General features: G+C 37.8%; 10 protein-coding genes across 16 annotated transcripts; 6 read left to right on the top strand and 4 right to left on the bottom strand.

The window, feature by feature from the left end:
• Positions 1-28,294: 28,294 nt before the first annotated feature.
• LOC121653028 (fibronectin type III domain-containing protein 7-like) lies at positions 28,295-38,689 on the bottom strand. The gene is made up of 14 exons (XM_042006210.1): positions 38,636-38,689; positions 38,465-38,480; positions 38,029-38,289; positions 37,432-37,692; positions 34,076-34,336; positions 32,534-32,797; positions 31,929-32,183; positions 31,590-31,847; positions 30,941-31,195; positions 30,614-30,868; positions 29,994-30,254; positions 29,751-29,780; positions 29,583-29,620; positions 28,295-28,655 (listed from the first exon to the last, which is right to left on the bottom strand). The coding sequence occupies exons 1-13, from the start codon at positions 38,687-38,689 to the stop codon at positions 29,589-29,591; spliced, it is 2,463 nt and encodes an 820-aa protein (XP_041862144.1). The 3' UTR covers positions 28,295-28,655; positions 29,583-29,588.
• Positions 38,690-39,384: 695 nt separating this feature from the next.
• stxbp3 (syntaxin binding protein 3) lies at positions 39,385-52,138 on the top strand. Its single transcript, XM_042006284.1, has 19 exons — positions 39,385-39,498; positions 41,749-41,798; positions 41,941-42,022; positions 42,146-42,222; positions 42,329-42,401; positions 42,474-42,574; positions 42,979-43,124; positions 43,746-43,839; positions 44,082-44,206; positions 44,315-44,413; positions 44,495-44,552; positions 47,536-47,601; positions 47,813-47,893; positions 49,087-49,222; positions 49,560-49,666; positions 49,759-49,857; positions 51,255-51,340; positions 51,597-51,745; positions 52,012-52,138. The coding sequence occupies exons 1-19, from the start codon at positions 39,453-39,455 to the stop codon at positions 52,113-52,115; spliced, it is 1,779 nt and encodes a 592-aa protein (XP_041862218.1). The 5' UTR covers positions 39,385-39,452; the 3' UTR covers positions 52,116-52,138.
• Positions 52,139-54,212: 2,074 nt separating this feature from the next.
• ankmy1 (ankyrin repeat and MYND domain containing 1) lies at positions 54,213-62,993 on the top strand. Of its 4 annotated transcripts, XM_042006281.1 has the most exons (20): positions 54,213-54,236; positions 54,343-54,594; positions 54,729-54,875; positions 54,959-55,153; positions 56,801-57,039; positions 57,147-57,363; positions 57,583-57,744; positions 57,959-58,143; positions 58,213-58,723; positions 58,797-58,978; positions 59,072-59,243; positions 59,505-59,645; positions 59,750-59,857; positions 60,648-60,755; positions 60,849-60,971; positions 61,345-61,446; positions 61,682-61,823; positions 61,930-62,002; positions 62,079-62,308; positions 62,493-62,993. In XM_042006281.1, exons 2-20 carry the CDS (start codon positions 54,376-54,378, stop codon positions 62,687-62,689), a joined length of 3,453 nt encoding a protein of 1,150 aa, XP_041862215.1. In that variant the 5' UTR covers positions 54,213-54,236; positions 54,343-54,375; the 3' UTR covers positions 62,690-62,993. The 4 variants fall into 4 exon arrangements, with proteins under 4 accessions (XP_041862215.1, XP_041862216.1, XP_041862217.1 ...); XM_042006282.1 differs by lacking the exon at positions 54,213-54,236 and having other exon boundaries at positions 54,250-54,594; positions 57,959-58,107; XM_042006283.1 differs by lacking the exon at positions 54,213-54,236 and having other exon boundaries at positions 54,250-54,594; positions 58,252-58,723.
• A 1,942-nt stretch (positions 62,994-64,935) lies between these two features.
• LOC121653483 (E3 ubiquitin-protein ligase RNF14-like) lies at positions 64,936-72,679 on the top strand. Its single transcript, XM_042007006.1, has 7 exons — positions 64,936-65,262; positions 65,745-65,875; positions 65,964-66,671; positions 66,970-67,048; positions 67,167-67,367; positions 67,973-68,145; positions 68,240-72,679. Exons 1-7 carry the CDS (start codon positions 65,109-65,111, stop codon positions 68,300-68,302), a joined length of 1,509 nt encoding a protein of 502 aa, XP_041862940.1. The 5' UTR covers positions 64,936-65,108; the 3' UTR covers positions 68,303-72,679.
• Positions 72,680-78,559: 5,880 nt separating this feature from the next.
• On the bottom strand, positions 78,560-90,721 carry zmat3 (zinc finger, matrin-type 3). Its single transcript, XM_042006209.1, has 6 exons — positions 90,601-90,721; positions 84,149-84,891; positions 83,926-84,066; positions 83,343-83,509; positions 82,901-83,004; positions 78,560-79,839 (listed from the first exon to the last, which is right to left on the bottom strand). Exons 1-6 carry the CDS (start codon positions 90,719-90,721, stop codon positions 79,631-79,633), a joined length of 1,485 nt encoding a protein of 494 aa, XP_041862143.1. The 3' UTR covers positions 78,560-79,630.
• A 2,320-nt stretch (positions 90,722-93,041) lies between these two features.
• Positions 93,042-128,115, top strand: LOC121653566 (phosphatidylinositol 4,5-bisphosphate 3-kinase catalytic subunit alpha isoform-like). The gene is made up of 26 exons (XM_042007116.1): positions 93,042-93,426; positions 93,814-93,889; positions 100,874-100,980; positions 101,223-101,391; positions 101,761-101,887; positions 102,200-102,409; positions 102,563-102,657; positions 102,819-102,974; positions 103,437-103,682; positions 104,245-104,330; positions 105,854-105,959; positions 109,353-109,505; positions 110,258-110,392; positions 114,123-114,247; positions 114,431-114,512; positions 117,194-117,358; positions 117,818-117,921; positions 118,031-118,202; positions 118,531-118,637; positions 118,770-118,891; positions 119,210-119,288; positions 119,386-119,556; positions 119,715-119,832; positions 120,187-120,338; positions 121,435-121,597; positions 125,289-128,115. The coding sequence occupies exons 3-26, from the start codon at positions 100,925-100,927 to the stop codon at positions 125,394-125,396; spliced, it is 3,207 nt and encodes a 1,068-aa protein (XP_041863050.1). The 5' UTR covers positions 93,042-93,426; positions 93,814-93,889; positions 100,874-100,924; the 3' UTR covers positions 125,397-128,115.
• Positions 128,116-131,073: 2,958 nt separating this feature from the next.
• On the bottom strand, positions 131,074-138,365 carry kng1 (kininogen 1). The gene is made up of 9 exons (XM_042006208.1): positions 138,240-138,365; positions 138,008-138,107; positions 135,882-136,025; positions 134,519-134,635; positions 134,282-134,357; positions 132,963-133,132; positions 132,756-132,866; positions 132,573-132,668; positions 131,074-131,394 (listed from the first exon to the last, which is right to left on the bottom strand). The coding sequence occupies exons 2-9, from the start codon at positions 138,071-138,073 to the stop codon at positions 131,074-131,076; spliced, it is 1,101 nt and encodes a 366-aa protein (XP_041862142.1). The 5' UTR covers positions 138,074-138,107; positions 138,240-138,365.
• A 1,192-nt stretch (positions 138,366-139,557) lies between these two features.
• On the top strand, positions 139,558-144,776 carry LOC121653567 (lysosome-associated membrane glycoprotein 2). The gene is made up of 7 exons (XM_042007118.1): positions 139,558-139,719; positions 141,967-142,083; positions 143,029-143,111; positions 143,446-143,571; positions 143,666-143,738; positions 143,828-143,998; positions 144,403-144,776. The coding sequence occupies exons 1-7, from the start codon at positions 139,659-139,661 to the stop codon at positions 144,540-144,542; spliced, it is 771 nt and encodes a 256-aa protein (XP_041863052.1). The 5' UTR covers positions 139,558-139,658; the 3' UTR covers positions 144,543-144,776.
• A 765-nt stretch (positions 144,777-145,541) lies between these two features.
• Positions 145,542-156,733, top strand: mccc1 (methylcrotonyl-CoA carboxylase subunit). The gene is made up of 19 exons (XM_042006585.1): positions 145,542-145,774; positions 146,251-146,294; positions 146,747-146,886; positions 147,046-147,141; positions 147,280-147,401; positions 147,581-147,728; positions 147,806-147,927; positions 148,646-148,757; positions 150,503-150,584; positions 150,667-150,794; positions 150,892-151,075; positions 151,174-151,283; positions 151,384-151,600; positions 151,677-151,763; positions 152,793-152,842; positions 153,131-153,268; positions 153,485-153,592; positions 155,023-155,094; positions 155,185-156,733. The coding sequence occupies exons 1-19, from the start codon at positions 145,719-145,721 to the stop codon at positions 155,314-155,316; spliced, it is 2,148 nt and encodes a 715-aa protein (XP_041862519.1). The 5' UTR covers positions 145,542-145,718; the 3' UTR covers positions 155,317-156,733.
• Positions 156,734-159,942: 3,209 nt separating this feature from the next.
• atp11b (ATPase phospholipid transporting 11B (putative)) lies at positions 159,943-208,533 on the bottom strand. Of its 4 annotated transcripts, none has more exons than XR_006012681.1 (31): positions 208,206-208,533; positions 201,039-201,155; positions 200,372-200,461; positions 198,777-198,857; positions 198,255-198,362; positions 196,730-196,858; positions 195,901-196,004; positions 195,213-195,260; positions 194,955-195,019; positions 194,476-194,557; positions 194,223-194,373; positions 192,463-192,660; positions 192,003-192,161; positions 190,207-190,394; positions 188,949-189,017; positions 188,433-188,506; positions 188,059-188,162; positions 186,787-186,968; positions 184,829-185,032; positions 184,444-184,597; positions 182,811-182,913; positions 182,550-182,695; positions 182,353-182,412; positions 180,207-180,334; positions 179,835-179,973; positions 177,962-178,027; positions 177,234-177,337; positions 176,393-176,558; positions 173,838-173,923; positions 167,227-167,390; positions 159,943-161,454 (listed from the first exon to the last, which is right to left on the bottom strand). XR_006012681.1 is itself a non-coding variant. In XM_042005712.1 (31 exons), the coding sequence occupies exons 1-30, from the start codon at positions 208,230-208,232 to the stop codon at positions 170,268-170,270; spliced, it is 3,420 nt and encodes a 1,139-aa protein (XP_041861646.1). In that variant the 5' UTR covers positions 208,233-208,533; the 3' UTR covers positions 167,373-167,390; positions 170,219-170,267. The 4 variants fall into 4 exon arrangements, 2 of the variants coding, with proteins under 2 accessions (XP_041861645.1, XP_041861646.1); XR_006012680.1 differs by lacking the exon at positions 173,838-173,923 and adding an exon at positions 170,219-170,355; XM_042005712.1 differs by lacking the exon at positions 159,943-161,454 and adding an exon at positions 170,219-170,355 and having other exon boundaries at positions 167,373-167,390.
• Between the last annotated feature and the right edge of the window lie 67,833 nt (positions 208,534-276,366).

The raw sequence follows: 276,366 nt of genomic DNA, 5'->3' as shown, positions 1-276,366 counted from the left end.
CCCGCTGTCATGGAGCACAGGCCCCAGGAGGCCAGGGACGGCAGCCACCATTCCGCCAGGAGCTGGACCCCCGAGAGACAGACAGAGCCTGCATCTGGGGTTCCCACCGCTTCCCCATCCACTGCCCCCAAATACCCTATCCACCCACCCATTCGACCCTATGAATGCCCCTGCCACCCTATATCACCCTCCACCCCCCAAGATCGCCCCATCCCTCCAACATTTAAAACTGAGGGGCGAGCCGTCACAGGGAGCTCCGAACAAGGCCACTCAGATGGTCCCATCTGCAACGTCCCTTACGACAAGCACGCTCCCCAAAACCCTGCATGTATGTGTGTGTGGACGAGTCGGGGGGACAGGGGTATGGGAGGGAAGAAAACTTCCCCAAGAGGGCAAGACAACCAAACAGCGGCAATAGGCACCCCCATCCCCTGGGATGTCTATCATCAGATTTAACTCATCACTTTTTCCACAATATCCTCTATGGACGAATCTAGTTAAACTGTTTTTTAAAGTTAAGTTTCAATTAACCATAGCTTATTAAAATATGCTGTGTGTTTATATACTCACCAGTACGGATAGTTTTAACTTGACTCTTGGCTCCATTGCAGTTCTCATCAACACCAGCAACATAGACATTGTATTCCTGTCCACACAGGAGATCTGGTATCTGGCAGGCAGTGCTGCTGGTGTTGCAAGACCACTTGTGGCCCTGTGTATTTTCAGCCACAGCAGTGTAGGAGACTGAACCCTGTGAGGCCTGCCATGACACTGATATGTTGTTTGACTGACAGGAGAAGTCTACTTTCAGCTGGGTGGGAGGACAGGGAGCTGAGGGAGTGACAGAAGAGCAGCAAGTCACATTATTCACATGCATCATCAAATTAAATAAAGGAGGAAAGTACATTTTAGTTTGTGTTTTGGAGACAGATGATGATATTTTAAAAAAGGAAATGAAAAATATTATATTTCTCTGCTGTCAGTTATACCTCTTGCATGCTGTGCATTTAACAGTGATAATAACCTAAACATAAACATAGAAATGCATACAGCTTAAATTATTACTAATAACTAAAATAAAGAGACTGTATTAGAAATAAATAGAAAAATCCCAGATTTTTACTTTTCAGGTTCTGCTGGAGTACAATATTAGAAATTAAACTTCTAACAATTCAAATAAATGGGAGAAAAATACTGAACAAAAACAAAAGTATGAGTTGTTTAATGGTCACTTTAAAATCGCTAAAAAATATGACCAGTAGAGTTTCTAGTTAATTTTTTTATATTAATAGAACTTCAAATTAAGAAAAAAAAAAAACTATGAATGAACATACCAGTCTGAATCCTGTTCCAGTCCTGAGCAGGACTGGGGCAGTTTTGTCCCTGTCCACCAACACTGACTTTGTAACTTTCCCCACAGCGCAAAGAAGTGATATTACAGGAAGAACCATTTGTTGAGCAGATCTGCTGGTGTGTGATGTCAAAGGCATCAGCAGAGGCGTTGTAGTAGCGAATTCCTCTACCAGGAGTCCAAGAGACCACAGCTGTGTTGGTAGCACAGTCCAGCCTTGTTTTCAGACCACTGTGGGGACAAGGACCTAGATAGAGCGATAGAGACAAAATGTTACATATCCTTTGTGCTTTTTTCTTTTTCTTTCTTTTTTTAAAAAATATATCTACAACAAACTTATGCTGTTCTTTAAAAAAGAAAAAATGTTTCATAATCTTCTTTCAGTGTTCACTCCTGATGTAACAGCCTTCAAAGTTGGTAAATCTTTTAAATATTTGGTTAACATAGACAATTCTGACTTTTAAATAGTCTGCATAGTCCTCAGCAGGGAGCACATCTCCCTGACAAATGAAATGGGGATCTTAAAGATAATCATGTTAATGAGACCACCATTTACTGTTTATTCATTCATTCGTTTATTCTCTGAACTGCTTAGTCCATTATGGGTCGCTGGAGCCTATCCGCGCATTAACAGGTGAGAGGTAGGGTACACCCTGGACAGGTCACCAGTCCATCGCAGGGCCAACACATAGGGGACAAACAACCATTCACACTCGCACTCGCTCCTAGGGAGAATTTAGAGTCATCAATTAACCTAACATGCATGTCTTTGGACGGTGGGAGGAAGCTGGAGTACCCGGAGAGAACCCATGCATACACGGAGAGAACATACAAACTCCACACAGAAAGGACACTGCCCTCAAGGTTCTTTACTTTATTTACTGTTTAATGGCTACCAATGCCATGTTGAGTGGGACTAACCACCTGTCAATCATGTCATCCAACATATACCAGAACTACTCAAAAGTACTAAACAAATTGAGTATCCAGAACTAATTTAACAACTCAGTAGGTGTATTTATTCTGAGCAACTCATCTATAAAGGGACTAAAGCTTCGGGATTAGGTCATGGCCATAATCAAAACAATAAGTTTGATATGTGATGAATAAAGTGTGATATAAGGTGTGAAAGGTAAGACAATCCTAAGGAGTATATAGGCAGCATCTATAAAGAGGTCAAAGTCCTTTTAATTTTACCTCAGCAGTGTGTGAAATAATGTGTGACCTTAGGTTGACAGAACTACAAAGTAAATCGATTTATATGAAATCGATTTACTTTGTAGTTGTATATGTATACATATTATACTAGAAAATAGGGTTTTGAAAGTTTTGTGCAACTTTTCATAATCAAATAGATATGTGAACATATTTCATATTTGTATATCTGTATACGATCATTTTTGTTGTAAATATAAATTACAAAACAATTTGTAAGCATTTTCCTTTTAGTGTTGCGAGCATTTGTTTTGTGCACGTTTGTCATGGAATCGACCGAACCATATAACATAAAACAGCGGGGGGATTGCAAACAGGACTCTTAAGTTTACACTGATTAAAACACACGCTACAATATTTTCGATACCTAAATTTGATTTAATATATTTTTTTCGTGTGCTTCAACAAAAATGCAGCTGTCATTTGTTAATCAGCTAACCAGGTTGTATCTTTTTACCTGTTGTGACAAAGACGGTGTCGCTGACCAAACTGGTACAGGTATCATGGCGAGCCACCACGGTAATGTTGTAGTCCTGCCCACACACCAGGTTGGGGAAGTTGCAGAAGTTGTCAGTGCTGTTGTATTCAGCATTGTGGCCGAGGCTGCCTCGAGCGTAAACAGTGTACGAAGTGGCGCCAAGTGCAACATCCCACGTTACCACAGTGATACCAGTGTTACAGTCCACTCGGGCTGTCAGGTAGGTAGGGACGCACGGTGCTGGTGGGGGCAGAAAGAGGTTAGTTTGTCATTCATGAAAAAAAATCTAATACGTAGCTTAGCAGTGAAGTACAATGCATAATTCAGACTTTGTGGAACATATAAATCTTTAAACAGTAAAAAGTTAGGCTAATGTAAGATAAAATTGCTATTGGTGTGAGTATGAACAGCAGTTTGCATGTCAGCTGTCCACTTTTGACCCAGGGTCAGCTGGAACCAGTTCCTCCTTCAGACATTCAATAGATAACTGGATTAATGGTTTTAGTAATATTTTATTATGGAGTAGCTTTTCTCTTTTTATGTGTCTTTCTGTGAAAGTATCTCTTATAAGAGGTTGTGTAACAGATCCTTTACACTACCAACATATTTTTATTTCTAGTACCTGTGCTGAGCTCTTGAGCAATAGCTGGTTCACTGCTGCATGTGTTGGTGTGGCCAACCACACTGATGATATATTTCTTCCCGCAGCTCAGGTTGTTGAAGGTGCAGTTGGAGTTGGTGGAGTTACAGGTGGTGGTCAGCCCTTGGCTATCCCTTGCTGTTACCACCTGAGTCTGGTCTGGGCCTGAGTTTCTCCAGGTGACTGATGCTACATTGGTGCTGCACTGCAAATTCACTGACACTCTGTCTGGCTTACATGGGGCTGTTGATGAAGAGGAGGATAAACAGGAGAGTAAATGTGTAAGAATAATTAAAAGTAATTAGACACAATTAGAATGACAAGTCTGCATAAAAATAGCATCATTAATAAAGAATGTTAAGAAATTGGTTGATTCCATGACTTGGTTTAGGCTTGCTGTTTATCTTAATTGCTTTACATTCAATAAAATGCAATAAAACAAGTCACAGTTTTTGGTATAGGTTAGAACAATGTTTTACAAAGCAAAATGTCCTAGAGACCTAATATTTATTAGGAACTACTGAGTAAGTTGTTTGAATTTAGCAAAAACCTTACAAAAAAACGTTTTCTACCTGAATGCATCCTAAAGTCGGAGCCCTTAATGGTGCCACAGTCAACAGTAGATGTTGTGACGGCAATGCTGTATAGGACGCCACATTTTAGGTTCTTGATGGTGCAGTTTGTGTTAGCAGAGTCACAAGTTTGACGTGTGTCGTTACTGGCGATTGCAATTGCAGTGTATGAGCTAACATTGCCAGTGGTTCCCCTCCACTGCACATCAAAGGAGTTGGCACTGCAGTTCGGCTCTGCTTGTACATGGTCAGGCAGACAGGGAGCTGTTTTGAGGGAAAGATAATTTGGTCATTGATGGAGAAATCAACTGGTTTTGAGGTTCAAAATGAAAAGAGTAATAGGGAACAGGTGGCATTTACCTGAGTAAAAGGTTAAAGGAGCTGATGAGCTGCTGTTGCATGTTGCAGTGGAAGCGACCACCACTGCAGAGTACTGGTATCCACAATCCAACTTCCCGGAGCAGGTGGTTTTATTGGCAGAGCAGGACACTACGTGGCCATGGGTACCAGTTAGTGTGGCTGTATAGGAGATGGCATGTGTACTTGGAGCCCAGGTTAGCCTTGCTAAGTTGGTACCACATTCAGTTTTGACAGTCAGGTTGGTTGGAGGGCAAGGAGCTGAAAGACGCAAGATACTAAATTAAATTTATCTTATCAAAAAGATTACATTAAAAAAACTCATAATAAATTAAATTTACTTGTAGATTTACCTAAATTAAACTAAACAATAGCTTAATTAATCACAGAGTTCTTCATTAATCTTCAAGTTAAATTATAATGTAAAAATAACTGAATTAAAAAAATTATGAAAAATCACAAAACACTAATCAAAACAGGAAATCAAACATTTTGAGATGGAGAAATAAGAAATGCAAATTATTTTAAATTGATTCAAATTGTGTTTGTTTGAATGTGCTTAAATGTATTTATGTTGATAAAAGTTCAAAAGTATAATCCAAATAAATTTTAAAACCACTGCAAATTGCAATGTATAAGTATAGATTTAGACAAATAAAAAACTAAGGACATACAGATCATGGTTTGTTGCTAAAACTATATATATATATATATATATATATATATATATATATATAATATTTCACCTTTACATGTAATACATTTAACTTATAAAGCAAAAATGACAACTCTTCACTGTTTATAGCTTCTTAAATGTGAACTTTTGCAGCTTATCCCAAATTAATATAATTTATTATTACATCATTTGTATTTTAGAAACTTGATTGAGTACTTTAGAAACCCCCAAAACTAGAAGCAACAGAGAACGCAGACCTCCACCAAGCCACTCACTGAGAAAAACCCCAAAAGACCCAACAGCCCAACCAGTACCCCCTTTGGCTATTCTCTAATAAATGAATGAGGGAGACTCAGATGGAGGAGATATCATCAGCTCCTCCTACTACATTAGGACCAAGATGCTAAGTCAGTATTCATCTGAGCTGCATCGGTGCCAGAATGACCCGGTGTGTGTTTATTATTAAGCTGTTGATATGCGAAACAGTAAATCAATATCGGCTGACATCCAGCTCTCTGTTTTGTTACTTTTACATTATATAGGCTAATGCTTTTTTTCAAATTCCCCCCCCCTCAAATAATTGATAAAAATATTTATTTACATACATCAAAAATTATTTAATGTTGTTATATGTTAGCTGATAAGTGAATGTTGTGAGCTAGGAAGTATTTGACATTTTCTAACTGAAATACAAGCACAAAGTAATCCTGCATGCTAATCACATAATTATTTATTTATTAAAGTTTTGTCTACTTCTGAATGATAGAGTCAAAGGGAAAAAAAAAACTGGCCTCTGTAAATGCCATCTTTATTGTTGTTATGCTGCTTCGGCAGGGTGTCAAAATGACCCCGCCTGGCGGTTCTAGGGGGTATTGTAGTATTAGTGGTTCTAATGTTAAAAAAAACAGTCCTGGATCTAGGCGGTGATCTGGATCACAGCCAAAATCTAGTCAGTTGTTCCTTATTCCATTTCGGAGATTTCCTAAAAATTTAATCAAAATCCAGCTATTATTTTTCGAGTTATGTTCCTAACAGACAGGCAGACAGACGTATACCACCGAAAACATAAATAAAAAAAAAGACAGTATGATTGGAAAAAAAAGTGATGTACTTTCTTCTTAACTCTCCATTGATCTAATATAAAGATGACTTCTTCACCAAAACATTTTTTTGTAAACAATCACAGTATATGTGGATAAGAACCTGTTTTAGTGGTTATCTGTTTGCTGAAGACACTTGTGCAATCAGAGTTCTTGGCAGCAACTGCGAACGTATGCTGTTTGCCACAGTCCAGCCCAGTGATCTGATGGAACGTCTGAGTTGTGGTGTAGTTTGCAGCAGCACCACCAGCTTCTTTGGAGTTGATGAAGTACTGAACTCCACTTTCTGGACTCAAATCCCAGCTCACTGTGATGTCATTGTTCCTGCAAGTTGTCACCCCAAACACATCAGCGGGTGGGCAAATGACTGAGAACAAGATGGAGACAAAGAGCCATTAATCATTTTGTATGTAATGCTTTTGATTAAGTATTTTGATAAGTATTAAGTAGAGATTTATTAATTAAGTTTATTTAAGAAAATGCCTTAAAAAGGAAAACTCAGAATTCCATGCTATTGATTTACAATTTATTGCATGGAAATACTGGAGTGGGGGATAAATGATTAAAAAAGAGTAGGAGAGAGTATTATAAACTCTCATTTAAGTATTGTAAAAGAAGAAAAAGTTCAAACTATTCTTCTACTGACCATACTTTGGCTCTCTGACCTGTTTTTAAAGTGAATGGTATGCTGGGTTTGCTCCGGCAGCCTCTCTCTATGGTCACCACTGTGATGGCAACTGTCTCACCACAGTGCAGATCTGTCAGGGAGCAGCTTGTTCCATTAGAGGAGCAGTTGTGGACATGTTCATCCACAACAGAGGGTACAGTTGCGGCCACATAAAGATCAGCCTGCAGGGCAGCATCCCAGGTCACAAAGCCCACATTACCAACACACTGCAGAGTGGCTTGAACGTTGTTCGGAGGGCAGGGGCCTTGAATAAACAGAAACAGAATGAGAAAAGGGGACATGTGATCAGACCATGTTAAAACAAGAACAAACAAGGCCATTAAAATGTATCTAAAAGCACTGAGTATTTTTTTTAAAAAATGCATTCAAGTACAAGTAATCTATGTTAATAATTTAAAGGCAAATCACTTTTCTTCAGTTAAAGTCATTAATCACCAATCTTTGACATTTATATGGCAATAACCATGTTGAAGCAGGGACAAAACATCAGAAGTGAAATTAGGGCATCTAGTGGTTACTGAAGGAGCAGCATCAAGAATTAGCGAACAGAATAAAACACCATGGTTAAAGTTATTTTTCTTAAAAATACCATTTTTTTCATAATAGACCACCATTAATAGCTCTACATTAGAACTTTGTTTTTAAATGAGGTTTTTCTGGTTCTTTCTTACCTGCGATATATGTGTATTGCTGACTGTCATAACCCATGCATTGGTTAGAGAAGGGGGTGACAGTAATAATGTAGGTCTGAGCGCAGTGCATGTTGGGTAGCAGACAGGTGGAGCTGTTAGTGTTGCACTGTTTCAGGTCTCCATCTCTGCCCATTGCCATCACTTTGTAGGATACTGCACCAGGACTGTGTTGCCAGCTCACTTTCGCTGTGTTGTTTTCACACAACAGGGAAGCACTAACATTTATGGGAGCACAGGGAGCTAATGGAAAAAAGAATAGAGAAACACCACTGAGTCTTTATAGGAAGGCACTGATAGTGTATTTAAAGGTTTTTTTCTTATGGTTTATCAAATTTAAGTTAATATACTCAGGCCACATAAGTACTATTTTTAATGCAAGTACTGCAGCCTCTACCTAAATATACACATACATCAAGTTGCACTAAATCCAAAATCTGTATGGTGCTACTGTAAATGCAACATATCACATGTTTGCAGGAGTGTTATTTATTTAAAAGACTTTGTTTTAGATGGCTATTCCAACTGTCCCAGTCTTACCGGTCTGTATCTGTGTCACACCAGGCACACTGCTGTTGCAGTTGTCAGCCACAGCGATGACCTGTACAGTGTAAGTGCGGCTGCACAGCAGTGAAGGTAGAGAGCAGTCAGTGCCTTGGCTGCTGCTGCAGGAGGCTATGTGGTTCCCAGACTGGGCGCGGACATAAAAACTTTTTCTGCCCAAAGCATCGTCCCAGCTTATAAAGGCAATGCCAGTCTCACAAGAGAATTGGTACTCCACGTTTGCAGGGGTACAGGGTGCTTCAAAAGAGAGAGGACCATCAGTTCATTAACATCTTGCATTAACCTAAACCTTATTTTAACCCAACCCTGAACCATACCATAGCAGAATGTCTCAATGTAGAAGTCTATTCATATTTTTTTTTACCATGTAAGGCCACTTATTGAAAAACCAGAAAAAAAATAACAGCTTGATCTCTTCTATCCTTGTTCTAATCATACTTGTAATACCAAAATTGATTTATTCTGCATTACAATACAATTGCTTGTTAACTGTCTTGTCTTCTGTGTCGATTTTGGCAAGAAAATGTTACTTTAGCCTCTGTCATTTTTTTCATTTCTGATCAGTGCACGTCAGAAAGTTCCCATTTTAAAGTTAGTCAGATTAAAGTTTGTACTGAGAGGTTGTTGCCAATTCATGAGGCAAATTTAACTTTCCTGTTGGAGGAGATAAGCTCCCACTATTTTCTTATTTATTAAAAAGAAAAAGAAAACACTAATTATATTAATCATTTCATATATTAAAAACCTTGAATAGATAAACTATTGTATGGATGTTATTTCATGAGACCTTCAGCATCATGCAGTACACTCAACATAAACTGAAAATATGAATTGAAAACACAATCAATCAGTTATCAAAATACATCATTATATTGCACAAAAAACACGTTTTTTTTTTTTTTGTTTTATTTTTTTTTTTGCAAGCTATGCCTTTGAGATGATACAAAAACTCTACCTTATAACATACCTGTGACAATCTGAAAAGCAGAGCTGGGTTTGCTCCAGCACTGGACTCCTTGCGCAACAGCCTGGACAGTGTATGTGTGTCCACACAGCAGATTATTCAGCACACAACTGTTGTTGGTGGATGAGCTGCATGACAACGCATGTCCCAGGCTGGACGTTGCACTGACAGTCACATTTACAGCATTCTCATCTGCAGTCCAGGTGACCAAGGTGCGATTGTTGACACAGTAGTAAGAGTAGTTCTGGATCACCGGAGCACAGGGAGCTGGATGGAAGACAGACAAGTGTTATTAATTCGCACACATACGCATACACACAAACTATTTTGCCCCCCCCCCAAAAAAACAACAAAACTGCAGCCTTAAAACCTGCACCTTTTTAAAAGTATTGATCTTAAATAATCTTAATTTAATCAGATGAGTCACTGAGTTTATCCAAAAACATGATCTGAAACTGTGTTTCCAGGTAAAAGTGAAAATAGTCTTCACCTGTCATTATGGTAGTTTTAGCGAGTATGGAGCTGTTGCACTTTTTGTCCCCAGCCAATACGGTCACCATGTAGTTCTTTCCACACTGCAGCTGGGTCAGCTTACAGGAAGTACTGGTGGAGTTACAGGAGTCGAAGTGTCCGCTGGCCTCTGCAAGGACTGTGTAATAATTTGCTCCTGCACTGGCATTCCAAGTCACCATCACCACGTCAGTAAAGCAGTTCAGAGAAGCAGACACATTTCTGGGGTCACAGGGAGCTGGAGGTTGATGGAAGAAACTCAGGATTAGTTATTTGATGATTTAAAAGTATTTTCAACTTGAAAACTGTTTAGGTTGTACAGCTGTGATATGCACGCTGGAAATCTGTATTTATTTAAGGGCTTAAAATGCTCTACCAACAAAAAGTAATCTTCAGCCTCAAAAGCAGATTTAATAAAAATTAAATGCAATGGTAGGTTTCATTTCAAGAATTTCAAGACCAATATTAAAAGCAATATAATTTTTTTTTTTTTTAAAGATAACACTTTTTATGTGGGCATTAAGCAGCTATTCATTTAATATGCATGTTATTTAAGGATATATATATATATATATACTTTTTTTTTTATCATTTTTATTATATGTTTACTTGAACATGTTACACTCACCTGTTGTTGTTGCAACCAAAGAGCTCATGGAGCTGTTACACCTATCATTGAGGGCCACCACGGTAAATGTATACGTCTGAGCACACTGCAGAGCAGGGAACAGGCAGCTTCTGTTGGCAGTGGGAAATGAGGCAGAGAAGTCTCTATCTCCTGTCAGTGTGGAGACATAGGACACAGCACCAGCAACTGCATCCCAGGACACCTTCAGTGTGTTAGTGGAGCACTCCACAACACCTTGGACATTCTTTGGAACACAAGGAACTAGAAAAAAAAAGATATATGTATGTATATATATATATACAGTATATATATAATGTATGTATATGAAATATATATATAGAGAGAGAGAGAAAGAGAGAGAGGTGTGTGTGTACTGACAAAAATACCTGAATTCACTATCTGTGGGACACTGCTGTGGCCTTCACATGTGCTGCTGATGGGTTTCACTGACACCGTGTACTGCTGTCCACATTGTAAAGTGCCCATTTTGCAGCTAGAATTCTCTGTGATGCAGGAGAGTGCAGTGCCATTTGCAGGCACAGCGATGGCGCTGTAGTTTACTGGAATGGATCCAGGTGCCCAACTGATGCTCATGGTGTTGTTGCTACAGTTGAGGGTGGTCTGAACACTCTGAACAACACAAGGGGCTGGCACAAGAGACAAAGAGTCAGACTTGGTTGTAATTAACTAGAAATCAAAATGCAAAGTGATTACATAGTGTAAGAAATGACCTATTATAAGATCATGAAAGATCTTGTATAAGGAGCTGGTATAAGGACAATACTAAAGATGTATGCAGTCATTTTAAAACCTTTAGTTATGCCAAAACAGCAGATGTAATCTGGTCAGCTCTAACTTGACTATGAATACATTTTTTTTTTTTTTGCATTTACAGTTTAAAATAAACTAAATCTAGCTTGAGGTGATAAAATGTTGTTTACTACATCAAGAACTAAAATAATAGGCTCTGTTTTTACAGAGGTAGAACGAACAAAGCAACATTGACTTAGTTTCTTTGTTACACTGATTACAAACACAAATGTTTTGTTGAACCACCTTTAACTTTGATTTAGGCACATTTTTGTTGTGCCATTATTTCACTAAGCCTAAAGTTAAGGTCTGGACTCTGTGGTGGACAGTTCATGTGTGAAAATAATCCTGGCACAGTCGTCTTGGGACATTCCCTCAATATCAAAGAAGAAAAAATCTTTTAGTGGGAAAACTTTTTCTTTTTAGGCACTATGCAACACTTCGTTCACTGATCTTCCTACCCTGCTGAGTCAGTTACTCTGCAACAAGGTGAATCTGGACTCTTTGGACCAGAGTACAATTTTTATGCTCCCTAACTTGATTTTTTTTTCCCTTTTTTTTGTGACGAGGCCAATTTCTTTCCTCAGATGTCATATCTCCACAAAGTTTAATGAGATTCAGCTAGTCAGTTTGGTTTATTTAGACAAACCGGTGAACATCTGGAATAAGGAAGATGAAAAGCACAGGAGACAAAACATTTGGATTTGTAAAAAAAAAAAAAAAAAAAAAGGTTCAAGAGTAAAAAGTAAAATAAGAAAGCAGACTGCCTCTCACCAGTTGTTTGGATGACTGGTTCACTGTCTAAACTTCGACAGTCACCCTCTGATGCTGACACAGTGAATGTGTACTTCTTGTCACATTGTAGACCTTCCAGCTCACAACCCACTTGCAGCCCTGTTTCACAGGTTACGTTATGCCCATCTGCGCTCACTGCCTTGCCAGTGTAAGATGCTGCATTTGGGCTGCTGTTCCAGGTTAACTTGGCAGAGTTTTTGGAGCAGTTCACTGAGACGATTAGCTTAGACGGAGGACACGGTTCTGTAGAATAGGGTGCAAGTTAAACATTTAAGGGAATTTTCATACACTTCCGAGATACAAAACAAACAAATTTCTGCCAGTTTGTACCTATTGTCAGTTTTGATAATTGGCTTCTCACGCTGGTGCAGGTGTCATCCACAGCAACCACACTGACATTGTAAACATGGCTGCACATTATGCCATCCAGCCTGCATGATGTCTTGTTAGATGCACACTCCAAGAGATTTCCACGCTCATCCACAGCTGATGCAGTGTACGTTTTGGCCCCTTGGCTTGCTTGCCATGTCACTTCCACAAAACTTTGCCCACAGTTTCTTTTTGCCGTCACATTGGTGGGCATGCATGGTACTGGAAAGTGAATACGTCTGATTAGCTCAGTACATTTTATGTTAATCAGTTACATTACAATAAACACTCTTCTAAGGAGATTATTTCTCTTCATCATAACTATTTTCTTTTTTACTTTATGTTTATTAATTATCAATAGTAAAGCTTTTCCTTTTACCGCACAGAACATCAACATCTTCAACTTCTCTTACCTTGTCTGAAGTTTAATTCTGAGGGAAAACTGATGCAGCTCTCACTGTATGACATCACTTTCACTCTGTACTCCTGCCCACACTGGTTTGAGTTAACCCTCAGCTGAGGCTCTGTGGTATTATAGCGAGTTATCTGCATGTTGCTATCTGAGATTACAGTGATGTAACCCTTTGCATTGCTTTGCACATCCCAGCTGATGTTCACACTGCCAGATGCACAGTTCACATTAGCATGCGCATTTCCTGGTCCACAAGGAACTGGACAGAGACAAGAAAGCTGAGTAAAGGCAGGCAGACACCTAAGAAACAAGCTTGTTTTCTGTAAAAACACAATATGTTAACCACTCATCATCCAATCAGCTATACTGAAATTTTAAATATAAAAAAGTATATACAGCTTTAAATGTAAATGGTAAATGGACTTGTACTTATATAACGCTATTATGTATTATTATTATGTATACTGTTAAGTCTCAAAATTAATTTGAAAATGTATTAAAAATATAAGAAATGCTCTTCAGTTTATTTGTTTTAAAAACAAATATTTGAAGTGTGCATTCCTACCAGACATCATGTAGATGGGTTTAGAGGGCAGGCCGGGGCACATGCCATCATGATGCAAGACAGTGGCGGTGTAGAGCTGGCCACATTTCAGGTTGGGCACTTTGCAGCTGCTTGTTGTGGAGCTGCAGCTGAGAAGTCCGTGACCTTCATCTGTGATGGTGGCAGTGAAGGACTTCATTGAAGCTTGTCCATGCCAAGAAATCAAAGCCTCATTGGCAGCACAGTCCAGAGTGGCAGTGAGGTTGTCTGGTGGGCAGGCAGCTGAAATAACAAAATTCAAGACCCTCCATCTTTATTTGCTTTCCAAACATTTGCCAGATATTTCTGAATAAAGATTTTAAACTTAAAATATATATATATTGGTACTGGTACATATATAGAATGTATATATGTAATTTTATACTCTGTATATCATTGTAAAGGTTAAGCTCTCTTGCTCTTGTCTCTGTTGTTTTTGTTTTTAACACCAAGGCCCATGCTGGAAACAAGTTTTATACTTTAGCATGTTATCCTTTGGAATGTCTTTTTATGCTTTGATTTCAGAAATCAATTAATCAATCTGTATTTTTCTCTGTTAATAACTTCCAAAACAGAAATACAAGTTGGGTAAAGATTTAAAAACCCTGTCACAGTACCTGTCTCTATGGTGACCACGTTGCTTTCAGAGCTGTTACACAAGAAGTTGGAGGCAATGACATAGACCTTGTATTCAGTGCTGCATTTCAAGCCACTGATCTGACAGGACATGTCTATGGAGTTACAGCTCTGAATGATGCCATTACTGTCGTTCGCCATAGCAACGTAGAAAATTGCCCCGTTGTTCATGTTCCAAGTCACCTTGATGGAGTTTGCTCCACATTCCTTTACAGCGGAGACGTTCTGGGGGGTGCACGGGACTGGAAGACGGGAGATGATTCACATTATTAATAATGTTATGCATCATTATAACACTGTTCTCCACACAGGCTTTAATGTGACATTTAGCTGAAAATACAGCACCTAAGCCCTTTTACTTAATTACTGCCACCAAGGCGGAGGTCATGTAATCAGTGGTGTTGGTTTGTCTGTCTGCCTGTTAGCAACATAACTCAAAAAGTTATGGACAGATTTTAATTAATTTTTAAGGAAATCTCAGAATATGGAGCAAGTGACTAGATTTTGGGGATGATCCGGGTCATGGGAGATAATTTTGCTATTAGAGATTCTAACATAAAAGAAAGTACATTGGCTTGACAGAGGTCTGCGCTCTCTGAGTGCTTTTAGTTTTTAACTTGTTTTGGATAGCTTGACTGAGTAAATGATGTGTACTTCCTTTCATTGGGTGGTTGACTGATGAATTTTTTAAATTGAATCTTTCAGGTTGATTGCTTTCAGCTGCAGGTGCAGTATGAGCAGCACTTCAGTCTGTTTGGATTTTCTCTCATACACCTGACTTGCATCTGGTAATCAGGAGGCTGGGTTTATCTAGCTGCAGGCTGCAGTAATTCCTTGCCAGATCATCTTCTCTCCGGCGTTGCTTGAGACTGCTCCTGGGAATCTGCTGCCTGCCGGACCATGTTACCTTGGAACATTCTACCCTGACTGTCATACCCCTCTATTATCCCTCTACCCTAAATCCTTGGGTCCGCTCTTTTGGTCTGTCATCTTTTTTTGCATTGACACTTCCCTCACACTTTGTCAAACCAGCAACCACTAATGCTTCCTCACCTGTCTCAGCAGGAAGCCCCAACATTGGAGGACTGGCACATTCATCATCAAAAGCTGTAATGGTGACTGTCAGACTCTCTCCACAGTAGATCCCCTCCATAACACAGCTGTTGGACTGTGAGCTGCAGCTGTAGCTGCTGTTGTTAGCATTGCCTTCAGCCTTCACAGTGTACTGCAGAGCTCCCTCAACGTGGTCCCACTTACTGAGCAGAACACCAGTGCTGCAGTTGGCTGCTGATTGCAGATTTTGGGGTATACATGGTGCTGGAAAAAAATAGGAAATAAACTTGCTTAACAAATTTGAAAAATCTGTAAAATCTACAATTGATGTTTAAGCAATAGGTTGGACAACTACAATTTACACGTTGCACACATTTTCATTCCAATAAATGACCAAGAAGATTTATTTAAACACTCATCAAGAGGGAAAAACGGCCAAAAAAGAAATTCAATTTTTGTCTTTTTCCGATACAGATGTATAATTGTCCTCTTACCTGTTCGAATGTCCACAGTTGAGCTAATCTCACTGTTACAGCTCCCTGAGATTGAGTAGACTGAGAAATAATAACGTTGTCCACAATCGGTATTTGTGAAATAACACGAATTGTCTTTTGTCACGCAGTTTCTGACCACTCCCTGGGTACACACAAAGAAGTGGAGGGAAATATTTTTTGTTTTTAGGTAAATGGAAATGTATTGTTGTATAGGAGCATGTTTATGTTCTAAAAAGATTTTTTTGTGGCTCAATAACTGAAGCAGACCTCACAACCAGGAGCCATCAACACGTGTGCCACTGTGGTAAGTTCATATTAAAATGTGATAACAGAGTAAACTGTAATAAAGTAAAACAAATGCTTGAACTGGGAAGCTGTATTTTCAGATAAAATTAAATTATTCTTCTTGTTTGGGTTGAGACATGGAAAGATGGTAGGATCTTGAAGCATGATCGGTAAACTGTGATAAATATACACAGAAATGAAGATTTTAACCTAAATATAGACCTGGACATAAACCAGCCTTCACTTGAAAAGCTGTTTGAAAACAGTCAGCTAAACCTGAAGGACACAAGAAAAACTTGACAGATCTGTCAGTGACAACTAAAACTCTTAATCTAACAACCCCTAAAAAAATTATGAGATAAAATCCATTTTAGATGCTAGCATTTATTGGATTTTTTTTTTTATGTTTACTCATATACACTACTCACCAAAAGCTAGACTTGAAGGTAAAATGTATGGAAGAAGTCAAAAGTTCCTGCTGTACAGATACAATATCATGAATTTAAGTAGAAGTGTGCACTGATAATTCCTTTATTTCACACAGTTTAATAAAATACTAACATCAGTGGTGGGTATACCACAACATAAAAAATAGCAATGATTCAATAACTTGTATTGTAGTAGGTGTCATCTTGGTCTGATGATGTCCAACAGTATAGAGTTGTCTTTGAACCATGTTTTTTTTAATTTTTTTAATAGTTAATCATCTTCTTAGAGAACAGCATGTTTTGCGATAAATACTTATGAATATTCCTAAAAGTTTGCAAGTAGTCTACATACATGTACAGATATGGAGAGAGGGAAAAAGATGGATGTATTTGATACTGAAAAGAATTTGATCAAAATTAATCTTGAAGTACCTTGGAGTCAACTGCCTTAGCCATGTAGTAGTCTATGTTGCTTGTGTGATTCCATGAGAAGATGATGACGTCACTGCTGCACTGTCCCAACAACATCAGGTTGCTTGGAGGGCAGGCCACTTGAAGGAAAAGGACATTCAAACAGTCATTTAAACCATACAGGATGCATCACATACTGCATGTAGGGCACAAACAGATGGATTAATGAATGAAACGAGAAGAAAAAGAGAAAAGGTTAAATATCACCATCAAAGACGAATGTTTCACATCCCTTTTCAGGTTAAATGCTCTGTAGATAATGTTCCAGATAGTGTTGCTTTTCACTGCATTCAGGTTTCATAGAAACATTGGCCTATTCTTAGCAGGCTGAATACAACACAATATGACATAGATAAAGGAGCTCAATGGGAGTCCCAGTTTTCAAAGATCATTCAAAGAAACATGTGAACCTGGACAGAAAACAAAACTTGTAAACACATATTCCCGGATCGCCTCATGCAAACATGACTTCAGCATCCCTTAAGTAGATATAATTAAGACTCAAATGATGTTTCCAATTTTAAGAATTTTGTGTTTGACAAATGTTACATTTTCTCCTCACTTCACTTTTAAAATTTTTTTTTATATTTAGAGTCTTTAGGCTCTCACACCCAGTGTTTCTGGAATTAAATAGGTTTTATTTTAACATTAAAAGCTAAAATCATGTTTAATGTTATTCAAGTCACATCAGCTTAGCAGTACCCCATGTGACCAGTGTGGGTTGGGCTGGGCAACAAGTTTCCACCGGGTCCTCAAATAGAATGGGGTGAAATGTGAGATAAGAAGATTATCTACCTCTACAATAAAGATGCCAGGGTGGAGTGGTAAAACTGTTTATCATCCCAAACTTTTAAAGACCATTATCAGTCTGTTCCCTGGTATCGAAGAGTCAGATTACATCCTCTGCAAAATAATTTGCCAATTTATTCTTGCACTGAATGTCACTGAGCTTGTCTTTGAGCACAGTCTTTGAGCATGTGTTTACCACTTGTTTTCTGCTGTTATGACTCTGCTGATATATGTAGTTATTAGATTAAAGCACTTCCCACAAAAATATATGTTTATTTTAGTTTGTACCTTGACAGACATGTCAATTAGTTAACAGCCACCAAGAAAGAAAACTGTTGTACTATGATGTGTGCTGCTTGGACATTTCTAGCCGAGAGCCTGTTACAGTTTTGTATGTTATGTTGAAAGATGGGACCATTTATCAGGCAGTAAGCATAAGTTTTCAATGCTTTGTTTGAAAGATCTCATATTATGATCAATAACAGGTTCATTATCTCATTCTTAGGGTCCACAAAAATATGTTTACTTGCTCATGTTTTTTTAAAAAAAAACACATTATTTTATCTCATGCTGTACATAAACACAGTTTGTCTGAAACTGTTTTAGCTTTGTGTCTCTTTAAGGTAGAGTCTAAAATTCCAATCCTAAAGGGCCATTGTTCTGCAGATATTAGATATTTCCCTGTTTCAGCACAACTGACTTAAATTGCATAGAACCTGTACACGCTGTTGGATCCATTTCACTTGAATCAGGTGTATTGGTGGAAGGAAATATCTAAATTCTGCATGGCCGTGGCCCTTGAGGACCAGAGTTTGAGATCACTGATTTAAGGCCTCTCCCTGGAAGGCTCAGCATGCTCTGATTTGTCAGCTGATTGGCCATAAAAATGGCAGACATAAGCCTATTCTTTATTTGGGAGATGCAAAAATAGCCATTAGATAGGCATTACATCATTGTGCTTTATGCTGATGGAATACATATAGGCTATAAGTATTGTCTGTTGGAGGTAATAAGTATTTTCAGTAGAGGTTAGGATTTGTAACACTGCAAGCCATTTATTTGCACAAAAAGCAACATTATTTACTGAAAAAAGAGAATATTTTGAAGGTTTTCAATTCCAGTTAAATCCTGGTGCTGCATTCAAGGTTTGAGCAGTTGCTCTGAGAAACACACTTCTCTTGTTTACTAACTCTGCCCAGCAGTTCAAGTTGGTATGGTAGCATCAGGCAAGTTGTTTTGTGGGTACAAACAGGTAGCTCACATATATCTATTTTCCAACCCATTAACTTAAACCCTTTTTTGTTTGATTTTAAAGAGACAAATCCTTTTGGTTTTTACCACATACCAATCATTTACTGTAGTAAAAACATTACATTTCTCATAAAGCGTGGCTCAGCTGGTTTGTTATGATGGAGTTACACATTCTCTTCTGAGAAATGTGGTCTCTGACGAGAATGTTATTATTTATTTCTTTTCCATTTGTGGTATGTGTGTTGTTTGTGTCTCACCAGTCTGAAAATAGGCTGAGGTGGTGTTGACCAGGTTCTTGCAGTTCGCTGACATGGGTGTTACATGCACCCTGTAGTTCTGACCACATTGCAGTCTGGGAATCAGGCAGCTAGTGCTTTGGCTTCTGCACTCCATCTGTGTACCATTCCCCCCCATCGCTGTCGCCATGTAGGACTCAGCCCCAAGAACAGGTGACCAAGACACTCTCACAGAGTTAGTGGTGCAGGTGTAGTCCACTGATATAGATGAAACTGGTAACAGCTCTGCAGGTAACACAGTAAAGTAGATCTTTCTCAGAATATGAAAAAAAAAAAAACTTATTTCAAAATTTGGAAAGCAACACCAAATTATTCTTGTTCATTAATTTGTTTAGAAAATAATTCTGCAGGGTAGTTTACCATGTATTCCATATTTTTAAACTAAAACATGATCAAAATAGTTTGCTACAGAGTAGTATTTCTTAAGTTTGTGTTTACGTGACAGTCTTAACAAGAAGTAGGTTGTCAGACAATCTGAATTCTTTTTACCCTGAGGATCATATTCTGCATGTCTGAAAGGGAGCCCTCAGAGAAAATGGCTGACCTAGATCCTTATCTGCAAGTTATTGATATTGGTTTGGCTCTGCTGACTCACTGTTGGTGGTGTATGTGTAGTTCGTGGGCTCGCTTAGCACCAGGAATTTGCTGAATGAGGATAGTGATATCAGATAGTTGGAACATGGGCCGATGCCTCCAACATCCAGCTTGGAGTCTGAGACATTGTAAAAAGCAGACTGGTTGATGGGTTTATCCAGATCCCGGACGATGACCTGGTACAACAGAACGCCCACCACTGGCTGCCACGTTACTCTCGCTGTTACCTGGTTGATTTCTTGTACCGTAACATTCACTGGAGGCTGCACCACTAAAAAAACAATACAAAATAATTTTTAATACAGTGTATTGATTTCAAGAATAAAACACTTAAGTCACTGTTTTAAAAATGATAAAAACAAATAACTTGGGGACATGGAGGATGTATAGAACAAGCTAGACTTGGTTCAGTAAATGGGATGAAAGTGGTCACTCACAGGTTGTAATGGTTTTGACTTTGCTTCTGCTTCCCATGCCTGCTTGGTTGACTGTGTAGATGTAGCAGTCATAGTTGGAAGAGGGCACTAGGTTTTGCACCACAGCCACGGTGTCTGTAAAGTTAAACTCAAGCATTTTTCCGGTGAGCTGAGAGTACACCTGCAAGAGGTAGTACTGTGCAGAAGGTACTGTACTCCATTTTAAAGTGATTGAAGTACTTGATGATGACCATCCCACTGAAATCTGTGCTGTGTCCGGGACTGGGAGCAAGGAGCAGAAGGGAAAAACCTTAGCTCACAGCACAAGAACATCTAGAATTTCACATTTCTGTAAGTAAAGGTACAGCTCTGATTGATTGTTCATCACAAGTATTTATACATGTGTCTAAGACATGCCACAGACAAATGGAAAAGTTCTCACTCTCTACCACTAGTAAAGTTTTGTGAAGGTTAAATTTACCTGTGGTTGTTAATGTTGTATTCATACACGCCATAAAGTAGAACTTAATGACTTTAAGCGTCACATTGTACTCTGTTCCTGCTGTCAAACCCTGGATAGTCTTCTCAGTCACTTGCCAGGGTACAATAACAACAACTGGTGCAGTTTCTGAAGAATTTATTCTTCGGATGTCTAAAAGATAACTTGTTGCACTAGGATATTGTTCCCATTTTACCAAAATGGAAGAGGCGCTTGAAGGTCTTGCTGACAAGATTTTGCATTCTGAAAGAAAAGGCAACACATAGCACAGAGTATGAGATGGCAAAGTTTGTTATTTGTGGTTACAGAGACAAAAATATAAAGAAATAATAGTATTGCACAATTAAACTATTGTGCCAATATTTTATCTTTTTGAAGGCCACACATGGGATTAATATCTTTAATTTTCTTACCTTGTGCACTGGACTGAGGTATCTGTAGATGGAATAATACAGTCAGTAATATCCTTTAAATAATTTATATATTAATCATAATTACATGATCTATAAGTGTTATAAATATTAACATGGAAATTAGATTTACCTGTGTGAGAAATACCAAAGCTAAAGAAAAGCTTAGGGCTCGCAACAATCCCATCTTTGATATTGACAGCTGGATAAAATGACTTTAGTATTCAAGGGAGTCAAATACTAAAGGTGTGCTGGATTCTTTTGAGCTAAAGCAGAGTATGTGTGGGAACCAATCAGTATTCCCCAAATTGGGGGCAGGCAGTCCCACCTGCAGCCCCAGGCAGTCAGAACTGCCCTGAAAACTTAACAGGTGGGAGGTAGGGAGGGCGGGAAGGATGAGAGTTTGATGAATTTATCTAAGATGGATCCATAAGTTTGGATAACTTAGGCAGTCTAGTTGTATACCTGATAAGTCACCCTGGTTTTCAAGCAGTTACAACCAAGAGTAATGTTTATTTTTATTATTTTTTTATTTATCATTTTATTCTTTCTAGACTTAAAAGTTTTTTGTTTCTTTTTTCTTTCCTACAGCAGTCTAGATCATCCTTCATTAGAATTTTGAACAGATTTAGCATCTGAGAACCTCTTTTGGGGTCTTACATCTTAAAACCTTCTTTAGCTGCCCATAAACAATCAATATCAATATATCAATATTTAATCTCAGAAATTTTGTGTATCTTCGCAATTATTTGAGAATAGAAAAGTTCTTTTGGAATATACTACAAACAGAGCATGTCACATGCGCTTGCTAAGAGCGTTTTGTGATGTATTTATTGTTCATTTCTCTTTAATCAGTGGGCCTTCTGTTTTTAGTTTGTTTATTTGCATGTTTTTTGTTATGTTTTTACCCTTCTTTATTCAAGTTTTGGCAACTGTAAGAGTGCCGAGGTCATGCTGCAACTTCACACATGGTTATGAGTTTATAGTTTTTTGTCATCCTTGTAACAATACATAAGAACACAGTGAATGACCTGAACCACAGAGATAAAGGCTTGGGAGGAACTTCCTAAGCAAAGAAGACAGGTTGCTCTGAAACTGTAGTCAGGAATGCAATCTTGGGAACTGGGACTTCGTCTAAATGGGATGTACTAACAAAACACACCTTGCAGAAACTGTGATAAACTCATCTCTCTTTTTTAAGATTATGAATATGTTTATAATGTACTTAGACAAACAGTGACATTAATTTCCTTCTAGACTGTCTAATCAATGTGTCTATGTAGGCTTCATGCTGGGCTGAAAGGATCTTTTATCACAGGAGAATAAACACCTATCACTTCCTAGTTCTTTATTGAGAATTAGAAAAAAAGCAAGTCAACATGAAAGAGGATATGGGCTGTAAACCATGCATGAAACTTTAGCTGCCCCAGGTAAACAAAAGAGCAATTTTGAAACACACTGAATAAGGACAAGAGATGTGAACACCTTGATATTCCTTTGTATTTTCATGCAATTGTTGTATTATCCTGAAGTGGACACAGTTACCGGTCACGAGCATTGGGGATGTTATGATGTAACTTACCACAAATTTAATTTAAGTCTTTTAAGTTGCTTTTTAAGCTTTTTACTTATTCCCAATTAGTATCATTGTTAGGTGCACTTGTAAGAATAAGTGTAGATTGATTTGTTCCGTTGACTCATTAGAATTCAGTATCTTTGTCTTTGTTTGAGGCAGTGACATCAACAAGTGTAAAGTCTGAAGCTTTGAGTCTCTTGTGATAAAACAAAAACTTTAGTTTCATGGTGACTCTTCAGGACTGAGTGGGTGCACGTGAAAAGGCAGCTTGAATCTGCTCGGATAAAACGCCAAACATTATCACCACTGCTGTTGCTGCATTGAAACTGTTATATTTCAGAGGAAAACACGGACAAACTGACCACTGAAGTCCCTTCTTCAAAGGTCCTTCGGCATTTCTTTCTTTTTTTTTTTTTCCTAGACCTGCAGTGTTACAACAAATTCTCACTTGATAGATCTTTTGGGGTTTAAAAGATTTCCTTTTATGGTCAACTTTTTCAGGCAGCTACAGCGATATCTCATTGGACAAATCCTTGGCTGTTGTTAGAAGCCCTGATGGGCTTTAACATTCTTTAATAGAAAAATGGTGAGATAGATATTTTGGCTTTCTTTCATTAATTATGCATTAGCACACATCTTACCTCTCAATGACCTCTTCAGTAGGTCAGGTGAAATTCGTTAAAAAAAGAAATGAACATCTATATATATATAAACATTACATCAGTCAGACTAACATCAGCCTAACCCTACTACATTGCTGTGTTCTGTAGACAAATTTTAATTGGGTATTTAGCATTGTCAAAGCTTTAATAATAGCCTGTTGAGGTAAATATAAGATTACTGCAAGTTTTATAAAATAAAAATAACTTATTGTTGGTACAAAATAATAATGTAACTTCATGCCTGATTTAGTACCACCAAACCACTTCTTGGACAAATTTTAAGATATTTCAATAAAATTAGAGGAATAGTTTGATTTAAAAATTTGAGCTTTAAAAGGCTCCAAACAGTTAACATGACTCTGGTCTTGACTCTAACCTTTCTTCTTCATCATCTGCCTCCTTATCCTCATTGGTGCTAAATGTGTGTTTGTGTCTGGGTGGGATGAGGGGGTGTTACCATATGGTAATTGTATGGTTTTTAGTATGCCCCGCCAGAGGACTGCATATGTAAATTAGCATAAGGGTAACTGGTACAATGCATCAAATGGCAACATTTATGTTTAAATTGTACATGGTCCCTTATAAATATATATTAAAAAAAAAATCCTCCTTGCTGCTTGATGGCTGCTTTATCCGGGAGAACAGAGATCTGCTTCCCTGGCCTGCCTGCTGTTGTTTTCTTTTTCTTTCTCTTTCCTCAACCTTTCCTTTCTAGACATGCGGCAATTGGTTAATGAAAAGAGACAAACAGCATGGATAAGACTTGGTGACATTACAAAAAGGCAGATGCCTTTTTTTTCTGTTTGATATTTAGCAAATAAAAAAGTGTTAATTATGTAGCCTAACATACACCTACACTGTTGTAACTAGCTGTCAATTTTAATGAAATGAGGCACACATTTGTTCGGGAACATAAGTCATGCCATCTAGTTTATTTACTTTCTGCTCCGCGTACAGTCAAGCTATGTCTTTCTTTAGTCATATACAGGTCCTCCAGATACATTTCAAATAAAGGTCCTACTGTAGCAGTAATAGTATTAAACATTACTTACATAATACTAAATGTACTGCCCTCATTTAGCATCACTTCTAAATTAAACAATCAATGTATAAGTCCTTCAATAACTGCACAAGGCTTGCCTTTCTTGTTTTTTTATTTAAAAACTGAAAGTACAGAAAATAAAACTTATGTCAGCGTTGTGAATTCCCACATTGGATGAACGTAAACATATCATAAATCCAACATGACTTCATATAAGTTTACTTGTAAAAACAATTATCTGTGAGACACAAAAATATAAGCATAATATTTACAGACACATGGTATCCGAGGCCAAACTAATAAAAAAAAAACATTCAGCAACACTGAATTCTCTGCAGAATATCTGTGCCTCAACCTGAGCTGCAGGGGGCATCAAAGATTTCACACTCACCTGGACAGAGTACAGTGAACATATTCGTTTAATCGTATATTATTAAACTATCTTTAACTAATATAGTTGATGATCATGTCAACGTGGTCCACATACAGTACAGTGAACACTAAAAACTATTATAACTTTGAAAAGGGTACTTGCTCGGTCCAGAGGGCAAAGGGCAAGTGCTCTACCACTACCTAGTGTCTATCTGTGCATGCCACTGGCTATTGGTTTCGACAACACTTGCCTTTTATTTACTTGGTGTCGAATCTATACCAAATTTCGCAGTAATAAATCCACCACTGAGCAAGTGTTTTTATAGGCCCTTCCCCTATCCCAAAGCAGTCACGGGAGGTCCAGTGTTGAAACAAGCACCCCTGCTGGGCTTATTTCAACACACCTGCCCTTATGTTGCAGGCAGAACTGAAAATTAACTAAGCTGCGCCTAACCGATCCCACCCTAGCTTTTAATCAGATATAAATGTTTATGTAAACTGCGTAGACATAAAAATGTAACTGTAACATTGATTAAAAACCAAACTAGACTTAAGAAAACTAAACAGGAACGGTCTTCCTCAGCGCCATGAGTTATCGTTTTAAATAATAATAGTTATTTAAATATTGACCCAAAATCATAATGATAATAATTATGGTCTTTTCCATCAAGCAGCCCTAGTATCCATCTCACAAGCCTAAAGCGGGAGCTTGTTCCATGAGAGGGGTCAGATAGCTGAAGGCTCTGCCTCCCATTCTACTTTTATACTCTAGGAACCACAAATAAACCTGCAGCAAAATGTGCAGTTGGAACAATGTGGAACAATGAGATCTTTAAGATGCAATGTAGTTTAGACACTTACAGCTTTATGTTTGAGGTGAAGAATTTTAAACTATACCCTGGATTTAAGAGGGATTTAATAAAAAGAGGCTAAAATTGCAAATATGAACTATATATTGAATATATGATCTGTCCTAACACTTCTCATTTTTCTCTCGTTAAAGCAGATTTGATCAGCTGGCATACTTCCAGAGAATTTTTCTATACAGCCCAATAATAAGGAATTACTGTAGTCTAATCTTGAAGTAAGAAAAGTGTGGACTATTTTTTCTGCATCACTTAGAAACAGGAACTTCCAAATTTTGACAATGTTATGTTGGTGAAAGAAGGTGGTCCTAGATACCTACTTTATACATGAATCAAAGGACAGATTCTGGTAAACAAACAAAAAAAAGTTCACTGTAGGACTATAAGCCAAATAACCATCCAGAGTAACGTCATAGCTAGACACTGATTTCCTGAACTGCTCAGATCCAGAGACAACATCTTTGTCTCTTTGTCGTCTAACCAACTGATTGGTTTATTCAGACTGGATATCATCTATGTAGCAATGAAAATTTATGCCCTGCTGTCTTGTGATATTACCTGATATGGTATCAGGTTAATTGTAATGATTCAAACTTGAATTTTGAGGTGGTTTTGACTTGTTTTGGGAAAGTAATTAGATATTTGTGATGTGCTTAGTTGTGGATTCACAGGGAAGTGTTGTGTGTCTTTTCCCACATGTTACATAAGCTGCCAAAAGATGTCCAAGATCTGTGCAACTCAAAGAAATGTCATCCCTTGGCTTAGTCATGTCATATTAGCTTTGAATGGCAACTATTCCCAGCAGAGTGGCACAGTATCCTTATCACTCAACCACACCGTTTACCAGAGAAGCTCTTTTTATGTTTTGAGGGACTTAAGCCAACTGAAACTTGTGCAGTGAAAAGAACCAGTGGAAGACAATGTGAGTGGTTTTGTAAAGGAAAATTAATAGAAACAACAGTATGAGCAAAATAATAATTTCTACTTTATTTGAAAAGATGAATTCACTTTGGTGATAGACCTCTGTCCTGGAGTTTAGTCAAACTTGTTTGCAACAATATCTTATATAAACAGCTAATCCCTCAATAGCTCCACCTATCCACCTGCTGAAATCCAAGACATTTCTAAACAAAAGACTTAGACATATACTGTACAATACCCCATCTCAGCATTTCAGTCAGACATCTCTCATGAGTTATTATAAGAAAAATATGAATGAGGTTTGAGCCCATCACTTACTGTGCTTGATATTACTGTAAAGTGATAAGGAAACCCCTCTGGAGCCTGCTGATAGATGCTGGTATGGTGGAGGAACAGAAAAGCAAGCAGCATATCGTGTTTGACCAGCAGCAGAATTAGCTGCATGAAAAGCAGACAGCTTATTGTGTTGGGAGGCAGCTTCTGCTGGAACTATGAGGCTATAGGAGTAAGACAGGGTGTGTGTAGCTTAAACAGAGCACCCAGAATGGATGGGTACCAGAGGAAACAGCAGGGTAGCTCCAGTTACCTGCCTGTCTTGCGAGCATCACTTCATTTATTCAAGCCTCACTTACATTTGAAATGAATTTTATTTAAATATTTTTCCCCCCAAGTTTTTACGTTCCTGCTAGTCAGAATAATAAAGATATCCATACTAACATTCTTATTAGTGTAAATTATTTAGCAAGATATTAACAATTTAGATTGAACTTACAAAAACTGTGTTTAAGAGAACTAAAATGTTTAAAAGGTTTAAGAGGCCATTTTAATATTTATTAGACACACTGTATGTTTATTTCTGAAATTTAAAAATAAATTCTTCCTTGTAAAAATGAACATTTCAGATTTTCGAAATTATTTTCTTCCTGTCCAAAATGAAGACTTAAGATATGTGACTCTTTTCCCATTCACGTCTTTTGGGTTTGTCACTTGATATTATAAATGAGAAAAATGAGCTCATACCAAAAATTTACTTTCTGTATTCATAAAATAAAATTCTTATTAGAAGAAACAAGCACAAACTATAAAAGTACATTTTTAAGAGTAATAATTTCTTTTCTTTTTTTCAGATTTTTTAAAATGGGAAGGGAAAATCAGAAATATCTGACATCTGAGTGCTCACCAGCAGCTGGTCCATGTGGTCGTATTAGTGGTTCAGCTGTAAGATGAAAGCATTCTCAGTCAGGGCTAGTAGGTCAGCTGGAGGGGCTCCACACGTGGTCCCATCATGAGTCAAAGCTGGTTCAGAATGAGTCTCTCCAATTAAGTTGATGCTGCAGGCCTCTAGTCTTTTCAGCCACTGGGACTCAGTGACAGATCCCACATTAAACATTAATGTCTAGTTGACAACTACTGAGCTCTGAATAAATTCAAGTTTGGTTTCTGGTCAGCTGTTTCCCAAAGAATATCTTTAGATTCAAGACAAAACCACACAATACAAAATTGATGCTGGGATTTCTTTAATGACTGAAATATGAATCAGTTCAACACAATGACACATATTCCAAACGCTTTAATACATCCTGAGATTAAGGAACAGCGCACTTCAAAATTACAAGCAAGCAGGATGTTATATTTAAAGGTGCACAGATCAGTGTCTGCCGCCCCATCACCAGGAGGTCTCCTACTTGGGGCTGAAGCTCAAAAATTAATTTTTAATTTGAGATTTCTTATTAAGACTTTGTGTTATGAAGACATATTATATTTTATGTATATATTCAAAGTGTTTGTGGGATGTAGTTACTGTTTTGCCTTTTATTATAGGTTTAGTTATTATTGTTATTAACTCAATATGTTCGGCATACACCTTCTATACCTCATTATTCCTAATCAAACACAAAATTGATTTAGGTCTTTTGTAGATCAGGGTGATGGCATAATTTTACAATACATCTTGTACAAAAACTCTTGTTTTGTTTTTTGTCTCAGTAATTAATCATGTTGACAGTACAGTAATGCTTTTCCTTGGCCACATAATGTAAACATCATTTAAAAACAAATACTTTACTACTTTTAAATTGATTTCTCTTTATCTTGGCCGAATGCTATGTTTAACTACAATCATGGCTTTGTTCCAGTGGAGAAGGATGATGCAGGATGAAGAACATGATGAAGAAGATTTGTTGAACGTTGCATCTGTAAAGTTGAGCATAAAAAACAAAAAGGAAAAGTGCTTTAATTTTCCGATTTTTTTTTTCATTCACTGCAATGTACAGCTGAAAAGTTTCCACACTACCCAGGAGTTATAAAACCCAATATGGAACAGGAAACATTAAGTTTGTGTTCAAATTCCTTCTGTACAAGAAATAATCATGTTGTCTTAATAAACAAATAATTAATACACATTTTAAATACTTTGTGTGGTCAGTTGTATTTATGTTTTCCTAAAAGTTAAAACCAACTGGCCCAAATGTATGCGTTTTCCCATGATTAAAAGAAAATGTAAAAACTTTGATTTCTCATTTTGCTTAAGCAGAAAGATAACTTGAATTTAATGTTGTTCATTGTGCTGTCATAGTACTTCAGCATGTCAAGGCTGATGTAAAAGCTGCATTTAACTATAGATTACTTTGCGATGCAGATTAAACTGTTTAAACAATTCAGAGCGAGTAATATCAGGATAATTATATGATCTCTTTTATGGATAGTAGAAATATTCAAAGAGCCACAGAGCAACTTAGTATTTGTTATATTTATGTGAACGAGAAGCCAACCAATGAACAAATTGTATGTATTTTTTAAAAGATTTTTCTGGGCTCTGATGGCCTTTATTAAAAGTAAAGAGAACAGGACAACGAGAACAAAAAATGGGATGACAAAGCAAACGAACACCATGTGTCTGGACTTAAACCTGCGTCTGCTGCAACAAGAACTTTCAACTTCTATACATAAGGTGATGTCCTCATGCACTCAAAATTCATTGATCCAGTTTTCTATACCTTCTCTTTTCAATTTAAGTCCAATCCAATATGTGAATGATAAATATTCCTGCTGTGAGGTGATGGTGCAATCCACCACACCACCGTGCAGCCCACTCCAAACATAAGAAAAGGTCAAACTTACTATATGCTAGTCGACACTTCTCTTCCTTCTGTAAATAACTGAAAGACATGAGATTAAAGTGGCATTAGATAAATCATGTGTACTGCAATGTTTGGCTAATATAAGGTTTGGGAACCTAAAATTCCCCCTAAAAAACTTGTTCACATGTATGTGGGATCACACACTCACCTGTTCCAACGTTGCTTCCTGAACAAATGACTAAAAGAGCACAAACACAAAAATTCAGCGTGTTGTCATCTGCCATAATTTTCATACATTTACACTATCCAATACTTTGTTTTGTTCCAAGTTAAAGTTATTTTTTAATGAAAACACATGTTTGCATATTAAAAACTTTACACGGCATGAAAGAAAATTATGAAGATGATTAGGACAGGGTTCAGATTTTTTAACAAAATTGTACAGTGATACCTGAGAACAGTCTTTGAGGGCAGAACAGCACTTTGCTGCCATCTGGTGTGAGCGGGGCCACCGTCACACGATAGACGTCTCCACACTGGATGTTGCTAACGTCACAGCTGTTCTCTCCGGGAGCAGCAGTGCAGGTGTAGTTGCTGATGCCTCCCACCATTTCTGCGATGGAGCTGTGGCTGCTGCTGGTGCTGCGCCAGTAAACCTGCAGGGAGTTATTGCCCAGCATGTACAGCCTGACACCTGATGGGCAGCAGGCACCTGTAAGAAAGACACAACCTGATGAAGCAATGTGTTTGTTGTTGCTTCATTATTTAAAAGCATACTAGCGTTTACCTCATTAATGACAAGTCCCTTTAGGGTTTATACGTTACCACTAATATAATTTAGGTTTAATGCTACACTAGGAAAATAAAATCACATACAGGTTTTCTCATATGCTGTGTGAAATATGTATTTTGTAGCGGTTGCGGGGACTGGCTCTATGGAGAGGGTTGTTTGCAATAAATATATATGTTCTGTTATTAATGTTTCTGTCATTCTTGATTTAGCCCATTTCAGATGACTTCTGTTTTTTAAATCTCATTATGGCCAGAGTGCCAGAAGAAAACATGACTCACTGGATGAGAAGCCCTGATAAGTGCAGTTAGACATGTGCCCGCTCTGGCTGAAGGCTTCCATAGTGACAGTGTAGTTTGTTCCACAGGTGATACATCCCATCAGGCAGTGGGAGTCCTGAGTATGGCAGCGGGCATGACCACGTGATGATGTCAGAGAGGTGATGAAGGAGTGCGCCCCTTTCGAGTGAGACCACGAGACGTTGGTCATCGCCTGAGTGACCTGATCTACTGCTAGATTCACTGGGCAACAGGGCTCTGTAAGGGACAATAACACATGAGGATGTAGAAGCTTAATAATTACTTTATAAAGTCTTATAAACTTCTTACCTGTTTCTAGTGAGGCAGAGTAGCTGGGTAAACTCTGGCCAGCAGTGCTTGTTGCTATGACACTGAATTCATAGGTTGAGCCACAGGGAAGCTCAGTGATATCACAGCTGGTTCCACTGGTGGTGCAGGTGTGTCTGCTTCCATCTCCATCTGCACTCACAGTGTAAGTAGCAGCCCTGTTGTTTACAGTCCAGCTCACATTGATGGAGGAGGAGTTTTTTAGATTCAGCTGCAGATTTGTTGGCATGCAGGGAGCTGATGTGAAAAAAGAAAAGAGGAAAGACACTTAGGGGATACTTATTTGTTTATATTTAAAGTATTCTATTAAAGTATTTTTTTACAATTAGTTCTTCATTTAAGTTCAAGTAGACAAACTTGCCATTTTCATTCATTTAAGAAGGCCATGTCATAAAGCATAAATGTTTTTGGCTATTAAGAAAAAGATTTAATACAAATGCTTTTGGACTGAATGGTTTTTTGAATATACAATCCAGAAAGATGATTTGTACTGTGCTTTATATTTTGTATGGGAAATGGTGTGTTAGCTGAAGATTAACTCCATAGAGAGAAAGGCATGAATTACTGTAAGTGCAAAACATATAAAGATATCAACTGGATGCATACCTTTATAAGAGTGAAAATTTTTTACCTGTGTCTTTGGTGTGGGCTTTGCAAGCATGGTTGCATCCGCTAATTTCGTTGCAGGGTATCACCACAACAGTGTAGGTGCTGTCACAACTTAGATCAGAGAGGGCGCATACTGGTGCTGTGTCATTACAGAGAATGACTGCTGAACTGTCTGCAGCCCAAGTCTCATACAGCTCTGCCCCCCGTGAGGCCGTCCACATGATCTCAAGAGTGTCAGTGCTCACTGCCGACACCGACACGTCCTCTGGACAACAGGGTACTAAAACACACAGGTTGGAACACAAACATTTATATGTGGCTGTAAAGGTCTGATTTAGACACCACATCTGCTGTTACATACCAGTGGTGTAGTTGAGTACTTTTCCTGGAGGACTCCCACCAGCCAAGTTGAATGCCAACACAGACATCAGATATGTGTAGCCACAATTGCAGTAGAAGGTGCAGTTGTTGTTGATGTTGTCGCAGGCCTCCTCGTTGCCATCAGTCTTCTTGATGAAGGCCACGTAACTGTTGGCATAGGGCACTGTGTTCCATGTCAGCGTGCAGTTTCCTTCTGATGACTTCACAAGTGCCAGAGACTCTGGTGGGCAGGGGACTGACGGCACAACACAGTCAAGCTCAGTCATAGTTACACTCTTGTGTGTTTTTCTTGTCATATGTGTCAAGCTATCATAGCAATCACAAACATATGACTTCAGTTTTAACACAAATTAGTACATGCTTCTGTATTTATCTAAATATATATGTCCAATATATCTTACAAAGATGGTGGTATGTTAAAATAAATTGAAAACCGAAAGGAGAGCTTTATTAAATTTATTGCTACGTCCACACAAAGCTGTGCTCGTTTGTTGTCAGTGGCTTGTAACACCCAAAAAGCTATGTTAGTATAAACAGTATCTATTAAAACTAACAGCTCAACACATTCATATGTCTGATACTGACAGGTGATGAAGACCACTGGGGTGGAGGGGTGGCTAGGCCCTGCATCGTTTAAGGCGGTGACCTGGATGGTGTGTACTTCTCCACAGCCAACTGCAGACAGGATGCAGAAGCCAGAAGTGGTGTTACAGGTTAAGCTCTGGTCACTCCTCACATGATACTCAATGGGTCCTTGAACCCCCTGGTCCAGTTGCCAGGACACGTAGAGCCCAGCCACATCATTATTCATCTCCACAGACACGTTGACAGAAGATGGTGTTGGAGGTCCTGGTTAAAGACAAAAAAAATAATGTAAAGTCAAACAGAAATGGAGTACACTTATCTACCATATTCAATTTTGACATACTACTGATGTTTATTTATTTATTGTTTTCATTGTACACACTTTGCATTTAAAGTGGTGCTTCCTGAGCTTTTTCTGCCGAGCCCCCTTTTCATCAACAACAATAATGTCAACCCCCACCCCTGTACTGTCATGCCTGGGGCAAGATTTGCCTAATCATATTTTGTTGTCTTTTTTTGGTAGTTAAAATCTCTGATGTTGATTTATCATTGTTTGCCCATTGGTACTTTTACAAATTTTTCCATGTTTTGCTAGCAGTGAAAAAACTATAAGCTTTAATTAACCTAGCCGTGCCCCTTCTGGGGGGCCCGCCCTCCAGTTTGGGAACCACTGATTTATTGGAACATATTACTTTTCTTCCACTTATCTCTTAGGGACATTAGTTATTAGGGACCTTTTTAAAGCTCTTGAGCTGAATAATTTGAATGTGACTGGAAAGGGTTTTGCTTATGTAGGAATACCAAAGTCCCAGTTTAAGTCAAGTTTAAGTTAAACTTGAACTGTTTAGTATTTTTCCATTGCTGTATTAATGCATTATAACATAAACAGTGCTCATTAAAAATGGCCTCTACTTCATATTATACAGTAGAATTTATATATAATTATACAATATGGATTTTGGAATCAGCTCACACTGTATTTCAGGCAAAGGCCTGGTGGATCGTTTTTTAAAGAACTGATCTAGAAGTCGCTTCACTAAGCACAGGTGTTCTTTTTATTGGTATACTTTTGTTAAAGTTGGTCTCAACCTTACTGCATTGGTATTTCAAAATTAATTTGCTCCCACAAAGGTCAATACACAAAAATAAAGGTTCAACTAACTAATGGCATTATCATTATTATTATTTATTATTGATGTTGTGATAATGTCTGGCAGCCTGTCCAGGGTCCATCTTGCCTCTAGCCTGATAGCAGATGGGATAGATTTGAGCCTCTTTGCAACCCTGAATTGCAAGAAGCTGGTATAGAAAATGTACGGAAGGATACATGCAATGAAACGCTAATATTGTGACAGCAATGGATAAGACTGTCACTTTTAAGACATCACCTGACAACTTGTCACAGTTATGTCTTAATGTAAATTATCTTGTAAATTATCTTTATGAAAAGATGTGAATTTAAGGCTCCTTATGTTTAACATTATATGTCATATTGTAAACACACTGATTAAAACCAAAGACAGTGTTTCACTGTTTCCTTACGTGTTGTTTGGTTGACGTACACACTGCTTTCTCCCTCTCGGCCCTTTGGGTCCCATGCAAAAGCCTTGATGACGTAGACTGCCCCAGCATCCAGGCCAGAGATGGTCAGACTGGTGTTGGTCGTGTTGTGCTTCATTCGAATGTTAAGACCAAACTTGAATATGTACACAGTGTATTGGACAGCATGAGCAACAGAGGCCCAGGACACAATGATGCTGTCGTTGGTGGGAGAGGAGGTGGAGAGTTCAGGAGGAGGCAGAACTGTGAAGGAAAACATTTGACAAGTTTTAATGTGTGATATAATTTGGAGGTAATAGTTAAATAATCTAAGTACGAGAACATAATTCTTCATCATCTGAATAGTTGTAACCTTACAGGGTTGTCATTCAAATCTCTATTTTCTTCAGTTAAACAAAAACAAAACTGAGGTGATGCTCTTTGAAGCCAAAGAGAAACGATTAAAGGTTATCACAGAGTTCCAGTCTATACACCTAAAAACCACCAACCAGGCCAGAAATCTGGATGTATTGATAGACTCGGACCTTAACTTTGAGAAACACATTAAGGGAATCACAAAATCAGCCTACTATCACCTTAAGAATATATCAAGGGTAAAAGATCTGATGTCTTGGGAATGAATGGATAAAACATACTCTGAAGGTCTGGATGGAAGTTAAGAAAATGTTAAATGACACAGGATCACTATCCCGAGCTATGCCAATAGTGGGTAATATAGAGTTTCCCCCCTCCACATGGGACCATGGATTCAGAAGATGGGCCACTAAAGGTCTCACCACTCTTAACCAATTATTTACAGAAACAGCTTTTAAGTCTTTTTCTCAGATTAAGGAGCAGTTTGATCTTCCAGTAAATGATATGTATAGATATCTCCAAATTAGGCATTATATTATGAACCATAAAGAGAAAGAGAGAATTTGCAAAGCTCCAAATGCGGTGTAAAAGTACTTTATTACTATTATAGAAAAGAAATTTCCAACAAGAGGACATGTTTCCAATTTATATAAGAGGCTTTCGCTTGATGTTACCCAGAATACGTGGAATATAAAAGAGAAATGGGAGTTGGAGTTAAATATCTTAATAGAAGATGAAATATGGGACAACCTATGTAAAGGCAGCCATAGAGGTATTAACAGTCAATCATGGAGAGAATTTGACTGGAAATTAAAGGTTAGATATTTTCATACCCCTCTGGTAATCTCCAACTTTGTAAAAAATCCTTCAGCGGCACTTTGTTGGAGAAATTGTGGGAAAGTGGGCGACCACACACACATATTCTGGGATTGCCCTGTTATTCAGGCATACTGGAAAAGCGTCAAGGAGGAGCTTGAGAAAATTTTGGAGATGGAGGTCCCATCAGGCCCTCTGTTTTATTTACTAGGCGCTATATCAAACAATGTTTTCAGTACAAATCAAATATATATTCTACGTATATTGTTATTGGTTGCAAAAAAAAATAATAACTGTGAATTGGAAAGCTTTGAAACCCCCAACTATAACTGAATGGAAACAGAGAGTCAAACAGGTATATATGATGGAACATATGACCTCTATTCTACAAATGAACACTGATCTTTTTAATCAAAGGTGGCGTTGTGTTGAAAAGCATCTGGTAACTTGCTAAAAAGGGTTTGTTGTATCTGTAAAGTGAAAGGTATGATTTCTAAAACGCCTTGTCCTGCAGATTTTGTTCCACGAATGTGACGAAATGTTTTTGGGAAAACAAAAACATTATTTTATTTTCATTAGCAATGGTATTGTAAAGCTGTGTACGTGTCAGGGACTGCTTAAATGTTCATTGTTAAATCTTATAATGTAAAAAGTAAAATAAAAAGTTAAAAAAAAAAAAAAAAAAAAATCTGATGTCTCAGCAGGACCAGGAAAAACTACTCCATGCTTTCATCTTTAGTCGGCTTGATTATTCTAACAATGTTTTTACAGGTTCTACCTAAAATAAATCAATTAGGCATCTGCAGCTTATTCAGAACTCTGCTGCTCGAGTCCTCACTAGGACCAAGAGAGTGGACCACATCAGTCCAACTCTGAGGTCTTTACACTGGCTGCCTGTTTGTCAAAGCATAGACTTTAAAGTTCTGTTGCTGGTCTATAAAGCTCTGAATGGTTTAGGACCAAAGTGACCTCTTGACCAAGTATGGACCTACCAGAACCCTCAGGTCATCTGGATCCAGTTTCTTACCAGTTCCTAAAGTCCGAACCAGACATGGAGAGGCTGCATTCAGCTTCTGTGCTCCACATGTCTGGAACAAACTCCCAGAAAGCCTCAGTTCAGCTGAAACACTCTGTTTATTTAAATCCAAGTTAAATACCCACCTATTCTCTTCTGCATTTCAATAATTTTTATTTAGAAGTCCAAATCTGCTTCTGGTTCATTACAGCTGGAATCTTTAAACTTGATTATGTTTTGATACTGTCTTTCCCCACACTAGAACTTTAGTTCTTGCATTTTATCTATTTTATTTTAGCTTTTTCTTTCTGTTTTTATTTAATTAACTTTATTTATTTTAATCTTTGTTTTTTTAACACGCTTGTATTGCTTTTTGCACCCTGCTGTAATGTTTTTTGAATTGTCTTGTACATGAAATGTGCTATACAAAAAAATTTGCCTTGCCTATAAGCTCTAGCCACAGTTTGTTTATTGTGTGAACTTATGTGAGATATAACTTGGCTTGCTGCTTATTTAGCTATCATGTTAAAAATATTTAAGATTTGTACCTAAGTTTTCAGGGGTCATAAATCTTGAGTGAATTTGGTCTGACTCAGATCTTAGTCACAGCACTGGGGGTCATATATGACACACATAAGCACTAAAAACACTAAACTTCTGTTTAGAATCTACAATCCATAATAATAAGCAGTAAGAATAAAAATATAAAATTGATTTGAGTGAGTTTTTCTTTTTGGACTCTTAAGGATCAAATGGTCCCCTGGGGTGGGAGTGGAGATGAACTGTGTACTAAAGATGAAATCATCTCTTTGTGTTTGCTGTACAGGGGGTCGGGTATAGTTACCATTGAATCAGGAAAGGCCTGCAGGGGTGCTGATGCATTTCTCGTGTAAGACAATCCTAGATATTAAGTGAAGATGTATATAGGGGTTCTGCTATGGCACAATATGTCAGATCAAGTGACTTCTATAGGGCATGAGGACAGATGAGAAGAGTATTGTTTCTTAGTAAATGTGACTTTTTTTTCTACAGACCAGCCCTTGGGAGTTCTTTTTCTTTTTTTTCCAAACTATTTTGTTTCCAAGCAGTGGAAGAGGTAACATGTGAAACTTCTTCACAAGGATAGATACTGTAAGATGACACATAACAATACCTGTCTTTGCAGTAACAGGAGTTGATGGCTGGCTGTGGCCCACGTTGTTAGCAGCCATGATGCTGAGTGAGTACTCTGTGAATGGGCTGAGAAACTCAATCTCAGCTGGAGAGGAGAACACTGTGTCTTCTCTGAAGAAGCCATCAGTGTTCATAATTCGTATGATGTAATAAATTGCTCCAGATTTCATGTTAAACTCTGCTATCAGGGTCCTGCTATCCTTTGGCTTGACAGTTGTGATGGGATCCATTATATCAGGGGCTAAAATGAACATAACAGTTTGAATGAGCAACGACATCCAAGACAACGACACATGTAAAATAAAAGAAAAAAGAACCTATGAAAGCATTACAATTTCCTTATGTTATAAATATAATTTTTTTTTTACAATATTAAAAAAAGTAATATTCCATATTTGAATCTGCTTTTAAAATCTGTTTTTGAAACACCAAATACCAACCTAAACTGTATTGTACAAACTTTGTAAAGTATAATAAGTTAAGGTCTAGGATATTAAACAAGAATTAAAACAGAGAAAAAAAATATAATTTTATAAAGTACCTAAATAGAACTAATATAGACAGAAGAGTACCTCACCTGCTGATGTTTCAAGCGATACAGAGCTCAGTGTAGTTTGGGAAGCATCCAGAGCTTCAACTGTGAAGATATAAGGGACATCCTGGGACAGGACGCTGATGGAGCCCATCACTGTGTTCGGACCAAATGTGGCAAAAGCAATTGGGTTGCCTGGTGAGCTTTTGAGAGCTGTGCTGATCTTGTATGAAGCAGCTCCAGGGTACCTGGTCCATCTGAGAATCACAGTCTTGGATGTTGCAGAGAAGAGGGATACTTGGATATCTGATGAGAGTATGATGATGCAAGATATGCAGGTCATTATATCAAATGTTTATAATACCAAGACACAAATTCTCTTACAAGCTGTTATGCTTTGTAATCAAAGTTCTGTCATTCTTCATTCTCATATGATAAAACATCCAGAGTGGGATATATGATAGAAAAGGACAAACAGTACCTGACTGGGCTGCAACCTGCAAATTTATAGAATAAACTGTTATTATTTTCATGTAATTGTTTAAAGTCAAATTTTCCTTCTATAATTACTCTAAGGTGATAATACTGTGTTTTAGGTTATTTTCATGCCTTATAAAAAAATGAGCTCTGTGGTTTAAAATCATTACTGTACCTGTGAGCATATGCTGAGTAAAACAAAAATCCCCAACCACTTCATAGCACCCATTCTTCACAACTGTTTCTGGGAGGTCTTCTCTCGTAGTTTCACTCTTTTAGTACCTTCTGGATGACTTTTTTAAAACACGTCTCTTTAATGGTCTCACCTATTCCTAAATATACATGGTGTATGTGCAAGGTGAAATACCAGCATCTAGCTCCTCCCAGAGTGGCAAATATCCAATCACACTGATACAAAGAAATGAACTTGGGACAGGTATGTGTTGAATAACTAGAAGCGCCTTTGTAGCTACAGGCATGATATTTTATATTGAAGAATGTAGCAACCGAAAAAAAAAAAAAAAAAAAAAAAAAAAAAGACTTTTCTCTCTAAGACTGTGAGAAGATTTATTAATTCTATGTAATAACAACAATATATTTAGTCTTTTAAAATCAAACAGATTTTTTTTTTTACATCTTCATTAAGTAGCATACAAGCATGCATTATATTTTTATGCTTGTGAATTTAAAAATAAGTCTGTTTCAATTAATCTCGGACTGCCTTTTATCCTCTATTTAACTTTGCGATTTTTTGTTGTTTCTGTCTTTATCAGAAACAACTTTCTTTCGTTTCTCTTAATGTTCGAAACATTTTAGATTCAATAAAAGATAAATAAATAAAAATAAAGGCACTTTTTGTTTAGCAGTAAGGAAAAAACCCCAGTCGCGCCTTGTCGCACACTTGTTGACGCTTTTGACGTCAGAGTCCGTGGACACGGGACCGACAGGAAGAAGAGGCGCAGTTGGGGAAAAGAAAAACTAAAGAAAACAAAATGGCAGCAGGCTCTGGACACGGGTTGAAAGGAATCGTTTGGAAAAGTAAGTCAGTTTCCCTAGTATAGCATTTCGTGGCTGTATAATACAGTGTAGGACTTCGTTATTTTCTTACGGGGTTTGGAACTACGTGTTGTTATTAATAAATAAGTATTGAGTGACTTTGCATCCAGGGAATTGCAGTAAAGGTTTCGTTCTGCGGCTTTTTGCAAAGAAAGGTCCTAAACTTTGGGACAAGAGTATAATCGATAGAGTAAACAACAACGAACCGAATTTAAAACTTGTTTGTCATGCATCTTCAGACATCTGTAGTATGCACTTTGTGTGAGTTGTCAGTGTGAGGTCACTGGAGCTCCACCTCATTTCTACATGCCAACACTGTCGGAATAACTGTCACAAACATGTCAACTTTACAAACATGCTCCTAATGACGACTTTGGAGTTAGCTCATGTCTGCTGAGCAGAGTGATATCGAAATACGCTGAAATAAGGGCCATATGGCGTTATACTGACCAAAACTAATCTCTAAAATGTATTAATTCATTTGTTTATTTACCTTCAAATAAAAAGCCTACTAGAAGAGCTCTTAAATGTGTTATATTATTTATGTTGATATAGAAGAATTTGTTATGTATCACTGATTCAATTGTCCTAAAATGACAGACTTGAATCAGTTTCTGAAAAATTCAATAGCTGCATTCAAATTATAAAAATGATAGATTCAGACAAATGAAGTTTGTCTGCGATCATCAGCTATTTGATTTCTACTTTTTACATTTAAAAAGCAGAACGATTATGTGTAGTTCTTTGTTAAAAAAAATAATTTTCAGAATTTGCCAAGGACACTAAAATCATGAGACACACCTCAAAGAACATTATACATTAAGCTGTAACCAGAAATGTTCTTATTAAAAAGTTCTTTATCTAACCAAAATATGTATAACATAATGAATTTTTGTATTGTATGGTTTCTGAAATGCTTACAGATACAAATTAAGAGTTGGTGCTATTTTGCTTTGATTTATAAAGCAGAATTTTGAACATTGGATGAAACCTGGTTTACAAACTATCAGGAATTAGCAGGAATGGCTATTACTTTTTCAATGCTTTATTCACAGCCAATAACCCAAATAAAATTTTAGTCCTATTTTTCCCTTTTAAATATCCAGAAGTGTGGCATATAAAAGTGCAATTGATGGGAAAGATCTGTCTCTAATTAAATTATTCGATACCGTTCTGGAAATTCTTCACAAAAACATCAGTGAGAAATGAATCCATAAAGCTTGAGTTGTCTTTTATTTATTATGCTGCAGCAAGAAAAATGGGTTCAACAACTACACAAGTTGTTTTACCACTCATTTTTCCTCCAAGAACGTTTTCACTCTACTCAAGGTCTCGGCCCATACCCTTCTCAGGCGACCCCTGCGAGGACTGAGTGCTTGGACAGTGCATCCGTGAAAACAGTGTGAGGTGGTCTTAACTAGATCTCATCTCGACAAGGCCACTGCAAGAGTCGGACTATAACCCAAACCAGGGGTCTGCAACCTGTGGCTCCGGAGCCGCAAGTGGCCCTCTGGACTTTCCACAATTGCCCTTAATACTATACTGGCTAAATGCTAAAGAACTAACTAATGTGTTTAAATATAGATATAATAACAAATGCAGGTTTATAACAATTTTTCTATTTTTTCATAGAATAAATGCAATGAACGTAATGACACTAAAAGTACCAATAAAAAAAAGTCTATATATATATATATATATATATATATATATAAGGTCTTGTCATTAAGTTGGAAACTATGGACTTTTTTTCTTTTTAAACATAATTTCTCTCATATATCAACATCCTATAGATGAAAGTCTATCGTCATCCTCTTTGGTTTTTCTTTATTTTAAAAATCTAAAAATAGAAATAAAAATGTGGTTCTTAAAAATGACAACAAATTTCCTATAGTAGATATTAATAAAAATTTTTTTACCTTTTTTCAAAAGGTATCATAACATCTTAAAGAGTTTTTTTTAGCTGGGCTGAGGGAAAAATGGATTCTTTGTCTTGTGAAGGTTGCAGACTCCTGACCTAAACTAATCTTCGTCTGGAGTCAGTTTCTGTTCTGCAGACTCTTTATAGACACGCGATATAAGTGCTATCTGTCTGGCATGATTCACAGATTAAATCATTGTATTAATATGAAGATAAATGTATATGAAAATGAGCAGAATATGAAGTGCCCTAACAATAGGTAGACTGCTTAGTCATGTTCTTCATGTTGGTTTGTTCTGTGTTTCCTACAGGACTAAAAGACACAATTATCACAGACTGCAGAAAATCGGAAGTATGGAAGGTAGGACAAAACTACAAGATTATAATTACATGAAATGATGATCTCCATATTACAGATTAAATTTAACTTATGGACTGTAACTGATAATATGCTTATTTTAAGGTTTGGTAACACAACTGTAAAACACTGTCAATTATCACAGATATTGATTCTGGATCCCTTCACCACCAAGCTCCTTTCATCATGCTGCAAAATGTCTGATCTGATTGCAGAGAAAATAACAAGTAAGTTTTCCATTGCTGCAAAACCAGTACTTTTTATGTATGGCATCATTTGGGAATAATAAAAGTCTTCATGTGGATTCTTTTACAGCAGCTATTCTTAAAATAAATATTTTGCTTCTTTAGTTGTAGAGGACCTGTACAAAAGCAGAGAACCTGTTCCTGAAATGAAGGCAATCTATTTCATGACACCAACATCCAAGGTTTGCCATCATATTCCTGCAGTGGTCATATTGAATAATAATTAAAGTTGTTTGTTTTTTTTCTGCCAAACTCTCCCTTAATGCTTTAAATTAATTTTTTTCACAGTGCGTGGATGCCTTTATTGCTGACTTCAAGTCCAAACCCAAATACAAATCAGCATATGTTTATTTTACTGACTGTAAGTAACTTATAATCGCTCTTTACAGCAACAGTATCATAACAGAAACTAAAAACTTTTTTGGTTCCACAGACTGCCCTGATGACCTGTTCAACAACATGAAGCTCTACTGTGCAAAGTACATACGTGTCTGCAAAGAAATCAACATCTCCTTCTTACCACAAGAGGCACAAGTGAGTGTTTGCAGCTTGCAGAGTGTGGTCTTTTTTCTGTACTGTTACATTTCCTCTTTGTATCTAGGCTCCTGTTAACTGAGGGGAAGTTCACTTTGTTTGGTGTTTTCTGGGTCGTGCTATTGAAAGAAAGAGATTTTAATGCTCTGAGCGAATAGTTCATGGGTGTTGGCTGCTTTAAGTCATGATGCAACTGTCTATTGGCTCGAGCTCAGTAGCTAGTTTGTTCACTCTACTTTTGCAATACAAAAACATCTGACGTGTTTTTAATGTTATTTTTTCATAATTCTGTTAACATTCAGGCGTTTACTCTTGGAACTGGGGGTATCATTAAGGATTAGAAAAATATTGATTTGGTTCTTTATCATATGCTTGTATAAAATGATCTACTACATGCTTTTAAGGTATTCACCTGTGATAATCCTGGGGCTTTCCGAAGCATCTACAGTCCTCACAGTCAAGACAAAAAGAAGACACTGGAGACACTTGCAGATCAGATCATCACTCTCTGTGCCACGTTGGATGAATACCCAGGGGTCAGATACAAGAAGTAATCCAAAGAAGATTTAGTTTCTGACCTTACAACATATTTCATTCCTCAAAACATAAGAACACCTTTTATAAGAAGGATATAGAATGTGGGACCTAACAGTAGCAGGAAGTAGGTAGGCTTTGGGTGAGGTAAACAAAAATAAAACTGTGCTGAAAATAGGGGGGAGATGTCACCTAGCTTTATTTCTTCTCTGCACAGCTGGCCAGACATCTGTCAAGTGGTAGTGGATGTCAAACTGTCTGTTTAAAAAAAAAAAAAAAAAAAATAGAAATTGTCAGACTCAGTCTCCACAATCTAATGTCAGAGTTAGGGGAGGTGGTAGTTTTGGAGTCAATTTATGCTTTTAATTGGCTGCCCAAACACTTTTTAGTACAACAGAATTGCTCCCTCAAAGCAGCTCACTTTGCTCCTGTTTAGCTTCAAAGGCAATGGATTACCGGTGAATATAAAGCCATGGAAAAGCTCTACGTAGCATAAAACTGAAATTTTGGATGTAGTCAACATGATCAATGAAAGAATTCATTACTATGTGTTAAAGGTGTTAAATGCGATTGACTGAATTTGTGACAAAATACTTCTGTCATTAAATTCTCTTGCTAACAATAATATCGTAAACAGAGATGGAAACATGGAGAACGCCAAAGTTCTTGCCGAGTTGGTTGACAACAAGCTGGCTAGACACTACGAGCTGGATGACAGTGGTAAGAAAAAGGTGAGACACCAGCTGAACAAAGACTGTTGATAGAATAAACAAAGTCTTAGCCTCTGTAGTAAATGAGAGCCTCAAATTGCAGTGTTATTTTCCACATCTTGTTTACAAAAGTTATATATATATATATATATATTTAATAAATATAAAAAAATTAAGCAAACTTATCACAAGAAATGAAAAAAAAAAAAGCTAGAGTAAGTTTTTGTATATTAAACACACATATATTTCATTTCTTTCTACAGGTAAAGACCCCGGCCCAGCTGCTGATAGTTGAAAGAGGTTTTGACCCTGTCACCCCAATCCTTCATGAGCTCACCTACCAGGCCATGGCCTATGACCTTATTGATATCCAGGATGACACCTACAAGTAAACCTTGCACTGCATTTCCTCAACTTAGAATTACACACATACTGTACTGTCTCACATTTTCACGCTGATAGTTAAAACCACTTATCTGGGTAATCTTGTGTCTAGGTACAAGTCTAAAGACGGCTCAGAGAAGCAGGCTCTGCTGAACGAGGATGATATGCTCTGGGTGAAGCTACGACATAAACACATCGCTGAGGTTTCAGAGTATGTGTGCAACATTTGGGTTATGGCAGTCTTATGTTGTCTTGTCACTCAAAGCCTGATATTTGTGTTTTCTTAAAATAGACAAATACCCCAGATGATGAAGGAAATATCTGCTAAAAAGAAACAGCCGGATGAGAAGGTATGGTGCTCTTGTTTATGCCAATGAGATTTCCTGAAAACTGTTTACAGTGTGCTTGAATTGCATATTTGTGTGAATGCTGTTAAATCTTGAGCTAGCTTCAGTCGATTTTAACAATTTTGGTATCAAAACGTTTAGCTCGTTCAGGAGATTCCTGCTTTTATTAAACTTTTTGATATCTGTTCAACTTTTAAAGTTATTGATCATATATTGATCTTCAGCTGCCATTGAAATCAATAGGATTTCAGCTCTTCAGCATTCAACTCCTTCAAAAACTTTCAGCTCTTAGAACTTCAGCATACTTTCAGCTAGAAACACCATTCAAACTTTAAACAACTCACAAGGGACTGGGCTATTAAACTTCTATTCAACTTATTGATATCTTCTACTCACTGAGTGCTCTCAGCTGTTAGGAGCCAGCTGACCTTTGACCTAATTCACACAGTTTTATTGATCCAGATTATGGACTTCTCACCTGGTTTTGCCTCCTATTGAGTCCACATATGTCTCTGTCTTCTCCTGTCTCCTCTTTATCCTTCTCATTACAACAGGCCACATGTCCTCCTCTATCTCTCCTCCTCTGTCTGTCCTCCCATCATGTCCTTTGCTCCTCAGTTACAAGATGGACTGTGTTTCAGCTGCCAATTCAACTCTGTTTCAGCTCTTTCTGCCTTTTATAATGATTTGTTCTACGTTCAACCAGTTCAGCACCTTTAATATTCAGTTTAAGTTTTAAATACTTTAACTATTGACTTCAGCCTCATGATTACTTCAGCTGATTCTTCAATAAGCAGACTTCAGCCATTTTCAGCCACGTTGAACTATCTTAAGCAAATTTTACTTCAGCTTTCCACCATTTCAACTACATTTAAACATCTGTTTGAGCTTCAAATCCTTCCAACAATTGACTTAAGCTTCATATATTCTTCTTCAACAACCATATTTCAGCCATCTTCAGCAATCTTAAGCACATTATAGTTCAACCTTTTACCCTTTCAGCACCTTTTAACTCCACTTTGTGTCACGGACTGCGGTGGAGGTGAGAACCCAATTGCAGCCAGACAAAAACAGGCCTCACAACAAAGTTCAGGGGGGCGACCCGGAGGCCGAGCAGACAAGAGGGTCAGATCAGGAGGGCGACCCGGAGGCCGAGCAGACAGTAGGGTCAGTTAAGAAGGCCGGCCTGGGGGCCGGACAGACCGGGGCAGAAGCTCCGGTGGTCGACATGGAGGTCGAGAAGACTTGGGCCGGACCTCTGGAGGACGACCTGGAGGAGGCGCAGACAACAGGGTTTCTGGCGGACGGGCAGGCTTGGACCGGAGCTCCGGACGGGTTGAAGGCTGAGCAGGCTGGATCGCAGGCTGGATCTCCGGAGGCTGAGCAGGCTGGATCTCCGGAGGCTGAGCAGACGGATTCTCTGCAGGCTGAGCAAGCTAGATCTCTGCAGGCAGAGCAGACGGATCTCCTGCAGGCTGAATCTCTGGAAGGCGGACTGACTGGGACCGACTCTCCAGAGGGCTCAACAGGCACCATAACGCGACGAGCCCTGGAACTAGAGAACATAGCATAGTCAAATTGTCAACCTCAGGCAGCGAGGTAGGAGCGATCTCCTCGGCACCGGGGACCAGAAGAGGAAGAGGAGCGTCTTGACCAGGGACCTCCTCAGGAACAGGGACCAGAAGAGGGAGAGGAGCGTCTTGATCAGGGACCTCCTCAGGGTCAGGAACCAGAAGAGAGGTGTCACATCCGTTGACCCCCTCAGGAACAGGGACCAGAAGACAGGCGTCACAACCGGGGACCCCCTCAGGGACAGGAACCAGAAGAGAGGTGTCACAACCGTTGACCCCCTCAGGGACAGGAACCAGAAGAGAGGTGTCACAACCGTTGACCCCCTCAGGAACAGGGACCTGAAGAGACTGGCAGGACCTGGGCGTCGGCGTGGGACGCCGAAGAGCTGGGCAGGACCTCGGAGCTGGCGTCGGACATTGCAGTGCTGGAGTAGGCCTGGGAGCTGGCGTGGAGTGCTGAGGCACTGGAGCTGGAGGCGACAACGGAGACGTGGGCCTGGGAGCCGGTGTGGGGTGTTGAGGCACTGGAGCTGGAGGTGACACTGGAGACGTAGGCCTGGGAGCTGGTGGCGACGGTGTGCAGTGAGGTCGTCTACAGCCTCCCCTCCTTCTACCTCCCGTCGCAGTTCGTGCAGACCCATGTGGTGTGGGTCTGCCTGGCGGTGTCCAGATCACCAGTCTGGACCCCCAGAATGGGGATCTCTCAGGGGAATCCTCCGTCGGAGAAGTCCGCCACTCAAGCCAGCTCACCCTTTCATCTGCCTCATCTGAATGAGACCAGTCCATGTCAGAAGAATCACCCATCCAGGGATCACTTCCCCATAGCCATCTTTCCAGTACTGCAGATGGAATGAAGGGAGGGCCCACTTGGTCAGTGCTGAGCCGGTTCTTTCTGCCTGCTGGGTCCTTTTCTGGTTAGATCCTACTGTCACGGACTGCGGTGGAGGTGAGGACCCAATTGCAGGCAGTCAGGGCAGGAGGCAGAATCGCTGCAGGTGAAAGGTTTATTTCCCAAAACTCAAGACAAGGAACCACACAAGACAGGGATAATCCATACAACATGTACCACATATGACCACATAAGAGCACATACGGAAAAAACTAACAAAAACCAAAAACCCAAACCATGATCTCAAAACAGAAACTAATGACAAAAACCAGAACCACAACCCAAAACTACAACCAGAAAAATGACGAACATGACCCCCACACAGCCCATGATCGTGACACTTTGAGCTTTAAGTCCTTCAGCTTTTCACTTCAGCTTAATAAATACTTTTTCAAAAGTCACATTTCAGCTATCTTTCACTATCTTCAGCCATCTTTCAGCATTTCATTCCATGACAGCATTCACACATGCTGTTAAGCAAATAACAGCTTTTTCTAGTTTACATTAAACATTGTGTTTTCCTCAGATCACAATTAGCAATTTGGCGCAAATGATGAAGAAGATGCCTTCATTCCGTAAACAGCTGAATCAGGTATGAACCAATAAAATTACGGCAACTGTAACACTTGATTTATACTAAGTTAGTGTTTTTTTAACAAACGTTCTTCCAGTGATTGGTCTTGACATTGATTGTAGGACAAATGAACCACTCCTTTTCTCCTTTGTCATGGTATTAGCAGGGAAACTAACTGAAAAGGAATAACCTCTGATGGTTTCTTTTTCTTCATGCCTTATTCTTTTAGAAAACTATCCATCTGCAGTTGGCTGAAGACTGCATGAACCAGTTCACAAACAACGTGGAAAAACTCTGCAAGGCTGAACAGGTCTGTCTCTTTTCTGTTTTTTTTTTTTTTTTTTTTTTTACCACAGTGGAGCAGAGAGAGTCGCTGTCAGAAACTGCTGTTTAGTTGCAAATGTTTTGCTACCAGCTTTAACCACACAGCTCTTCTAGTTCCACCAGTCTCGTGTCTACTTCACCACTGCTGGGTGAAGTGAAAGGAGCTAAGCCTAAAGCTAGCTGCTAGTAGCTACCGGTTAAGTGATTGGAGCTAACCCTGAAGCTAGCTGCAGTTTCACCCAGGAGTAATCACCTCTGCCGCCTCCCAACCTCTGTGTGGAAGCAGAAAGTTTAGCAGCTGTCCGAGTTTTCACCGATAGTGGAGGCAACAGACCAGAGCGGCACGGTTACTAACCCCTCAGAAATGTTGCTTCAGGAGCAAAAAGACCAGATGGAAAGATTAGGAAAATAACTGGTTTTGTTGTTGCAGAATGCTCCTGTGGGTGCAGTGTTTAGCTCAGGTAGCACTGCAGGCCCTTAAAACAAGCCCCTTCCCCCGTCCCACTTTCTCTTCTACCTGCTGAATAATACAGGACCCTAGAGCCCACACAATGTTAAAACTATAACAATGTAAAAACACTTGTTTATGGAACACACACATATACAAATAACATCTCATACATGTTTTACCATTTTCCATTTGGAGATAAAGTATTTTTTTAATTTCATCATTGATGACGTTATGATGGTGTCAGGACTTATTAACTAATCGTTTTTGAAAGGCCTGACTAGTCGACTAAATTACCTAAAATGCCCATCCCTACTTGTTTTATAATACAAAAGTAGTTCTGTGAAATTGGTTTAAAAATAATTTAGGGAAGAAGTAATCTTTGTTGTCAGTTGTCAGTTTTTTGGAGTTTCCAAATGTGGTCAACTGTGCTAAAAGTGCTGTACTTGCACAAAGTAACTTATTCCTCTATTTAATACTCATTGTCAGTAACCATTGTGACCCGCCTCTCAAAATTCAACATTGCACCACCACAATTAATGGTATGACTACTTCATAAGTGAACAGCAAGTGTGGAAAAGACAGATCTCATGGAAGTTTACTAAGATTCCTCATGATGAGTACTTTTCTGTAGCAAAATCTAACCTTTGCTTTTCAGAGAGTCAGGAGAAATGTGTTAGCTGTATTAGTAATCTTCCAGATGTAAGATATGCTGTGTATTTTCTGTGTAGGACCTTGCAGTAGGTGCAGATGTGGATGGGGTGAAGGTGAAAGATCCAATGAGGACTCTGCTGCCTGTTCTGCTCCACCCATACAGCACCTATGACAAAATCAGAGCTGTGCTGCTTTACATCTTCAGCCTCAGCGGTAAAAACAAAAATAAATTAAATAAAAAAAAAAAAAAAACAACCTCAGCTCAGTTCACTATCTTTTAAAGAATTTAACAGATTTCAGATTTTTATTTGTTTATTAAATCTGGTATTTAGAAACAATTATACAATTTCATATTTGCAAATACAGTAGTGATACAGTCTTGATAAAATTTTCCATTTGTATTTATTTTATTCTAAGAGATCATAAAAGAAATTTAAAGCCAAAAAATATCTTTTATTGTTTATTTTTTGTTTGACTAAAATGTTGCAGCTGCAATAAAACATCACAGGATTGTCACTTTGGTTTGTGTGTCTGGTGTGTGTAATCACAGGAACAACAGATGAAAACTTAAGTAAACTTATCCAACATGTCAAGATTGAGAGTGATCGTGAGTTTATCCTGAACTGGAAAGAACTGGGCGTCCCGATCATCACATCGGTTCGTTTAGAAGATTGTCTAATTCTATGCTTGTAATTGAAACTGATTGTAACTGTGATTTTTACCACATATTGTTGTACATTTGTTTTCAGCCTAGTTTCTTCTCTCGCAAACCAACCCGGCGGGATCGTTCCCAGGATGAGAGGTACACCCTCTCAAGATGGACTCCGGTCATAAAGGATGTGATGGAGGTCAGTGAGATCATGATGTGAAAAAACATAGCACTAAAATCTTTGCTTTATTCACTTTACATGCAGCTCGTTTTTTTTTTTTTAAAGTCTGTTTTAACCAACTTGAACATGTAGGTCAGTGTGCTACCCCAACCTCTCGCTGAACAATATTCATGAGAAAATTCTTCAAAAGAACCGTGGCAGCAGAACAAAGGGAGGCTATGAGATTTGGGTCATCAGATGTATACTGTTACGATTTTCTGTTTGTACATATTTGCATTTATAGTGCACAACAAAGGCAACACTTTTGTGTAAACTCTGGCAATGATCCCTCTGTTTCCATTTCCGCTGTTATCTGCTGCCTTTTATAAAGACACATACATATTAAAATACAGTTTTCTCACCTGCCATTTCACTCTGTCTTGTGGCTACATTTCTGGTGACTGTTTATATTAAGTCGGGTAAATGATATAAAATAGAAAGTATAAAATATGGAGAAAAAAAATTTAGCTCTTGAGACATTTGATTCCAGTTCTGAGAACAAGATGGGAAACTCAGTGGAGGAGGAGTTTCTAACATGTTGATTATCTAACAGAGGAACTCTTGGACATCAAACTTCAGTTGTTATAAGAAGCGTTATCAGAAATCCCTTCTGCTTAAAATGACAAGGAACAATTTTTAAGATCTTATCTGTGACAGATTTTTATGTGTGTTGTCCTCATTTTCACCTCTGCACCTTTGCACCTGATATTCTGTAAAATGCAGTGAATCTTTTTCCTGTCACGGCAGAAAACAAATGAGTTTTTGAATTGTGGCCATTGAAATAAGTTTAAACTGATTTCTGTCTCTGTATGTGACCATGAAATGATGATCCAGTGTAAATCTTTTAATACTGAGCCAATGAAGAGCTTCACAGCTGAATGTTTTCTTATTGCCTGCCTCAGTTTTGAATACATGTTGTAATTAGCAGCAGTTAATGTGTAATAATCACATTTCTACTTCTGAGAGGATTGGCACCAAATGCATACTTGTTTGCTGATTCTGAAGTCTAAATGACTTTAGCTCGAGTTAAGACGGATGGATTTTATTGCCTGGCTTCAATGTCTACATTTCTTTGAATTTCACTCATATGAAAGCTCAGTTTGCTTGCAAATGTCACTAAACTTGTCAGAAATGTGGATGGTTCCACGTTAAGACCTAGTTTCAAAACTATTTTATGCTGTTGCTCTGATAAGATGCTAAATGATAACTGAACTATTGAATATAATTTTTCTTGATGTGCATATGCATTTAAATACTTTCCATATTCATAAACAAAAGTCCATATGAATCCATGTCATGAGCTTACCAATTAGATTTGTTCTCTATAGGGCTTGAATTATGTTATGTGCTACTAAATTAAATCCTGTTACCTTCAGGATGCTGTAGAGAACAAACTGGACACCAGAGAATGGCCACACCAGTCTGAGTGTCCTGCTGCCTGGAATGGCTCCGGAGCTGTCAGGTGGGATTTTTTAAATGATCACACAAGACATGAGTCAGCAGTTTATGGGGGGAGGGGGGGGAATAACAAAAAAAAAAAAAAAACAAACTGTTTAAACAAGAGATACCTAAGACAGGTTTCAGATGTTTGCTGTTGCTTTCTTGCCAGGATGATGGTCTTCTATCTTTTTTTAATAATGTGAATGTGACCACTTCTTTTTCCAAATTTCTGTTAAATTTTGTGTTCATAATTTTCTGATGCCCTCCCTTCTCCACAGTGCCCGGCAGAAGCACAAACCCAGTGCTCAGGATGAACGCCGCTCTGGCTCACGTCTTATCATCTTTGTTATTGGAGGGATGAGTTACTCTGAGATGCGATGTGCTTATGAAGTCACACAGGCAGTGAAATCCTGCGAAGTCATCATAGGTGAGCATTAATACAGTGGTACACAAGGACATGGCTTTATTTCTCCACACTCAGTGAGATTTTAATCATTCAGTGAACTTATATATGGCTTAGATTTTGTTGGTAAACAGCTTTAATTTGCCTTTTGCCCTCTTAACATTGCATTATGTTGCTTGGTTTTATTTCTTGCTTTTTTCCACCCCCTGTTGTAGCCAGTTAGAATTTATAAAAGTGATTTTTGACCTCATAATTTGTTAACCTAATAGCTCTTTATCATTTGTATCCAGGTTCATCCCACATTCTGACCCCCACCAGTCTTCTGAATGACATCAAAGCCTTGAGCAAAGGCCCAATGGAAACCTTTACAGTAGAGGAAAGGAGTAATGCCTGAAAAATGTGGCCCCCATATAATATCTCCCTAAACTCCTACATTTCCTTACATCTCATGTTACTCAGAACAATGCACTCAACTCAACTTCCCTATTGGAATACTGAAGGGATTTTACCTTATGATCATCTTTATACCTTTTCTTCCCTTTTGCACATTTATAGTTATCAGGTATGCAAAAAACTTTTTCTTTTTCCTCTGTCATTTCACTTAGCAGGTCTTCTTATTGAATCACTAAGAGTGTGGCCTGTTTATTAAATGTATGGCGTTGTAATGAGATTTAATTAAATAGATCATATTAAAAGCCAGTTGTCTTTGTACTAAGAGCATTTTATGTAAAAGAACATGCCTAATATGTGTTTACCTTTTTCCTTAATGTATGATGTTGGTAATGTTACAAGCTGTATGGCCTCTGGGAAACATTCAGACAGAAAGTTAGTGGGAAAAAAAGCACAAAGGTGCTTATTTAAAAATATACTGTATGTAAGCACTGAGTCCCTGCTGTGCCTTTCTGACTTTACTATTCACTACTGTTTATACACACTTAATGTAATTTGAAGAGTGTTTTTAACAAAATACTTACACTTTTGAATTGAACAAATTACTAATAAATGATGTGTTTCAAATCTTTATAGTCATGTTCTGTCATTTGTGGACTGCTATATAGCTGATGTAAGTGCAAACAGTGATTTATACATTTAGCAAAGATAAATACAAGGAAATCATCCAAATACTCAGATGAGCAAGGTAAACTAAACACATTTGTTTAGAGGTGATTGTTAAAATGGTAAGGAAACCAATCTCAATCTGACATATTAGTACTACAGTTATATTTAGTTTTAGAAAAAGCTCTGCTTAATTGACAAATGCACAGTCACAGCCTAAATCTAGGCAACAAATTTCCCATGTAGCTGTTAGACAGCAGGTGAATTTTAAGGCAGGAAATAATGAGGCTTCTGTGTTACAGATCACCTCTGGCCTACTTATGTTGTGCTTCAGTCACATGCCATTTAGATGGATATCATGTTCAAGACTGCACAATGAAAATAATGCATAGTTCCTGTTAATTCATAGGGTAAAATGCTAGAGGTGTTGAATCTTTAATTTAGGACAGGACTGGGACTTTTATGCTTTAAGTGGTGAAGCTAACACTACATAGCTTGGGTATGAACTATGGAAATGAAGAGAGAGATGTTACTAAACTTTATTATGTAGTCAACCTTAAGAAGTTGAAAAATCATACTTAGTATTGTAAAAATATTTATATATTGAGAGGAGAATTTTCATCTTTCTCAGTTATATAAAGGATAAATAAAATGAAAATTATGACTGGATTTTTCTGATCATTAGATGTAATTAAGCTAATAGTATGACTCAGTGAGTCATAGTCAGAAATCGCAAACTTTTTTTTCTTTGTAGGCAAAAAGTGGAAAGCATACACTCACACATAAATTTATTTTGTCTGTTGGTCCTGTACTACAGTTCCTGACAGCACAAGTGTAATAAAGTTGTCATGAATGTCAAATCAATTATAAAGTTACTGCAGAAAGTAAAATATGTCAGAAAAGATACACAAAAAGACCACAGCCCTTATAATATGCTGCGTTTGTCCTCTATCGCCTAACTTCCACAATCCAGGCTAAAACAAAGTGTAGCAGGTCAGTTGCAGGAAAAGGGGTCAGGTGACATGAACACAAATACTCAAAGGGTGGTCCTGCTTCACTGATCCTTTACAAGAACACTTAGAGACAACACAATCCTACCCTGCCACAATGACCCACTTTCATTTTTCACATTATTTATATTTCATACGCTGCCTTGAGACTAAAAGATGGTGTATGCTAATCATGGAAAATCTAAAAGTGAAAATTGTTCCGTTTGGATTAGCAAGTTTGCTGACGCTGAAATAAATAAATAACCATAAATTGTTAATAGTGACTTCAATTTTAAATTCATGCTCACATGATAGTCCAAAAAAAACAAAACAAAAAAAAAAACAATAAAAAAGTGTTTTTATTTATTTCTTTTTTAGTTTCTTTATTTATCTTTATTTTGCGCATGCGTGAAACGTCAACTTCTCTAATCTTTCTACTGTTGTCATGTCAACCAGCGTTGTCGGCTAAGGTAAACTCCAAATCTGACCTCTGACTGTAAAAGTTTTCTCCCCTAACTTCATTGTTTAGTTATCAATTATTGTAACTCTTAACAGTTAATTGTTATACTAAAATAGATCCAGGTCAATCATAATTAGAAGATACACCCAATGCTGTCGACAACCTGCAGCGATGTTGCGGCATCTGGGCAGCGAGGAGGAGGCTCAGAGCCGGTGACAAAAGCACGAAGCTCCGGCAACTGTCACGCTCAAGACGGTGAAAAGAGATGGGTCGATGTTCAGGAGTGGCCCGACGGATCTAGATATGAAGGGGAATTTGTAAACGGCTTGAAACATGGCAATGGAAAGTACATCTGGGAAAATGGGGAGGTAATGTAAAATTAACATGATAAAAAATAAAGTCTAATAGCCTATGCTATTTGTGAGTGTCATTTTAAAATGCAGTTTTGCTCTTGTGAGGTTTAGTGAAATTAAATAAAGTAAGTCACTCTTTCTTTCTGTAGTACTATGAAGGTTCTTTCTACAAAGACTACAAGCATGGGGGTGCGCTTTACAGCTGGCCCACAGGCCACAAGTTCATTGGCAAGTTTTACCTCAATAGAAGGGAGGGATATGGTCAACAGATGTTCCCAGATGGAACCACCTTTCAAGTAAGCTGGATGGAAAGGGGAAAGGGATTTACATTTGTCTATAAATGGTAGGTAATAGCAATGAATCTCTTCTATTCTCTCAGGGTTTGTATCACTTCGACCAGAGGTTTGGTCCAGGTGTACTTACTCATCCAGATGGCCGACAGGATGTGGGTCTGTGGCTCAAGGAGCACCTGCTAAGGCTCTGTACTTCTGTAGAGGAGGACTTTAGTCTAAACAACTTTCCTGAATATGCTGCTTATGTGGAACCTTCTGTCGGCTCAAATTCCCTCTCTCAGGTATGTGTGTTTCAGAAACTCAGCAGGCACAAGATATCACACTGAAAATGTTACACAGCTTTCCAGTATGTTGAAAGTGTTTGTTTGTTGTGTGCTTGTCTGTTTGGTTTGATTAATCTTTTTAATTTTATATAAAAATAAATTAATTTGACTATATCTATTTTTGCTTCTCTACATCCAAGCTGGTAGATTTTACACACAGTGGTAGGTGGAAAATTGTGAAGAAATAGCCAAAATAAACATAAGACTTAATAACTATATGTTTGTAAGCTTGGAGGTTATACTCTTCTTCCTGTGTTATCCCAATTATTTTATCTATTAGAATTTTTAACAGCACAATATTTCTTCACAAGAAAGATTAAAGGTGCAGTGTGTAAAAGAAAAACAAAGGTTAATGACAGAAAAAATAAATGTATCATTAAACATTTAGTCTTTTTTGTTTTTGTTTTGTTTTTTTTTTTGTTTTTTTTTACTTATTTTACAGTCGTCTGATCGTTATCAATCCTGAAATTCCATATTGACTCTTCATTTTAAAGTTCCAGTTAATCTTAATACCCACCATTCATTCTGCCACAAAGAAGAATTGTAGAAGAAGTTTAAACTTAACTTCTCTAAAGTATGATGTGTTTATAAAAGATAATTAGGTAAAATGGAGGTTACCAAATATACCTAAATTGACAGTTTTATTAAATATTTTTCTTCCTTTTCCCAAACAGCCGTTATCCCTCTACAAGAGTCTTCATACAAAAACCAGGAGAGACTTTTAACTAGAGGCACTTTTGGGGACTGAACATGAATTTTCTGCTTATTCAGATCAATATTTCATTCAGTTTGAAGGCTAATAATATGAAAGTTGGCAAGGATTTTTCCTTTAATATTATGTTTATAATTACGTGATCACTTTTTCTGCAAGACGTATAGAACAGGAGCATGTACAAGACAAACACTGTTTGCGTTTGTGACTGATTTGGTCCAATTGACTCCCATTATCCTGACATATGATTATGTTTTTCCTCAGAAATACCTAATAAATCTAAGCCTGTACCTTCAAAATACTGAGAAAGCAGGTTTTAGATTGGGAATTATATATGACATTTTTATGACACTTTTATGAGGGATGCCATTTTGGTACCTAAACACAAACAGTGTTTTTATATATATATATATATATATATATATAAATGCTCCTTATAATTCCAAAACTAATATTGCCTCAAAATCCACATTCTTATCAATTACTGACCTAGTCAAGGCTAAACTTGGTTTTATGACAAAAAAAAAGGCCATTAAAAGAAGAAGAAGAAAAAAAAAAAAAAAAAAAAAAAAAAAAAAAATATATATATATATATATATATATATATATATATATATATATATATATAATAAAAAATACTATATATATATATATAAATATGCTCAGGTCTGAGGTGCTGAAAAGATCTGATGTGAAAAAAGTAAAAAAGAAAAAATTATATTTGACATTTTTATGATGTTTTACGAGGGGCACCATGTTTGCATCCGAAAACTGCAGGTTTTTTTTTAAAGGTGCCCCGATGGTTTAGGTAAGTTATTGATGTAATGACTGATAATACTGTCAGCTTTTTGACTTAACTCACCACTGATCAGTTTACTCTTTATCCCCCTCAGGTGGTTAGAGAGAGAGCTCCACTACCAGACGATAGTTTTATCTATCCCCCTGGCATTGAAAGTTATTCAACAGATGGTGACCACTTGCCGCTCCCTCCAGCCCGAAGAAAAGAATTGGACCAACACTTTTTTGGCAAGCTGTGGGAGCCAGAAGCTCAGCCGCATCATAGTTATGAGAGAGACCCACTCGCCACTCTTCCTTTGCAGGCCCGAATGGAAGCTCATATACAGAAACACAGGTCAGAAATGTGTAAGAACGTAGAGAGTAAGAGTTTTTGTGCCAATCACAGTGTACTGAGAGACAGGAAAAATGCCTACACATACTGTGCTTGTGTTGATGTCTCAGACTGGAGGCTAAAACTGTGGGCTGGGATGTGGCAGCTATTCTCTCTCTGAAGAGGGAAGGTTTTGGTCCTAAAGGGCCTTTGGAAGTCACTTCAGAACGGCTGATCCAGCACAGCTCACATGGGGACCTCCAGGCAGTGTCACAGATCATCCGAGCTGGTTTGGTCCATCCTGATGTAGCAGATTCACAAGGACACACCGCACTTATTGCTGCCACGGTAAAGTTCATCATTTTAATTTTATTGCTTTCTTGATTCTGTTCTCATTTGATCTTTAAGTTATCCAATTTATTTAAATAAATCTTTCTGTAGCCTGAATTGTTGTCAGAAATTGAAAAATGACTGTTAAGCAATATAAAAGTTTGTCTTTAGAGTATATTTTGGTTCTAGTTTTGTGTAAGTCCTGTTTTATGATGGCTCTCTTTCTTCTCTTGTCAGGTAAACTGTCACAATGATGTGATCCACGTGTTGTTGAATAGGGGTGTTGATATTAACAAGTTGAATAATGAAGGAATGTCTGCCCTGGCTGTATGTTATGTCCTCTACTACCCTTTCGAGTCTCTTTACACAGTGCTGGCTGAACCACTCACTAAAACTCCAGTAAGAAAGTGTTTGACACAGTATATAGTTGTTTGTATAATAGAGATGTTTGTCAGTCAATTACTATATCAGTAATACTCAGGTGGTTTGTCATCTAATTATTTATAATCAATCATGGATCCCCAGTTAATTAATTCCAGTGCCTTGATATGATCTGCCATGAACCACCAAAAATATTTCCTAACATCTTCCTCTCAACATTATGGATTGCCAGGATTTAATGTGTCCATCTTCATGTGGGAATGCTTCCCAAACCAGGGAAATTGACTTCACTTTGACCACAACAGACCTTCACAACGGACCTCAGACCACTGACGTATTTGTGAGGGAGCAAGCAAACTTCAGACACCTGCCTGAGCAGAAGTATCACTTCACTAGCAAGGACTATGTCTCAGCAGTGTAAGAGCTCTGGTTTAATGAAAACCTCTAAAACAATGTGATGCAATTGTCTTTTTTTGTGTTTATCAGGGTATCTAAAGAATTAATTGACGACATCTCACATCACAGGAGTAAAGTGTCCAATCACAGTGAGCTCATCACAAAGCACTGGCTTAGTATCAGTGAACCTGAGACCCCTGCAGACACTGTGAACCCTCAGGATGAGGAGAAAAAAGACAAAGGAAATGAAGACTGCGAGGACACAGAAGAGGTGGAAGAAGGACAGAGCATTAATGAGGATGAGAATGAGAATCAATGTGATGAAAGACAAACAGACAGCGGATGTGACCAGTCATTAAAAAATGGACAAAGTAATGAAACAGCAATAAAAATAGATTTAAAAAATGTGGAAAACAATGAAGAAGATGTTAAGATTGAGAGCAGAGAAACTGAATCTAGAATAGAAAATATGGTGAAGAAGGAGGAGTTTGAGGAAGACGTGAAGGATTTGAAGGAGATAAAAGAAACAGAGCATTCACTTCAAGGGCTAAATGGCCATATTGCACTGAGCAGTGTTCAGTGGAAAGAAACTGAAGTCAAGGTAATGGGAAGACCATATAAATCCTACAAGCTGGTACTTGTTTGAACTTATTCTTATTTACTTTCTGTGGCAGGACAACGACAAAGAATTAACCCCAACACAGATCTTTGAGTCTGCCTGTTCGGCAAGCAACAACATGAGTGACATCCATGGGGCAGAGGAGGGGATGACGCAGACAGGAGAAGCACTGTGCTGCACAGGGATTCCTTGTAACACACAAGAGACTGTGCACAAAGTGGCTGCCATGAAAATTGAGTAAATTCTCTTTTTCCATTTGCCCTTTTTTGGAAATTACATTTTGTTCTATTATGTAACTGTGTAAATGATCTGTGTTGCTTGTCTGACCAGGCCCACTGTGCGTTTGAAAACACTAAAGCTTTTACTGGAAAGGGGAGCTGACCCCAACAGGGCCAGAATCCCCATGCCCGTCCTCTTTTTAGCCATTATGGCAGCAGACACTGACGCTGTGAAAACACTGTTGTTGTGTGGAGCTCGCGCTGACATTCCTCTTTCAAAGGAGGTAGGAATTGAAGCTTTTCTTTCACAAAGTTTGTTTTTCTTTTCTTTTTTTTTTTCTAAGGATCTTTAAGCCACTCCGAAGTGGGATGTCAAAATTCACACAAACACTGAGGAAGACAAAAAAAAAAAAAAAAAAACTGAGAGCATGTATATTTTATCCCTCTCTCCCTTTTGACTGCTCTGTCCATTACTTACATAACCCATAAATTTATTTTAAAAACTCATTATTTTTTTTGGTTTTCTTTTTCTTCGGTCTTTGTAGAAGAAAAGCTTGTACCCCTTGCATGTGGCTGCAGCACTGCCAGGTCCAGCAGGTCTCAGAATGACAGAGCTGCTGCTGCACACTGCCATTGACCCTGATGCACAGGCATGTGATCAGAATGAGGTGTATGAACCAGATAAGGTGTGTGTATGTTTGCAAATTACAGTGTATTAAACCCCTAGCACTGAATGCATTGGTGTTAGTGGAACATATAAAAGAAATATAATAGTGTGTTTCTTTTACAGATTTCCATGTTGAATAATGAAACTCTGAACCCAGATGCGACCCCACATCGCAAAGAGGGGGGCCGGACAGCCTTACACATAGCCTGCCAGAGAGACAGTGACCACCAGGTCAGGGTGTTAGCTCAAAGTCACCATTATACACACTATCACACTATTACCATTATACACACTTAGGTCATTTATTTATCCAGCTTCATAGAATGACAAATTATCCCTCTTGAGCCAATTGACCCATTGGTTTGTTAACTTCGAGCTTCAAGTCCAGCATTCGGGTATTGCCTTCTTGGTGTTTTCGGTACCAAAAGTGACCATCTTTAGAAAATAAAGTGGAGCTGGAAAATGATATGGAAACCTAACAGATAAAAATTTGTATAATAAAGGACTCATATCTATTTAATTACAGAAAACTTATGAAAGGCACCACCAGCACACTAATCAGCAGAAATCAACCTAGAAAAGACACCATAGTGACTTCTAAAGCTACTTAATGTTTCATGGGGGGGGGGCATAAGCTTGAGCACATGACAGCCCATCTTTTATTTACATGCTTTATATATATGTTCTCAAACAATTTGACTGTATGACCATATTTTTGTTTTTTTTGTGGAGATTAATAAAAGGAAGGGATTTATTATGCATGCTACTGCTCAGTAACCAAGAACGACAGAATATAGCATTGTTGCATAAAAGTGAAAGTTAGGCTTCACAGCTGAGTGATTCTTGATGTTCGTGCATGTAAAGCCAACTTTATGTAAATAGTTAATGAATCAGCACACATAAAGGGGATGTTACAAATTATAAATGTTATGTTGTTATTGCTTACTTTTAATTTCATTGCCATTCACGCAGTGACTCATTTAAACGCCACGACTTTGTGTTTTGTTATTATTCTTTCCAGAATGCCAGTAAAGTGGTGGCCCTCTTGCTCTCCCACAGAGCCAGCACAGACCTCCTCTGGAGTGGACACTCACCCCTCTCCCTGGCTATAGCAAGTGGCAATGACCTGGTACAGCTCCTTCTCATTCACACACACACAAAGTCATGCATACACATGTACAAAACCCACCTTTTCCTGAACCTGTCTCTTTCCTGTGGTCAGGCAGTGGAAGAGTTGTTGAATGGAGGAGCAGATCCCAACATACCCCTGGGCTGCAGGGTGGGCAGTGCCCTGTGTGCTCTTGCCAACATCAACTACCACTTAGGTGACAACAGAATTAAAATGGTACACCATCACAGTATAATATATGCGTTGAATTTTTGGCAAATTACTGCTGAACTTTGTTAAAGCCTACTAAGAGTCATCCTACTATACCTGTAAGCTCAAAGTAAAATGATTTAGTAGCACATATCTGATACATTTGTGACATTTCTAAACTTCTTGAGTGTGCTTTTCTGTGAGAAAAGCATTGAATATTAGCCTATATGTATTTAATTAAAATCTAAGTCACCTAATTATATGGTTCTTAGACTCAATGTTACAGGTTTCAGAATAAAACAAATGTTTTTAAGATACACATGCCTGATCCTGAGTGGAAAAAGCAATTGCTATGTTATTTAATTCTAATTAAGTTATTTTGTGTGTGTCTTTGATGTAGTTGGAAATGTTAACTAAAGCAGGTGCAGACATCTTGATGCCAGTTACAGTGGGCGATGTTGTGGGAACTGCAGTTGACTATGTACACTATTCTTTCAGTCAGGTAACAAAGTAGTTGTAAATACATTCATTCTTTTCATTTTAATAATTTCTTCAAAAAAAATAAAAATAAATAAAATAAAAGTTTATTTAATATTTGCTCAGTTTGCGTGCCAGTGCTGGTGGAGTTGACTCTGCTCCTCTTGAGAGAATAACTCTGAGACAAAACTTTCAGTAGTGTTTTTGTTGCGATTGCTTTCATCTGCATAGATACATGTATGCTTTATACTGCTGTTTAGGACAAGGCTGTTCTCCACACTTCATTTCCTCCTCTGAACAAGCAAGAGAGGCGAGTACAATGGCAGCTGCTGAGGATGATGGGTGATCTGCTGAGACAGACTGCTGACCAAAGGCAGAGACAGCATCAACTTGTACTGAAGGGTCAGTGCAAATGTTTTTTTTTTCTCTCTCTCCTCTGTTTTTGGTTAAATGAATGTGTAAATCGTATGAGTTGTGTGTGTACTGCATTGGATGTTTTCTTGTACAGGTGCAGAGGCCATTTCTTCAAATGGGACACTCCCAAGTTGTGACAAAATACACAAGAAGGCAGAAAAAGAAAGGTATACAAAGACAGTTATGCAAGGTCTCATCTAACTTCCAGGAGCTGATTTTTTAACTGTGTTCATGTTTCCAAAGGAAACCATTGTTTCAGTTCTGCTATCACTGCGGGCGCTCTGCATTTGTCAAGCTGACTGCTTGTAGCTGCTGCAACATGGTCTTCTTCTGCTCCTGGAAATGCAAAAACAAAGCACAAGAAAGACACAATAAAGAGTGTATGCAAGTATCAGGGAATCGGGGCATCTCCCTCAAAAAACCACAACCCAGAAAATCCAAACAATGCAAGCCTCCAAACTTTATTCCTGAAGGTAAGACTTCCAAATAAGCTTTAAATATATAAAAAATGTCCAACCTTTTCATAGTGTTTTGAGTCTTTTGTGAAAAATGATTCTATTAGAAAACAGAAGGTGATATACAGAATCTAGAAGACATCCAGGTGGTTTTATCTTTGAATTAGTAACACATATGAATGCTTTGTTTTTTTCAATGCAGCATCTGCTGATGGCATCCAGAAGAATGTGGTGTTTAAATCTCAAAGAGGCCCCAAGCCCATCAATTCCAATTCCAAAAACCTTCCTCCACTACTGAGTGTCTCGTTGAAATCCCACGGGGCACCCAAGTCCTTGAACATGGCAGAGAAGCCCTTGGAAGGCCAAGTCAGCCTGAGGGAAAACTACAGTCATAACTGATGGGTCCTAAAATCACAAGGCTTTGAAATAGCTGGCTTTATCTAACGAATGTAACAATGCACTTGTTTAACATACGCCCCTTTCTTTACTCTAAGATGCAGATGTGCCATAAACAAATGTTTTTTGTCATTTTTGTTTCCAGTCCAAATAAATATATAATTTAGAGTGCAATAATTTTATGTTCCTTCTTGCATTTCTTCCAAAGAAATATAACAAATATGGAAAATCCAATGAAAACCTGGTCTAGATCTGGGGATATGATTTCTTATCTAAATGTTTTTTTATACCAAAGCTATCATTTTCATTGTTTTTAAATCTATTATATTTTCTTTCTTTTCTTTTATTACTAAAAAAGCAGCCCTATATTGCAATAACTTTCAAATGCATTTTGTGGTCTTGAATAAAAACATAATCCCAGAATTTGGAAATTAACCTAATTCTGCTGCAAAGCACTCCTTCTCAGGATCTCCAGCAAATCCATCCAAAAGCTGCAGCACATCCAGAACAGTGCTGCCAGGATCCTAATGAGAGTGCAGAAAGTTACCACAGCTCGATACCTCCGCTCTTCAAACACATCGTCTCCTCCACCCCAGAACCAAGACTATGGGGGACCAGACATTTTGCTTCGCTGTCCCTCACATGCACACTCTCCCTGACAACCTCAAGGTGCCACAGACTCTAAGAAAGTTTTACAAAGGGATTCAAAATCTTCCTTTTTTAGAGACATTTGAGTTCTTTAACTGTTATTGCCTGTGTGTTGGTGTGATTTTATTTGTTTATATTGTCTTTTCAAATTATTTTCTTGTGGCTCTTTGATGTCCTTCAATTTAAGTGTTTTACAAATAAAATGTATTATTATTACTAACTACAAAACATTTTTACAAAGTTCTGAATACATCACTAAAACACTTTTACCACTGACAAAGCAACTTTACATTGATTTCAGAAATTAAGAAAAGAGTTAAAAAGATACTATGACTCAGTGTTTCACCAAAATCTGTGACCCATCAGAATCTGTGACCGCTGGGGGGCAATAGTGTACATTTCTCTGCATGTACATTTTAGGAGACGAGCATCTTAGAAAATTCCATTTTCAAGACTTTGTTTTTGTATTATAGTTACTGTTCACAAACACCAGCAGCACAAATACAGTATAAAAGAACCATATATGGTTTATAATGATATGATTTCTGTTCCTGTACTTAATAATTTTTAGATTATACCCATCTTTTTTTTCTTTGTAAAATAAACAACAATGTGTTTGAATGCATCAGCCAAAGTTTTCTAATTAAATTATATAATGGATTTGAGCAAATAAAGGTGTGTTTGCAGTCTATTTTAAATGACAGCTGGTTTTCAACAACCTTTGTACTCTGTTACATAACAGCAGCATTGTAACTGGAGGTTTCTGCTGTAATAATTCCCTGACATCTCAAAGTAATGTGTCAACAGAGGGATGGGCTCATATGAACCAGGGAGCTGAAACTAAAGTTACTTTAAATAAAGAATTTAAAGAAGCCTTTGTGGTTCTGAAAGACGCTAAATATGGCACTTACAGGATAAAGAGTATGTTTATTGATGTAATGTAATGTGTAGCAGCAAGTTGGAAAAATATTTTGATACTGTTCTACTTATTATCTGTAATGTTTCAATGAATAGCTTTTACTGAGCATGCGGCCTATTTTAGGATAAGAAAAATTATTCCAAGAAACGTTTTAAATCAGTTATGATACATTTTGATTTCAAAACACATGACTAAATAGTATAATGGAGGAATAACAGAACATTTAAAAATGTGTGTGCATTTTTCTGAAGTGTTTAGCTATGTGCTATTTTTTTAAATCCATCACTACAGAATGAGTCATAAAGTTGCATCAGATCTTTCTCACACTGCCAATTGGAAAAAAGTAAAACCTAGTCCTTGTAATGACTCAGCTGTAATGACCATCACTTTAGCACCACCTGCAGACCAAATATCAAATCAAAACACTGAGTTCACTCAACACTTGTACAGACACACCAGTGGAACATGTTAAACTACTTGTAAATGCTTTAAATACAAACAGATATATATTTTTTTTCTTTTATCCGTTACTGACATGATCAACGACCTGGCTGGCCAAAGTTCACTGTTAACAGTAGCACTTTAAACTGTGTTTGCTCTCTCTTGTTGTTCCCTGTATAGTCCGCACATTATAGGTACATGAGTCACCAGAGGGACGGGCTCACATGGATAAGGAAGCTGGCTGAAGTCACGGTGAAGAGCGACTATTTAGACGAGCTTTTTTATATTGTAGTATAAACTGCAATTTATTTATTTATTTGTGTGTATATATATATATTTTTTTTAAGTAGAACTAATCCAGATAGCCAGTGTAAAGAGGACGAGAAGTGTGTTGTAGTGTCTGGGATTGGAGGAATGAATACAGACTTGGAGGAGCAGGATGACGAGCTACTCGCGATGCAAAGTATCTTTGGTTCGGAGGAGTTCTTCCGGGAAGAGTCGAAGTCTGCAGGGGAAATCCGAGTGTCCGTGGAGCTTCCTGCTGGCTACAATGTGGCTCTGAAAGACGGTAAAGATAAGACGATACCTAAATACACAGCGAAATATGGCATTTCATATCACACCTAATGTATTATTTGTAAGCGCACAGCATGATGTAATCTTTTTTCAACAATGGTAATACTAGATGGATGCTTAAGGAAACGTTTAAATTAAACCCCCAAAAGCTAAACATAACTTATAAGAGTAACCAAAGTTACATAAAAGATAAAACATAATGCACAGAAAAATTGCCTTATTTCTCTAATATTTAAATGTTCATAGACTAAAATTTTCTTTTATATATATATATATATACGTGTGTGTGCGTGTGTGTGCGTGTGTGTATTCAACCAACCACAGATTTTCAATCTTTACACAGCTTATTCCATCATTATTTTTCCAGTTAAATACCCCCAAGTTATTAAAAAACTAGGTAGTCTAGAAGTATGATTTTTACATCTGAACCCTATGATGAACTTTGGTTAGATTATCTTGTTTTTCTTTCTCTAGGTGAAACAAAGAGGCAATATGACATCTCATTCCTCCCTCCGTTGCTTCTAAACTTTGAACTTCCTGCGGACTACCCTTCCTCCTCCCCTCCCTCCTTCACCCTCACCTGCAGCTGGCTGACTCACGCACAGGTAATCAGTACAGGTAATCAGTCAAAGTCACACAGATTACAGAGTCTGAGGAAAGATTACAGCAGTCTGCTCCACCTTTCTTCCTCAGCTGGTTTCACTGAGTGCTCAGCTTGCTGATCTCTACCAGGCCACTGGAGGCGCTGTGGTGCTGTTCTCCTGGATACAGTTTCTGAGAGAAGATGCCCTGAAGTTTCTGGACATCCATACTCTACTTGAGCTTCCCTCTAATGAAAACAGCACTCTGCAACATAACCAAGACAAGCAAGATGCTGAAGCCTCAGAAGCAAAGGACGATGAACACTCTTCAAAGTCAGAACCCACATCTGACCAGTGCGGTAATGTGTCATCTGGAGAAATTCAGCAAAGTATGCCAATCTCAGAAGGAGACAGCAGAGAAAATGTTTTAAGTAAAGGGGGTGTTTCGGCTTCAGTGTTGCATCCTCCAAGCTCTGTGGGTTCACTAGAGCCAAGTGAACAAGAAGCTGCTTCTTTGCCACTCCATGCCACAGAACTCTCTCCAAACAAAATCTCTTTAACTCCGTCACAAATGCTCATGTCCCAGATTCTGATCCATGATGCAACACAGAAACAGAAAGTGTTTGCCTCCACAGTGTTTGACTGTGGTGTTTGTTACATTGGTTGGCTTGGCTCAGAGTGTGTGCAGCTGTATGAGTGTGGCCACATCTTCTGCCAGGCCTGTCTCAGGGAGTTCTGCAAGGTCCAGATAGCAGAGGGGAACATCAGGAGTGTCACCTGTCCTCAGGCAGGCTGCACTGCAACACCAACACCGTCACAGGTACAGTTAAATTTTTTCTTAATGGAGGAGAAGCACAAAGTGTAAAATCTAACAGCTCAAATATCTTTGTATTTGAAAATAGTTCTTGACCACACTGACATAGTTGCTTCCACAAATATAGAGAAAGCCTATTTATGTTTTTGCAATGGCAAAGACAAACTATTTAATTTTTTATGTACAAACTATACACGCAATTTTTTTAAATTAGGGAATAAAAAAAATCTTGGGCATTTTAAATAACTTGGCTCATCTTTGTCTCTTTCTTGCCTCTTTGTTTATCTGATCTCCTGTTCTCCAGGTAAAGAGTCTCATAGGGGAAGAGCTGTTCAGCAGATATGATCGTCTTCTTCTACAATCTACACTTGACTCCATGTCTGGTTTGTTTTTCTTTTAATACAACATCTTTAATTCCATCTCACTAATGAGAAACTTGTTTAAATGGACACTATTGATAGAAGAATATATTTGTGTTGCATTTTTCTCTCGTCCTCTCAGATGTGACCTACTGTCCCCGGAATTCTTGTGGTTCAGCGGTCATTCTGGAAAAGTCCAGCACTGTAGCACTCTGCTCTGTGTGCAGCTTTGCTTTCTGTGTTGACTGCAAGAAGGCATATCATGGAGCAAGCAAGTGTTATGAAGACAAAATTATTAAACAGAAACATGATGATGGTCTGCAAAACCTGCCACAAACAGACGGTACACAACAAAATATAATATATTCAGAGAGTGACTTGAAACCTTATATATATATATATATATATATATATATATAGAGAGAGAGAGAGAGAGAGAGAGAGAGAGATAGATAGATAGATAGATAGATAGAGAGGGAGAATTCTTGGCAGTCATTTTTAGCCACAATATAAAGAAGCTTGGTTAAAACAAATGAAAACAAATTCATTAGCACTTAAAATATAATAACTGCAATATTCCTGTGTCAAAAATTGCCAAACTAGAAGGACAAAAAATTGAGTTGTCTATGTAATAAAAGCTAAAAAATTGTATTTTCTCTTCTTAAAATAATAATAATAAAAAATTGGTTACTGTAATCCCACAAACCTCTCAGAGTGGATAAAACTCTGAAGGAATATGCTGCTGCAGAAAAGCTGTGCAACTTAGCAGCTCTTTACGCCTGGTAAGCCATACATTTTAAGTAAGGATTTAATTATAATTGTAGAAGAGAAAATTAATCACAATGACCGACAAAAAACACCAAAGGACATATTAAAATGAAATGCTTGGTTTGTGTCGATGCTGTTATGAGTGTCTAATGCAATGCTCTGTTCTCCTGTGTGTCTCAGAGGGGCTTGCAGCTCTTCTAGAGGACTATAACACTGGCAGTAAGCAGAGGCGCCACCTTCTGGAGAGCAGATATGGCCGCAAAATGTTTGTGTCTACGTTAAATTCAACTCTGTCTGAAAGGTGGAAGGCTGATAATACCAAGCCCTGTCCTCACTGCTTTTGCCCAATAGAGGTATTACATTGCATCAATAAAAAAGGTCACATTTCTGTTTTTCTTTATGCCCACTTGCCTTTACTTGTACATAATGTTGTGTTTTGTGTTGCAGAAGGACGGCGGGTGTGACCACATGTATTGCACTCAGTGCAGGCAACCGTTTTACTGGTTCTGACTCTCCAGACTGGATTCTGCATCCAAACTTTACGTTAACAGCCAAGGGAGAAAATGAGACACATTTAGCATGTAATCTTTTAGCACTTGATGACACATATAAAAACTAAACTTATGAAAAATCAAACATTACATACAGATAAAAAAAATATTCACATGAAGTATGCTTTTCAAACAATCACCTCAGCAAAACCTAAAACTGAACGCAATAAACACAATAGTTCATGCTGTATATTTTTCCAGTTAAATTTAGTTAAGTTCAGTTTTTAAAATGGCATTAAATCCCAACTAAAAAATTAAACATAAGTGAAGCAATCTAAGAAAACCAAGCTCTGCGCTTGTTTTGAAATCTGCTGTACTGGAATGTACAACTGTGCCAGCTACTGGACAGTTCTGATTATCATTTTATTCTCTAAAAAACACAATTTTAATTTAATTTGTTTCCTTTTAGTTCTCTTATACTAATGAAGAATGAATAAACAGACGCAGAAGTACATTTTCAATTTTTACTTTCAAGCTTGGTCAAATAATTTTAAATTAGTGAGGCATTACGTCTTCCTCCTCTTTAATTTCTGAAGGCCTTTTTATGGATACTGTGCTTATCTTTGCATCCCTTTTAAGATTGTTTTCTACCTACCCACAACCATAAGAAAAAGAAGGAAAGGAGCCACCAAATATTATTTAAAACAGTAAGAATATAATTTTAAAGACAAGTTCACAGAAAAGGGGTAAAAAAGAAATCTATAGTATTTTATAGGATAGTATTTTAAAGAATTTCTGTTAAATATTGTACTGAATCCTTCCAGTAATTATCCTGTGTGTTGTACTGTGTCACAATCTGCAGATGGCACTAAATAACAAGAATGAGAAATCCATATATATATATATGATTTTAAGCACATTTTAATCAAACAATTATCATAAGACATGTACCTCAATATGACAGAAAGTGAGGTAGATGAAATAAAAAAAAAGGGGGTGGGGGGGGAGGAGGATCAGGACATCCAAATTCAGTTCAATCAAACCCTATGCCAATAAATTTAAACAAAACTATACAAAGTATACACATTCACAAATTTGTAAACAAGTATACATAAACATATCAAATATTTTAGTTGCCCCTTTACTCTTCAGTAGTCTACGTCAGTGGTTCCTCCTTGGGGACCTCCTACATGCAAATACTAAAAAGCCATGGACCCCCATGTCCCACCTCGTGCTGAAACCATGCTTGTTTTTATATTTTCAAAAGTGAGATTCTCACCATAAATATTACATTCTGGCTGAGTCCTGTCCTTCCATAAACCCAAAGTTAAATTAGCAACACAAAACCTTTTTTTCTTAAATAGGGACAATGTGTCTAAAGACATGCATGCCAGGTTAATTGGGGACTCTAAATTTTCCTTAGGAGTGAGTGTGAGCAGGAATGGTTGTTTGTCTCTCTTTGTTGGCCCTTCGATGGACTCGTGACCTGTCCAAGGTACCCTGCCTCTCACCTGCTAAATGCTGGGTTAGGCTCCAGCTACCCCGCAACCCTTCATTGGACGAAACAGTATAGATAATGTATGGATGGATGGGTGGATGGATGGATGGATGGAGGGACAATGTGTGGATATTAATCACAATGGCTCTGAATGGTGAAGGCCTCGGTGGCCTCATGTGCTCTTTGAGGGACCCCAGGACCCCACTGGTCTAGGTCACTAGGAAGTTCCAAAAACTGGGAAAATAACAATAATCATAACAGTCTAGATAATAATAATAATAATAATAATAAAAGGAAAACAAAACAAAAGCTAAAAAAGCTAAAGCTAAAAGCTAATAAAGAAAATGGATATGATAAATACAATAGTGTAAGATGATATCCAAAAATAAATAAATTAATTAAAACCTAAGAGAAAAAAAAAACATTATAAATGAAAAATTGCAGTCTGGCATCAGGGTCTGTCTAGTATTTCTAGCTATGCATCATGGAGAAACAATCACTTCCACATTATCAGAAAAAGAGGAGGATGTTGCCTTTGCTTCATAGGATCTGTTCCTGCATAGCGGCCAAAAGCATTTCATTTAACTACTTCATTTAAACTTCTTAAAGTGTGGAGATGATGATTTCCATTTTAACAATATATTTTGCCTTATTTTTTCTGCAACTATACCTGCTTTAAGAATCTTTGATAGTCAGGAAAGGTCTTTGTTCTGTCATCAACCAAAAACTGTCAGTTTATAGTCTGCTGTCAATTATAGTCATTAGTAATTATTTATATAATTAATATTGCACTTAAGTTGTTTAGAAAACCAGTTGAAGATATTTTTCCAATAGCTATACAAAGTGGAAATAAATATGCTAATGATCCGAATTACCACGCCTTTCACACTTCAGAGACACTGAATCGTATATTCTACTAAGTTTGGTTTAAAAATAATGAATCCTGTGCAAGACTTTGTGCATGAGTCTGGATATATTTAAAAGTGATGTTTTAGATAAGCATTGATTCAAAACTCCAAAATATTATAGCTAATATTTTTACTGTTTACTAAATACTATAAACTGCATCTATAATAAGTTTTGTTGTAGAGCACTTAAATGACCTTATAGTAATTTAAAATTTAAGTTAAAATAACTTTGTAAATGAGGAGAAAGGTTGCTTCCTACATACAGCCACTCGTATCAAAAAGCTGTAGAAACTGCAGTTTGTACACATTGGTTCCACTTAAATCAGCAGCTTACAGGTAGCTATTTTTTCTACGGTAGACTCCCATATTGACTTCCTGTTTTTGGTAACTCGACTGCCCTTCCTCTGCTGCTCTGTCAAAACACTGGAACAAAGATCTCTCCTTAAATATCCCCAGGGTGCCTCAGATATTATAGGAAGTCCACAGCTGTCTCTCATAGTAAGTCAGTGAGCTCGTGTTCCTGTGTCTCTTCCAGGAAAGATCCATTTTCCACACTGGGGTCGTCACTTCCTCAGAAATGTCCAAACAACTGTTTGCCTTACTGACCTGCAGTGCACTAAAGGACCTAAAGGACTGAAACTAGGACTGGACATAGATTTGTATCAGTCAAGCCTCTTTGTGGTTCATGTGAAGCAGAACATACATAGGAAAAAGCACAGAGGGATTAATGATATGAGAACAAACATGCTTAGAAGGTATACAGGACCACTGCACAGACTAAAACTGACAGGTTCAAACAGCATTATCAGAAAGACTGCATGAGAGTAAATGATGCAATAAATTAATATATCCTCTTCTCCTAAATATAACACTTTTACTCACTTAGTGTTCAGTCTCATTTCTATTCAGAGTGCACCACATGACAGCTTTTAAATGGATACCCCAGAGAGAATGCAGCTGTTTCTATTGTATTTATACTCGATGGTAAACCTTGTGTCTGTTATGTGGGGGCCATGCAAGAACTGTCAGAAATATCCAATATTTAGCTGAAATGCACTGGAATAGAAACTGCTCATGCTGTTCAACCCTATGGAAGAAAAACTGGAGCCACCTTTTAAGGTGCCTTACCAGGTGCCATCATATTATTGCAATGACTGGCAATAATACCCCCCTCACTATAGAGATCAAGATTTCAGGCTTTTTCTTTAATAAATATTTATTTTCTTTCACTTTAAAAAGCATACTGCTCTGATAAAAGTCCAAGCTAGCTAGATAGCTAGCTAGATTGAACCACAATAAATAATATATAATAATAATAAATAAAACAGAATAAATAATACATAATAGTACAATAAATAATATAAATAATAAAACATCCCTGTAGTGAAGTGGTATGATTATATCATGACTGATATAAATAAAATTTTTGGACAGAAACATTGCAGAGCTGCATTATGACATTAATTTAGGATTAAATAAGATATGATTTTTTTGATGCCTTTGACTGATGACAAGTCAATGTGGAGATGACCTCTAAACTTACAACAAAACATGGTGGAGGTCTTATTAAAAATGTATGGCTACTTTGAAGATCAGAATAAAGAGCAAAATGTATCTCACAGCATTAAAAACCATTAAGACCAAGAATTCAGATCTTCCATCTCCTTGACCCGATGCTCATATTTACCTGGATAAATCATGGTTTTCCTGGCAAAGATTAAGAGATACTTACACAACAATGGCTGTCATGTTGCAGAAAGTTCTCCCATTAAATGTTAGTGATATGTGTTTGAGGTTATTTTTTTTATTTGTATTGATTCATTTAAAATAAAATACAAATAATTAACAAATAATAAAAAAAAAAAACCTCAAAGCAGAAATCCAATTTGTTGTGTCTTACTAAAAACTAATAATTCATAGTTGAGGCCAGTGTATTACATTTCAGGCCATCTGTTTATATTTCCTGTTGACAGATACACAGTCTAGCACTGTTTTCAGGGCAGAAGTAATATAAAAAATAATGAATGCAGTCTGCTTATCAGTACAGTGAAAACAAGGCTCTGGAGAGCATGTTTTTCATGTGAGCCAATAACATTGTTGGCTAATATAACGTACATTTCCCCCTGGAGTGGTATGAGCCAAGCAATGGAGGAGAACAGCTGAGATGCTCATTCACTGTAATAATCATCAAAACACCGTTCAGTTTCATCTGCACATTTATTCATCTGCCAGAAAACATACACACACAGCCTCAGAAATCAGAGCATCCATTGTTCAGGCATCCATCGGTTTGTCAGTGGTGTGTTGGCAACATTATTCAGAGGCACTGAAAGTGTGCTGAGGTTTTCACAGAGATCACAGGAGTATATGCTCTCCCACATGGGTGCTGCTAGAAAATTCAGGGCCCCTAAAGGGTAAACGGAGGTTCTAAATTCTGACAGTATACAAAGACTGACTCAGTCTGTACATCAGGATTAATGTGAGGCAAATGTGAGCTAGCCAGTTAAATCATTTAAAACAGTCCATCTGAAATGAGCAGAAAAAACACAATATATGTTGACAAAGCAGACATATTAGGATTTATGTATAATCCCTTTGTTTGATCAGTACAATTCACTATATGTCAGTGCCGTAAATGTGGAATCAGGAGATGATTAGTATAGCTTGAATAATGATAGTAAACATGGAGATGACTAAAAATGGGGATCAAGTAAGTCCTTCTCCTGCGTCTTTTTAAAATTCTACCCAATTTAGCATATTTAAACGTTTCCTGTCTAAACAGAAGCAAAGAGAGACCCTGAAGAACTCAGGCTGCTATAATTGGTCAGCCCTCATGGCCTGAGGCGGCACTGCCCACCATTCTGCATGAGATACTCTGAAATTCAAGATTCAAGAGTTTTACTGGAGAGAAAATCGGTGCATGCTCATCGGCAACAAGGACTTTGGAATTTTATCAAAATCTATTTTATCTACATTGTATAGCACCAAATCAAAAGAAGCAATCTCAGAAGTCTTCATAAAAAGGTTAATACTTTTTATTTCTGTTAGAGAAGCACCTTGAAGGTAGATTTTAATATATTATGAGCTGACTTCTTTTTAGGGCCTCTTGCACAAAGTAAAAATCTTGTGCTTTTCTTGAAAGAGCAAGCATCTTACAGAAACTGATCCCAGGCTCCTCTAAGTTGATAAAAAGCATTTAAAAAACTTTATTTTCAGATGGCAAAAAATTTAAAAAGATTAAAACATTACGACCAACTAGGTCTTCATAGGTCTTTTAGAGATTATGCAATGGATTAGATGGAAATGAGGCTTTTGTGATATTTTGGTGAAATACTGTATTTTATATTTTTTATATTATATTTTAAACAGACCCAGAAGTGCTTCCAAAGCCATTAGTTTCGATTGTAAAGTGACCTAAGGCTTCAAAATTCTTGACTTTGGTTGAATATTTCTGTGAATATAGTTTAGTTTGTAATGTTAAATCAGTTTTTTCCAAAGCGTTTGACCTACATTTTCTAGAAGCCATCCAAAGGAAAGGAAATTACTCTCTGTGGATTTTATGGGAGAAAGCCACCAAATTTTAAGTTACCTTCTAAATCCAAAAATGGTAAAAACAGGTCCTTTGAGAGGCATATGCCTCAGTTTGTAAGCTTTTATGTGTCTAAGTAACTGTTCTTCTGAGTTTTGTACTTAACTATGCTAATCACCTCCTGGATCCATTGCATGAACATAAAAAAATGATCTTCTAAAGGATGTCTATCATTAAAAATGAAAAAGAAATGATAATTTCCCAACAAGTGTTACTTTAGTGTTTCCAGCACAATGTCTGGTAAAATTTAGGTCTTCACTGTTCATCAGAAAGCCTCTTCAGGCCTCACTGGTAATGTGACAGATGAATCATGTCCCCATTTGAGCAATAACTGAGTGTGGATTTCTAATACCTCTGCTTTATCTCATTACAAGTAGAGAAATTATAGCCAACCAGTTGGTATCAAAACCTTTGTGGACTTGAAAATCACACCCGAGTAGTAGCCAAGAAAAGTCTGTCATTTGTTTTGCTTAACGTCAATAATTTTAATGCTACTGCAGTGTGATAAACACATTCTGATATAATGAAGCTGTTTATAATAAAGGTTATCACATTTTTTTAACTCAACCTCATTGTGTTGCTCATCTACCCTGATGTATTCAGTCCAACAGTGCAACATGTAAACACAGAATTGCAGACATGACACACATTCGCAACAGCTTAAACTTCTGACCTTGTAAACATTAAGATTAGACTTTTTTAAAGAGGTAAATGATGACAAAAACATAGCAAATCTTCACTTGAACCTCACAATATATGGTAGAATACTTTTCTTTATAAATATTCAGTGCAAAAATGGTAATTTCTTCCAGCATCTTTCTGTAGATTTATCACAGCACACAGACAACCATCCGCTCGTATACATATCATCACTTTCTTAAACAGCATTCTCATATTTTCACTCATTATGAAAAACGTCTCAGCAGTTATGACGTATTACTTTACTCATGCACTAAATAAACCAGATACAATCTATATGGTGCAATATGGATAAAGTGTTTTTCATTTACAACAAAGAAGTTCAGCTTTTATAAATTATGCTACTGAAACACATCAGCTTTTAGATTAAAGGATTAGTTATTAGGAGGAAAACATAAAGACAAGAATACAGAATAAAATAGATGAAAAGGTACCTCATGTGTTTGAACTCTTAAAAAATCAACGAGCTTTTCAGAAAGCATCTGTACAATGTAATCAATTGCAAAGACCACAAAGGAAGAAAAAAAAATGTGTGTTGAACCAAATAACAACTAAATGCTTTGGAGACTTTATTAAATCTGACAAATTATGGACCAATTAATAAAAAATAAATATATACTGAATCTTATGTAAGTCCTCTGACATTATTCCATATGAAATCATAACTAATTTTACATGGATTTCCAATCAATAAAATATTTTTCACTGTGTAACCTGTGATATATAGACACTGTTGTCATTTATAAAGAAAAATCATATGATGTTCTTAATGCGCTCACACACATTGTTTTTTATGTAAGCACACACACAGGCTTAAAACTGATGAGTCACGCAAAACAACCCTGGATATCTGGATCCTACATGTCACATAAAATCATGTCTGCATTTCTTCTATTTTTGTTCTTTTTCCCCCTCATACAACATGGAATAATTTTGTAAATTATTATTTATTTATTGAAATGCATTGGTACATTAACTTGTTAGGGGGCTCTTTGGGCAAAAAATTCCTAATAGGACCTTTCCGACCACCATCACTCACCTCCAAACCATGTGCCAGAATTTTTTTTATATGTAACTATGCTCTGAGTAAAAGCAACTCAGATTTATATCTCAATTCCTATCTTTAAGACAGAATGTCCACTCTTATTATCATGTCATCAGAGCAGACATCACAAACTGGTCTTCTACGAGAAGCTATGGTAACAACGTAGACCAGGATATAAGCCTGCTTTTGTTAATAGCTGAAATTACAGAAATGTTGAGTAGCCAGAATATCTGCACAGAGACGGGGAGAAAGTCTGGATACCTGCTTTACAAATCAAACTCTCTCTCTTTTTTAAGATCTTTAACTTTTACTGTTCAGATCTCTTGATACAACCTGCTTATGCCAAAACACATTCAGCCTGGCTCTCTGATTATTATCCTGTATTATAACCTAATGCAATGAGAACTTGTCTGCCTCTTCCCATAGTAGCTGCTTAAATTCCTCTAAAACAAACCAGTGCTGCACAGTGTGCTTTATTTTGACACAGATCAGAGTATTTTGTGGCCTCTTTGGTTAAATGTTATATAACTAACAGTAGCTACAACCTGTAATAAGGGGTATTAAATAGACTCAGTTAAAAAAAAAAAAAAAACTTCTATAACAGTATAAGATGCAATTATTACATTGTGCAGAAATAATAGCTTTCTAAGTACTGTCTCACGTGGATGGCTTGTTAATTTCCTGTGATCCCATCATTCCCACCATTCCTCTGCTTTTTATTATTTCCTACACTTTCTGAGGGTGTTCAATAGCTGCATTGGAGTGTGACTCTCATTTTCAATCCAGGATTCTGTCATCACAATAAAAGGTTATGCTACCAGTGCTTTTATGAAAGACAAAAGCATGTTATTTCTAGGAGGAGGAGGAGAAGGAGGAGGAGGAGAGCTATTACCAGCTGCAACTCTAATGTGAAAACTCCTTGATTAGCTGGGTCCCTGCCACAGCTTTGCTTGGAGCTCTGCTTCCATTTGCTAGTCATTGTTCCTTTTGATTAAACTGCACGGCTAGTATATACAGATAAACAGCTGAGCATTTTATATTTTGCCCTCTGATTGTCTCTGCCTACCTCGTGTGTTTTAATCCCCCACCAACGCCACAGTACTTTGTCCTTACGGTTTTCCCGAGTGCCCTCGTTTGTATGTGTGGTCAGGTGTGAGTGTTTTTGTAGAGACTAATAAAAGCTGTGAGCAGCAACCAAGCAAAAAAAAAAACAAAAAACAAAACAAACAAACAAAAAAAAAAAAACCAGGATGTGGCTTTCATTTCACTTTCCCACAAATATAATCATGTGACTGATCAGGACTAATCATTCCAAATTGTATGTGCATAATTGTTGTTTTGCAAGAAAAAGAAATGAAAAAGCTCATTTAAAATAAGGGATTTTCTATTTTAAATCTACCTCTGTAATACTCTCCAGGATAAATATCCTCATTGTCATTATGAAAAATCATTGTGACTTTTACAAAATTAGAAATTTTTGGCATTAATAAAATATTTTTCCTCATCAGTCTACAAGACAAGAATTTTGTATACGAAGCAATAAATATGTAAATTTTTTACCCTGTCATTAAACCCAGTGAACATCATAGGTGAACACAGGTACAATAACCACTTTTTGTCATTTAGTATGACTGGAAATTTTAAATACTCTGTAACTGCACTACATTCAGCTCAGTACCACTTAAGTAGAAAGAAAAAATAAATTCACAGAGAATGAAAATCTGATTTGATTCCAATTACGTAACTGGTCTTTAGGGCTAAACACATAAAACCAGCTGGGCCTGGATCACATGAAAATGAGAGCAAACACAAAACAGATCTGTCTGCAAATCCAGATACAGTCCATTCACCCCTCTGCTGCTGTGTCAAACTGCAATAAAACCTGATTATGTTCCCTGTGAGAATCAAGGTTGATAATGAGAATAAAACTGCTCATCTAACTTCCAGAAATATTCAGGAGCACTGCAATTTGCAAATTAATTTAAAGTTAAATGCTTTCGCCTGAACATATCGCTCTAGGAAAACATTTCTTCCTGTTTGGCTGACAAAAAATCAGTAGGTACCTGGATCAAAAATAGTTTGAGCTTAAGAGGCAGTCTCTCCTAGCTAAAAATGAAGAAACTAGCATCAATTAACTACACTGTAATGATACCAGAGGTACTTGACTAATAAGTAAAAGTGGTGTGAATGGCCTACAGTGAAATCCACATGTAAACATACACAGCAGATAAGTAGACATTCAGTCAGTGCACACACGGCATGAGATTCCTGATCATTATTAAAATTATTATTAGAATTTAAATTATTTAAGTAGCTAACATTAACTAAAGAACCAGTTGGAATCTTTTTTATGACCATATTTACATCTATGATGTGTTTTATGATTTGATAATACAAGAAGAAAGATGATAATATATATACACACACATAAAACACCATGCCACTGGTTTTAAATATACCAAAAAATTGCCAAACTGGCTCATAAGAGCTTTAGCCGAAATCCCCCAAATGGCTGTAATAAGGCTAGCCAGGGCTTAGCCTTTAGACTGAAATTTAACCAAAGGACTGATCAGACGTCAGCTGACACTTCAATTCAAGTAACACTATTAGAGTAGATGAAGTTTATTGTGCTTTGCTTTTTTTAAGTCAGCAAGTAGTGCATTGAATTTTATTACCTCTGGTATGTTGCTGAATTTGCTCCTCTGTGTCATTTGTGACACTGCAGTTAAAAAAATGGCCCTGCTGCAAGGTCTGTGCAAAATAGCTGTACTTATGATTCATATACAAGAATTAAAAAATTAACCTAAATTTAAAATGTTTTTCTTTGTCCTGATTGTTTTCCCAAAACGTCATGACCTAGTGTTTCCATGATTTTACTTCTACCCCCAGCATTTCTGTATTTTTCATTCTCTCTTGCTGCTTGAATTTTCTGCATACCTCTTTCTTCTTCCTTGAGTATATTTTTTCCTGCAATTTGTTTTCATGCAATTATACTCCGAGTCAGAATGAATCCTGCTCAAAGTTTTGGTGAAGAGTAAACCAGAAAAGAAAATATAGTGGGTTAAAAAAAATAGGAAAAAGTAATCCTGTTCATTATAAAATAACATGACATATGTTTCCCTTTTCTTTCTGAGCTGTGTTAAAAATATTTTCTTGATGTGGCGCCCTGACTTAGTCCTGATATTCAGACTGAATTTCAGTGATGGTAAACAGCTCAAATCCAATTATATTTTTCTGTGTTCGAGCAGATGGGACAGGCAGAGCTGGCCTGCTTGTCAGAAGGAACTTGGGGTTCAGCGTCTTGCCCAAGGACACTTTGATATATAGACAGGAGGAGCTGGAGATCAAACTGTCAACCATGAACTTAGCAGACAACCTAATTTACCATTTGAGCTACAGCCATTGATTAATATATGCTCCTGTCAAGATTTAATGTGTAATTCGTATATCAACTGAATTGCAACAAGATCTGGTGGCTGTTTGGGAAAATGGCTCTCACTAAATATGCCCCTTAAAACATGAGCAAGTGTTTGCATTCACTGCCCTGTGTGCTTTAACTCACTATCTAGTCTGGCTTGGATCTGTCTTTCTCTCCCCTCTAGTGTTTCTTAGCTGTAGCCGAGGTTTTCCATTTCGTGGCGGTATCTTAACTCCGACACTTTGGCTTTGTGCTGCTTGCTCTCCAGGTGCTGCCTGAAGTCCGTCTCCTGCTCAGCACCACAGTTGCACATGGAGCAGTAAAACTGTCCGCTGGGAGTCACACACATGGCCAAATCCCTGGGGATGCGCTGTCTTGGCCTGGGGTTGTAGTATGGCCCTGGGTGGGGGCAGGGGAGAGAGATGATGGACAAGAGAGAAGTCAGTATTAGCTACACATTAGGAGGGTAATTTACATAGGATTTATCTGTCATGATGGCATGAAGGACACAGCCATGCAAAGCAGAAGATAGATAAAGATGTAGAGTGAAAAATGATATTTTTTTAACAGACACAATCCTGTTGTTCTCTGCCTGATTTATGACTTATGACTGAGTGAATGGTTTCCACAGTGATTAAATTGATTAGCCAGATAAATTGGCATTTCACATTTTTACAAAACATGGATACCTAATCTAAAAAATACACAAAAGTTGTCCTTATCATTGTGGAAAACCACTTTTTTTTTGCCTCTGACACCTTATGTTCTGTCTCTTGCCACTCAAATACACACAAAACTACAGCTGCATCAACATTCCCATGACATGATTCTGTCAGCAAAATGTTTATTTTAATTTCGACTTAAATGGTGATTGTGAAAATTTATATCTCCTAAACATGAGGATGTTAATATCTAAATATGACCTTTTTCTTTTGTTATATGTAAAAATATATGGCCAAAGTGCAGCGTCTCAGAGCCAAGTCTGTGCCTGTAGTAGAATTTTGGCATTTTTCCTTGGTAATTGTTGTTTATCAGAAGGACCATACGAAGAACATTTAAAAACTTACAATTTTATTTTGGGGACCCTGTTAATAGGTTTATAAGCTTGAATGTTCAAAATACATATTACTTATATTATACAAGACCTCCTGACATTCTTTATTTTCTCAAGAGGTCATGTATTTTGACCACTGACTCTTTACCTGATTGCTATGAAAGCAATGGTTTTGACTAAGGCTGCATAGCTATTAGGTAGCGGCTTCCAAGTAATAAAATTACTCTGCCTTAAATGGAACTACTTGATCATTAAAGTAGAGTTGGGAATTCAATCAGGTATAAAACTAGAGATTTAGATCATAAACTAGCAAAATGTGTAACGTATTGAGTAAAAGGCAGTTTTTTTATTATATTATTTTATTATATACATATAAATAAACTGGCATATTTTAGTAAGCATTTGCCCCCTGATGTTTTTTAGATAGATTGCAGGTGTGAAGCAGCTTTGCATGGGCTTCATGTTTCAGACCCTGCAGACCAGGCAACATGGTCCATGTTTTACATATTGCACTTGTAAAAGGAAACTGACAATTTTTTGGCTACAAGTCATGCAAAGTGTTTTATGGTGAGAGGGGATAAGGGAAAAAAACCCAAAAAAAACAAAAAACAAAAAACCACAGTAACCGGAAACAACATTTCAGACTGTTAAAGACAGGGGTGTCCAGCTTCGGTCCTTGAGGGCTACAATTCTGCAGGTTTTAGATTAATCCCTGCTCCAACACTCCTGACTCAAATTAATGAGTCATTGTGCAGAAGTTCATAGGCTGTTGAATCCAGTTAATTTGTGTTAGGTGTGTTGGAGCAGGGAAAATTTGAAAACCTGTAGGACAGTGGCCCTTGAGGACAGACTTTGCACACCCCTGGTTTAAGAGCAGTATCCTCCAAGGAGGAGAATAACCCCAAGTTATGTAACACATTGAGGAAAAAGGGGGAAAGCAAATGAAGTACAAAATGTCCTGTTAAAAGTGGATTAATCCAGCTGTTGTTGTTGAACGTGTTCTGAGACCCACCAAAAACTGATTAAGAAAACAGACCATATCAATCATGACCTGATAACATCAAGGTAAATCACAGAGCAAAGAGAATTTTTGGTTTGTTTCTGTGTGTGCAAAAGAAAAGAGGATTGAGAGAGATTAAAAAAAAGACAGTGAGAATGCAACTGCAGGCAAGAGGCCAGCTATTTTTGGGCTTGTCCATCAAAAAAAAAAAAAAAAAAAAATCTCATGACATCAGCAGAATTTTATGGTGGGGGAGGGTGTGTGGCTGACAGGGAATTTACTTTGCCATAGGATTTATCCTTTTTAATCTTCAGCTGCAGTGTTAATTTTTTTCTGTTTTCACAGATACAGGTCAAAGGTGAAAGCAGACACTGATACACAAGCCATGAAAATGTGACAAAATTTTTTTTCAAAAAGTGGTTACCAAGTATTCCAAAATGTTAGAAATCACCATAGAAAAATCAAATGATTTAGATGAAAAAGACCAAAACTGACAAAATAATCTCTCAATTTTCTACCGAGTCGGCTACAGCCATAAAATAGCCACTGATGATGTGCCAAATATAAACAGTAAACTGTTTTTTTTTTCTTCATGAAACTCGTGAAAATGTTTGAATAGAAAATTTTGATGTGTAATAGGTTTGTTGAGTGTTATCCAGTTTCCTTCACTGACTTACATCAGCAGATTAAAAAGTGGCTTTTTCCTCTTTTTGCCCCAAGGGCGTTCACTAACGCAAAGTCAGCTATGGGAGCATAGCATGACATTCTGCACAGCAAAACTGATTCCACATATGTAGGCCTGCACACAAAGGGATGTTTAATGGGTGTATCACATATTATACCAGGAAAAAATTCATTCTGAGCAGCAAACAAAATGGTGGAGAGTGTGTGAAAAGAAGTAAATGTTGTTGACTAAATAACCAAGTGTCCTCTGACAGAGGCTTCTTCATTTTCTTTTTTTTTCATTCACTTCTTTATTGAGTTTTCAAAAAGCAAAAAAAAAATAAAAAATAAAAAATAAAAAAATAAAAAGACAAAAATAATACATGGCTTCTTCATTTTCATAAAACAAGAATGACTAGTTATATTTTTTATTCATATTGCAATAACATAATTTCCCTTTAGGGATGAAAAAAGCAGGATTCAATACAATAAAAATGTCATCAGTAAAACAGGAATAGTCGACAGTTTTCTTTGAAAACTCCATTGTTGTGTTTTTTTTTTTTTTTGCTTCTGTGTGCATTTGTGCTTGTGTTCACATTTTTGTCTGCTAGCAAAGTTTCCCTTACAAAACAAATCCTGATAGATCGGTTTAATACCTGAAGAAGTTCCAGTTTGAGTCTCATATTCAACATAATGTGAATGGAAATTAAATTAGGTGTGTTCTCATTTTAATACGTTTATACCTGGCATGGCAGCAGCCATCTGTGGGCTTCTGCGGTTTTTCACCAGTCGGTATTCACTGCCATCTTTTCGGTTTCTTCGAATAGCTGCTTCATTGTTGCTTTCCCTGTAACAAGCAGAGACAACATCACATCAGTTTGGACCATATTGTTTTATGTGATATACAGTATGTTTAATCAATGACTTGTTAAAGCTCATTTAAAACTAATGCACAAATAATTAAACTATCTGATGAAAAAAATATTTCTTGTTTAAGTCTCTAATATACATTTTTATATATATAAAAAATATACTGAAATATCTTTTTTGCTGCATTTAAATGTAATCACTGTCATGAACGTCCAGATTGGCACTGAATAGATTTGCAAGATGCATGCCTGCATAAACCTGAATAAGAAGGAAGCCTGTTGCAAATACAGCAAATATTTCTCTGGCCAAACCCACATGTTATTGGAGTTCTGCTGGGCCTCAGCCAGTCGTAGCTTCTTGGCATGGTTCTTGCCCTGGTAGTGAGCCTGTGCAACTGCTAGTGAACTGAAGGAGGCATCGCACAATTTACAATAGTCGTTCTCTGTCGCCAAGATGACCCGAGGTGCCCCTTTATACAGTGCCTGCGGATATGGGACAAAACAGTACCGTGTTTGTGCTGAGAAGAGTTAGGGAGTAAACACTGAGAAAGCAGCAGAAATGTCAAGCACCACAGAGTTTTCTCAGCCTGATTTTTAACAACAAAAAAAGTATTTGTGTAATTAGTTGTCATCTCTTTAGGTATTTATTTGAGGATTTATTTCAGATTTAAGAAAATGTGGATTAAAAATATACACAACAGCTTATTGATGGTTTAAAAGTGCAGAGAGAAGGATGTGAGTTTCAGCTGTTGAGTGACACTGCAGTTTCCTTTCTACCGTCTCAGAGGAAACAACCTCTATCAGCACAGTGATCACCCCGGCAGCAGTACACCCACGTCCTCAGCTAAAACTGTAACAATCAGGTAAGTCAGAGCTGTGAAGCTGAGGTTGGGCCTCACCTGCCTGCCTACATCACTGTCACCAGATCCTGAGCTAACAGCTGTCTGGCCAGCCCCCTCAAGGACTTCAGGGATCCTGATGGCTGGGGGCTGTTGACTACCAGCGTAGAAATTTCTTAGCTTTTTACTGTGATTCTTTCCCTTAACAGAAAGAGACAAAATGTTGTTTATGCATCTTAATATTTTATGTGTTGAATATATCTGAATATGAATTTCAGCTGACCTGGTAGTGAGCCTGTGCCTGCTGAGCAGAGTTGAGTGTAACGTTGCAGAGTTTACAGTAGAGTGGTTTACACAATTCTTCTAGCCCCAGAGAGTCCTCCTGATCCTCCATCCCCAGAGAGGAGCCCTCATCCTGGGGCTGCTCACTTGCTGGAGCTGCTTGACCTGGAAGAGGACCACAGATGAGGCTGGAAACTGGGGCTGGGGCAAGGGAAGGTCCTGGGGGCCTTTGAGGCATCTGTGACAGGTCAAGACCTGGCGCAGGAGGTGAAGACAAAGGACTGGGAGGAAGGGGAAGTCGGCCAGCTCCAGGTGTCACTACAGGTGGGGGCATCAGTGCCTGGGTAGGGTTCAGATGTAGAGGCCCCAGTGGCTGTGTGAGGTCCATGGTGGGAGGTATTATTGCTTGTGTTGGATCTACAGGCGGGGGCCCCAAAGTATGTGCCATTGGTGGAGGCCCCAGCGGTTGAGTTGGAGGCAATGGTGGGGGAGCTAAGGTATGTGTTGGTGTAATAAGAGGTGGTCGTAATGTATGAGTAGCAGCTATGTGAGGAGGCCCTAGAGTCTGGGCAGGAGCCATAGTTGGAGGCCCAATTGCCTGAGCACGAGCTACAAGAGGAGAGACAAGAGGCTGCGTAGGAGCCATCGGTGGAGGTCCCAAGTGATGCAGAGAGTCCATGTGTTGGAATGGCTGCTGGGGATGGCTGAAGAGACTTAAAGGAGGCTTCAGAATGGTTTCTGGACCTGTGAGAATCAGAGGACAGGTAATGATTCAAAGTCAGTTGGACTCTGTAATAATGAATACAGTTTTTGACAGCTTAGCAGTTTTTCAATACATGTGTGGACTTTTGGAAAAGAAGATTATTTATATAGGGCATTTCATTCATACAGGCAATTCAATTGTTAAGAAGGGTGTAAAGAAATCATAATAAAATATATAAAATCATATAAAATAACCAAATTAAAATGAGTGAAAGCAAACATCAGTCCAGATAATTTAACCATTATGGTGCAGATTTCATACATAGACATGAGAAAATGTTTTTTATCCTTGATTTAAAAATGTCTACATTTGGTGAAAGTTTAATCTCCGCTGAAAGTTTGTTCCACTTTGCAGCATAATAGTTAAATGCTGCTTCTCCATGTTTAGTCTGGACTCTGGTCTGGACTGGCTGACCTGTGCCCCTGGAGACCCCTATTTTTTTTTTTTTCTTTATTCCCTATTCTATAATTCTCTGAACATTACACAGATGTATTCTGGGCCTAAATTGTTCTGTGATTTGTAAACTAACTGTAGGACCTTAAATCTACTCTGCAACTGACTGGAAACCGGTAAAAAGATGTTTAAACTGGTGTGATGTGTTCAGATCTCTTAGTCCTGGTTAAAACTCGAGCAGCAGCGTTCTGGATGAGCTGGATGAGCTGCAGCTGTTTACAGCTCTTTTTTTGGAAAGTCCAGTTAAACCATTACAGCAATCCAGTTGACTGGGGATAAATGCATGGATGGGTTTATCTTGGTAATGTTGGAGATATAACATTTAATTCAGTTGATATTTTTGAGTTAATAAAAAGTTACCTTGGTGACAGCTTTGATGTGGCGGCTGAAAGTCAGATCTGAGTTTATTGACGCACCAAAGTTAACAACTCTGTTGTTGATTTTAGGAGTTTGAGTCTCAAGGTGTGTACCAATGCTAACTCTGATCTCTTTGTTACCAAAGAGAATAATCAAAATTTTACTTCATTTCAAGGTAATCAACGACAATTTAAGAGAACATCTAATCATTTTAAACTCTACTTTTGGAGCACTTTTGTTTATACCAAAAATATTTAATCATCTCTTGTGTACCGTCATGAAATTATGTAGTGAATAGTTCCAAGATAATTTATCCTGATGATTAAGGGGGTTATTTTTATTTTCTTTTAGAACCACAATAAAGTTGTGCTTTTACCAAAAGACTCTCAGAAGGCTTTTTTTTTTTTCCATAAAATCGTGTTTCTCTCTGGATTATTTGTGCTAAATTAATTGAATTTCAGCGAATGTTAAAGAAATGTGACTGTAAACTGAGATGATAAACAGAGTGAACTTTGTACTCTATATACATTAGCATCTTCTGCTGATGCGGATGTTATCATGTAGCTCTTAGCACTGCAGCACCTAAGTGCAGCTTTGTAAAGTGGATACAGTAGCTGTAATCTTTATCTGGTTTAGCATAAAAAACACACACACAGAGGAAAATATCAAGGCTTTGTGCAAAGATTTATTCTACCAATATTCAACATGTCAGAAAAAGGAATTTTTAAAGGTTCAGCCAAATGTGTAATGTACTTCATCATGATATTGAATAGAACTGAAACTGCAGCCAAACTGCATGGAAACTGGAGATTATCATTCAATGTAGAGATATGGCAGGTCTGTCTAAAAGCAAAGAATCAAATAGAGTGCATTTTACATATTAGTTAATGTTACACAGCTGTCAGTGACTAGATGCAAACACAATGCAATGTTAACTGGATTAGAAAATTAATTCATGTGTCATACTTTAGATATCGTCTATAAACATATGTACAGTGATTAAGGACAGCATGGATTTCTTGAAGCCCTGAAGCAGGAGAGATGTAAAGAGATGGATGAACAGAAACACATTCTCGGACAGTAGAGCTTCACACTCCAGTGGGCATCACCAAGATCTGGCTGAGCCTGCAGTGCCTGCAGTCATGCATGCAGGACATTACATATACACACACACACACATAAGGACAGTGACAATGAAATCCTCGCAGCCTGGAGTAAGACTGCTTGGATAAGCTGATACTGAGTAGTAGTGTGTGAGTATGTTCATGTACAGTGACCTTTATGAAACACAGGAAGAAAAAAGCCTGAAATTAGAAATGGCCCTGTGTTGACTTGTGTGTGTTGTGTGGTCTGATGGTCCACTGTCTGTGTGCACGGGCATGTGTGTGCACAACCAGACATATTGTCCGGTCAGTAGTAAGCCAACCGCTGTGTCAAAACTCACTTTGCTAGAAGCTTTCATCTGGAATCCAATTGGACACCCCAATAGCAGTGAATCATAGACCCAAAATAACACCTTGGGGTGTTTGTGTTTCCGACTGCTATTCACTGTCAGTTTGTCTGTCCAATGTCCAGCTGCCTGTCTGTCACCTTGTCTGGCTGATCTCAGTAGAAAGGTATGCTGGACAACACACTGACCTTACTATTAGCCATATCAACTGCAAGATGATCCCAGCAGATGTCTGGTGCCAGTGAAGTAAGGTTATGTGGCAGTTGGATATAATTAAATTTCACTACTTATTGGGATCGCACATGCTTTTTTTATATCTTGCACATGGATGGTTTCACATTCCTGTTTTTGGAGTACCTTATTAGGACGTATTCTTAGTCATCCACAGGGAGCCTCAACAGTGATTTATTTGTATTAAACACAAAAGGGTTAATATTGGCCACTGTGGGTGGATAGTTATAGAGAGGCAGTTCCTCAAGCTTCATTAACCAAGAGTGCACTGCAGAAACATCAAAACAAGTGGGAGATTTAAGATCAAAGATATAGAAAAAATCCCAGGAAATTGTGGTTTGGATGTTGCACTGATCCTAAAAAAATGGAGTACACAAACACTGTAGAAGTTAAAAAGTTAAAGGAGTTCACAAAAGCTATTACAAAGATTAATTTTGTGCTTTAAACCTTATGCAGTCCCCAGTCCCCAACTGCTCACAGTTTTTTTTTCCAGCAGCAGCCTCATCAGAAACCCTGACTGAGAGAGCAACATCTCAGAAACCCTACTGCAACACAGATTTTTTGCTTGATCCCTTAATTAAATCAGCATATACAAACACATACAGACAACATTAGTAGGTGTCCAGCTAGCTGGACTTCATTTTCTCTATATCATCTTCAGTGCAAGATGAGCTGGTGAGCATTGCTCTAAAGTCTTATTTTATTGTGTTGACTTTTTGATGACCTGCTCTCTTTCTCTCTTGAGAACCGCCTCGTATATTCAAAATAACTTTACACTTTGATATCATGTAGTTGATACTGTGTCTAAAAACAAAATAGAAGTCAGACAGGGTCAACAGAGACAGCCATTTTTACTGTGAAGGCCTTTGAATCTCATTTTACATTTTCAACTAAATTAATGTAAATTGACAAATTCTTTAAGAGTAGCTTTCTATCAGTCTGCTAGTGTCTTACTACTACATTCAATACTGAGTCTTTATTTGCATGTAGTTGCAGCTTCTGTCTGATTTTCTCAGCAGTTTACACACTCTATCCAGCTTAACTTGCAAACCCTAAAGACCCATAAAACATGATCATCTGTTACAGCCCTTGTTGCCAGAGTTTTTATATAAATGAAGGCCTCGAGTTAGAGGAAACAGCTATGAGGAGGAAACCTGAAATCTGTCTCATGAATGCTATACTCAATAACTACTGGCTATGTGTGTGCAACCTGTAAAAATGTGGACCAAAAGTCATTGATAAATACAGTATTTCCCAATATCATAGTACTCAGCATTCCTATTAGAGCAAATATTGTGAGCAGATTGCATCTTTATTGATAGTATTTGCTGGCTTGCTTCAAGTGTTGGTTTTTCCATCCTTTCTAAACTTAAATAGTGTAGGAAGACAAAACTATCCTTTTATCCTTTGCTTCCTTTGGCATCCTATAGATTTAATGTCTGCTAGATAGGTCAAGGTTAGCTTCCTCCTCTCCTTGGAGACCAGGATCCGTGGCCACATTGTGCAATTTAAAAGCTGCAGAACATATTCACATGATACTACTCCGGACCTTGCTGCAAAGTCAATAAATAAATAAATAAATGAAATTAATGGTTTAGGAGTGAACAAAATCACTTTTGTGAGTCAAAATAAATTTTATGCAATATTAACCCAAAGCTCAAGGAGGCAAGTCATCAGTATATTCACAACACTATATTATCTGCCTCATATTTAGTTTGATATTGTCCTAAAAGAGCTGGAAAAAACTAACTTGATTTTAGATTAGAGGTCATTCATGAATCAGACAGTTGTCAGATGTTTTTGGGTTTGACATAAGAGTTTGTAATCTGCTGCTTGAGAGAAAAGAAACAAAACACTCTTCTCTTGAAGCCTTTTAATTTCATGGCCTCCACAGAGAATTTTTAAATGGGGCAAGTGTTCGTTTTCTCTTGAGTTTCTCTAGCCGTACTGTGTTGTGTCACATCAATTATGGAGCGATGAGAAGCACATGCTTCCTGCACTTATTCCATCTGCTTCGCTGGACATTGGACAAGAGCAATTCACAGCAAAAAACAAATATACTTCACTGCATTTGCAATTCACTCACTGTACCACTGAAGCAAAGCCTAAAGCTTCTACTCTTATATTTAAATAGTCCTTTTATCGCTCCTCTCTTAAATCTTTTAGTGAGGAGATCATGTTAAGAGTTTTCTAAAAGGTGTTAAAGTGAGAGCTATTCCCCTTTAATGACTCTAAACACTAGTTACCTACCCTATACTGCTGCTTTTAATATATTGATTATAATCCATTCCTCACTTACAAACCATTTCTCGTAATCTTCCTTCTGAAGGGTTAGATGTCTTGCGGGAAAACAAGACCATATATATTTATAGTTTTCTACTGATTATTATGTATTTCCTTTAAGTGATTTAACATTTAGGCTGTGGCTAAAACTGAAACTGATTAAACTAATAAAAAAATAAATAAATAAATTTGAAAAGATAAATTCAAGCTATGTTGAAAAGTTACACTGCTTGAGGGACTATTGGATCAGAATATGGTTTATTTTCAGATGACTGTGTCATTAATAAGATTGCAGAAGGGTTTATTCAAGATGACAGAAAAATCTGAATGAAGTTGACAAACGACAAGTCAGTGTAATGAAATTCAAACTACAAAGTGGATTGCTCAGTTTGGTGTTGTAAATCATGATTCCTAGCCTTCCTGCCAGCCACTTTGCAGGCGGATGAAGAAACACTTTCTGTATAATTGCCACATGACATCGTCAGCTGTGCAGATCAAGCAGTGCAAAGGGTGCATCAACGATTTCTCCACTTGTTCTGACCACTTGACTGACTGGCTTCTATGCTTGAGGGGAAAAAAGGACATTGCATTGAAGCTGTTTCATATTACAGTCAGACATCAAACCAAGAGTATCCTAGAGCATGACATACAGGGCTCTCCTGCAGTGCAAGAGACCATCAGACTATATCGACAGCCAGATATTGCATCGCTGCATCTGTGCTGAACAGAATGGTGGCTGGTGCACCCCACAACATGACATTGTGGTATGACTGCACCAGGGCAACCCCTCCTGGCACCAACCTTCCTCCGTACCATCTGCAATTGTCTCGCGTCAGATTTTCTCAATCCTTGCACACTAACGCATGACACTCCTGACAGTCAAAGGGAAGCTCCCGGATGGCAAACCTCTTCTTACCTGGCAAACGTGCAAGATAATGGCTGCTGTCACCGTAGCTGACAGGCGGCGAAGTGTAGTTTCTGCAGTATTCTGCACTCTGGTAGTATGCTGCATCCCCGCTCCTGAGCTGCAACGCCATCATCACAGGAACATCCCTCTGCCAACTTCTCTCCAGAAACCGGGCGGTCAGACAGGATGACAGTCCCTACTAACGCACAGACACCAAGGCTTTTACCGGAGGGGAGACATCCGGAGGAGAGCAAAACCCAGAAGGTAAGAGACTTTGAGAATGCCTATTAATCGCCAGCTTGTAAACGTATTGCGTTTTTATGTTCACATGGAACACCGACAAAGATCTTGGTATTCGTGAGATCAGATTTTTAAACTGTTGAATACTGTCAGGGTTTCATCGGCATCCCTTTCCTCGTTGGTACAGTCCATTTCCGATGCCACTGCTGCTTCTTTGCATGGGTGGCAATAATGATATAATTTATAAAGATGTTACACCTTTGTGGTTTACTCAGAACACCCGAGTTGGCAGTCTGAGTCAAATCTGAATAATAGAGCAGCTGACAAATAACATATAACATATAAACAATACAGTCACTAGAAAAGTATTAATAATAGTAATGCCATAATAATAATAATAATAATAATAATAATAAAACAACTGTTATTTGATAATACATTTTACATTTCTGAAATATAAATCATGTTCAAACCTACTAATGTGGTTCAAAGTTCCAGAGAAAATAAAACAACAAATTGGGCTTATATGTATCAGTATACTAACTTTCATAATGTTTTAAGCATGGGTGAATTACAAAATATCAGGCTCCTGGGCATGGATTTATAAAAGCCCTCACTTTGCTCTACCAAAGGTCAAGAACCCCAAGCTTAAAGAGACACAAAACAACCGCAAATCATACCAAAACTACACATGGTAGCAACGTTTTGTTTCTAATTGTGCATCTAAGAGGTATTTTGCAAAATTTCCTGAAACTCTGTGATCTTTTCAAATCTTTTTTGTGTCCAATTTTCACAATTTTGTTTCTCATTTGGGTATTTGGAAATATCTTTGTAGGTGTGTTGTTACCCAGTTTTGATTACTTTTGCCTTTGTTTTTTTCTTGACACATTCCCCTTGTGTCATTGTGGTTCTTTTATGACTATTCCTAACCATTATCTTCATTTTGTGTATTACAACCCTGTCTTTATGATGTTTAAAACCCATAAAAGTAAATCACAATTGGTTCAAAAGTTACAGCTTTTCCATCTGTTTCACTTGCATAATTTATCGCATTTTGGTGCAAACCTGAGATCTTTACATTACTGGTACTGTTGCTACTGTAAACTATTAAAATATATATATATGGCCAACTTATTGCCAAAAGGAACAGCAACATTTTACTCAATTGGATGTTAGGCCTTGTTGTCAGTTGTCAAAGCTCTGAAGAACTCACTCAAGAACATTAACAATCCATAAAACATTTCAAATTATGAGACCTCCTGCTGGCAACACACAGCCTTGAACATTTCCATATTTATAACAGCTTATATTAAACATAAAATGTTTTGAAATTAGGCAACATCCCATATAAACCGCCTTCACCTACAAGTGCAAAATGTCTCAAGGGAAATACCTTCAAAACATATAAGAATTATTTGAAAACATTCCCGTATTACTCTGTTTACAATTAAAAATAATGTTCAAATCCTGGTTAGTGCGCCTGGTATTGTTTTCATTCTATAGTCACATTCTGCACAATTTTATCTTACTTCCCTTGGATCCCTTACTTTTTATACCCTACTCCTAGCATTTATTTGCTTACTTATTTATGCTTTTATGTGTTTTCCTATGTGTTCATGTATTTTCAATAATCAGTGTTTCATTATAGACTTAGGATAGCATCCTCCCTATTCCTACCCAGCTCCTGTTTCTGTCCTCACTATTTCTATGAATTTGTGTTGGGTTTTTAATAAAAAAAAAATTCTATTACTTCTACTGCGTTAACCTGATAAGCACTCTGTGTTGCACATGCTATATAAGATGTGCTATATAAAATTTACCGATTGATCATTTTTAAGGCTGTTTGGCTACAATAATACAATGCAACATATACAGATGTTTTATGTAAGCTATTTATATTTATTATTTATTTGAATAGAGCTTTATCTGTTTCCTGTTCGGGCGTCTGTACTGTTGTAAAACGTGACCTTTCATCCTTGTTTTTTTCTTTTTAATTATTAAATCATTTTTGTATAACCAAGTAAACGCCCAAAAGAAACATTTCGTGTTTTATTTTTCCATTTTCTGTCTTATTTTATCATGTCACGACATGGAAATGTATGATTAAAAAGATGTGGGTTGTGGTTTTAACCATAACTGAAGACACACCTCAATTCAGCACCGAAGTAGCTCTAATAACTTTCACTCCCGTTTGTTTGTGTGTGTCAGATGAAGGGAGGGGGCCCCAGACAGACAGCGTGGCCGCATTGTCGCAGTAACACAACTTGTCCAGTCGACCAACATTTCAGCTTCTCACAACATCATCAGCTGGAGCCTCTCTGACTGGACATGCTGGTATCGTTTTATTCTCTGTTACTGTAAACCTTACTGTCTACGTTAAAAGAGGATTTGCTGTCGGCGTGGAGTACGGCTGCACTCGCGGATAGCTGGTGCAGAAGCTGATAGACAGATAACAGCTTGCTTCGCCCGGCGCCGGGAGCCACCAACCGGCCGCTGGGGACAGGAGGGGTTGGCTAGCTGGAAGCTAGCTGACTTTAGCCAGGAATATCCTTGCACCCCAGCGACCTCAAACAGCTTTGACGCCCAATCATACGGGTAATTTATTTAGCTAAATTAACTATATTTATACCTTTCTGTCGACGCATGTTCTGCTTTGTATGTTGGGAATGTGCTGTCTAACAAGGGGATGACAGGCTTAGCATTAGCCTTTAGCTAAATTCTCAAACTGGTGAATATTAATCCAAACATATGTTTGTAAAAAGGCAGACGGAGTATGGTCGGAGTGGTTGGAAAGTGGTCAGTCACATTATCTAGCATTTTTTAAAGAACACCGAATTGGTAAAATATAGTTGTAATCTCTGAGCTGTCATTTACAAACACCCATCTTTTGCTAACACGCTAACCAATGTGAATCACCTTAGCTGCTATGCAGATTGTTGTTGTTTGGGGTTTAAATTCTTCGTCTCCCTACAAATATTTCAGTGACAGCGTGAAGATGGATTAAAACATGAAGGGTGGAACTGTCCAGCCATCAAAATAGGAGGGGTGTCTCTCAAAGGTATGCTTGAAATATTTTCTGTCTTAATCAGACATCTTTTGACTTTCAGTAAACACATTGTCCACCCTTGACAACCTACAACTACTCAGAGTTTACATATGTAATTTTATGGAAATGTTTTTATTTAATCACAATGTCATAACAGTTTCTAATAAACTGCTTTATAAGAAATATGCTGAAAATGGCTAAATCCACAAATTTCTTAACCTATGTGTTGTAGAGACTTAGCATATGTTTGATTTTGCCAGCCTGCCCACAGAACTAGTTGTGTGTCTATACTCAAAGCAAACTTGTGTCTAGGCCAGTGTTTCCCCACTCCCCACATCCTGTGTTTTGAGTAAGCTTCCTCTTTTGTCCTGAAGTGTTTAACAGCATCCTGATCAGGGTCACAGATCGCAGAACTGCTCAAAGGATTGTTTGTTCAAACTCAGAGGGTTTCTGTTGTAGCTTGTTTTTGTATAAATTCAGTAGTACCCATATGTACATTTATCTCAAACGGTTGATTTTGTATACTTTAGTCTAACTTTAGTTTGATGGACGGTTTTCCATCAGAGGGTACTTTCTTTTTCTTACTTATCACTTTCTACAGCTTTCCCTCCATTTACTTCTCGGATACTTGCATTAACCACTTGATCCGATCTAGGATCATCTTAACATACTTAAGTGCTATTTTTAATTAAATTAACATAGTTATATATACCTGCTTCTTCGGTGTATCATTGCAGTTTTTTTTGCTCACATCGTCTCTTCTTGAGGAAACTAGATTAAATATTGTTCAAATGTTAAACATGTTTATGATTTCTGGCTCTGCTCATAAAACTGTTATCAGTCTGGTTACTCAGGGAACAAAAACATAAGGAATATACATGCTATTAATGTTTTGAATTGTACCATTTTGCTGTGTAGATTATTACCAATGGCTGTTTTGTAAAAAATAGTCAGATTTTAGATTATACAGTTTAAACAGCTATTATGAACACAGCTGTGTAGGTGCTGATATTGAACACCCAAATACTAACAAACAAAGAAGTAAGATAGCACACAGAGTGAGAGAAAACATTTAATTTGTTTGAGAAATTACCATAAAAATGTTTCTTCTCTCATCCTCATCATTTGACTTCATACTTGTTAATAATGGTCATACATTTTATTAGATTAAAATCAAAGAACAGTCTTGTGAAAGCTTACTAAAGCACATATTTTGTCATTACTGTATATAAATCTAATGCTGAGTCACTGTGTTTTTGTATTTTATGAACGTTGGACCTTAGCAGTCTGCCTAAAGTGGTTTGTCACTGAAGTCCCTGAAGACTCCTAATTTCCCAGCACTTGATGACACAAGGCCAAATGAGCTGCTTTAATCTTGACTCATAAAAATCCAGCTACTTTCTTTCTTTTTTGGCAAATTTTCTTCAAGAATTTCAAAGTACAGATGTACACAAATCAGCTACAACATAATGACCACCTGCCTAGAGTTAGTCCTGCAGTGCAGCAAAAGGAAAAAAAACAAAAACAAAACAACTGCTACTGTTCAAGGCGTGGACAACAACCATGTGTCTATTACTGGGATCTTAACAATAGATCTTTGCACCTTATGGGTTGATTAGGTGAGGCCTCTGTTAATTGAGCTCACTTCCCACAGATGCCATAAGACTGGAATCTGGGGAGTCTGGAAACCGAGTGAGCACTTTGAGCCCTTCTTAAACAGTTTCTTTTTTTGTGGGACCCAGTGTTGTTTTGCTAAAGAAGATTGCTGTGGTATAGGAGTACTGTTGCCATATGAAAGGGGAAGGGGGAGGTTGGTGGGGATGTTAGTTTCCAGAAATGTTTAGGTAGGTGGGAAGTGTCAAAAGAACATCCATATGAATGCAAAGTTGATTAATAATATCCATCTTCATATACTAATATTATTATTATTATTATAATTATTATTGCTAGTAATAATAAACAGTAGTATGTTTAGGTCGGTGTTCACATTGCAGACTTCCAGCAGATTTGTATGCTTGGACTTGGAAACTTTGTTTATTTTACCTGTGGTTTTAATGTTTTGCCTGATTAGTGTACTTGATGATTGTACTTGGTGCTGACTGATATAATCTTTCTAACAATATTTAGCTGATCATATAACTAATGTTATAAATCCAAAAACACAGTAAAATGTCAACACTAACGTCACAGTACATATGACTGGGATATCATATTTAATCTGTCTTGTGAATGGCTTTGAAAAATGTCAACAAAAAGAAGCATTTTACTGTTAGTGAGTACCATAGTTCTTTTTGCCAGGATGCATGGATAGTCTGTTTAAAAAAAAAAATAGGGACAGCCAGTTTGTGACGGTTTACTTTCATTCTTTTTTTGTTGCCAAAATAAACTTAAATGCAGGTGACTTTGGAGTGATCTTCATTGTTGAAGTTTATTTGTTATGGGCATATCAAAGGTAAGGATTTTTGATATTTTTTACAGCCCAATCCTGATATGTACTTCTCCAAAACTTTGTCTCTGGCATGTTTGGAGAGCTCCTTGTTCATAATAGTGTCACTTAATTGGTGACGTTGCAGAATTTTGGGTCTTTCATAATCGATATACCAGAAATGCAAATAATTGTAATTACAAGATTGATCCTTATTCTGCCGATTGATAGCTTTAAGTGATTTTGGAGACATATTTCTTGTTGAATTTGGTCACACTGTTAAAAGTATCAGTTGATAATCTGACCATACTAGGGCTGCACAATTAATCGGATTTTGATCGTGATCACGATTTTGGTGGCCACAATTAAATGAACCTGATTGTCAACGATATTTACATTTAAAATGCGAGTTCTGCTGCATGCATCTCTGATCACATACATTCTCAACCTGTAGTCTGCCAACCAGGGAGCGAACGCAAGGGTAAAGCTTCATTAAGCTGCCTAAAGAACAAGCATCCATTACAACTGTATATACTAGTGATGGGATGTTCGGCTCTTTTGGCTCCCGAACAGCTCTTAGTATCTTTTGTAGCCCCATAATTTACATTAACTTCTCAAAGATTAATGGTAAATGTATTTGTTGCATTATTTATCATCTATTCTAATTAAATTTGAATTTTTTACTAAAAATTGTTGCCACATAGTTTGTTTATAATTGGTGCAATAAAAATACATGTTTTTCCAAACACGGTGAATAATCCTGATTAATAATCATGATTACAATATTGATCAAAATAATCGTGATTATTATTTTGGTCATAATCGTGCAGCCCTAGACCATACTGAATTTCCAGAAGTAAAGTGCTAAGGCTGGGCAGTATATCGAGATTTTCAAATATATTGAGACTTTATCGCACGCGATATAGGATAAGTTAATTTTGTTTATATCGAGATAGCTTGTTTTGCGTTAAAAGCGTATCTTTTTGCATTTTGCACAAATGTATTTTTGTTATGGTCTTTGAAAAGTATTTTTCATTCATTTTGTTTTAAGAGCATAGAACTCCTAGAGCTATGGAAATATTCATAAGACTCATCAACACCTTATCAACTATGTGTTCTCATGTAAATTAGCACTGTTAATGCCGTTCTGGAAGGACTACATCCCCTTTCAGATCTAACCTCCAGCTCAGGTCCCATTGTAAGTTTTTACTGAGTGCAGGAAATTATATTTGTTATTAAATACAATCCTGCACGCCATCAGAATTTTCAGATCTCTGATAGTGGATTGATTTCACACAGCAGCTAATCGATCAGAGTGATCAGCTAATATAACAGACAGATGACAGGGAGTGGGGGAGGGATTTATACACTTTGGGGGGGATATTACTGCTGAGCTTGACTACAGGTCTTGCAGTGTCCTGCTCATACCTCCAATTAATATGCAGCTTCTATTTGTTGTCTCGTCTTTACACTAAATGATTTTCACAGTCCCAGACTAAAAACTTAAATCTTAAGAGTTTTACTGGAGTCACAGCGTGTTCATCTCGAACGTTAAGTTAAAGCTTCTAACTGAAAAATAATGCCCACAATCTTAGAAAAAATAAAAATTACAATGGCTTGGTGGAGGTCTGTGCTCTCTGAAGGCTTCTAGTTTAGTGCTAAAACCATTTGGTAACTCAGTTACATTTCTATAGTTAATCTCAACATTAAAGTACAATAAAATTAAATGATCGTCTAATTGCCCCTAAATATGTGCCTAACTAGCATGTGGCAACCACTTTATGATTTCCACAACTTAATAATGTCAGACCATGGGATAACGTTTTGTGCTATGAAGCTATAAAGCAGGGGTGTCCAAAGTCGGTCCTCGAGGGCCGCTGTCCTGCAGGTTTTCAGTGTTTCCTGCTTCAACACACCTGACTCAAATGAAATAGATCCTACAGCCTTTTAAGTTTTGCACAATGACTCATTCATTTGAGTCAGGTGGTTTTGGAGCAGGGACACATTGAAAACCTGCAGGATTGTGGCCCTCGAGGACCGGAACTGGACACCCCTGCTATAAAGTTTTTAAGAAACATGTTAATTTCCTCCTCATACTGCAAGGTGCCTCTGAATTGGTCTGTTTTCTTTACAGCTGCTGAGTTAGAAACAACATCAACTGGCAGTGTTGATAAAAGGCAGAACACTACTTTGTGCGGTTTATGTCACCACTGTTATGTTCAAGTCACGGATATATTCTGAGCCAGTTAGCCTAAAAGTTTTATTTGGTCTGCTTGGTAACGTTACCGGCACCGGTGCAACCTAAGGACCCAGAGGATTTGGGTCATTACTGACATCACTGACACCAGCACTGATACTAGCACTGATCTTTTCTTCTGGTGTTTATCCCTTCAGATGACGTAAGGTTAGGCGTACATTTTAACCAGCAGTTCGTGAATGGATTCTTTTACCTGTGGGAAATCCAGCGGCAACGTTTGGTTTGCCACTGGGAGCGACGCTGCAACAGCAGAGGGAACTCTGAGCCGAGAAGGAAAGAGCAGAACCTGTAGCAAACTCTTCCTCTTCCTTTCAGTTTTATGGCTCCAATGTAAATGTTCATTGCACATTATTACATACAGCTGTAATTGTATGAAGGAATTTACCGCGTTGTAAGAGCTGGATTTGTGGGGATTGATTATATTATACGTGATTCCCGCAATCCCGCAGTGAATTTCAGGCCCTGGACGAGTTACCTTCCTCTTAATTGTAAAGTCAAATAAAAGAGTTTCAGTAGAGTAAAACCTTAGTGAGTTATAAACTATCTTGTTTAATTCTATAAAGTCTAGAAGTGGTTTGCACAAAGCTGGGGAAAAAAAAAAACTCTGACACCTGCAGTATGTGAGGCAAAGCCATGCAGCAAGAGAAGAGACCTGATATGTTATGTTAGAAGTCTGGGACTTCTAAATGGTTGTTTTAGTGCCATAGTAAAAAGTATAGTTTGCCATGATAGTATAAATATTCTTGCCTTCTTTCTACATCCACATGCTTCTTTGCGCATGATGGCAGCATGCATGTGGTTGATATTATAGAATATTTACGTCTGTTTCCTTCATAAAATTCGCTGGATTTTCCTCAGCAGCTGCTGCAGAAACCACTTTGAAATGTTTGGGTTTTAGTGCACTTCTTAAAGATGTGGACATTTATTCCTACAAATTCCTGTATAATACATACGGCCAGCATCGATCTGTCTCTGCATGCCACCATTTACAGAATACTTCCACATCATCAGAGCCAGTATGATGGGTGTCTAAAAATAGAACAGTACAAAATCCTGTGCAGTCAAAATGTGTCAGGAATGGGTAGAAATGATCATATTTCCTTTGTTCTTTACATTTTAAATATTACAACTACTTTTAATTAAAATTCATGTAGTTTTAGGGAAAAGTCAGGGACCAGCAAGGCTTCATAATTTTATTTGACAAAGTTATTGAGTATTTCTTATTTCTTTGTATGTAGTGACACAAGCCAAATAAGGTTCCATGTTTTAACCTGTTTTTCAAGTGGAATTGGATCTGATCAGAAAGAAAGATCAATATCACACAGATAAATTGCTCATATTTCATTTCAGAAACAAGATTTCTGTCACATGGTTGCTAAATTATTTTTAAACAGTTATCTTTTAAGGATTGCCAGTGCTAACTAGAATGGTTATTTCTAATCATCAACAAATAAACAGATAGCAAGTGGTAATACAGTTCTTCTGGCAAGTCATTGTCTTGATTTTAGTTTGAACCAATGTAGTGCTTTAGAGGTTAAAGCACACTATTAAAGATTGCTTCAGGGACTTCATGATCTACTGATGCATAAAAAGCCATGCTCATTTGTACATGACTAATGATATGCCTTCTGGATTTCTGTAATTTACCAAGGAACTGGTAAAGTTTTCCAGTGGTACATTATTTAGATCTCATTCCAAAAAAAGAAGTTAAGAGTGTTTATAATTATATTAACAAAGATGGGTAAATGCTGCCAGTAAAACACATGATTTGGATACTTTGAAGTTACTCACTGAACTTGTTTTACTTCTGCTAATGTTTGGTTTACCAAACATGCTTGTTCTCCTAAACTCAGTGAATGCCTCACAGTCCGAGCCATGGTGAGTAAGCATGGTTTCAGGTTCAACCGGCATTTCTGGCCTCTTCTGCCAAAAGCAGCTCAAACTGTCATTGATCCAAAGTTGCCACCAACTTTCACTAAATAAATCAGATAAAAAAAGCTTTAAATTAGCCAAACTTCACTCGAAATGTTGAAAAAAAAAAAAAAAAAAGTTGCTTAATAAAACCTTTTACGTCACATGGCTAAAACATATACTTCCTCTAACTGATATATTGCACATACACCTTTAAATGGTGTGTAAGTTCATCTATCCCACTTTTAAAGTGACATTGCAGAAGACAAAACTTAGTCTCAAGATTAGCTTGAAGTAACTGTGTTAAGTTATTTTAACTTGACATCATCATTGGGACTGAAGTTGAACAAAGTGTGCAATTTTCTGAGAGTCAAAGTAACAACCAAGTATTGTTATCTTTCAGGTTGTGCTTTGCAGTTAAACTGTGTAGCTGTGCTGAGAGACCGAGAGGAAGATGCCACCCAGGCCATCATCAGGGGAACTATGGGGCATCCACTTGATGCCTCCCAGGTATGACATGCTTATTTAAATACAGTACAATACGTAAATACAAATACTTTTGTAATTCTGTGTAGACAAGCACTCAATTAGCTCGGTTATTTTTTAACTGATTAGCTTTTTCTGCTTGTTTTGATTAAAACATTAAAAATGAACAAGAAATTAATTGCAAAATGACCACAAAGAGGCGTATTAGATTAAATACCACAACAAAAAAAGAGTTTCTCATTAACATAGCATTGGCGTGTCTTTAGGATCCTGGTGGACTGCCTGCTGCCCAATGGGATGATTCTGACCCTTGAGTGTCTCCGTGAGGCCACGCTTATTACCATCAAACATGAGCTGTTCAAGGAGGCCAGAAAATATCCTCTTCATCACCTCTTACAGGAGGAGACATCCTACATCTTTGTCAGTGTTACACAGGTGAGAGCTCTGGATTGACTCCAGACAGATGTTTTGCTTTTAAAAGGGGGCAGGAATGTGTCTGACATTTCCAGGTCGGCCTTAACTGCTAACAAAATTAAACAAGCTCACATCAGATACTGTTGCTACAGAGCCAGAAAAGCTTCTCTTTTTTTTTTCTCTAAAGACTATGTGGAAAGCCAATTTATTGCAGCCGGAAGACATTACAAAGTCGAACAAATTCTAGCTTTAGAAATGTTTAAGATGCATTTACAGCACTTTTTCTGAACCTGTGGGAAAACTTCCAGTTCCCACACTTATCCATCAGTGGTGTTCATGAAAAAGAAGTTAAATATTCACCTCACCCTTTTTTTTTTTTTCCTTTATCAGGAAGCTGAACGAGAGGAATTTTATGATGAGACCCGCAGACTTTGTGACCTCCGACTCTTCCAACCTTTCCTCAAAGTTATTGAACCAGTCGGCAATAGAGAGGAAAAGATCCTCAACAGAGAGATAGGTGAGAGGTTCTTTTCCTCATTGTACAAATTCTGTTGTAACATGGCTGTTTATAAAGAAGTTCCTGTCCATCTGAAGGGGGTTTTTAAAGAAAGCTAAATAATCAATTGAAATGATGATTATTGTTTCATTAACCACACATTTTTTTTCTGTCTAAATATTTGCTGATTTTCATTATATTGAATTCTTTTCCAATAAAGTGAATTAAAGTAGAGCATCTGGTAGATTTATTTGCAAGTTAAGCTGTTACAATAATTACCAGCGATGTGCAGAAAATAAAGTATTTATTTGGGTGTTCTTTCTACTTTGTCAGGTTTTGCCATTGGTATGCCTGTGTGTGAGTTTGATCTTGTGAAAGATTCTGAGGTTCAGGATTTCAGGAGAAACATCTTAAATGTCTGTAAAGACTCAGTGGAGTTGAGAGATGCCAGTGGACCCCACAGCAGAGCGCTGTATGTTTACCCACCCAATGTGGAATCGACACAAGAACTTCCCAAACACATCTATAGCAAACTTGACAAAGGTATGGCATGCGTGGCTATGTATCCCATAGCCATTTTTTTGTAGATTAATTAATGGGTTGCAGTTTTTGTACAGTTCCGTTAGGGAAAAAATGTTTTATTTATTATTTTGTTTCTTAGATTCTATGTCTATTTTTTCTGTCTGTGTTTTGCAGGTCAGATTATTGTTGTAATATGGGTGATTGTTTCCCCAAACAATGACAAGCAAAAGTATACACTGAAGATTAACCACGACTGTGTGCCTGAACAGGTGGGATGGAAGCACTATCCCTTATAGCCTTCACACACACACACACACACATACATATATATATATATACATATATATATATATGCTTTCAGAAGTTACGTTAAGCAAACAATAAATATTTCCACTCCAACTTCCAATGTCTGTGCCTGCATGTCCTAAAGGTAATTGCAGAGGCCATTCGTAAGAAGACACGCAGCATGCTACTTTCCCCTGAGCAGCTGAAGATGTGTGTTCAGGAATATCAGGGTAAATACATCCTCAAGGTTTGTGGCTGTGATGAATACCTGCTGGAGAAGTACCCCATCAGCCAGTATAAGGTATGAAACTTTTGATTTATTAAAGTCAAATTTTAAATGACTTTTCATTGGTGGCTTAAATGACAGAAGAGTGTTGAACCTGAAACATCAGAGACGCACAGTCGGTCTTATTTGTGATCCATCTCTGCAGAGACTCATAAATCTCTCCACTATGATCAAAGGCCTACGATTACAGACTTTTAGATTAATATGTACCAAAATTTTCATTTTAGATTCTTTGTTTAGTTCAGCTGTTGTTTCCATTGTTTTTATTAAAGTGTCAGAAGCATTTGCTTATGTGCAGTTTTGTGAGCTCAGAACCAGATCAGAGACATTTACGCATCTCACTGTTGCCTTTATGGTCACTCGGCAGCTGTTGGAAAATAACCAGTTGACATTATTGGTTACAGGTTTGTCACAATGTAACTCAATCATCCTTGTGTCAACTTTATACCACCTGTTCCTTTCTTTGTCTCTATCTAGTATATCCGTAGTTGCATCATGCTGGGCAGGATGCCTAACCTGATGCTAATGGCTAAAGACAGCCTGTACTCACAGTTGCCTACAGATAACTTTGTCATGCCATCATACTCTCGACGCATCTCTACGGCAACGTCATATATGAACGGCGAGGCAGCTTCCAAGTCGCTATGGACCATCAATGGGACTCTACGAATACGAATTCTTTGTGCCACATATGTTAACGTGAATATACGAGACATAGACAAGGTGGGGACATTCAGCGTTTACAGAAACATACCAGAATGTTGATCAGTCAAGTAAAATGAGATGTTTGACTTTGATTATTGATGATGTGCTGACATGGATTGTGGAAGACAAGATCAGGGAAAACTATGAGGACTTTATTTTAGTAACAAGTAAGAATAAAAGTCTTATTTGTTTAACTTTAGTGAAAATGCACCGGAAAGATGAGTCTCTAAATACACTAATGTGGTGAGTGAGACTAAAATGTTTTGGCGCAGTATCAGTTCACTGTTTATTCAGTTGTTCTCTATGTCCCATCTTCCTACTTCCTCACATCCTGTTCAAACAAAGTCATTGTTGAGGTGCTGTGTGAACAGCTTAACCAAAGGGAAGCGGTTGTGTTAGTTCATGCTTTTTTTTTTTTGTTTTCTGGAGTTCTTTTTAAATGTGACTCAACTAACAGATTGAGTTCAGCTTAAACGTATTAAGCATTTTGTGTGGCACCTGTTACAGATTATGAGTATCGTATTTCTGGGATAGAGGCCAGTGTGACTGAAACAAAGTTTTGCCTCGTCTTTGTTTACAGATATATGTGAGGACGGGCATTTACCATGGAGGGGAACAAATGTGTGATAATGTCAACACACAGCGAGTACCCTGCTCTAATCCCAGGTAACTCACCACCCTTCAGGAAAAGAATTTCACTACAATGAGTCTTAAAAGACACAATTTTTTTCTTCAAAGTTGACACAGTTTCTTGAGCTCTTTGTTATTTTTTAAATCTCTGATATGCAGACCTGGCGTTACGGTGGGTCCCAGTGGACAAGGCCCGCCCATTCACAAGCCAGGCCTTCCCATCCAGCCTTTTCATTTAAATTTATATACTTTTCAATATCATTTTCATTTATAGTTATATAACAGTTATTTTTTTAGTGGTACTAAATTATCAAAAGTAGAATCAGTTCCTATATGTGTTTGAGAAAACTTCTCTCGAGATATTTACAAGTTGTGTGTGTGTTTGTATATTTAATCTATGTGTGTGTGTAATCACCAAAATCCCGCGCTAACTTAAAGAACATAATGTGTTCTTTAAGTTATCGCGATATTTGGTGCAAAGTCATTAAGTAGCTTCAGTGAAGTAGTAGCAGACTGATACTTTGGGACAATGGACATAAGAAAGTGAATCAAAGATAACATGAAGAAAGGAACATGTGTCATGTGTCACAGCAAGAGTCAACCCCTTCCAGAAGTTTGGATAAATCCATCAATGTGACGAGAGCTACCTAACCCTCTGCTGCAGATGTTTCCTTATGTTTAACAGCTTTTTTTTTTTTTGTCAATAGTAGAGGGAAAAAAATTAAATTTTTCTTATTGTATTCTATACCTAATCTGCTTCGACACGGGTTAAATGTTGAATTATGAAACTGGAATATTTCTCTTATAAAGTCTAAATTAATTTGATAAATGGGGCTCGCTCACAGCGATCAATTGCCCGCCCTGTTACTCTGTCTTGGCTCCGGGACTGCTGATAAGCTTTTGTCAAAAAGATACAGAAACACTACAGCACCTCCTTTTTCGTACATTAGGTTATACCTCCATCCAAGTGGATCAAGTTATATCAACCACAGGATGAATGATTTTTTTCCCTGATATAGTCACTTAAAATACATTACCTTTTTAGAGATGACAATGACAATAACAAAAATCAATATGACCAGATAAAGCTTTATATTATTCTACTGAAGTAGTCCTCTTTCCATTCTGCACCACCAACTTACATTAAGCAGTCAGAGGCAGGAGGGTAAGTTAAGGGTTTATGGTAGTAACACTAAACTGCTGTATTGTATTACTGTTTAACCTGTCTGGATTACAACTTACACTAAAGGTAAAAGATGTTCTGTTGTGGCAAGTGCTCAATAGGACAATCTCTTATTAAAAGAAAAACCCATGGGACTCGGAAATCTGAAATGTGTTTTGCTGAATGCTGTGTTGTACAATACATAATAATACATAATAAACTCTGCTCAGGTTATACGTCTGCATTTCCAGTGTTTGTGAGCATTCACTTTAATGTCAGGTAGAGTTTTTTTTTTTTTTTTTTTTTTTTTAAGTCACCCCTACAGATGACATGATTTTATTTTACTGTAAGCAGATTTGTCTTATAAATCTTTGCATCTCTATTATCCTTTCTGCAGATGGAATGAGTGGCTCACCTATGACATGTACATCCCAGACATCCCCCGCGCTGCAAGACTCTGCCTCTCAATCTGCTCTGTCAAAGGCAGAAAGGGAGCCAAAGAGGTAGAATAGAACACAGTGCAAGAAAGGATACCTTTGTTAAGGTTTAGGATTGTTTTTTTAATAACAAAACAGAAATGTATAGGGTGGGTCTCAAACCCTAATACAAGTAGTGGTTATTGTGATAGGCAGACAGTGTTTTTAGTTATCACCACATAAGAACACAGGATTGCAGATTTGTTTCGCCACCAGCTTGCTAATTCATAGGTCCGTTTATATCTTCACAGAGACACTGACGGGTACTTTCTCAATGCAGATTGAATGACACACATTTCAAAAACCTAAAAGCACGAAGTCTCTGGAGGTGACACGATGCATTCATTAAATTCTGACGATATATAAATAAGACAAAAGAATAGGTGAAAAGCTCAGACTGCAGCTGCACTGGATAATTTTCATTATTTGAACACTTAGGTCTTTGTCAGATTTAATTTCTGTTTTAGACAAAACAACAAAACAGAAGCAAGAGCAGCTCGTAGCAAGATTATTCCACATATTTCTGATACTGCCTCCAAGTGGAAGCATATTCCATACCTTATAGACGTATGAAGCTAAAATTCAGAGAACCTGTAAATGTGTATATAAAGCATTTCGTGTTAGCTGCCTTCTGTGTGTTGCATGTGAAAAATACTCCACTCTGTGTCTCAGTCAGAGTAAATGTATCCAAGGTGAATGGAAGCTGTGGTGTCATCTTTTGGCTCTGTTTAATTACTAATCAGTCATGGCCACTGTGGTGGCATGGACTGAGACACAAACAGCAGGATTGACTTTTCTACTATTGCAGGCCACATAGTGGCTTTGTTCTGAAAGGAATCAATTCATGTAAAAGTTATTTAACTAAATAAATGACCGCAGTCAAAATAAATTTGATAATTTTTTTAGCTGAATACATAAAATTGATGTTGAATGTCACATGTGGGAGTATGTTCATGTTATCTGGTCTGATACTTGAAACAGACGTCCTTAGTAGTGATGTGTCTTTCATTCGCAGCTGTTTGAAAAAGCTGATGGAGGAAGGTGTGTGTGTAGTGTATCAGTGAATGCCACTGATGGATATTGTAACGGACACCTGGGGTGACTCCCGTCTCCTGACGCGCGATGCTAGGTTGATGTCAGGTTAGCAGATGTTCTTTCGTGCCCCATTTGAATTAAAAATAAACGGTATTCTTTCGCAACCTTTTGTTCTAGCACTTACTAATGAAGAGGCACATTTTAACTTACTGTCTTGCTGTAACTCTGTTGCTCTTTTGTCAATCGCTGTCTGTTTTTATCTCTGCCCTTAAGTGAAAAAACATTCCAAGTTCAAGATATCTAAAACAATTTTTCCAAGCCCTATGAAGGTTTAAACTTTGAAAGAAACAGTTAAATTACTCTATGCCATTAAAATGATGACTGCCACACAGATAAGTAGCCACGTTTTCCTACGTTTATGGTCAATTGTTGGAGCTGTGTCACTGTAATTATGAAGTGGGCATATTTGTGGCATCAGCTCTTTCTGTTGATACAGTAAAAACTGGGATTTAATCAGCCCTTAATCTGATTAAAATTTTTAATAAGTATTACTTATGGTACAAATAAGTAATAAAGAAGCTGAAATTGAAGGGGGAAACAAAACAAAACAATAGCTCCACTAGCTTGGTTGGTAGAAATTCAAAATAAACAGAAATCATCTCTTTAAAATGGTTTAGTACAGTTGTGCACATAGAAATGACTGATTTATCTTATTTTTATTGTTGTTATTTACCTTATTTAAATGATGGCATGTCCTTTCTAACTCTAGAAGTTCGTACGTTCACAATTGTTCTCCGCCCTGATGTGCAAAGACACATGCATGTGCACACGCTGGTGATCACACTCCCAGCAGCTGACAGGCAGATAGAAAATATGTGGCGTAAATAACAGACAATACCCAGGCTTCACAAATTTACCCTCCATCTCGCCGATAAAACTGATGTAGCATAGTTTAATTGTAGTTTTATTTAATGTTTTCAGCTTTTCATCAACATATCTGCTTAATTGTACTAATCTGTGGTCTAGCGTAGATTTAAACTGCAGCTGGGTCTCTCAGCCACACCTTTTCCAAGGCCCAGCTCAGCTTCTGATCGGTTATTAATGTGTTTAATTGAGAGCAAGGCTGCATTCATCTTACACCATTGGTAGACGAACTCAACGTGACAATAGTCAACATTAGCTCACAATAACTTATTAAATAGTTTTGTTTTTTTTCCCCCAGCGCAAGCATTCCCCAAGCTGGAGAGCCAGTGTTACACCGAAATCTGTGACCCATCAGAATCTGTAACATTTCTCTGCATATGTGTCGCAGAAGATGAGCGAAGTCTTGAAAAAAAACTTGTATTTAGGTCTGAGTTCATTATAATACAGCAAAGTCATACATTCTCATAGCTATAAAAAATGGTGACCTACGTCATCCCTCTTATAGTCTGGACTCTTCTAACATAAAATGTGACCCTCACATAGCCAGGAACACAGAGGTCATAATTTCTAATAGCTATCAGAATGTGTGACTTTATGGTACCTGCATTATAATAAACTCATGTGTGAAATGTTTATTATCGCCTCCCTGTGGTCACAGATTCTGATGGGTTACAGATTTTGGTGTAACACTGGCACGGTGCAGAGATACTTTAAGCCCTGAAATTATCATCCACTATAAAAGCTGCTGCATAAAACAATAGTTTCACTAGCTTGGTAAAAAAAAAACAAACAAACAAAAAAAACCAAACAAACATAGTCCCAACTTGTCAAGCTTTTTCACACACATACTACTCTGTGTCAGTGACCTGCTCAAGCAGATTTTTCAAGCTTCTCAGAACATTCACTGCGCAGGTTTTTCACGTAGGCGTTAAATGTGTTGGCTGAGGTAGTGTGAAAAAGTTCCAGATGGCTGATCCTTTCGCTCGTTTCACTTTGAAAACAAATGAGAGCCTTGGCATGGAGTGTTGTTAGGGCATGACGTCACTCAAAGCATACAAGATAGAATTACACTAAATAGATCTGGATAAATAGATATGGATTGGACCCATTATCACCGACATCGCATCTAGAATTTTCTTCAAAATCGGTACCAATACCAAATCCAATTTCAGATCGGTGCATCCCTAATCTTATGAATGAAAAAATAGAAAAATCTACTAATCTTTTTTGACAATTTTATCTGAGTTCCTTTTGTGTGCTGAATTAGCTTTAGAAGAACAGATGCATCGTTTCTTATTATTTCTCTGTATATACCATTAAGACTATTACACTGAGCTCGATTTAGTGAAACCTAAGTTTCTCCTCAGGAAACCATGAGTAGTTCCAGTGTTTTTTCTTGTAAAGTCTGCATAGTTCACAATGAATCTATATCTGGATGTGTTTTTTTTTTGTTTTTTTTAGGAGCACTGTCCGCTTGCCTGGGGTAACATCAACCTGTTTGATTACACCCACACTTTGGTGGCTAACAAGATGGCGCTGAACCTGTGGCCCGTCCCTCATGGCCTTGAAGACCTCCTAAACCCCATTGGGGTCACTGGATCCAACCCCAATAAAGTATTCACATTCAATACCTTGTGTTTAAAATAGGGCTGTCAAATTATTAAAATTATTAATCAGATAAATCACAGCTTTCAGCTTAATTAATCATGATTAATCACAGCTTTTAACTTAATTAATCATGATTAATCACAGCTTACAAATTAATCATGATTAATCGCCATTTGCGACTATGCCTGAAATCCGCCCATTTTTACTGTATTGAGAGGAGAGGGAAGAAGCAGCTGCTGCACAAACATGGAGACAACCAGAGAGCCACTCGAGCAAACACATCTGTGCAAAACTTAGGATAAGTTTAAAAAAAAAAAAAAAATACGGGGAAAGTGTGGGTGTGGAATCCTCTCACTGGGACAGAGTGTTTGTTAAATCACCCTCATTCTCCATGGAGGCGACATCAATGGGTTGCTCCATTAACGTTGAGTTTATTTTCAAATCCATCCGTAGAGCCAGCCGGCTCATCTTTTCCATCTTGTCTCTCCATGTCTCGCCGTCATAACAGAGAAATGCTGGATGTATGGGGCTTGTCGTGTGTTAGTTGCATTAAAAATATTAATGCAATTAATTACATAAATTTGTTATCGCCGTTAATGTGTTTTTTTGACAGCCCTAATTTAAAAGTAAGAAAATAAATAATACATTTAAAAGATCAAATTAAATTAAACTGATTAAACTGCTGCATGTTTACATAATTGATCTATGAACTTATGAACTTATCTTTCTACCTTTTTTTTTATTATTATTTTGTTCAGGAAACGCCATGTCTGGAGTTGGAGTTTGACCATTTTAGCAGTCCTGTCAAATATCCAGATATGAATACAGTAGAAGATCATGCAAACTGGATCATCTCCAGGGAACTGGGGTTTAACTTCAACCTCTCGGGACAGGTATAATAAGTTTTGTTAAAACCCACCTGATTGAGTTTCATACAAGTGTTTCGTAGTTTTACTGCATGTAAGAAGGACAAGTGTACAGATATGAGGCTGCAAGAATATGGCCGTTTTTCGGAGTGTACAGGTTGTGTCTTTTGGAGAAGACTAATATTGATGTCATAGTGTCAAACAAATGATAGTGTACACCAGATCTCACCAAAATGCGGACATGGTCCAGATCCGGACCCAGAACCTGGCACATATGGCCCCCGGACCTAAAATATAAAATCTGACAGGGTGCTTTTATTTTAACTGGCTCAGCTTTTATAGTCGGTGGTAAACTTTGCAGCACTACAGCGCAGACAGACAAGAGTTTAAGAGGCAGGTAACAAGACTGTAGAAGAAGGAAAGCAGCTAGATAAAACAATGGGAGCGATATAGACAGCTGTAGCAGAGAAAGGCAGAATTGTTGCCGAGCCAGCGTGTTATGAGACTTTGGGCTTGTTTTTCTATGAGGTCGCTTGCAAATATTGTCATTCAAGGGTTGCAGGTTTTGGGCTTGTTTTTCTTGAATGTAGTTGCTTATTTGGGCTTGACCTGCTTTGGTTACAAAGCCCTCCTGATTCTCTCGTAGCTTTCCACAGTAAAGCAATAATCCATGGATGCAGAACGGGAAACATGAACGCAACAGTCCTTTTTTTCATGAAGTAGTGTCAAATAGGAAATATGTATAATATGTATAAAAGAAATTTATAAAGAGTAGGTAGGTAGGGAAAAGTGTATTATAGGGCTCATCATGCAGCCGCTCTAAAAACCTTCTTATCCGTGAAGCTGATGGACATCAGTTTGACTGTCTCATAATATGAGAAGACAGTTTTTATTTGTTTTAGGTTTTACCCCAGGTCTTTTTGAGATGAGTTATGTATGTCTTATTTTAATTTTATATATATCTTTTATACATTATTTATTTTATTTTTATATTATATTTTAAAATATTTAATTTTATATTTAATATTTTATTATGATCTCCCAGACCTTGACTCCAAAGGTTTTTTTCTAACTTACCTCTTAAGATTTTAGTTACTCCTGGTGTAGACCAAAAGTCTTAAATCTCATATAGCATATCCATTGCAAGCATCAAATATCTATTTTTCTCTTTAGATTGACTATATGAACTGCTCAATAAGAGGCATGCATAATAAGTGATTGATTTTTACCTTTAGACCCATTTGTGGATTGATATATTCTGCATGCTATACTTTGTGTTGTAGAAGACATTAAATTCAATTGGAAAATCTGTTAAATTAGATGTGCTAGTAGCCTGTAGAATTATCTCACCCCACATTATATCATAAGGGCACTCCCTACATTTGACACTCGCACAACATGAGTAACTTCACACATCATCTCACACTATTTACAACCTCTCGCATGGTGCAGTGTAAGCACAGATATTTGTGTTGTGCATGACACCCACTCTCAAGTAATTATAGTAGAGGTGTTTTTTTTGTCTTGTATTAGTGTTTCAAATGGGATATGTCTGTTCACAACATTGAGTTACATTGAGTGTAAACAGGATTGCATTTAGCATTATTGGCAGTATATAGCACATGCTATAACCAATTAGTTTGATGTTTTTCCACTGTGTGGGGGATCTATTATGACAAATAGCTGCAATTAGGAAAGCGACTAATGAAAATTCACACATGCTTCATTATCTGAAAGCTCTAAATCCACTTAACTCCAAATTACAGACACAGGGAGACTCAACCAAAGTCCTGAGATTGAAACAGACAGATTTCTGTAGTTACTTGCATTGTTGAGGTGTTGGCGACAGCAGGGGTTGGCATGGGTTGTCCATGAGCCAGAGCAACATTGCCTTAGCGTGGTTTGGCATAGCTGTCTCTGGTCAATCTATCTGACTGGAAAATCCCTAAGCAAATTAAACACTGAAGTCTTTATGGTTTACTTTGGACACTGCATTTATCAAAAATGTCTAAATAAAGGAATCAATAACGCGGTCAGTTGTCAGATATTCAGTTTACTACAGAACTGAACTTTTACGTTGTTAGCTGAGTTACTCTCAACACTTTGCTCATGACTCAGTAGTGCCAGTGTAAGTTACTGTCTTCAGTTATTCATGACGGTGTAGATGATGATCTGTCTTATCAGATTTCTAGATGATGTGTGGCTTGAGAGCTGTGACTTCTGTGGCGTTAATGTGATATGCGGTTGAATATAATTTGCCATGTGAGAGAATGTGGATAGTGTGAGTTGATGTGTTTAGCAGTTCAAGCTGTGTATATGAGGAAGTTCCATCATGCACTGCATAAAGTGATGATAATATGTGGCTTCATACTGACCAGATAAATGTTTGATCTTGTCTCAACCATAATTAAAGTCTAGATTATCCTCATGGATGTGCAGTCAGGCATCAGAGTTGTTATGGTAAATGTGGTTGATTGAGCAGGGGATGAGAGAACCTCTCTACAAAATTTGTGTCTGGCTTTGGGACATTTTTTGAGAAAAAAATGAACTACAACAAGATTAGAAGATTAGAGATAAACCTATACAGCATGAACCTGTGTCCTAGCTGCACTGCAGCATAGTCTACAGAGTATGTAAACATGACACTAGAAAAAATTAATTATAGTGTTAATCATACTGAAATAGTATAAAAATTAACCTTTTTGCATTTTTCTAATAAAAAAGCAAAGCTTAAGTGTGTAATAATACAGCCAAATTCCCAGCAAAGCTTTTCTCTTTCACATATTCCTTTGTTTCTTTTGCCACATGGCTAAATGTGTCAGAAACTGAGAGGAAAAACAATCCGTTAAGACCGTGTGCCAACTTGCAGTCACTTAAAGCATTTCCAGACTTTTGCTTTATTCAAACAAACTTATTTGACAAAATTGTCAATTAACTTTAAGACAATATCAGCTCTGTGAGTTTGGCTATACTTCTTCTTAGACAGTATTTTTGCACTGGACATGCATTGGTCATCAAGTATTTACTGATGCTTTTGCTAGAGAAAGCTCGAAGTAACCTAGCTTTCTCTGTTAAGGCACATTTTACCTGGCTCCTGTCATTAAGTTCTGTTTATCTGTTATGTAGCACTGACTGCTTCGGGCTCTGTTCACACTGCAGCTCAATTCTGATTTTTTTTTTTTTTGCCCATGTGTGACTCATATTGGATTTTTTAATGACAGCCCGAATGGTGCAAATCCAATTTGTTTATTTATTTATTTATTTAAAATCGACCCAAGCCACTTTCATACTGCATGTGGTCCTAGATTGGATACGCATCTGATCCGTGTGGAAGCGACCTCAGTCTGAACGGTTATGTCACATTTCCAACTTTGATGTCACAGAAGTCAAACGGCACAATTCTGCTGTTTCACAATATTTACTTTGTCTTTTCCTTTTTTTTTATTGTAAATGAAAATGACAACAAAACATCATCAGTTTAAATATATGAACAAATTAAGTAAAGAAATGCTATAAAGGGAAGGACAGGGGTTGGTAAAATTGGACCCATGCAGGACTCTGCACAGACGAACTCTGCTGCATTGTCTGTACATGACTCTGTACAGACGTAGGAGCAACTACAAGCAAATAAAAAAAAAAACTAAACAAAAAACAAAAAAAACACATTTGAGCATTAAGACTTGCAGTGTGAACGTAGCCTATGTATAAAGCTGGTCATGTATGTGTGTCAGGTTGTTTGATTTCTGTTGTGTTTCAGAGTAATCGTGTGGCCAGAGATCACGCTCTGACAGAGAGTGACACTGAACAGCTGAGACAGCTGAGTAACAGGGACCCTCTGTCAGAAATCACTGAACAGGAGAAAGACTTCCTCTGGAGACACAGGTTTGGAAATAAGAACACACTGATTAACCATATTCTTAATTTTGCTTGATATAGATTTAACAGGACAAGGTAAATACAAACTTTAGTGAACTGGTACTCCACATGTACTAGTAAGATGAGGATTTAAAAATGACTCAAAGAATGCAACATATGTCACTTATCCCCTTTTTCTTTCATTGTTAGGCACTACTGCATGAACATCCCAGAGATCCTTCCCAAGATCCTTCTTGCTGTTAAATGGAACTCCAAAGATGAAGTAGCACAGGTAATGCATTTTACACATGCATATTGTATAGTTTCTCTCTCTCTCTCTCTCTCTCTCTTTCTCTCTCTCTCTCTCTCTCTCTCTCTCTCTCTCTCTCTCGTTTATGTGTGCGCAAATACATACAGTACTAGAAAACAATTTGAAGACAAATACTTAATTAAAATTAATGGGTATCCAAACTTTTGACTGGTACAGCATATGAAATAGTTTGTGTTTTTTTTTTTTACAGTATCGTATTAACAGAAAGAGCCAGTGCTTACAAATATGTACTGTTAACTGACCTTCCTTTGGTTAAACATCAGATGTCCAAGGGTCAGTAAATGCAGCATGTAAAGTACATCTATATGTTGTTCTGCATCATCTCTACCATGTTCTAGGGCTGGGCAATATATCGAGATTTTCAAATATATCGAGACTTTATCAGATACAATATAGAAGGAGGGAATATCGTTTGTATTGAGATAGCTTGTTTTGAGTTAAAAGCATCTTTTCTTTTGCATTTTGCACAGCTGTATTTTTATTATGGTCATTGAAAAATATTTTTAATTTTTTTGTTTTTGGAGTATTTAATTTAATATAAAGGTACTTTATTTTTCAGTCAGCTGTTTTAATGCACATGTGCTGCTGATCCTTAATAAAAGTGTTTTTAGCACTGAAAGCTGTAAATTAGAACGGTCTCTTTGGTTACTTGACAAAAAAAATATATATATCGAGATGTATATCGTGATTCAGGTAAAAAATATCGAGATATAAGATTTGGTTCATATCGCCCAGCCTTAGCATGTTCTATATCATAATGCACAATTCAATAACATCATCTAACCAACCATCTACATGGTGATATTATCTGTCATAAAACAACCAGATGTTATGACTGAAGTTTAACAGCAAATATTGATGAAGAAACTCTGATAAAACTGATGATCTGACTAAAAAAAACATTTTTCCTTTTATCATTGAAGTGTAAGTGTTTGTACAGCAGAGACAAAAGTCCTACAGCAGTATCATCCAAAGTAAACTGATGATAAAAAATCTATCACTGGCTGTTTGTTTTACACGTTTTCTTCAGTTTTTTACATCAGATGATCTCTTTAGTTGTAATAATCAGTTCAATGTTTCATAAAATCTAGACCTAAAAAAAAACAAAAAACTTTTCTATACCGCCCCTGCATAGCTGAATATAAATCTTTTCTGTCACCTGTGAACTACTGTGTTTGAGAAGGGTCTTGCAACAAAACAATACTTTGGGGTAAATATGTGCCGGTATGAACCATGAACTGCTAACTTCCACCTTCTCAGCTGAACAATGATTAAACACAAGAAGAGAGACAGAACTTGAGACAGAAAAGCCAATCAGCTGATCAACAACAGCTGTCAGGATTCAAGGAGCAACAGGTGATGGAGAGGACGAGCTATGCTGCGCTGTATCGACACAGAGAGCCACTAGACCCGCCATGTTTTTGCAAAACATCAGAAAGATTTTTTTAAAAAAAGTACAGGTGTGGAACCCTCTGATTGTAAAAAGTGTGGCTATCCCTAATCCTCCACGGGGGCAACATCTACTGTATGTGTTGTTCCATCAATGTTCTTTTTATTCTCAACTCCATCCATAGAGCCGGCCAGCTCATCTTGTTCCATCTTGCTTCTAGACGCCTCAATGTCTGGATGTGTTGGGCTTGTCATGGTGTGCATGCGTTACTTGTGTTAAAAATATTAACGCAGTTAATTAGATAAATTAGTTACCGCCATTAACCCGTTATTTTTGAAAGCCTTAAAAAAATTCATTACCTGTTTTTAAACCCTCATTCGTGACTGGGCATCTATGAATATGCTAATCTGGACCTGCCTATATCTCTGCCTGATCTCCTCCGGTCCCGACTCACTTTATGCTTCATGCTATTTATCACTTTACTGAGGTCATTCAACCATAAATGACCCAGAGAATGATTTTCAAGAAGAGGAAGCTAAATTATACTAGGTTTCATGAAAGCAGAACTATGAGAATGTGAATGAATTCACTTTCTATTACTTTCTATTACTATTTCTATTACTCCCAACCGCTTGGAGGATGGCCAGCTCCAGCCCTCGTGGCTTTCCTGACTGGCAGCTGAGCCCACAGCTCGCTCATTGCTGAGAGCTGTTGCTCTCCAGTTGGCCTTGCTTTTAATGTCCTCCCACAAAGCTTTTGCCAACTTCTCCTTTAGCTTTTGCTAGTTTCTCATTTCATCAGTTTGATCAAGTGCATGTAAAATGCCCCACTCAGCTTCTTCCAATAGCCTGTGTTGAACATACGGCCTAACTGACCTTTTTTTTTTTTGAGACTTTAGGTTGGGCTCTGCAGATTCAAAGCAGAATGACTTAGCCATAGTATTGAGGACTCATCTTGCTGAAAATATGTCTTGTCACACATAAAAACATCTTATAGACATTTAAACATGGTTAAAAACTTGATTTTCCTGTGAGAGTCACTTTAAGGACAGGTTGTTTTTTGTTTGTTTTTGTTTTTCCCAAGAAGAAATCTGTACTATATATAAAGTTATGTATTTGGTCAACTTTTAAACTTTGTTGGAAAAACATTTAGTGGAACAATACAGATTGTAAATTCGTATTTTAGTCCTTTGAATGTTTGTCAAATTATTTAAACACATTCATTTATAGCATTTGGTTTGTGTGTTTCTTAGATGTACTGTCTGTTGAAGGAATGGCCGTCTATCCGTCCCGAGCAGGCCATGGAGCTGCTGGACTGTAACTATCCCGACCCCATGGTCAGGCATTTTGCTGTACGCTGCCTCGACAAATACTTGACTGATGATAAATTGTCCCAGTATCTGATCCAGCTTGTACAGGTAGGTTTCAGTCAAATATCAGTTAAATAAAGTCTACATTTCACTGCTGATCCATTTCTCCTCACAGACAGTGCTGTATTCATGTGTTTTTCATGAGAGTCAGGAGTAAAAAAAAATCATAATCTTGAGATCTACGGTCAGTTCTTGTGGGGTGGACACGAAAAATGGGTATTTTCTCAAGTTTTTAAAGTTAACGTTTATTTAAATCCTGATGGGTCGTGGTCGAGCGCCTTGCATGGCAGCTTCCGCCATCAGTGTGTGAATGTGTGTGTGAATGGGTGAATGTGCTGTATAATGTAAAGCGCTTTGGGTATCCAGGTACAGAAAAGCGCTATATAAATACGGACCATTTACCATTTACCATTTAAAGGCTTCTAGTCTGTAATGCTTCAGGTGTTTGTTAAATGTTAAATAACGCAAAAAATTCTTTTTATTCAACTTCTTCTTTTTCCAATTTAGGTGTTAAAATATGAGCAGTATCTTGACAATCCACTGGTCCGTTTTCTCCTCAAGAAGGCTCTGACCAATCAAAGGATAGGACATTTTTTCTTCTGGCATCTCAAGTGAGGCATTCATTCATTCCCTCTTATCTCCCCAGGAAGCTTAAAAACATATCTCTCCTTCCTTCATCTCACGGTCTCTGCTATCCATCTCCTTTTGTTCTCCTCACAGGTCAGAAATGCACAACAAAACTGTGAGCCAGAGGTTTGGACTGCTTTTAGAGTCTTACTGCAGGGCTTGTGGCATGTACCTCAAACACCTGAGTAGGCAGGTAGAGGCCATGGAGAAGCTCATCAACCTCACTGACATCCTCAAACAGGAAAAGAAAGATGAGACACAAAAGGTAAGATGAGGTAACTCACAAACACTGGAATATATGTTGGTTTTATATCTTTAGATGTCCAGCATGTTTACATCAGTGTCTCTTCATCATATTTTAAATTTTTAAAAGTAAACTCAGAGTTGTATCATTTTTTGGTTTCTGCATTTCTCCTCATTCATGCTTTTAGCCTCTAAGATTGGTTTATTACTCCTTGGATTTGTTTAAATAATTTGCCTTCAGAGTTGGAACAGCACACTGATGCAGACACATTTGTGTATGAGTGCTAGTTGTCTACACATTTATGTGCAAAGGATTTTCATTATTTTGGTTGTGTTTGTGTGTTGTGAAGGTCCAGATGCGGTTTCTTGTGGAACAGATGAAAAGACCCGACTACATGGATGCTCTGCAGAACTTTACCTCTCCTCTCAACCCAGCACATCAGCTTGGAAACCTGAGGTCAGAAGCAATAAGGAATTGTGTGTTTTCAGTAGTTTAGATATGTGTAAACAGTGAAGTACTAGTAGTTTACTAGAAGTAAAAGTAAGTCAGTGTTTTTAATAACTTGGAATGACTTTCATTTGTGCACAGGTTTGATGAATGCAGGATCATGTCATCAGCAAAAAGGCCATTGTGGCTAAACTGGGAGAATCCCGACATCATGTCAGAGCTTCTTTTTCAGAACAATGAAATTATCTTCAAAAATGGAGATGGTAACGCCCACAATCCAAACACACTCACCAGCACACACACTAACAAACTTTGTTTTGAACTTTTATTCACTGAAAAGCATAAGACCAAAGAATATTCAAGCAATGACAAATTGTGAGAAGCTTTAAAAGCTTTGACTCACAGGAAGAACTGTTCACTCTTCTTGATTTGTCACATAAAATTAGGAAACAAATTTTACACAATGCTGTTTAGAGGCTGTAGATCGTAACAATCACAATAAGTAATCTTTATTTTGTGTATCAGTTTAATCTGTTAGCATCCCAGGAAATAAAGAACTGTCTTCATTGTGTGTGTTGTAGACTTGCGCCAGGACATGTTGACGTTGCAGATTATTAAAATCATGGAGAACATTTGGCAGAATCAGGGACTGGATCTTCGGTACTCCTTTCTCTTCCATTTCCCAGCATCGGTTTCTTTATCTGATCATTCTTGCAGTTTGCAAAACTGAGCAAAGGCCCTTTTTGTTTTTCTCCAGGATGTTGCCTTATGGCTGTCTGTCATTAGGCGACTGTGTAGGTCTCATTGAGGTGGTCCGCAGCTCTCACACCATCATGCAGATTCAGTGTAAAGGAGGCTTGAAAGGAGCCCTGCAGTTCAACTCCAACACGCTACATCAGTGGCTGAAGGACAAAAACAAAGGAGAGATGTGAGTTTTCTTCTGTGACAAGAGGCTTTATAGACTTGTGTTCATTATGACTCAGTCTGTGGGATCACTTCTGTCTACATCTCATTTCTAATTTATTTTCAAAATCCACTTCTTGGGGATTTCTGAATATATTTTTGCATATTTCTTTATGTGTGCAGGTATGACATGGCTGTGGATCTGTTCACGAGGTCTTGTGCTGGCTACTGTGTAGCTACATTTATCCTGGGGATTGGAGACAGGCACAACAGCAATATTATGGTCAAAGATGATGGACAGGTAACATATTTTCACACACACCACTCAGTATAGACTACTTTGCAATATATTTCAGTCCCACAGGGTTTATCATGAAGTTTAAACATGTGATGTGAGTGTAACTAAGCTTCTGTGGATCTGTCGATAGTTGTGGCCCATTTACCGGAGAGATTACCCAGAAATATCTTCTATAGCAAGCTTGCTTAATTCAGATTATTTTTTTAGGAATGAAATTTTAGGAATTATAGTCTTAAAATGATTAGAAGCCAATACCAAGTAACAGAAAACTGTGTGTATAGAAAAAACCAAAGAAGAAAAACTTTTAACAGATTTGTTTATGTCCTATTTTTTCACACTTGCTCTGCTCTCTGTCAGTTGTTTCATATAGATTTTGGACATTTCCTGGATCATAAGAAGAAAAAATTTGGCTACAAGAGAGAGCGAGTGCCCTTCGTACTTACCCAAGACTTCCTCATTGTCATCAGCAAAGGATCACCAGAATGCACAAAGACCAAAGAGTTTGAAAGGTACTGCTAAATTTTACCTCTGCGTTTCTCTTCTTTTTTTGTCCTCCATGTTGAAGAGTAAGGGGTCTTACTGCCACCATAAAGGACTGCTGTTATGTGCTTTTTCGAAGACAGAAGGCTGAACACCAGAATTGGGCTTTAGTGATTAGCTAAGGTGTGTTTTTTTTTTTTTTTATCCTTTTGTTTGGCTGCCACTTTGACAATTCACTTAGAAATTATGCACATTTACAGCATCTTTCCAAATACTGTATGTGCTAATATTACCAGAAAAACTCAGTGCTGCCTGCTTTGTTTGCACATTGGGTGTTTCCTATTTTTTTAATATTACAGGAAGTGGATGTGTGGAGTTCTTCATTCCATCTGTCACCACATGGATATAATTGTTGAGTTTATTTATCTAGTGAGATGGCTTTTGTGTTGTATTTATTTATGTTGTATAAATAAAGCTGAACTGAATTGTCTCGTGTTTTGTGTATGAGACTGAATCAGTGTCTTTCTGTGCAATGAACAATTGACCCTTTTATTTCATATTAAACATGAAACTTCTTCGGTGGCAGGTTGGGGTTGTGCCAGTGTCCGTGTCTTTAAATGCCAAACATTATGTACTGTATACATTTTTGTACTTTCTCAGCACCTCAATCAGCTGTTTATTAAACAAGTCTCATAAAAAGGCTGGTGGGGGAAAGAAGTGGAGGTGGCAGGAGAGAGCAGCAGGAAGCTGTGGATGACTTCCGTACAGCTGAACCTAGAGCTCATCAGAATCAGATGTACATTATTAATCCCAGAATGAGAAATTTCAGTGTTACAGAAGCATTATGAAATGATACAGAGAGAGAGAAACAAAAGGGAAACAAACAGGATTCTCTTAATAGATATCAAAACAACAAAGATAGGAAAAACAAAGTAGATAAGAGATGTAAAAGATTTTTTTTGTTGCAAAGCCCTACCCCACAGTTATTAAAAAAAAAAGAAATCCTGGAGGAAACTGAATTTAGTGACAACCATTATTACACAGCCCCCCCCCTCCCCCCCCCTCTTAGATATTGCTCAGATATTCAAGTTCTTTGTCTTAATTACATCCATTTTTTCACAACAGGTTCCAGGAGATGTGCTACAAAGCTTACTTGGCCATCCGACAACACGCCAACCTCTTCATCAACCTGTTCTCCATGATGCTGGGCTCCGGCATGCCTGAACTGCAATCATTTGATGATATTGCTTACATCAGAAAGACACTAGCCCTGGAGAAAAGCGAGCAGGTGAGAAGGCCTTTTTTTCTTTTTTCTTGTTTAATCTGTTATAAGCTGGCTGTATTTTATAGTTTTGTAATAGCTGGCTTATAAAAATATTTACGCTCCTTGGTGATTTAGTCATCACAGAATGGAAGGAAATGCGACAAACCTGCTTAAATAGAGCCGTCCACCAAAACTCTCAGGCTGAAGCAGCTGGAAAGCTTCACAGTGGAGACTGGTATCTGTCCATAGGACCTCTATAAGCTGTACACTCCCTAGAGTTTGGTTTTACAGAATAGTGATCAGAAAAAAGGTACTGCTTACAGAAAGGTTTGTCCAAAGGCATGCAGGAGGCTTGGCAGGCATATGGATAAAGGTCCTCTGGTCACTTGAGACTTTTTGGTCATCAAGGAAAATGTGATGACTGGTCCAACACTTTTCATCACTCCAAAAACAACATCCCCACAGTGATACACGGTGGTAGAAACATCATGTTGTGGGGATGTTGGTGTAGATTCTCAGTCATCCAGGCCATAGTAATCCTAAGAGCCTAAATAAAGCTGTTTCTTTTTTTTCAAACAAACTTTTTTTTGGGGACATTAATCTTCAAGAACCAAGAAATAAAGTCTATGTGCCTTTATTCAGCTCTTAGGATGTTTAGGGAATGTTTTTTATCAGGGACATGGAAACTCATAATTGAGAGAATAATAGAAGATGTTAAATACAGGGAAATTGTTGTGGAATACCTGTTTCAGTCTTGCTGAGATTTTAGATAGATTAGATTAGATTAGATTAGATTAGACTTTATTATCTCACAGTGGAGAAATTCACTTGTTACAGCAGCTCTTGTTATAGAATAAAGTGCAGAAAGACAGAATAAGGTGAACATGCATCACAGCAAGAAGGTGCAATATAAATTATTTACAAGACAAAGTCTAAGAAAAGCAAAAATATGTACCATTATAAATATAAAAGATATATATATATATATATATATATATATATACACACTATATATATACACACTATATATATATATATAAAATATAACAACAACCTCACAGACTATATACATATTTACATGGTGATGGTGGGATATGAAGAATATAATGACATTGATAATGGGGGGTATTGCACAGTAAAATATAAATAAATACTACACAGTATTATGACTATACAGATAAGTTGTACAGTCTGACAGCAGTGGGAATGAAGGACCTGCTGTAGCGCTCCTTCCTACACTGAGGGTGTCTCAGTCTGCTGCTGAAGGAGCTGCTCAGCCCCCCCACAGTCTGGTGCAGCGGGTGAGAGGTGTTGTCCATGATGGATGTGAGCTTGGCCAACATCCTCCTCTCACCCACCTCCTCCACAGAGTCCAGCGGGCAGCCCAGGACAGAGCTGGCCCTCCTGACCAGCTTGTTTAGTCTCTTCCTGTCCCGGTCAGTGCTGCTCGCTCCCCAGCAGACAACGGCGTAGAGGACAGCAGAGGCTACCACAGAGTCATAAAATGTCCTTAGCAGAGGCCTGCATACTCCAAAGGACCTCAGTCTCCTCAGGAGGTGGAGGCGACTCTGGCCCTTCTTGTACAGGGCGTCTGTGTGGTGTGACCAGTCCAGTTTACTGTTGAGGTGAACACCCAGGTACTTGAAACTGTCCACCCGGTCAATGTCCTTCCCCTGGATGTTCACCGGTGTGTGGGGTAGTGTCCTTCTCCGGAAGTCAATCACCATCTCCATGGTCTTACTGGTGTTTAAGCACAGGTGGTTGCGCTCACACCAGTCCACAAAGTCCATGATGACTGACCGGTACTCCAGCTCGTTCCCCTCAGACACACAGCCCACAATGGCTGAGTCGTCAGAGAACTTCTGGAGATGAGAGCTGCTGGTGTTGTAGGTGAAGTCCGAGGTGTAGAGGGTGAAGAGGAACGGTGAGAGCACTGTTCCCTGAGGGGCCCCCGTGCTGCAGACTACCACCTCAGACACACAGTTCTGCAGACGCATGTACTGTGGCCGGTTGGTGAGGTAGTCGATGGTCCATGCAGCTAACTTTCCATCCACTCCAGCTCCATCCAGCTTCCCCCGCAGCAGCGCCGGCTGGATGGTGTTGAACGCACTGGAGAAGTCAAAAAACATGACTCTCACGACGCTCCCAGCGGTCTCCAGGTGAGCCAGAGCCCTGTGCAGTAGGTAGATGACAGCATCATCCACCCCGATGTTTGGCCTGTAGGCAAACTGCAGCGGGTCCATCGCGGTGCACACCACGGAGGATGAGCCTCTCCATGGTCTTCATCAGGTGGGAGGTCAAGGCAACGGGTCTGTAATGGTTCGGTTCCTTCGCGTGTGATATCTTAGGAACCGGAACCACACAGGAGGTCTTCCACAGGACAGGGACCTTCTCCAGGCTGAGGCTCAGGTTAAAGATGTACCTGAGCACCTCACAGAGCTGGTCTGCACAGGTCCTGAGCAGCCTGGGGCTGATGCCGTCTGGTCCTGCAGCTTTCCTGTTCTTCAGCCGCCTCAGTTCTCTCCTCACCTGGGCCGATGTAAGGGAGAGGGGGGAGGTGGAGGGCAGTGGGGGGCTGGTGGTGGAGTCCATTGGTGTGGAGTGGAGATGGGGGGTAGGTGAAAGTGGAGGTGAAGATGAAGGTGGTCGGGGGAAGGGGATGGTTGACGCTGGACTGGGGATGTGTGAAGAGGAGGGAGGGGGGGCAGAGAGAGTGGGGTTAGAATCAAATCTGTTAAAAAACAGATTTAAATCATTGGCCCAGCGCTGGTCTCCATCAGCTGTCCCTCTGGCACCACTCTGTCCAAATCCAGAGATCTCCTTCAGCCCTCTCCACACGTCCCGTGTGTTATTCTGCTCCAGCCGCTCCTCCAGCTTCTTCCTGTAGCTGTCCTTGGCCCGCCTGATCTTGTACTGGAGTTCATGCTGAACTCTCCTCTGCTCCTCTCTGTCCCCTGAAATGAAAGCCCTCTTCTTCTGGTTCAGCAGGACTTTAAGCTCAGGGGTCACCCAGGGTTTGTTGTTGGAGAAACACCGCACCCTCCGGGTTGGCACAGTGTTCTCCACACAGAAGTTGATGTAGTCCGTGATGCAGTGGGTCAGGCCATCAATGTCCTCTCCATGAGAGCTGCAGAGTGTCTCCCAGTCTGTGGTTTGGAAACAGTCTCTCAGTCTCTCATTGGACTCATCGGTCCACACTTTCACAGACTTCTTCTGTGCCAGCTGTCTTCTCACCCTGGGTGTGTATTCAGGGAGCAGATGTACGAGGTTGTGATCAGAGCGTCCAAGCGGGGGGAGGGGGGCGGAGGTGGATAGGGAAGGATGTTGACCTTGTAGCAGGACAATGAGCATACAGCTAAAGCAACAATTGAAAGGTTTAAGAGGAAATCTTTAAATGTGTTGCCAAGTTGACGCCCAGACGACAGTACAATCAGAAATCTGTGGCATGAATTAAAGTTTGCTGTAAACCAGTAGAACCCATCCAACTTATTTTGAATAATGGACAAAAATTCCAGTTGCTAGATGTGCAAAGTTTATAGAGGCATACCTTAAAAAAGGTAGATCTGCAAATCCTTTAAAAGTAGAGGGTGTAATCAGAAAAAAGGAAAAATTTATACTTTTGCAAGTTACTGATCCTAATCCAGACTAATCATTTTGATAAATTTACACCATTGACAACTAAATTTACTCTGTCTTTATTTTCTGTGTGATGCAGGAGGCTTTGGACTATTTTATGAAACAGATGAATGACGCTCACCATGGAGGGTGGACCACCAAGATGGACTGGATATTCCATACAATTAGACAACATGCACTGAACTGATACCTCACACACCAACAAAGCCCACCAGTCCCAACATGGAGCATTTATTTAATTTACAAAGAAGTGGCAAAGTCATTCAAAGATTTTTATTTGCCTTTAAGAGCAGAAACACTAACAGACTAGCGATGATGGAGAATTCCACTTTGATTTATTATTCTTTGAAGCACTTTTTTTATGAAACATGGTTCATGATTTTCTGCATTTTCATGAGATTTTTTTGTCTGCCTTCCAATGTGGTCTTGCACTATCTCTGCTTCTGCCAGGGTCTCTTTGAGATGACTTTCATCATGACCCTGTGAAGATGGGTCGAAGCTGGAAGAAGCTTGTATCCCTGGCTACTATGCATTCTTTTTTTTTCTCAACCACACGAACAAATTGAATTCTTTCTCTTATTATGCTGCTCTTAAAAAAAACAAAAAACAAACAAATTGGACAAATATAGTTTAAAGAAGCTGCATCTGCCAATGTATTAATGTAGCCACAGAGTATGTAGAGCTTGCTACCCCTTTGGCCATATAAGGACAACAATTTGACTCAGTCGCATCACTACTGAGGAGACAGTGGGCACAAGGAACCGTCTAAGTTATTTTATTTAATACAAGTTATATTTGTTGTACAGTGGAGCATTTTTGATGAACGGGAGCTTCTGTGATGTCTTCCACCATCCTTATAAAGCTGCCTCTAACGTCTGATTTGGCCTTAGCTTTTCCATCTTTGTGTGGACATTTCAAGGTTGGAAAACTGCAGTGACATCTGTTGCTGGTTGTGTACAGTTTTCCCACAGCCTCAGTGAAGCAGCGCTCCATCTTTGGGAACGTTGGCAGAGCAGTGTTAAACTCCTGCATTGATATCAGGGTGATGAGGCCTCTCCATCAAAAAAAAAACAACAACAAAAAACAGCACTTAGAAATGTTAGAAACAATTTATTTATGTATTTACTTTATTTCAGTTTGAACAAAAACAAAATCCGAACTCCAGAAACTATTGTTTATGTATTTGTGTTATTTACTGCTTCTTCTGACTACCACAAGTGCAACAGCTTACTCTGTTACTCGATTAGAGTTAAGCATACGCTCTTAAGACAGACGATGCCTTTCTTTTGCTTCTGACACTTTTCAGTTAAGCGTCTAATTTGGCCTTATCAGTAACCCAGTTTTTTTTCCTCATTGTGGCTTGTTTGCAGCCATGTGCAGAATGGTTTGTTTTGGGATGTAAAACAGAAAAGGTGAAGGTGCCAGTCTAAAATTTAATCAGTATTGAGACCTATGAGCCTCTGGGTTTGTCTGTTGTTGGGAGGCAGAGACCCAGGGGAATGTCATGTCTTCCTCTTGATAAAATGCCTTGGCATCACAACACAACACTGAAAACTGTTAAGCCCCAGAAACTCTGGTCTAAGTGAATTCTAGTAAGCAAACCCTGACAGGACATGAGGCAGTTTTCAGGAACGTCTAAATTTGACTATGATTATGCATTATTTGTATTTCTGTCACAGTTAAGTTTATGAATTTCAGCTAGTCTCCTAATTAAATGTCTCTGACTCATGGACAAAGTGTTTTTTAAATGTACTTATTAGACATTTACATTTTTTTTAAAACATGGAGACTACTGGCCTTATTTGAAACAGACGTTATTTTGCACGGTGATAAAGTCATGCCCTGCATCTTTTTGTTAAAAGCCTAAACTAGATACACGTTTTTTTTGTTTTTTTTTACAACAAACATTTGAGTATTATGCTTTTGCATCACTGTAGTGAAATTGTATTTGTGTCATCTTGTATGTGGAGTTATTTAAACAAATTATTTAGAAATGATGGGGTAGCCTTTAGGTGAAGTTAGCAAGGACAGAACCCCACTGAGCCATAAGGGTTTATTCTCCAGCTAAACCTCTAACATCAGTCTTTTAATCTGAAAAGGCAAAAGGAAAATGTGAAATAAAATGATAGAACTACTAGTCAAAAAGTGTTGTTTGGCCTGCAGCCTTTATCGGGACAGCACAGTCACTTGTCATGTGATTAATCAGCAGTTTGTTAATCTAACAGGATTCATCGGAATTCTTTTAATGTAGTGCAGGATGAGAAAAAAGGGAATTTTGATATGAAATTCATATTTTTTTATGTATTTGGTAGGTGATGGTAAGTAACACAGGGTTACAACTTGAAAAAAATGCCTGCCTGTTTTTGGTATTAAATTTAGTGCCATAGTGACAGTAAACGTCCTCAGCTGCACTGAAGCTCTCATGGATAGGAGACAGTATTTCATATGAAGTGGTGCCTCACAATCTCTTCACGAGCACCCTACAATCTCTCGGTGTATGTCGAAAGACAGATGTACATACAGCGAGTTTATCCTCTTAACAACATGACGCTAAATTCGTTTATTGGAAAGTTCCAACTGATTGTATTGAAAAGCCAAAGTTGTGGTCTGGTCTGATGTGGCGTACACGTGTCATGTCATATTTGCGCCTTATTAATGGCTTGAATGTATTTAATTGCTAACATGGACCTTAAATGCACTCATGTTTTTTATGTTTTTGAATTGTTCATGTAATTTTTTTCTAAAGTTGGATGCAGTGCCACTAAACACCACAGATTATAAGCAGTGTTTTGCCTTTTTGTTATTTTCTGTAATGTGACAACAGGCAGCACAAAGTCCTGTAAAATCTCATGCTGAAGCTGCATCCTGCAGAAGGTATGTCAGTTCTGGACTTTAAAGAATGAAAATAAGAAAAAAAAGAGCTTTAGATAAGCATTTAAAAAAAGTTCTCTATGCCTTTTTGTCCAACAGAAAATTTAGGCTAACAGCCTATGCATGTTTCTAAAGCAGCATAACTAGTATGTATGATGATGTACATTTTGAAGCAGCATTAAGCAGTATGTATGTACAGCTGCAGTCTAATCTCTTTTCTATGGCTGGCTTAACATGTGAGATTCCTGTTAATGTTGTCTATCCTTTTCCATATATTCTCTAAATGGTTTGAGTGTGTTTGCGTGTGCCCGTGTGCATTTAATGTTGTTCTGTGCAGGCAGCAGAGCTTCATTGGCAGGTTCCAATGAAAATCCACACTGTTTGTTCATGTGGCTGTGTGTGAAGACACTGGCAGTAAGGGTGTCTTTAAATGTTTTGTAAATTATTTTTCTTTTTTTCTCCCACCACTGGCAGGTTTATGCTAAAGAACAACAAAAGAAAAAAAAAAGTTTTGTTTTTTTTTTATATATAGGGCAAACTGAGAAACTGTCAAATCACAATGTGGTATGTATTACTAGAACTGTAGGTTCTGTAGGTTTAGGGCTCAGATTGGGACAGATTATGAAAGTATATGTGTGTGTTTTGCATTGTATTTGATTCTGGTTGTAAATGTTATTGATGCCACAGTCCTACGTTTCAATGAAGAATCAGCTACTTTGCAATTAATGAAGGGGTGTTGTGTTTAAGTCTAAATTTCAATGATCAGGTGATGTAACAGTTTTAACAAATTATCTTGAATATAGATCCTCATCTTTCCAAAGCATTTGTTTGAAGGTTCTCCTAGTCCTTTGTCTGGTTGATTAAGTGGTGAAATCTTCCCTTCCTGACCTCAAGGCTTTGAAGGCCAACATGCGTTGTTCCTTTTGATCATTATAAGACCCAACAGTGACTAAACTCTTTAAAAAATTCAGCTTCAATCAGTTGATCAGCAATCTGGAAACTATATCAGTCAACATATTCACATATAATGTTGAATTAAAATTGATTGTAGTTTTTGACTGAAATCTTGAGGGAAGAGAAGGGATTCTAACAACCATTCAATCTGAGGTGTAATGACTTAACAAACTGGACATGATGACATAAAAGATGTAACACAATTCAGTGTAATATCCATCCAGTAAAAGCCACCTTTCTGAAGCTTAGTGTGCTGTTTCTGGTAACTATGGGACATCTCTACTGTTTATGCACATGAAGGTCAGCTGTTCATGTTATTTAGTCCCCTCGCTGCATACAAACATCTTTAGATTTGGAGAGTTTTTCATTGTTTGAATTCAGATTTAGCTAGTCTGTGAATAGACTGTCAAGATTCATTGCTAATGATTTTGAATTCCTAAGCCTTGGATGAAAAAGGTGAATCAGAACATTTATAGTTTTATTACATTTTTAGGCTCCTTATTAATATTACCAAAAGTATTTGGTGATTCATGATATTTTGGGTGGATGCAGTTCTCCAGAATAAATTACACTGCATCTCTGATATATTTTCTCTATTTGCCATGCTGTCAGAACCTTAATGTATACTAAGAATGAATGTACAATGGGCCAATGTATTGTTTGTCACAGCCTACTTGCATGAGATCGGGAAAAGGTGAATATTCCTTTTGCTACATAGTTTGTTTTTGTTTTAGTCAGCTAGGCAGCCACACAGATGTTTCTACATTAATGCCTTACGTTTGCTCCCAGTAGTTTGTAGGAGAAGTTTACTCTGACTTGCAGTAACCTGCATTTTTATTTATGAATGTATGTGTGTTTTGTTCTGGCTTACTAGTCTCAGAGTTGAGGTTTGTACCCTGACCGACTGGTCATCTGAGTGTTCTGTGAAGATGTACAAATAAATTAGTTAAACATTCACTTACCTGTGTTTGACTTGAAATGTTTCCGTTTGCAACATGAACTTCAGGCTTCATAAAAAAAACTTTATTAATAACTGTGGTGTGTTGTTGACAGATTTAGCCACATTTCATTTAACCTCTCCAGCTATAATAGTCTGACTTGGTTTGGTTTTCAGGGTTCTTACATTTTTTCTTAGTCTGTGGAGTGATTTAACTTTTTATGTGTGGATTCCTGGGAGTTCGGGATTATTTTGCCATAACAGCCAGTGTTTGTAGATGCCTGATTGTAATCTGTTCAGAATAAAAAAATAGAGCTATGATCGAGTTGAAGGAGATTATAGATAATGTGTCAGGAGCAAAACAGTATGAACTCTCTGAGAAGTTTGTGATGATGGGGTCAATGTTCAAATATGGAAAAAATGTTATATTCACATGAAACCAAAACACAAATTTATTTCTACAGTTTTTTTTTTCCTTTGAGAGTCACAGATTTTACACGTCCTTGTTTCCATTTTCAAGCAGACATAATCACTCGTTACTTTGATTTACTCAAAGGAAACTGATACCAAGCTGCTTTTTCTTGCTGAGCAAACAATTAATAGAAGAGCTTTAATAGAAAAGAGTTCTGTCATCATTTTAATTCTTTGTGATTTGTGAAGAGTTACAAGGCCAAGAAATTAGCTTAATCTCCAATATACAGGTCTTCTCCTTTCTTTTTTGTTCTTTTTTAATATTAGTTATTTTTTACCAACCTTCTGTTTTCATAATTTATCTAGTTAACATAATCTCTAAATAAACTAAACATTCCAACCCAACATGGAAAAACTATGTTGGTCCACAGCATAAAATGTGACAAAATTAGTATGTTTTTTCTTAAGTTTTTTTTCCCTTCCCTTTTCAAATCCATCATAATTTCTAACAATGTGCTGATGATACTAAGCTGGGTGTAAAGATGTGAAAAAACATACATATAATATATTTTCTAGTGAGAATAACCTGAAATGTCTGCTGTATGGTGATGATTTAATCTACAAGATAGAAATCTGTTTGGAGAGGATGAAAAGTGAGCTTTAATATAAATGTGACTTTCTTGAGGCAAATTTAAGACAGCAGGTCAGTATCACTGAAGGCTCCGTCCACAGGAGGCTGCAGGGAGGTCGCCTCTGTTGGAAGTGCATGATTGACTGGCTGAAAAGGTTTCCAGGATTTAGACGGGCAGTGGAAGGGGTTTTCATTCGCAGTGTCGGGCGAGGCGACTGGTTTGGAAGCTGTGGTGTCCTCCTCGGATGACTCTTCTTTAGCAGACACCTTGGAGGGGCATGGTAAGGGTGGAGATGTTGTTGAAGGAGAAGCAGTGGTGGGAGCTTTCAACAGAAAGTTCCTTAGTGGAGACCAGCCGGGAGGACGGCGCCTCGCAGAGCGCTACAGGGAATCCATACAACATGGATGATGAATAACACGACTTCACTGAACTAAACCTACAGATTTCTTATAAATATGTATTATTTTATTACCATTTCTGTTTAAATGTATAAAAGATTATGGAAATGGGCTGCAAATATACATGTCTATTGTAAAATAACATGACAAACTTGTAACTGAAAATACACCAAATTTCCTTGAAAAAAAATAACGTTAAATTTCAAATAAAAATAATGTTTTATAATATCATTACAATGTCATTTATAATAATAGTTAAACAGTTTAATACTGTTCATACTCATTTTACAGTGGATTTATTTATACTGTTATGTGTACATATACTGTTTGGTCAAAGGTGGACTTTGGGCCACAGGAGATCCCCAAACTGGCAACGAGGGGAGCTGTTATCATACATGTTAACATCTTTTATTAAACATTAAAAAGCACAAACAAAGTAAAACTTCCCATGTGAAGGTAAAGCTGCTGTATGAACTGTATTATTATGGAATTTTGCTGAAATTGTACGATTAGTCTTTTTCCTGTTTTCACAGTATTTTCCAGGTGCTAGCTGCTGGAATATTACATTTTGTAAAACTTATCTTTTTTATTTTACAGTCTCCTGACTGCCGCTCTCCTGACTAACCCTTTAACTATTCATTTGCTTTCAACTATTTCCAGGATGAAAAATAATGATTATTTAGTTTCATGGCTATTTCCTTTCAGAGTGTGTTGGTTTTAAAGCTGGGAAATAATTTCTTGAAGCCACAGCTAAAGAGGCTTGGGGGTGAGAGGTTGTCAGTTCATTGCCCTGATCATCAGGACTAGCGACCAACCACTGTTTTTTTTATTTATTTAACCTTAAGAAGGTAAATTCTGTCATGTATGCTGGTTAACAACTCACTTTTAGTTCCTCTGCTCACAATAACGTTCTACTAATCCTTTAAGTACAGCAAGGTGTTTTGGTCTAAAAATGTGAAAAGCAACCACTAATAAAGACTAATCTAGCTATAGCATACCTCATAAAAACAGCCATTAGTACTTTATTACAGGAACTTTAGTAAGATAAAAGAGTGGAGAAGCATCAGAACACTAAACACTATTGTGTAAGATTGTGTCCCAAAGTCAGAAACAATAAAAGCTCTTGTATTTGTTTGGCCACTACGTGAAAAGCCACTCACCTTGAAAAGTGCACCTTTTTCACACTCTATATGGGCCTCTGGTTGCTCAAATCTCCACGGCGCTACATCCACTGTAGAGTTACAGTTAACAAACTCCTGCAACACGCATACCACACACCATGAGAACTCTAGTTCAGCCAATCGGGACTCGAATGCATTGTGGAATCTGGAAATCATATTTACCATTTTTTCCTCATCGGGGACGCACAGCTCGTTGAGGTCTTTGTGTTCAGCCTTGGCACAGACGGTCTTCATCATATCAAATCTCAGCTTGAACCTGAAACCTGCAACCACCTACAGAGATAAAAACACACAAAAGCAGAGCAGAAAGAAAAATTGTGACACTGTCCTCCTGCAAATCACCTCCCACCTCAGTACCACCTGTTCTACCTGTCTGGTGGCGAAGCCGACTTCGTTCAAGGTGAACAGGTGAGTAGCGTCCGAGGCTAAGTTGTACTTGGAGATAGATGCAAAAAGTGGAACCTTGAGGTCCTCTGAGGTCTCGTCAATTTTCACAGGGCAGCCCAAACAGGGAGCCTTCTCTGGAACAATGAAGTCATCTGAAGAGGAGAAAGTAAATAAAGAGGAAAGAAAGAGGACGAGTGGAGACAGCACAGGAAGGTAACCATGGGCATGGTGTGAATGCATTAAATATACAGTAAAAAATAAATAAATACAATAAAAAAAAAAAATAAAAATCACCCCCCAAAAATCTTAATCTGTCAGACTGGTACTTAATTTGCTTCTCTAAAACTTTGTATATAAGTAATTTAGAAAAAGCAGCAAACCCAACTTCCTTCTGTAAATGTAGATAAACAAAGGATGAGCTGCATGTTAAGACATAAAATAGGTTAAATAATAACTCATAGATAACTCAGTTCACAGCTGTTTGTTTTTGCACAGAACTGTAAGTGAAGATGCTGAATTTCCAACCTACAAAGACGCATGGTTGTCCATGCAAATGTATGAAAGAGGTTTCTTAAATGTTTAAATAGTAATAGGGAAAAGCCTCTAGGCTGCCCCAAATACCTAAGAGACAATAAGTGCCATTGCGATTTGTATCACAGTAGAAACTGGAAATTATTGTGTCTTAAAATTTCACTGCTTCCTCAAAAACTGAAATTTTGGGTCTGTGCCAGCTGTTGTGGAAAAACCATGGTGTGGCCTTTAAAACTAGCATCCTGTAATCTCTGGCTTCAGTTTAAGCAGACACTGACACTGTTTCTGCCAGTGAAAAAGAGATTTTTCTCTGAACGGGGTCTTGGCGAAGCAGCAGAGACTCCTGCAGTCAGAAAAACTCTTTTTTTTTGTTGGGATTTCAGTCCTGATCTGAAGACATTTTATGTGATTAGTCTTAGTATGTCAGTATTAATATTTCAATAGAAGATCTAAAGCATTTTTCAAATAACTTATTTTAATTAGAAACCAGAAGTGGCTAATCTTATATCATCTCTGGAAGAGCTAGTTGTTACCCCCTGTTAACAAGGTAACTGGACAAACTTAAGACAGCTATCCGTTTTTATAATTTCTTACAAAAAATGCTAAATGTTTTATGATTAATTTAAGTGTCTCATTGCACTCAATAATAATTCTGCTGGTTACACTCATGTGATCAGTGTTTATAATGCAAGTCCATCCATTTATTTTTTGATGAGATCAACCTGTTCATTCATTCATTTATTCATTCATTCATTCATTCATTCACTCACCAAGCAGGCACTCCACCTGTTTCGTTTCAGTTTCTGTCTCTGTCATGTGGACTGTGGCGTTACATGAAAGTGGCTCCTGGAGGAACAACAGGACACATCATGGTTTAAATGTTCTTGCAGCTTAGCAAACACTCAAGTGTTTGAGGTGATTTATTCTTGATGTTTAGCATAAATGAATAGAAACATGTGTGTGTGCATGGAGAACATGAGTGTAAACTCTTATCTTTGTGCAGTTACCATGCGTCCAAATGGCAAATATTCACAGTCCGTCCAGGGTTTGTTGCTTCCTGCTAGACAGTCACTCCTCCTAGTGGAGAACTCCAGCGAATACAACGAGTCTGAACCGTTTTCTGACTGCAAGCGCACACACACACACACAAGCATGCACAATATCATGTACCAAAGCTCAAAGGAGAGCACATTTTCCAAGAATGTTTAGTCACAATCTCCCAGTTTTTTGGTTCAACTTGTGTCATCAGTTTGTAACGCTGGATCTTTTCTGAACTAGTAACAGTCCCTATTTTGTCTTTAACAGCATGGCTGACAGATTCAGTTTTCAACTCAACAAACTTTATCATTTATGTAGAAAACAACAAATCTGGAAATATCAATGCATTTCATTAAGTTGTATAATTTTGTCAGTCTGCCCCGGGACAGCTCTGGCCACACACCAAGTATGAATAATGGATTCACTGTAAAGTGCTTTGGGTGCCTTAAAAATCGCAAAATAAATCTAGTCCATCATTATTATTGCAACATCAATGAGAAAAGACACCAGCAATGATCTTAGAGAAGCAATTATTGTTGCTGCCACCAATCTAAAAATAATAGTCATTATAAGTTGTTTCTAAACTAATTGGAGACCATCATTCATTTATTCAACCATCATAAGGTTGCCGATCTTCCCACAATGTGGAGTTCCACCAAGTTCTCCTCAAGGCCAGACTATGCAATGCTCAGAGAAACTACAAAAATACCCAAGAGCCTTATTTAAGAAACGATAAAGAATGTTAAATTAGAACAAGTATGGCATTTATTTGGAAGGGTTGCAGGAGAAAGGCTCATTTGTTGTCTCCAAACAAACCACAAAACTTCCCCAACACTGTTTTTCCAGCTGATAAGACCAAAGTGGAGATGTTTGGCAATGATATGCAACGTCACCAAACTCAGCATAGCAGCACAAACCCCTCAGAGCAGCTGTGAAGCATGGCGGTGGAAGGGTGTTAATGTAAGCCTGTTTTGCACCAACAGGACCCGGACTCTTTCCAGTCTTTGACTCAACCATGACCCCCTCTGTGTTCAACCAAAGTGTTCCACAGTCAGACCCACTTAAGCTAGTCTGATATTGGTTTATTCAACAAATAATGATCCCAAACTCTGCTGCAAGTCCTCAACAGAAGAATGGAAACAATCCAGTCAAAGTCCAGACCTTAACCTGATTGAAATGTTGTGGACAGACCTTAAGAAAACATGAACAAATACCTACAAAGCTCAATGAACTGAAGCAATGTTGCAAAAAAACAAATGGATTTTTCTGTTTGACAAAGTATCCAGGTCAGGCGAATATGCATGAGTCAAATTGTTTTTGTAACCCCTGTACCTTCCTGGCTGACACTATCTGAGACAGAGCCAGCATGTAGCCAGTATGTAGCCTCTCATTGAACTTGTGTATGGCACTGCTGACTGCCTTCTCCACAGTGGGATCGTCACAGAAGATCAGGACACCAGCGTCAGCCTTCACCACCTGCTGGATAAAGAGGGGAAAAAATGGCTGACTACAAAAGAAAAAACAGCAACCCAAACAATTAGGACTTGCTAAAGGGTTTGCTGGATAAACCAAAGGGATGAGGTGATTAACAAGATAAGAAAAGAAACAGTTCTCCTCACTCTTGCATTCGTTCAAAAATTTACTTTTTAACTTTATTCTTTCTAAGGAAAAAAAAAAAAAAAAAAAAAACTCAACTGTAAACATATAACCAAGGACAATGACTCAGTTGCTTGGCTTAAGTACAATGTTTGCTTTGGCTCCTCATTTCAGTATAATCTTACCTGTAGGACTTTGAATGCAGGATTTATTAAGTCAGTCTTACCTCTATCATGTAAAACAGTATTACACAATACACATTTGCCTCTAGTGATGCAGAACTTTATAAAAAAAAAAAACCAACTGTGGTATTGCCACTTTAAATTGAGCAAAGGACCTGAATAATTTCTCCACAGTCTATTGCTGATCATCACAAGGCACAAAGGTTATGAGTCAGTTTTTGTGCGTTTTACAGAGACACACAATGATCCAAATCTTTTACAGCCAGAACCCAAACCAGAGAAAATGAGCAAATAGCTGCAGTTAAGGGATACTGTAGGTTTGCAGTACATTTAGCTGGAGGTGAAAGTGTTTAATGAATGCATATGGCAGCATTGCCAGTTGCAAACCTGATACTTAAAACTGTATTTCTGTGCTAATATTAACAATCATTTTATCCAGACATAAAGATTGTCAGTCTATCTATCCTATAAATCGAGCCAGTCTTCCAGTAGCCTTAACAACTGTCACCAGTAAGCTTCAGCAGTTTATACAACTAAGATGAGCGGTGCAGCTTTGAGCGCATAAAGCAACGGCATCAAATAGACAGCCTAGGAGCCAAAACTGGTCCGCCACAGAGTCCAGTCTGGTCCGCAGTATGAACTTGGTAAATGTAAAAAGAACATAGAAAACATTAACAAAATAGTTTTAATAAAAGTAACTGTAACAGTAATAACTAATTTGTCCACGTAAGGCTGCATTTTTTATGTTTACATATAGAACATTTACAAGGCAGAGGGATAACTTATATATTTATATTTACTATATTTTTCTGACTTAATTGATCTCATTTCAGTTTGTATTATGTTTTAAGTTTTAAGTTTAAGTTTTTTATGATAAAACCTGTAAGATTTTTATAAAGATTTTGTTTTATTTCTACAGTGTTGTCTCATGAAAAGATTTACTAAAATATTTGCAAAAATGTGAGGGTGTACTCACTTATGTAAGACACTGTATATATATATATATATATGTATACAGCATACAAATAGACAATTAAATTATCTAATTGTGTAACTGAAGCTAAATATTGTTGAAACTGCACTTATTTATTCTCAAGAAATTTCAGTTTGTTCTTTCTACAAGGATAGGTGATTAAATGTAAACCCCCAGATAAAGCAAAGCAAAGAAATGGAAGTCATATTCTTACAGGTTATTGTGGTTTTATTTTACTAATCTAGCTTACTTGAATCAAATTGTGCTTTATTTGATCCCTGAACTAAAATGAGTTTGACAGCTCTGACATAAAGAGATTACGCAGGTCAGTCTAAGTTTACTGCTCTGAGTCTGTTACTTTGAATAAAGGTTTGCTACATGTTTATTAACTTGTGTTTCTTATCTGGGCAGTGAGGTAAAATCCATGAAGACACTGGCTTGAAAACCAATGAGAAAATTCAGGGCCACATGTCCTTCTGAGGACGTTACACCCCTGCTTTGATATTAGCCGTAATACATATCAACAGATTCTTTCTTCTAAACGTAAACTATGAAACTGAAGCCATCTTTACAAAACTTGTGTAATTAAAATAGTTTTGAAGTACATTTATGTAGATGCTAATTTTACCACTTCTGCAACCCCAGATCTGTGATCTGTTTTACTCTTTGTTTGAAAGCTGGAAATCCACCTGGAAGTATTGCTTTACCTGCCCGAATGCAGAGCTGTGGAGGCACAGCAGGCCCAGCACACACAGCCCCACTCCACTCCTCATTGTCCAGTCCTGATGGATGTTTGGCTCTGATTTGCTACAAATAACACCCAACTTATTAACACTTTCCATCACAGTACACCAGACAAATTCATTTGATGTCTAAATTACTTCCTAAGATAAGCAATTCTCTAAAACAGATTTCGTGAAGTGAGAGGCAACGACTTACAGTTTGTGATGGTGGAGGCTGTTGATCCTGTTGAACTCAAAGAGGGAAAACTTGATGCCTCTCTGCTTTGCAAATGAAGTTCTCCTGAAACTGTAGGAAGGATTCCAGGGAAAAATGACGACACACTAAATGACACAAACACAGAGGACAGGAGGGCACAGAGGACGCACACACAATAATGCTCACTATGCTCACTCGGTAAAAGGAGAGTAAATGTTTGCTCTTTAGTTTGCCCTCCTACCTGCTCAGTCAATACACCAGTATCAGAGACGAAGAAAACATGAAAAGAAAAGAAATAACTTCTTTAGTGTGCTCAGACACCATGGACATACAAAACGCACATATCAAAACACAACAGTTGATTTCATTGTTAAAAATAAACAGCAGCCCAAATATCCTCTCTGTACATGTTTACAGGACATGTTGTGCATAGTTGGGGTAAGTGTGTGTGTGTTTTAAATGGTACTTTGTCCCTGTTTATCTTTTGTCTGCGGCACTGATTTCCCCACAGCTCATCTCTCAAACAAAGTTAAACATGGTCAAACACATTTGTGGTGCAGTGTCACACTCTGCATGTATCTGACAGGCTTTCTGTAGTATGTTACCTATCTGTGAGCTCAGAGGGCGCACAAAGATCACCTTAGATGTCCACGGGTCTTTGGTTCTTCAATTGTTCTATCACAATTGATAAATCTCTTAGGTTGGCCCAGATAATGTGAAACATGTCATTGCACTGATGTTTGGGAGATTTTACAGTTAAGACTTAAAAAAAAGAGTAGATGACTTAGAAATGTTTAGATCTGCTCTTGGTTAGGAGGCTACTAAGACGTTCTACGAGGGAAATCTTGAGGGTGAAAATATTTATAATAAAAAGGGGAAGAAAATAAAATACAAGAAAAGGTTTCAGGTACATTTTATAAGCTTATTTTTGGAAATATGTCAACAATATCATTTTCAGATTTCAGTATTTATTTAAACTTCTATGCTGTCACCTTCATTGCATTGGTGGACACTGTCTTATAAAAAGTAGGAAATTTTACTTATTGTCTTCTCTAAAATGTGGCTTAAGAAATATTCTATATTTCTTAAAATGATGGATTCTCCTTGTTTTTTGCTCTGGAATGCGAAAGCTAAGCTATACTGAATGTAAGCTAGGGGCTGTTGTAGTGTGATGTTTGCAGACGTGCAGTAATCACTCATCTAGCACACATGATTCAGGAGCTTTGAGGTCCATTGGTTTTACTGTTTAACAGAGTCTTTACCATCAATGATGAAGGTGCTAACTCACGCAGCTCCACCTTCATCACTTCCTTTGCCCAGTATATGTTTAGGTAGTTTCACATTTACAAGTCAAACCACATCTGTGTCTCTTTGCATTTGCTCTCTGTTTGCATCCTCCGGTTCAGTTCTACTCTAATTATGGTGCTAAATCATCACACAAGTGGATGGTATCTTTTCTTCTTGGCCGCTTTTATTCCAGGTAAGTTTGATAGTATTCAAATTCTTCATACTGTAGCCCATCTTTGCTTTAAACTATGTTATAAGGTCACTGTTTTTTTGTTTAGTTTCAAATATTATAACGTGGAGGCAAACTTCTCATAGAGTAGCAGTGAATGTTTCCACTCCCTCGCTGCACGGTGATGACGATTATAATAAAAGTTACAGGGAGATGCAACTTTTTATGACTTTCTATTGCAGACAAAACATTTTTAATTTTGGACTGCTGTACCAAATATTTTATATTGCGATGTACTTGAAACCCTGCAGAACTAGCTGATGCTTCACAACATATCGTCTCATATCTAAGTCAACCTTTTTAGTGAGATAGAGATGTTCTGCACTGCTGTCAGTATATATATTACTGTTCTCATTTCCTGCCCCACATGTTGGTTTAGTGGTTGTGGGGGGTTCCACAGTTTAGCGTTTTCTAGAAAACAGATACAAACTCCTTTTCTCATGCAAGAACAAACTGTCTTTACCTTTGGTATCTAAGTTTTTATGATTTCTGGTTGTTTATCTAATTTTAAGTTTTATAACTTATTATTTTCCTCTGGAAATATTAATAAATTCATTCAGTAAAACATTTAAATTTCTTTTTATTTTTCCCTTTATTCATTATAGTTTAAATATTGTAAATATGATTTTTTTGTGTGTGTGATTACTGTTGGCAGTAATAACTAAGTGTCAGAGACACTAAAGATTGAACCTGTCTGATTATATTTTACTTTCCATTTCACCATTCAGTCTTTGGCTGCACGGTCAAACTGACCCCACTGTTCCAATCCTGCAGAGACCCATAACTCTGAGTTGCACACAGAAAAAACCTTGCAACGCTTAACCGAAAAATTAAACGAAGGATTGCCATGCAGTACCAGTTAATCTGGTCCACAAAACCAGCTCTGTGTCAGACTTTTGTACTGTGAACTAATGTGGCATATTATGAAAACTGTGTGAAATCAAATGAGTATGTGGCAAGAGACACAAAGTCACTGGTAAGAGTTACTGTTGGCTTGTATCTAACCAGCAAACAAGCTGAGGAAGTAGTTTCAGTCCATAACACAGCATTTCTATATATAGTGAAGACCTTTAAACATTGCTTTCATCAATAAAGCCCCCCCTCCCACACACACACACACACACACACACACACACACACACACACACACACACACACACACACACACACACACACACACACACACACACACACACACACATTCCCCACCCCCATTCCTCCACTTTTCTTAGAAATGGTTCTGGCAAGAACTTGAAGAAAAATGATGCTATTTCATGTTGATGCTCTCTTTGTAGCAAAGGCTACTGGAGAGCTTTGGCTTGCACTTCTATTATTACAAAGTTTAAAATCAGTTATAAATGCTCAGAAAAAAAAGTTTATGGTCTTTTTAAAAGTTTGTTTGCAGTCAGTTAATGATAAAATATTTAAAGGCTAGCCTTGTTTTGGGTATAAGGATATATGATAAGCTCAACAGGGAGCAAACCGTGAAGATGAATGTTATTTCATGGATAGATTTAGCTGAACTTATAACATCTAAAAAGAAAATAAAACAAAGAAACTACTTTTCTACAAGAGAATGATTACAGGGAGTTATTTGTATGTGACCCTTGATTCAGTCTCAGTAGTTGTTAAATCTCTGGCTCATTACTGCATTTTTCATGGCTTTGCTTCAGCATCACTGGCTGCTTGCAGACAAAAGAAATCCTAAATTTATATTGTTATGATTTTTTATCATGAAGCATTAACCAGTAACAGCCCAGCTTATCTCTGTTCCCTCCACTTTACCAGCTCAGAAATTTTGTGGCTACTGATTTATTTACATAATTGTGCTTCAGTTAGTTCTTTCTGAAATGTGTTTAGTGTGTTATATTATTGTGAATGTAATGTTATGTATGTATCACTGATTAACTCCTGTCAGTCTTTACCAACACACTTTTTTTTAAAGACTTCCTAATAACATAAATTTAAATAAAGAAAGTTGGGTCAATGGGCAAATAAGTGTAACTTTGACATAGCGTTAACAGGGTTGTTATAATGGACTCAGTGTTATTTTTAACTAAACCCTGTTATATTTGCACTGAATAAATAGAAGCAGCTTCAATCTTTTTGTTGCAGTACCAAATCCTCTCTGCTGTTACATTCAGTTTATTTATTATTAATGTAACTGTAACAGTCATTGTAATGAAAGATACTGGTCTCCTCTTCCAACAGGTGTCTATCTCCAGAGAAATGACAGCTCCATCGAGCCTGTGTTGGACTCTGAGCTGCCATCTGGGGCTGAAATTTACCGACCTGTTCTGCAGCCCTCTGAGACCGTTGCTACACCGGGTAGACACAAACACACATCTGGATTTATTACAAACCGTTTAATTCAAACTATGTTTGAATAAAGTGATAACATTTTTGGAGTTGCAGGATTTAAAATCAGCCTGTATTGCATCTAAATCAGAATAGGTGATTCACATAAAGTTTAAGCATTAACTTATACATTCACCATTGAGATCATAGAGGATTGAATATTTCAGATATCACACCAACCTGAGCTTTTTATTCAATTAGAAATCACAGGTAATAGTTTATCATGGGTTTATACATTCAGTGATGAGAGCTGCACTTAAAATCAGAGCAGGAACAGAATGAAATACAGTGTTTTTATTTTACTTTAACTAAAACCTTCAATTAGTGATAAATATCATTAACTCCACAAAGAATCACATTTTAAAGTTGTAAAAACTGCAAATACCAAAACCATGTATGTTTATTTTTTTATGCAGTAGTTAGTTTTTGCATATTTTATTTAAAAAAAAAATATTGCAATTAAGAATATGATTGAGCTACATTTATTCTACTGGGACTCACACATTCATACTTTGGGTCTGTCTCTTTTAAGTCAACAAATAAAAGAGGTCCACCATCTCTCCACCTTTTCAATTTTGAGAAATTCCTGAAAGCCTATGGGATCACGATCAGATTTAACCAAAATATTATGAGATCCAAACTACAGGGAGTATGATACATGTGTTTGTTTGTCCTTATGTTTTTATCTATTTCTGAATGAGGAGGGAAAAAACAGTCCTCAGTTTGATATGGAACTTTTAATAAGTAATATCATAATTTCTCATCTGCACTCATTGATTCTCTCTAGAAAGTATTTGGACCCCCACCCAAAAAAAGAGACTTGTAGGCCCACCTCAGGTTAATTGGAAGTTACACAGAAAACTGAGCACTTCACATTTGGTATTTGACGTTTCTGTGTTTTTATAATATTTGCAGAAACCTACATGCTGAAAAATCCTCTCGGCATGCCGTGCATCAAAGCCACCATGGGAGCAGAGTACATCGTCACTGAAAGCAAGGTCCAAGGCTGCAGCTTGCTCAGCACTTTGTGTGTGTGTGTGTGTGTGTGTTGGTGTGTGTGTGTGTGGCATCTGCCAGTGTTGCTGATTGGTGAACGGTATCCTGTATTTTTGCTTTAATATTAGCATTTGTGATGTTTCCTTCTCATAAACTGTTTACATCAGCATCTCTTTGTAAGGTCACAAAGTTTGGTTCAAACTGTAAAAATCAACAAAAATCGTACGCTCAGCAAAAAATATTTAAAAGTAAACACACTGTACTACAACACTGAATGAAACACTTATTTTGTAGATTTAAAAAAATAAAGAAATGCTTCTTAAATTGCACATTCAGAAAACCTGGTATTTCAACCTGGAGCCATCTCGAGTTCGGATCAGTGGCTCCTGTGGAAAAGAGGTTGCTGTTCTCATTCTCACTCTGCCCAACAATGCTTCCAGTCTGCAGTTCACCTTCAGGAAGGTACAGAAGTCTTAACGGACACACTGAATACTGTATATTCATGTCTGTGCAAAAACTGCATGTCAGCTCCAGCTTTTTGCTTTTGTGTCCCCAGGAAAACAAAGTATTCTATGTTACCGATCTGACTGCTCACTTGTTTCCTCAACCTGTTTGCAAAGGATGCTTCAGTAAGAACACAAACAGATTTCAGAAAGAAGACACCTGGAAAAATAACATGAAAATAACCTGTTATTTTTTAAAAACCTCTTCCTCACAGATAAAACTTACTCAGGTGTGATGGGCCATGAGAACCTTTTCGAAACAGCTAACGGTCAAAGCTTCAAGTGCAAATCAGGGTTTCTGCTTTTGGCTTCGTCTGAGCTGAAGATCAAGCTGGTACCTCTGCAGATACAAGCCTTCAGCATCCCCAAAGGACAGTACGGAAAAGGTGGCTGAGATCAGCATTTGATGGATCATGAGACAATAATAAGGACCACAAAAGCAGAAAATATGACACATAAGAGTGTACAAGTAAAAACATGTACAAATAGAAGCAAATTTTTTGCAAAGCTTGTATATAGGAAGAGAGAGAGAGAGAAAAAAAAACAATTGTGGAAGAATTTTTATTGCACCAAACAATTTACTGTGAGTTTTCCGCTTTTTAACAAAATTTTAATTTGGAGACTCACACATAACTTAAAACTCCCCTTAAACCTATTAAAAATCTGATGCAGAGTAAGTAATTGCAAAAGATGTAAAACTGTTTAAATTAACTCCAGATAGAAAGATTTTCTGTGTATTCTACCTGAATCAAGGACCTGAATTTTACTGTTCTCCTGTTTCATATTTCAGAGGTGGAGTGTTTGGCTGATCACAACAAGAGAATCATCCCCATCATCACTGGGTCTATAGTGGTGGGTGTCATCCTGATCATTGTGCTGAGCTTCCTGTTAATCAGAGAACGGCGCAGACAAGGCTATGCCAGACTTTAATCTTGCTGTGAAACCAGCTGGAGATTTTCTCCATCTAAAGAACTCATCCACCACTACAAGAACCTGTATTTAACATGTATTTGTTTTCTTTATTAGCCAGATTTCTGAAACTTGAAATTTAGTATATATTATGTTATTATTATTATGTTTTAATCTTCTTGCTGTAATAATAATAATAATAAAACATGTTTAATGTCATATTAGTATTGTAATGTATTTAAGTGTTGCAGTTGTCTGATTTTGGAAATATAATAAAACAAGGATATGAGGAAAATGTATTAGTCGCACCATTACTTTGACTAGTAAGAAAAGTAATCTGAGAATCACAGGGTTTAAATAAAAAAAATCAAAAATCAAAATCAGACATACTTTATTGACCCCAAGCTGGGGAAATCTAATGCTAAAGCAGCATTATAAAATGAGACAAGAATGAGAATAAAATTAAATTAATTATGTGAAGCAAAAGTATTTAATGCAAAACACACCTGATGAATATCCAGATCAAAAGAAGACAATAAAATAAAAATGTACACATCAGGAAGTCATCGGAAGCTTACTTAAAAAAATAAATAAATAAAATAAAAATAAAAAACATCACGCTAATATAGAATAATAATAATAACAGTGTGAAGTAATTCAAAAGAATTGACATAGAAAATAAGTTGCTCCTTTAAGATATGATGGGATATAAAAGCAAAAATGTTAATGTGTGTGTTTTAAAGGTGTAGCCAACTATTTAAAGACACAGCTTTTCTCAATAAAAGGAACTAATTATTTAATATTTTGTATGTGTTTTCAAAGGCCTAAAAGTCATTCATCGCCAATTTGCTAGCCACAGCGCCCTCTGCTGGCAACATTTAGTTACTGCATCTTCCTCTCCGCCTCCATATTCCTCTCTCTCATTGGGTATCACCACTACGAGTCCTCGATTAGGTCATAAATAATATCAAAATATATTAAATAGAATATGTTATTCCTTTTTTATTACAAAAGTTACAGTTTTCTCCTCCACATTTCTCTTTGGCTTAAGTTCTCTGTTTTTCATCTATTGAAATAGAATACCAACTGTATGGAAACAATTTTTGTTTCTAAAATAACCACTTCGCCTTTAACCTGCTCCCCTGGTCATACAGCCAATTAGCCAGCTAGCATCGCTAGCCTCAGCAGCTGGTAGCCATGGCTGCAGTCATTCTGAGTTTTCCAACTTTGCAGGGTCTGAAGATATTCACACAGTGAGTACACCACTGTGTCAGTTTACTTGTTGTCATAAAATAATGGTTATTTGACGGCATACTCGTCTATTTGGATATTTAGCTAGCTCGGTTTTAACGTTAGCTTGTCAAGTTTGCAAGCCAGTGTTTATGTTGCATCTGCGCTAACCACTCAGATGTGTAAGACTAAATTATCCGCTAAGGGTTATGATTTCTGACCTTCTCGAAATGGCGCTATTTTTCCGACCAGCGTCCACACATAATGAAACATGTTTCATTGTTGGAGCTAGAAAGGTTAAATATGATGTGAGCAAGGTTAAATAAAGGTAGCAGACTGACAGCCAGCTTGGCTAATGTGGTTGCTTCAGTGTACTTTTCCGACCATAAAGTTATTTAGCATAGACTTTATGTCATAGATACTTCGGTTTAGGTTCTTATCACAACAATGTGAAGATTTAATCTGTTCAGCCTTTAAATATGTCCCTCTATCACTCCAGCAAGCTGTCATGGACCAAAAGAGGCGTGAGACTTGTTTCAGGAGGTGAGTGAGTACATACATATGACACATTAAGGAGAAATTTGAATAATTATACTAAGGATCCAATGGCGCTATAGTACTGTCAGAGGTCCTTATCGGGTCTGAATCCATTTGTCCTTTGATTGAATAGGGATGACTGCAAAGTTTTGAGCTTCACAAAACACAAAATGAGGTATCATCTCTTGTAAGAATGGTGCTTTATCACTTCTGCAGAGTTACAGAAAAGTGTAAAATCTTGTAGCTTTTCTAGTGGCACATGCTGAACTTTCTTTCTGGTGCTTTCTATTTTAATGTATCTGTAGTCTTGAAATATGGAAACCAAGTGGCTGTTCATTTTAGCGAAACCATCATCCACTTATTTGACATATTATTATGTGTTTGTTTCTTCATGATTTAAATAATTAGTTGATTGTCATAGTTACTAATTAAAAAAAAAAAAAAAAAAAACTTTACAGGGGTTGGAAGAATCGAAAAGGTGCTGATCGCCAATCGAGGCGAGATTGCATGCCGTGTGATGCGTACGGCTAAGAAGATGGGCGTGCGCTCTGTTGCAGTATACAGTGATGCAGACAGACACTCCATGCATGTGGCCATGGTGAGACAGCGCATTGATTTGTCATGTTTGTTTGTTCATACACAGCACAGGTGTGTGTTCAGCAGACTCAGTAGCTGCTTTAATGGCAGCTACAGAGCAAGGCATGATGCTGTACATCTGCTGATTCACCAGGCTTTACAGTATTTTTTTTCTTTTTAGGCAGATGAAGCCTACCATATTGGTCCTCCTCCTTCCCAGCAGAGTTACCTCTCAATGGAAAAGGTTTTGGAAGTAGCCAAGAGGTCGGGAACACACGTAAGTGAAAAGGTTTTTCATCCTAAATAAACATCCCAAATCTCTCTGATCACATTTTTCTTTTAAAATTACACTGTTTTATTTCTTTTTTAATTTCCGCTTTCCTTTCCTTTTAATGGTCTGTGTTTGTATGAGCAGGCAGTCCATCCTGGATATGGTTTCTTGTCAGAAAACACAGAGTTTGCAGAGGCCTGTAAACAGGAAGGAATCATCTTTGTTGGGCCTCCTTCTTCTGCCATCAGAGACATGGGCATTAAGAGGTGACACATGTATATTATTATGTTTTAAAAATTGAAAAGTGTTTGTTTCTGCTAAAGTCTGGAAAATTTTGCAGCTGTAAAAATTTCTGTCTGTGGTTTAACAGTATATGAACATGGAAAAGGCCTCAGGTAAAAGTGTGTATCAACTACTCTGTATTGCTTTGTGTCCTTTTTCTTAGCACATCCAAACACATCATGTCAGCTGCTGGTGTTCCAATTATTGGTGGTTACCACGGAGAGGACCAATCAAATGAGAGGCTGCAGGCAGAAGCCGCCCAGATTGGTTACCCTGTGATGATCAAGGCAGTGCGTGGAGGAGGAGGGAAGGTGATTGAAAGCAGAAAAGCTGAAATAATGCTTTCAGTATGACTGCAGCAAGTTTGAAATGACTGTGTGTGTTTTAGGGAATGCGTATCGCCCGATCCGACTCAGATTTCTTGGAGCAGTTGGAGTCAGCGAGACGAGAAGCCAGGAAGTCCTTCAATGATGATGTCATGCTGGTTGAGAAGTTTGTTGAGGACCCCAGGTACTAGAACAATCACCAGGCATCTGAACTGCTGCATTGTTTGATTTTTTTTTTAATAAAGCGTAACTACACCCCCTACTTTTTCCGTAACTCCAGCAAGTACCAATTTTAAAAAAATGCCAGAAACTGCAAGGGTTGGAAGGTGTGGGGGGATCAGGGGGTGGACAGTGGGCGGGTCCGGATATGCAGGCCGAAATGATTGACAGACAGCAGCTCAGCAGCCAAGATGCAAAACGAGATTCACATCCGGTTTTACTTTTACAACCCTCAAAAGCACAAATCCGTCCATTGCAGGAATATTTAATCAGAAACTCTGTGAAAGTATAGAAGTTTGAAACTAGCACATCTACACTATATGAGTTCACATCCGTTCATATGCGTTGGTGGGCGTGGTTTTCTATGCCTGCAAGGCGGGGACCCGCCTATTTGCATCTTTAGGGAGGGGCTGTGGGGTTTTTAAAATTTTCTCGTGATGTAGAGAAGCACCGAGTACGGCTCTGTCACAAAAAACAAAAACTGGTTTTACCTGTAGGGTCCGTTATGAACCATTTTTTTTCTTAGAAAATCCATTTTTTTAAAGAAATGAAAAAAATAATTTTATCAACAGTATAGGTGGTTTTCATCAAAATTAAGTAAGACAGTGTTTACAGCTCAAAAAACACATTTTATGGTGCTTTAATAAAGCTACTTTTTGTCTTTGAATGTCTATCTTTTGCAGACATGTAGAGGTTCAAGTGTTTGGAGACATGCACGGTAACGCCGTCTATTTGTTTGAGAGGGACTGCAGCGTCCAAAGGAGACATCAGAAGATCATAGAGGAAGCACCGGGGGTGAGTAATGAGTGCCGATGAAAATGAAAATTTCACCAAAAACAAGTTGTTGTTTTTTTTCATGTTTCTTTTGCATGATTAACCACTTGGTATGATTAACATCAAATAAATATTCATTCATTCATTCTCTGTACCGCGTAGTCTATTACGGGTCGTGGGTTAGCTGGAGCCTTGGCAGGTGAGAGGCAGGGAACACCCTGGACAGGTCACCAGTACATCGCAGGGCCAACACAGATAGAGACAAATAACCATTCACACACACACACTCACAGGGAGAATTTAGAGTCATCAATTAACCTAACATGCATGTCTCTGGACGGTGGGAGGAAGCCAGAGTACCCGGAGAGAACCCACGCAAACACGGGGAGAACATGCAAACTCCACACAGAAAGGCCACCGCCCTCAAGGTTCGAACCTTCCCCCAGCCAAGAGTCGAACCAGCGACCTTCTTGATGTGAGGCTGTGGTGCTAACGACCACACCACCATGCAGCCCGCATCAAAGAGATAACCATGATATTTTGATTATCACAATTATTATGCATTGATTAATCTCACAACATGATGAATGTGTAAAATTCTTATAGGATTTAAAATTTTATTTCTTTCTTTTGATGCAAGCAAAAAGTAATATAGCACAAAAGAAAAGAAAGTCTCATTCCGTCTCACCCCCCTCTGCTCTGTAAACACATCCTACATATTAACTGTTTTTATCTTAGAGAAAACAGATGGGAAAGGCTACAGGACCTCTATCTGGACTGGCAGGCTTCTTTCTGGAAACTACATTACAAACATGTTTATGAACATATTTTTTTCTAGTAGTACATTTTAAAACACACGTAAAATTAGTCTACTTATTTTTTGACTACCAGCTACCTTTTAGCAGAATAGCTGCCGTTTGAAACGTAATAAAACAGTGAAAATAATGAAAGAAACAAGAGCATATATCTAGGTTTAAATATTCTTCTACAGCCGTTGCACATTGATGACAAAAAAGGCGCTGACCTCATGCTGAGTCAGCAAAACTGTCCATAAAAAAAGTTTTCAGTTTATCAGTTTTTGACATACAATCGTACACAGTTAGAAAACTGCAAACGATTCAATAACATTCAGTGTTACAAAAGGCAAACGTTAACGTTATTTAACACAGTTGCTGTATTCAGATGGTAATCAGATGGTGATCATGCAGGGGGTGAAATATACTGGATGCATTTCTCCTTTCACTGCAACCTTTTCATGACTTGCATCATATGCTGGGGAGCCATCCTCCACAATGACACAATGGTCAGTTTTTTCTATAACGAAAGATGACAGGCATGAGTTAATCTGTTTGTCTGGAGGAAATCACTCTACCTTTGTACACATCTCTTCTACAACACGTGCAGTAAGATGCAGATTTTGTTTAACTTTTCATTCTGTGCACAAAATGAGCCGATCAGCCGTTATGGTTCAGGCATAATCTTTTTGTGATAATATTAAGGAATCTTTAACAAGCCAAGTTTGGTAAAGATCCCTCAATATCAAGCTTGGCTTGGATCTTTATGATAAATTAATCATTGCATTTAATACCATGATTGATTGTATAATTTATTAATTGTGACATCCCTAGACACCAGTTATAAAAACTTTCTTCAGGATATTATGATTATGTTGATCTGTTGTATGAAGCTGGTTTACTTGAACATGTCAATGTTAGCTGTTGAATATTTTCTCTGTTTGTTCTTACATGCTACATTTCCTTTTTCAGCCTGGAATAAGCCCCGAGGTTCGGAGGAAACTTGGAGAGGCAGCTGTCAGAGCAGCTAAAGCTGTCAACTATGTTGGGGCTGGTGAGATGCAAACTTCCTCACCTACACTCATCTCTCCCTTTACGTGCTGTACAGTTATATCACATTGTTTGCCTTTTTGTAGGTACGGTGGAGTTCATAATGGACGCCCAACACAACTTCTACTTCATGGAAATGAACACCAGGCTGCAGGTGGAGCATCCTGTCTCTGAGATGATCACTGGAACGGACCTGGTGGAGTGGCAGCTCAGGGTGAGTTTAGAGCTGAAATATGTCTGGAAACAGGAGTTTTCATTAACCTGTGTCATGCCGAAAGAAACTGAACCGGTTTTATGAAATTCTCCTCCAGGTGGCAGCAGGGGAGCGTCTGCCACTCCTGCAGGATGACATCATCTTAAGGGGACACTCTTTTGAGGCTCGTATCTATGCCGAGGATCCAAACAATGACTTCCTTCCAGGGGCAGGACCTCTGCTGCATCTGTCCACGCCTCCAGCAGACCAACACACACGCATAGAGACGGGAGTTAGAGAAGGTGGGGAATGTCAATAGTACATTTTCCAAGCTGAGTAAAAAGAGAAGCAGAGTGAAAACAACAGTGGGTTTTTACTCACTGCGTGTGTTCGGTTGCAGGGGATGAGGTGTCGGCACATTATGACCCGATGATTGCCAAGCTTGTAGTGTGGGGAGAGGACCGATCTGCTGCCTTAAAGAAGCTGCGGTATTGTTTACGGCAGTACAATGTGAGACACTCAGATGATGCTGATTAAAATATAGATAACATGGAAAATGTTCTGGTTTTAAGTCGATCCATCTTCTGTCTTTTTTCTATTGTTTCCTAAGATTGTGGGACTGAACACTAACATAGACTTTTTGCTGAGCCTTTCGGGGCACCCAGAGTTTGAAGCTGGAAATGTGAGCACCAGTTTCATCCCTCAGCACTACGCTGACCTCTTCCCTGCTCCGAGAGCGCCTTCTGGGGCAACGATCTGCCAGGCAGCCCTGGGCCTGGTGCTCCAGGAGAGGAAACACACACAGGAGTTCATACAGACCTCCACAGGTGAAGCAGGAGGCTAATGCTCTGTGTGAGGGCAAATTTATGCTGAAAAACTAAACCTGAATGTGTTATTTTTCAGATCCTTTTTCTCCGTTTGGCTCCAGCAGCGGCTGGAGAAGCAACATCCAGTTTAACAGAAACATGACGCTACAGCTGGGAGACCAGAGTAAATAACACAAACATTTTTACTTCTAATACTTGTGTACCAGGATGTAAGTTGCCTCAACTTGGTCCAGTCTCTTCCTGACATACTGCTCCATCAGACAGCTCCATAGAAAATGGCTGCTGCAACCACAGGGTCATTAAAGGCCATCAGGAGCTCCTCCTGCACTGCTGAAAACCCCAGTCTTCTTAAAGTCTCACCACAAGTTCTTTGCTTTTCTCAGCTTGTTCCTCAGCAGTGTTGGTTGTTTGATGGTGAAAGCACCAGGATATTTAGCTAATAATAATAATAATAATAATAATGGGTAAATGTTTTAACAGGTATTTTATTTAAATGAAGGAAAATCATTTTAAATTTACAAGAACTTAGAAAACACGCAGATTTTTCACATTTTAAGTATTCTTGACATTCTTTTGTTAAAAACACAAATTACATGGTTAGTAATTTGTTAAAGCTTTTCATGTTAAGTTTTTTATGCTGTAATTTCAGCCTTGTTTAAGTTAAAATTGCTGGTATAGGAGGTCCCTTCATTTCTGCTGCTGGTAAAACCCGTAACGAAGAAGAAAAAATGCAGCACTGCTTCAGTAAATACTTGACTTTACATTAGCAGTAATAGCTAATGGAAGACGTTAATGAAAACACACTCTTTTGGCTACATGTTTTTGTGTTTGTGGTGTTTAAGATAATTTTGGTAACAGGATCCCTTCACTATAAAAAGCCTGGTGTTTTTTAGGTGGTGATGACTAAAATGAATAAAAGCTTGTTTGAAATTAAATGAAAAATCATTAAATCTGAACCTTTAATTAGCAGGCGAGTGCATTTGTGGTGGATTCATAACCACATATGAGATTTAATTAAGCTAAGGGCCGATCCAGTGTGAGACAGTTTGCTAATGAACTCTTATTCATTATTCAGCTTATCCATTAATATGTCTCTGCAAGACCAAAAATAAGTCCTTGGCCTGCTTTGCTGCTCTGTCTGTGCCATGATGATGACAATGATGATGGTTTTTTTTCTTGTTTTTATCACTAGAAGTCAATGTGGTGATCACATATAACAAAGACGGAAGCTACAGTATGCAGGTGAGTTATTATAAAATAATTAAATTCTGAGTAAATGTGCTGTTTTCTTCTGATTGAGAATATATATTAACGTTATAATGTTTGAGTTTTGTTTTCAATACAGTTAAGATAAAAAAAAGTCAATAATTGTCCCAACGTACCAGTTAGACATTAATTAAAGCATTCTGGTCTATTAATGGTGATTATGAGGCTGCAGAGGGATCTTTTCTTATTTGTCTTATAGTTATCTGGAATTGGTGTTCTAGTTTATTTTCCCTCATACTGACCACATGAGCGCTCTTCCGTCAGGTGGGTGAGGAGGTCTACCACGTTACGGGGGAGGTGGAGGTGGAAGGTGGAGCTTCCTTCTTGCACTGCTCAGTAAATGGAGTGAAGTCTCGACCCAAACTGGTGATCCTGGACAGCACAGTGCACCTGTTCTCCATGGTACGTTGGTATTGCTGCTGCTCACAGAGAAAAACCTGCTTCCATTTGTAGATGAAGGAACGTTAAAAGTTTCTAAATGAACTTCTAGTTTATTCACTTAATTAAATTTAAGGTAAACTTTTTGAGGGATTGTCAGACATTCAGGTTGTGCTATAAGGGACTTTAAAGTATGATCCTACATCAAACTGTTGGCTTATCTTTACATCTCATCTGCAGGAAGGAAGCTCCCAGGTGTCTGTTCCTGTGCCGAAGTATCTGGCTGGTGTTAGTGGATCGGGAGCTCAGGGTGGAGCTGTGGCCCCCATGACTGGAACCATAGAGAAGGTAAATATGAGTTTAGGAGTCGTAAATTTCTGTCAAGTTATGTTCTTCTTACAGCGGAAGGAGTTACAACATATTGAGCCATTCCGAGTATCAGGTGACTTTTTCCCAGTTAAATTGTAGTTTATGCTCAATTTCATTACAATCAAGGAAAGCAAGAGGATTTACACTTGTTACCTAAATAAGCAGATAAGGCGCACTAAAATGTTCTGTTGCTTCACCAGTATCATGCAAAATGTCCACAACATGCACCACTCTGAGTGTCTCTACCAATCACTGGCATCCAAACAAAACACAATTCACATCAAACAACGACATGGGAATGTAATTAAAACATGAGAACAGCAATGTCCACTTTAGTGCTTCTGCTAATTTCTCCACTTCAAGAAAACCACAGAAAACAAGGTGTCATATGAGACCATGGACTCAGCTGATGTCTGTCTCATCACTGTGGGACAAAAAGTCTGGGAGCGAGCAGCCAGAATCAGAAATCGTGTTTAAAGTTTTATTTCACCTTAAAAAAAGAACTGCTAAGGTGTTCTTCTATGACCCTGTCTTTGTTTGAAATGATTCATGAAGGTCCCAGTAGTTTAATTTGGGGGCTATCCCTCGATTCTCTTGACTCTGACCTTTAATAGAAGTCTTAATCATTAAAATTGACTCAGGGGTTAATGAGATATTTACCTGCATAAAACCTCTATAAAAACATCTGTAAAACGGCTCAGGTTCACTTTTATAACTTCTGCTTTGCACAGTTACAAATCCCAGATGTGCTGGGCTGCTGTCCACTGGTTTTACTGAAAGTAATGTGGTTTTCTTTTAGGAGATAACCATTCACAGTTTCTACTGTGTTCCAGATGAATTTAATCTTACATAATAACAAATAACTTGATTCTGACACGTCTGTAGAAATCTCACATGTCTGAGCTTTATGTAGCGACCAGGATTAAACATACAGCCCTTGTAGTTGTGCAGACATACTTCATTTATTTTTGGTGTGTCATTTCAGACAGGAGAAAGAAAAATAAGCCTCATGATGAAGAGATTAAAATAAAGCTGCTGCTCTGCTCTAATTAAATCTGGATTTCATAGCCCTCATGTCATTCGACAAAATCACTGTTCAAGTAATTGAAAGACGATGTTTAATGAATTCAGCTTCTTCCAGGTATGAGGTTAGAAGAAGCAGAAGGTTGCATTATCTGACGTACTTCAGTTAATAGTTAAATTCCCTTCCTGTGCATGTATACTGGGAATAGTTGACCAAAGTCACTAACTGGGCTATGAATTATTGTTTACCCCCACTGTAGTGGCAGCCAGTGTAATTAGCCTGTAGCAGCTATGAGACTAGAGTGAAAACTACTGTAATATTTTTGAGTGACATCATTGTTTCCTGCAGAGACTTGAAAATCCAAACAGACTGTTCTTGTGTTTAGGTGCTGGTCAAAGCTGGAGACAGGGTAGCTGTCGGGGACCCGCTGATGGTCATGATTGCCATGAAGATGGAGGTGAGGGAACCATGCTGCTCCTCTCCCTCACTCTTGCTGCACACTTGTGTGTGTGTAATGACACTGATTTTGTCCTTTGTGTGTCTGCAGCACACGATCCGTGCACCCAAGTCAGGCGTGATCAAGAAGGTTTTCTTCAGCGAGGGCTCTCAGGCCAGTCGCCACGCAGCTCTGGTGGAACTGGAGGAGGAGGTGGAAGAGGGGGAGGGGAGCGGCCAGTAAAACGCACACACCCCACACACAATCAAATCCACAAATACACCGACATGTAGGAGATAGCCTGAAAGTGTTTGGGAGAGATAGAAGCTAAGTTTTTGCTTCATGTTTCCTACAAATCATCTGTTTGAGAGAGTTTGGGTCAGTCTGTAACAGACGGGATGAAAACGATCACAGCTGGAGTCTAAATGCATTAAGAAAGGTTAAAACACAAAGCTAGTGATGGGAAATGCAAACGTGACGCATCAAACATCCTCTAATGTACAGACTGTTTTTTTCTCCTAAATAAACACGAGTGTTGCATCATGTATATTTCCAAACTGAGATCTGTTTCTGGTTTTTGTTCTTCCTCATCGTTTGTTCTGTTTGCAGCGCCCCTTGATCTTCTTCCTGTGTGTTGCTCTGTCAGCTGTAAAGGGTGATTTTCATTATGCTAACATGTCTCCTCGCATCTCAACTCACACTGAGGGTGTGAATTGCAGGATTTATACTTCACAGCAGCTGATAAACATTTTGGTCAAGGCTGTTTTCTTTCTTCAAATTTCTCTGGAAACTTGTCTCCTTTGTGAATGTAATGGAAATGTTTAAAAGGTGGGGAGAAAAGAGGACGCATGAGTTAGCATAAGGAAAAACACCTGAACTGTCAATGAAAGAGGTGTTTAGTTTATCACACAGTGCTGATGATATTGCTTCCTCTTCCTCCTTTCTGTGTACTTCTCTTTAAACCTGTAATATAAGAGAGATGCGCTCTAATACTGGCTGAATTTTGGCTTCATCCTTTGAGGTTGAGGTAAACTATCTTAGTTTATGGGCTTGTTTGGACCAAAATAAGCAATCAAAATGTTTCTGTTTTGTTTTTACCCCCTGGCAAGGTGAGACCGCTTGTATATAATGTATGAAATATTTGTTCCTGGCTATATTTGGGATGGAAAACCACTCAGTATTTTGGTGTTTTTAAACTCCAGACTGACTCCAAACTCTCCTTTACACATTTGTATCAGTCACAATGTCAGAGCTGAGCTGATGATCTGGTTCTTATGATGGCTGCAAAAAAAAAAAAACACTCCAGAGAAATTTCAACTAAAGTCATTCTAAAAAAAAAAAGTAAAATTCACATTTGTGGTGTTTTTGTGAGGGGATTTGTCTCTGGCTTAAAAATAACCCCTGCAGGACAAAATGTCGGTCACAGAGAGCTTTTAGGGGACAGATGTTTGCTTCTGTTTAAATCCACCAACAAATGATCACGTAGACGACATGTGAGCCAGAGCAGTTTGTTCGGCTCGCTCTCTCTTCTTACTAACGGTGTGCTCAGTGGCCTTGTAGACTAAAACTGTTTGTTGTCTGGATCATTTGTAGATGATCTAAAGGAAAAAAGATGTTGAACCTGTCAAATACTGTAATAAATTTTCTAAAGTGTACTCAACCCTTTGACATATCTCCTGTCTTTGAAGTGGAGTTATTCGTTAAGTCTCCACCTGCAGGTCTAATCAGTTAGATGAACTGAAAACAGCTGTGTGGCTGTGCAGACCCTGCTGGGTGACATCATGTGACCCTGCAGGGTCTGTGATTGTTGTACAGAATAACTAAACGTCCTCCAGGCTGTTCTACAGAGAAACTCTCAGGAACTGGGAAATTTTGAGTTGAGTTTGGGTTCTGATTTAGCAAACGAGAGGGCGAAAGAACGAGTGAGTTACGTTCAAGACAACCTTGTTTAGTTGTTGAATCGTCTTATTTTTCCAATTTAGGCTTTTAGAGGAAGAATACTCAGTAAAGTTATCAAATGACCCCAAAGTGTCTAAGCAGCAACAGCCAGAATAACAGGTGTTTTTAAGTAATTAAAAAAAAAGTGACCTGTATCACAACTTAGTGTCGTTGGATTCTTGTTGCAATCAGTTTTTTCCACCTTAACTTAGCCCTTATCCCATCCCAGCATGCAACAGTGCGATGCACTTTCATACATACCAATGTGATTGGTATCATTTCAAGAGTATAATGTCAAACATATTTTTGTGAAATTAGCTTTAACTACTGTAGTTTGACTTGTTCAGACCCTCCTCACACTTCTGTGTGGGTGTTTAGATTTTCATCTTTTCCTATATTGCTACTTTTCTTTCCAAGTCAAGGAAAATGTTGTTTTAGGCCTTTATTACTTGCTGTAATGCTATAAAAATGTCTCAAAGCACTGTCTTGAACAGTAACATAATTCCCTGTCAGTATCTCCCCAGTCCAGATCATCGGTGTGGGGGGCGATGAGAAAACCCAGGATGCCCGAGTACAATCATTTTTAGTTTTTATTACCTGCAACTACAACCTATTCAAAAACTTCAATATTTGCAATTAAAGCTGTTTACTGGTTTGAATTGTGTTTGCTCTGAAGTGTTAGGAGTGGACCACTCATACCTGCTGCAGATTTAGTCAGACCTTTTTATTCTTGGACAGGGCTTGAAGTAAACACTTTTTTCACATCAGTATTCAAATGAACAAACTCCAACGACTAGTTCTGAAAAATGTATTTATTTAGTAAATAGAATCTTTAGCTATAAGACAGATTTACAGACAGAAGGACAAACAGCATCAGATATCAGCCAACAGAAGAGTGATGACGGTGGTGTGTTGTCTGGTGTAGCACGAAGAAAAATGATTGCAAACAGTTGACACGATCATCCGTCTCATGTCTGGCTGATGAGTCACATGACATTCTGCTGCACACAACTTAACGTCTGACATTTTCAATCACACTCCCACTGCTGAAGCTGATTTGATGAAGAAAACCTTGATTTAATTAGACAGCCACCATTTCTTTAAATTAGATTTTTGCACCGTCACCCACTTACAGATTTTTCCTGCATCGTAGCAGCAACCACATTATGTTGGATGCTTGATATATGTATATTTGTACAGATTAAGACCATTTTCTCCTAACCAGCTCGAGATTCATATGGACACAGATGACCTTTTAATAAACGAAGGCAGATTTTAACAGCTGCAACAGTGTGACTGTCTTTTAATAAGGCGTCCAATTAAATTTGGATGCTGCCTCTGATGGATGACGTGGTGATAATCAGGGGTAGAGGCATGATAAAATATTAAATCACCATTCTGAATTATGTGGTTGAGTAATCTGCTTCTAAAATACCCCAGAGGCCTCACATCCAAACCCGGCTGCAGCTCACGCGTTAACGGAGCTCGGATAACATCAGTGGCTGCTGCGTTTGAGAATCTCAAACTCTCTTTTCACCTGTTTGGATGCAAAGATGATCACTGAAGTGTGACCTGATAGGGAATTGTCTATTTTTAGTTTTAGGGCCAAAAGAATCTGATATTAAAATTTTCATTAGGTTTCCGTGTTTATTGTAAAGTTGTAGTTCTCCACATTAAGCACAAGGGGGCAGCACTGAGGGCCCAGAAAAAGTTTTCAATGCTGAGATTAGTGGATGTTTTTAAAATCCTGGAAAAAGTGGTGTTCGAAGTCAATCACCCAGCTCTGCTGACCATTTCTAGGAAAAGATGAGAAGCTGGTTGTTGCAGAGAATAAAGAAAGCTAGATTTTCATAGTGATTTCACTCACATTCAGTATGATAAAAGTTTTACAACAAACTAGAGGAAAATATGAATCTATTCTTTAATAGAAAACTGGCTGCACAAGGAGAAGAGACGTCCTGATTGTTAAGCTTCAGACTATAAATAAGAGACGTAGCCACCGGGATGAAACGTCCCCCCACTGAGAAAGTACCTTAAAACAAAGACTGACGCAGATCAAACGTCATGGAGGCTATGTCCGCTTCTTTTTCACAGTCTGGTACAAAATGATTCTCATCATCCATCCTCTTCAAGTCTACACTCCCATTATATGACTCAAGTCAACATCAGTGTTATCTCCTTCCTGATAAACAGAGCCTTTTAATGAAAATTGGTAAAATTACTAATTAAACAGCATTTTTCTAAATGCAAGTACAGAATAGAGGTGAATGAATGTAGACGCTTTAATAGCAGATGTGAAAATTTAAAAATGAATTTGTGTTCAGACCTAAAGAACAAATATTAGCTGCTGGAAAGGTGTCTAACTGGAAGCATCCTTTAATCCTTAATTATGTGGCAACATATGAACATGTTTACAGATACAAACATGCTGGAAAATTTAACAAACACAAAAAAGAAATACAGCAATAATAATAAATACACCCTCCTACTGTCAGTTGGACCTGCGTGAACAGAGAGGAAAAATGTACCGAACAGAAAATAAACGAAGAATTTTCCACAAGCTGCCAGGGAACAAATTTAACCTTCAAACAGACGTCACAACGCCGTTTTTCTCCCTGTGAATGCTGAGGTGCGTACTGGTCAGTGTTGTGTGGTTTGTTGCTGTCAAGTTTAAAGTGGCTGTAACCTTCAGTAACCTTCTGGATTCTCCTTTAAAGACCTGTCAAGAGGACGAACTGGGCATGTGAGACGGGTCTGACCTGTGACCTGCCGGCAGCATGTAGCCACTCACAGCTCAAAGCACCATGGCTGCCATGCAGAGAAGCAAAACCTTCAACACGCACACTCCCAACAGCAGAAACACACATGGTGAAAACAAAAACGGGGAAAATGGATGATTTAAATGGTGGTGGGTGATGACCTTTTAAAAAAAAAAAAAAAAAAAAAGAACCAGGAAAAATGATTTTGCTGTGACTTGTGCAAACACTCTGCTTTTCCTCTCTGCTCAAAGTGAAATATATTTGTGTGTAAAAATATAAACATTCTGCTGTCTGGGTTTACACACCAGCCACGATATCACAAAGCTGCTCACCATTACAGACATTTCTGTCCCACTGAGATATACTCTGCGATCATTTTTACCTCCAGTTTTATATGCAGAAGTTTTCATTTAAATATATCAACTTTTCAGCCCTGCATGCTGTAAGATAATCCCCGTTAATCGTGGTCTGTAATGCTGAGGTGCTTCGGGTCATCGGGCTGATGAAGAAAAGGCATTCAAAGTAAAAAAGTAGGGAAAAAGGGAAAAAGTACAAAATAACAGGTTAAACAGCTTCTATCCACAGTACCCTTACTAAACTATTATTAATATAACTTCTTTAAAACATATGGCTTTTGAAACATCAGGCCTTGTTCAGAGAGATGCACCGAAGAGACGGAGCCCTGAACAAGTCAGACGAGAGAGCAGCACAAACAAATTCTTCTTAAGAATATAAGCTTCTGTACAATCAGGCACAAAAATAAACACTTTTTTTCCTAATAAACTCCAGTTCAGATCTTCTGGTCTTTGGTACCACAGCAGAGATGATGGTCAGAGGCTGGAGGTCTCAGAAAAACATCTGGATCCTAAAGGCTTATCAGGGGTTCCAGGTGTTTCTCCCTTTCAGTCTGGATGAAAAGAAGATGCAGCAGTGGAGCAGATGGCTCGGAGACGTCTGTGCTGGAAGTTTATGTGTCAGTTTCTAGAAACAATGACATGTTCTTGTCTAACTTTTCTGAGCTTCCGGTGCTAAATAATGACCTCGATTTCACATCCAGTCCTACGGTTTGAGCAAGACTGACGACTGACATGAGTGAACATTTGTAGATGAGAGGATGGGCAGTCTGGAATCTTTATTCTGTCTGCTTAAAAATGTCTGACAACTGATCTGAAAAGAAAAGTAAAGAGCTCCATGAGAGGTCACAGATAAACTTGGACCACTGAAGATATTCTAAATGTAGCCACCGTGCAGGGAGCAGGAATTCGATTCATGTAACGATTGGCTCTTCTGTATCTCCAGAAATGTGACTCCTTACATTTCCTTTAACGTTGCTCCCATCTGATGTTGTTCTCAGCTTTAATAAGAATCGATTCACTCCGGGACACTAAAAGGTGGCAGATAAAAGTCGCCTGCAGCACTGAGCTGAGTCCTTTAGCTCCTTATCTTATTTGTCACTCCATCCAGCTGAGAATGCACCTAGCTTAAAGAGAAGTGGGTTTATAAAATGGTGGCAAAGGGGGGTTGGGGGTGTGACTATGACTCATGGCAGAGTAGTAGCTTGCTCGCTCTCGGCTGTGTGTGTTAAGTCAGTGGCCCTGGGAGTCAGCAGTGGGTGGCCTCGATGGGTGACAGCGTCAGGATGCTGCGATCGTTGGTGTAGAGGTTCTCTGTGTCGCTCCAAGCCCTGAAAGCAGGCAGCAGTGGTGGTTAGGAGACTGGTGTGTGTGTGTGTGTGTGTGTGTGTGTGTGTGTGCTATCAGTACTTTTGGGATTTCAATCTACTCAGCCAGGTTGGAAAAAGCAGAGAAGATGGAAGGATGGATGAAAGAGTGTGATGAGTTTTTGATGAGTATCAAAAGTTTCTCATTAACTCACTAATGTTGTCACCAGGTTCAGTTTACATTGAGTTTATTTTAACCCTTAAAACCCGGCATTTCAGCCCAGCATTGTCACCTATATGGTCAGCTGTTTCTCAGGAAATGTAGTGTGCAACTTGGTGGGGTAAATTCTAATAAATAGTTCCCCTTTAAGTGATCTACGGACTTTTTCCAGGCATTTATATCCTGTCCAGGTTTAAAATCTAGTAGTAAAATGTAGAGATTATTTAGAGACTCTATATAGTAAATCTTATCATTTCACTACTACTCTATTTTGACCCGAAATTGATGATGAAGCCACTTCCTATCAAACCTTTGACCAATCAGAAGGCTTAAATTGACGGCAACATCCAATCAGAGCAACATTTAGATTCAACATTTGCTTTATGGAGCTAAAGATCTAAAGTCCTGATGAACGGTTTTGTAGTCTCATTAAGAATATCTGTATGATCAACTTTAGAAAATCCATTTAAGTGTCTAATTATGGAGAAATATTTATCATGCAGATACAAGATTTCATGGACCTGTAACATCAGTAGCAGTCATGCTGATGATTCAGGTAAAATTAATGAGTAAATGTGGGAAACTGCTGCTGAGAAACTTGGAAGATCTAAACTTTGTAAAGTCGTCTTTGAGCTGTTGATTTAGCTACATCAACATGTAGAGAAACAATATTTTTTCTGCTTCCATCCAATCTGAGGATGTTTAGCAAAATATGTTTTTTCCTCCTGAATTCTGTATTTAAATATGTGACCTCGGGTTTTTCCAGGGGATTGTCTCTAATCATATGGGGAGTTTTTAAAATTTCAAAAGTTCAGTAGGAAAATTTTTTTTTGGCTTTTATTGGACAGATACTTGACAGGAAGAGCAGGTGGGCCCTTGGCTAGGCTGGGATTCAAACCTGAGCCGGCCGCTTTGAGGAGCTTCAGCTTCTGTATTCGAGCCGGTTGTTTAACTAGCCGTAAACATCAATTTTCTTTCTTTCTTTTTTAAAGAAAAAAATGCTATTCTTGTGTATCAGTAATTTTGTCAAAAACATTTATATTTTCTTCCATCGATCTCCTGCAGGACAGCCTCCAGGTGGAGCTCAAACACACGGGGCGAGTTTGATGGAGGCTGCTCCCCTTTACTGGAAATGCTTGTAAGCAGGTATATTTTCAGCCTAATGCCTCACCAGAAACAGATGCAGCTTTTTAATTCATTCTTCCAGCTGCGTAGCTTTACTGGATCACTTAATTTTGTCAGTGTGAATATCAGTTTACACCCACACATGAGCAAGCTTCACAATTTTCCATGTTTTACAATTAATTCCACTTTTATCATCAAATTCTGTGAGTCCTTCCTGTTCACCACATCGTGGGAATCACAGGGTCCCACTGCAGCTCAGTCATTCTCATACTGTGGAGCTCCCTCATACTGTTTTGGGGAAACAAAACTTTTACAGGGTCTGAATGACTGAATGTTACGCTTGAACATCCTGATGGGGTAATTAATCTTGTTCATCTCATCTAAAAATGGTTTTGCCATTAGTTTTTTGTTTGAGGAGTTAAGAAGAGACTTAAGTTACTCAACACAACTATAAATGATGAAAAAAAAAACATGATTTACAAGCATCAGCATCATTCTCATCCTTTTTTTATCTATTCAGAAACAATTATTTTTTATGCGCATGGACTAAACATCCTAAATGATATCTTGGCATCTTTACTAGAAAATTATGGATCGAACTTCCAACATATACCTGATATAGTCTATGTTCCAATATGTTGAATAAATATGAATATTGTACTAGATGACAGGGGCCCAGCCTTTTTCTAGAATTAGCTCAGCCAGCCGGATCGCTTTGTCCAGCAAAGATCTTGAACTCAGTCTCGTCCATGTGTACATCATATTATTCACACTGTACGATCACAATTTGACCCGGTCCAGAAAAACACCGATCCAGCATGAACATCACAGCCTTCTGCCGTTTGAGGTCACAACAAACCAAAGAACCAACTGTGCTGAAGCAAATCAAACATGAACCAGAGCTTTGGCCCGAAAGCAACGAGAAGCAGGAAAACTGGCTCGGCATCCCTTCAGCATAAACTGGCCTGTTCTGGCTGCTACACCTTCACATGACTGCAGGCATAACGACTGAAATGTGTGTACAGCTTCTACACCTGTTGAATAATTTTCTCCACCTGTCTGCACAGTTTCTTTTTTTTATTTCTAAATTTCTCTGCTCTGAATGATTCTCATGACCTTTAGTTTTAAACTGCTTTATGAAATGAAGACACCCGTTTCCAGACCTGATAAACAGGAAAACAACAAGGCCACCCAGGAAGTTGAAATAGACTCATGACTCAAACAGTGGTTTGACTGGAGGCGCTCTCACGTGCTACATCACTCGCTCAGCTTGTCTACCAGGACGAGGGTGAAACAGAAACATCTGCACTCTAAAGCCAAAACTGCTGTCTGGGTCGTGATTAACTAAAGGGACATCAGCACCAAACATACTTTTAGAACATGAACCAAGAACAGAACGGGTAGATTTCTGGCAAGATTGAGGACATTACATAGGGAACATTAACAGCACATGAATAGTTAATGTGGAAGGTCGAACAACGTTATGCAGATTTCAGACACAGAAGGACAAAGACACAAAGGACAGGAAGTGTGAGAGAAGGGCACAAATACATACAGGTTTACACTGTACTAAATACCAAAGGCAGCAGCAGCCCCCATGCAACAGGACAGTGTGGGCATTCTTGTTTTGTAGCTTTCAGCAGACGAAGGGAGTTCCTGTAAATTCCACCCAACAGAAACATCAGCAGGTAGAAAACAAGCATGCCCTTAATGTTGGCCTCTTCTCAGAAGCACATATAAGGCCTCACGATCCAGTAGAAAAATATTAGTAGATACAGAAAGTAGCCCGCAGCCTCTCTGGGTTAAGATGTGGTCCTCGTGCTCTCAGAACCAGAAAAAAAAAGGAAGGGAGTTCACAGAAACTAGCATAACAGACTTCAGCCGACTCTGTCCATTTTCTTACGAATAAATATTTCATCCAGTTTAGAAGATAAACAAGTACTGCAACTTTAAGTTGAGATCGTTTTGTGAAATCACAACTCAAAAGTGGTTTTAAACACTTTTAGGTGAAATATCTCCACAGAATCCTTTATTTTAATTTGCATGTTGTTTTTGCTGTTAAGTGTTTTACAAAAGTAAACGAAGCCTCCTGATAAGCACTTATTTTTCACATGACAAAGATCTCGTAAAGACTCAGCTGCACACAGGCCTCTACTGTATGTTGCTTCTAATGAAAGAAAAAAAAAACGTTTAACTCCTGATAACCATGCATGTGTTCCTTTGTTGCCCCCAGCCATGATTCAGCTGTGGCCAGCATTTAACACTGCAACAACAGGCAAAGGCAAGCAGCCAACTATAACTGGGCTTCCAATAAATGTAGGATAAATACCTTATGTTCAATATAAGTTGTAAATATGCTTGATATATATATTCCAGTTATTACGCATAGAATACAGAAATAGTTGGATACCCTTTCCCATGGCAGTATCCTAGCATTAAGGCCAAACGTAGGCGGAATCTCTCTACTTGTTCAGTTCTGAGTAAATCGATTATTTTCTCAAATCCCCAAAAAATGAGGAAGATTTTAAGAATTTATGAACAAAGGTGTGTGGCTTGTACAGAGCGTAAAGCTGCAGAATCAGCCCTGGTTCTATTCATTGACTATGTTCTTTCTATTCACAATAAAAAGCAAACCTTTGCATTTTATGTTATGTTCACTGTTTATTTTTATCCTAAGGGGGCAACAAATTGGCAGCCCATTTGCTAACTTGGAGGAATCCAATTGGCTGCTTTGTGCCAAGGTCAGAAAAACAGATCAATCATCCCCACAGGAAGGAATTCATCTAAATTAAATCATGCATTTAGTGACAATCTCACCCTGAAGGTTTGGATTTCTTTGCGAGAACTATCCCACACTCAAAAGATAAAAAAACACTAAAGCACAGAATACAATTTATGCTTTCAATAGATTGAGTCAAATTTTAAAATGAATATCTAAAGCCAATGATTGAACTATTCTGACCAAGGAAATGACATTTGTTAAACAGAGATGTCATTACAGTCACTCTCAGTAAGATCATTTTCTGTATCTGACTGATGACAGTCCTCCTCTTGACTAGAGACAAATTGCTGCTAGCTGTCCAGAGGGGCTGAGGGGACAAGATGGAGGAACAGTCCCACATGGTCATGAAGAAATAAACATGCAAACACCATCCAAAGGTCCTTTGCAAAATGCTTGCACACAGGGTGCAAGATCTTCATTACCTAATCTAATCTATGCACACTGTCCCGAGATGTTTTGAGAAGTATTGATTGCTCAGCAGAAAGGACTGATCAGGTCAATTAATCAATGACCCCACAGAGTCGCTGGGATTCAAATACAGACAATATTACAGAAAGTGCAGACTGGGCAGACCCACAAACTGTATACTCAGCTTACTGGTGTTTAAAGCTGCACGAGGCAAAAAGCTTTCAAAGAAAGATCTGACTGTAGACGTTTCATCTTTCATCACAAAATGGATCTAAAACTGAGACTGCATTTGCATCCATGCAGAAAACTGACTTTTACCACTGAAGGCCACACATTACTTTGTCCATTTGGACTCAAAAAGGTACCAGGTGCAGCTTTAAAGGTGTCAAGGCTTATCTCAAGTGGAGTCGCCCTTCACTGAACAAGAAGATTCTCTTATACAAAACAGAATTGACCTAAAGCCAACAAGTCAGCCTACTGTGGTGATGTCTTCTGTTAAGGCGCACTGGAAACAGCCTGATCAGATTAAAATACCCATGACACCAAACTTTGATTTTATGGCAGAATTATACATAAAAGCAGACGAGACAGACAGATAAGACGAACAGAAAACAGATCATAGCGCTTGATAAAGACACAGACACATGGGCTAATACATTTGTATCAGCTGCAGACAAAACAGTGTGGTACTGAGACCTGTTGGGTACATTGAACATTGAAAGGACTTCAGTAAAAAAAAAAAAAAAAAAAAAAAAAAAAAAAAAAAAGAAAGAAAAAGAAAAAAAGTGTAACCCAAATTCTCTCATGCAACGCTCCACCTCTACGCCATGCTGACGGTACAACCATCACAGTATAGTCAATGGCTAAACTTGATTTTGATTTCAATGCATCTTTGAGAGCACACTCCTGCCAATATGAGGTAAAACACATCTTTCTGTCTGGTTAAACAAAACGTTCATACTTTCCCAACACAGACTTATGGAAATAGCCAACTCAGTGTTGACCTGATCTACTCATCTGCAGCCTCTAAGTCTTCTTTTGGCTGCCAAGCCCTAAAATCTGCCTCTACAACCATCTGAAACTTGGCTTCCATGTTCACCTTCAACCTTCTACACATCTTAACAAGAAGACACTTTGAGTGGAGGTGCAGTCAGGTCATGGACAGTAACATTCAGGACTGCAGCACAAATTTTTGACACCAAGAGATGGCGAGGGATCATTGAGATTCATAATCGTTTCTCGTTGTTGTTGTCCTCCCCACCTGTTGTTGCGGCTGGATGCTTGGCAATTGTTAGCGCTGGCCTTGCACTGTCCGGTCATTTGCTCCAGGAGGCGGGCCAGGCGGGAACAGCCGCTCTGCCCATGCTGGTAGCAGCACATGGACTCCACACAGCTGAGGGCCTGCGCCTGGGAGGCTGGTAGAGACTGTTGGAGGGCAAAGATAGTGATTGTGTAGAAAAAGAGCCAGAGAAGGTGAGTAAAATGGTGATGTGAAAAGTACAGAAAGGATAAGTTGAATCACAAAGAAATAAGAAGAGGTGAAAAATAAAAGGTAGAAAAGGGATAAAGAAGTGAAAGGAGAAAGAGAAGAAAAATATTAAAACCAGTAAAATACAAGCTGATTGTCATTTCATTTGTCTTAATAAGTGTCTTATCATCCAGTAGCAGGAAGATAAGAGCAACTGAAAGACAATATGCTGCATGCTCTTCCAATATGGAAATAGGGAATACGTTCAAAACATGCCACACTGGGGACTAAAATGTTGCAAATAAAACAAAATGTTCCACCTGCAAACAAATAAACATACAAAGAAACATAAAGTGATGAATTGAATATGATTGGGAGATTATTTTAGTGTGATTGTTTTTAGCCTGGCTGAAAATCACATAAAGCCAAAGAATTAAGCAACTATTCAAAGCCACCATACGGTTTCTACCATGGTCAGGTCTTTCTGCCAGTCGACTCTGTAATAAATCACTTACCATGTTTTTGGTTTACAAACCATAAAGCAAGGCTAGCTTATAGGCTACCTGGAACTAAGCTAGTACTTCCTTACACTGAAATAATCAAAGCTTTGCACTTGGTCATTAACTCCATGGCATAGATCTTATTGACCAAAACGTGCAAACTGAGTGTCTGGAATATCCATGGATGTGTGTGATACGAAAAAAGACCATGTTGTCATTGCCTGTCCAGATCTGTTTGATTTTAAAAATGTTAAACTACATATAGAAGCAGAACAGAAGCAAATAGAAACCTCTACCTCTAGATTTTATGGCTAATCATATTTGCCAGTGAGCCAGTGATGCTTAGATAAATCTGAATGAAGCTGCTGTCTAGAAACAATGGGATCAGATGACTCTTACAATCTGAGCAAATGCCAGATAGTGTGATGGAGGAGACAACGTGTGGACCAGAGAGAAAATGAGAGGAAGGAGTGGAGCAAAGTTAGTCTCATAATAGGAAGTGACGTCAAATAACAGATTAATCACTTAAAGACCGACTGGGTTACAGGAACATCCGAATCTTTCTACTATTTAAGTCTCACCGAGGGAAGAGATTTGTCTCTGCAAAGCTTTAAAAGATCCAGCTTCTTTGAGTACGTAGTGGGTAATTAAACACAAAGATACTCAGTTCTAGCCTAGAATCAATGAAAATACAGCTATAATCTCTTAACAAATTCCACTGATTTGTGATGTTGCTCATATTTAACTGCAGCAGAAACTTGAGACAGTTTTAAAACCAAACTTCAACTTCTTGGCTGGTCACAGGAAAAACAAGCTTGTGTTATTTTGTATTGCAGCAGTGTTAAGTGGTCTTTACCGCTGATTTCAATTCAGCGTCATAGGAAGCTGGAGCCTATCCCAGCAGTTAGCAGGCGAGAGGCAGGGTACGCTCTGAACAGATCACCAGTCTATCGCAGGGCCAACACAGAGAGACCGATAATAATATAAAGGTACACAGTAGAAAATGATAAATATTGATATGACACAAGAGCTACTCATTCTATTTAACTAGGGAAAAAATATCCCCAAAACTGAGGAAGTAAAAGTCATCCTTTGACCATGTTTAAGCATCCTATGGTAGAGTCTGTTTGTTAGTAAAATATCCTGTAACATGAGTAAAAGACACTCATTTCTCTTGTTGGTATAATGAGGTGATGAATTAGCTTTCCTCAGAGACACACAAGGGTTGAAGGCTATGCCATGAAATGGCCTAAGTGGCAGCTTTATGGGTGACTGAATCAAAGATAAGATTTGATGCAATCTGTTAGCCAGGCAATTCATTTTTATTAATTGTCTTAAATGAGCACTGTTATCATAGATTGGGCTAATGTGGATTATATAATGAATTTGTTTTATTTGGATATAATTAAACTGTAATAAATTGGGTTGAATTGGACTTTATCCTAAGGACTGCCTTCAGATGACTTAGTTAACTGATACAAATAAAGCCGAATTAAACCTTCTTTTGGTTCACCTATAACTTCAGTAGAGTTGAACACCATGCAGCGTTTTGTTGGTTTACGACGGCAGCTATCACACTTTGGTCTGGATCAAATAATTTACCACTCTCTGAATTTTGTTAATGATAAACATTTGATGTTCACCAACACTATGTTAACAAAAGCAAACATCGTTATATAACAGAAAAGAAAACAAAGGTAAAATGAAATTTTAAAAAGGAACATTATGTCATAAAACACTTACAAGCAAACAATGCGATATGACTGATGAGAGCAGATGGTTGGATGAATATATGGCAAAGAAAACCAAGCCAGCATGCCAACAGCATTCTCTCTTTGTCTTTACCCATACCTGATCAATAACAGTGAGGGGTGAATAGAGACCGGGTTAGAGAAAGTCAGGCACAATCATGGTTGGGGAAGGGAGGACAGTATCAGTCACATCTGGGCTGGGAAGGATGAGGTTATTTTTAGAAGGATTGGGAAGGATGGAGTTAATCATGGTTGGGCAGGACAGTATGGGGTCATTCATATACCAAGTGACAGACAGAAAGACATACAGGAACAGTATTATTTACATGGGAAATAAAAGGGCAGAGTGGAGCAGCTGCCACACACAGCCATGGGATAATGATTGAAGGTGCAGGTTGTTGTAACCAAACATAAGGGCATGTGCAGGTTACTACATCTGTGAGGGGGTGCACAGGATCGGTTGGTCCCCAGGTGAATCCAGGCCAGTGATAATACAATGAGGACAATGGGAGTGAAGTACATGTATGGTACTACCTAGGGGAGCATGGGTCTGGGCCGGGGGCAGCAGGGGGAGGATAAGCAGCTAGCAGGTGCCAATTGTCCTCCCCTGGGCTCCGCTGGGCTTTAACAGGGTCATATTCTGGGCCGACTGACCTCTCACCCTCTTCCATCTGAAGAACACAAGATGCTCACAGTGAGCCCTGCTGGCTAATCAAACAGCTTATCCATCGGTCAACCAGGTAGACTGTTGGTAGGCCAGACATTAATACAGCAACATAACCAATCACACTGCAAACATATCCATCTTTGTTACTTAATCCTGTTTACAGTCTTTAAATATTTATTTAAAGAAGTCAATTATTTGTTTCTATATAACTCCTTGTTTTCACTTATTTTAAAGAATTTTCTACAATCTACTCTATGTGTTCCTTCAGCCTCATGTTGAGCCAATCAGAAACTGCCCCAGATCTGGTGAAATCTTACATTTCACCAAAGGAAACTTGTGATCTTAAGACTCACTGAAAAAGAATAATCAACTATAGGTGGAGTGGATATGTTTTTCAGTGCTGCTAATTTACCAACCAGCAAACCATGCAGCCAGTCAGCCAGTATGTCCACATGAGCAGCAGTGTAGGAGGCCAGTTTACTGGGAAACTTAGGAGCCTTAACCCACAGTGCTCCAAAGTACTTGTATACATGCAGTATACACAGACCAAAGCAATCTTCGTCTTCACTTTTCAGCTCTTGAAAATGACCTCGTCAACATCCGACAGAGTGGGTGTAAATTTTTAGCTCACAAAAGTAAATAAAATCTTCTTCCTGGTTTCTGTAATTAAACATCTATTAGAACACGGTCTCCCACTGCAGGTTTGAACCTCTTTCTTCTTGAGACTGAGAGGTAATGAGAGTCACTAGTTGATGAGGTCTTTCAGAATATTTGATTGCTTTGCTGAGGCCACGGAAGGAAGTATTCCTCCCAAAAGCAGAAAGACAACTGAGCACACTGGATCGAGGACAAGTGTGCTCAGAAATTGTTGTAAAACTAAGCAACAAATGGACAGAAAGAAGCTTCAAGCATGAAAAAGATTTCTCAAGGGAAGTGCAGATAAGAGCAAAACCATTAGTATGTGAGCCAATTAACCTGCTGCTGAAGAGCTAGAGCAGGCAAACAACAGCTAAACCCAGGAGAGCCCTCTGGGTTCTTTTGTGATTATTTTATTATTCTTCCCTCATGGGATAAAGGTAAATAGAAGACCCTAAAAGGTACTGAAAATATTTCAACTGAACTGAATAAACTGCATTATACAGCAGATTAACATGGATATACTGATTTGATTTTGAATGCAGTGAGAGCACCAGTAAATGACATTTGCATGTTTCTGTGAGCTCATTTAACATCTAGTACAATACAATTATGATCTGAAATTTATAGTTTGTAAATGTTGACTGATTCTAAGACATATGACCTGCTTTGTCTACTTTAGATAGAAAAAAAATACATATTCAGATTGCAGCTTGTTAAATACTCCTGCAAACAATAGCTGACAGCCATACAATAACTCATTCTGTCAAAGATGATATAATGTGTAGGTTTTACTGAAACAGTTTCATAGAAATGTTCAGAATATTTTCTTCTCTTTTTATCAGTGAGAATTGATTTAAGGCTCAAGGAAACTCTGTGTAGCACAGTATAACTCATTTCCACAACCAACTACTGCCCTCAAAATGAACATAAATCTTAAATCAGCCTGACAGTATGATTTATTAGTTTTAATGTTGAATATAGACTGGCAACTAAATGTGCTGTCAAGTTCTGTAAAAAGAAAAAACACCATGTTATTTTATCTATATAAATAAACACTTTCAGGCAAATGTGTGAAAACCATGCTACATGCTGTAAAGATAATGACATGCATGCAGCAGATTAGCCTTTAAAATAACAGTACAAAATGTTGTCAGTTCATGTGATATTTGATAGATATTCATATTGAAACTATTATAATGTTAAATTCATGGAGATTTTCTAGAAGTTTTTTCTTGCAGGCTGGTTGAAATGATTTCAGGTGTGAAAGCACGAGATTCTAACAGGACAGCACCATGCTGCTGTTTAACACGCTCCAGAACAGTTCAAGAGTTACTCATGCAGACAAGTACATTATCAGTCTTCTCGTATGGATCTGCTGAAACCATGCAGGTGAGCAACTCTGAGGTAAGGAGCAAGTCTGAAGTGGTAAAACTCAACTGGGAAAACATCAAGGTGACGCGTCATGTGTAATGATAAAAAAGTGGTTTGAAGAGCAGCACCATACATTTAAATGATGTCTCACTTTTAAAAGTGAGTGGTATGTCACATTGTATGTTTGACTGAATAACAAAACTAGTAGATAATTACAGGAGATGCCTGTGAGATGCCACAGTTAGTACTGTGCTTTTAAAAATATGACCTCAAACAAGGTCCCCACATCACAACATTGCTCCACATTATAAAAAGTGCAAAAGGAAGAGTAGATATTAAGTCAGTGAGGGTTCCCATGTGACCTTACACTTGTTTCCTCTGTCATTGACTTATCAGCTTATTCATGCATTGGGTGGGGGGGTGGGGGTAATGACAGTACCATGCTGTGAGGAGGAGAAGGACTCACATTCATGTCAGTCTATTCACTAATATGAAACACATGCAGCAGTTAAAATGCTTTAACCCAGCAAGGCCCCTGAAACACATTTTTATTTTCCCACCCCGACCACAGAGAATGCTGATTGGCTGTCCAGAGCATGCAGATATAAAACCAAAGGCCCTGCTCCAAAACTAACAGCACATGACTCGGAAGTACTGCTAGTGTAGAAAAAAGGCCCAAGGAAGACTACAATAAATGTCCAGACCTGGGAGAAAGAATTTTTTTAAGAGTACAAATGGATATAAACAGGAGTACTTATTCCACAAAGCAATGTTTCTTTGTTTTATAGAAGCTGTAAGCTTTAAATGACATTTTAAGCCACATTTTGTTGATTACATAAAACATGTTTCAGAGAAATGAAACCTTTTTTTTTCTTTTATAATTAATGTAAAGTTTAATCTCATTACTGTATATTTATATATAGTATTCTTGATATTTTAATGGTATTGCTAATTGTTCTCATTGTAGTTGCAATTTCTTCTTTTTTTTCCAGGACCCAGGAAGACTAGCAGCCATTAAATGGGTTATCCTAATACCAGCTAAACCAGCTAATAGGGATCCTAATAAAACAATAAAACAATTTCTGATTATTTGAGAAATTTTTATTCCTATATTACAAAAACATTGTAAAATACCTGATTCTTATTATTACCTTTAGTTAATACTAAAGAATATGCATATTGAGGTTTTAAACATTTTGTGAAATAAAACTGAATCAACTTAATTAAAGCGCTGCTAATTTAACTGAGTCAGTTATTTTCTACATTTAGATGTTTGCAAAATGTTGGAAAGAGAGATCAACAAGACCAGAGAGAACACGTTAAATTAAAGATCCTTTACTAAAAACCTTTCATATAGAAAAATTGCCATTGAATGAAGCACTCCTGTAATTAGGGTTTTTTTTTGTCTTCAGTTTTTTTTTTTTTTTTTTTAGATAAATGTTAAGCCCAGGGCTGAATAAATCTCAGATCCTCTACCTAATTTTGCCCAGCTGGCTCTTGGCTCTGGACAAAGGCTGCAGAGCGATGAAGTCATCACCTATCACCACTCGGTTGGAATACATCTACACCAGGAGAGTACAAAGGAGAGGACGAAGAACACACAGACACACAGAGGTTAGAAATGAAGCTCTCGCTCTCTCTCAAACACAAACATACATGCGCACATAAACACACAATCCACAATAAGGCTGCTTTCCAAAACTCACTCACACACACACACACACACACACACACACACACACACACACACACACACACACACACACACACAGACAAAACAGGACAACAGAGCAGAAACTACAAACATCACAAAGGACTGGAAAACAGCTCAGTTTTTCCCAGATGAAGAAGAGAGTTTTAACTACATGTGCTTGTGTATCGTGTAAACTTTGAACGATGGCACTCTAATACAGGGTCTTTAAATCGGGTTTTATTCATTGTACAGTCTTTGTCTGCTAAAAAATTTTATTGCTTTTATTTTTATTGTATTATCTTTCATGGTTCTGAATTACTGTTGAAGTCATTATGTGTTTCCTTGAAGGGAATGCAGGTGGAAATTAGAACTTTGCTAAATCTTGTACATTTACGTCAATATTGTACATTCAATAATATTCACTGTCCCATTCAAAAAACGATTTCAATAAAATATGAATTATCTCCAGCTGGATGAATCAATACAGAAACAACGCAGGTATTCTGGGTGGTGATGCTGTGCTTTTCTTTGTTTGCCTGTCTGTGATCAGAGGGCAGTCATGCGGTGCGAATATGAACACCATGACTCTCCTGTTAAGAAGTGGGTTACTCATGACCACTAAGGCTGAAAATAATGAACAATTTAAACTCTGCACACTAAAACGTTTTGCCTGCTGTCGACTTTCTGAGTTTCCTTGACATTAGAGTTTGTTTTCTACCTCCAGGCTCTGCTAATATTACAGGAAATTTCACGTATACTTTTTCTGCAACATATCAGAATATGCAATAAATCTACCACTGGCCCGAGAAGACAGCAAGACAAACCACTTTCTAGTAGTTACAGTGCACTGTGGTGTGCTTTAATTAGATGTCATTTTGAGTTTGGGCCAGCAGACCTTTAGAAAACTCCCAGAAATATAAACATTTTCCTCGAGGGCCACTGTCCTGAAAGTTTTAGCTGTTTCTCTGCTTGCACTCACCAGGTCCAAATTAATGGCTCATTAATAGGACTGTGCAGACTAGGGCTGCACAACATATCGAAATGTTACCTTCACCACAATATTAGCCTGCATGACACATGCCGCAATGACCGCCCAAACTGTGAAAAACATAATCCCAACATTTGCATGTTTTTAAGGAAGACATGACATTCCAAACGCTGCTGTGCATTCATGTTCTGTGTGCGTCATTGGGCTTTCAAATGGATTCTTACTGCTTCATGTAGATGATAATGGCAGTAGCAACAGAGTACAAGGCGTGAGTGTTGTAATGGTTGAAGCTAGTGAGAGGAGTACAACACTACATTGGTTTTTTGGAACCATTTCGGTTGACACACTAAAAACAAGTATTTCTGCGAGACATGCAGAATGCTGGAGCCAAGCCACCAGGGGAAACACAATGAAATGAAGAGTTCCTAAAATCAAGCATTAACGCAACGATACCGCATCGTTTTCTTCCTTGTTTTAGTTAACATTGTAATGTTAGGTCAAGAAAAAGCTATAAAGTTCAACAGATGTTTGCAAGTGGAACTCCACGAGAAAACAAAGTGGAATGACATTTCATTTAGTGCAAATCACACAGTCATGGCAGCTTTCGACAGTGTTATTGTATTTTACCTGTTTTCCTAAAATGTGCAGCCCCTGAGGACAAGGTGTTGAGCAGATCAGTTTCATTTGAATTAAGTGTTGAAGTAGGAAAACAGCTAAAACCTGCAGGGCAGTGGCCCAGAGTTGAAGAACCATGTAGTAAGTCTATTTAAACACCAGCATTTTTAAGTTAGATCCCTTTTTTTTATTCACAACAGAAAGGCGTTGAAAGTCAATAAAAGCACTGTTTATATTATCAGGCCAGTGAGTTTGTACCAGAGGCAGCAGTGTCACATCAACTGCTTGATCAGGGCTCTAATCCTTCATTCAGGCAGATCTACTCTGGTAAGGGGCAGCGTTTTCTTGGGTGTTTTACTCCTAACTGTAAACTGACAGTTAAAGATCCAGATCCAGCAGAACCAGCAGCCATGTTACACCAGAGCATGCTGCATCACTAAGAGTGAAAAAAGATTTCAAGCGTCTGGCGTTTGCTGCTGTTTAGTGAGGTTCATAATTGCAAGCACATAACTGTACATGCATGTGCACAACCGAGAGCAACTTTTTGTGTACCGTGATGAGCATTTGGCTGTCCCTTCTGTTGTATGTGACATGCAACAACATTCGCATTTGACTGACCAGACTGAGTGACAGAGAACAGGTTATTTGAGGCCCACCATAAACTGGGGTTGCTTACAATGAAACAGTATATTACGGGTAGAATTTCAATGCTTCTGCAACTCTCCCTCTAATTACCTGACTCTTCTGCGTGCTGGTGGGCTGCAGATGTCTGTATAAGACTTTCTTCACCACATCAGGAAAGAGACAAGTGATGACAATGATGATGATGGCAAACCAGGCCGAACCACTGGACAGCAGCTGCACAAAGACGAAGTACATGTCCTGGGTGTGCAGAAATGGCCTGGAGACATTGAAAACAGCACAATCATTAATGCAGTGCTAAAAGAAAAGGGAAGAATAACGACTGTCACGCTTGTCAGCTGAGGTAGAAAACCATAAATGTGACATTGGATTAAGCATTAAAAAACAACAAAAGAAGTGGACACCCAGAACATTTTCCCCAGTTCACTTTGAATTCAGGACTCACAAGCTGGAGTCGTGCTCTTCAAATAATTTTATTATTCCCTGACAGCTAAGTTTAATAACCGGTGCAGATGTCAGACTGCAAATATCAATTATGGCCCAATATTATCAGGGTGGCTCCTACGAGTCTGAACTGGCTGGACAGGGTAAAGTGGTTAAGATTGATCGGATCAGCCCACCATCCTGGCAGATAATTACAGAGGATTCTCACAAATCTTAATGATTTCACTTCAGTGACAAGATTGTCTGTTTCACCAAAAGTCTCAACTCAATACAGACAAAAAAAGAACCGCATGGCTACAATTTACACACCAGTCTGGCTGTAGGTGAATGTAGTTCCAGGTAAATTCATTCTGTTAAACATACTTGAGTATATAAAGTTGTGAACATATTTAGATGGTTTCTGAAGATGTTCTGCAGTGCTTACATGGGCAAATATTAAAACAAAAAATAAAGAAAGAAAAATTATTCAAATAAGGGGAGAAAAACTTACCAGATAATGCCTCCATAGAAGAGAGAGAAGATGAAATAGAAGGCAATTGAGCCCCATGTCACAAAATGGTTCATCCACGTCCAAAAATGCGTCTCTAATGCAAGCTATAATTACGCACACACACACACACACACACACACACACACACACACACACACACACACATACAGAAACAAGAAAAAACAGCCAGGAATAAAATACTGATATAGGGACTGGTGGTGCACCAATAAACTACAGCAATTTGCTTTGGTGCTATAAAAGAGACCTTGACCCCCAACCTGTAACAAATAATCCTCTGCAGTTAATGGCTACTGACATCATCCTTTTCACAACACTCTGTATTTTACACTGGGAGTGTGAAAACACAAGTTTGTCTCCGAGGACCTAGACATGTTATTCAGCTTTTGGTTAATGCAGGCGGCAGCAGAGTGTCACCTGCCTGCGCTGTGGAAGCAAAATAAATTTCTCAAAATCTTTTGAGCCACGACCCCAAAGATAACATAGGTTGATGTTCACGACCCCCATTCATTCATAAATAAGGAGAATTAAGTGGTTTTTGGTGGATTCGGTTCATTCATTCATTTTGACAGTCTTAATAAAAATCCCAAACCTCCAGTTTGAGAACCACTGCTCTATTATACCAGCAAACACATTAGTTTATCACTGAAAAATCTTATAGTTTATAGTATTCCTAGAAAGAACTACTTTGAGTCCTTAATAGGACTTACCTTTAAGGTGACAGTGATGACCATAACAGTAAAGACAAGCGTTCCAAATGTCCAGTTCCCAAACATCTATAAAAGCAAACAAAAAGTCAGCTATATTATATTTGAAGTTGTTATTAGCTGATGAACCTTTTTGACCAGATGGAAAAAGAAGCTTTGTTTACATGCACAAACCTGGTTAGATAAGCTGTCCAGGCTCTATTTACATTAGTGACACCCTGAGCTTACCTCCATCCGTTCGATCATGGATGGCCAAAAAAAAAAAAAAAAAAAATTCTTGGCAAAGTTACATAAAGTACTACTTTAGCTAAAGCTACAAAAGCTTTTGAGTTGTGACATATTGGACAAGGTAATCAGACCTATGCTTCAGTTTGCACATTCAGAGGAGAGAAGCAGAAAGTCGCTCAGGGTTAACAAGCAATCGTGTTATGGTGTCTACAGCGAGGCCTGTGTGACTACCCTCAAGAGCTCCGCAGCTACCTAAAGCCTGAAAGCTGCTGGAGGCAGTTTTGTTGACAGCCAATTCAAAACCCTGCTGGAGTCTGAACACTGAAGCTTAGTAGTGGGTAGAGTATGAACAATGGTCACCCGTTTTTATTTTTGTTTTGTTTTGTTTTTTCCCCCTAAATCTTCCATGTGGGTTAATGATAAATATTTTAATCTGTAATCAAGTTGGGAGGTTTTTAATTAATTAATTATGTAGCGCACAGGATGACATACATTTAAAGCATTTGTGCTCGGCGTTCAAAGAGAAATGATTGATTTAGGAGGGGATTTCTGCAGGCGTTTGTGTTGGTAATTTTAACTAAATAGATTAGTATTATACATTAGACATTGGGCCAAAAGCAAAATTGGACAAACTAGACCAAATCTTTAAAAAAAATAAAACACAGAGGTATGAAAAGTTCAGCCCATTCAGCAGTATTGTTATCAATGTTTAAATCAACAGAAAACATGTTGATGAATCTTCCTGAGTCCCCTCATTAACCTCCTAGAGAGACATGCATTCAACTGTAGAACAGACTCTTACCAGCTGCCTGTTAGCTCGCAAGATCTGAAGACATGCACAGCGTGAAGGCAGAAGGAAAAAGGCGTAATCAAAAAAAGATGGAAGAAAAAAGACAACCAAGAGAGCAATAAAAATGAGTGCATTCAGAAATGGTAAACTTTAGAGAGAAAGAAATATGTCAATATATGAAGCAGGGAAGGAAAGGACAGAGATTTTTTTAATTGTATAAGAGAAAGAATGAGGAAGAGGTAAGGAGGAGGAAGATCGAGGGAATACGTAGCAGAAGTACCAGCCAGTAATCAGTACCATCAACAGCACCTAATAATCACAAAATATACACGAACAAAAATACTCATACAAACACAATTACCTAGAATTTAAACCATCATTTACCAGCTTGGTTTAGACATTTCTCTCAGCAACATTGTTTTCAGAGGTTCTTCTACAGTGTTAACACAGCCTGGAACAAACTACCAATAATCATCAAGAAAAGCAATACCTATTCATTATTAAAAAAATAGTCTTAAGCAATGGAAAAAAACACACTATGTACCCACCACATTTAACACTGATGGTGGTTGATTCCCATTTTGTCTGTTCATTATGTGTTACTATTCTTGGATCTGTTATTATATCATTATAGATATATGGACATAATTAATTAGATACATTTTAATTATGCAACTATGTTGATGTAATTATATGTTGTTGTCTACATATTATGTCTGCCTGCCTAGGGACCAAAGATGGAAATTAGCTATAGACTATAATCTTGCATGTTTACGTGAAAATATCCGTTATGATGCCTGGTCTGTATTCTTAATAAGTAAAATGAAATATATCATCTACATTCTGACAAACACACACCTGTCCATTGCCCATGAGTGTTGTATCCTCTCCCATCAATATGTAGGATCCAAAAAAGAAGATAAAGGCATGACAGAAGCCTAACAGAGTCCAGTACAAGAAAGTCCGAAAAGACAGTAGAGAGTTCCTGCTGATGTCTCTGTGGATGATACAAAGTGTTGCTACATTTTTAAATTGATATTGAAATGTGTCATTCATCCATTAAGGAAATAAAAAAGGAACTATGGATACAAAAGCTTACTTAAAATTGAAAATTCTTATTAACCTCAGGGGCCATAATACTAAAAAAATAGCTTAGCTGCTTCTTGCAAACAGTGAATGATAACATGTGTACAATATAGTGTGCACTTTGGAGATTCTCTATGGCATTACCTGTATAGGCCAGGTTTATTCTGCAATACATGCGGATGGACCAGCTGTTCAAACAGACTGTACACCAGGATGGGCAGCGAGGTGAAGCAGATGTTGTACAGTGTCAGGTAAACACTGTCATACAGAGTCTAGGTTGAACAGAGACAGTGTTTCATTCAACATCAAACTATTACCTAAATGTGGTGCCACCAACTCATCAGGGGGAGATGCTGAACTGAGTCACACATAACTGTTAACATACACGCTATGTGCACATAAAGAAGAATTAAAGTCTACATTATGGCAGCACTTCTCACTGTCACTCCTGTTTGGAGTGTAAAGCCCTTTTCACACATAAGATGCACCAATAATGGGTTCATCAGTCTGTTGGCGACGGCATTCAGACATTCACACCTTAGTCACTTTTCTGTTACCCTTTATTTTGACATGCCATACGCAATTTTTGAGATTTGTGCAAGAGGACACTGCATGAAGTTTAACAACATGTCATGTTGCCTTCATATTAGCATGCAAGTTGAACGTTGGTTAAGTGAAAGCCAGCAACAGTGGACAGAAGCAGCTGAAAATATAACTTTTCTATATGTTTCCACAGGGGTGAAAGTAGGTTTAAATTCTTGCTACTATTGTCAGAACCTTTATCTTGGTCTCACTTCATGCATTTTAAAATTTTTCTGGGGGTCCTGCAGCTGCTTCTTTTTCCTGACATGGCGCCTCTTCACCCCGACTCTCAGCTTGCTTAAAATCTTCATTTTTATTTTCTGTGGTAACCCATCTTCAGTGTTCCTGTCTTTTCTTTTGAGCAAAGAAGTTAATTTTCTCTGCATTATTACTTTGGCAAATAAAAATTTATTTATTTATTTTAAATGTCTGTAAATGATAACTGGTAGATATTTAAATATGGTAAAAGTGTTTCAGCCAGCCACAAGAATGTGTCTATTTCATTGGTATAATTTATTTTTCGTCTTGTTCCGGTGCAAGAAGCGTCTTGACGTCTGTGGACCAGTTGTGGAAAAGATCCCAGTGCATTAAATCAAACGTACCAATCCCATAGTAACTGCTGTGTTTTGGAAGTGGACGCACATACACATTGAAATCTATGGTTGTTAGTGCATCAGCAGTTTCTTTATCGAGCTGTTCTGTGAAATTAAAATTGAAAGAAATCACAAGAAACATAACTGCTTACTCTCCTACGGATCTAAATTGGGGCACTTTGTAACGAACGTAAGGAAATTAACACATCGTAGTATGTTTTTCGAAGGCTGGGCACAGAGGAGACCACTGGGCTCTCTCTGAGAGGAGGGGGAGAGATGCAGGGCAAGAGCTTTAAAGAAGACAGGGAGATGCCCAGCCAATGCTCCGTCCAGCATGAACTAAAACACAGCCCTGACAGTTCAGAAACAATTCGAAATGAGGCCCAAGGAATTTTTAAACAGAGTTTTCAAGACTGCATATTGCTAGCGGATCCATCTTCTGACCCAGAGTGCAGTCGTGACTGGTGCTGAATGAGGGCTTTATAGCAGACAGCCACTCTCTCATCTTCCTGGTACTGCACACCAACATTGAATCTTTTAGTGCTACGCAGTACTGGATCATACCGGCTTACTTTCACCCCTGTGTTTACGATGACTGAACAGTGTTTTACTGGTCTGGATTTAATTGCATCACAGTTACAGTGTAGCTGTCATCTCGAGGAAAAGGTGATATTTACTGTATTTCACCTGAGGAGATCCAAGTTCCACACCATCAACGCTGCTTTCATTCATGCGTGACATGGAAATTTTGAGTTTCCACCACTTAATGGAAAGCAGTCCATGTGTGAAAAGGGCTTAATCTCAAAGAAAGTTATTTCTTTATTTCAGAGTCGTGAAAGATGAGTATTCCAATGTAAATTTGGGGACATGAACATGATAGCAACTAAAAACACTACATTTCCATAATATTCTTGTTTGTTCTCGAACTTTATATCAAGTCAAAAAGAGGAATCATAAGAATAATGATGCCCAATCTCCAGTTTACTTTTGCAAAGGAAATGTTTTCTATCATACAACCAAAACAGAAATCCAGTAAATGACATACATCAAAAGCAAGCACAAAAGCAACAATGACACATGAGGACCAAGTGAAATGGAAATTTAAAGAGACTTACTTGTTGTGAAAACAAACAGAAGAACTGGTATAAAAACTGGGGCGTGATAAAACACACATTCTAGAAAAGACAGAGTGAAGGAAAGACATTAAAAACATGAAAGCTGACAGCAGCTCATATAAAAGCTTTTCTATAATTTAACATAAACCACTCAGCTTTTGTGAGGAAAAAAAAAAATGACTGCAGCCAAATCTTACCTTGTAGAAAAAGTACTGTACAAGCGTAGCTATTCGAATATAGTAGAAGTGACCGTGGACCAGCAGTAGTTTAGCCAGAAACCTAAACCTGGCAATTGCATAGTCACTGTTCCTCACGGCCTGACGACCCTCCTTCCCCATGATACCTGGAGACATATACAAGCACAGAAACGTGACAGAGAGGAGGAAGAGGACGCTTCAGAGTACAGATACAGTGGAGTTTTCAGCCATATTTTCTGCATATGTACATAATGTGTTTACCTATGCCCACATGAGCTTCTTGTATCATACTGACATCATTGGCTCCATCTCCGATGGCTAAAGTGATGGGTTTTTCTGGGGAGGTCTTGAAAAGGCGTACCACCTAAAACAGAGCCAAGTACCATTGTCATTTCAAATGATGTAAATTAAATCTGATGTTTTCTAAAATTCAAGACAATAACACACAAGAATACATTAAAAAGGAGGAGTCACTAAGCTCAATAGAGAATAATTTGAGACAAAAAAAAGTCTGTGTCACCCTAATTGTAAATTTAATCCGTTCAGAGAATATTGCATGTCTGAGAAAGGTTCGCAATCTTTCTCAGTTCCAGTTCCAGAGGATGATCAACTAAACAGCCGTGGGTGGAGCAGGGAGGAGCACCTAGCTGTGGTCGGCAGAAAGCGACAGAATTCAGAGCCAGTTTAATTTGACATTTGGTTTGATGTGGAATAATAACTGGGACTGGATGCCAGCTGGAAGAGTGAAGTGTACGCTTCTTTGGAGGCAGAACCTCAGTTAACTTATTTATTTCCTTTTTAAAAACCATAAAATGGAAAGAATATTTATTGGAACTCTGCTCAACCTGCGTTGTATTGATTTTTATAATCGATTTTTTAATTTGATACATAGACACTGTGGTGAAACTAACATGATGCAAGCCTTATTACTTCAGATGCATTCTGAATTTTAATAAAACTTCTAAAATTATTATCGCTAATTCTAAACTGGTTTAAACCATTTTAAGACCTGATCAACAGGAAAAAATAACCATGTATACTCTCATTCTGATCGTTTCAATAGTTTATGTTCTTTATGTGCATGCTTGAACCATGTGGGGGTTCTGAATTAGTACACATTGCAGATGTCAAAAGCGGTACGAAGTTATTAAATCTTTCCATCATGTGAACACACAGCTGATCAGATCACTTTATCTGGCGTCCATCTAAATATACAAGTTGAAATCTCTGATCAGATCCATTTTTAGTTGGATAAAAAAACTTGTTCATGTAAATTTAGCTGTTGTTGACTTTATTGTAGCAATGGTTTATTTACAGCAATATTAAACTTTGAATCAAAGTCCCACACAAACCTACTGCAGAAACAATGAAGCTCATGTTTGCCTCAACCTAAATGTCTTACATAAACCAATGAAATCACTGTGGGTGAAATAATCAGTACTAAGACCCATACAATTCTGCAGCCTCCAGACAGGAATAAATGGTAAATGAACTGCATTAATATAACATAACATATACTTTACAAGTCATATTATTTCATTGAGGTATTTTTTATAGCTTACAGAGCCTTAGCCTCTGCAGTGCTCTGCTGTATCATACACATTATTACACACCAATGAACTCATTGGGGTAATGCGAGGTTTATTCCAAGGACACCTCATGTGGATTCTGGAAAGAACGGATCAAACCACAGATCTTCCCACTGGGCTTTGAATCCATTGTTTACTCCTACATAGCCTATTCTCTGATAACTTCCCCAGTTCCAGATGCCATGGGGACATATGTTTATATATCTGTCTTATGACCTGCTATCTAGAATAGCAAAAGTAGATATTCTCACAGTGATATGATTACAAGGGTGATAGATGGTGTGCACAAAGCAGCAGGTCATTACCTTGGCTTTCTGTAGTGGGGCCATGCGGCAGCAGAGCACGGCTGAACAATTTTTACACACTTCCATAAAGAGCTTCTCATGTTCTCTCAATGCTAAAGACAAACTGGCCCCATCTACAACCAACCCATGCTGAATGACGTGGTCTTCTTTTATCCTGACAACAAATGAAGAGAAAAAAAAAATCTAAAAGACCATAATATGAAAAGAAAAATGGAGAGCAATATCTAATTGAATTTTAGTTCATTAACCAGTGCATCATAATTTTACACCAAGTAAACCAAGCATAAAAGCTCAAGAATATCTGGATTATAAAGGAGAATCTCTCTCTCTCTCTCACACACACACACACACACACACACACACACACACACACACACACACCTACCTTCTGGCCAGTCTGCGGAGCTGTTCAGCACACTCATTATCAGAGCGCTGTTGCAAAAGCTCCAAGATGTTCATGGTTCTATGGAAGTGGCCACAGGACAAGCTGACACTGACCGCTGTCTCATGTTTATCTCCTGTCAACACCCACACTTTGATGCCTGCCAGTCTCAAAGCTTCAATGGTCTCCTGGACTTTGTCCTGAAGTCTGAGAGAAACAAGAGAGCATACATATAAAGGACATCTGAAACACATTGTGCATGGGAGAAAAAGCTGATTCATACTTAATTAGACTAGATCAATCCCTGGGAAGTAGAGGGTAAAACTATCCACACAATCTGTACAGCACTTATTTTTCAGAACATGCCCTCCTTCTGACAACAGCTAATATTTCAAAAGCGATTAATAAACTGGTGATATGATCTAAAATGACCATGCCTACCAGGGAGGCATTTTTTATACTAGACTGGAAACAGAGGGAAATGTTAGTCATCTCTTCTCTAAAAGAGGAGATCCTTTGATCGTGACTGTGTGTTCCCCGGGAGCAATTCATTTCAGACACAGAAATAGGGCAGTGAGAGAGCAGATAAACAAAGTGAGAGATGTTGAGGCTTATGTGAGGAGCAGATGGTAAGCGGATGCAAGCACACAGCAACATTCATTTCCAGAGATGCTCAGTGAAGTGACGACTGCATCTCCCTGCTGACTATACATTCTTTATTTGTTGGAGACTCTTCCTCCCACTTTGGATATGTTTTAGTCATATGTCATTTACTCTTCTACAACAGTTTTATTTCTACCAGAGTATATAAGATATATCAAATCTCTGAAAATTTTACAATACTTAACAAGTAGTAGCTTTATAAGGTTGCACCTGGGAGCGGCAGGTAAACAATTACAATTGCCCAGTTACATTCCTCATTCTAATTTTTACATTTCTGTTTAGGTGAACCTAAAGTGCAATGAAAGCTACTGGGAATATATTTAGTTTTACATATTTAGCCACAAGTCTAATGCAATAATATGCATGATTGATAATGGTGCAAGACCAAGGTTATGACCAAACAGTATGAACGCCAAACAGAATTCCTGAAACCTTTCTGCTGTTATTAGTGGGGATAAAATCAGGCTTACCAACAAAATGCGATGCTTACAATGAGCAGATATACATTATTTAAAAAGCAAAATAAAAACATTCAAACATTACATTTTACTGTGTTCAATATCAATATGTATCAGGAAGTAGTCCTCACACATTAGTCTACTACCTAAACCAGTTTCTGGTTCTTCTAAGTCAAAAGTTAACTCTACAGTTTAGTGTTTTTTTTTTTTTTTTTTTTTTTTAAACTCCACAATTTTAGTCAAAATGAACTTCATATATGTTTATCAGGATCATAGACTACAAATAAGCCCCATTTCCACCAAGGGGTCCAGCTCGGGACAGTAAACCCTGATCTGGTAGGTGGGGAATAAGCCGGATAGTAATGGTTGCATCAGCTATGTAATGGTGTGAATACCTTGAATTGTAATGAAGAACATGACTCAGTAATAAAGTACGAGGATGTTGGACAATGTTGGTGTTCGTTCTTCTTGTCATGTGGCTTTAAACAACAAAAAGGTTCACTGTATTTTATGCTGCTACAGATTGGTGGTTTTGCTGAGTCAACTGGAAATGAATATTTTTTTCAACCAATCAACAGACAGCACCGTGTCAAGCTCCACCCATTAGAGGTGGATCAGTAGGACTGGAACCCCAACAGAAAGTTCCCAAAAAAGTAGTACAGCTCGGATCGGTATTCTAGCACCCTTTCCACTTCTTGCCTTTAGTAACACAAATAAATGTTATGGGACCGTCCCCAAGCAATACTTAAGTATTTGAGCAGGTTTATCTTGCTACTTCCATACGTAGCTAAGTGGCAAGTTATGAATGTAAGAATTGTTCTAAATTAAAAATTTCTGTACTTGTCTTCCACCCCGGTTGCTCCAAGGAGATGCAGGTCTTTCTCAATGTAGTCAAAGGCTTCCCGTAGTCTCTCCTCCCTTTGCTGCAGCGCAGTGCGAGCTGCTATCAGGCGCTTGTCCACATCGATGTAATCCTCTGGACTGAAGTGGCGACATGCAACAACCAGGGTACGCAAACCTTTCTGCAATAGAAAGAAGGCAGAAATGTAAACAGAAAAAAGAATTATATTAAAAATCAATTAAGAAAAAAGGGGAAAAAGTCATGTGAGATAAAAAAGCATTTAAGGAGTAAATTAAACAATATAAATAGGTCATAATGTAAGGTAAAGACAAAATGATGTGGGTGAAGGATGACAAGATCAAAACGAAAACAAAAGCTAGAAGCACTCAGAGAGCGCAGACCTCCACCAAGCCTTTGGGACACTCGCCTGAGAAAAAAACAAACCAAAAAAAAATAAAAAACACAAAATCCCACCCACTACTCCCTATATCTTAAACTATATCAACACGATCTGAGTCAAACAATGTTGGGTTAGGTTTTTGGGGGGGGGCAGTGATTCTGGGTATTATCTGATGAGGTCGAAGCTGTAATGGCAAAATTTTTCCCATCTCCAAATAGTAAACAATCCTTAAAAAAATTCCTGGATTCAGATGGTGTTTCGGATCACAGACAGACAACTAAACGCAGGCCGTCAAAAACATAACTGCCTTGACGGAGGTAATAAATATCTATCACAGCTTTCTTTTAATTCACAGAACCCAGCCTGAGGAGATGATGACCACAAATCAATCTAGACCACAGCACAACTTCTGATCACTGATGTATGATAGCTTAATGTGGAAAATGGATATACTTGTTTGTGTGTATGTGTGTGTGAGACCATTATGAAGTATTTGTACTATTGTGAGATCAGTGAGCAACAGCTCAAAAAGTAATTGCTGTAAATGTCAAACTTACATACAACTCTAGAAGTATAAAACATTAGTCAAATATTCTAATGCAGTATTTTGATCTCAAGACACTTTTTAAAAGGTTTTCTTTGATTCATCTGAAAAGGTCATGTAATGATAATAATCAACAAATATATGTACAGCTAACAAAAGTGCAGAGAACATTTCTTCTGTAATACTCAGACTACAGACTCAGAAGGTGTGAAAATTCACAGAAAGCAGAACCGTATTTTCTGGAAAAAAGTGTGAGGCAATACCCGGAATTTGAAAACATCTAACAAAGTCTGTGTGTGTGTGTGTGTGTGATTAACTATTTCTCACCAGGGCAAACTCATCAACATGCAGTCTTGTTTTTTCAATCTCACCACTTGTGGTGAAAGGCAAGATGGCTGATTCAGCCCCCTTGGTGAAGAGCACTTTTCCTCCTTTAAAATCAAGACATACATAAATGGCACATTATACAAAAATAAACACTAAAATATACTTATTTAAGTAAAATTTAAACAGCATTATCAAGATTCTCTAAAACCATGTAACGATGCATTTTTAAAGAAATTTATTTAAATAATTCAGTTTCATTCTTATATAGGTTTGTTTACTTTTATGAAAATAATTTTTTGCTTGTCTTTTGCTTTAATTGTTTAGTCAACCTTTTTTTTTTAATGATAAAGATATTTTGAAGCAGACAGTGCTACCTGAGGGAGTTTGTAAGATGACGCTCATCCTCCTGCGGTCAGCATCAAACTCTAACACGTGGAGTAGTTTATACCTGAGGGGCAAAGAAACACATTGCTGTTGATCTGCATTTGTGGGACTGAAATGACCATTTCTAACACGGGGCTGATGGGGCTACAGAGCATTTAACTTAAATTAAATTATAAATTTATATATATATATATATATATATATATATATATATGAATTTGTGTTATCAGCAAACACAGAATCATAATCCATGTGTATTGATATAATATTGTATCGTGATCAAACTTGTGATTTACCCCCAGTAATGACTTTAGTAAAACAGTGTGTTATGGGAGAGACGACTCGACATCTGAAGTGATGATTAGCTGAACAGAAAGCATTAAACCTCACTGAATGTTTGATTAAGTGTTTACTTCTCGTTGTAAATTATTACAAAAGACTGCTAAAAACTAAGTATGAAGTAGTTTTGAGAATTGTGATTTAAAAAGAAATTCAGAGTGACATACTTTTCAAACTTGCCAAATGTTTTAATTTCCATGGTTTCACCATTGCTGCCAGTGAAGGCCACTCCAATCCTGAATAGGGTTTGGAAAAAACAAAAGACAACAGTCAAAGATTCAAGGATGGGCATGGAAAACAACCTTTAAGCAATGGTGACCATTAAAGTTGGAGATAAGCAGGTTTTGCTTTTATTCTCTAGTAATTTCCTAAAGACAATAATCATTTAATTGTTTACAGTTACTGACTCACACTGAAATGAGACATGGAGGGCTGCTGCCGATAGTTTAGTTTTTTTCAGTGTTTATACACTGAAAAAAATATGGCAGCACATTTAAAAGGAAATGCAGATCATCAATTACAAAGCAAAGATAGACATGAGGGATAAGACTTAAAGCAGGACTATTCATTTTAGCAAGCTGGACAACATAAACTGGAAACTAACTGTTGGTAACACTGATAACTGAGGTTATGTTTGTTTGAACTGTCTCTTCGTTCAGTTTATTACAGGATGGACAATGGAGCATACAAGCAGAAGCCCATGGGTAGTTAGAAAAGTATTTGAGCTATGGACTCTAACTTAAAACACCACGAGTAAGCCTGCCATAATTACTGAATAACTGTATAATTGTATTAATTTCAGGTAATTGTCATTTGTCAGAATTATCTTCCTTCACTATTGGATTAAATGTACAGAAATGAAGCTTTTACACATAGTTCTTTGCTATTTGACAGAGCTGACCCACAGATGGAGTCGATATCCTTTACATGAAAACATCTTGTTGCGCCTTGTCCTCTGTTGTAGAAATGACAAATCTGTTTCTTTCCAAACTATTTTTATTCATGAATTCTCCAATGTTTTCTTGTACCATCAATTTATTTATTTATTAAGCTCCAACTTCTACAGCTTCCTTAAATCAAATTACTGTAGCAGAATTTGTTCAAACATTATTAATTATTTTGCCCCTTTCAAGCCATCTTTGATACAGGACTGCTTATAAGACTTTTTACTACTTAAAGGACTCTGAATTGCTGGGTGCACTAAATTTCTGTGACACAAAACGAAACAAGCGGCAAAAGGTCCAAACTCCTAAATGTTTCAATGCCCCCCTCATAACTGGCACTACCAATAACCTCATGTCAAAATCAAGGACTCATATTGGTCAGGTAAGGGTACAAACATTATGGGTAGTTGCTTTTTAGCTTAAGCAAAGCAAGAGCTGTTCTCCTGCACAGAAGTCTGAACAAGAAAGATGTCAAATTTACCTCTTTGCTGCCTCAACTAAAGCTTTCTCATCTGGTGAAGCGGCATAGTATTCCATGTGATTGGATGAGAAACCATTGGCATGTGAGAATGGATCTCCTCCTCCAATCAGGCAGTCTGGCTGATCATAGCTGATCTGAACGGTGTGACACAATGACACTGCCTTGAGAAATAACAATTCCTCTCCCATCTAGATGGAGAGACAACAGGGAAGGAGAAAGAAAGAAGAAACATCAAATCTTGTGTACTGTGTATCAATGTGACCATAACTTGTGATTCGCAGGTGAGGGTTATTCACATACTGTGCTATATCAATATTATGTACATAAGTCTACAGATAAACTCTTAATTTGCTGTGGAATTATATTAATTAAACAATTCTGCTACTGTACGATGCAAGTGCATTCGTATATTTATCTGTTGTTGGCCGTGCAGCTCTACACTTTTAAAGGTACTGACCAAACAGTATCGGAACTGAGCTTAAATTCATATTAAATCCATCTGTACCAGAGTGCATATGGGTGAAAGATCAAAGTAAATATATTAGAGAGAGAGCACAGCTTAAGTCTAACAATAGTCAGGGCAATGCAGTCGTTTCCATACATTTTTTGTAGCAGCCTGCCACTATAAATCTGTGCAAATCTTAATCTGATGTTCCACAATCAGGACAATGCTTGTTGCACTCACTATGAAATACTTCTAAACAGATCCACATGGGCTCTCCCTCTGAGCTGTAATCCTTCAGTCTTCTCAAAACATCTATCTACACTTGGACACCATTTTCCACACAATGGCAGGGTTTTACTGGCTGTCTGCTTCAAGCACCACCAAAAACAACAGATTGTGGTTCGAGATGGAGGTTTTGCCTCTAGATCTAAAAAGCGAAGCCATTATGAAGGTGATTTTATGCTGCATTCTCTCGACTGGACAGCACATGACAGTAGTCCCGGCTGCAAAAAGAAGCGAAATTGTTGTCCCTGACAAAATGACACTATCTTCCCCTCTGTTCAATGTTTTCAACAAGAGTTTATGGTTTTAACCACTAGTTTAATGTCTTCCTTAATATGACATATGATATCTATTTAGTAAAACAACAGGTCAGTTCAGAGTAAAATCAAGCAGCTAAGGCTTTAAAGACAAGCTATTTTCTGACTGAATTGGTCAACACGTGGTTAATCAGCCATCTTTAGAAAGCATCTTAAAATTGGTTTTTCACTCAAACACTAAGACCTGGCTGTCATAGTGTGAAAAAAGCTTGGTGCCTTGTCTAAAGATGAATATGGAGATGCCACAGAAGGCCAATGGTGTACAGCTAGTTCTACCATCTGAGCCAAAACCGCTCATGAACAGCTGGTATAGGCATGCATAGTGTCCATGGTTTGTTAGAAAGTAACTCAAGATAATGGATAATGCCCTTGACTCTGGTACCTCGCCTGTTCGTTCAAATCACTGTAAAAAACTTTTAAATTTATCTTTTGGAGACAAAATAGGTCAAATAGTCTGGAAAGACAAATGTTTTTCAAAATCATTTCTTTATTTCATACATACCAGATTAAAAAAAAACAAATACTAAAACCAACTCCATACTTTTACAGACTGCATAGAAACCACGTCTTGTTCTATGACACCACTGCTGAAATTATGATTTTAAAATGTTGTGATTTAAATTTAGAGCTAATGTAACATATACCTAGACTGTCTCTTTGATGTCAGAAGTGACAATGGTGTATTTAAACAGTCTGTATACGTCTTCCAAAAGAAAATTAATGCAACATATTTATGCTGTATATTTAGTTACCAGGTTAGCTGTAGAACCATCTGGAGAATCATCTGTCATTCCCTCTGGTACCAGTTTCCCATTGACTTCTCGATACTTGATTCCATTTACTGAACACTCGCGGAACTGCATTTCATTTTCTGTTAGTGTACCCGTCTTGTCAGTAAACACATATTCTACCTAAGACACAAATAAAGATAATGCATAAATATTACTCAATTTTAAATCACAGTAGTTATGCTTGGCTGGTTGAGCAAGAACAAATAGAAAAATACAGAATAACATTTTTTATGTCCTTTATCTTAATTGTAGTTAAAGTTTTTTCTTGACTGGGTAAATGTTTTAAGATATACAATAAAAATCATTTTTACATATAATAAGAGGACATAAACTTGACATATGCTTCTTTTTCTGTGTGTGTGTGTGTATCGTATATGCGAGTAATTTTATATGCAAGTATGTTATCATCTTACATACATACCTGCCCCAACTCTTCATTGAGGTCAGATGTGTTGACCTGTGCTTTCTGGTCACTTTCCTCATGGTAAAGGTCCAAATCCCAGCCAATGAAAAATGAGCCCAGGAACTTCTGCATCTCCACGGTAACGTACAGCGAGATGGGAATGATGAAGTTATAAAGGACCAGAAATGCTAAGAAGTCCGAGATGAATTTTAAAATCTGAAGTAAAAGAAAAGAAATGAGAAATTTTATGAAATAAGGAGACAGGGAGAGCACAATGGAATAAGCGTGATCTCTGAAATAACACAAGTGGTAAGAGGTCAAGCCAAAGTCAAGGCTACTCAATGTAAATTATAAAAAAGACCAAACTGAAATTATAATCAATAAATAAATGTATACAAGAAATATATAAAATATAGAAATCGACAAATAATTCACCAATTTGCATTTATTTATTTTTTGTCAATTTATTAATTATATATCTATGCATTTATTCCTTTACACAAACATTTACATATTTATTCATTACCAATTGGTATTTCTAACCTTGTTCTAAAGCAAAAATTCATCATCTGTAAGAACCAGTTCTGTCCAGGTCTTACACCCGGAGAGCTAATGCCGAGGTGTCCCTGAGCAAGACACCAAACCCCTAATTTCTCCTGATGGGTCGTGGTTGAGCGCCTTGCATGGTAGCTTCCGCCATCAGTGTGTGAATGTGTGTGTGAATGGGTGAATGTGATGTACATGTAAAGGCTATATAAGTACAGGCCATTTATTTTTATATATATATATATATATATATATATATATATATATATATATATATATATATATATATATATATAGAGAGAGAGAGAGAGAGAGAGAGAGAGAGAGAGAGAGAGAGAGAGAGAGAGAGAGAGAGAGAGAGAGAGAGAGAGAGGAAAATAGTCACAAAATGAACATCTTGGCCAGACAGAATGATGGGATATCAGCACTGATCAGTCTAAATCAAAGCAGGCAGAGTGATTCATTCTTATTAAAGAGTTAATTACTCCAGGTGACAGGAAAGGAGAGTGAGCACAGATTGAGAGATACAGAACCAAAAGTCATCTTCATGATGTATGCCACTTGGGATGAACTCCACATGCACAAAAAAAAAAACAAAAACAAAACATGACCATCACCTGAAAAGGTGCAGCAATCTCAAGGACATATTAAAGAAAAATGATTTTTGAAGCATTAGAACTTTTTAGAACACTGCGTTAACTGATTATAAGACCTGCTGTGGTAAAGTAAATACTACTGGGACTAATGGATTTCTAGAACACCCACTAAACTAAATCTTAAAAAAAGACATTTAATTTAATAGTGGCCATTAGGGAATGAATGGCTTGAGCACAACTATATGTTTTGTCTCAATACATAGAGACTGATTAGTTTTGGCAGGTATGCTGCTGTGCCAACAGATTGGCCCAGTGATAGGCACTTCGTTCTTGTACCTTATCAAAGAATCTAGAGACACTAAAATTGTCCAAACAGCACTCTTCTGTGTGTACGTGTGCATATGTGGATTCTGGCATGGCCTAATCTTTAAACTTCTACCCATTCACTTCTATATAAAGCTGACAAAACATCGGTGTTAAAAGACAAAAAAAGAGAAACATGCAGGGGGAAAGAGAGATGCAAGTGGAATACTAACAAAATAAATGTAGAAAACTTATTTCTGTGTTTCAGAACAACAAACAAAAGGAAAACCAATAAGAGGCATTCCTCTGATACATAAAGCAAAGCAGGCTAACCCGACTGCTGTTCCTCTCTTGTTCAGTCTTTTGGTTGTAGAAAGGCTCATCCCATTTCGCCTCAGCCTGCCAGGCATACTTCAGGATGGTGCTGAGGATGGCCTCGAACAACAAGATGACCAGGTAGATGATGAGGAAGGTGTTCATTGACCTGACATTAGAAAACATTTCAGTATTTAAGGCTTCATTAAGCACAACCTCGAACAGTAATATTTTGCTAACTTTAAAAAAAACAAACAAAAAAAACACTTACTTCTCTACTGCAGAGCGTTTCTGGGACTTGCACTTATAGTTGAGAGCCATCTTAGATTCCATCCCTGTGTAAACTGCAACACCTGCAACAACGTAGCTGATTTAGGAATTACGTCCCGCTTGTCCATTAAACTCCTGATCAGTTTATGCTTGAAGTCATGACATAAACAACCAAAATTATTTACATGAACAGCACTGATAATGCACATTAACTACAGCTTCATTATACGGTCCAAACTATTTGAGTTGTGGGGCACTATTATCAAACCTGCTGATGAACAGCATTGAAATTTCAGGACTATGGAAACAGACCTCAGTATTTTGATAATGAATGAAATGTAAAACAGCTGCTGAGCTCAGTTCGCTCATATCACAGGCGGAATGTGACTATGTCACATTTTACTGAGCTACTATAGTGTTAATGGCTGAATGTTATAATTTGTTGTGTTCTTGTTCTTTTTCCGATTATTTTTATCTCACCGAAAATCTCTTTGGTATTTTTCAACCTGGCCCCTCGGAGCAGCAAATTTTCTGGACCCAGCGGTCTGACAAATAAAAAACAAACATAAATACAGATCAAGGTAATGATATTTAAAGTGATTTAAACATTAATTAAACAACTGAAAATTCCATGCATTAGGTTTCAAATACCATGAACTTTTGTATATGTAATTTTGGTACCAATAACTTGACAATTCCCAGTCTTACTGGGGACGACTGTTTAACGACTGGTCTTACCTGACAATCTCTTCACCATTCTGAGTCACAGTGATACGACCTACGAATCTGGGAGACAGCACAAATTTTTTGTTTCAGTGGACTGATGAAGGTCATAAATATGATCACATACCCAAGGGGTATAATCAGATTATCTACTGTACTTAACAGATTATCAGAGGAAGGCTGACACAGCTAGTCAACACTCATATAATATCTTTGCTATTGAAGTTGCTTTTTGGTTTGACATCATTCTCCTTTGAAAGTGTTAAAACAAGAACAGATAACAAATAATAAAAGAAATATCTATTAATACAAAGATGACTACTTTTCAATCAAGCCTGATGAAACCAATCAGTTGGTCAGATTACAGAACAGGCTGGAAAAATCTGAATATTTGCCTCTCAGTTCAGACGGGACTGTTGTCTTCAGACTGGAGGCTGTCTTGCTATGCAGTCACTCTGGATGACACTATAAACTTTTATCTTACTATAACTTTTAAGCGAATACATAAAAAAAAAAAAAAAAAAAATCAGAATGTCTCCAAAGGCAAAATATTTATTTGTAATGTTCCAGTATGTTTAAATTTAATTGCTGACTATTATATGCATCTACTGTGTGACTGTACCAGACTTACATATTCTAACATATTCTGTTACATATGTTAACATATATTAACATATTCTGTGTGCACACATGTGCAGATTACCTGTAAAGGTCAGCTTCTGGCTGTTGACACTCCACTACAGCCTGCAAAGCCTCAAGCTGGGACACTGACTGACACACTGATGTCTCTGGCACAGAGTAGTGGGTCTACAAGTAAAGCACACAGTTTAATACTGATAGTGACAAAGACTAGTTTAAAATAGAAAAAAATGATTTACAGATAATAAGGAGATGTTTTCAATAAAAAAAAAGTCAAGATAAATAAAGTTTGATAAAAAAAAACTTTTAACTGTAGTTATAAATGGTTTTATAAAAGTTCCTAATTTAAAAAAAAAAAAACAAAAAAAAAAAAAAAACAAAAAAAAAAACACATATGATGCAGAACTTAATACAAGTCATTCAAAAACCCTTTTTACAATATTCACACATTACCAGAAACATGTCTACACTTTTTGACTACTACTGTAAATCTGCACTCACACAAAGCTTACATTACTTAACAAATACACACAAATCTGTCAAATTGTTTTCTAACTAATGAAAAAAATTAATATGCTAACCTTTTCTATTAGTTTGCTTATAAATGACTGAAGGAAGATCTCTGAAGATATAGCTCTTTAACATAATCCCGCTAGTTTTATTAATTCAGGATTATCAGAATAACACCAACCTGCTCCGTGCATCATCCCTGCAGGCATAGTATTTACATTTGTTGTAGTGCAACAGATCAAAAAGCTATGAAGTTAAAATGCGAAGCAGACTTTACTGACTACTAGTACCATTATTATTTCCTGTTTAAGTTCTTGTCTGATCTGGATATGCATGCCTGTTGCAAGCATGTTAATGACATATTTAACATAATGTACACAGACCTTGAGGTTGGTCTCTCCATCGAGGCTAGCTGTCGTGATGTGACAAGTACCATCTGCACGATCTGACGACAGCAACACCAGATCAGCTGGAAACGTCTCATCTTTAGCCACACGAACGATGTCCCCCACCTGAACACAAACACAGGCAGGTTAATACCGTCTTGCTTTTGGATAATCACCTTCAAGTTTAGAAAAAGAAGACACTATTCTGAGCTGATAAACTGAATTAAAAGATAAATATTACAATGTCTTCAAATGTCCATCTAACAGGCAAGTTATCATTACAGTATTGTATTATTGGAATTTGTCTTTAGAATTGCCTTTTACTATATAAATTCCTTCTGAATAAATAAACATGATCCATACATTATTTGTTAGTGACCTTTCCTTAAAAGATGTGTTCTGTATTCTATAAATAAGAGATTAGAAGTTACAACATTATAACTTAAGACTCATTACACGCAGCGACTGCCACCAACACAAAGTCACTCTGGACCTTTTTGCATCATTGTATTAAACCATTTCACCCTGGTTAGCCCTTTATTTCCTGGCTGTGAATGTGTTAATATCATGCGTACTGCTTCACAGACTCACTTGCCTTTAACTAAAGGACATGCATCATCGATGCAGTGTTAAATTAGCTCCAGACACATAAGTTACAGTCTCTGGGAACTCTGACTTCAGAGGATTTGTGTACTCTGTAATGTCTAGGTTACAGCCATTTCATGGCATCAAAAACATTATGTCACTGAGGCAAGGAAACAGCTAAACTTGTTTGGAACATGTGGGCTGCAGGTTTACAAAATATTAATAAGCTAAAAGATTAGTTGCCTAAACTTTATTAGTACTATTTAAGGATATGACAAGAGGGGGGCACAGTATAAAACAACAAAGGGTTTTAATACTATCAGGTAAGACCAGGATAAACCTCTTAGATCTTAGAATTACCATAACTGGATATCTACTTTCACAAAGATATGCTAAGCCACAATGACTGAGGAACAAGCGCAGCAGACACTTAATCACTTCTAAATTATGAACCCAGCATTGCAATTTCCCTCTGGGAATAATTACGTATTTAATTTCAGTCAGAGACCAAAATGTTTAGAAACAGATTGCAATCTGTAGTGAGTAGTGAGTTGACCTTGCAAGACAAACTGAATGAGCACGAACCCAACCAGTCGCATTGGTTGGTAGCTGTGCAGCTAAAAAGATCTAACCCTCAGACAACATTCCAGTCATATTTGCAGTCAAGAGTATGTTTCTCAATCTAACTATCTGAAAGCAGCCTTCTGTGTTAAACAAAGCTCCTTTCATTAACATTATAACTTTATCGACAAACCGTGTTAAAAGAAATACAACCTACATGAAACTGAACTGCTAAGCTAAAGTTAGCTGTTAAACATTAAAGATACTAACATGAAATTTCCATATTAAAAAATAATCAGTCCATGCAAGGCACAGATATCTGAAGAAATATTCTGCATGGCAAAGTTCCTTCACAGTATAGCTTTAGCAGTCTTACCCTGATGTTTTTGGATCTCGTCTGGACCAGACTTCCACTGCGAACCACAAACACTGGAGCACCATTCACCTCATTGTCTGCTTTGTGTCTCAGCCAATCTTCATAGCCCTGCAAACAAAGTCATTCAGCAGCCTGTGAAATACTGCAAATAACGGGTGGTTAACATAGTTTTATTAAATGGCATGGTTATGTAATCCTGTCAGGACTAGTCATTCATCATATGAAGTGACTATAATTTAAAATACTCTTAAAACCCCTCTCTTATACAAAATTCAATAACAGTTTAAGAATTAAAATAATCATAAAAATAAAAAACATTCAATTTACCATAGTACTGGTTGAAATTTATTAGTGAATGGTTTAATTTTTTCAACCTCTTTTGGTTTTAACTACAAATTCAAGTGAATATGTAACTAAGTGGGTTTTAAAATGGGATTTTAATGACCTCGTGCTTACAAAACAAATAGGTTGGTTCCACTTTTTGAATCTGAGTAGGAGGAAGCTTCATGCTTGTGATCTCACCTGTTTTATAGCAGTTACTGTAATCACAAAGAAGAGAGGGAGCCCACTAGTGACTGGGGAAGTTGGTGTGTCTATCATTAACTGCAAAGAAAAATACAGAGAACAAGATACAGTGACATGAGCGAGTTTAAAGCAGAAAAAAAAGACCTAGTTGAGTAAAAGTGGGTGTGACAGTAAGAACACAAGTGAACTAGAAAGACAACAAAGTGAAGTAGTGGTTGATGTGTCAAACAGGAAATCCATCTAACTTCCTTTAAAGGTTAACTGACAGATCGAAATGACATGTTTCCTTAACTGACTGAATTCTAAACTTTTTTTAACCCAAATCAAACATGTTTGTCACAAGCTGAGAAAAGTCCAAAATGTGCCTACTTTCAACAAACGTCTTCACATCAAACACATAAAATAAAATAACAAACAAACAAACAAAAAAAGACATCCAACTGTCCACAAATACATTGCAAGGACATTATCAGCAGCAGGTTACACCTGCTCTTTAAGGAAGAGATACAGAAACACATGTACTAGTATGAGCAAATTCAGATGAGCTTCTTCCCCGAAGCGGTAAAACTGATATCATCACCATCCCTTCAACACACATGTACAAATACAGACCAACCTACTTCCCCCTGAATATTTTCTGACTGTCCGAGATGCAACTTGCACCATTTGCTTCATTGCACATTTTCTCAGGGACATATATTTGCACAATCGTTTTTAATTAATTTGTTTAATTTATTTTACTTTTAGTATTTCTTACCATTCTGTGTTTTTAATTTAGTGTTTTTGAGTGTATTGGTGTGTAGAGTGCTTTAAATTCAATTTTTACGGTGTACATATTTAACTTCATGATTAGAGTTACTTTAAGAAATTTCATGATGTGAATGCATAATGACAAAGAATTCAACAACATCAACCTCTCACCTTTAAATTTAAATTACATACAGTGAGCTTTAAGTTTTGTCTCTTTTCAAGAAATCAAAACCTTAGAAAACTATTTAAGAATTCACCCAAACTAAACTGTAACCACAAAAAATTTTCCTCATACCTTTGGGATAATGACAGTTCATAGCAGGTTTTAAAGAAGCCATCTTTAAAAGGACAAATTGTTCTAAGAAAACGTCTTGTTCATAGCATCAAGATAAGAAAGTGTACTTGCTTCTGTGATTTCAACCTTAGCTGACTTCAACTGTGCTGACAGCTTGAGTGGATAAAAAGATAGCCTTTTCAGACAAAGTCAAGTCGATTGCTTTGGCTTCAGTACACAGTCCCAAATACATCAGATGATGGCTGAAAATCTGAAAGCCAAATCCAACTTAAACACAGGATGACTGATGCATAGTGAAGGCTTAACGCTTTGGGCTGGCTGTAAAGACACACATATTACTAAATGTGTGGGTGTAATGTTGTAATACAGAGTCAGACCAGTCTCTCTTCTGGTCTGTAGAAGTTAATGAGTCACTCACTCATGAAACAGACATGTAGACATTTGTATGTGGTACAGGAAAGCTGAGGTCTTACATGACTTATCATTTGTAGATTATAAAAAGCAAAACTACAAAAAGGACTTCGTGTGTGCCTGTGTGTGACGTTACCTGAACAAGGAAGATAATGAGAAAATAGAAGTTTGCTATTCTTCTGAACTGCTCAAACAGATTCTTGGGGACAAAATTCCAAATTGTGTACTGAAAGAGAAATAAAAGAAACAACAGAGGAAAAGGTCAATGACAAAGGAGTTTATTTCAGCTGCATATCTGTATGCTTCAAAAAGCCTCGCAAAGGGCTTCAGTTTATTGTCATTTTGTCCAGTTAGTCTTCCAGCTGACCTACTAATTCTCTGACTAACACAAAAGCTTTTTGTCTGAGCTGATCCTGTCATCAACAAATCAATCTTGAAACTTCTCTCTTCCACCACATTACCACTTCAAACCCATTCATTTTAACGAAAAGGCAAGAAGGTGCCAGAAATCAGCTTATAGTTCTGGGTTTCATTTTTAGGCAGTTTCTGTCACTGTTTAGCAAAATGTTATGGTTGACAGTTCCTTATAACAATTTATGTTAAACTCATGTGCTGAGGGGCGGCACAGCCATCTGTTACAAATTCTTTTATATTCTACTAGTCTGTGAAATGTCTCATTTTTAAAAAGAAATCAGCTAAACCAAAGCACTGCTAAACTACTAATTTCAAGTTTCTACAGTTGCATTTTATGACAGTTCATCCATTTAAGATTTAAAACACAGGCTTTTTAGACATTTTGTTACCTTGGATGAGATGATTCTGTTGTCTGCAAAGCGTTGTGGTACGTAGTGGCCATGCTGGGGGAAACGGTTTGCCACATATACTGTCCTGGTTTCACTCTGATGAGGGGGGTCAAAGCCCTGAGAGAAGACAAGAAGCAGAGAAAAGATTAAGGAAGAGATGGCAAAGATGTTACTTACAAAGGTTCAAGTATTCTGTAAGTCAAGGAAATTTAAGAGGTGCATTTCTAGCACACTACCTCAAATGACACAAGTGCTCTAATGTCACAAACCCTTTTAAAGGACATAATCCTTAACTTGTAAAAATCTAAAAGATATTTTTTGTGTCCCCTTTCTCAAAGCATCCACTGTTATTTGTAAATATCCAAAATGCTGCAGACAGAATTCAGGTCTATGATGGACCAGTGTGCATTTAAATCCAAGTATGTTTTCAGCTTATGTGTTATGATAACATTGTTGGCATCTAAGTATTTTCCATCAAAAGAACATAAAAGAGTTCAAATTTCAACAATACTGTAAGTAGGGATGTTTATCAAAAGCACTAATTTTTGTACAGTTTTCCAAAATTCCACAGTACTGAGATCATCCTGGAAGGTGCTAGCAACGTGCACCTACTAAAAATCAACCACAAGACACATGTGCTTGTGTATGTGTTATAATGAAAATATTAATAACAAATTTAAAAACTAAGTAAGTGATCTAGTGACAAAATGTCAAAATGAAAAAAAATTCAAATGTGTATCTGGAAGGTTTGAAAATATTTATGACAAAACAGCACTTCACTGTTCACTGTAGATCAATGACCAGAGCCACAGTGAAACAATCCTCACAAATTTAAAGTAAATGAATGATCCCAAGTTAAATCTTCACACCCACAAACCCACTGAGAAATTTGCAATGTTTTACAAATCAAAAGACATGTCTACTAAAGACATGGAAAAAATGACTAAAGCAACCTTTTGCTTCTGATTGAGGTGCATAGACTGTAATGCTGCAGATGCACAGAAGGGGTGCACAAATAATCCAAAAATCCCATTCTCAGTTCTCACAAAAACACAGTCTTATTCTAATTGATGGCGATTCACTGGAATGTATATTTCGCTGCACTTAGGGTGAATTCACACCAGCCTTTTTTTTTAAATTCTAGTTTGCTCAGAAAGTCTGCTTCGTTTGGGGAATTGTGAACGCTCAAACGAACTCAGATTCAGATCCAAGATGCTGGCTTGGTCCTCCTACAAATGCGGGTCTCGGTCCGCTTCAAGTGGACCAAAGAAAGAAAGCAGACTAAACAGCAAAGTGCATTTTGGGTCCAGCGCATGGCATTGTGGTTGAACACAACCAAAACATACGTGTATGTGGGATGATCGGAAGCTCCAGACAGGAGAAATAGCTCACAGTTGGACATGGAAGAACTCAGTAAAAGTTCTGATAGAAATATAATCAACCCTGCAAGGACTGCTAGGATCAGATACAGATCTACATCTTGCTGTTATGTGGTAGAAACAAAACTTGTCCTCTGTTAACCAGCTGATGAACAAGTTATCTTCTTCGCTGTGTGTCTCGTCTTATTCGTCTGTAATTTCTGATGCAGCCCGGCCTTTAGAAAGAAGTGGAACACGTTATTTAAAAGGTTAGATTTGCTTAAGTTGTGCAGCATTAACAAAAAACTCAAGAATGTTGCATCCCCCAATTGAACTGTGTCCCCAATCATACCGAGCCCAGCGGACTATCCTGGTGTGAATGAATCCTTCCTTACTTTTTTTTTTTTTAACAACAATCGCAGGTGCAATAGAAGTCACATTTGTTGGTAACACCTACAAGCTGTAAAACACAAAATCGATTATTCTTAAATCAAGCCACGGATTAGAGAATGACTTAGTCATGCTACTAAATTACTTTTTGCCTTTCTTCCTCTTTCCTGCTGTTACTTGTCACAAATTAAAAAAAGGAGGATCTAAGCAGAATAGCCAGTTCACCTAGTTAGGTTGAAGCAGCATGTATAACACAAGAATAAATGACTGCCACCATCTTGGTGGTGAAAGCAAAAGAAAAAAGCACAATCCCAAGCATGGAACATTTCTGGCTTCAAACCAAACCTTTAACCTCATTGTTAAAGGTCCAGTGATGGCCATTCTTTCTTTCTCACTACAGTGCAATAAATGTTGTCACCCAAAAACAAAAACTGAATTGTTTCAGAAAATCATGACTTTAACTTACACAGCAAAAAATAAATAAATAAATAAAAATTCATGGTTTACATTTTAACTTGAGTCAATTAATGCACTTTTGCCTCTTTTAATTACAGCTACTGTGGCTAAGAGACATATGCACAATTGTACTACTGTTTAAATACATGAAATAAAAAAAAATTGTAGATACTGAGGGGCTGGAAAGTAAGCTTTGTGAAGCTGAAAATTTCCACATATAGCTTAACAATGGTGAATCACTGGCATTAATCAAACATCTGCACGTATTTTACCTAATGCAACAGTACATGATTGCACAAAGGAATCTTAAAGCTTATTACCAAGGATTTCTTATTTACCAAAAACTTTTTCAGACACTAATGCGTCTGAAATTCTAGCTTTGCCCATCAATCACCTAAGTTGCCTAAGCTTAGTTGAAGTTGACAAATCATTGTATTTGCACATATTAACCTGTGCAAAAACAACTGTTGCCTGAGCACACACAGACCGCCCTGTGTAACCGGAACAGAAATGTGGCCTTTTGAAATCACAGGAAGCACCTTATTCAGTGTTTTTCATAACATCTAATTACAAATTCAACAATGTCATTATTGTCTGTACTTGGGTGCTACATGACAATTCACACAGAAAATATCCAAATAGTTAGAAAGATGGTTGATTATCTTGTTGACTACTAAAAAGAGAAACACAGCTGCAGTGGACTGATATGAACAATCGTTTAAAGTTTTTTTTTTCCTGCTCAAGTTTTCCAGAAAGTTTAAAATTGTTTTAAAATGCATCTTCAGAAACAAGTATTAGTCTCAATAATTTTCTTAAAATGCCTCATGAGGGTAAAGAATTGTGTGTGTTTGTGTGATGTTCACATTTGAGACTAGTAATGGTTGTGTAATATGTATCAGTGATCATAGTGATAGCTTCACAACTTTACCGGAGCACAGCTACACCTACATGAGCCCAATTTAACCTATTTTAAAAACAAAACCACAGCTCTCTATATCAGGTCTCACAGTTAAATGCATAATGGAGCAAACCAAGCCACGAGGGCAAGAGAATCATCCAAAGGCATTCAAGACAGAGTTGTGTTGACAGTAGACAATGGCGAGGAGCACAAGAATATTTCTTCAGTACTAAAAATGCCAAAGAGCAAAGCAGCATTGACCACTCCTAAATGGAAGAAATTTGGAACAATCAATCTGGCCCAGGCTTCATGTGTGAAGATTTGAAGAACCTTACAGAATGTCAATCACTGTTGCAATCTTATATAGAGAAAGAAAACGAAGAAACATCACATAATATCAAGTGTAAACCTTTTCCAGGATACTCAGGATGTCTGGCTTAAATCAAAGGTTAACAATTCAATAAGGCAAAAAGCCATAGCACAGCACCAAGAAGCACCAGGAGCAGCTTTAGTAAAACGTTGTCAAATACCTAAAGGAACATCCATCTCTGAGCCACAAGCCATCAAATGATTGAAATTAATGTTCAGTATATACATTGATCTTATACTGCCCCCTGATTCAGGAGTCACAGTTCGGTATATTCTCACTACTACACAGATCAAAAGAAGCACAGACAACATTTTTTTCATTTATTTGGAAGAATGTTTACATTGTCTCCAGCTATCAAATTTGTCATATTGTCAAGTGTAGCTTCCAAGGTCCATAAAGCTACTGTACAAAAGCTATTGAAGATCACTGATACCCCCTTCTACCTCTTCAGGCCCATAGACTTTTATATTGGAGTCTGGCAGCCGCATTAAATTATAATGTGACTAACTATATGAGAAGAAACAGATCTCTGCAAAATGTAGTGTGAATGTAACCCAAGTTACTTCTATCAAAGAACTAGTTTTATATCTGTGAAGTGAACTGAAGTAGAAACTATTTTTCATTTTGTTTCACTAACTGAATTTCTAAGGATGTGAAAGGTACCATATGAGCTAAAGAAAGATGTCAAAGCTTTCAGACCATTAAAATTATACAACAAGCTGACACTAAATATCAAGATGCCTCATACACTTTTTACATATCCCATAAACACACTTCTCAGCTGGAAGACTTACAATGGTTATAATCTGAAAGGTAAAGAAAGAGCACATCTATGAAAACAAAAGTCAAATACAGTTACATCAGCAGATGCAACATAGCCAACTTGTAAACAGAACATGAGGGTGAAATCTGACATATTTTATCCACTAACTCTGATGCCCCATCAAACTGAATGCAAAAAGGTAATTACTCCCTGCATAGACACAAGTCCTACAGTGCCTTGGTGGAATTACTGCCTTAAAAAATGGGGTGCAAGACAACAAAAGCAGCACGCTAAGTTGCGTTAAAGACCAAGAGGCTTTAAACCAAAAGTGATAACTGAAAATAGGAAAAGGCATAGGGATAACTGCATAAAAAACAAGCTCCAAAGGAAACTGTAACACAAACAGGAAGGCAGACAGGACTAGTAAAAAGACAGAAACACTTTTTGCTGTTTTTGACTGTAAAATGGATGGCAACACCTATAATAACACGATTCCAGGCATGCCAGACCACAATCGAACAACATGTGATAAGACATGAATTGTAGGAGCACAGCTGACAGAGGGAGGAACTGTATTATCAAGGGTGGGACAGGATGATTAATTATCATGTTTTACTGTTTTGTAAGAGTGGATTATTTGGGTTGCTGCAGCAATGTCCACTAGAGATTGTGTATTTCCCACTCCTAATATACAGCTATAGATTCACTACAGTAAGATTGACAGCAAAGGCCAAAGCTGTAAACCTGGGAGAAACTCAGAAAGCCATATCAAATATTCCATATAAAGCTTTGCAGCAGATACAAGATATCAGAGATGTAACAATGTTTGCCCAGAACACTTCTATGATGTAAATGCAGAAGTACCAGCATGATGTGAGCACTGCTTATGAAAGAAGAAAGTTTATTAAATTGCTACCTTTTATCTTTCCTTCTTTCTTTGTTCTTGAAAGAAACTAAATGAGACTAAATAACTATTACCTTTTAGTTCATTTCAAGGCCGGACAAAAGTCTTCCAACAAAAGTTTGCATTAGGCCAGGTGTATTAAGATGCACTTTAATTACACTTTTAATTAACTAAGCAATCCAATTATATGGGATGGGTCAAATGTGCTGAGCTACTGCAAATTAGGAGGCGGCCACTGGTTCTTAATGGACCCAAACTTTCTGTGGTCTTCCTAAAGGGTAACGGTCCTGATTAATCTCTGAAAACAGGAAGAAAAAAAAAACGTTTTGGACTCAGAGTCTCAACAAGAATCTGAGAAATTAGTATAACCCTAACCCAATCTGAAATGCAAGAAAACCTCTCAGTTACTGAGTATGATTATTGAATTACTGAATATGATTACTGAATATGGGAGTTCAACAACACCTTGACACTGATTAAACTCAGGTGCTAAGGTGACATCAGCAGTTCATCTATGTGTGACTTAGCCCACATAATACATCCCACATATGCTCACACACCAGCTCTACAAGTCATAACATTATCATTTACTGGACACTGAATGCCTGTACAGATTCTTTTGAGGCCACCACTTCCTGAAAAAATAATATCTGTACAAGCATAACCACTGTGCCAATGCAACATCTCTAGCTTAATTAATACTGACTCATTGCCTGCACTGGCAAAGGCAGTTAAAATCTAACTGGACAAGAATAATTGCCTTAGCAAAGACAATCCCAAAGGTTTAACAATATTTGCACTTACCTGTAAAAGAACACGATTAGGTCAAACAGTTTTGACAGTGTCAGTTAGTGATAAATTTTTCCTTTGGATTATTTTCTTTCTAAACAACTTGAAAATACTGTACCATGTACTAAAAGCCACAAATCCCCACCCCCTTTAAAATTCACATTAAACAAATGTTATTTAGATCACAGGCCAAAGCTACAGGTGTTCTGTGTATTCTATATTATGAGGGGTGCTCATAAGGTTTTTTTTATATGCAGTGGTTTGTAATCAAGTTTTATGAATAAAACAACTTAAAAAGAAAACAATTCCATTAGTTTATATATATATATATATATATATATATATATATATATATATATATATATATATATATATATATATATATACACACACACACACACACACACACACATACATACATACACACACACGCACACACAGGCACTCACTGTAAAATGCGTCACCTCGCAGCCATGTTTATGCAAACAGGTGAACAGCAAAAACAGGATGCTCTAACGCTGGTATCACCAACTCAAGACCTCTTTGGGTCAGTGTCTTAACTGAATGAAATGAAGGAATCATTTAGAAACTTGTGCCGAACTGCGAAACGCACATTTACAGATCCATTTCTTTGTGTTGTTACAGCAGGACAACATCTAAAACCTGGAGGATACTGGACAAAGAAGTCCGGAATTGGACATTTAGCCATAATGTATATTCACTTTAGGAGGTGAACAAACGTTAGGTGCAATCGATCCAAATGTGTTTTGAATGTTAAAAATGATTTAACCCAATGTCAGTTAACACAGTTAACCCCGCATGACTTAATCTCATTTACTTCGAGTAGTTAGCCATACAGCTGGTGTTTAGTTAATAAACTTTCAGGTTAATTTTTCAACAGGAGTCCGTTCAAATGCGAATGAAATTTGAGCGAAAACAAAAGCAAACTTATATCCCAACTGTAACTCAACTCTTGTCGGTTTTTAGGATTTAAACTAGTTACCGTTGATAACAACTACCAGCTAGCTGGAAAGGCAAACGTTAGCTACCGTAACGTATACCTGTCACCAAGACGAAACAGCAATGTTTTGAACACATCGGCAATGGCGAATTGGCTAGGTTAGCTGCCTAAATTTAGCCAAATAAAGTTCACACATGTTTTCGTGTACTAAATTTTGAGCAACGTTGGGCGAAACAATAATGTCTAACGTTAACAGAAAGGTAAGAGAGCAGTTTTACCAGCTGCTGCCGTATCCACCGCAGCATCTTCGCAGAATACGTTCCAAGTAGCCAGCACAGTCGTTAGCCCTGTGCTAGCACTAGCTACTCCAACAAACCTGTCCCGAAACAAAAATATATCCCCCCAAAAGCAGCTGTTCTCAGTCGCATTGCGCGGCACACTCATACAGTGCGACTGTACAAAAATTTACATCCAGTCTTTCCCATTGTGCGCTAATGTCAGACTGATAATCACAGGTAAAAGTGACAGACAGCTGACCACGGAGTCCCAGCGATCTCCGCTGCTACATCTCTGCTCTGCCACGATCACTTTCTCTCTGCCAGCAGACACACACACTGACACGCACGCATGCACGCACGTACAGCCCAGTGCACACTGTCTGCTCTTTGCGGCCTTTCAACGCCCCCTACCTGTCTGCATTCAATGATAGATAGATAGATAGATAGATAGATAGATAGATAGATAGATAGATAGATAGATAGATAGATAGATAGATAGATAGATAGATAGATAGATAGATAGATAGATAGATAGATAGATAGACTGTAAAAAGCTACAAAACTGGTGTGATAAATAAATAAAATTTAAACAATATCCATAGTTTATTAGCATTAAAATTTTTATATTATGATGAATAAAAGTGAATGCACCCAAAGTTTACTGTCCATGATCTGGGCTGAATTTTCTGGAGTTTACTATTTTCCAAACTGAAACAGGACTGATGCAAGACCCTGAGTTACATCCACATTGCCTTCATGAATTATATTTATTAATTTATTTTATCAGTTAAAAACTGTATGGCATACAGTACAGTGAATAACAAATGATATCAGTTAGCGTCACGTGTTTAGATATCTTCAGGCAGGGAAATTTTGTTTCTTATCTCTTGGGGGAAATGTTGAATAAACATGATGTGAAATTATTTATTATTTTGCTTTTTTCCCCTCAGTTCTCCAAATTTTGTTTTGCTGCTTGTTGGCTGTTTTGTTGTTCCAGAGTTTCTCTTGTTAGGCATCTCACATAAAGTGAGGTCATCTATGCGTGAGTGTCTTTCCCTGTCACTGTTATGAGTTTAATCCAGCCCCCCCTTACATACTTGGCTGCAGTACATTCCAGTCAGTCAGTAATGTATAGAGAACAAATCATACCAAACAGGGTTAGAAAATCGAAGTAAATTAAAATACATTTAAATGTGTATTTTTTTTAATTGATTCATTATGTTGTGAATAACTGAATGAATGTGGTATTTCCATCAATGACAAGGGGAGCAAATACTAATGATTGCACGTAATTAATGTGTGCCAGCAGCTATATTTGGAGCAGAACAGCTGCAGCACTTTTTCCTTTTTCTTTCTCTCTCTCTCTCTCTCTCTCTCTCTCTCTCTCGCTCTCTCTCTTGCTGTCTGGCCTTCAGTGAAAATGAAAGAAACGTATTTGCATGTTTCTGCATTATTCCCAATACCCCCACCCTAGTGCCTTTGGATGCTGGTGTGATTCAGTTGCTTCTGCTAAACCTTACCTCCCTACTGGCCTCTCAATTAAGATTCTTTGTATAAAACTGAAAAAGATGAGAGAAGCTAAGCCAAAAAGCCACCAATATGCACTTATATCTAGGATTAAGTCAGCTTTAGGCCTCTTTTAGAGTCAGCAAAATAACATGCAGAAAGTGCCACAGTGTTTGTTACACCTAGGATCAAAGCTCTCACTCATCTGTCTCATACAATAACTGGTGTCACACTTTTTTTCATGTGATTTTTTATATATTTATTTATCTTTTTCATGGCTGGGCTTCCCATAAAAGCAAAAATGTCATAAATGCATATTAAAAAGACAGATTGACTCGGCAAATCCAGTGGATAATCCGCTGCCTGTTTGTGTTTGTGTGCCTTCACATCCCAGCGGTTCTCTCCATGTGACTGTCAGCAAAATCTCTAGTTTACACTCACTTACATAATGTCACTGCAGCAGCAACATCTGGGAGCTCATTCCTCACAGCTGGACTCGAAACAGCATGCCAGTTTTTAATGTGAGAGGTTGGCAGGGACATGAATATTACTGGTGTTAAGATGAAAATGAAACATCTCTAAATAAATAAACAACTTTTTAGCGGCTGAAAAATTACTTTAATGATAAATCTGGGCAACATAAAGTAACGTTTTACTTGACCAAGTTTCTCTATTAATGTTTAAATAAACAACCATCTCATCCCTCATTTGAAATTTCATGCTCGGTTTTGTGACGCATAAGTTAAATCATGTACTGTGGTCATGCACAATTGCTGCCTCTGGAAATGTATGTTTAATGCACATCTTTGTACCTGTGACAGGAGATTGCTGGCCAGTGATCCACAATACCCTCAATGTCTGTAATGGAAATGGATGGAAGTGCACAAGATAATGTCTGGCATCCTTCCCAGCTTTGTACTGAATTGAATTTATATGGCAATCATGCAAGTGCTTGGAAGAGCTTCAAGCTATTAGGTTAAAATTCTTTACTGTTCTTTACAGTAAAGAGAAGAAATCACTTAACTTTAAGGTGTTGCCACTTTTACTTACATGTGTTTGTATGGCTGCATCATGTAATAAGCTGAAGCTTATCCAAGCAATTACCAGGCGAGATGCAGGGTACATCCTGGACAGGTCACCAGTCCATCGCAGGGCCAACACAGAGAGACAAGGCAAGGCAGTTTATTTGTATAGCTATAGCACATTTCATGTACAGGACAATTCAAAGTGCTTTACATAAAACAAAAGCATTACAGACATTAAGAAATAGTAAAACACAGCAACAAATAGCAAGAATCACAATAAAAATAAAAAAACACATAAATTACATTAAAAAGATTAGAAGCAAAAATAAGTTAAAAAGTTACTGTGCAGATTTCATGCATAGGCGCAAGAGAAGAGAAATGTTTTTAACCTGGATTTAAAAGTGTCCACATCTGGTGAAAGTTTAATCTTCACTGGCAGTTTGTTCCACTTGTTTGCAGCATAACAGCTAAATGCTGCTTTTCTAAGTTTAGTCTGGACTAGTTGACCAGAGTCTTTGGATCTAAGAGCTCTGCTAGGTTTATATTCTCTGAACATATCACAGATGTATTCTGGGCCTAAACCATTCTGCAATTTGTAAACGATCAGAAGGATTTTAAAATCTATTCTGTGACTGACTGGAAGCCAGTGTAAAGATTTCAAAACTGGTGTGATGTGTTCAGATCTCTTAGTCCTGGTTAAAACTCTAGCAGCAGCGTTTTGGATGAGCTGCAGATGTTTAACACTCTTTTTAGGAAGTCATGTTAAAAAACCATTACAGTAATCCATTCTACTGCAGATGAATGCATGGATGAGTTTCTGCTGGTCTTTCTGGGAGACTAAACTTTTAATTCTGTTGATGTTTCTGAGCTGGTAAAAAGCTTCTTAGTGACAGCTTTGATGTGGCTGCTGAAAGTCAGGTCTGAGTCTATCAACACTCCAAGGTTACGAACTTGGTCGGTGATTTTAATTTTTGCTGACCCTCTTCTCTTTGTTACCAAACAGAATAATCTCAGTTTTGTCCTCATTTAATTGTAGAAAATTCTCCCTCATCCAGGTGTTTCTTTTGCTCCAGACACTGACACAATAAGTCTATTGGGCTACAGTCGTCTGGTGACAAAGACACAAAGTTGTGTATCATCTGCATAACTTTGATAATTAATGCTATAGTTCTGTAATATTTGACCCAAAGGGAGCATATACAAGTTGAACAGAAGAGGTCCAAGGACTGACCCCTGGGGGACTCCACAAGTCATGGCCACTCGCTCGGATTCATAGCTGCTGATTGTAACAAAATAACTCCGGGCTTCTAAATATGACCTGAACCACTTAAGGGCCTCTCCAGAAAGTCCAACCCAGTTTTCCAGCCTGTGCAACAGGATTCTGTGATCTACAGTATCAAACACAGCACTGAGATCCTAGCAGAACCAGGACTGATACTGATGTTTCGATAAACTGGTTCGTAGTCATATTACATCACTCCTTCCTCCAGGCTTCGACTCCCACCAGTTTGCCTACAGGGCGAACAGATCCACAGAAGACGCTGTGGCCACAACCCTACATGCTGCTCTGTCCCACCTGGAGCAGAAGGGGAGCTATGTCCGGATGCTCTTCGTGGATTATAGTTCGGCGTTTAACACCATCCTCCCCTGCAGACTGGTGGACAAACTTCGGGACTTGGGGCTTCCGGACTCCACCTGTAGGTGGATAAACAGCTTTCTCCAAGGTCGCAGCCAGAGAGTCAGAGTGGGTCAACATACATCTACGGCCCTCAGTCTCAGTACCGGTTCTCCACAGGGCTGTGTGCTGAGCCCCCTACTCTACAATCTCTATACCTTTGACTGCATCCCCTCTCACCACAATAACACCTTAGTGAAATTCACGGATGACACCACAGTGGGGGGGCTCATCTCTGGAGGGGATGTGTCGATGTATGGGGATGAAGTGGAGCAGCTGTTAGTGTGGTCTAAGGAGAATAACCTGCTCCTAAACACCAAAAAGACCAAGGAACTGGTTATTGACTTCAGGAGGAACAAAACGGACATCTTACCACTTCACATCTGGGGGGACTGTGTGGAGAGGGTGGGGGACTTTTGGTTCCTGGGGGTCCACATTGTGGCTGTAACCACTATAAACAACCTCAAATAAATTCTTTTGGAGTCTGTTTACACACTGCAATAAATATTACCGCTGTTTACATGCAAGATGTACAAGATAATGGATATAAGGTTGACTGCGTGGAAGATTAGTTAGTTTTTTAACTTAGTTGTTTCTTTTTTATTCAAATCTTTTATTCTTTTAAAATTTTATGGTTGAATGTTAAATGTATGTTGCTGCACTGCACTTTGACTCTTAGGCACTCTTAATTTCTTTTTATGTTACAATGACAAATAAACGTCTATTCCATTTATTCTATTGTACTTGACCAGAATCAGTACAAACAGCCATTCACACTCACTCCTAGGTAGAATTTAGAGTGACCAATTAACCTAAAATGTGTGCCTTTGGACGGTGGGAGGAAACTGGAGTACCCAGAGAGAACCCACATGGGGAGAACCTGCAAACGCCACACACAAAGGCCACTGTTCGAACCTCCCCCCAGCCAGGGCTCAAACCAGTGACCGTTTTGCTGTGAGGCTGTGGTGCTAACCGCCACACCACTTGTACAAGTGAAGTGTTCTGTTTAGGAAGACTGTTACGGTTTGTGGGAACACAGGCAGGAACCAGGGAGGAGCAGAAGGTGGATTCTAAAAAGCGGTAACAAGTTTATTTTTGAGTAGTTACAGAGTCCTTGAAAGTTGCTGAGGCAGGGGGTGGTGGCTGGGCGGCAGGCCAGAATGAACAGCTTGTGGTTGGTCCTTCAAACTGGAAAACATCATTCCTCTGTAAGGCAGGTAAACAAAACAAAACTGTTACGAGTAAGACTGTACACAAAAACTCAATGAATCTCTTAATGGCCAGAGTTGTACCACTAGAGTAAGACAATGCTCTGGCGACGAGTAGACTGCAAACTGGCTCTTAAATAGACTGGTAACGCCAAACAGCAGCAAGTGCGTGGCATCTTTCCCTGAGGACTCTCCAAAGGGATTAATAAAGTATTTCTATTCTATTCTATTCTATTCTATTCTATTCTATTCTATTCTATTCTATTCTATCTCCCATTACCGCCAGGTGAGGAGAATCTCCAATTAACACCACCACCATGCCCAGTAGCATCTCTGAATCACAAGGTGCAAAAACAAAATATGACAACATAACAGTAAAACACAATCTTGACAGAAGATTATGTGAATTTGGGATGTTTAAGATAAAATAAAGTTTGGTGAGAGTTTTACATGTGAGGAGTAGTTGTCTATTTTTGAATTAGGGATTCAATGAAGAGAAGACAAAATTGTTCTCACCAGAAACCTTACTGCAGCATTTTGGATTAATTTGTTTTAAATGCACCTAAATTTGTAGGGTAAACTTGTACAGTCTGTGTGTCAGTTAACAATAACACAGCTTTAAAACACCTTAAAATGAACTGGTGACACATTTCAGGATTTAAACTAAACTTAAAGGGAGACTAAATCCTCTGTACCTTTCTTACATGTATTAGAGGAGGTTGTTGCTTCTTAACACATGCAAATGGTTTCCTCCATTCACGTACAATTTAAATTGCAAATAAAGGATATCTAGAAGGGTATCCCAAAGCATTGTTTTCCTTTCCTTTCCTTTCCTTTCCTTTCCTTTCCTTTCCTTTCCTTTCCTTTCCTTTCGTTTCCTTTCCATGTCACTGTGTTTGACAATATTGGACTGTGCTCATTTATCCAGTTAGTTTAACCACGGCTGATCCTCTTGGTAAATACACCAGAGCTAAGTGGCTTTCAATCATTTCCCCTGAGTATCTCTAATAGTACTAATAGGCTTAGGGCATATTCTCCCTCTCCCTCTCCCACCCCCCTTTTCCATACAAGGCTTCTTGCTCAGGCTTCAGATGTCACTTTGTGTGTGTGTATATTTGTGTCTGATTGTGATAGCACAAACATCTATCTCAGGGAAAGGACAATGACTCTGGGGAGCTGAAGTGAAACAGTATCTCTGTCACTTAAAGAAATAGAAAAATGAATGGATTAGCTTTTAAACTGAATGGCTAAATCAATACCAAATGGCCATTAGTAAAATAAATAAATAAAACTTTGCTTTCAAATCATGACAAGAATTAAAGTTTTATGGAAGTGGTTTTGTGTGGGGTAGACTTCCAAACAGCCAGCAATGGATGAAAACGTTTTGTTCTTGCTTTGTTAATTTTTGATGGACTCACTGGTGCTGCTTGTCAGTGAAAGTTGTGCTGTGAACTGATAAAATGGTGTGAGTTCTCCCTCTAGAGGATAAATTGAGGTGTTGCAAAAAGAAGACTCAGTTTCCAAGAATGCAATAAGATGTTTGCTACACATGCCTCCAGATTCTTATCAGCTGGATTTTCGAAGACAGCTGGTCACATTTTTGTTTGTGTTTGCTGTCTAGGAATGTAGGTGCAGAGTGTGTGTGTAGTCTGGAGGGTGATACTGGGTTTCCTGTGCAGGTATGGTTCTTCACCCAACACCCTGACTTCATTATTGTGTGACCCAGACTAACAGGTAGAAGGCAGCTTCACTGGACCTGGTCATGGATGGCAAATTGTGCGTGTATGTATGTGTGTGTGTGTTAATGAACTTGAGTCTTTATAAATAATCTACAAATGGTGCAGAAGGTTTAACTTTCACTGTATTTCCAGAGCAGTGCAGTGCTTATTTCTAAGTGAGATCTTTAAAGAGGAAGAAAAGGACAAGTGAAAAATGTTGGTGAGATGCAGACTTGAAGTCCAGAACGTGACATTAAGCAAAGTCTGAGGTTCTGTATTCAGTGTACCTTGGACTAAGAAAGTTGAACTTTGATTTTTTTTTCCATCCTCACAAGCAAAAGCTTGATTGGCTTTTATAAGAGCTGAAAAAATGACACAATCACTTACAATAAAAAGATAATAAAACAGGACAATTGTGTTTATTTTCACTTTTGCCAAAATATTCACAAATCATGTCCCAAAGTGTATTTCAGAGCAAATATTAAAGTAATAATATTTAGTAATTATTTTTAACCTGCATAGCTGCATGGTGGTGTGGTAGCTAACAGCAAAACGTTCCTGGCTTGGAATTAGTGGGGATAAAAAATAAATGGATTTTTAACCCTTTTCAATGGCATCCGTGTACATGGAATTATTGTTAAAATGATGTTATTCTCTGTCACATTTCTTCTCTGTTTTATTGCAATTCATTCAGGCATACAGTAGTAATAGACGCAGTATTTTGACACAGGGATTACATTTTCTGAGGCCCCTAGATGGCAACAACCTTTAGTGGTGCAATTTTTTATTTACTTTGTGTATGTTTTTATTAGGTGTTCCTTTTGAATATATACAGTTTAAGGAACAAAAACATCTATCCATTATCTATACCGCTTCATCCAATGAAGGGTAGCAGGGAAGCTGAAGCCTAACGCAACATTTTAGCAGGTGAGAGGCCGGGTTTGAACCAGAGACCTTTTTGCTGTGAGGCCATGGGCCTAACCACCACGCAGTACATGTTATACAAAGACATAGATTTTCCCAGTTATGAAAAACCAAATATATCCCACTGACGATTCAGCCCTTTTTTATTTATTATTGTGAGAATAACTAAAAAACTGCTGTGCAAAACACATAAAACATGGAAGTAGGTTTTGGTGAGCCTACTGACAAATAAACTCCAACTAAGCTTGGCCTATGGTTTCATCTCTTCTCTTTCAGCTCTTCAGCTAGCTCATCTGGGATGTTAGTTGCATGTTAAAGTATATATAACTAAAGGCTCATCTTTTTATGTTTATAATACCCACATGGATCAATTTTTGCACCACTTACAACTAAATAATGAGATGAGCAAACTGCACTTCCCTGAACATATATAGAAAGGATTAGTGTTATATTACAGAAGCTTTAATCACCAGTTTTCTCTCCCTGTCTCAATGCTTCTCCTTGGTTTTCCTGCAACACATTATTGAAAATGCACTTGAACGTTGGAGATAATTAATGATTTTTGGTGATACAGTCTCCAGGTACTACAGTATGCGGCAGCAGCTGCACTGGAGCCACCCACAGAGCTCCTAAACTGTTCAGCCTATCTCCTCAGACATTTCCCAGTTAAGAAAAGTGTTTTTGTGTGTGCGTATGTATAAGTGTGTTAGCATATGTTAGGTGTGTGTGTGTGTGTGTGTGTGTGTGTGTGTGTGTGTGTGTGTGTGTGTGTGTATGTGTGTCTGGACCTCTTCTGTTTTTTTGTCTGCTTCATTTCTACTTAGGCAAGCAGTTGCTTGAAAATGTGAAACCTCACCCCTCCACCATCCTGACATGCACAGTTGCAGTGAAGTTCTGGAGTCCCCTGTTCTGGATCTTGCTTTATGTTTCATACATTTGGAGAACAAGTAAAGAACAGAGAGAAAGAATAAACAGATTGCAATTGAACAAAGATTCTTAAGCATGACAAATTCACTGTGGAAGCAAATAATATTACGGCTCACCATGACAGAAATGCAGGCAGCATTTGCTGTGTTTTACATATTTTTTTCTTTTCAGACTAGACTAAAAATGATAAAATAAAAAGGGATCTTTTTTCACCCTTTCCACTAAAATAGTGAAGCATCCCTTTTATGTATAAAATGTCACTGAGAAAAAAAATCCTAAAGAAACTCAGATATAATAACCCTGTGTTAAAATAACCTGTATCAACCATAAATTTACTTTCTTCTTGTAGGTGTTTCTGTTACTGTGGTTACACTGTAGCTCACAACATACATATGCCTCCAATAATGAATTTGAGTGTGTTTGGCATTGCCATGGTAACATGTGACCCCGGTGATCTAGGACTTTCGGGGCCCCTATCTGCTCTGTCTCTTCCTGTCGAGGCTTCTCAGCTTGTGGCCGCCCGAGCGGCAGCTGGTTTGGACGGGTGTGTCTGTATGTGTTGAGACTTGCTTACTGGTGTGTGTGGTTTGTTTTAGCAGATGGCTAGCTTAGGGATAAGTTGTTTCCACCCAGCTAGTGTTAGAATATGTTACTTTCAATCACTAGAAACAAAAACATTGAAAACATTCTAGACTATCTCTTGAAAAAATCCTATTACAGCAATAAGTTTACATATTTGATAAGAAGAGTTGTCCATATCCAACTTTAAATGACGCTATGTTATTCAATGTAACTGATAATGATTATGGATTGAGATGATTGCACTGTTTTACCATTACAACCCGTCGAGGTGGATCTGTTGTCTTCTTGTTGTGCATCCTTCTGCAACCTGCTGGTACAAAGTGAAAGGCATCAGTCTTGTCAAACTCACACAGATCCTTGCACTTTCCATTTCACCTTCCACACGCCATATTTTCTTTTAATGCAGTGCTTATTGATGTGGTACAGAGATCTTAACCAGTTATAATTTTTTGGAAACCTTGTTTCATATCCCACATTTAATGGGTAGGAAAATTATTAATTGCTACACCTGTCAGTGGCTTTACTGTTGTAGTTGGTCTGGGTGTATGTAGCGAAGCACAAGTATAAGTAATGGATCCCTTAGAAATATTTATTAATCATTGAATGCTAAAAGGATTTTTTACATGGTACTGTGATAAATGACACCGAAATACCAGAAAAACCCTAAAAACTGATAAAAACTGAATCTGTGCAAAACATTTGAGACTGACATCGTGGTCAGCAGGTTCCAGGTGTGTATGTGCAATGGTGTAAATGTTATCATGAAAACATCTGGCTGAACTCAGTGGATTCTGAAGATCCAAACCAAGAGAGCAGGTAAGTACATTAGTTTATACTTTTGACTGATCCCAACCAGTTTATTATATAAGTAAATCAGCAATGCTGTATATATTTCACAGTATAGATATTTCACACACTCTGTATCTTACAGGTCTTTGATGCCTCTGTGCCTGAGGCAGTAAACCTGTCTTTCCATGAGCGATTACGGGCCTTCTAATAGTTCATTCTGTTAAAATGACAAGCCTTTCATGTGTCTGCTCTCTCCAGCTACACGACTTTAATGGCCCTGACATCATGTAAGCCGCAGCAGCTGGCTGCTGGAGTGCATGAGTGTTTGTAGGTGTGTGAGTGCAGACGAACAGGGAGTTGTTGGTACCTGCATGGTGGTGTAGCTCTAATCCATGTTTGTTCTGCTCCAGCACCAGAAGAGAATGTCCCACACACATACATTACAGCACACCTGCAGACACACACACTTAATTCTCGACGTTCATGGTGCACAAAAAGTAGAGTAGTTTTAACATCCTGTTTGTGCAGGAGTAGTTATTTTATCATCAGAGACGGTGATTAGGATCAGAGGCATCAGCATTGTGGTAGCATTGCTCATTTCTGTCAATATGCAAAAGTCTTTGCTCAGTTGTTATTTAAAGATATTCATTTGGATTATAGCAACCTAAATTGTCATAACACCTGATGTTTATGGACACTGTCTGGAGAAGAAGTTAAAAAGTAAACATTTGATTTGGCCAGAAACTGCTACCTTTGTGTCCCTGCACCACTTTAGTCAAACCTACAAGAACTCACTAAAGCTAAAGTCTGACTCTAATGTCTGGCAAGTGAGACATACATACCAGTCAGTCAGTAGGTTAATCTAAGAGAAAGGTAGGAGTAAGGGGGAGAGACCACCAACATTGTTAGAGAGTATATCTAAAACTGTGTGTGTGAGCTGTTATCGCTCCACACCTTTGATATGAGACTGAGTTGGAGCTGAAGTGGAAAGATTTGCACAGTTCGTTTCACAACTTCTCTTATCTGCGCTGACTGAAGTAATGCCTGATACTAGCATAACCGCTGCTACTGTGTGAGCATGTGTGTGCGCAGGACAATATGAATGTGACCAGCCATGAAATCTTTGGGGACAATGATAATCTTATTTTGAGGAAAGGAATAATAAAGCTGAAAAACAGTCCAGGTGTTGTGGCTCACATTTACCTCACAATGATGTCTACAGATTGGGAAATAACCTGGTAATATTTGTAAGGCCAGGTCTAAGTCAGCTGCATGCATGTGAATTTAATAGGAAGTACATAAACAGTGACAAATGTGCGGAATTTCAGTAAGAAAAGCTTTGGGTTGACACGACTTTTGCTCTTGCTTACAAAACTTCCTTCTACATTTTTACTCTTTGATTCAAACATTTCTGCCAGACTGAAAATGATGAAGTATCAAGCTAGAGGACAAAGATTTTAATGTTTTTTGGTAAATTAATGTGACACAACAAGATGATCAAGGAATCAAATATTGTAAAAATGTTTACGATCCATTTGACAATGACAGAAAGGAATCGGTTAGACTGAAAACATCTGTAAGAATCAGAAATTGGCCACATTATTGAATAATATGGATTTCTGAATACACGGATTGTACAGAGGGCAGAGTTAGTGCACAAATAACACAATGATCAGATGATTTCAATGTTGAGTAGCACTCAAATTATTATTATTATTTTTCCCTAACTGTCTTGTTATAAATTTAAAGAAAGTTTAAATGTTTGTGCTACTAAATCTACAGTTACACATCGCTAAAACTAGGTAAATGAGACCAAAAAGTCCATTTTAAGAAAGAAAATGGCAATAAATAAATAAATATGAACAACTAGTAACTCATGGTTTGGTTCTGAGACTTGATGTAAAATTGAATGCTGAAACAACACAAACTGTGCCATGTTACTGGTATGATAACATTCCTTCCTGCATGTTTATGTGGCCAATTCCTTCTGAAGAATGATTTAGAAAAACGATCAGTTTGAAACTCAATAGTAAGAAAAATTTCACACAAGTTTTGTGGTGTATCTTTGAATTGCTACTGCAACATTATTCTCAGTTTATATGGGATACATAAGTTGTCAGGCATCCTCTCTGCTCCGTGTGCTACATGTGGAGTCAGGTGTGAGTTTGGAGGCAGACAGACCGGCATGTTTATCAGAAGCCTCTATCAGACACAGACCAAACATGGGCCTTACCTGCTTCTTCTCCTTTTTCTCTTTCCCCCTCTATCCTTCTTTCCACCCTCATATCTTTTCTTCTGAAGAGGCAGCATGCCACTAAAAACACCCACAGCTGTCAAAGACAAAGCAGGGAAGTGAGGTAAACAGGGCTTAATGAAAAGTGGATGTATACACGTGTATCTGTTTGTGTGTGTTTGAGTAAAGGATAAAGGCTCAAGTCTGTCAGTAGTAAAAATACTATCATACAGGTTGTAGTGATTACTTGTCCGCATGTGCACTGTGTGTAGATGTAAGTCTGACTGAGTGGACATGTTGGCTGATAAATTAATCAAGGCATAAATAAATCATGCACTATAATTCCCATCTAGAGAATTCAGCATCTGTATATGTGCAGTCAAAGTGGATGTCATTAGTTTCCAGTTTGTGCCAAAAGCATTATTTGCCTGTTTGATTATGGGCAACATTTGAACTGAATTTATACATTTTAATCAGTTAAGTTTGATCCTTTAAATTGATTACATATTGAATTTTTTTAAAGATTTAAGTATAAATAAAAATTATTATTATAGACAAAATTTCTTCAGCTTAATGAACAACCAAAAACACAGCAGAACTTCAGAAAATACACCACAATATAAAACACATAAAAACACAACAATAACACCAAAAACAACAAAAAGGTTTGTAATTTATTGCTGAATTTGTGGGATCTTTTTTGTATTTTACAGCTAATATTTGGTTTTACAGTTACAGGCAAAAAAACAAAAAACAAACAAAAAAACAAAACAAAACAAAACATCAATAAATAATCAAACAAAAAACAAACAAACAAAAAAACAAAACAAAACAAAGCAAACAAACAAAGAAAACTTTAAATTCACAGAAAACTGTGGACAAATTCCTACATGTTTACATATTGCTTGCTGAATGAGTTGAAATTGAAATTGAAATTTAACATTTATGACCAACTATGACACTTCACCTGCTGTTTTAAAATTCAAGCCACAAAAGAAGCAGCTTGTTCACATTCAGCAGTGCATCCAACCAACTGCACTTTCTGTTAAATGATTTTCAAAACCTAAACTTTTTTCCACAACTACCTGTATTTGTTTGTTACTCCAGTAGTTCTCTTTCTCACCACTAGATGGTAATACATGTTCAGATTAAAGCACAGAGAGGACCAGATTCAGAACAGGACCCAATGCAGATTTTACTTCACTCTTGGGTTTAGTATGTTGTTTCCCTCTTTTGTCCCTCTCAAACCTTTCGTTTTAAGTAAGATCATTAAAAAAAAAAGAAGGAAAAAAAACCAAGACTTTTTAACACAAAACAACTGCTACGATGTCTTCCAGTCAGGTTTTAGACAGCACCACAGCACTGAGACTGCTCTGAACAAAGTGATTGATAACGTATGTTTGAATACAGCCAAACAAATAATGTCAGTCTTAGCTTTACTGGACCTCAGTGCTGCATTTGATACAGCTGACCACAATATTTTACTCAAACGACTGGAGAAGTGGGTGGGCCTCTCTGGCACTGCACTACACTGGTTCAAAATGTATTTAGAAAACAGAAAGTAGTTTGTGTCAATAGGTAACCTTACATCTGAGCAGACAAGAATTACATGTGGAGTTCCCCAAGGTTTCATTCTGGGGCCTCTTTTGTTTAACAGCTACATGCTCCCACTGGCAAAGGTCAAAAGAACAACAAAATTAGTTACCATAGCTACGCAGAGGACAGATATATATTACAATGTCACCAGGAGACCAAGACCCTGCACATACTCTTGGTAAATGTATTTAGTAGATTAATTCTTGGTTTGGCCTGAACTTTCTTCAGTTAAACAAAAACAAAACTGAGGTGATTGTATTTGGAGCCAAAGAGAAACGATTAAAGGTCACCACAGAACTTCAGTCTTTACGCCTAAAAACCACCAACCAGGCCAGAAGTCTGGGTGTATTCATGGACTCAGACCTTAACTTTGAGAAACACATTAAGGGAATCACAAAGTCAGCCTATTATCACCTTATGAACATATCAAGGGTAAAAGATCTGATGTCTCAGCAGGACCTGGAAAAACTACTCCATGCTTTCATCTTTAGTCGGCTTGATTGTTGTAACAGTGTTTTTACAGGTTCTACCTAAAAAATCAATTAGACACCTGCCGCTTATTCAGAATTCTGCTGCTCGAGTCCTCACTGAGACCAAGAAAGTGGACCACATCAGTCCAGCTCTGAGGTCTCTACACTGGCTGCCTGTTCGTCAGAGAATAGACTTTAAAGTTCTGCTGCTGGTCTATAAAGCTCTGAATGGTTTAGGACCAAAATACATCAGTGACCTCTTGACCCAGTATGAACTTACCAGAACCCTCAGGTCATCTGGATCCTTTTTTTAATCAGTTCCCAGAGTCAGAACCAGACATGTAAAAGTCGCATCAGCTGCTATGCTCCACATGTCTGGAACAAACTCCCAGAAAGCCTCAGATCAGCTGAATCCAGGTTAAAGACCCACCTGTTCTCTGCTGCATTTGAATAGTTTTTATTTTAAAAAGTTCAAATCTGCATCTGTTTCTTTTAAGCTCAAATTTTTAAACTTGCTCATGTTTTAATACTGTTTTTATCCGATCTGTAAAGCACTTTAAATGACCCTGTCGTTGAATTGTGTTACACAAATAAGCTAGCCTTGCCTTGTCAGAAGTAGATGTTTGACTTAATTTAAAATTAATATTTACTTCTTCTGGAATCAGATCTCCACAATGGTAAAAATACAGACAAAATATATATGATACTTTGGCCAAAACATATTGTATGTGTTTGTATTTGCAACCATGATTTACCATAGTTGTGTGTCTGCGTGCCAGTGAGTGTGTTTTTGCAGTGGTTACACCACTCCTAAATCTGCCAATTGTTACTGTACACCTGTAGGAAACTGCTCTCTTTACATTGGCTTATACATACAGTACCTACAGGGAGGCAGACAGAAAACTCTCTGTGTGTTTGCTTGCTGTTTGTGTAAAGCAGCTGCTGTCTCTTTGTAATGATGTTAATCCCAGGTCAGAATTTAAATGCAGGTACAATACTCATACAGCACCTGAATCCTTGAAACCTTAATGTTTTTCCTCTTTTCATCCTGAGTAAATATTTGCTTATAAAAGCTTCAAAGACCTTAGTAGTAATTTTTCCCACCACTGTAACTTAAAACTGCTTTATAAAGAGACAGAAATAAAGAAAATTAGCTGGTTAAATAGCAGTTCTCTTGTTTTAGACACTTATTTAGACACTAGACAGTTTTACACTCTGTCTGCCACCACAACCAGGTGACTGCTTCTTTTTTGTTTATGGAGATGAATCACTTTGCATGATGCAGCAGTTCTGTGAATAGTAGACTAATGTAAATAGTAACACTAACACAACAAAGCGATGACATGTTTCTTGTAACTCTTGTGTTTGTGTCTTTTCAGTTTGTTTTATCAGAGGGAATATATTTAATTTAGAATATGTGGTGGTCCCCCCAGGGAGAATGGGATTTTTGTCAAAAGATTTTTCTAACACTGCACATTTTGTCACTGAATTCAAATGTTATATATTTATGGAGATGACAAAAAAAACAAAAAAACAAAACAAAAACAAAACAAAAACAAAAATCAAACAAAAAAAAACTTAAATTAATAAAAAAAACAATAATTGACTTATGTGTTACCATGGATAAAAATGCTCAAACAGTCACAGGCTGAAACTTATCAGTACAATAGTACAAAAACAACACAATTATGTATATTTTCAAAGTCTCCTAAAGGGGGGTCGACTTTGAGCATGAAACACTTTATTTCTATCATCCTGCTACAAATACACACATTTAGGTCTTTTAATTTCTCTACTGATTTCTAAAGACATAAATCAAAACACCACATAATACAACACACTGAAGGAGGGTTATTAATTTGTTGCAGGTATGGTGACATCTTCCACAAACAATTCAGTGAATGAATAAGCTCAAAGCTCATCGGGGAAAAGGAAACTCAAAAACTGAAAAAAAGGAAGTCACGGTATTCACAGTTTTACAGATAAAACTCCTTAGCTGTGTTTCTAAAGATAGGGAACATACTGATTGTTATTTCTGTTTGCTGCTCAAAATACTCACGAGATAAAATGTGTTTTCTTAAACATGACTCTTCTCTTTTTGTGCATGTAGAAAAAAAGAAAGCACAAGGATGTGTTTTTGGGTTGTCAAAGCTCCTGTTAGGAGGCTCAAGCAAAGGCGATTTAATAATGAATTATTTTCGCTATGAAGACTGGTTAATGAATCACTTTAGTCTTGCTGCTCACAGCAGAAATAATTGCTTACATTTAGGAAAAAGTTTGTTGGGCTTAACATTGATCTAACAACATCCTCGAAAGCTTCATTTTCATGAATGAAATATTCTTTGTTTCACATTACTTCCAACAGCTTCTTTTAAATATCCCCACATTTCCTCCTGCAATGTATACATTTTCATTTTCATAAAGGAAACAGCATATACATGGTAATAATTCTATTTCTCCATCTTAATTAAAAACACTTTCCATTTGCATCCACTGCAAATGAAACACAGTTTATCCACAGATTTTACAAAACAGCGTGACAAACACTTCAAATACACTATTAAGCTAAAAATTCCTCTCAGCTTAATTATAAAAGAAGAAGAAGGAGGCAAAGTATTTTCATGCCTTCAAACTTTATTTTGCTTTCCAAAATGCTAAAAGCGTGGATGAAAAGTTGAATCTCAGGCTTGTGACAGCCAACAGGGGAGACATTAAAGGTGGTGAATAAAGATGATGGTTGTTAAGGAGAGAGGAAACTCTCTCTTTCTGTGTGTGTGTTTGCCTGTCTTACTCCCATTTCAGTCTAGCTTTTCTGTCAATGGGAGCTTTCACTTTGTTTTGCATGATAAATATGATGGTTGTGTGTGTCTCTGTGTGTGTATGAGACTGACAGTGTCCAACAATCTACTCCAATGCATGAGTGGTTTGGAGCGTTGCCAGCATGTAAAACCTAGCAACAAGATTTGACTTGGCCTGCTGAGAGGGAGCGCTGGCATACACACAGCATGGGCATATGGATCTTTGTTTGTCCGTTTTGGACCATTTAGTCATTCTGCCACTCCAACTGGACTACTTAGCGAATTGGTGCTACCTCTGGTTCTGAATCACACACACATTTGCATAGACACACATATGAGCATGCAAAGGATTGACTCTGCTGCTTTACAGTCTGCTACTGTTCACAGGCCCCGAATGAAATGAGGAACCCTTTCCAATTAATCCTTTTAACCAACATGTGTGATCCCTGGCTCACGCTAACGCTGTGGCCTTCAAGCTAACCAAGTCCACGCCAACTCAAGTCAGTTCAAAGCCCCTGGGGCTTTTCCTCACCATCAACACTGATCAGCCATAAAGGCAGGCAGCTCCAGCATTGATTTCCATCTGCAACTGAATCCAACATATGTCGGATTCATTTATTACCCCCTCACCCGTTTGATTATTTTTTTTCTTGTATTAAATAACTGACAAATTTTCATATTGCATATAAAAAAGGTAAGATCAGTGTTTCTTTTAGAGTCTGATCAACATATTTTTCAACCAGTATTTACAATGAGAATTAGCCCAATTAGCATTTATGTTGGTTAGCTCTAGAGTCTCTTTATTTCTGTAGCAGTTTTGTGAACAACATTGTCCAGCAGAATTACTTCTAACACTTTTAAAATTGATCCAGAGCATCAGCGTGACCACAACAGCTGAAGATGGTGGTGTGGAGTCAAGCACTGACTTCACAGTGAGTTGCTAACTAAACTTGCTCAATGTCTTCTAGATTTAGGGTGGTCTTAAAAAATACTTTTACAGGGCTTTCCGAAGGTCCTTCAAACTTTTCCTTTGAATGTCATATAATTTTTCATTCATTTCTAGTTCTTGTATTCCTCCATTTTCACCAATCATAACAGGGGTCTATGAACCATTTAAGCAAATGGCACCAAACACAAAGGATGATCCAGTGTGTATGCTTATAAGACGACTTAGCATTGACCCAGTTAGTAATATTAATACCAACAAGGTCATTCCTAAAGAGCCATTAGCTTAAAACTTGCCATGCTTTAGAGAGGTGTTTTAAATTTTCTTAGACAAAATTGAAGAAACTGGACAAGTGGAGGACAAAAGTGCAAGTGGCACACCTACAAAACTACAGCATGATGAGAGATGAACAGTATATGAAAGTGATGTCCTTAAGAAATAGGAAAATATCACACAAAGACCTGACAAAGGACCTGAGAGATGCATCTGGATCCTTGTCGAATATGGTCTCTGTGCAAAGGTGGCTGTCAAGAAGACATTCTCAAGGAAAGAACACCTAGAGAAAAGGCTGAGGAATTCTAATAAATAACATAAAAACTGGCTTAAAAATCAGTGGCAACAGGTGGAGTGATGACTCCTTCCCAGAGCCCTGATATTTAACATTACTGAAGCAGAAAACACAGTTTTCTCACATATACTGTACTGAATTTCTATTTCTGTTAACATGTAAAATACATACACATATTGTACATATTTCCCATTTCCTGGCAATGTAGAAAGAAAAGAATGGTGACTTCAGACATTTGCACACCTTTGTTCATAATTTTCTCTTTTTAATAGAACTCTAAAGTAACACATATATAGCTGCTTTCATGCACCGCTGCAATGACATTTACACAACATTAACTGGAAGAGCTGAATGTGAAAATATAAATGTCTGAACCCTTGTGGGAAGATATTTTCCATGGAGCCGACAATGTGCTGCTGATAACAGTGATCACTGTGATGAAGTCTACGAGCTGAATTACTCTAACAATAAAGTTATATCTGTGTGGATTCTGAGTCAACCAGGTCATGGTACTCAAGCAGAAGCCAGCTGGACTATGAATAAAGTTGTTTTACATGCTGTAAACATTACTTGGGCATTGAACACAACCTTTTAGCCTTTTCTATGAGGCTTGAAAGTTGTGCCCAAAAATTCCATGTTCTGTGTTTTCTCTTCTCTCTACCAAGGTGCCACTTTAAAGCCTTTTTGTTTGGTAGAAATGCTTCTCAGATAGATGATTTTTTGTCTCACATAGATGATCTATGGTAGGAAGTAAAGAGATGTGGGGATTTTATTATTGGTCTTATATGATGTTTTCACTACTGTGTGTTTGCACTACAAATTTTAAGTTCTTTTTTTGCTTTTTATTGCTCCATTTTGTAGCATTTTTTTCTTTGATTGGTATAAATTTATTGCTCAAGTTTGGCACAGCTTGAACCAATTGTAACACACAAATCTAGTTGTGTCTCCAGCAGTCAAACCTCGTACCACCCGTCTGTAAAAGGAACATCCTGACTTTGAGGATGCAAGATGAATGCTGATTTAGCCGTCGACTGGGGATATGTCACTGAGAAAATCTGCAAAAGTTCTCTAGTGAGTCTTTAAGGTTTTATACCAATGATTAATAAGAGTACAAATGGCTCAGTCAGGGAATAAAGTGATCAGTGTTATGTACTGTAGTTTGCTGTAGGTCACAATTCTTCTCCCTGTGATCTATTTTTTAGTCATTTATCAGTATTACAGACTAAAAGTGATGATATATTCCACACAGTGCATTACTATGTGTGGTGGAAATGAGAGATTTAAACATATCTTTTGACAATCACAACCTCCTTATCCTTTTAAACTGCTCCTGTCTTGGTTTATGCCACCAGAAGGAAACATTTTAAACATATACCCTTGTCTAAAACATCCGTATTGTACTTACTCTCTGCTGGAAATAGCCAGACTTAAAAGTTGAGAGAACTTTTCATGTATCATGCAGTCAACAAGGCAGCGTGTCAAACACTCCCCCTAGGGTTCCTACAGCTTCAAACCTCTGGAAGAATTAAACCATTTTTAAATTACCCCGTTCAGAAATACTCTAAATCTGTCATGCTTTAACGTGGTGTCACATTCCCTCAGATTACCATCACTACAGTAATTAATGCTTTAATTTCTTGGTATGTTTTGAAATGAGACCCAAAGTGCTGTAATTTTAATGTAATATGGGACTAATGTGGTGTGGAACATTTGGTAATCTGACTCCCGCATGTCTTGGATCTGCCGAACGGGTTTTATCTGCTGTAATGCGGTTCAAACACTGAGCCTCAGTCAGTTAGGAAGAAAGAAGACTGTAGACATAAACTTTTCTGCACAAGTACAGTTTTTGAGCATTTTGGGCTCTGCTGATGTGTACAGAGCAGAGCTGGAGGACAGCTCAAAAGATGAAGTCACATGACGTTAGCGGACAAATGGAAAGTAACTTATTTGGAGCTTTATTTCAGGACTTTAACTGGAATCTATTCTGTCCTGTTTATGAGTTTGTGATTCATTTAACTCTACAAAAGGGAAATGGAAGCGAAATAATGGGATATGCAGATTTCATAACCTGTCATTTTTTCCCCCCACATGAGCAAACCAAACTCTGAGTGAATAAAATGCACTCTTTTGAGCTCTTTTCTTGTCACAAACAGATGGATCGCTAACTAGGTTACAGTTTCACATAAATGACTTAATGGGCTGCACTGCCTTCGAGCTCCATGTGGCCTTTCGTAGGCCTCACACAACGTGTCTAATATATCCAGTTTATTCAAGCACTGTTAGTGGTAATGAATATTGCCACTCCGGAGGCTACTATTGAAATCTACTTTTAATAACCCAGAGGACATGAATAACTCTGTCTCATTCCACAGTGTAAATGTAATCTTTTGTCTGCAATGGTTAGTACCTTGTTGTAAGGTTTTGTTTGGCTCTGATCTGTTCCTGTTTTGTTATCCAGCATGCTAACCACTTAGCGCTTCTCCATTGGCTCCACATCTATCATAGTTCCTCTATGATTGCTTCATGACAAACCAATCGCAGACCTGATTAGACATTTAGATGTTTCATTTACTGAATGTATGCCTGAGATCATCACACTCATCACACATCATCGCCACTGCTCGGGCAGCAAGAGTTAGAAGTCAGAAGTGGTGTCCAGTGGATACACTTTGACCAGTTCCAGTAAAATAGTATATTAGGTTGTTAAAACAATCACCCTTCTGCACAGTCTTAAGGTTTCAGCCTCAAAATGACAAACACACTTGCAGATATACAAACAGCAGTGGCTCAGGCGGTAGAGCAGGTCGTCCAATGATCGGAAGGTCGGCGGTTCGATTCCCGCTCCCGCAGTCATCTGTCGTTGTGTCCTTGGGCAAGACACTTAACCCTCCTTGCCTCCAGTGTTGGCATCGCTGGTGTATGAATGTGTGGATGAATGTTCGGTGATGGTCGGAGAGGCCGTAGGCGCAGACTGGCAGCCACGTTTCCGTCAGCTTGCCCCAGGGCAGCTGTGGCTACACACGTAGCTTACCATCACCAGGTATGAGTGAGGAGTGGATGAATAATGGATTCACACAATGTAAAGCGCTTTGGGTGCCTTGAAAAGCGCTATATAAATCTAATCCATTATTATTATTATTATTATTAGATGAGTGTTTCTCTGAGTAGAAATGCAGTATTTTACAACTTTTTATATTTTATTCATTTTAATTGTTTTATGTTGTTATTTTGTTTGTTTTTTATTTTATTTTATCTACCTTAGATGTACAGCATTTTGTTCAGCTGTGGCTGGTGTAAAAATGCTTTTTAAATAAATTGATGATGATGATGATGACAGTCCTACTCAGGATATGAGACACAACACAAAACAACCAAAACAAATAGACTGTTAATCATTTTGACCCAGATGAAAATGTTTCATCAAAACATAAAACCAGCATTAACATGGGAGACTCATTTAAAAATAGTGAAATATCAGACCTAAGAAGAATTTCATGGCAATAATGGAGCTGGTCACATTTCTCCTCCCCAGGTTAGCATTTAGTTGTGGCTTTGTTTAAACTAACTGGATCGTTTCAGCAACATGACTAGGAGGACCAAGATTTTTCATTCATTCTTTTTTTTTTCTTTTGCCCCCCCTTCGGAGGACAACTTTGTTTTCATTTGATATTTATATTTCATTTAGTATTTCATTGTTTAGTGCATATAAACAAAAAAGGGATGTGGAACAAACAACACTCAACGAAAACAAGACTCAATGAAAAAGGTTATTCATTCTTTTTACAAAAAGCTTCAGCATACATGGTCGTGGAAATGTGAGACTGGCTCTACTAACTTGACATCAGACCACAGCTGTGTAATCGTGATGCTTGACTGTATTAACTTTGCATTTATATGTATTTGCTCGTCAGAATGTACACATTGGCACAGACCCACCACAGCTGGGAAAGTTCAGATGTTTAGTAAAGTCTGAGTCACACTGGCGTGACTGCCCAGCTAATTGTAGCTTTTCATATTTCAAACACTTGTAATTCTGCCGTTTATTTTCTGTAAGTTTGGTTTCTCAAACCTGATAACTTCTACCAGTAAACAGCTGTCAACTCCATCAGTCAAGATAGTTTTATGGAAGTATTAGTTGGAACAACAGCAACCTTTGAGTTAAACAATCCAGAATAAATTCCCATCAAATCAAAATCTTTTTTAAACATATTAATTGGTGTGGATATTATTTAAAGTACAGTTTAATGGCGTCCACTGACTTTGTGTGTAAAAATCTGCAATGTTTAATTACTTCATAATAATGGGTGCAAATAGTTTGTGTGTTAAACACACTGACAACAGACGCACACCTCCCTCAAACACTGCTAATTTGTGAGACCACATTAGTATTTAAAATAGCAAACGTGTGAAGTAATAACTGGATCTGTTAAACGAATGACACAAGCAAACACACACATACACACAGTGAGCACCAGCATCCTTTTACAGGGTTACTCGTGTGAGTGCACACAGCATTAGCTGTTAATGAATGTGCAGTTTTATGTGTGAATCTGCAGCAACTCTGATAAACAGTTAATAAATAATTTGCACCCATCAGGAATTTCCTGTACTTAACAAGACTGGGCTGATCTTTTTTTCTTTTTTTTAGGGGAGAGGTCTGTGTAGCAGCTCTGTGATCTTTAAACAGATATCTTTATATAAATAGTAGCTCAATGCTTTGTAGTGAAGTGGCAATTTGTGTCTGAGAGTATTAATAGAGGGTTTTCTACCCAACATTTCCAGAAATTTTTATTACCCAGAATATATTTATTTACCAGGGTAAAAGAATTCCTGGTAGGGCTGGATGATATATTGTATACAGTCAATGTATCCTGATATATTAATGGCTATATTGTGAACATTGTGTATAAACCATGACAGTGTTTTAAGCGTTTACATGGTTTTTCTTCGTAGTGCTTTGTCTGTTGGTCGGAGTGATGCTCACCACACCCAGCAAGGCTTGTCAGTGGACGGACAGCTCACTCTCCCGCCCACCCAGGAAAAGATCTCCTGTGCACATGTGCCTTATTGTTTCAGGAGAGAAAAAAGAGGCATGACATAGAGGAGTATGCAGCTAGCTAGCTAGCAAGCTAGTTAACGAGTGATAAGAGATGGAAGTTGAATGTTAGACATCCATTTTAAGGATTTTCCTCAAAAATCATGACAATGATGAGGAGACGGATTGTTCAGCTGTGCATGTTTTCAGATGAATATGAAGTTCTTAGTACACCGGAGGAGGAAAACTTCACCTGCTTCTCCTCCTTCAGCCGCTCTTATGAAATAAGAGCTGATCTTAAACCAGATATTTTGGTCTGTTGTAAAGGTGGTTGACGTGACTATTTCCAACATGCACGCACTGACCCTCATTTATCAAATGAATGTGGAAATGAGAGCACATCTGATTGGAGGAATGATCTTATGGCTGAATCCATGTGCCATTTATGAAACGTTCGTATCTGACGAATCCCAGCGTATGAATGGGCCTTGATAAATGCAGCAGCTGAAATCCATTGTCATTTACATGTTACGCCCTTAATTATTCGTGGTGCAGATGCCCGTCCAGTGAGGTCAAACCATGGAGAGATGTTCTGCCAAAAAGAAGACACTTTTTGGAGGTTGAGATGGAAAGCCTCACTTGCAAGGTGGAAAAGAATAAAGTGGTGCTATTTGGCGGCCTAAGGGCTGGGATGTACGTCCAGGTATGTATCATGGCTGCCATGCGTTCCTAGTGTTCATTTGGCATGTAGGGCGCTCACGTTGACGGGACGTAATGTTTCGTGTGAGATAGCTGCAATATTGACTTGAACACCAGTGCCACGCATGCGTCCAAAAGCATGAACATGACAAGTCAGAGGTAAACACAATGATGGATAGTTTGAAGACCATGTCTCGGACCTTGTCCCCAACTACCAGCATCTGTATCATTTTTCCTACCTGGTGCACAGTGATAAGCACTCCTGCATTAACAGTTGGCAACAATTTGGAAAGTTTGGCCTTTTCAGTATTTCAGAGTCCAAGTGCTGTGTACTCCCCCTTGTGGTGACCTCTAGTATTGAGTGTTTTTCCAGTGCCGTGCTTGTTTACGCTAGCTTTCACAGCAAGTATATCTCAGCCCTAAAAAAACTGAAGTCAAAGGCCTGCACAAAAATGTTATGTGGAAGAGGTTTGTTTAATAATTATTTTTTATCGTCTACTGTGCGTACACAATCTCATTCCTCTCATGAGATTTGATTGTATCCTACGCTCATGTCCAAATTAATAAATGCCGAGCATTGCTTGAAAATGGTCATGCGCATTACGTTGTAAGTTGATTTGATAAATAAGGGTCTCCGTCTGCTGGTGGGAGTGCAGCTCACCAGTGTGTGCACACTGCAAGACTTGAATGAAGTCAACATGAGAAGATAAATAATATCAGGCTATTTAGTGTTTATTATAAAAGGAAAAAATATAAACCTCTTCTACAGGAAAAGTGACCTTAAGTTACTTCTGTTGTGATCTGGTACAAAGTAGAACTAACCTAAATAACAAAATATTATTTTATTAGAATATAAAATAATTGAATGAAAAATATATAAGATATTAACTGAGTGGTTATATGAAATAAAATAAACAAACCTCATCTTCACCTAGGAGTGGCAATAGTTGCTTTTGGGTGACCCCCCACTTAAAATGGTTGAGGAAACACTGGTTTTTATTAAACCTTTATGAGACTTAGTTAAGAAAAAGAAAGTTTGTTGAAAGTGAAAAATCATAATGAAGTTAAATTTAGAAGAGTTTAAAGGCAAAAAAATATCTGGCTTTCAGTTATAGGCCAAATCATCCAGAGCTAATTCCTGTAATCTGTAGTGTTTGCAGTGCCTCTGCATTACAAAGTTCCCTAAAATTTATTCTAATTAACTTGTTTTGTACAGCAGATGGACCCACTTTGGTTGTCGGGGTTCTTCAGGTTGATTTCCATTTTTTTTTACTTTCTCTTTTGTGTGTGTGCTACATTTAGCTGGTTTTAAATTTCTGCTGAATGTCGCCCTCGGTAATTACGCTCAAAAGAACTCAGACCTCGTCATCCATCCACTTCTGATAGCTCCATTTTTTAAAGGATCAAAACACAGATTTAAGTTTGTAGAAGTAAAATCAACATGTTTGCAGCTGCACATCAGCTTAAATGTGGAAATGCAGAATTAAGAATACCAGGGATTCTAAAACGTCCTACACGTCTACTTGGTGCTTTTTCAGCAATAGTTTTGGGGTTGAGACAAAGTTTTTTTTTTTCCTGGGTAATGCGCATAGTTTTTTTAAATCATGAGTAAATGAAAAAAGTTCCTGTGGTGTTGTATTCTTATATCTGTTTGTGCAAACAACATCAGACAACATCTGATGAAAAAAACAAAATGCAGTAGAATAAAGTAGAAGTTCACTGTTATCAACAGAAGGTTGTTCTAATGAATTAGCCTCAAGTTTTCCATGTAATTGCACTGATGGACAGTTAACATTTGTTTATAGCTGTTTATATCAAACTGCTTCTTCTCTAATATCACTGGCAATCACACAGAACACCAAGACTTTATACCTCTAGCACATCAGAGGCAGATCTAAAGAAGTATAAAAAAGAAATTATGAAGTTGTCAGTGTGTATACACAGTAAATTTAATAACGCTCATGGTTTGATTTAATCCATCTTCGTAAAAGAACATGAAGTCAGATCACAGTGTTCATGATTTGTTCTGAAGACATTAAATAGCTTTGCTGTAAATTGTCTTTTAAGGTGAAATTCTGGAAACAGCAGTTCTAGAACATCATTTCTCAGAGATAAAAGTGTTTGGACAGTATGTGAATAATATTTCCTAGAGCGTCAACAACCTTGAGCATCACCAGTATGAAAGCAAAACATTCCTAGAGTCATCTTGGCCTTGATCACCTGGGTTCTGTGGGGAACCTTGGGCTGAACAAATTTCAGCCAAACACAGGATGGATGTTTTCTTTATGACAAATACCAAAAGAAAACCTAAAATACCAAAGACAGGCTATTGTAAACAAGCATGATTGAAGGGACCAAAACCTGGCTCCCTTCGTGTATTAAAATGCTTTAGATACAGTATTACTTTTTCATAACTTAATATACATGTGTCAGCCACTTTATTTGCTACACTAGTTATTCATGGCATAGATTCTACAAGATGTTGGAAACAATCTTAGAGATTTTGGTCCATACTGACGTTATGTTAAGGTCTGTATTGCACTGTTCACTTTACTCAATAAAGTTTATTTTAAAACAAGTTACTACTAGTGGAAGATAGAGAGAGACCGACATAGAACTGATCAGCATGTGATACAAATACACTGCTTGAGATTTTAAATAATTTAAAATCAGTAAGGGGGGTAGAAACTGAAATCAGTAAGACAGCAATTAATACACACACACAGTGGCGTTTGTTTACATCGGAAATCACAGTTTCTTCCTCTGTTGATGTTTCTAGGAAGTCAGACAGTGGTCCAGTTCTGCACAGGACAAAATTATTTATTCAAACATGTGATGCATGTGAACACATGTCATGATGGGAATAACTTTTTCAGGCTCATGTGAACAGTACTGGTCTGATTGGACTTGTAACCCATATTAAAGAAATTTTGCACATGAAAACATAGCCATTGATACAAGGATGGATTCTTGCTTCCACCAAATTCTGTCCCTACCAATTGAATGGAGACTCAGACCAGGCACCGTTTTACCAATCTTGTCCATTTTTGGTTAGCCTGTGTGAAAAGTAGCCTCAGTTTCCTGTTCTTAGCTGACAGGAGTGGCACCTGGTGTGGTCTTCTGCTGCTGTAACACTGGCACAAGCAACCATGCTGCATTAAAAAATGACTTTAATCCCTTTTCTTTCTCATCCTGAAGCTCGTTTGAATTTCAGCAAGTCGTCTACATGACTAAATGTATTGCGTTGTGGCCATGTAATTGGCTGATTAGTTGGCTCAGTCATTGAATACCACATTAAATCGTTTAATTTTAGTTGACATAACCCCTCTAAAACTATATTAACTAATTTTTTATGTTCAATTTTGTTCCATTTTGTTCCATTAACCTGACATCAACTCATATTTTCTGTTTCAGTATCATCAGCTAAGTGTAAAATAGGCAGCCAAAAATGATTTCAGTGTCTTCATGTCTCTGATGATTCTCACATTATTTATATGCTTCAGTAGATTCCATTCCAGTGATTCAGAACATGTGAAGCTTTGTGTTGTTTTGTCCTTTTTTAAATTGTTTTAGGCTGAGTGAGCAGAGCGAAGGAGCGTAGCCTCTGCTAACACCAGAGGAATGTGACGGATACAGTGGGAGATGTGTGTTCTGATTTTAAACAACCCCCCTCCTTAACACCCATGGATGACACAGCTCACTGATGCATCTTGCTCATTATCATCACACACACACACACACACACGTTCAGACCTTTGTGGCTACCATGGAAAATGTTCAGGAAGGAGGATGTTTGCAGCTATGTAACCTGTTTAACACAGATGGTAGGTCAGTCATTAGAAACTCATAATGTGAGGTAGTTTTTTTTCATTTAAATACCAAAGTAGTCCAGTTGAATAGTTTTTTTATTTCACATAATTTGCATGAAAATATTTAACTTTTTGCAGGGTCAGAACCCACTAACCACAGCCACTTGCTACACCATAAGTTTGTATATAAGTGATAATTACATTTTCTAGCCATACATTTTTAAAATGTTACTTACTGTTTGATAAGTTTGACACATTTTGACTATAAAACAATAAACATCTGAAGAGATTCAGTACATAATGATACCTAACAGAAAAGGGAAATTTATGCTTTTCTGTGTTTAAGTAAAAACTGGAAGAAAAACTTACCTTGTTTCTTTTAAAGAACAAAATTCTCTGTTTCTCTTCTGTCTCACACAAACCACATGCATTAAAACACATGTGCACACACTTGCACTTACACACTCTTACAGGCCTGATTAATGGTACCTAATTAGCAATGGTAATGACCAGGTGTCTGAGAACCAGCCAGCTTCTTCCAGCACAAGGGGGCCAAGGGGGGAAGGAGTATGAGTGTGTTAAATGTAGTGTGGTGTTCAGGAGGGGGGGACTCCCTGTTCCCAGAAAATCTATTCCCACTGACTGTCACTCCCTCTTTGCCTGTCTGACTCTCCTTGTGTCTCCAAAACACACACACAAACACACATACACACATGCTGAGCTAAAGGCCAAGATCAATTAAGGTTTTGGGCAGCTAGGATGGGAAAAGTGTTGGATCAGGCTGATGGTCGTAGCAGGGGTGCTGGGAGCTGCTCTGCTGTCAGTGATTGTGTTTGTGTGTGTTTGCAAGTGAATATGGGTGTTTAAGTTAGGACTGCACAATGCATTCTTCCAGCCAACCAAGTCTCATGAAAAACAAGATCAAAATGAAAAGTAACAAGATCATAATCTTTGTTTTTGTGCAAAAATGTTTCAGTGATGGATGTGAGGGGGGCATTTTTGCATGTCAGCCAGCACAGGTTTCAAAGAGATGTATTTTAAGGTAGGTTTTTTTTCTGTCTGTGTGCGAGGGTGCAGGACTGCTCACCCAGTAAGCCAGAAAGTTTGATTTGTCAGATTTACTTATTTATTTAAGGAAAATGTCTGTTTTTATTTTATTTTATAATTTATATAACCTTAACCTGACCAGTTATGCATAATGTGTACAAAGTACAGTTTATATGATATGAGTAGCACTAGCATGTAGCACACATAGACACTATTCCTTTTATGGTTCAGTCTTATAAGTGCAAAAAGACACCTGATGCTGTTTTCTCTTTTGTTAAATATAGCTGCATCCATGATGTTAACAAAGCAAACTCTTTAATTTTCTGTCTTGCAAATGAAGACAATCTCCAGTATTTACCCTTGTTTCAACACATTATCTACCGTTTTGTATGATTGCTGCTGAGTGTGGTATCTTTATAGAGGAGAGTGTCAAGCAATTTTCGCAACAGCTTCTGCCATTATTATTGTATTATTTAATTTATCTCTCCTCTGCACAATGTTCTAGTAGCTAGTTGTTTATTTGCTGCTGGCAGTGCCAGTTCTTCTTCACCTGCGGCCTTCAGGGCTGACTAAACACTATGGTGACCTTTTTTTTTTTTTTTTTTTGTGTGAGCTCCTTTAAAGTCTATGTAAAATGAATGGTCTCTTGTATATCATTTTTAAAAGTAATAACATATTGTAATACACAACACATAATGTTGTGTCATTAATAATAAGATTTCTATCTTGATAAAAAGTGTTTCTTTTCAAACTTATTCAAATCTGAAAGCCCAATTTTGGTCTCATCCGTCTACAAAACCATCATTTATACCAACTGTTTTCTGGCTGGGGTAAATGATTTTTAATAAGCTGTAGTGGCTTATTTCTCAGTGTTGTTCTGATGGTGGACTTAGCATTAGCATTAGCCAATAACAGGTCTTTCGCTACTTAGAAGTTACCCAAATACAAATCTTGTTTTTAAGGGATAATTGTTGTTCAACAACTTCTGAGGAGGTTAATTAGGATCTCCAGTCTCCTTCATTTATATTCATTTGAGTCCAAACACTTTGTAACCTTTCAGTCCAGTTATTATAATCAGCTCTTTCTGAGTTCCTTAGAAATCTTAGTTATTTGTGCCATAATGCCTTTTCATCTTCATTAGACTTTGATAATATGTTTTAAATAAAATAAGAGGGCAACTTGTTTAATTGTCATGGAAGTGATTGGAAGACCTGACTAAATACTATATAAATACTGTATACTTTTGCCATTCAGATATAGGTATATTTTTTTCTCTGAATAAATTATAAAAACAAATTTTAATGTATTAAACTTCTGCTCAGTTTACAAACTTTCATGAAACACTAGAATCTCTGGTCAAGTTTAAGTCACAGAAAGTTGTTGCTACTTAGTCAGTTATTGATTTAACTCTTTTGCCATACGAACGAGATGACACCAGTATTGTGACAGGATGATTTAGAGACATATACTTTGTGCCAATGTGATTTCCTGCATTTGCAGTTCATCGCAAGAAAATCTGGTTTCCACAGTTCTTTTATTTGGTTGTGAAATTTTCCTTCTCGGTGTCACACTTTTTCTTTCACTCACATTATCTAAACACCCAGAAGTACTAGTGAGCACACACACAGATACACGAACCATCCGTCAGAGGACGTAAATGTGTACACAGACACATATACGTGCACACTTCTACACACACAGACCTCCTGCCGTGTAGGATTTGGTGATAACCAGTGTTAGGTAGGCAGGTGAGAGGGTCATATGGCAGCAATGGGAAAAGCTGTTATCAACCTACCCTGTTCCCACACACACACACACACACACCATGCACACACAGGGTTATCACCCTCTCTCGTTCCCACACACTCACCTTACATCATTACCTGACTGTGAGAGCCAATCAGCCAATCGCACTCTGAGGCTGCAGTCAGGTGACCCGATCAGGAAACTCTAGCATGGAGATGAGGTTACACACACCCCTGCTCTGATAACAGCTCTCTGTCTATCCCTCTCGCCCTCTCTTTCCTTTTCCCTGCTCTGCAATTTACAGATTCAGTTTCACCTTTGCTTTCATGCTAAGCTGCTGGATCCCAAAGCCTGGTGAATCAGTGTGTGTGGATGTGTGTGTTTGCTTTTCTCAGGTTAAATACTTTGACATGTTGAAAAAACCAGCAACAAAAGTTTGTTTTATATTTTCCTGAGTATTCTAAATAAAGAAAAGGCAACTATTGTTATTATTATTATCATACTTGTTGAACTTGTTGATTCCTAGTATGTTGATTTCATTTATCCAGATCTCCTGAAGGTCTGCAAAGATTTTGGGGACAGTTAACAGTAAAATACTCCATGCACTATGCAAAAGAGCATAATCAGATACAGAGATGAAAATTGGCAAAGATGAATCCACATATGCATGGAAGAAATAAAAAATCATGTTTCTATCACATAACCACTTTTCATAAAAAAACCTGTGCTTTTTACATGTAGATTCATGGAGAGGAAATAGCTGCATCTTGCTGTAGTTTATGGTCTCCTTTACTCAATGGATTTTAAAATGTCAACTTTTTATGTGACGATGTTAGCGTATCAAAAGTATTTCACCAGTCAGGGGTCAGTTAGCACTAGAGGGAGACAGAGGATGAAATTAAGAGCAGTGAAAATTAAACCTTGTGGCCCACGTGCAGATAGAAATATTACCTGACATACACCAGAGACAATTTAGAGTAATACACATGACAAAAAGTATAAAAACTTAAAGCATAATTTGGACATGAACTACATGACATGATAATACTCAATATATCCAGTTCTGTGCTAAGTTATTCAGTTTCTAAGTAAACATGATGCTGTAGCTTAGTATTATGCTGACTGGTGTTTTTTAAATTTTTTTTTAACTGTTTAGTCATCCATAGCTTGCAAACTGAATTTCCATATAAAGATTCTGCAAAGAAATATTGCAACACAATCACTAACTATTGGACTGAAGCAATTTGAACATTACTTTACTGGTGACTGAATGAACTTTCCCATCACTGTTACCAGTAAACATTAGTCAGTCAGATCAGTAAACAGCAGATTCAGTCAGGATATCAAAGTGCTGCAGAAAGCAGTTCAGGGAAAAGCTAAAAAGATGTTTTCTACTGATAAAAGCCCACAGCGCTTTCTTCAGGAAAGGAATACTCTAATAAAACTGATTCTATAGCAGCATTAGTCTGACTCTCTTTAGGTTGGAGAGCTCAAACTCCGATCCTTGAGTACCACTATCATGCAGGTTTTTGGTGCTTTCCTGCTTAAACACACCTAATTCAAATTAAATGGATCCAACAGCTTTTTTTTTTTTTTTTTTTTTTAAATTTAGAAGTTTGAAGCTGGGAAGCATCTAAAATCTGCAGGTCAGTGGCCCTAGAGGACAAGAGTTTGAGATCCCTGCTTTAGGGGCACGTAGCTGACTGATCAGAAGCCATTTTTGATCAATGCACTGCATTGGAAAGTAAGCAGCCGGTGGTGGGAAATGAGAAGGTGACAACCTATTACCAGGGTGGTAATTCTTGTGCCTAATGCATTTTCTCATTGGATCGTCTTTGGTCTCAGGCTTGTGTCAGCATTAGAATGGCTAGCTTCGCTGGATTAGATACTCTCTCTGCTGTCTTTTAGTAAGGAGATGTTGGCATCAGCGTTGGAGAAGCTAACAACCAGCTTCCAAAGACTGGATACCCAGTGGATTAGACACCTTGGCTGGAAAAGTGCAACCATCATTCCAAAGCTGACAGTCAACTTAATCATCTACTACTAATGTGACTAGCATACCAAAAATAACTGAATTAGCGGATGCATTAGCATCTTCTTTTCTGTTTAGCTGCAGATTGTATTGTACACTGCTGCCACCTACTGTTGACTCTGTTTTTACTGCAGCCTAAGACCCCCTCCATAAATTAGCCATCGACTGTGAAAGTCTCTCTGGCAAAAGACATCCAGGGAGTAGTTGAGTGAGACGCAGGAATTACTGCCCTGGTAGCATTTGCCACCACTAGCTGCCATCACTGAGTGCTCAACTGTCTTATTTAGAACAAGAAGAAACAGAAGAAGAAAAGTAGAAGATGAACAATAAAAGAGTAAAGTAAGACACAAAGAAGAAAGTGAGGGAGAAGAGAATTGCTTATTTTTCTAATTTCAGCTTAATTCCCTCCTCGTTTGTCTTCCTGCTCATGACTCAATAATTGTTCACCGTGTATCTTTTGCAGAAGTTTTTTTGCATCAGTGAATCTGAAGAAGGCATAGCAATGTTAGATCTACAATTTAAATAGAAAAGAAAAGAAATTAAACTAAAAGTACTCTAGAGCTCACCTGACATGACTAAAAAAAAACAAACAATGATGCAGTTGTATTGCAGTTATGTTCCTTTTATGCTGGTTTAAAATGTAAGTCTGAAGCAAGGATATCTCATTTTGTTAATTGGCTCTCATCTCACCTCCTCTCCACTCTCATCTGTCCTCAACTCCTCTGCTTGTGTCTCTAAGGGACTAAGACACAGAGTAGGGGAGATGAGAGGTGCAATCAAGTGCGTGCAAATTGAGAAATGAGATAAGGAAAGGAGGAGAGGTAAAAGAATTTGAAGCACGATAATGATTAATAGAAGAAAAAGTAGAACAAGTACAAACAGAAAGAAAAGCAGGTGGTGATCTAAGTACATGTTAACAAAACAAATTGTTAAGGAGGTGGAACTGACTCATGTCCAGTCAGACTCTTCTTAACAGTGATGCTGCCTCAGCAGGTGCATTTGTTTCTCGAGCTCCTAACATTTTCATCCATGTCAAAGACATGAAATATAATATCCTGCAACATGAAAAAAAGCATATGACACAATACTGACCAACAATCTTTCCTAAAATGCCACAAACATCAACTCTACCAGGACATTTGGACATGCTTGCTTTTCAGCATCCGTCACCATCTCATGGTCAGTAACTTAATATTGATCCATATTCCTGCCTGTTTTCTGCTCGTTGGAGGTGCAGGCTGCAGCGCTGAGAGATTTGTCACTGAGGTGAAGGTTATGCTTCAGTGCTGTGATCTGCTGACATTGAGTGACAAGACCCCTCTCCTGTCTCCTTATGTGTAATTGGACTCCAGTACCTGAGCGTAGCCCTGACCCTGAGACCTCTGACCCTCACCAGCCAGGTCATTCTCATGCCACCCTGACCTACTCTGAAACCAGAGAGCGCCATCGGGAGAGGAAGTAAACCTCCATCAAACGGTAGTAATCCAGGTATTATTAAACTTTTCCTCTCGTTCATTACTGAAATTAGAGATCTGGTCTAGTCAAAAGGCTGGTGAAGCACTTGGGGAGAAGAAATCAGCACCTTCATGGCCTGTCTTTTGGTGGTTGCCAAGGACGACGTAAAGTCAGTGTTTATTTTCTGTATGAAGGGGATGTTTTGTCCACAGAGATATCCATTTTAATCTTAACTACAATGTTTTCATAAAAAAATGTTTTGAGATAAAAAATACTTAAAAAAGTTTCTTTTTCTTTTTTGCCTATACGTCCAACTACATGTTGTTGTACCGGGAGAGAAGCTAAAGGTACACGAAGGACAGCTGATCCAGAGGGCTAAGCTGGTCATTGAGTCTGTTATGTGCTCATTGCACACATGGCATTTTTTAACATGACCAAACAAACAAACAAACAAACAAACAAACTACTACAACAACAACAACAAAAAACCCCAAATCTGGTAGCTGTACACCATCTTGCACCACCTTGTAGCACCACCATTACTGAAGTGGTGAGTCCTGTTTACCTTGTATATGCTACCGCCTAAATATAACACAAATCTTGTTATAAGTTAACAAAAGTTGGTAAAAAAAAAAAAAAAAAAACTTCAAAAGGCTGCCAGTTATCTATTTTTTCAAACATCTGACATAGTGTTGTTATAACTAGTCTTTAGGCAGGGCTGATTTATCTGTATAACAGATTTCATGTACAAGATAATTCAAAGGGCTTTATACAAAACCTTGAAAGTATAACAATTGGTTGCAGAAGAAGCATTAAATATATTATAAACAAACTTGGAAAAAAAAAGAAATTGACGAAAGATAGAAAAGGTTCAAATAGAATAAAATACAATGCAGGGAATAAAAGTTACGATGTGAGGATTTGATGTTAAGCTCTAGTGCTTTTTGAGACAAAATAATTGTTTTTATTGCAATGATTAAATGACCATAATAATTGGGTCATATGGGTTCTGAAGAGGGACTTATGGCAGCAATGTTGTAAACAGTGAGTACTGATCTCTCACCTGATTGACAACTCAGGAAGTGCTGATATTGGAAGGGACATGTCCCAACAATCCTTTCTTAATCCTACACTCACGGTGAGTTGACAGATTTGCTGTGGCGATGCAGAATTTGATCTTCAGTATTCAAAGGAATAATCCATTTTTTTTTCTTCTCATAAATACTTTGCAAATTAAGGAAAAATTAATTTCTATAAATTCTGGCATCCAGGGAAGAAGCATCCATGTTAATGCCGTGTAGAAGGTTCTGTTTCTATTCTGTTTTCATTGTGTTGTTTCAGAAAGGCACATTGTTTTCATGATATCTATACTTTTATATTTGTTGCTGTTATTTATTTTAATCCTTTTTAGGTTTATTTGGTCTTTCCTTTTTACCGTTTTTAACTCTCTCATTATTCCTCATAATGAGAGTTTGCTTTGAGTGTGTGTGAGAGAGAAAGAGAGTAGACATTAAAATGATGATTTTATTTCTTTTTAATATGGAAACATTGTTGTTTTTATTATTTAAAGTGCTTTGTGCTACTCCTATATTTATAAATAAAAATTTGAGTGATTATTTGATCAATAAAAGACCTATTTACCTTCCAGTATTATAGATCAGTCTTTTCTCAGTCATTCTAGACTTGCTTTACTTTATCATGAAGCTCTAATTTTAGACCTATTCTAAACATCCTGAGAAGAAAATTGATTAAAAAACATATTATTATCCCAACTATACAATTCAGTAAACCACAGCTCACAGATTATTGACATCTTTTTAATACTACTGTCAAGCACATGTAACAGGTCTCCATACAAATATCTAAATTTTCCTCACTAACTCTTTAATAAGTAGATGTGGTGCTAAAAGCTAACCAAACAGTGATTGAAAATGGAAAAAGTAAAACAGAAAGTTTAATGTCCATGGTTTCTATTGATTCCTTTACTACCCTTTAGTCCTTTCTCAGCAAGATGGAGATGCACGTCAGTACTCTGGATGTTGAAAAACTAATACTAAAGTGGCACCCAGAACAATTTATTTTGACATTCTGAGGCTTTTAACAAAATGTGTGTATTTAGCTAGCTGGAGGTGAGAATACTTTGGAGGAGCAGATGTGCATCAAGTTCACAGTAAGTTCTGCCAGACGTGAGGTCAGGTTTACTGCTGAACCAGGTCAAGCTCAGGACAAACAGGTGTAATAAGTTTTTTATTGCAAGCCAGAACACTTAATTAAATACACAAACACAGCCTGGGAGTTAGCTCCAGTTCCTGAGATAGAGAAAAATGCCAAGCAATCAAGGTCGCCTATCCCCTCGTGTTTATCAAAGCACCTGGATGGCACTGAATGTAAGTGTGACCTTAGAGCTCCGTGAAGCTGCAGAGAGAGATGGAAGATCTGTCAGTCACAGAGGCCCAAGGTTAGCTGCTGAATCTGTCTTTGTTTGAGAGTATGTGAGTGAGCTCTGGTCTATCAGGACTTCTGCCTGGCAGTCAGGGTAGGAAGTTATTATGCATTTTAATTAGAGATGGGAAGATGACAAATAGGAGACGAGTTGGCAAATCTAAAAATTTGCCTTACTTCACACACATAGTTTGTAAAATTGGTGGAAGCAGATTGCAGCCTTTATTTTCATTATTAACTCATTTTCCTCACATTTACAATAAAACTTGGCACATAATATACCTCTTACTCATGATCACTTTCTTCAAGGAATTTTTCATTACATGATTATTTATTTATTCTTCATTTTAGCAGGTTAAATAAAATGGTGACTCGGTCAAATTAAAGGTTAATTTTTTTTCTTCTTCATCAATTGTGTAACATTTTTAACTTTTAGGCTACAAATTCTGATATTTCACATATAAATATGTGAGAATGAGTTTATTTAATAACTGAAACTATTAATTATTAAAATAATAGTAAAAAAAATGTTGACTTAAATCACATAAAGTTTATGCCTCTAAGTCACAGAAAATTGTTCTAAATTTATTTAGTGAGGTGAACGTCTTTGATTTGAATATATTTTGAAGTTAATAAAACAACATAATAAAATGGCCTTTCTGTGTGTTCATTACTGGCAATTTGAATAGAATAAGGAAATTAAATTAAATTAAACTAAATTAAATAATAAACAAAACTTATTAATCCCACAGGGACATTTTTATAAAATCAAGTAAAATACATAGAATAAATAGAATTAAAATATGTTTAAAAATAAATAAAAAAATAAAAAAAACGTGCCTGCACTGAGGCTCAATTTTGAATAATTTAACTTGCTTTGATTTAAAAAAAGTTTGACAATAACTTTTGCAAGCTGCATCATTCATTGCCATGAATATATACTTTCCCATAGATATATATTTATACACTGGAAAAAGGATATATTCCATCCAATCCAAGTTTTTTTCTTAGCACTTTTAAAACACCACACACACACGGACCACACACACATGCCATAAAAAAAAAAGAAAAAAAAAAAAGCATAACAAAAGCAAAAACATAAACAGCATAACAAATCACAAGACGCTTAAAACATGAAGCAGAAAATAAGGCTCAATATTAATAAAAAACATAAAAGAAAAATGAATAAATAAATAAATAAAATCAATGACTTAAGATGTGCCAAAAGCCAAGAAGAAAAGATGAGTTTTAATACGAGACTTTAAATCGGACAGAGAAGAGGCCTGTCTAATGTAGAGTGGCAGGTTATTATTATTTAGGGGCAGAAACAGCAATGGCACACCTCCCTTTAAGTTTCCTTTGGGGACTGTCAGGAGCAGGTGGTCAGCTGACCTGAGGGAGGCGGTGGGGTAATAAGTGTGCAGCAACTCTGGCTGGTAGGGTGGACCAAGACCATTTAGGGATTTAAATACAAGTAAAATTATTTAACATAAGACATATAGCCAGTGATGTGAGGTTGAAATGGTGAAATGTGCTCATGTTTGAACATGCCAGTTAAAAGCTGATCAGCAGCATTTTGCACCAACAAGTAACGGAAGACCCATTAACCCCAACACAAAGTGCACTGTCTCAAAGTGCTGCAGAAAAACTTGGCTTTCAGTTGATTTTCAAAGTAGTTTTCCACTGTTTGTTTTGTGTATTTTAAATCTTAAGTAAACATTTATTTATTATATTGTCTTAAAGTCCAAACTAAATATTTTTTGTCCTGTTTATGTTTCATGGCCTGTTTTTACTGTACAGTTTTCTAATCCATATTAATGAATGAAGCATAATTGTTACAAATGATGGACAAATATTCCAAGAAAGGAATAAACAAAAATAACCATTCGATTATCATATATGAAGCTGTCCCTGTTTACATCTTATTCCTGTCATTTGTGTGTTTCTGGGACAGGACAACAGCTTATGCTTTCATAAGAATTTCCCTCCAGGACGAGTTTTCTTTTCTTTTTTTTTTTTTTTTTTTGTTTGTTCACCACAAGGGGTTCCTGTCCCACTGACCCCAAAGGAAAAATAACTTGATATTAAGATGGCTGCTCCCTCGTACGCTTCTCTCCATCTTTTCCTTCTCACCTCTCTTTCTCGCTGTACCTGGTTTCCGCTGGTTCGATCCCTCTTTTGTCTCTCTGTAACTAATATGACACATAAAAGAGCGCTGACAATAGAAATGCTGGTTAAGTCCAAATCAGGCTTCACCTGATACCGCCCCTTTACTCATAAGCCCCGGGGTGTGTACGCAATAAGTGGGAGGAAGAAGGAAGAGGAGGAAGAGGAGGAGGAGGCAATCATAGCTTATTTATCTTTTTCATGTGGCTTTCTTTTTTTAAGAAGCTATCAGGCTCCTTCTCCAGTAGTTGCATGATTGTTATTCTCTTCAAGAGGAGCTTTTGTTCGACAGGAGGAAGAGTTTAATACCAAGACCCCTGGGGTTAATAATAGGTTTGACCTCACAGATAAACCTGTGTGTGTGTTTGCCTCTGCACAGATGAAAGTGTTTGTGCATGTGTGTGTGTACCTGTCCTTCTCTTTACATTGATAGTCTGTGTAATAAGTTCTGTTTAGATAATACCAATTGTCTTTGACTGTAGCTGCTATAAGCTGCCAAACACTGACTTGACTCCAATTGTTCTGTTTGACTCGCTTTGGTACACATTGTTATTATCATTAATGTTGGATATTGCTAAGTGTGTAACCCTGAAGGTGTAGAATAAAATAGATTTTTGTTGGTCAAAAAAGGAGCATCAGTAATCCCTATGTTCAAGATAACAGTGAAGAGGTACAATGGTGAGACATGCTTATATTAAAGTAAAAAAAAAAAGACAAATGAAGAAGCTGAAGGAAAAGTTGGAATAAAATAAGATAAAATAAAAAAAAAAATGGGGAAAAGGAAAAGAAAATGTAAAAGCTGAAAGAAAATTTGAAATACAGAAAATATTATTCCAACAACAACAAAACAGTAACAAATTTCTTCATATTTGACAAAAGTACAAATCAAAATGTTTGTGAAAGCATCTTTTTAAATGAATTCATTTATTTTTCAATACTAAAAATATCCAGAAGAACACCAAACAGTCCACAGCCCCCCTGAAGGCAAACACATCACATCTCAGTCATGGTTCCAGAAATATTTAAGGCATTCATTTTCCAGAGCTAATACCAGTACCGTCTGCAATCCCAGTGCTTACATTCAAACCCACAGAGATCTTTGACAAGCAACCAAATAAAGTTTGTTGGTGTTTGCTTCCATTTTAACTCCCAGGGAAACCTTAATGAGGTGCCAAGACATAAGCCATGTATCTTTAAGTGTGTGCATGCTTGTGTGTTAAGTTGACACTGAGGTGGGGCGCTGAATCCTGTCCAACTGAGATAAGGCTTTTGATGACAGGGATGCATTAACCTACCTGACACACACTCTCACTAACACACATATGCAGCTTGGTTTGGGAGGGACAGGGGTGTGTGAGAACAAGCTGTAAGAAGCCTTGGCTCCCTGTATGACACTAAATCCCATTCATAGCAACAAACACACTGACAGAGCGGCAGGAGTGATGTGGAGGCGCAGAGAGGAGGTTTATTACGCTAACATGACATACAGTAGGAGGGAGGGAAGAGACTTTGAATCTACCATGACACACTCTTCACTTCATCTTTATACCAGGAGGAGGAAGAGAAGAGAAAGATAGTTGTGTCTCCAAATGAAGAAGAAAATCTCATACGTCATATATATGTATATACATATATGTATATATATATATATATATATCTTCTCTTATATAAGAGAAGAGAAATTAGGGCACAATGGTGAGAAATGGGCAACTGGATTACAAAACAAACAGCAAAGAACATAAGATGCTAACAAGGGACTGTTAGTATGCTACTACTCTAGTAACCCTATTGAGGGCTACATGAAGAGAATAATGCAGGGACATATAGATGCTTTGATACCCAATCTAGATTTAAAAATAACAAGCAAACAAACTAACTAAAACAAAAGTAAACCACACAATGTCAGCCATTTAATTTATCTCATTGTTTGGTTTGGTTTAGGCTCCTAAACCATCTAAAATTTTTAGATCAGAATTAGGATTGCAAACATGGCTTGCCATTAAAAAAGAAGAAAGGAAGACAATGTCAGCCAATTTTTACAAATCTTTTTGTTCTAACTTACTAGTGACAAACTCTAGTAAAATGGTGCCAATATGATGAAAACATGAATGAAAAGAAAAGTCCCACATGCATTCATTGAAAGTCATAGTGGATATAATGACTACATTTTTCAGAAATAAAATAGTCTGTGTTCTCCTAAGCTTTATGGAAACTCATTATAAGGTTAAAGAGAGACAATTTAGTATAGACTGTGTTTTTTTTGGTCTTGTTAAGATAAAACTACATTTTCTTCAAAATGGATTACAGGAAGCACTTCAGATACTTTATCCATTGCGTTCTTACTGGGTTCTTTTTTGCAGCCTGTACAAACTTAAAATATGGCATTAACAGTAGTTGTTTACATGCCCCCTTCCTTGTTACGTTAATTTACAAGAATGCCGTTAGCATGACTGTAAACAAGTTAACAAATATTACTTTGAATGCTATTATCACAACGAATTGTGGGGATTTTATGTGCTTTCCTTTTATAAATAATAGTCAGCAATTATACGTTTAATGACCCGAACCCTTTTGATTATTACCACGAGGGAAATTTGAAGCACCTAGACTCATAAGCTGAGGGTGGAGAAAGGAATTATATAAGGGTTACGTTCGGCAGCTTGTTTCTAAAACATAAATACACGATCTTTGATGACAGAGATATGACAGTCACATGAATGTGACTTTTAATGTTTTATTAAAAATGACAAAACTATGATATTTGGCCAACTGTAAAGCTGAGAAAGAGAAAGGACTGAGGGGAAGAGGAGCAACACAAGGGAACACCAGTAAGGAAAAAAAGGTTATAAGACACCTACTGTAACTTTGACTCAATTATCATTCCCCATATGTTGCATAAATGACAGCCAAACTTGTCCTGCTTCGCTCAGCAACATGCCTCAGGGTGTCTGTTCCAGTGTGTTTGTGTGTTGATAAAGTGTGTGGGTGTGAACAATAAGGTATTTGCCTCCTCGCAGCTTGTAAATGTGTAAAAATCTAAAGGCTACAAACAGGAACACTTTTCTTCCTTTTCTTTTTTTTTTTACCCATACTTACTTACCCATACATATTTTAGCCTAAAAAATATAAAAATAAAAAATGCTTATGTATTGTATATACACACAGTAAGTTGTTCTGCTTTCTACTGGACCATAATGTCCTCATATGCAGAAAAGTCTGTTAAGTTACTTTTTCTATCTATAAGATCAAAGACAGGGAGGGAGGCATCCAGCCAGACAGCTGTGAGAGGCAACAGTTGTCAGGCCCGCATCAGAAAACTCCCTTTTGCATAATTTAGCTGTAACGATCTGTTCTGCCATTAGGAACATCAACATCCAACTGTGACTGCATTAGTCAGGTGCAACTGTAATATTATCACTTTGTCTTTCTTTGTTCATACATTACCTGCCACAAATACACATATCTTTAAATACATATGCTTTCTTAATGCTTCTTTGCATAAAAGGCATTACCTGTGCTGATGGGAACACCAATAAATATATCTAATATTAAATTTTTTTCATATATATATAATATATTAAGTATAAATATATATATATATATAAAATATATAATATAAAAAAGAGTCAACAGAAGGTAACAGGTTTTCTTTTGTACTTTTGTTTTAATTGGATTTGCTATTACAAACTAACGGACAGCTTTTACTGATGTTTCATTTATGGCCTCACTCTGTCTTGAATTTTGGAGTTACTTTTTACAAATCCCTGGTATACTGCCTCTGTCCTGTCTGGCCTCCTTTATCACATTTCAGAGCCATTTCAAGATACTTATATAATGCCAAAAACTGTCACATACAGAAGAAACAGATTTTTTTTAATAATCATAGAGGTATCTTTGTATATTTATTTACTCTATAATCTTCTTTACATTTATGTAAATGTAAGGAGAGGTACAAGAAGAAGAAGAAGAGGTGAGGAGAAAGGAAAGAGTAACCGAGAGAGGGGAATAGAGTGATAGAAAGTAGAGAGAGGTAAGGAGAGAGGGAGATGTGACCATCCTTCATGTATCAGACAGAGCTCTGTGACCACCACAGACCTCCCTTGAGAGTATTACAAACACACACACAAACACACACACACACGTATATATCAGGAGGCCATCCTTGGCTATAGGTTGAAGGCAGCCTGTCTACCTGCACACAGATACCTGAACCAGCTTCAAAGCTGAGGTGAACCTTCCCCCTGGCTTCCATCTCCCTACACCCCTGCAAACACACACAAACTCACACACGAACACACACACACACATACACAGGCCTTAGGCCAGCACCACTGTTCACTCTGTGACAAAGTGAAACTGTCACTCAGTGTCATGAGAGCTGGTTAAAAGGAAAAAAAATTGGTTCTAATATGAAACCTGAATGGACGCTTTCACTATGTTTTTTTTTTGTAACTTAAACTTGTATGTGTTTCAACCTTCCACACAGCAATCAACCACCACATTACCCACCTAATATGGGTAGTTAAAAATCTACACAGCTTTCAAGGCATGAAAATAAGAGCTCTGGAGCTATCCTATGTTCTCTCTCGTACTTACTATGAATTGTGTTGATTGTTAAATATGGGCTGTATGGATCAAGCTTGCCTCTGCGGGTCTTTCACACTGACCTGGCACCTTTCCTAAACCTAATTTTGAACCAGCTGGTGGATTCCCACAGAAAAAAGTTGGTTGACTGGCAAAGAGTGGATTTCCCTCATTGCAAAAAAAAAGCTGAAGCCAAACCAATACTACCTGATAATGTTCTCACAAGTGCTGTATTGCACGCTGTGTTTTAATACAGTAATAAAAAACAAACAAAGAAACAAAAAAAAGGCGGAAGCTTCAGAAGGTGAGGAAGAAATACTGCGGCAGAAAAGACACTTGAGCTTAAGTGGAGCTGGAAGTGATGTGACATGTTCATCTTTCCAGCTGCTGGACAGCCACAGCAGCAGCTACAACGGAAGAAACGGACCAAGTACCGCCCCGAGAGGCGCTGCTAGCCAACAGGCAACCCAGGCTTGAGGCCGGAGCCAGAAGGGGGCCCCAGTGGCAACTCAGTCTGTCCTCCTGTTGAGTTCCTGGATGTTATGAGGCTGAAAATAAATAACAGACAATTTGGACTACATCTAACAAGCTGTGTCCAGTAAACTTTAACCAGGCTAAATATATATATTATTACATATGTTATAAATGTTATAAATGTGAACCTTCGGATTCAGAATGCAGGTTTCACATAATTTAATCTTCTTTATTGGAACCATGTTAAATCATATTGCCCTTGCTTATTGAAATTAAAAATGCAACTAAACAAATAAGAAGAATAATGAAAGCTGCCAAAGAACATTCAAAAGTTGCATATGAGTAATTTAACAATACAGCAACAGAAGCCTTTCATATGATATTATGAACATATTAATATTAAAAGAATATAATATAGTATAAGGGTGATGAACAGTTGGAAGGGCCTTCTGTGAAATTCACTCAATCATCTGAACATTTTGTTTAATTGGAAACCGTAGGTTAAAATGGAGCCTGACAACTTTACCATCAACTTCCAGGACCAAGATGCTGATGTTTACTTCTGCAGAGTAAAGTCTGACCACTCTATTTCTGGTTAAAGCTGCTGTGAACATGGGCTGGTTTAACAAAAAAACATCAAGGTTCTGGAACCAGAACCAGAACCGTCTCTGTGTGATTGCCCCTATGAATGCTGAATAAGAATTGAGTTAAAATATTGGACACTTCATCTTATTTTTTGAGTTGTTGTTGAGCAGTTTTTGTGCTTTGGTTTGAGTAGTGCTGCTTCCATGGGGGTCTGCAACAGTGTTTGGTTATGTGTGTCAAATTAAAATCAATTTGAATGCCAGGATCCTGATGATCAACGTCCACCTTTATCTGTTGGTAATTAAATGTCATGGCTGATCAGTGCAGAGGCTTCCATAACTCAGCAGACATATGACCAGAGGGTGTGCTATAGCTAACTAACCAGCAGAAATGTTACCTTTCAGCTCACAACTGATACAGCTTTCTCAATTTAGTTTCATATTCAGAAACTTATGACCACAGTCATTTTAAAGTTAAAGCTACATGGAGAAATAGCAGAGTAATGCCGCTTCAACTGTTCTGCAGTATTTTGTGCTTCAGAATAAACAACCTCAGGGCATGATGCATTCATAGTCTGGCAAAAACCTGGTTAGCTTACATGAACAGCTCTTCTGAACCTAGATAATGATAAAGAGCAAGAAGTGTGAATACATGTATTATATGTAGTTCCTGTTCTAAACTGGTTTTGCTGGACTACTGAAGACACACAATCCATTTAGCATTTCCTGATCTTTTGAAATAAAAGAACATCAACACAAAGTCCATAGCACCGGTTCTGATTGACATGAGATCTTTCAGAAGTTCAGTAAGACAGAGACTTAGCCAAGCTTTGTGCCAAAAACAAAATTAAACTTTAAGGAAGTCATAGATTATCATTTTAATTGGTTGCTCTAGGTCTTTATTAGATTATCTGTCAATTACAGGAAAATATTTCTTTTCATCTCAGTTGTTCTTCCTGTTGTTCAGTTCATGCCAATTCTTTGATGTTAATTTGACAAGCAGGATTACACCAACATGTGCTGCTCGTCTTAATGAAACGGCCTTCTTAAAACCGGAAACTGAATCTATATTTGGTCTTAAAGGGTTTGTGTGGTATGTTAGTGCCACTTACACAGGATGAGAGACTGTCAGACAAGCAGAGAAAGAGAGTCAGAATTAGTGAGAACAGTGTCCTTTAATAATAGTTAGTTGTAATTGAACTAATCCAGCTGAAGCTATAGCAGCTGTTGTGATATATCCAGGATTAAAAGGCATGCCAACGCCAAGTGATCTCCAGTATCCATAGCAACGTAGTCCTATAGGGACACAAGCAGGGATGCAGCTGCTTTTATGTGATCAAACACATAGAAAAAAACATGGATGAAAATATGAGGGTAAGAGCTTGTTCTTTGTTTTAAACTTTCAACTCAAACTCAAACCAAGAGGTTCAGTTTATCTACACTCAAAAAAGACTATGTCACCCGTTTTATTTCCTAAAAAGAAATTAGTTTATTTAACATATAGACATTGTGTTTATGTTTTAAAATAATTATTTCTTGTTGGTTTTATGTAAAACAATGAAAAGGCTGATTAACTAGATTAGCCTTTCTCAAGCCACCAAAGGATAATTATGTCAAATCAAAAACTCTTGTGTAGTGATGGGATGTACTGTGCCCAGGCTGTGCACGTGCTCCGAGTATCCCGTAGTAGGGTTTTGCTCAAATGGTTGAGCAGCTGGCCCATAAAGCTACAGCTTTGCAATGCAGCCTTGGTTCGAATCCTGGCCTATTGCATGACAGTCTCTATTCTCTCTAACCCCCCTTACTGGTCAAACTCCTGTGAAATTAATACCGCAAGAACTTAAAAATCCTTTAAAAAATGTGTCAAGACATTAAGGAAGTGTTATGTGTAATATCAAATATAAGCATTGATTTCAGTTAAACCTTTAACTGGTAAGATGAATAAAACAAATTTCACTTTTACTACTAAAATAAAACATTTGGATTTTTGGAAAGAGAATAAATTCATCTGATTGAATTTAACCAAAGAATGTGTGTCCATTTTAACATTTGGAATGGGTACTTGATTTAATGATATGGAAATGCATGCCATGATCAAATTAAATAATCCAAAAGATATTATTTTTTTGTGACATGCAGGGAGGAAACCAGGCACTGTGCATAAACTCATTTATGGATATCCTACAGTCAAACATGGTGATGGAAGCATCCTGCAGAGGGGATGTTCTCTGTGACCAGAACTGGACATCTAGTCAGGCCAGAGAAAAAGATGTTTGCAGAGCAATATATTGCAATCCTGACTGACCACAGTCTATATAATCTCAGCATTAGTTGACATTTTAACAGGACAATCACCCCAAATGTATTGTTAAAAAAACCTATGTGACTTCAGGAAAACAGTGAAGATCCAAGAGTCTGGATCTGAACTCATCAGCATCAGTTGCACTGATGTTTCTTTTCCAGCCTGAATAAACCTAAGCAACACTGACAGGAACAGTAGCTCCTTTTCACAGGAACATTTTTCATTTACCTTCGATTTAAAAAAAACCTTGCTGCATTTTCAGTGACATTCCCCAGCAAAAAAAAAGAACAAAAAACAAAACAAAACAAAACAAACAAACAAACAAAAAAAAAAAACATTTTTTTTTTGTCCTCAAACTTTCCCTTAACAATATAATTCTATATGTTTAATATTTGATACACACAGCTTCTGAGACCTTTTGCAGTATTTTATGGCAAAAACTTGGCTCAAAACCGAGTTTTACACAATCTGATACATGTTTTCTGTCACCTGGTGGATGCAATAATAATACAATAATTCACCACAATAATTTTGACTTATCGCACAGTACTAAACAGTTTATATGGAGCTATGCGAAGTGGACAGATGACGAGGTCCAAGCTCTTTTAAGTGTAATTACCGAGGACAACATTCAGTCTAACTTGGATTCAGCAATTAACAATGAATGTTAGAAAAGCTGACAAGCTGGAAAGCTGAATGTAGGAGACACAGAAACTGAAACAAGATTAGAGATGCTGATGGACCATTAAGCCGAACGGGGTCCAACTGTTGTACCAATAAGTATGTGCCTGATTAGTATAAATTGTCGGGACCTTTTCAGTGCAGTGAAAATGCAAACCACACGGATAAGCAGGAATTCTGGGTTATAAAAAGTCTTGGAAATATTGGTGGAAAACCCTGTATTGGATATGTTAGGGTAGATGATGGTGTTTTTTGAAGTTTTGGGAAGGCACTCTCTTATTTATATATTTAATTGTACAATAAAGTGCACATGGCAAGCTAAAACAGCTTTTTAAAACTTCAAGTTAAAAGAACACTGATGTCTTGTTTTGTCTGCCAATAAAACAGCCAAACAAGTTATGTGCTGTTTTGTTTTACCTGATTCAAACCTTGAGAATGAACATAAAACCAAAGGGACAGGCGAAACGTAGGGCAACAAGTTCATTTAGAGTCTTGACGAAGTATGAAATAGTTAACTCTCCCCAGCAATGTCTTGCTTGCTCTGCTGCTGTGATCTATGTCTCTGTGCCTTAGGGAAAACACAATCATCAGTCAGTGGATCCACCCATCCATCCTTCCATCGTGCCCAGGGGCCCCTCGGGCCACTCCTAACCCCAGAACACTGCACCCTCCCCGGGATGAAACCTGGCCGCACTCCCCCTTTACCCTCCCTGGAGCCTCCAAGGAGCCGCTGGCTTCGACTCATCTTACAGGGCGTCAATTCAGCCTGAAATCAAACCCTGGTGAGAGAACAGGCCTGGACGGCCAGACAGATAGATGGATCTACAGACAGTCAGGTGGATACGTGAGGATTGGATGCACAGATGCAACCAGGCCAGGCTGACTGAACAAGAAGATATCCACAGGGACAAGCTGTCATGAATAGATGCTGCAAGTGTGTCACTCTCTTGTGGGACGATAATTTTGCAAATCTCCTAAATTTGATCAAACTCAATGCCCCTATTTTATCTAGTTTTTGACCAAAACCATGAAATCTATTATGAAATAAGGCGGTAGGAATAAAAGAGAAGTGGAACGGGAGACTCTTCTATTTACCAGCTGTTGTTTTAGTGCACACACACACTAACATGCACACACACACACAATTCAGTGGAAAAAGTGAAGCTTACTGGAAACTTCCCCAGAACAGCACATATGGGAGACAGGGAAGGAACAATCACAGATATACACACATAAACAACTAAAACATAAGTACATAAAATAAGAACAAATATGCAGAACTAAAGTTTCTTGATGGAAATCTAAAATAATAATTACATTTTAAATGGAAATATACAGATTTATTCTAGACAGGTTATTAGGAGAAGCTGAATAAACAACAGAAAAAACCCCGACTCAAACTGTGTTTAAAAACACAGTAAAATTAAAAATATTTTAATAGTTTTTGTTGAAAATAGAATCAAATATCATCTGTAAAATTGGTTAATTTACTGATTGTGGTTTACTGTCATTCATTAATCTATCATAATCATTTACACTTTAAAAAGGTAAAAGAAAAAACAACTTAAAACCTGAGATCCTCAGGCTTTGAAAACAGATGCCAAACTGTGCCAAACTGGCCATTTTAGTGTCCTCAGCAGAGCTGTCTGTTCTAAAATCTCTCTAATTTTCTCTCTATTTTCTAAAATGTAATTTTGTTTTGTGTTATTTAGAGATAATGTTCCCTTATTGTATTATGACTTGATCAAGGTTTAGGGCAGCAGCTCCATCGTTCCAAAGGGATATTCATCCTGAAAGTTGTTGTTTTTAGCCCATCTTGAAATGTTGTTCAGTTGTGCCATCTTCTTTATTCCAGTAACAAATATACAGAGAGCAGAGGCCTAAAAAATAGGCACATTGAAGAGATTGAAAAACACAAGACTCTTTGGAGGGAAAACTTAAAGATTTATCATTGTGAGTCTAAAAACAGCCTCTGTTTTAAATGTAAAGCCTCAATTTTAATTTTATATCATGGATTTTAATTTAGATATTTTTGAGATTTGAATAAATTTAAGATGAGGAATCTTGGCCATTTTAACAAACTGTCAGTAAAGATATATTTAATTTAATTAACTTTCATTCAATAATCAAATTTTTTTTTTTTTGCTCATCTCTCCCTGAAAGTGGGGTCTCACCACCTGGAATCAGGATACTGATTTAAAACCTTTTGACTCCTGGATGTGAATTTATTTTAAATCCCAGATGTCTTCAGGGGCTCTTCATCTACCCGAGCCTTTCTTTTTCAACTGCTCTGTACCTCTGTATCCCTCTCTTCTCTTCCCTTCTCTTCTCCTCTCTCCATTTCAAGGATCCATCCAGAAGTTAAACATGAAGGGAAATAAACTTTGAAGCTTTGTAACCTCCAGGCATGAAGGAAAGACAGCAAGAAATGCAGGTAGATGAAGAAGGAGTGAGAAAGTGGAAGACTTGTTATTGAGCTACTCCATCAAACTATCAAGTGAATTTTACGGAAACTTTTAAAAAGTCCAAGAAAGTGAAATGGAAATTAGGAATGCTTATGTCAGTGGAAGTTGAGGCTGATGGGAATGAATTGTTTAGACTGAAGATAGAAATTAGAAAAACAGATTTAAAGGCAGCAGAATTAGTAATTTCTTTTACTAAATCAAGCACAAAAAAAACTTGTCTACCTCTCTGTCTACATAGCTTGAGCTAAAATCTTCCAGCTCTGGCTCTGGTATCTGGTTTCCTGACATTAGCAGCCCCTGTGGCGGCTCTGAGGCTGCTGCTCTTTGAAGCTTCACCGGTGCTGCTCCGGCTCATTTGGTAACAGGTTGGGAATGGGCCACTGGCGAAAATTGAGACTCCTGTCGCCCTGGAAACGGGTCCCCCACCCACCTACACAACGTGGTTTGGAGGGAACACACAGTGACATTTAGCCGGTTTTCTCAGAGTGGAGTGAATGACACATGGAGGTCTAACAGGTAAACACACTGAAAACAAAGAAACTGAGCACAGGTCAGAGGTTTCACAATGCCGGTACCCAAAGTCAACATGTGTGTGTTTACACTTTTTATGCGATTCTATGTGAGCATTTGATTTGGTTGCTAAAAAACAACAACAAAAAAGTTTTGCTTTTCCATGAAATAAATTTGAAGTAATACCAAAAAACAAAGAGGAGATACTTGGAGCGATATTCCAACACGAGTTGGAATAAAGTCAAAGTGTTCTGTTTCTCTGCTTTAAAGCAGTACTCCCAGAATCAGGCCCCTGGGCTCAGTTTGGGCTCCCAACCCATAGTTTAGGCAAACCGTTGGAGGGCAATTGGTTTCGGTGTAATAGGTTTGTCTTCACTGTGATACGTGGTCATTACTGTGTCATGACATGGACGTAAAAGGGGCTAAATGTTACACAGTGTTTAACGTAACAGGCTTCTACTAACTGACAAGTATCCTTTTACTGCAGCTGTGACCCTGAAGGCAACACAAGGCAGTTAAATACACCAATCTCACCTGCTTGAATCATGATACAAAACTGTGAAGTTATCAGCTCATTTTGATTCCTATATATGGAACAAATACTACTGTGATCTGCAATCAAGGATTATTATTATGATAAAAGTTTATTCTATTTTATAAGTTTAAGTTTGCCTGTTTAAGTTTAAGTTTACCATAAGTTCACTTGTTTGAAAATATTTTTAAAAGCAGTTAAATTTCCATTGTTTTTCTATTGCCAGAGGCAGTTTTGAGGGCCCAGTCTGTTAAAGATTTCTAAAAATATTGGGAAAAAGGAAAACATATATCTAAATTTAATTAATTTATTTTTTGTGTAACAATAAATGTTGACCATAGAGTGAAAAGCCTGGTGCCACATTATTCTGTGCTGCACTGTAAACTGTAATTTCTGCTTTGAAGTACTTCACACTCCAGTGTTTTGGTTCTCTTAGACTTTGTCATTCCGCACTTTGGGTGAAATTAAGTTCTTCTGGAGTTTTAGCAGCTAATTATCATCATAACTAACTATCATCCGCCTGTGTCATTTCGATAAGACTGTAAACGAGTCATGGGCATAAATCAGAAACAATTTTTTTATAGCAAACATCTTTTCCAGGCAGTAATCAAGACCAACCTGATGCATTTAAAGTAGTTTACATTTCTGTCCATATGCTTTCTCTGAACATCTCTCTCTCTTTGCCACATGTTTTGCCTCATCTCTACAGTCTCCCTCTCTGTGTTGCTGATTAAGAACATAACCTGTTGTTGTTGCCACTCTTTCTTGATTACCTGCTGCTTTTTTTCATCCCTTCATCTTCCACCACCTCATCTCCATCTCTTTCTGGCCTAGCTGCTCGCTCAACCGCATGCATGCCCGCGTGTGTGTTTGCGTGTGTGGCGGTGCATGGCGGCCTAACGAGTTTGATAGCTGTCACCTGATCCCGGTGATGAGGGTTGCTGTAGTAGCGAGAGGAGAGTTAGGTTTCTCCGCTGTAATTAGTTTTCCCAGCCTCTAATTATACCAGACGGAATTACAAGCCTGATTGACTGTCATTTAAGCATTTTAATTCACAGAATTACTCTTTTTCTCTCTTAAAGAAGAGGGAGAGTTGTTGTTTTGACAGGCAGGTGAGCTGGGATGGAACTGGTGGCGCTTCCATGCCCATACATACTCACAGTTTTAACAAAGGTGAACACGCGTTTAGAATATTATTACAATGAGTTAAAATTGATATCATAAGCACACTGATGGACAAATAGTTCATTCACAACAGCTTAGTGTCTAATTTATGACAAAGATTCTGTGACAAAAACACAAGTTCAGCATGGCCAACTTTAAATACTTGATCTTGGCCTCTTCTCCTTTTGCTCTCCTCTCTCTTAACTCTGGAAGCTGCGTTGTTTTAACCCTCATCTTTAATTCATCCTCACTACGCAGCCTGCACTCAGGGCAGATTAGAGAAGCTGAGACGCGATGCGTAAGTCCGTCAGTTTGGTTTCTCTTCTGGTTCTCATCTTGTTTTGTTTTCCTCCTAATCTGATTCAGCGTTAAAGGACATGGATCCTACAAACTGCTGCCAGGATCTAGAGTTTACTGCTCCACAGTCAAACATTTTGTCTCCTCTTTGGTTTTCAGGATGTCAGCAGGTGGATCAAAGTGATGTTACTCATGTTACTGTGGATGAAAACAAGCTTCCATGACTATATGAAGTGGAATTTAAAATCATGGAAGGTCAAAACACAAGAACATGACAAAAGAAGACATGATTACAGAATAGAAAACATTTTAGGAAGCTTCTGTTTATTCTTTTTGTTTTAACTAATAAACAATAGTTGTTGTATCTGAGGCTGATTCCTGTAAAAGCTAACATAATGCCTATTTATACTTTTAATCACAGATAAATAAGACCATGCGCATATCTGTCTAAGGAGTTAAAATCATATTTAAAAAAATCAATAAATCTGCTGTCTGTGATGGTAACTTCTAATTGATTTAATACTTTTGGCCAAACACTATTTGTTTTCAAATCTAGCTATACTCCATAAACCCAGTAAAGTCTATTGGTCAATTTTTTCCTTTATAAAGTCAACATCACTTTTTCTTCTCTATGAAGTTTGATGGAACTAGAATATGAGCCAATAGGTTTCCATAATGTAGAAGATATACAACCAAAACAAACACACACACACACACACACACACACACACACACACACACACACACACACACACACACACACACACACACACACACACAGAATCAGTCATTTGATCCTGTTCCTCATCCTGGGTGTGATTCCCATCAACACGCTGAGGTGATAAATAAGTCATTAATTTATTCATTTATTTTTTGCGATGCTAAGATTAGATTCTGCAGCAACAAAAGAAACTGCTCTGTCACACTAATCAAGAAGAAGACGAAGATATAAAGCATTGCCCTCACAATTTCAATAATTATTTTTTCTCATGTTTTATTTTTCTGATCATCAATACAACATTTTCCTTATTTAACAGTGTGTTATAAAAGTGTATGATTAGTCTTAGCCTTGCTGCTCATGCTGCTGTCGTGACCCAAGAGCTTGCTGATCTCATTAATAATCCGGCAGAAAGAACTGAGCGCGCTCCACAGAGCTCTCACCCTCTCGTCACCTCCCTCCCTCTTATCATCTTTTGTGTCACTTATTTCCCTCTCAGTTTTTTTCTCTTGTTTCTTCTGTTTTTTTTTGCTCTCCATCCTTCTTTCTGTCTCTGCCTCTGCTGCTCTCTTTCTCTGTTCATTTCTTGCTCTTGCTCTCAGTCTATTCTCCCTATCTCTTCTTCAGTCTGTTTCTCGTTGGCGCTCCCTGCAGACTTCTGCCTCTGATAGAGCAGCAGCCCCTCAAACGATTAACTCTGCAATCCCTTAATAACAATCTCGTTCCCTCTATCCCTCCCTCCCTCTGTCTTTCTCTGAAGCCCTCCCAGTTCATTTGACCACTTTATTTCAACCTCCTATTCATGGGGCTCAGATCACACAAGGGGCTGTAATGACAGCACATTTATTAATTAATTGCATGTGTAATTGCTAAAATTAAGTTTTGGAAACTTGGTAATGATGTGAGGAATTACAGGGATGGAAGGAGGGAACGAGCTTTGAAGACAAGCCTCCCTCAAGTTCTTTTGGGGCTGAAAGATGGGGGAGGCATGGATGGATGGATAGAAAGGGAAAAATAGAAAATAAAAGGAGGGGGTGAGAGGATAATAATCCAGGAGGAGAGCCTCACTGTAGGGGCTGATCAGAGCTGAGTTTTGTCTCTGGGCTAATCTTCTCCTCTGAAGTGGTGTCATGGCCGTCACTCCTCTCTTCCCGTCAGTCCGTTGGTCTGTCCGTTGTGCGGCTGCAAATTCCCCCCATTGATTCAGACTGGTCCACTTTAATTAACTTCCTTCCTGAGATAATGGCTAGCTCGGAGGAATCTGCTCGCCAAGAAAAAAAAAAAAAAAAAACTCTGAGAAAAACTTTTCCCTACATCCATAGAATGGTTGAAGCGGCTCCTTCAGCTGCAGCGTAATTTATTTCTTTTTATTGTCAAGACTCTGTCCGAAAAATGAGATTTGAACATGAGGAATGAATTGTTTATTGTCTGGGGTATTCCAGAGCAGATGTAAGTTCTGGGTCTCTCTGTGCTGAGACGATAGGAACAGACTTCATTATGTGTTGAGTGTGTAATTTGACTGGATGGACGCTCGGATGGGAAAAACGTCCTTGGAGGGATAAATGGTTTATCACACATGTGAACTGTTGAAAGAGAGAGTGCAAGAGATGAAGAAAAAAAATGAAAGCAGAAAAGAGGTGTAAATAGAGCACATTCTGCTCAGATATACAGTACTGTGCAGAAGTTTTACTCGTGAAAAGTAAAGTGAGATGCTTTCAAAAATACCTTAATATTACTTAATTTAGTCCCTTTTAATTAATTTCATAGTAAACATGAAGGACATTATAAGTAAATAAAGATTTGGCGCAATCATTGATTTTAAAAGCAGTTTTTCTTAGTTTTGACAGATTTTCCTACGTGGACATGAGAAGTAGTAGACATTAGCCAGAGGAATAAAGTGAGAACAGAGATGTTCAGTTTATCTTGTGCAGACTTTACACTGCCAGTTCCCAAGTACAAAGGCAATGAAAAGACCAAAGAGACAGTCTATGGATTCTTTCTGGACAATTAACAACAAGAAAGTGTGTGTGATGTCATTCCTGTTGATTAGTTTCTGTCCAGCCATCATCCATAACTGTTTAGCAGAGTTGTCAAAGCAGATAACTTCACCTAAAAGATGGATGGGTTTTATTCAGGGATCGCAGCCCTCTGCCAAGAGCAAAAGAAAACTGTAGATCTAGTTTAGTAAAAGACTGCGTTAGGTATTCTGAGACAAAAATCATGTGAAACCAGGTCTGAAATATTGTCAGATACATTTTCTACAACTTCATCACTGTATCAATGAGAACTTAAAAAATGTTTGTTTTATAAAGAAGCTTGTAACAATCCCATGACTCCCACCATTAGTTTCGCTCCCTGGATGCACGAGCATCCACTAATGTTTGTAAGGACGAAACTAGTCTATTACACAAACAGTATGAAACTAGAAGATTACAAACAACTATGAAGGAAGCGGAAAGGACATTTAACATAAAAATGCTAACAATGTGGAGAAATGCACATCTGCTCATAAATGCTAAGGCCGAAAGATTCAACAAATGTCGAGGGACCCTGTTGATGATTAAATAAGTAACGAAAGGTTGAGACTGTATATCTCCAGCAAGACTGAATAAAACGTTACTGGATGCAAATCAGGACCAATATCAGAGGTTCAGAAGTTTTGAGCTCAGTCACGTCTCACTTCTGCTGATATTTGCATACAAATCCAGTCATAAATATTTGAGCATTTCTACTGCAAATCAGACAAACAACTCAGACACAAAATCTTTTTAGCTGGGATAATGCCATTTATGTGACTGAAGCATATGTTCTGTCTCTTTACCAGCTGCAGCTCCTCACCTAAACCAAACATGTCCTATCATATCTTGTGAAAGAAAAAAAAAAACAAAACTGAGTAATACTCAGACATGATTCTTAAGACATTGTTCAGGCAAGTTCCCTCACCAACTCTTATCCAGACCTGGATCGACAATGTGCCGCACTTTAAACCTCACTTGCAGAAAATAACCTAAGTGCTGTTTAAACTTAAGTATGTTCACAAATTTAAATGAGGCAAATTTATGGAAAATACAGATTTTCTATGTTCTACTGAAATATTTAGAATAATACTCTAATAGTAAAATACTGAAATTACCATTAAATTCAACACCAGTTTGTTAAATCATGAGCTACTACCTGTACATTTAAAAGACTAGATTTAAGATAATGACAAGATAAACTAGTCTATATAACACTTAATTTTATATTTTCTTCCTTTTTAAACCCCCCAAACAGTCTGTGTTTAAGTGAAGAGAAACGAGGAGTTTCATAATTGCGTCACCAAATCTCATCCAAGTACAGTTAGATTTACAGCATATGCAAAGATTTTTCTAAAACATTCAGTATCACTACAATTTACCATAAATTGCCTTTTGGCTTGTTTAATATACGCACATTTCCTGTATAAACAGAATCAACAGAACACAGTACTTACATAAAGATTAATGAACTGGGATGGAGGTGTGAAGCCAACAAAAAAAAGAAATTAATACATAACTGCAGGTGCAGGATGAGTCAATAAATGATCAATTCTATAGCCTTTTACCACTAAGTGTGCTTGTAAAAATTTTTTTTCAGTGTTGAGTACTGTACACGCACAGCTGAGTATGCTGAGTATTGTACAAGGCTTATGTCATAGTTTTTGTTTCTGGCACTGCAGTGCCTTTAGCTAGTTTTGAAACAGACAAGTAATAAATTTATTATTTGTCCTGTCTCTCAGTCTCCTGCCTGTGAGGCTTTCTTTGGGTTCTCTTCATTTTTTTGATTCTTCATGTTTGTACACATTGCACAAATTCCTGCACATTTTCTACATGATGTAAAATAAAATTTTTGCTAGAAATACTCACTACTACTACATATTATGTTAAATTATATTAGATTCTATTGGGCGTAATCATGAGAGTAAATAAGTATGGTTTTTGTCTCTGCATCAGCATGAGATGAACCAGTAGCCTCTCATGCATCTCATTAGTTAGGACAATTTTTAGAATCAATATTTTTCATCCAACTTTCACTTACCCAGTGTTCTACTGAGAATTTTAACTCATTATCATTAATGGTCCACATGTTGCCAGATTTGACAACATCTTTCAGAATAATTTTGAATAAAAGCAGCTATCTGATGTAGAACAGGTCCAAACTGGACCAAAAAAATCTGATTTAATATTGGTTTCCAAACACAAAGCATGTTAGGGTTGGGAGAAAGACAGGCCGGACCCAGGAAGGAGCAGACAGCAGATTGGTAAAGAAATAATATTTATTTGAAGAACCGAGAATTCTGGTTTAATAAAAAAATAGCTGAAACAGAGGTGGTGCAAGCACAGCAAACACAGGCTTGGAGAGGGTATTCCAGTCAGGAAATTAAATTTTTTTCAAAAAAGGAAGTTCGCACACAAAAACAGGAACATTAATACCCAAATCTGATACTTGAGCATGAAAATCTGTGACTTGCCAGAGCTGTACCGCTACGTAAGGCTACGATCTGGCTGCAGACTGGATCTTAAGTAGGCAATCTGAGTTGAACAGCAGCAGGTGAGTTGAATCTCCCATTAACACCACCACACCCAGCAGGAAGCCCGAGCCACAAAGGGAGCAAAAGAAAGAAACATAACAAAATAAAAGCCAAACAGAAATACGATTCCTGACAAGGCATCTATTGTACAACAGGTTTCCTTTTCACATTTTCAAAGTGATACTCTATCCATGTCTTTATAGAATATTTCTGCTGTTTCACTGTGAATGAACACAAAATCAGCCATTGCAGGAATAAAGTTCAGCATTACATCAATCACGTTGTGAATAATCATAAAATCTTTACAGTTTTGTATTTCCCTTGCAAAGTCAGTCGGCCATGTCTGTTTCACTCTAAGCCGTTCCACTTTTGTTTTCCACGTTGTCCAACAGGCCATGAAATGACATTTAAGACAGACAGGTCTATATGAGCTTAAAAATGGCCACTCAGTTTTGGTTTACCTATGATCGTGGGCCTGAAAGATCTGTAAAATGACTGAACATCTCCTCATCTCTACCTGTCTGCTTCCACTGAGAGGCACAAAGAGGGGGCAACTAATCCATGTTGGTGAGAAGGGAGAAAGAGGGGAGGCAAAGCCAGTGAGCCAGCCAGCCACTCCGATGTGAGGGCTTGTGATAGCAGAGACACTTGATCACATTTATCTGCAGTTTACACCTTCCTGTCTTGATCTCTGAGCTATACAGGGATCGTCTTTCCTAGTAAAAGAAAGAAAGCAAGCAAGTAAGCGAGGGTTTGGGGTGGGAGGTGGGGTGGATGGATGGAGGAAGAGAAAAGAGGCCAGGGCACTCTGTGTGAATGTTGGTTGGGATTGTAAAGCGAGCTGAGCGATGACAGCTAAATGCGCTAATTTTCTGCTGGGACGCGGGCTTTGTCTCGCAGGGAGGGCTCAGGCAAGGAGCTGTGGCACTGAGGGATCAATGAACTTTTTTTTTTTTTAAAGATTTCAATGATCCAACTTCAGCTTTGGTGGCTGAATTATGGTCGACTACAACATGTCGTGAACTTAGTTGATGTTCTCTAAACCTTTGAATGGACACTGTTCAGTATTGAAGTATTACATCACACGCATGCACAGCATGCTGTTCTCTGACAAGGTGATTAAATGGAAAACATGCCAATAGAAGTGTCTGAACAAGGAGTCCACCACTAGTTCCAGTTCTGATTCAATGACAGCTTGTATTTAGCAATCCTTTTCATCATACTACTCACATTTAGACATTATTAGACCGAGATGACACCTAACACATGACAAGTTACTCAGACATGGGCAGTTTATGTTGTGGTATACACACCACTGTTGTTAGTTTTTGTTTTGATAAGTTTTTTTTAAATTAAGGAATTCTAATGTCCTACATCTATGACAAAATGTCAGTCTAGCATCGAGTTAGATTTTCTGTAAACTTCACCTAAAATATTCCTAACTTTTTGTGAGTGCTGTGTGTGTGTGTGTGTGTGTGTGTGTGTGTGTGTGTGTGTGTGTGTGTGTGTGTGTGTGTGTGTGTGTGTATATATATATATATATACATACATAAATAGGCTATTCTAACTGCAGCCCTCTGAGCATAAAGTGGCCTTTCTTCAACGCCTTGTTTTCTTGATGTGAAATAAGTTATGTTAATAGGAGAATGTTATTATTTGTCCTTTTGTGTGCAGTGAACATTTATAGATCCTTAGATTTATGTAGGAGTAGTTTATAAATGTACAACGCATGCTAAAGAACTTTTAAAAAGTCTATCAATATGGATCCTAAAAACACATCTTTACAGAAGGTATTGTATTGTAAGAATTATTAACTGGGGACAGGGATGAGATACAATTGGGAACAAATCTATAGACACCTCAATGTTGATGACTGTAACTGAAACTCAAAAGGGTTAAAGGCAGAGAGAGAACACATTTCATGAGCTAATTAATTTGTGGTTAAAAAAAAATAGGAAAAAAAAGAGCAGATTTTCTTCATTTTTACTTTCTTGTGATATGGAAAAGTGGAAAAATGGCAGGAAGAGAGGGTGAAGCAACGACTGGAATTATATGCATTTAAACAGACACAAATGAAGAGGATGCTGCAGGTTATAGTTCCTGTTCTAGCTCCTTAGAGTGCTGTATCAAAGCAACAATATGAAGTGATAAAAAAAGTATTTTCCTCTTTAAGGGCTATTGATTACGTTAATTAACTTTCAGAAGCTAAACTTGGGGGAAACCATCTCTTTGGCTTGAAGTACATATGCTGACTGCACAAAACTGATTTATTAGTTTGAAAGTTGCAACTTGAAGTGAAAGTTTTATTATAATTATAATAGCTGAAAAAAGGAAATCACAAATTTCTTAGTTCAAGTTTTGTTAAGTTACAACTGCTGCGAGTGAATTAAACACAAGGATCATAACCATGGTGATGACAACAAAACATAAATGTCAAACAAGCAGAAACAAGTGAAAGCAAAAACATCCGTTTGACAAAATATGGAATAAATCAAACAACGGCAGAGGTGGAGGACATTTAAGGCTGGCTGGACACACACACACACACACACACACATGCAAGAACTCTACAATGTAAAGGAGCAATAAGCAGTGATAATCCTCCAGGATTCTTTATGGGAACAGACTCCTGTTGTTTAGTTGTAATTATCCTTTAATATGGACTCTGATGTCGTCTCTGCTTTCCCTTGAATTGTCAGACACACATGCGTGCAGTACAGTTTATGCACGCACACACACACACTCACAGATTCACAGCGTTGCTTTTTGCATCACTACACTCACTGTATAGCCTTACACAGGTAGAAACCTGAAGACTGTGTTAAGCTGTTTAAGACTCTTTTAGCTTCATTAAGACAGACAGAGCTCAGTCAGACAAAGTAGCTTTGACTGAGGTCCACAGTCTGTGGCATTCAGTCACGGTTAATTTAACACAGACCAAATGTCAAGTGATTTTCAACTTTTACTTTGATTTAGCTCCATTCTGTTCCACCTCAGATCATATCATACTAGTCTATTCTATTCTATTCTACTCTATTCTATTCTATTCTATTCTATTCTACAGTTATCAGACAAATGTGCTGACTGAGTCTTGTTCTCTTGTCTTACAGCCAGCGTCAATCATCTTGCCGGTTTGTGGAAATCACACCTAAGCCAAAAACCGCTCTGCAAGTGGTTTCACGTGTCTCTATTACACCTGACGAGGACCCAGTTTAACATCAGAGCTGCTCAGGGAGATGTCAGAAATTAAAAGTGAGGGAAATGATCTGACAGAGATACCCGTCATGACAAGACAGAAGTTGGTAGTCTCTGTTGGAGTAGTCACTTTCATGTGGTTTTGCAAGAGATTAAAGATGTTTGAAGAGATTTCAAAATGTGAATGTAATTATTGCAGAATGACACTTCTTACATTGCTCAACTCCTAACAAGTTATAATTTTTTTGTTTTTGTTTTGTTTTTTTAGATATACTTTTATTCCTCAATTGCTTATTTGTCTCACAACTAAGAAGATTTTCTTTAGATGTCCACAGATGTGGAAATAAACAGATGTTTATGCTGCTTACTGAACCAATGTAGAGTCTCTAAGTAGCTTCTAGAGCCACTAAAAAAAAAGAAAGAAAGAAAGAAAAGATTCAAGGAACATCATCTATTGTAATTACTTATGGCATTAAACTCTTGATGTGATACGGGTCAGCCACCAGGGGGCACTGCAACTACATGTGCCCCCATTGAAGGGAGTGCATGTAGCCTGTGGGGAGAATCAAAGTTGGTGACAAAGACAGAAAGTGTGACAGAGGGGAAACAAAACATGGAAATAAGTAGATGAAAACACTGAAATGTTTGATAAAAGTGATTTATATGAAGGCAAAGAATGACAGTGAGAAACAGAGAATGATAGGAACATTTAAACTGTGAACATGGCGTCTCTTGATCGGGGTAATTAGAGACAAAGACATTATCTGTAGTACTCCATGGAAGCACACTTTTGTGTTGTGCAAAACTCTCTTTCTCCTTTTTATCTGGTTCAAAAAATCTGACCCTTTTAGGTGAGAAGTTACACTTTACTACTTTTTTTCCACTTAGTGATGTCTTAGGGTTAAAAAGAGAAAATGAAGCGTACTTGCTTTATCTTGGACTTGACCTTTAAGTTGCTTTTGTGGCTTTGACTGACTAAATCCAGTTCTCATTTAGGAGTCAAAACAGCATGTTGCAACAGCAATGACTTACAATGGGTAAGACGGCACAAAAGCCTGAAAAAACTAGAACATCAACATTAAAACCTATTGCAGGTTAGGTCAAGGGTCAAAGCCACAAAGCTCATAGGGAAAAAAAATCTAGAACAAACACTTTGCTGCAAGATGGACAATGTATGACAAAAATGTAGAAATGGAGCAAGAGGGACAGCTCAAAGAAAGTTTTAGGAAGTTTTGTTTTATAACAAAACTCATGTTTAGATTTAAGTAGACTGATTTCAGTCTCAAATCTGTTAAGGTGATATTCCTTTGATTTTACCAGAGCTCTATTACTGCTCTTAGAGTGTGTTGTTTGTTTATTATAATCCCCTGATCATGTTATCAGAGTAATTCTGATCTATTGAGCCGCATTGTGGGAAATGTAGGAAATGTGAAATTTTGGAATGTTTTACGCTTGTACAAGGAAAATAAAGTTAGAACATCCTGAACAGAAGTCCAGTACTACAATAATTCATTTTTTTTCTCATACGAAACAAGAAATAATGAAATGTAAAGTAAGATTGATGGTGAGCTTGTTTTTAAATACAAACTGAGTAAATACAACAAATGTGTCCTTTGTTCATCCGAATATAACCTAATATTCATAACAGTTAAATGTGTTTTCCTCCATGTTAGCTAACACAGATGACAAAAAAAGGAAAGAGAATTAAGGTAAAGAGTAGGGTAGGAAAATAAAAAAGGCAAAAACAGCAACAGATCCAGAGTGAAAGTACAAATCAACAGTTTGGAAGAGTTTCCTGATCTTTTATATGAATGTGAGTGTGTGTCCAAAGGTCTTAAAAGAGTGGGGAAAAAAACAAACATCTGTGGCCGCAATGATGTCATTGAGAGAGGTGGCAAAAGAGGAGAAATTAACTATCACACACACACACACACACACACACACACACACACACACACACACACACACACACACACACACACACACACACACACACACACAGAGGAGCATGGTGTGGGATAAAACAGAGCTGTAAAAACAGGGCCAGCTTGCGGCCAGTCAGACCGTTACCCACAATGCCTTGGGCCTGGATGGTTGTCACTAGGTTCCGGTCGGCGTGGTAACAAAGCTTATTAATCTGCTGATGGAGGGCCAGCTGCAGAGGTGGCAGACACACACACACACACACACACACACACACACACACATTTGTGCACAGACAAGCAGCCGTAGTCACACACACACACACATCCAAAATAAGCACAAGTGACTATTTGTTGTGACAAAATTTGTGTACGCACACATACACACAGCTTTATTAACACACATTTTTAGGGTGTTGCTCACATTTGCATCACTGTTATTCAAACCTCTGAGGGCCAACACTCAGTGTTTCTGTATACAGACTATCACAACATGCATCACTCGCAATTCCTTCCTTATCATTCAACATTTCTGATTGGTTTTACAAATACAGAAAGAAAAAGAGTAAGTCTGAAAGTGTGTGTCTTTGTGCATGCGGGAGTATGTGTTTACGGTGTGTGTTATTCTCTAACTTTAATGCTATTCCCCGAGCATATCTTTGCTGGTTGCCTAGAGACAGGGATTTGAGCAAGGCCCCTTGGTTCATTCCCACACAGTCCTTTGGTCTATTTGTGTGTGTAGGGGTGTATGTGTGTGTGTGTGTGTGTATGTGTGTGTGTGTGCACGCGCATGCATGTTGAAAGGATATTTCTCTCCTTTGCCTTTTGATTCATTCTCAGTGTGAAGCGGCTCCCTGTGGAGACAGTATGGGTGGGCAGAGAGGAGGAGAGGTGGAGGAGGTGAAGAGGAGGAAGAGATGGAAAAGGAAAGCAGACAGATGAGGAGAAGACAGGAAATGTTGAAAGTGAAAGAGCAAGAGCAAAGCAGGTTAAGAAAGGATGATTGAAGGAGTGAAAGAAGGGAAGGGGAAAAGAGGAGTTGGGCTGTACATCGTATGAAGGATGAAGGGTGGAAAGGGGGATAGGATGAGGGAAGGGGAGCTGCTGGTCACACATCAAGGCCTGGAAACAAAGAAACCCCAAACTCTCCCTCTTCTCCTTCCTCCATCCATCCCTCCATCCCTGACAAACACAAGTTTCTCCTCTCACAGGAAGAGTGTGTGCCCAGTCCTTCAAGCTCCTGACAGACAGAGGAGGAGGGAAAACATGTGCTCACACAGCTTGTTTAGTCCTGGGTTTCTTTTCACTTTTAAGGTGTGAAGCTCGAGTCCACCAACTGAAATGACCTTATAGTTTACTTGTCCCAACTACAGCTATAACCCCGAATTAGATGAACTCTGATTGACCATTTCCTCTTTGAAAACGGACCACTGAGGAGGTTGGAGGGGTTGTGGAAGGACAAAGTCCCCCGAACTTAAAAGAAGGAGTGCATTAAAAATGCATATTTACATTTATTAATTAAAAAAAAATTGCATAGGAGCTGTGACACAAAAAGTGTATAGAAATAGACTTTATGGTCTTCATATGCCTGTTGGCTCCTATAAATGTCTGTTTCCAACATTTTGAAAAGTTCCTGCTTGGAATTAGGTAAACATAATTTCTTCAGTTGATCTAGAAGAAAAGATTTAGAAATAATTCTGTTTATTGTGTTATCATCACCTTCATGGACACCATTTACTGGTTGACATGGTTACATGTAAACACGGTTAGGGTTAAGATGGTTACATGTTCTGCAAAAACATAGAACTTTGCTCTTGTTCTCTATGTTGCAAGAGCAAAATGACATCATTTGTTCTCACAGCCCTGATTTGAGAGTTCTTGCAGCTTCTTCTTAACACATAATCCAGCAAAACGTTTTCAAGTGTGGTGTCCGACAACTATTGTGTGATTGGTTGGAAATTTAAAGTGGGTGTGGTTAATGCGGAAAAATGTGAAGCAGAAAATTGCCATTTCCGCTTTTCAGCTGAAATGACAGATTGAGGTTGAATGGATAGTGTTGGCTGGTTGAGGAGGCAAAAAAGTTTGAAAATCTATGCAACACATGTTGCAGATAAAGACACCTGCACAAAAACCTTTGCCTCACCACAAAGTTTCTCATGAAGTTTGAAATAACTGTGCCAAAAGCATCTTTGTTCTTGTTCTTGCTACCTTGAAAACAAGATCAAAGTTCTCTGTTCTTGTGAAGTATAGCTTTTATCTAATTAATCACAGGTTAGCTGTGGATTTATCAAGATTAATCACATTCCAAAATATAAACACCCAGTAGTCTGCTAGGTGTTACACCTGAACTCGCAAAATAAAAGAATTGAACTCTCATGAAATACAGTCAATGTCTACTACAAATAATTATGATGTTATTAGATGAGTGTGTTAGGAAGATCAGATAATCATTAACTCCATTGATAGTTGTCCTAAAACATGTTTTTTTGTCCAACTTTCAAGTATTAATTTTCAGCTTTACCTTCTCGTCTAATTTCAGTTGCAAATGTCAAACTTGCAGCTGGAAGCAATTAAGAAATTAATGGCTGATATCATGGTGACATAAAAATGAAAAACCCACCTCATGCAATATACATTTCTACACTAGTGTCTGACTCTTTCACCTTAATATCAACCAAAATTATTACAAATTTAACCTGCACTTTCTTGCAACAATTTGTTATGGATATTTAGTGTCTTTTACATTCCTCGATGACCTCCCATTATCTGCAGGAGTCTACAGTCCAGTCAGTGGTAACATAAGTTTACTTTAAGTTTGTATTGCTGTCTGAAGACAAACATAAAGTAAATTAAATAAAGAGAAATGTATGTTTCTAACTGTGAAATCAAATTAAGTTCCAACCAAACTGATTGCATAATGTCACATATGTGATTTATAGCTTAACACTAGTGTTTTGGATCAAACATAAATTTTTCTGTGAATGTTTGCGAAATAAATAACTCAAATGTGAACTTGTTCAGATTATGTGAGGTCCTGCAACAATCACTGACTACATTTTCTGGTGCTACACATACTTCATTCAGTACAGCAAACATTGCCACTCGGTAATGTTGATGCAGTCCTGCTCCGAAATGGCAAGTGGAGGTGAAAGGAGAGGAGCTGCAGACGCAGCGTGAGCATCACATGCTTCATTCGCTTATTATATTTATGGGAATTTTATGTGCTGTGTGCAGAAAATCTGACAGTAAACATCTAACATTTCTGTGCAAGTTTTGTCCGGCATCACTTAAAAATCAAGTTAGAACACCAGCCTCATCTGCTTCTAATTTAAAAAGGCATGTGGAGTTAAAGCATCCGTCCAGTTTGAGAGGATATCTGCAGGTCCTCGACAATCAAAAAAAGATTTTAGGAAAGGGCAAGACCTGTTTGCCAACAGCCCCAAATGACCCAGATCACACTGCCTGCAGCCTTCAAGGTTGTGATAGAGTTTAAGGTCTATAACAGATATCATTGCATGGCATCACACTATGACTGATTTTCTTTCTCAGGTTTAGTTGTTCATTCTCACTTCTAACTTGAAAACAGCTGAGGAACTGAACTTTGACTAGTTCATGAAAAGCATGAACTTGCACAAAACTGCTGGACTCCTGCTCAAACTTCCAGTTTTAACCCAGTGAAAAAGTAATTGTGTCCCCTGTAACTGAGTTAAAACAGTATTTGGTCAACTCAAGTCATCAAGGAACACTAGCCTGCAGGTTTTAGATGGTTTCCTGCTCCAACACATCTTATTCAACTCAAATGGATCCAACAGTGTTTTGTAAAATGATCAATGATCACAACCCACAATGATCAATTACTGGGTTGTAAAAAGAAAACATGTAAAACCTGCCGGACAGTGGCCCTTGATGACTGGAGCTGCCCAGTCCGAAGTTATTGCAAAGTGATTACATTTCTTATTTATAAGTGATGATTAAATAGAGATGGAGATGTCCTCTATTTAGAACTTAACTAAAATAGCAAGTTGAATTGTGATAGTTAAAAATATTAGAGATGGTTTCTCTCTGGTCTTAACAAAGAGATAAATAACAGATCTGCTGGCAAAAAAAAGATTTTTATCAAATTTGTAAGTTTTTCCATTAGTTTTCTGTTTTCGGTTTCAACCAGTCTTTTACAAACTGGCTTTGTTGGCTTGATGGTGAGGGCCTGTGTGGAGTAAAAGTGTTAAAATACATTCTCGGAAATACAGACTAAAAAAAATCACTTGCTTTCTTTCAGAAATGTAGCTTTTTACTAGGTTTTTAAATACATAATCTCATTCAAACAGTGATGGGTGAATGAAACAGGAAGTCTCAGTCCAGATGTTTCTGGATGTTCACATTAAAAGCTCCAAAACATCTGCACGTTCTTACTGAATACATGAGTGTTGGTTGGCAGAGCAGATGTCTGTTGAAGAATATTTGCAACACTGTGCAAAACATTGAACACAGAGTGAAACTGAATCAGTGTTCCAGTTTATCCAAAAAGCTCTTTACCAGCTCTATACCTGGCATTGCACAAGGGAGACAAAATAAAAAATGTCAAAAAAGAGAAAAGCCAATGCTCAATGTTTAGTTTCTATTATGACTGAAGATGAACACACGCACACACACCATGGTTTAAGAAAAACTTGATTTATCCTTTTATTTTTTTTTATTTTTTAATCATCTGAACCAAGCCCAAACTATGAAAAACATCAGTGGGATAATTTCCACATACTTAAGGCCATGTGGTGTACTTGCCTCAGTTCT

Source organism: Melanotaenia boesemani, chromosome 14, assembly GCF_017639745.1.
Source record: "Melanotaenia boesemani isolate fMelBoe1 chromosome 14, fMelBoe1.pri, whole genome shotgun sequence".
Taxonomy (NCBI): Eukaryota; Metazoa; Chordata; class Actinopteri; order Atheriniformes; family Melanotaeniidae; genus Melanotaenia; species Melanotaenia boesemani.
The sequence above is the reverse complement of the archived record's forward strand: the minus strand, read 5'-3'. Positions and strand labels throughout refer to the sequence as shown.

Bases quoted from the DNA above. Each gene is read 5' to 3' on its own strand.
- mccc1 (XM_042006585.1), top strand. From the start codon at position 145,719: ATGGCTGCAGTCATTCTGAGTTTTCCAACTTTGCAGGGTCTGAAGATA. The intron at 145,775-146,250 runs GTGAGTACACCA...CTATCACTCCAG, and splicing joins GGTCTGAAGATATTCACACA to CAAGCTGTCATGGACCAAAA. The intron at 153,269-153,484 runs GTACGTTGGTAT...TCTCATCTGCAG, and splicing joins CAGTGCACCTGTTCTCCATG to GAAGGAAGCTCCCAGGTGTC.
- zmat3 (XM_042006209.1), bottom strand. From the start codon at position 90,721: ATGGCGTTGCAGCTCAGGAGCGGGGATGCAGCATACTACCAGAGTGCA. The intron at 83,510-83,925 runs GTGAGGCCCAAC...CCATATCCGCAG, and splicing joins ACAGTGATGTAGGCAGGCAG to GCACTGTATAAAGGGGCACC. The intron at 83,005-83,342 runs GTGGGTTTGGCC...TGCTTGTTACAG, and splicing joins CAGCAGAACTCCAATAACAT to GGAAAGCAACAATGAAGCAG.
- LOC121653028 (XM_042006210.1), bottom strand. From the start codon at position 38,689: ATGGGTGCTATGAAGTGGTTGGGGATTTTTGTTTTACTCAGCATATGC. The intron at 30,255-30,613 runs GTGAGTCATGTT...TCTTTCTTACAG, and splicing joins TTATCAGGGCTTCTCATCCA to GTGCCTGCTGCCCATCAGGT. The intron at 29,621-29,750 runs GTGAGTGTGTGA...CATGTCTTTCAG, and splicing joins AGGAAGCAACGTTGGAACAG to TTATTTACAGAAGGAAGAGA.
- LOC121653483 (XM_042007006.1), top strand. From the start codon at position 65,109: ATGAATACAGACTTGGAGGAGCAGGATGACGAGCTACTCGCGATGCAA. The intron at 65,263-65,744 runs GTAAAGATAAGA...TTCTTTCTCTAG, and splicing joins CAATGTGGCTCTGAAAGACG to GTGAAACAAAGAGGCAATAT. The intron at 68,146-68,239 runs GTATTACATTGC...TTTGTGTTGCAG, and splicing joins ACTGCTTTTGCCCAATAGAG to AAGGACGGCGGGTGTGACCA.
- atp11b (XM_042005711.1), bottom strand. From the start codon at position 208,232: ATGCTGCGGTGGATACGGCAGCAGCTG. The intron at 188,163-188,432 runs GTAGCACTGTCT...TTGATTTTAAAG, and splicing joins CATCTTACAAACTCCCTCAG to GAGGAAAAGTGCTCTTCACC. The intron at 179,974-180,206 runs GTAATGCCATAG...TATCATCCACAG, and splicing joins AATAAACCTGGCCTATACAG to AGACATCAGCAGGAACTCTC.
- stxbp3 (XM_042006284.1), top strand. From the start codon at position 39,453: ATGGCAGCAGGCTCTGGACACGGGTTGAAAGGAATCGTTTGGAAAA. The intron at 39,499-41,748 runs GTAAGTCAGTTT...TGTTTCCTACAG, and splicing joins GAAAGGAATCGTTTGGAAAA to GACTAAAAGACACAATTATC. The intron at 42,223-42,328 runs GTTTGCCATCAT...TTTTTTTCACAG, and splicing joins TCATGACACCAACATCCAAG to TGCGTGGATGCCTTTATTGC.
- ankmy1 (XM_042006281.1), top strand. From the start codon at position 54,376: ATGCTGTCGACAACCTGCAGCGATGTTGCGGCATCTGGGCAGCGAGGA. The intron at 54,595-54,728 runs GTAATGTAAAAT...TTCTTTCTGTAG, and splicing joins ACATCTGGGAAAATGGGGAG to TACTATGAAGGTTCTTTCTA. The intron at 58,144-58,212 runs GTAAGAGCTCTG...TGTGTTTATCAG, and splicing joins AAGGACTATGTCTCAGCAGT to GGTATCTAAAGAATTAATTG.
- LOC121653566 (XM_042007116.1), top strand. From the start codon at position 100,925: ATGCCACCCAGGCCATCATCAGGGGAACTATGGGGCATCCACTTGATG. The intron at 119,289-119,385 runs GTACTCCTTTCT...GTTTTTCTCCAG, and splicing joins AATCAGGGACTGGATCTTCG to GATGTTGCCTTATGGCTGTC. The intron at 120,339-121,434 runs GTACTGCTAAAT...TTTTCACAACAG, and splicing joins AAGACCAAAGAGTTTGAAAG to GTTCCAGGAGATGTGCTACA.
- kng1 (XM_042006208.1), bottom strand. From the start codon at position 138,073: ATGAGGAGTGGAGTGGGGCTGTGTGTGCTGGGCCTGCTGTGCCTCCAC. The intron at 134,358-134,518 runs GTAACTGCACAA...TTGTTCCTCCAG, and splicing joins ATTTGCCATTTGGACGCATG to GAGCCACTTTCATGTAACGC. The intron at 132,669-132,755 runs GTAAATATGATT...TGCGTGTTGCAG, and splicing joins TCCCCGATGAGGAAAAAATG to GAGTTTGTTAACTGTAACTC.
- LOC121653567 (XM_042007118.1), top strand. From the start codon at position 139,659: ATGGTGCTAAATCATCACACAAGTGGATGGTATCTTTTCTTCTTGGCC. The intron at 139,720-141,966 runs GTAAGTTTGATA...CTCTTCCAACAG, and splicing joins CTTGGCCGCTTTTATTCCAG to GTGTCTATCTCCAGAGAAAT. The intron at 142,084-143,028 runs GTAGACACAAAC...TAATATTTGCAG, and splicing joins TGAGACCGTTGCTACACCGG to AAACCTACATGCTGAAAAAT.